This window comes from Momordica charantia (genome assembly GCF_013281855.1).
Source record: "Momordica charantia cultivar OHB3-1 chromosome 9 unlocalized genomic scaffold, Mcharantia_2.0 BLBB01000009.1, whole genome shotgun sequence".
Lineage (NCBI taxonomy): Eukaryota > Viridiplantae > Streptophyta > Magnoliopsida > Cucurbitales > Cucurbitaceae > Momordica > Momordica charantia.
Window position 1 is genome coordinate 29,424,585 of NW_028275167.1, and position 256,368 is coordinate 29,680,952.

The window sequence follows — 256,368 nt, forward strand, 5'->3', positions numbered from 1 at the left end:
TAAAAATAATATGTTAAAACGAATAAAACTTTGTAAGAGAGTAATTTTGAATCTCCAATTCTATTTTTCAGTGCAACAAATAGGATGTAAGAATTCAAATTCATAATCTCTGAATCAGACTGATGTCAATTACCACGGACCTAATAAGAGAATGAATTCAAATTTCATGATGATCATCTATCCACGATATCTCGTAAGATTAGTTGAGATGCATGTAAGCTGGATCGAACATTTAGATATTAAAAAAAAAAAGAAAAAATTGCACTGACCTAGACTCAACCTACATATTTGTTTGGGGAAAAAAATCGAAGAAATAAAGGTATAGATAAAAGACTCGGTGAGGTTGGTTTGACTTTGACCCATCGGACACGTTTGGCATCTTCCCTGTCATCTCGGCGAATTCCTAGTTAATTTCAGCCAAAATCAAAATCCCAACTCCAAAATCTTTTTATTACAGCTTCGAATTTTTGTTTTCGTTTTCCGGAACCATGATTTCCCCCTTCCTTAATTAATTTCAGATTCTCGAATGTTTCTTTTGTGTTGTTCAATTCGGGTGTTTGCTGTAAGAAATTTCCTTCAAATTGCTTGAAGCGGAGGGAAAGAGTGCTTTAATTAAGTGTTAAATCGAAGGTTTCACAAACGAATTTTAAGATAAACTTTCAAGAGAGGAAAAAACTATAAGGTTTGTTTATTTGTTTTGTCTGTTTGTTCTTATATTATTCCGGCAGAGGGATGCAGAAGAGAAGAAGGCCCTTTCAGAGCAGAAAAAACAGTCGCCATTGGCGGTGAGCTTCTGAGTTTCTCCTGCAAAGTTAACATTTAGAGCTTTTAAGTCTCCGATGAACCCATAAATATCATAAGACGCACTTGCGTTTTCCTTTCTGCCGAATAGTAATGACATTCCCTGTCTTTTGTGTTTTCTAGGAAAGTTACCGAATTCGAAAGCACCATGCCAAGAGAGAAGAAAAATTGGTCGTTGAGATAATTAAAGCCCAGATTCTTGAAAAGGGAAGCAAAAAAAATGCGAGAGATCGGGTCCAAGTATCCGTATAAAACTTCAAGGTCCCGAGGAAGAGTTAAATACATGGGAATTTTCACGCATATCTCTCTGCTGTGCTTCTCCAGCTATTTGATGGCTTTGCAGGGAAGAGCTTTGGCGGTATCTGGCATTTCATGACAAAGTTGAAGATTTCTCTTCCTGGGTTTTTTCGACGAGGACGGAGATTACAACACCGACCCAGCTTTGTTATGTTTTTCCATTCTATCCTCTGATCCTTTCTTCTAATGTTGTTCTCTCACTGGGTTTAGGTTCTACCTTACACAACAACTTCCAAAGATTCATATAATTTCCTTTTTCTTTTTTTGGTTGGGGATTCGATTTGGGCAATGAACTTTTGAGCTTTCGGATTGGTAATGTTCTCAGAGTTGCTGTTAACATGGGCCTGTCTTGACCTTGGTATTGGGTTGGATTGGGGCAGCTGATAAAATCCCAAGGTTTCATTCGCAGGTTGTACTAAGTTTCTTTTCATTGTAGTGTCTGAGATTGGTGTCTGTTGTGAGAGAGGGAAAAAGAAAATGAGCGGCGGCAGAAGGAGAAAGCTGCATTTTAGCAAGATCTACTCGTTTGCATGTGGGAAAGCTTCTTTAAAGGATGACCATTCACAACTTGGGGGTCCGGGGTTTTCCCGGGTGGTCTTCTGCAATGAACCAGATTGTTTCGAGGCAGAAATTCGTAACTACATGGACAATTATGTGAGTACCACCAAGTATACTCTAGCTACTTTCCTGCCCAAGTCCTTGTTTGAGCAATTCAGGAGGGTAGCCAATTTCTACTTTCTGGTCAGTGGGATCCTTGCCTTTACTCCCCTTGCTCCTTATACGGCTGTCAGCGCGATTATCCCTCTTATTCTTGTCATTTCGGCTACAATGATCAAAGAAGGGATCGAAGATTTGAGGCGAAAAAAGCAGGTATCTTCTTTCCTTTTGTCAGCTTGATTGTGTTTTTGATTGATTTGGTGAGTTGAGCTTGATGCTTCCATGGCCTCTCAATCTCCTTCTCGTCCTTATATTAATCCTAATAGACTGTGCTGAATTATCATATGGAAGTTTCTGCAACTTAATTTAAAATGTCATAATGGTTGTTTTTCTTTACTAAAGAGTAGAAGGATTTGAAAGATCAATGAAAATAGTTTTGGGAAAATGATGGGAAAGATTTAGATTGCTTAATATTAATTTAGGCAACTCGTCTCACATTGGTCCCTAATTTTGCAAGTGGACCTTTTCAGGATATTGAGGTTAACAATAGGAAGGTTAAAGTGCATCAAGGTGATGGAATTTTTGCTTATACAGAGTGGAAAAATCTGAGGGTGGGCAATATTGTGAAAGTGGAGAAGGATGAATTCTTTCCAGCGGATATCGTCCTTCTTTCGTCCAGTTATGAGGATGCAATCTGCTATGTTGAGACAATGAACCTAGATGGTGAGACGAATTTGAAACTAAAACAAGCATTGGAGGTAACTTTGGATATGCACGAGGATTCTATCTTCAGAAGCTTTAAGGCTATCATAAAATGTGAGGATCCAAATGCAAATTTATACTCTTTTGTTGGTAGTATGGAGTTGGAAGAGCAACAATATCCTTTATCTCCCCAACAACTACTTCTTCGAGACTCTAAACTCCGGAATACAGATTACATATATGGGGTTGTTGTCTTTACTGGTCGTGACACGAAGGTTATTCAAAATTCTACCGATCCCCCTTCAAAGAGAAGCAAAGTTGAGAGAAGAATGGATAAAATTATATATTGTCTATTCTGTCTTCTATTTTTGCTTGCTCTTGTAGGATCTATATTTTTTGGCCTTGAGACTGATGATGATTTGGAAAATGGGAGAATGAAGAGATGGTATCTCAGGCCTGATGATGCTAAAGTTTTCTTTGATCCAGAAAGGTTTCGACTAGCTGCAATTTTCCATTTTCTTACCGCACTGATGTTATATAACTACTTCATTCCAATCTCACTGTATGTATCTATAGAAATTGTCAAAGTTCTTCAGAGCATATTTATCAATCAAGATATTAATATGTATTATGAAGAAGCCAATAAACCTGCACGTGCTCGCACCTCAAATTTGAATGAAGAACTTGGTCAAGTCGATACAATACTTTCTGACAAGACTGGAACTCTGACCTGTAATTCAATGGAGTTCATTAAATGTTCTGTGGCAGGGAGGGCTTATGGCCGTGGTTTCACAGAGGTAGAAAGGGCTATAGGTAGACGAGAAGATTCACTAGAAGCCGTAAATGGGGGGAATCACCATGAGAATGTCAACAACAAAACTTCACATATCAAGGGCTTTAATTTTAAGGATGATAGGATTATGAATGGAAACTGGGTTAATGAGCCTCATGCAAATGTCATCCAAATGTTTTTCCGTCTTCTTGCGACTTGTCATACAGCAATACCTGAAATCAACGAGGACAACGGAGAGGTTACTTACGAGGCTGAATCACCGGATGAAGCAGCATTTGTGATTGCAGCTAGAGAACTCGGCTTTGGGTTCTACAAAAGAACACAGACAACCATATCACTGCATGAGTTTGATCCTTCGTTAGGCAAGAAAGTTGATAGGTGAGTATTTGCTATTGCTACTGTTGCTATGAAGTTGCTTTTAACTGGTGGCATATTCATGAGCTTCATATATTAAGAACACGTGAGATTAATTTAAGGTGTCGATTTTAGTTTTTTTCTACTAAAAGCTTAAAGGAATTAAATGCAACAGACGGTGCACTGTTTCTAATGATTTTCTTTTCAACCAGTCCCACCCTCCCACTCATAGTGGCATATTGTATATGGTACCCTTAGTTGACATTCATTATGACATTTTTTGCACGGTGGACCTTAGACGTTGGTATCTCTCGTTTTCCATCCTCACATGTTGGTTGCCAAATGCCATCACGTCATTAGTGCTCTCTTTTTGCAGGACATATAAACTTCTGCATGTTTTGGAGTTTAATAGCTCAAGAAAACGGATGTCTGTGATAGTAAGAAACGAGGAGGAGAAAATATTATTATTGTGTAAAGGTGCAGACAGGTGTGTGGTATAGATGAAGGGTTTGCTTTGTTGAATTCTTATCTCTGCTTTAGTCAAAATTCAGAATCACCATAATTCCATTTCTCTTGCAGTATCATGTTTGAAAGGCTTGGAAAGAATGGAAGGGAGTTTGAAGAGGAGACCAAGAAACATGTCAGTGAGTATGCCGATGCAGGGTTGAGGACTTTGATACTTGCCTATCGCGAGCTTGAAGAGGAAGAACTCAGGGAATTTGATGACATGTTCACCAAGGCCAAAAGTTCTGTTAGTGCAGACCGGGAATCATTGATCGATAAAGTAACCGACAAAATTGAGAGAAATTTGATTCTTCTTGGAGCCACTGCAGTTGAGGACAAGCTCCAACATGGGGTGGGTTGAGAGGTGTCAACGGTTGATAATGGTGAACCAATATAACTTAAGGACTTGGAATTAATGCTTCTTCCTATTGTTTCTGTTAGGTTCCCGAGTGCATTGACAAGCTTGCTCAGGCAGGAATTAAGATTTGGGTATTGACTGGGGACAAAATGGAGACTGCCATAAATATTGGGTATGGATATTTGTTTTCCTGAACAGAAATGTTGATTTATGGCCTAGTTGTATCATATCAGGATTAGTACTAACTCGAGCACATAAAATTGCAGTTTTGCCTGTAGCTTACTAAGACAAGATATGAAGCAGATTGTTGTTACTCTGGAGACATTGGAAATTCAGACAATGGAAAAGACGGGAGATAAAGCTTCCATCATCAAGGTGAATCTATATTCATTCCTCAATAAGTATGCAATAGATTCCACAATGAAGAAACAGATATATCCTATACATGTTTGTCTAACATTCTGCTTATTGAGTAAGCTATGTCGTGGAAGCCAATATTGATTCATAAGTTGATGATAGGATTGGCTTTCCTTGGAACTTTTACATATCTGGGAATTGAATTTTTTTGAAAGGGTAGCCCTTTTGCTTTTTTTCTGAATGTTGCAATGCATATGTTACTTTTTCTTCAAAGATCAACCGACTCCCATCTATCCTTGTGCTGAAATCTTTCTGGCAATCTTTTAGGCGTCGAGGCAATGCGTCCTCGATCAGATTAATCGAGGGAGAGCTCAGATCACTTCGTTAAATGGGAGATCCGAGGCATTTGCATTAATTATTGATGGAAAATCACTTTCTTATGCTTTGGAGGATAATATGAAGACGGTTTTTCTCGAGCTAGCAATTTGTTGTGATTCTGTTATTTGCTGCCGTTCATCTCCAAAACAGAAGGCGCTGGTTGGTTTTCGTACTTTTAATTTTTGCTTGGAAATCACATCTGAAAAGGATTGATCCTGATTCCTGGTGGCAGGTAACAAGGTTGGTTAAATCTGGGACACGGAGAACAACTTTAGCTATTGGCGATGGTGCCAATGATGTAGGAATGCTTCAAGAAGCGGATATTGGAGTCGGAATCAGTGGTGCAGAAGGAATGCAGGTGCTTTAAAGAACTCAAAACACTTCCATTCTGACCATTTAAAAACTTAAATATTATTTTTCGAACATCTCATGAGTTCAATATTTCAACTCAGGCCGTTATGTCGAGTGATGTTGCAATTGCACAGTTTAGATATTTGGAGCGCCTGCTACTTGTGCATGGACATTGGTGCTACAGAAGAATATCATCAATGGTAATGTAACTTATATTTCTGGATTCAGAAAACTTCATCTTTCGTAATTTTCACTGTTTGACATTAATGAGTTAACCACTCTTTTTGCAGATTTGCTACTTTTTCTATAAGAATATTACTTTTGGTTTTACCATATTCTTATATGAAGCATTCACATCATTCTCTGGGCAACCTGCATATAATGATTGGTTTTTATCACTTTACAATGTTTTCTTCTCGTCACTTCCGGTGGTAGCTTTGGGAGTTTTTGATCAGGACGTGTCTGCAAGACACTGCCTCCAGGTATGCTCGGTTAAGGTGCTTATAATCCTTGACGTGTGAATTATTTATATCTTGTATTTTGAATGTAAATGAATGATTTTGACCCTCAATGTGTGAATGATATCCATCGTTCTGATTGTTGTTCAAGTTCTCCTGATGAAGTAATGGATGCTTCTTGGACGACATCAGGCAAGGCAGCTGTTCTAGTTACGGCTGCTTGTGCCATATCCTTTCTCGTGAACGGTAGCCTATCAACAAGTATCTGATGAGATCGAAACCTTGTAATGATTGAAATACACATATATTCAACCTTCTTGTTGTTGTGAGAAAATCAAAGCCTCAAGTTTGCTGATATTGCAGAAGTTATGGGATTCTTGGACTTAGTGAGAACCATAAGAAAATGACTTTTGTTTATACATATAAATCTGAGTGCAATTGGCCAAATTTTAGGCTTCATTACTCTGTTTGATGTGGCAGTTTCCTCTCTTATACCAACAAGGGGTGCAGAATGTTCTTTTCAGCTGGCTCCGAATACTCAGTTGGATGTTTAATGGATTGGGCAGTGCCGTGATCATCTTCTTCCTCTGCACTGAAGCGCTCAAGGATCAGGCATTCAACTCCGAAGGAAAAACTGCAGGGCGGGATATTCTAGGTGCAACGATGTACTCTTGTGTCGTTTGGGTTGTGAACTTACAAATGGCGCTCGCCGTTAGTTACTTCACCTTGATACAACATCTTTTCATCTGGGGTTCGATTTCGATCTGGTACATTTTTCTCCTGATTTACGGGTCCATGACCCCCACCTTCTCAACCAATGCTTACAAGATCTTCACCGAAGTCCTTGCACCTGGCCCTTCCTACTGGCTTGTGCTTCTCTTTGTGGTGATCACAACACTCATTCCTTACTTCTCCTACTCAGCCATACAGATGAGGTTCTTTCCCATGTATCATCAAATGATTTTATGGATAAGGAGTGAAGGACAACTCGACAACCAAGAGTACTGCGATATGTTGCGGAGGGGCACATTCCGATCAACGAGCGTGGGCTGCACAGCACGTTTAGCAGCCCAAATGAGCCGCTCAGAAGAGAGAAACCAGAGTGCTACTTGACAAGCACATCAGTATCTGTCTTCTCTGTTCGTTGTCAAAAAACGATGTAGATTTCTTCTACATGCCTAACAGACGAAACCCGCAATACATATTGGCTATGGTGCTGTTTTTCTTGCACATAATTGGACAAATCTGACTTGTTGAAGAACAGATGAAGCATAACCTGTGGCAAGAAGACACAGACGAAGCATCAGCCAAAAGGAGAGGTGCTGGTAGACATGTATTATATACTATTCAACTTTTATGTACATTACACAAGTGAGGAAATTCATTGTAGGATTAGATAATACTAGTTTTGTTAACAAACAAAAAGAGAGAAAACATGATAGTAGAGCCTCCCTTGTCGATCCGCTCCCTTTCTCTTTCATTTGTAAAATACGACCCGACGTTTTTACGATAATCGGTTTTAACTTTCTTGTGCTTCTTGATTATTGTTGCAAATAACTGATTGCGAGTCTTTAGTTCATATTTTCATTGATTTCTTATTGAAATGGAAAAGATAGTAAGATGGATTATCAATCTTCACCTCTCTGTTGGGCAATCTTTGACAATGAAGGCCATGAATGATAGACAAGACATGAGGGTATTTTGGGAATGAAAATGTTTTGCAAGCTGAATAGGTTTAAGAAAGAAAAAGTAATGAATCTAATCTGGAAAATAATATTTTATAATAAAGTAGCTAATTATCTACACAATAATGTTTTCTAATAGATTTATTTTTTATATCAATTATCAACTACCTAATGAGTTATATGAATTATGAACTAGGTAGATTTTCTAATTTGCTACATTAAAATATGGGGTATTTTCAACCCAGTAAGAAAATGATGATAGTAAAAACTTATTAAAAAATTAAGCTTGAAAGCGAGAGAGAATTAAAAAAAGCAACACAAATATTAAGAACTTGTATATAAGAATAAGATCGGGGAAATACAAGAACAGGAAGCAAGTTGGAATTTTAAATGGAGAGTTTATGAGTACAGCTGCAATTGATTCTCTCTCTCTAACGAACGCTCTTTGAATTTGGTGGTACCGTGAAGAAATTAATTACCAGAAACGAAGAGCGGGCGACTGGAATCGGATGATTTTTCTTCTTCTTCTTCTTCTTCTTTAGGGCAGAGACTAGAATCAGACGGTTATTATATCATATTTATGTACATCTAAGGGAAATTAAACGGTCAATGAAGTGGATCTACGCAAACGTAAGGCCGAGGAAATCGGCGGCGGATTTGGCCATGACGGTGGTGAATTCGTTGAAGCTAATTACGCCGTCGCCGTCGATGTCGGCGAGTCGCATCATCTCGGAGAGCTCGCGGTAGGAAAGAGGTTGGCCCATCTTGGCCATGGAACCGGCGAGCTCGGAGGCGGTGATGTAGCCATTGCCGTCGCGATCGAAAGATCTGAAAACCTCCAACAACTGTTCTTGATTGACGAGGATATCGTCGTTCATATCGGGGAGAATGGCATTGACCAGTTCCTCGAATTCGATGGAGCCGTTGCCGTTGGAATCCATGTTGGAGAGGAGAGAGTGGAGCTGGTCGCCGGAGGGCTTGATTCCAAGGGAGCGGAGGAGCGCCCCGAGCTCGAGCTGCGTGAGGCTGCCATCGGAGTTCATGTCGAAGCGCCTGAAAATGTCTTGCAGCTGCTTGAGCTGGTCGGATTGGATGGAAGCCATGGGGTTCAGACGATTCGACAAGATCCGCAGAAACGAGTTCGTGGAGCTTTGGGGAATGGAAATTGGGGAAATTGGTTCGTTACAGATGTGGGGCTAACCTTGAGGAGTTGAATTTTTAGACAGAATTGTTCAAAAGAGAAAGAGAAACCGCGTTGTTTGGAATTTGGATCCAAGATCAAGATCTAAGATACATGGATCAACCCGACGCCATAACCATAACCCATAACTCTCAAGACGGCGACTTCCGAAATTTCGTCTCTCATTTTCATATTTATTGCTCTATTTAATTTAACCATGAAATTCAAAGTCAAATCTCATTATGGGCCGGACTGGATTGGCCCAGCCTACTTAATAATTGCTCCAAATTCGCCATGGGCCTAAACTCCAAATTGTTTGGACTTGGGTTGTACCGGCCCTAGTCAAAGCTAAGCCCATATACTCGGCTGGCTCGCCTTCAAATTGGCCCGTTGGGCCTTTGAATCAAGATTTTATTAATATGAGAATTCGATCAATTTTTTTTAATAAATTTTGTAACTTTTAAAGTGTGTATACGTGTGTGTAAAATTTAATTTGTATTTTTCAAACAAATTCGATATTTATAGACATAATTTTAAGCGGCTTTTGAGATAATAGTTATCATTTGATAATTTTTTTTTTCAAAAATATCACAAATATAAGATGATATATTATATCAATTATGTATTTTAGATTAGGTATATCAGTGATATACTTTATTAATGCTACAAAAATAATATAATAGTGATATACTTTAGATTGATATACTACAAAAATAATATCAATTATGTATTTTAGATTAGGTATATCAGTGATATACAATATATATAAAAAAAGATTGATATATAATAAATAAATTTTTTATCATGATACAAAAATATATATCGATGGTATACTTTATCATTAATAATATATCAAGTATATGTTTTATATTAGGTATATTAGTAATATACTTCATCAAATGATTGGAGAGAAATTTGTTATATTTGCAAATTGTTTTTAAAACCAGTTTTAGCATCCATTATAATTTTCCTATTTTTAAATCTACTTTTACGTACATCATAAACTTCAAATTGTGTACGAATATTGCAAATTCTAGAATATAAAAGTTCAATTTGGGTTGGTTTATGGACTTATTGGTATATTTTCAATAAGGTTAGCTCGAGTAATTTATAATTTTGCACAGATGAGGCAAAGATCAAGTAATATTAGGCCTAAGGTTGAACCAACCTTTGAGTTCGCCAAATGAAAGTGGACTGTAAATAGAAAAATGTTAGTTCCAACACGTAATGATTTCCTCAAGTTTGAAGATGCTGAATTCAAGCATTCCCTATACAAATTTGTGCTCCAGAAATCAGCAGAAATGTTTAAAATGAGTAAAAAAGAAGTGCGAACTCAGAAAATACTATAAATTGGTTAGATTAGTAACACCAAAATTGCTCTTCAATAATATCATTTACATATGAACAATAATTGAGTCTATTGAACATGAATTGGGGGTTTGGATTCAATTCTCTGATGAAATCTGATTCATCTTTAATTACATGAAGGTGCTGTTGGAATCACCTGAGTTTCCAGTCAGCAAGGAAAAAAGCCTTCCTGGTCAGGAACAAGCACATATTTCTCTTTTCTCTGTTTGTTTGTATCTACAAGTCTCCTCTTCTATCAGCATTTGAGCTACCTTGGCTATAAAAGTCTGAACTGTAATCTTGGTTACCAAATGCCAGCATTTGGAAAAATCTAATCTCTGCAGATTGTTGAGCAGAGTCGAAAGCTCGACTCTCCCCGAACCTCATCCCATTACTTAAATCTACAGTGGCTAAACTATCAAAAGTTCTAACAACCTGAGAATGAGAACAATTCTGTTAACAAGATGCAACAAGGGAGGGTTTTGGGTTTTCATATTTGTATTATGAATTGATAACAGAAACACGACCTGTCCCATCTGCGGTCTCTTGGCAGATGCATGCCGCACGCAAGCTGCAGCTATTCCTATCATCCTCAGCACTTCACTCTCAACATATTTCCTTTCAAGCCTCGGGTCCACCAATCGCTCGAAATCTTGGCTGTCGAGTGCATGGTTTAGTAAAGGCCGAGCCTGAAAAATGAGAACATTGTGAGAAAGGTCGATTTCAGCATTTGCAAAGTGCATATCTTATTACTGTTTTGAAAATTAACTAAAGTGTCATTCAAGCTTTTATTCTGAATATAGATCATTTTTCATGTGAGTCTTGCTTGCTAATCCTAGAATAAGAATCATTTTCTCATGTAATGCAGAACTAAAGTGAGGAAATTCATGCTTCATACGAATTGTGATAATTGTGGCTTTCCTAGTCCATTACAAACGCAGCTGCAGTTAAGTTTTTAAAACATTGAAACGAGTGATTATTCAAGCAACAAATACAATATCATAAAAAGGATGGTGGCCGGCACCATCGTATTATATCCATAGCAGTGAAGACATAGAAGAGAAGCATGAACAGATTACCCATTCGACAAGGCTCTCATCCCCCATCGGCTGGGATGCATCCACAGCCTTTCGACCAGTAATCAGCTCAAGAAGCACGACTCCAAAAGAATATACATCCGATCTCTCAGTTAATTTTCCACTTGATGCATATTCAGGGGCAACATATCTGCAATCGGAACAACTCAAATTTTTAAATGAGATAATTATTGAAGCACAGATTTGAAAGAGTTGAATTCTAGGAGGGTGTTGGTACCAATCATAAACTACCTACCCGAAAGTTCCTACGACACGGGTGGTTATATGAGTTTGTGCGTCGAGAGCTAATTTAGCTAGCCCAAAGTCTGAAACCTGAACCATTAGCAATAAAAGCATGAAGCCATAACCCTTCAAGCTAAGAATTTTAGCATAAATAGTGAAACTTCATGCATACCCGAGCTTCAAAATTTTCATCTAGAAGAATGTTTGAAGATTTTATATCCCGGTGGATAATTCGAGGATGGCCTGAGACAGACGAAAATATCAGTCTTAAGTTGACATCAAGATTATTTGGTCTTACACGAAAAGTATAGAAAATTACAGTCTTCATGAAGGTAAGCTATTCCACGGGCTGCACCAGCTGCAATCTTGATGCGTTTTTCCCAATCTAGAACAGGCTCACCCTCACCTAGCGCCAAAAAAAAGAGAAAGAAATCAATTTTGCCCCTTACTACGACAAGCCAAAATTTGGAACCAAAAGTACCTTTAAGATGGAGATGGTAGTAAAGGGAATTGTTAGGGACATAATCATACACCAGCAACCTTTGGTGTTCTAAAATGCAGTAGCCAACTAGAGAAACTAAATGGCGGTGGTGAACACGACCGATTATCTCGACCTCAGCTTTGAATTCCTGCTCACCCTGACTACCACCAACCTTTAGTTCCTTCACTGCAACCTCTCTTCCATCTGGTAGACATCCTTTATAAACAGAACCAAATCCACCTTCTCCTAAAAGATTCTGAGCAGAAAATGCATTTGTTGCTCTGAAGAGTTCTTCATATGTAAACAATGCCCTTGAATTGCCTAACCCACCAAGATCCTTTGAAGCACCACTGCCACTGCCACTGGCTTGTCTGTCTTGGTGAGGTGTGGAATGGACCTTCATAAGGGATGATTCTGAGAAAAAGATTACAAACTTCTTGAATTTCAGTAATCTATTCCCAACAATTCAATTAATATAGTTTCTTTTCCTACTAAAACAGGAGACAAAAAACCCAAAATGGCCCATCCAAATGTATTATCAATGCTCCAACTCCGAAACATGGAAAAGATACCTCCCTCTAAATTTCAAGTTAAAAGTACTCTAGTCATGACCTACAAATAATAGAACAAAAGAATACATCTGCGAAAAGAATTATCACGACAGTTCTTTTAAAGAAGCAATTATATATTTTTTTTATAGGTAAAGAAATAATTATATTGAAAATGTTGAGAATGGAGACATAGTCAAATATTAGTTTAGGAGTGAGGATTTAGTAATAACAATATCTCCATTTGTACAAGAGTCTTTTAGGCTTAAAATGAGCTACGACTCTTGTAAAAATATGAAGAGATCCATTATCTTAACAAAACATAACATTTAAGTGGTCATGCCTTCAAAGAAAACACAATCATCAAATTGAATACATCACAATAAATTCTTGGGTAGCAAGGTAATCATTAATGGGGTGGGGCGGGAGGCTAAGAACGTATATGGCAGTACCTGACTTAGGCGAGGAGCCCAGAGAAGACGGCATAATGAAACCTCCACGCCCAGAATCCCTTCTCCTTGGCTTCCTAATGTACCATAAAACAAACCCAACAATGGAAAGCGCTACGATTCCAGCCACTACACCTATCGCAATTGCACCTCCAGTACTAATGCCTCCATTGCTGTTGGAATTCGGGTCTACTCCAACATTAGGAGCAGAACCATCGTCCGTGCGGTTTCCTGACGGTAATGTTGGGGTTTTAGACGGTAATGGAGGGGGAAAATGTGACGGCGGAGGAGGTGCTATAGATGAGGGCGGCAATGACTTGGGAGGAGGACTTGAAGGTGAGGGGTCACCAGGAGGAGGAGCAAGCCTAGGAGGTGGAGGTGCATTTCTTGGAGGTATTGATGCTGGGGGTGGAGGTGAAGTTTCTGGAGGGGGTGAATTCTCAGGTGGGTTTGTGGGCTGCGGTGGCGGCGGTGAATTATCCGGTGGGTTTGCTTGTGGTGATGGCGGTGGCGGAGGTGAGTTTTCAGGTGGGTTTGATGATTGTGGAGGAGGGGTTTTTGGAGGCTCTGCCGCAGGAGGTGGAGATGGATTCGGGGGTGGATTAGACGGCGTTGGCGGCGGAGTGAATGTTACTGGTGGCGTTGCTGATGGCGATGGAGGGTCCGGTGTTGATGGGGGTGGAGGATTGGATGGAGTTGGTGGCGGCGTTGCCGGCGGAACGGTCCGAGGCGGCGGAGGAGATAATGCGGGTGTTAATGGGGGCGGAGTTCCGGAAGCAGGGGGAGGTGAAGTAGCAGGCGGACCTGGTGGGGACGGAGTAGGAGTCGTGGGGTCAGAAGAATTCGGAGGCGGCGATTGTCGCGGCGGCGTAGAAGGATGTTGTGGCGGCGATGGTGGCGGAGAATTGGACGGCGGAGTAGATACGACGGGAGGCGGCGGAGATTGAGTGGAGGGAGAAGTCGGCGATGGAGATGAATTTGGCGCGGGTGATACGGATGCCATTTTCGAGAGAACCAAGCTCAGAGATAGAAAAAAAAGGAAAAAATCTCGGTTAACTCACACGGAACTTAATCTTCCGATGAAACTCATTCAATCTGCATATTTTGCTCGATAATCATACTTTAGCCTATCCCATGATCAAATTGAATCTTCTCAAGTTCAATTCCGACGAACTAAACTTTTGAATCAATCGAACTTCACTAATCCAATCACCAGAATCCTCCACTGCTCTGTTTCAACTCCTCAGAGCAAATAAAAGATTATAGAGCTCAGCAAAGTCAAATAGTATTCTCCAGCTACGATTCAAGCACAACCCAAAGATTATAGCTAAAAACAGATCATCAAAGGCTCCGAAGTAACATGAAAACAATCACCAGACCTACAAAAGAAAAAGAAAATGAAGAAGAAGCAAGTTCAGAGCGAAACCCAGATAAATAAGTACAAAATTATACATGAACTCTATTATCAGACTATTGGAGAAAGTTCAAGTACTCGGTAGCAGCAATGGATTCTCGAAGATTGAAGGAGGAAATGCAGCGGACTGACACCATCAAAATAGCCATGGAGAAGAACGCGGAAGCTGAAGACAGCTTACCTTTTCCGTCGAACTTCTCCTGAGGATCGAAACGGAAATTGAATTCCTCGAAAGTGCAGCCAAGTTTGATTCTCGAATTCCCTATAGGAAGAAAAGCCTTCCCAAGAATACGGCTTGTGGGGTCCCAAATTTTCAAAGCAATTTTTGATAGCAACCCCGAAAGATTAAATATAAGGATTTTGTCCAATGTTTGAACACAAGAACAAAAATTTGATTGACTCCTTCGCCATATACTATTATTACATGGAAAAATGCGCCTTTACTTTCTTGTAACGTCAGTTCATTTTAAAATGATCATTATAATGAGTAATTATGAACGTAATCACATCGATCTTCAATTCTAGCCATGGTCAACCAACCCCTTCTCCTCTCTTCAGGTTTCATTACGGAAAAAAAAAACCAACAAATTCAAAATCTGATTATGCGCATGATAACGTCAAAAATTCAATATAGATTGATGAGTTTTGTTACGTAATTATCACCATCATTTTCATCATTGAATTAAACAAACACGATACAAGATGCTTCCTTCAAAGCTCTATAGTGGCAGCTTTTGGAACTCTATGAAATAAAGAAACTAAAGTGAAATGCTAAAGCGAGAACCTTAGAACATTATACCACCAACAGAAAGTGGATTTGTCATTCCCATCTCATCTCTATGGAGCTTCAAACAAGAGAGCGTTTGAGAACCGATGAACACGGGATATGAACTTTTTTGTTGGTTAAAGAATGGATAAATTTTGCTACACATCTCAAGAGGCGCTTGATCATAACAATGATTACATGTGATATTACATTCAACTCGTGTTTTAAGGCCCCAATAGTTGAACAATCAAAATATTTCTACCTTTCCTAAAGAGTCACATATTCGAATTCTTACTCTTGTATCAGTGATACAATATACAAAAAATAAATAGTTCACTATTTAAACTATAGTTCCAGAATTAAAAATGACGCACAAAACAAGAGGACATTTAAAAGAATAATAAAGATATCAACGGAATAAATGCGTGTGTACATATATGTGAATACAATTAAAAAGTAAGTGTATTCAATAGGTTAGATTAAGAGAGAATCCAGTAGCTTAATATAGAAATGTCACAAGTGTGTAGATATAAATTAATTTCCTATTCAATTGATTAGATCAAAGAGAGAATCTTGCTCACCCAATATTGAAATGTTACCAAGTGAGAAGAGTGGGCCAAGGTCAATGCCTGGGTTTTGTTTCAAGTCTTAACACAGCACGTGAAGCTCAAGCACGCCTACCACCTATAGTTGGTGTTGCAGGCCAAAGATTGCTCGGTTTCAAAGCTATCATCAATTGGCATTTTGGTAACAACCAACATGCTGCCTTCTTTCTTTTCTTTATCACCATTTTCCAGTGCAATCCATTATTCTAATGTTTGTAAAAACGAATATAAAAGGTGTAGATGCGTAGGCCACTTCACTAAGCGTCAGTGGGAACTACAAAAATAGTCCCAAAAAGAGAGGCACGGGCTTTGCACTTGGCACTTGGCACGCTTCCCGCCGTTGATTGTGCTGTTGAATCGACAAGAGCTCCATTCCTGTGCTCCAACAACTCTACAAAGCAAAACTTTAGGAGGGGGGATTAGATGCTGCTACAGTGCAACCACAAGCTTTTTTTGTAATGGTGCTACATAGCATTCATGGGGCACATAAATAGGAAGCAAACCATCATTCACAGTGTCTCCTCATGAAGATTTGTAGTTCTAATTGTTAACAACATTTATCGAAGATTGACCGCCCTATACAAATGGTCAAAGAAGAGCATTCTTTCTTCCATAATTGAGCTCCACTACGCAACATAATTTGTATTCTTATTTACCTATTAAGATATAGAGCCAACAGAGAGTGTACTCAAGAAATGCATTTAATAATAGTTACAAACTGGAATGACATCCATGAGGCCCCCTTCACCAGTCACAGGTTAGGAGTAGGTGATGATACCAACTGGTGAAAAGAAAATGTTATCCAGATCTAGCATATTCTCTGCCCATGTTCTGTCAACAGGCAGCAACCTTATTAAATTAGAGAGATATCAATAAACCAACGTAAAGTATCAACAAGTTAAATGACTTCCCATTCAACATCCAAAGCTTGCAGAATCATTCTACCCTGAGTAAAGAAAAGAGAACGCAACCACAGAGTGGTTGTACTTGCATACCTCCCACAATATGAATACAGAAAGTTCGTTGTGAGTGAACCGATGTTAAAGGACCAATCAAAAGATGTAAGTTTCAACAATAGCAATGCCAAATTACATGAACTTAAGATTCTTAACTAAGATGTCTTACATTGCTACCTATCATAACTTGGAAGTCAATATAATGCTGGACACCAGCTTTGTAAATCAAGCATCAGGATAAATTCCAGAGAGAGATTATTGGTTGGACAAGGCATTCCCAAATCTAATGATCATTGGTAGAACAATGAATTCCATATCTCTACATTACTGTCACTGTGGCCTTTTGAGAGAATGCAGATGCAAACCAATACCACTGTTTATTTTTCTCTCACACGGACTACATGCGGCCTAGAAGAGAATAACTTGCCTAGTCAGCCCTCACACTCATGACTCAAGATAAAATGTACAGTGTCCTAGGCAAACCACTTCACTCCAGTGGGATGACAGCAGGATAAGAATAAAGAAGCCTTCCTTCTTACCTACACGTGGGTCTATCCCCTCCTTAGACTAGTTTACATTAAATTAAACTACCCAAAATGATAAGATACAACAAGAGATTATAGAATAACTAATTTATCCTCAAGCGATTTAATAATAAATTAAGCTCCAAATTTAGATTCTAAGAGTCCATGTTGCTGAAAAAGTCTTCATAATTGGCCAAACCTTAATCCTCTTCAACCACACTCCCTTACCCAAGCTTCCAAGAATCGTCAAAGCTTCTTGCTCAATGGTTAATGTTCTTGTCGGTGCTTTACACAAGATCGAACTTGGATGGCCTCTCTTGGATTTGACTTCAAGACTCTCCCTTTGTTTATCTTATCCACTTGCTAAGAAATTCAAACTCAAAGTTCAAACAACCCTTCTTAATGAGCAGAAGACATGGAGAACAAAAATACTCCTCAAGTATTCAATCAGTAGCCAAACTTCTTTTTTTACAGAGGGCAAGTTTGTAACACTCATCTAGAAAGCATAAGCTAACTAGGCACTAATAAAATAATAATACAAAGAACTTCCAAAGAATTCTCAAGAAGAATCTATGAAACTGGAAAAGTAACACCAGTAAAACATCACAAAAAAATAATGATCTAATACTCCATTTAAAAGACCTAATACACAACACTCATTGATTTTATTTTTTTTTTAATTTTTCTTTCTTCTGCCCCTTGGGGTGTGGGGTGGGGGGATATCAACAAGGGGGGAAGCCAAAAAACTGACACAGCTGGAGTTCGAGCAGCAATTAGCAAGCCAACGACACATCTGAAAGATCGCAAACTCCTCAGTCCACTGACAACCACTTCACCAGTATTTTGTTAAAGCTTGCAACAGATTCTGCAATAGTGGGGGTAAAAAGTAAAAACATGTCTTTTCTATAAGGCCAGCAAAACAAATGCTTTTCAGTAGATTCTTTCAACTGCTAACTTACGTGAAGGGAACTTGGAAAAATAACCAAACTGACGAGTCTGGCATTCATATGGAGTCCCTCCCCCTCCCCTCCCACAACCACCACCATAAACAATAAAAGAACCCCGGGAAGGAAGGGGGTGTGCCAGCAAGAGGGAATGCAAAACTGATTCTTGCAAGAGTAGAAATTATCAACTGAACAAATTCACCAGAGTGATAAGATACTCAGCGACTCAGTACCCTTTGAATAGCATTCTGTTGAGATTGGGACAGACTCTGCAGTAGCAAGGGTAAAATATTGTGTTCAATTAAATAAATGAAAGCAGCGACCATTACTGTAAAAGACTCCAAACTGATTGAATTATATAAAGGAAACCTTGAAAAGATTATCAAACTTCTGTCTGTCATTCTGATAAAAGTTCACGAAGAAGTCCACCAGATATTTTCCCAAATTAATCTGCGAAGAAAATAGAGGGAAAAAAACTCAATCTGCAAATAAGATTATCATACTCTACTATATTAAGTGAACATATATAGGCGGTGGATTTAATACCTGATTAAGAGGATCAGAAACCGTAAGTAGGTCGTCTTCATACTCATCACCTTCCTGAACATATACAAGAGCTTGATAAATAAACTAATAATATTAAAATCACCTGAAAAAATAATAGGAAATAATAGTAACCAAAACAACTAAAAGTACACATTAATTTTTTTAAAAAAATATCAAACTCATCATGTTTTCAACATGCCTCATCATATACTTTTGCCATCACTTGAAGATATTCATGGGTATGTCTGCCTAATGATGTAGCATTAACAGAATGAAGCAGGTTTTCGTCATTTGAAATATCATCTGTCTCAGCATCTTCCCATTCGCTATCCTGAAAAAGAATTTTCAACCCCCAAAGTTCACTATGATAATTTGAACAGAGGCAGAAAGCTAAGATGTGTACCTGTTCATCAACCAAAACTTGTTCATGGATTTCGATTAATGCATCAGCCAATAATGATAATATCTGCAATCATCAAAGTTGGAGGAAAATATTAAATAAGCTCATAATTTTCGGTGAAAGAATAACCTACTTCCAACCAAATAATATATGATAAGGAAAGGAGGAAACATGGATCAGAATGGTTGGAATCTGGCAATATCTGAACAAATCTTCTAACAGGAATCCCTGCTATAATTCTTCTTTATGATGGGGAGAAGGAGTGCAGGAAGGCATCCTGTTAAAATCGATCTCTCCCATCATTATTCCCTTTTCTTTTGTCACAATGATTTCCCCACTTTCTTTCCCCCTGCAGGGAGGAATCTCCCTATTCGAAGGGGGGTTGACCAACCCTAACTCAATCAAATATTTCCTACATCCCACGCTCTCCTTGTTTATTGTTCCTGTCAGGGTTACTAAGAGGTGGGAGAAGGTGATCGGAGTTTAGTCAAATGGAAGTCGGCTACCCTCCCTATTTCTTCGGGTGGCTTCGAGTTCAAATCACTATAAACATGCTCTTAGATAGATTGATACCAACCATCTATACAAGGAGCAAGGGTCATACAGAAGACCACAAATTTTAAACCCCACACTGACAAGAGGTACTTTGTCGCATCCTCTATGAATTACATCCTAATTAGTGAACTGAAAAAATAGGTGAGCGAATACAAGAATGTGAGCCCATAAAATGAATTAAATTCCAAAAAGAATCCCAAACTCTCGGCTTATTTTCAAAGATACTTGCATCCTTTTCCAACAAAATTTCTCATAAGGCTCCCATGATAGCTAGCACAACACCAAAAGACGAAAGCTTTAGGATTGAAGGCTCCGCCCATAAGCTAAATTGTGGGATATAATTATTTTGGGAATCATAACTTGCTTCTTCACATTCCAGATGAGAGGTTGAATGATGGTGGGTTGGCTTCTAGACTACTACAAGTTTGTCAAAAAAAAAAAAAAACAGTAGGAGAATCTTTAATGACCACGCTGTGAGTGTTGAACTTTGGAGCTTGGTTCAGATTAATGCTTCCCAAAAAGTTTTTAGCCAGTTGATTTTTGTAACATTATTTTTCTACCTCTCATTACAATGCAGAGCACTGTATTTCATAGTGTACTTTTTGATTGTCCCAATGTACACTCCTCACTCATGCCCTATTTGTACTCATTTCTGGTTAATAAAGACTTTTTTATTATTATCAAGAGAAATCTGTTTTAGGCCAATAGTAAACCAGAAAATGTCTTTGCAAGTACCATACCATCATCACCAATCCTGACATATTACAACCACCCACCAATCAATATCAAAATTTTAAAATGATTTCAAATATTCAATTACCTTAGCTGGAAGTGGAATCACTGTCCACTGATCCGGAGCTAATTTTCCTTTTGACCGAGTGGTTATCCCTGCAGAAAGCTTCACATGGAAGAGAGTGAACTGAATTATTTGAGTCAACCGTACGATTCAACAGCCTAACAACAAATGCACAAACCTTAGTAATATGTCCTTGTACACTAATGTGTTCTAAGTGAGGATTTTGTGTTGACACCAACAAGGCCAATGCACTAGTAGTGACTTTTATTTGATAAGCACCCTGAATCTCCCCTGCAACCATTTAGCGTGAGTAAGGAAAAAAAAATCTGTTCCTTAAGGACCCAAATTCTGATATGTTTTAGGGAACACCCGCACACTTGGTTAGGATGATATTTAATGCAATCGTCTAAAAAAGAATCAACAGAAATTTTAGATAAATGAACAATATATTTATATATAGTGAAAATTTTAATATTATAACAACATTCCTAAACCAAATAAGGATATCACGTGCACACTCGGTCAGCTAGAAGTAGTCTAGTTAGTCATATATTAGTAGATAAATCTGATTTTGTACAACTAAGGTGACAACAACTTTACGTAATGTGGGCAGTTAAAAACCATGCAGACATATGAAGTTAGCCACCAAACCTTACAGGAAAGCAAACAGACATTTAAGAATAGCAAGCTATATCAAACGAACACTTCAGGTTGGATATGCGGAAAAGTAAAAATCCTGATAATACAAGAATAACAAGCTGATGCCACAGATGAACAGACACAAATTTTCAAGTTCAGATACAACTTTATCTATTTGTTTTGAGAGCAGAGGCATACAGACAAACCTTGCAACTTCGTCCATTCTGACATCAAATAACCAAATGAATTATCATGACCTTCAGCAGGTATTGAAACTAGCAAATCGATAAGCTGTTGAATATTAGGGGCACTCATGTGAACCTGCATTTTTAAATTGAAAAGTGCCATTAATTTTATTAGTAAAATACATAATCTACATCATCATAAAACCCAAAAAGAGAACTTTGGAAAAACAGATTAACAAAGGATGCATTAATACATCAAGTTTAGACCTAAAGTGACTAGGTATATGAACATAAGTGGTACACTAAAAGCTTTCTGAGGATCCAAGGATGCATTCCTACAGTGGTAATTTACAGTTGCAATTATTTTTCATTCTACATGAATTCTCTAGAGAGAAAAGTATTAGCAGAAGTAAAATATTGTTTAATAGCCAAATAACATCCCAACTTAGTACTGATTTGATACACATAGTTACCGATTAAAATAATAATTTGAAAACATGAAGTCTCTACTTCTGCGCATTCTAACTCTAAAATATTAACTACAATATTTATATAAGGCAAACCTACGTTGGTTTTAATGAGTTAAATTCAAATAAGAAATTTGGAACTCTCATTATCCCTACTTTTCAAATTATTGAATAAGAAACAAACTTTTCGTTGATAGATGAACGGGAACCAAAAAAAAAAAAAGTATGCACAATATTGTTAAAACTAAATCCAGATACTACTATCCAAGTCTACAAGATGTAAAATTATAAAATTGAAATAAGTTTATAATAGATTTCATAATTCTGCTACAAATTTAAATATATGAGTTTTAAATTTTGGACCTAACATTCACTTTGTGAAATTTGAATAATCTCATCCACTTCAAACGAAACTTACTGTTATATAACATTTGATTCAATCTGTCTTACCATTTCCTAGGAAATAAATTTTAGCTCCTAAAGCAACTACTAATAAATCTTAAAATGTTATGATGCCTCCAAATTGTTTGAAAAAAACAACTCAACTTTCAAAAGAAATAGAAACGATTAACAGTTAAAATATTACTATCAAAAAGGTCCCACATCAATATGGAAATACCCAAAGATGGTTAAAATAATAACGTTCATTTAAGATTATAGATTGTCTTAAGAAAATGTGATTGATTAAAAACGGAGAAACTCATATAGTGATTAACTAATTATCAGAAAAGTATGAAAGGAAAAGAAAATCCAAAAGCTGACGAAATTTTTTTTTAACAGCCGAGGAAAAATTACCAATCTAGCAAAAATAAGTATCAATGAGCTTCGCACTCCTGCTATTTGAACAGATTGCATTCGCCTAACCAGAGCAGCAACCAGGTCAGGAAGATGTTGGGCCATTTGCGATGAAAGATGCAATATCAATTGCAGGATAAAACTTCCAACAAAAAATGATCCAGAACTTTCCATCTTAGGGTCTAAAAGCCTGCAATCAGATTTGAACTCATTCATCAGAGATTTATCCTTATAATTTCATTTTTAATGAACACAACATAAAATGGGATCCAAAACCTATCAAATTTGAAGTAAATGGCTAAATCAATATACTCAATTTCTATCTTCTCTCGAAGATGGAAGAAGGATCCATATTGGCTTAAGGTTCAACAGAAAACATTTTATGAAACAAAACAGATAGTTTACATTGAGTGTTGGGGGGAGCAATTCAATGAGAGTTATTCACAGAATGGGTATACTTTCTAAATAATTATTTGTGTAGCACCAAAGAGAAGGCAAACCTGGCCTTTTCAACTATATCCTCCCCCTTTTCTTATTAACAAAAATGATGTAATTTGTTTCCAACTATATTTCTCACAGAATCGTTTTTAAAAGGTCTTTTAAAAAAATGTCCAACTTTTTCTTCCTCCAACAGCCACCGCGATTTGTTGCATTGCAACTCTCTACTGACTATGCAAAAATTTATCCTACGTTTCAGGAGATTCACGATTGTGTACCACCATTTTGCACTAACTAGATTCACAGTGGAACAAGACAAACTATTGATTCTATTACTCGGTTATACACAATACCACCGGTATGGAGAGAGTGTCCAACTAGGAAACACGGACACACATTTGTGGGCGAAGTATTTGTGACGGACACGTGTCCGACACGGATACGCCCGGACACGTGCCAGACACGTATCAGACACGCATTTTGGCGTGTCTGATTTTTTTTTTTTTTTTAAATTGGACACGGTATGGACACGGGATGACAGTTTTGTGGGTTTTCTGAGCCCAAATAAGAAGGTCCAATGCCCATTAGTAATTAAAAAAAAAAACAAATAAATGATAAATAAACTAATATCCACCCACGAAAATGAAACACACCACCCACTCCACGAAGCCGACGCCGCTGCCACTGACGCCGACGCCCGCTTGCCCTTGCCGCTGCCGACGACGCAACCCTGCCCTCTGTTTTTCTTTTTTGCTTCTTAGGTAAACTCTAATAACCTAACTTTTTTATTTTTCAACCTCTGTTTTTCTTTCATTTTCATATACTAAAAACAATTCTCATTTTTTAAACTGCTTTTTGAATTTTGACCATTTTATTTCACTAAATTTAAACTTTATTTTTCTTAGTACCTGCGTTTTGTTTCTGTCCCTTTCTTTTCTTTTTTACAAGGACTTGGTCTCTGTAAAAAAAATATTAAAAAACTTTTACAAGGACTTTTTTAATATTTTTTGTGTTAAATTTACATATATCCTAAAAAAAATTAAAAAAAAACGTATCCCAACGTGTCCGTGTCCTAATTTTTTAGGAATTGACGTATCGTCGTGTCCTATCGTGTCCGTGTCCGTGTCCCGTATCCGTGTCCTTGCTTCTTAGGTGTCCAATTTAGGAACCCTTCAGCAACTTGTCTTATGTATTTAGTGATTCAAAACAAAAACTCTACAACAAAAAATTTCACCTTCTTTAGTTCCTTACCTTTCAACATATGCTTTCTCAATCTTTCCTCCATAATATAATATCTACCTTCAGCTAATTTTCTAACAAGTAATTTGACCAAGAAACTGCTTTCAAGGTCTACATCTTATTATCCTCCCTATTTCTTGGACTGCAAGAGACAAACTTTCCAAGCATATTCCTGTATTCTTATATTCCTTCATCTGACATGTTCCTCAAAATAATTAGCCGATAATTTATTTCCTCATAAAATAATCCTTCTAATTAATCCTACCCTTAAGGTGCAAAATTGTTTTCTTTCTTCCAACTGTACTAGGGACTAGGACGAGAGAGTTTGCATCTAGCACTCTATCTAAGCCCACCTTAACTCCTTGTATAATAATAAACTCACCGATGTACTACACATCTGAAAAGGAAGCAAAATGAAGAGAACTAGTTGATCACCTCGAAGCTGCAGCAAGCAAACTTTTCATTGTAAATCCAGAACCCCAAGTAAGAATTTCTTGCTTTCCTCCAGCTACAAAAGCTGCTAGAGATTCTGTTGCATTCTGATAACCAGTGTTGACAATAGTTTATTTGGGATGTAACTATGATAAAATCGTAACAGAGAGAGAATTTGTATATAGAAAAACCTGCAATTCACTATGATCATCAGTGTGAAGGACTATTCTGACAACACCATCAAAACAAGCATCATACGCTGCTTTCACTACATCACTTGGAGCATTCTGGGCAATGCCATTACAAACTGTAGTTAGAGAAATTGGTTCAAGCTTTACAATTACATCAAAAGCTAGATGGATGAAAAATGAAAACAACAAACAAATAGCAAGAAGGTTATCTTGCCTTTAATAGCATTGTCATCAGATCTAATGATCCAGCTACTAACCCATCAGGCTGATTTTGGGGCTGATTGTCAAGATGCAATAGAAAACAACTAGTGAGCATTAACAGATAAACAAAACCGAACTCCCTAACAGAGATTTCTCCTTTTCTTTGAAAGAGGTTCCCAGAGAACAGTATAGAACCATACTTTGTCTAGTATAGGCACTAAATATGGTAAAATTCGTGAAGCTAACGATCGGATACAACCAGGAGCATTTTTTATTGCCTGTAGAAAATTTATGACGAAGTAAGAAAGTTGTCAGCAAACATGTCAATAATATACAATTGACCTGAAACACGGCTATAAACGTGGGTGTATTTACATAAAATTACATTATTCTCTACTACTAGAGCTAGTAAACCTTGCAGACCTGACCATAAGATACAAGACATGCCAGTGTAGCTTTCAGAAATACTTAATTAAAGATCTCAGAGTGGTTTAAAGTAACTTTTGGTTCTCTTTTCCTTTTTTTTTTTTTTTTTTTGATAAGAGACTTGTGTATATTAATCATCAAAACAAAAGGAGACAATCTAAGACAACCTAAGGGCTGGAGTAGAGGAAACCCCACCCAAGGACTAAATCAACGCTTTCCAATTGCTCATAGTCAGGGAAAGGTTGTAATTACAAAAGAATTTCTCATAGTGTGCTGTACTTTTGGTTTCCTTTTAACCTCTTATAATTTTACTTTTATATATATATGAAAATGTAGATTTCAATAGAATGTCAAAAATATTGTTTCTATTATTTCTTTAAATTCCAAAACTGACTTTAATATATTAAATATATATTACATATTTGTTTACAAATATATAGCCTGTGCTAATAATAGGTTAATTATTGACTTAACTTTTTTTTCATTAATAACTGGGAGTCGAAGCTTTGTTCCCTTATATCTAGGGACGTTCTGCTCGTCAGGCCCGAACCTAAGAGACGTCAAGGATTTCTGGTATTAAACTCATCCGAAGGTTCGAATTTGAGACCTCTAAGGCGATATGACCAAGAGACCCCAAGCCCTTGCAACGGGGTCGCCACTTGGAGGCTTAATTATTGACTTCTTAATTTACAAATGTTTATATTCTTATAAATTTAATTCATTCTCTAAACTTGAACCACCCACATATACGTGCATTATTAAGTAAGGTGGATTCTCACATTTCTACTTCTTTAATATATTTTAATCTATCTTCTAAATATGATAATAATTAGTCATAAAACAAATGATATACATTTTTAAATTTTATTTAGATATATTAAATAATTATGTTAATAACCATATGTAAAATATACTCATGCACTGAGTTTTTTTTCCCCCTTTTAGAATATCACATCATAAGTATATACGACCTCTTGGAGAAAGTAGAAATGTTTTAACCACTTAGCTAGGCTTGTGTTAGCTATGAAATGATTATTTGTATTATATATAATGTATAACTTACATTTACTATTTAGTTTATAAATTCTAGTATTTTTTTTAGTACAACAAATGTCGGATGAAGATTTGAACCTTGGAAGATACCAGTGTGTTAACCACTAAGCTATGCTCATGTTGCATAAATGTGATGAGATAATCATGTGTAATGCATTTATTTGAATAATAATATAATCAGTCTATCAAAGAAGTGTAAATAAGCTAGAATTTAAATGTGACCGTCAAATTTCAATGAATGATGATTGCATCTGAAAGCAAAAACGATGAAACTGATGCAACGTCAAAATCTCATCTAAACCAGTAAGTACAGATACAAGGACATCAAGCCACAATCTTTGGGTAAATGGCATCAAAGCTCTCATTTCAGAATTATGGTTTGAAAGAAACCAAAGGATCTTTGAAGGAAAAACAAGATCGCATTCAGATTATTTCAACATTGCCAAGTTCAAAGCCTCCTAATGGTGTGCTCTTCCCGATTTATACTTTAATTACTCACCTAGTATGATCTGTATGAATTGTGAGGCATTTATAACTCCTAGTTAACTTTGCTTTGTCTTCGATTATGTTGGCTTGTTATTTGTCTTCTTTTATTTCTCTTTTTCACTCCTTAACTTTGAACAATTTTGTTCCTTTTCATCTATCAATGAAAATCTCGTATCTTGTTCCAAAAGAAAAACAAAAGCCACAATTTTTGCCAATATTACCTCTAGAACCTCAATTATATCAATGCTGATAAAAGGATCAGAAACATGCGATGCCCACATTTCAAGAATCACAGGAGAGAGAATGGGCTCTATTGAAGCGGACAATTCACCACCTATAAGTAGTATTGAATAGAACACAAAAACAGATAATCAGCAAGATATAAAAGTAGCATAAATTTTGATCAAGGTCACCATTCAGCTTCCAAAACTTTCACCAAAAGCCAAGCTTTTAGATCTTTCAATTATACTTACCGGCCTTAACTGCAGCTTGTAGGGTGTCAAGCACCAAGTGCAAAGTCTCATCGGATGCCTATCAAAGCAAAATGATAGCATTCAATTGATATCGTTTGAAAAAATTAATACATTACTTCAATTAAATAAACATAGTTTTTTTTTTTTTTTGAAAAATCATTCAATTGATATATTATATTTTTTAGAACTTTGTTTCAATTTTCCATAACCAAGTACCCCGTTGAGAAGATTTCCAAGTGATGAAAACAAAAACATCATTTCAGACCCAATGATTTCTTTGTTTTCTTCCGGTAAGAGCTCAGAAAGTGCCCTGCAGGCACCAACTTTCACAGGAGGCGGCCTGCCCAAATGATATTATTAATACAGTAGAGATCAATCGCTATTGACCAGCCAAAAAAATACAACAAATTTAGGATAGCTTACACATCCATGCCAAGAGCTTTCACAGCTTCATGTAGGAATTGATCAATAAGGTCACGCCTAATCTGCCAGTATATAAATGCTGTTATGGGGCAGGGGGGCGAAGAGGACAAGAAAGAATATGGTCAAACATAAGAAAGCTGCATACGATACCATACCATTGAGGAGAACTTGGAAACTGACGTAAAGATACGAGCATAAAGAAAGGGACATTGATGAGGACCTGCAGAAGAAAATAAGAGTTGATTCAATAACTTGTCTACAATAATGTTTAACAATTGAAATGATGTAGGCAAGCAGAATTACCTATACCCATGTCTTCAGTTAATACTTCCTCCAAAAAACTTCCTAAGCCAACTCTTGTCACTCCAGAATCCTGTAGAGATATAATGTTTAAAACTTTACAACTATTTTGATAGGCCAATTGATATTCATATAACAACAAAGATAAATGTGTTATATAGCAAATAGGGAAAGAAAGTACAACTTATAGACTCTTTGAGAAGTATGTTCTCTCCCAAAACTGAACTACTTACAATTACAGGCATGCCAACTAAGTGCTAAGATCATCTATTATGTACTTACCTGATCCCATCTCACCCTTTCTGTACCTAAGATACCCTACCCACCAAACACTAACTAGATAATCACACAAACTGTCCTTGTGTACGTAAATTTGATTTGAGGCCTACAAATCCTACTTGCTATCACATTTCCACTCAGATTACAGAACTCCAAGAACAAAATATTCTCATGAAATAAAATAACAATGTAAAAAATATTTATATAAACTGACTAGAACGAAATAAAAAAAAAGATTGTTTAGGATTGTTCTAACCTCTACTTCGTTCAACTGTTCCGCCAGAGAAGCTAAAGCAAATAAAACAGCCTCCCTGATCTGTCACATAAATCAAGCAAAAAGGAAGACGTCTATTCATTCCATGAAAAGTAGAATGGCAAGAGACGATGAATACAACCACATAAGAAGACAAAAATGCATGTCCATTGTATCTTATGGGGGGAAAATGCAAGACAGACATTTAAATATATGTATCAGATTCTACAGTACAACAGAAGCATCAATGAGGAAAGTTGAATCGTTGACAATTAGAATTTAGCATTCAGAAGATAAAGGTGCAGACTGATACAAAGTAGAGCTCATTTTAACAAAGATCATGACAGTAAATTATCTACATCCACAAAACTTCTTTTATCAAAAAAACAGAACTTTTCATTGAAATTGTGAGAAGTTACAAACAAGGTAGCATATAACTTATAAGATAGCATTAAAATTCTCCCATTAGGAATATGTATGAAAAACAGCCCCCGAAAAAGAACAAAAAATAACCAAAACAGAACAACCCCACCTAAACCCAATAAATTTGGAAGAAACTCAAATCCAATTAGAAGTCTTGAAAAATAAGAAGATGACAATCTTTCATATCTAGATAAAATACCAATCCAACAACAGATCACTTTTCTGGCTTTGAAGCTCATTGACACCGCAAATTCATTACATCCCAACATTGTTGATTGGGCAAATGATGAAAACCGAATCCTATTTTCATACCTTTCAACAATTCACAACTGTCTGTGCTGTCAATCAGTGGCATTTAGTTAATTGTAAATGTATATGGATCAGTCATATATTATTGATCGTTTTATTCACAAAAATATCTCCTCCACTACCAAATAAAGAAAATTCTACTCACTCTCCACCAAACTGTAGAACCAGAAGCTTTTTCTCTTTTTGACTCACAGAAGCGACTTCTGGCAGCATCTATGATGGCATTGATTCCATCTAGACCGCAACTACCAACAATTTCTTCAAGTAACAGTGCACCTAGAAGAAATATATATTATTTTTATAAGAAATGAGAATATATGAAGAAAAAAATGTAAAAATAGGAAACAGAATCCTACTAACGAAACAAAATTATAATTTAGGGTTGGACATCCAGTCCTATAAAATATAAACAATAAGAGAGAAACATCAAAAAAATTAAGTCAAAGTAACCCACAAGAAATTCAAAAAATAAAGTATAAGCCACACTGAACTCTTCTTCTTCCACTCTATCCTGTAATATCCCATGAAAAAGTGCATTTCTCCTCTTATTAGCCATTGAAAAAAAATTCACCAAAAAGAGATAATGTATTGACATGACTCAAAAAGGAATTAAATTGAAAGTAATACAGTTTGCAGCATCAGGAAAAGTTCAGGAACTCCTAGTTCTCTCTCCTAATACACGTCAACTTCACTTCTAGACCATCCTCCCTGACCGCCTCGTAGTGCTATTTAAGTAATGTATGTAACTAAATTCCTAGATTCTCTGCTTTGCTGACAGACTCCAAAAGGTATTACATTATGCCATTTCCCTTTCAGCCCTTTCTTCCCTTTCTTCGTGTAAGTATGGTGGATTAGGGTATATCATCTATTGACCCAAGAAATGTAGTCTATTTCTGCATTTGGGTACTGTATCTTGTTTGCAAGTGCATTTACTCTCTAGCTTTAGTTACTCTAATAAAACAACCCATTGCTTGAAATTGGTTTGCTTATCTTTTCCAAATAACTGTTAGTCTGCTGGTAAGTTGAAGGCCTCATTTTTTTCCAAAACCTATATAATTATTCGCACTTGTATCAAATTGAATCTTATTGATTAATAAAGAAATAAGATTCAGAAAGAAACCCCAAGAAACAGTAATCAAAATATTGCTCGTCTTTGTAAACCAGTTGGAGGCAATTGCATCAAGGTATACTTTGCAATTATCATGGGAGAGCAAAGAATTAACAAAAGAGTTCATTTTGTGGGTCTCTCATTCCTCCATTGAAGAGCCCCATCATTTCTAGCATGTTCATTTCTGGCTCCTTGAAAGTCTTCTTTTTCCGTTTCTTGCTCTCCCACAATAATTCATATCATAAAGATACATAAAATGTATAAAATTCAAATATTACATGCAGGGAAATTTAACAACCAAATCACTAGACAATGAATCAGGAATCATAAGGAAAAATAAGCATGCCTGAAATGCGACAGCTAAAAGTGCCATCATCTTCATCTGCAACAAATCGATTGGAATCCATCGACCACAAATGAATCTAATAAGAGGAGTAACAATTTAGATCAAGATAGCTTTTAGTGAAATGCAATAAGCAAAATCAACATCGAAAATCCTAACTCAGTTTTCACAGTGATTCACAAGAAATAATACTGATGAGAAAAAGTTCACAAAATCCTTACATCGGTCAAAATTCATGCATGGCTGTATGTCTACAAGAATAGAATACTTATGCCTATAAGGCTATAGATAAAGATGCATGCATATTCATATCTAGAAAAAGACATGAAGATGTAAGAAGGTTCTTACTAAGGTGTCTATAGCATTGAAGTTTTTCTCATTCATAACCAAGAAAGAACACAAATACAATTCCAATTAAAAAAAAAAAAAAAAATCATTCATATGTAGCCTATTTGTATGATGTCTTAAAAATCTTCGTTTGGAGGATGATACATTTTTTCATGATACATATTTGGTTTCATTTTTGAAATAGAAAATGAAGGCACAAAAAATCGGACTATGCACAAGAAAACATGAAAATGAAATGGAACTCACAACACCTGCAATAAGTGTATGCTATAACATCCATGCATTTGTGGTAACTCCACACTTTATTCTTTTCAACTAAAGCTTTGACTAGTTTTCAATTCATCAATATCTCTTTCTCTACATTATCCACCAAATTATCCTGCGAGGAGTGTCTTCAAAATTTCTAGAAAATAACATACCATGAAACAGATTCAAAATAACCAAAGTTTTATTATTTCATTAAGAAGAATGAAAAAAGACAAGGAAAAAAAAAAGAAGTAGAAATAGCCACGCAAGAAAAGGGCTCAAACCAGCACAAAAGCACATAGAAATTAACAGTAAAGCTTCAAGTTAAAAGTGACAAAAAAAAAAAGTGTTTAAATCTTTTTTGAATATACAAATAACTTTAGGATAGGCATCAATTAGTGTGACTCAAAATATAAGATTTATAAATATCTGGAACTAGTTTTCTTCAACGTACTGATTACATTAGAAAATATAAAAAAATAAAATATTTCAAGATTAGAAATACAATGATGTAAATAATACTATTGAACTATACTTATATTATATGTTCAATTCAAGCCATTTCCACCAAGAAATACAATTCAAAAGGTAAAAGAAAACCTGTTGCTCCGTAATTTGTATAAAAGCAATTGTGTAATAAACCAGCTCCCCAACATTGTTCTTTACAACCTGAAAAATTCTACCAAATGAAGCAAAACGAGTGAAACATAAAACAATCCCATGCATTTGAATAAATTGACGCACCTTCACCAGTTTTGAACTTCCAACAATGGTTAAAAGAAATTCGAATAACTGTAAATAAAAGAGACAAGCACAAAACTGTTCAGTTATAATCTACCATAGACTGCACAAAGAGAAGATAAGCACATATGTGAAGAAGAAGAAGTAGAAGAGAAAACAAAATTTTAAAACAAAAAAAGAATAGAAGAATTTTGGATTCAACGTTGTCGAATATTACATTTTTTATATTGTGTAGTAGGCTCAGGCGAACCGCCTGTGAATAGTCATTTTTTATATTTATTGTTTCTAGAAATAAAACTTTTCTTTATGCATTACAAACCAAACAAGTTTTCCTTTTTCGCCCCTTGGGGGTTTATATCTTGAACATTTTTCCTTTTCATATATCAATGAAAAGTTATTTCTTGTTTAAAAAAAAAAAAATCAAACCAAACAAGTTTTAAGAATTCTTGACAAATAATCAAACATGTACACTTTTTTAGACATCATACAGATGAGTTTAGACTTTAAAATGAAAAACCACCCCTTATCAACCAATCTCATAGAGAAGAATGGTAAAATTCAACACTAACCAATTGATTCCATTGTCCAAGATTCTATGTTTGTAACTTAAAAGGTAAGTTTGGTATGAACTTTAGAATGGTAACAGGTGATTTTAGCTAAGGATGGAAATCTATGGTGAGTTACCGAACCACAAATGATGCCAAAATAGATAACCTTTTGAAGGGATTAAGAGGCATCCATGGAATGTTTCAACCTGGTCAAATTCAAAGCTTCTCGATGGTGTGCTCTTTCCAATCTCTTTGTAAATTACTCTCCTGGCATGATCTGTTCTAATTGGGAAGCCTTTATTTCCCCCTTGTAATTTTCATTTGTATTTTTTAGTTGATTATGGTTGTACTTTCCTTTACTTCTTTATTTTTTTGTCTTTCTTACTCCATTGGAGTTTGTATCTTTAAACATTTTATGTTTCTTTTCATATATCAATGAAAAGTTTGTTTCTTGTAAAAATAAAATAAAATAAAATGCTTTTAGCTAATTAAAAGTCATTTTTAAAATTTAAAAAACAACACTTAAAAGGCAGTTTAAGGTGTGTTTAGAGGCAATGCTTCTTCCAAAACTGTGCATGGAAAAAAGTGTTTCATTTAAAAGCACTAATAACAACTTCCATAAGAGTCATTAAAAGTTTAAAACCCAATATTAAATTAGAAACAAAAAAAATAGAAAAAGAAAAATTTAAGGAGCATACTAAAACTTCAAAAGCGGCGTTCCATAACAGCAAGTATCTATTGTTTCTCATACAAATTCAATCTACAAGTGTCATTAACCTGGATGACAAAAGAATCGAGACTTTTGTCAGCACCATCAGAATCATAGCTTCCATCGTATGGATCTTCTACACCTTCAATGGATGATCGTACATATACCTCAAGGGATGACACGAATGTCTGCCACACTGATTGCAGAATAGCTACAACCAAGTAAAAGGATATTGCATAGAAGTTAGGAAAACAGGTCTTTCAAGTCCATTAACCTTAAAGCAGAAAAAGGAGGCTGCTTTACTTGTAATATCACTTTCTGCAAAACTTGGGAAATTCTGAAAAAACTGGTTCATGCACTTTAAGGCCTAATAATCAAAAAAGAAACGGAAGAATCACAACTTAATCGTGCACCATATTGACTAACAATAACAGGCATATTGGCTATTGCAAATAAAGGCAAGAAAGAACCTCCATTCTAATGCTCCAATCCTCAGGATCTTCAGAATGCACAGGGTGTCCTAAGATGATAGAGAACTGTTCCATCCATGGTTTTAGCATGGGTATTACCAACGCACTGGTTTCCTCCTAAGATGGTGGAAAAAGAGCTCACTCCCAAAAAATCTTTATAAACAGTTGCTTTAGTCAAGTTCCAAAAAGGTACCTACCTTATACACACCACTCATAACCCCTAACATGGATACACAAGCATATACAATTGAAAGGGCCTTCGTCCGCAAATACTTGTCATACATCTGCAGAGAAGCCAATATTCATGTAAGAACATACGAAATGATTGCCCCATTTCAATGATTTTCACATTAAAATATAATTTTTTAAGTTATGATATTTTATATTTCAAAAACTAAGTGAAAGGAGTAATGAAATATGCTATGCTCAAATGGGTTGAAGAAATCAAATCCATATTTTCAATGACACAATGCCTTGTAGCTAAGAATTAGAAGAAAATCCAAACTCCAACAATCATTGTTCCAAATGATTCGACATCTTAGAAAAAGGAAAGCACAAAATCAATCATGTCCATGCAATTATATGCATAAAAATGACAAGTTCAATGCTTGTTTCATCCTGAACATTCATACAATTACATGCTTTAAAAAAGTTCATTATTTTTCACGCTCAAACTTCTTTTTTTTATATGTTCATCAATTTTAAGATTTACACAGAGAGAGATTAGCATTCTTGTTCAAGTATACCCAACTTAAGTATAAATATATATATATATATATTAAAAAAAAAAGGCTACCCAACATTGTATCTTATACATGTGCAATAAGTGTAAGAGAATCAGAATATTCAATACACGTTTAACATGGACATGTTAGTACGTTACCTACAGTGTTCGTGCTCATAGGTCAAGGCCATTGGTTAGAAGTATAAGGCTCTTTTAGTAAGTTCATCAGTGAGTTCTCTTTCTACCAAACCAATTTTACATGAATAATCTCTTTTTTGATACGAACATGAATAATCGCTTTGAAAGCTATTTTTTAGAACATAATAAATTTCTCTCATATCAACAAGTTTAATAGAATAATCTCTCCAGAAGATATAAATCTTATACTTCAATTTGCATTAGAAAGTCTTCTGCCACTAAGAATTTGTCAAAATCTTCTATCAATCCAGACACAATTTTAATCATTTCTATTTTCAGCACAAAGACTAAAGTATATGATGATAATATAAACAAACATTCAAATATTTGTCTCCTTAGAATTCAAGGACACAAAAGTACAACCTATAGAACATATCCTCTTCAATTAAGGTCGTCATTAACCAACAGCCAAATATTAAACTATTAAAGAGACAGTTGCATCGCAATTTCTGTCTCATCAGTAAAAATCAATCACAAAAAGAAATTATCAATTTTAAGAAAATGCATTTAGATAGGAAACCAGAATACAACGTACCTCTGGGGATGAAACAATTGAAAGCAACTGTGGGAACAAAGCAGGTACTAGTCTTGGAATCATTTCACAGTCCAATTCCCCAGAGAGTAGAGCCAAACACCTTAGACCTCCATGCACTACAAAATTTTATGTGAAGCAGAGATTTATTCAATTAATACTACATGAGAAAGACATCACATTGTAGATATATCAAAAGATCCAATACCAATTCAAATAAAAAATCAATCAGTCTTTGACGATCGGATTGTTAGCCTTGTAGTACTTTTGATAGAAACAGGACTTTCATGAAGAGAGATGAGAGTACAAATGAAAGCAGCTAAAAGTGAAAACAGCCAAAGGATGCAACCACATGTAAACATACCAAAAAAACTGTTAAAAGTAAACACCCACGTCCACAACCAAGAAGAAACATTTTAAACTGATGAAACTTCAAAGTATAGAATTTACAAAAAGGACTACAAATAGAATGCCAATGCATATGTCAGAGAAAATTAGGAAGCTACGAAAAAATTAAACAATTTAATTGAGACATAATTGTTTAATTTGGTAATAATGCATTTTCAGCACTTACTTCTACCTATATAAATGTGAATAACATTAAATATTAAAATCATTCACCTGTTCAAGAAGCAAAGTAGAACAAAAATTAATATTGGGTAAATATCAAACAAACCTAGTGACGAGAATATTAAACCAACCTAACCCATTAGTTGAGAAGTCCATCAATACACTTTTTTTTTTTTACAAGAAACAACTTTTCGTTGAAAGGTGAAAAGGAAAAAAATGTCCAAGGAAACAACCTCCAAAAGGAGAAAAATTTTATTAAAAAAAAAACCAATGACCAACCAAAGTGAGCAGTCCAAAACAATAGCCCCCAAAATAAATTAAGACAGGCCAAATTACCAACAAACTAACCAAGAAAACAAAAACAGGAGCCAAAAAAGGAACTCCTACCAAGAAACCAGAACCAATATATATAATTACCAGCAAGCAAAAATTCACTTATTTTTATTATTTCCCTCTTTCCCATATCAACTAAAGAAATGAGTGAAAAAAGTCAAGTTCTCTACAAAAGAAGTGGCGCATTCTCTTCCTCAGGACCCAAACCAAAGATGAGCTTTCACAAGTGTGCTAAGCAAAACCAAAGTATTGCCTTAAGCCATTTATTCTCAAAGATTGCCAATGTCATACAAGACATCAACAACAGGGAAGAAAAACCTTTCTTTCCCTAGTTTAAATACCAAAACACAACATGGGCGGCAACCTTCTCTATGCTTAAAAAAATAGAAATATTCCTAAAATTATAATCCAAAAAGTGTTAAAGTTGGTTCTTATAAATTGTCGTCACACTCACAAACCACCAAATATTGCTCAAATAGCTCAATTAAACCAATTCAAAAATTAAAAATAAATAAATACATAAATATAAATCCAAAAGAAAGTAAAAATAAATAAATAAATAAGAGAGATTGTAGTGGCAAATAAATATTAGCGATAGAACATCATACCACCATTCATATTAACTCGATTACTCATCAAATTTAAGAGGTAGGGCAACAGATCAGGCCATTCCTCTGGCCAATCATACACTGCGATTGATGTCACAGCCATACTAATTGCTGTACAGATTTTCCTATGAGAATCGTCCAACGTTATTAAAAGAAGCTTGCGAATTATTGCCTGAAAAACAAAGCAGTGACTTAGAGATGTACAATTTTAACATTGAAATTTGAAAAGGACATACCCAAATAGTAGCGTTAGATGAGGCCAGACAAATAAGAATTGCAGATGCGGAATAACTATAAATGACACCATTCAGCATAAAATAGATACCTTCTCATCATCAGAAACAGCGGGATGCTCAAATAATTCCTCACCCTGCTGCCAGTGCTTTTTGATGAACTGCTTTAGAAGGACTGCAGCTAGGTAAATGCGTTAAAGTCTCACTCGGGAATAATTTTCAATCGTATGTTTCGCGTCAGAAACAACCACCAGAAACAATGTAAAAAAGAAAGCTTAAACGCCAGTAAACATATATAATCACACACACACACACAAAAAAATGAAGAATCTCAACGCCAATGACAAAAAAGGATATCTGGCGCAATCCTACTGGAAGCTCCCTGTTGGCAGAGATTTTGGATAATGCAACCCCAAACCCTTTAAGATGAGGAAATAATCAAAATCAAGTCCAAGTAGTAGAACAAGTTAATCAGGGAGTAAAGATTAAACAAAAAGAACCTAATCCCTTCCTGATATCTCCTATAGTGTAGAAACGTAATTATAATATGATATATATCCTGCCTAAAACGATCACAGAGTCGCGCCAGGGGCGGAAATGCCATTCATCAACTGTACGGATACTCGGTAGTATAGAGAATCAACGGGAAGAACAGTGAGCTGATAATTAGAGTGAAGGGAAGAACCTGGTTGGAGAGATGCCTGATTTAGCGAGGCTTCTGCGTATGAGCGAACCTCGTGGTTGGGGTCGAGAGTGGCTGACAAGCAATTGAGAAGCCATTGTTGATCCTGATCAATGACATTCGCCATCCTCAAGCGCCGAGCAAAGGGTTCGCAGTTTGTTCCGCCGTTTCTGAGTTCACTCTGGTCTGGCTCTGCGACTGCCGCAGTGCTTACTCGCTTTTCCAAGTGTGGAGGCCGGAGGGGCAGGCTGTAAAAAGCGCGCGTAGGATCGACTCACTCATGGCCAGGCGGGTTCGGTTTCGGGTTCGGGTTCGGGCAGCAAAAATGAAAATGGAGTTCACATATTTTGTAAGAAAACTAGGGTTTTCGCTTTAAACTCCTATCCGGTTGAACTGTGGTTTTTTAAAAAATTACATTCGTTTTAGAAAAAACACTCTCTAAAATTTTACCGTGTTTATCTCTTAGGGATGTAGCCACTATAATTTAAATTTATCACCTAAAGTTTTTTTCTATTTATATTGGTTTGAACTTTGATGTTTTGGATTGACATTTTTGTTCTTCAATATGAGAGTAATATTTTCTAAGTTACATATTTGTATTTAAAAACATAAAAAAGAACGATACACATGCTATTTATCAAAAAGAGAGAGAGAGATGTACTTTTATATCCCAAGTTCTTATTATATTTGATCATAATGCTTTTACTATACTTTTGATTGAAATATAATAACAATAATAACTCCATAGGATTTTGTCTTTCTGGTGTTTCTTTTCAAATTTATTTGCGAAATAATACTTATTTGATACATATTAAATGTATAATGCTCGAAACTTGTTTAAAATATAATGTTTTAAAATTGTTCCGTCAAAAGGCGACTACCACTTTGGTCGTAGTCAGTTTAAACACATAAATCCAGTCCACTTACAATAGTCATGTTGATCAAAATGCAAAAGTTTCATGACTTGACCAGTAACTCGGTTTCCTAGTAGAAGATCATCTCACTATGTGGTCGACATTTCATTCCCCTTAGTTGTAGGTGCTCATTCGATTTTGATTTGAATGGGTCGGGTCTCCCGAGGTGAGGTACATATGGCCAGCCCTTCGGGTGTCTCGGTGATACAAACAAAGAAATGACGAATTCCAATCACATCCCCTATCATAGCAAGCCAATCTGAGGAAATAGAATAGAATAATCTACTAGATTTTTCTTCCTGTTGATTCCACCCCATAATCAAGTTGCACTTCCTTCGCATTTTGTTGTCTCTTCAAAAGACAACTATAAGACAGACGCTTTGTTGGTACCACATCTAATTTTATTATCATTTTTTTAAAATCAATATATAGTCATCTCATGAATACCATCTAGACACACATTTGTGTTCATCTCTTCCAACGACGACATATATTGTTGACTTTTGTTAAGAAGAGAAACTAAAATATTACTTATACAGTTATACAATATATTACATAAATGGCGTAATATTTCAAGGTCAGATATTTGCGGGAAAAAAAAAAATATATATATAGTACTTCATGGAAATGCTTCACATATTTGGATTTCTCCGTAACAAATACAATATTAAACGGGAAAAATGGAAGTCAGAAGTAAACAGTAAATAGACGAATCAGGGAAAGCTGCACACATCTGCAGGCTACGAGCGAGCCTATTATTCATATAAGGCTCAAAACATAGACAATCGATGATACAACACCGGCCCATTAACTAAAACACAACCAAGGCCCAAATATTAAGTCTTATAACATTCATCAGACCAACTTCCGTTCCACGTGTTCTCTCACTCCCATTTGGTTCTAATTTGACGTGTGCGCCTAAATTCCCGTTCTCTTTAGCACAAATCTCTCAACCAACACATAACACCCAATTCTGCTCCACTCTACCACCCCTTCATACTCCGCCCTTCTCTTTACCTTCACCTTCATTTCCCTTTCTCCTCTCCATTCAAACCCCCCTCTCTCCACAACTGCCAAGCTCAGCCCAACCCCCGTCGAACTTGCTGCCACTTCCCTCTCGACACCACCTCCTTCCAAATTCCCACACCCAAATATCTCCTCCCAATTCTGCTGAAGCGTCATTTCGTAGTACGGCGAGTTGCTCATCTGAGACCCGACCTCCCCATCCCGAATGAAAATGAAAGGGCAATACCACTTCCCCACCACCACCGGGTCCGAGGCCGAGTGCTTCTTCCATGGCCTCCAAGTTTTTGTTAAGGGGTGTGGTATAAGCTTTCCAGCCCTCGTGTGTAACGAAATATGGACGAATCCCGTCCGGAGCTACAGACTTGGACACAAAACCGTAGGATCCTCCATGCTCTCATAAATTACTAAATTTACAAATTTTCTACGAAGTGACATATAAACAATACAAAATTTAACCAATGAACCACGTAATATCATTGTTAGAGAAATGTCAAATCACAAAAATAGTAATGAACTTTATCACAAAACTACAGAAATGAAAACATTTAAACTTTGCAAACAAAATACTCTAATCCAAACCTAAGTAAAACAACTTACACAGCAAAAATAGTCTAAATTCTAAATCCAACCATAAGAGAACACTTCTAATTTGATAAAATCCTCGGAAGCAGAACAGAAGGGAAGGAGAAACGAAGCAAATACCCTTTTGCTTTGCCAGTGGATTGGATGACATAATATTGGTTGGAAGACAAAGGCTGATTGAGAACGGGAATCAGCATTGCGCGTAAGTAATCTGTGTGATTGTCCTTGCCTCCATTTGTGGAATACGAATAGGAAAGCTGCAGCATCTTGTTCTGAGGGAACGGCGGCGCCTCCACCGCCCTCTTCACATACTTTGTGTTAACCAATCCAAAACAGCATCTGAAATCCACCATTTCATCTTCGTCCATCACCAGAACCCCTGTGTTTGGGCCCTCCGGCTCCGGCGCCGGCGCCGCCGAAGGAGGGTAGTAATTTCTGTACATAGAAAGAGGCCTCGTTACGTACATTCTCTCTCTGCTATCGCTAATTGTAATTGATTTCTCATCTGCTCTCTCTCTGGCGTTGATTTCGCTGGTTACTTATAGAGGATGAGCTCAACGTTTCAAGATTCAAGTAAAGGTCTATGTGTTTCCTATGCAATTTTCACAGAAATGATTCAGATCTGTTTTTAAACTGCCTTTAGATTTTGTTAGTAAAAATTCTGAAAATTCAGTGTTGAATAACATTTTAAAACTTACATAAATTTACTATATTTCGTGTAATATACTTATTTTATTATTATTATTTTTTTTTGAAATAAAACATAGTATATTATAAATTATAATATTATAAACTAGTAATTATATATACAAAATTTATAACATAAGTGTTAGTAATATTTTAGTTTAAACTAAACATTACACATTGTGAAAAGAAAAAGAAAGCAAAAGTGGTTGCAAAATGGGAGCAGTCTAAACGGTGAAAATGAGGTTGTGAGAGAGCAATACAAGCATCGTGCTTCTAGGTGAAACGGTAGATCGGAGTGTTGCATCCTAGATGACGAGGGTCTAGTAGCTAAAAGCATCACTAGTCTACAAACCCGAGTAGCATGAGGCATGTGGATTCCAATGTGAATTAGCAAGAACTACCTTGCAAGGCTAAATACTTCTAGATGATTGATAGTGAACAAAGTAGTATCATGAGGGAAAATAGCATGAAAAGAACCCTTGTCGGAGAGTAGTGGGAGGAGGAGACAAGGACTCTGACCGTGTGTTTGTAGACACCACTAATTTACAAATATACTACTAAATAAAAACTGAAATGAGTTTTTAAATTGAGATTTAATTCTTAAATTTTTCATTGAAAACCTTATTTTCAGATTTTTGTTTTTAGAAGTATGAACAGAACCAAAGGCGCTTTAAAGTTTATGGTTTGAAAGTAAGAAAGAAATGGTTTGCAATGGTCATAGGAAATTAAGATGGAGAAGAGAGAAGAAAGATGAAAAACGCGGATTTGGACCACAATTTGGTAGGTTTCCACGTGGAAGAAGGAAGAAGGTAAGGTGTGCACCATAAATTTTGTCAAACTTAATTTAATTTCGATAGTTGGCAGAGAAACATCAAAGTCGTCATACACACCCAAATCGGGGATTATTGATTTGGGGGAGTCGATATCATAACTCATAAATCGGAAATTCAATTCTCTTTCCATGAAAACTGGTCCAATTTTCCCAGATTGTGATTGAATATCACAAACGTCGAACAGCTCCAATGATTGAACAACATCAACAACTGTGAAAGAATCTGTTTCCGATCGTAACCCTAACTTGTGGTTGAATTGAATTTTTTTTATTTTCTCTTTTTTAATCTGAAGTTCTTTAGTATGAAAAGTAAATTTGAATAGTTAATTAGCCTATAATTTTGAAGTTAGTGTTTTAGTGCTGAGTTGTAGAATTTGTGTTTTGAAATTCAATTGTTTAGTTTTTTTTTCGTGTGGGACGGGAGATCGAACTCACAATCAAGGTTAGAAATATAGGTCGATTATAAGTTAATTTTACAAGTTTTGGCAAATTGAGTTGTTTAGTTGGAGTTTAGTCCGTTACTAAAATTAGTTCCCATCGATTACAAAATTGAGATTTTAATTTATTTTATTTTGAGTATTTAAAAAAAAAATCAAATGGACTATGCCTGATTTTTTTTTTTTTGGCAAAATACATTTTTCGTCCCTGAGGTTTGAGGTAGATGACTACTTGGTCCTGAAGTTTCAAAACGAATATTTTTGGTCCATGAGGTTTGAGATAGGTGTTTAATTGGTCCCTGAAGTTTCAAAATGAATATTTTTGGTCATTGAGGTTTAAAGTAGGTGTTACTTTTGGTCTTGAAGTTTCAACTGAGTATGGTTTAATTACAATTTGCAATATTATTTTAATATTAATTAATTAACAGTAAAAAAATCAAGGATCATTTAGAATTATTTCTCAAACTTCAAGAACCAAAAGTGTTCATTTTAAAACTTCAGGGACCAAGTTAACATCTACTTTAAACCTCAATGACCAAAAGTGTTCATTTTGAAACTTCAGAGAACAATTAGACACCTATCTCAAACATGAAAGACCAAAAGTGTTCATTTTGAAATTTCAGGGACCAAGTAGGCATCTATCTCAAACCTCATGGACCAAAAATGTATTTTGCCTTTTTTTTTCATTTTTATTTTATTGCATAATTTTAAAATTTTATCTAAACTAACAACAAATATATATATATATATATATATATATATATATATATTTTCATTTGATTACCTTAAAAAGTATATATATTATTGTAAATTTATTATTTACAACAATATATTTTCTTTAATACTCAGCTGTTGTTAACAATCATACTTATGCTAATCACAAATAAAAATAGGACAATTTTATTATTATTTTGAAAAAAAATTAACATAAAAGTATCTTTCTTGCTTTATTCTACCCAACCAAAGTAATAGGAATAAAAATTCAGTACAAACAATAACACATATTCATCATACCAACCTTCCAATGCGTTCCCTCACTCCCATTTGGTTCTAATTTGATGAGTGTGCCTAAATTCCCAAGTAAGAACCAAACTTCCATCCATTCTCTTCAGCACAAACCTCTCAACCAACACGTAACATCCAAATCTCCTCCATTCTCCCCTCTCCTTAAACTCCTCTCTTCTCTTCACCTTCACATATTTCTTTTCCTTTTCTTTTCCAAATTCAAATCCCGCCCTCTCCTCCTCCCATTTCACTCTCTCCACAATCGCCAAGCTCAACCCAACCCCCGACGACCCAAACCACATAACCCCATCACCAGCATTTCTGCCACCTGCAGCCTGACCCGCAATCGAAATCACTTCCCTTTCCACAGAAACATCAAAATCCACCACTCGCCCACCTCCCCCCAAACTCCCACACCCAAATATCTCCTCCCAATTCTGCTGAAGGGTCATTTCGTAGTACGGCGAGTTGCTCATCTGAGACTCAACCGCACCATCCCGAACAAAAATGAAAGGGCAGTACCACTTCCCCACCACCACCGGGTTAGGTGGGAAGGCGAGGTCGGGAAGGCGGGCGCGTAGGGCGGCGTCGAGGCCGAGGGCTTCGGTGGGCAAGGAGTTATTGTTGTTAAGGGGTTCGGGATAAGCTCTCCAGCCCTTGCGCCTCAGGAGCTCTGGAGGAACCCCGTCAGGAGCCACAGACTTGGAGATGAAACCATTGGGTTTTCCACAGTATATATAGTTACTAATTTGAAACTGTTGATAAGTATTTTTTGGGTCCAGGAGTTGCGCTGGTGCATCATGAATGCGGTAGAAGAAGCGGCTCCTTCTGCTTGTGTTGTCTTCCTTTGAACTTGTGCATGCTAGCCTGCGATTTGGTTAAAATATATTAGACATTTATCTATACAAATCAATAGACAAATCTTGATTCATTTTCTAACTTTTTCTGTACAATAGCCTGCAATTGCATCAAGAGCGGGAGGCGCGTACCCTTTTGCAGTGCCACGCGAATCGATGACATAATATTGATTGGAAGAGAGGGGCTGATTCAGAACTGGAACAAGCAACGCGTATAAGGAATCAGAATACTCATATTCTCCTGCGTCCGCCGCGTGCGTAAGCCGCAGTATCCTGTTCTGAGGGAGCGGCGGCACCTTCACAGAATCCTTCTTCTTAAACACTCCAAAAAACCATCTCGATTCCGCGCCTTCTTCTTCGTCTTCGAACACCAAAATCCCCGAATTCGGACCCTCCGGCGGCGGCGACGATAGCCACGAGGGAGAGTTTCTGTACAGAGAAAGAGGCCTCGTCACGTACATGTCTCTGCAATTTGCGATTGATTTCCGTTGATCGCTAATTTTCTTTCATTTATAGATGAACTGGATCGAAGACCTAATGGCTAAAGGCTTTGGCGAGGGAAGTTTCTTGACTGTTGAATTCGTCGATTGTGGCATTCGAGGAGCTGCGGGACAAAGAACTCGGCTGCTTCTTGTGATTAATATTCAGCAGATTCGGTTGATTTGTGTTATTTTATTTGCTTTCTCCCTCTAGAAATTCCAACTTCCAAGTTGCAACATGGTTAACGGTCTCCATTTTGATTGTACAATTTTAGAAAGTCTATGTTCATAAAAACGGCTTAGTCATAATATTATATTACTTGTTTTGTCTCGCACTGCAGAAATGTCAAATTTCAAATATCAGCCAACTTTTAAAAATAAACAAAAAGTTTGAAAACCATGGAGAGTGGAACTAGAATCAAGCCTTTAGTAATGTTTGGTTCGGTAACTTTTTTGTTTTTATTTCTTTGTTTTCTATTTTCAATTTCTAATTTTTTTTAAACTATAAAAAATATGCATGGTAATTATTTTATTTTATGGATTTAAATTTACACTCTCTTAATTTGAGGTATATGTCAATTATGGCTGATGTATGCTCGTTTTGGCTGCATGTGATTATCTATGTGAAAAAAGAAACAAAATGGTTATCAACATTTTCTTGTATAAAATTAGAAAAAAAAAATATTCTCCTTTATGGTTTTTTTTTCCGAGAAAATATCAATTTTCACGGGATTGATTGTACCCTGGATGAATTAAAAAAATATAAACTGACACATACTTTTTTGTTTGGTGTTTTTTATGGGAAGTAAATTTGTTATGTTTATAAATATAGTAATAACTTTTTCCTTTGCTAAATATGACAACATTTTTAAAATTATATATATATTTTTGGTTATTTTAATTTTGACCTCTCTATTTTCATAAATTGAAAAATAAATTGATATAAAAAAAGTACGTCATTGATATAACTGTGAAATCGGAACACTAAATTAATCGGTAATATACTTCTTTAAGTGTGTTACTTATATAACTAATATACTTTATGTAAAGTATATCAGTCACACCAAATATTTGAATTATTTGAATTATGTATTTCAACTAGGGATATAACATTGATAAATCTTTTTCAGGTTGAAGATTATGATTCAAATAACATTGCAATGATTCAAATAACATTGCAATTTTTTATTTTGTCGATATATTAAGTATATATCATTGATATACTTTATTTTAGTCATATCATTGATATACTTAATATGAAGTATATCAGTCACGTTAAATATATATCAACAACGTACATCATATTAGGTATATTGGTATGTTTGATATTAGGTATAGTAATGTGATGGTTTTCTCATTTTTTAAAAATTACCTATTTTAAGGATAGTATATCCAACTTTTTCATTTTTTTTGTTTGTTTGAGATGCACACTTGCTATATTTAATTACAAATCATAAAAGTGGTTACTATAATTGTAATTTATTATTATTATTATTATTATTATTATTATTATTATTATTTTGCTCTATATGCGCTTAAAATTTCTACCTTCTAACTTTTTAGGTATGTAATTCAAAAGTTAAATATGAATGCAAATATTGAAGTTTCAAATCTATGAAATGGTGAATATTTCTAAAAAATTATAAAATTAAAATTAAAATGATTTAAATTAACAAAGCATTTCACCATTTTAAAAACAAAATTAAAGTCTTTTTTTCTTTTTACAATATATTAGGGTAAAATATCAAATTTATTGATTAAAAATATATACCAATTACCGTTGAGTTATGTATTTTAGTAAAATAAGTTTAAAGTTAATGTTGAAGAATAAACTTTAAACTTTAAATATTTTTATATACTTATATTTTTGTCACAAGAGAAAGGGAGATTTCTCGACTCCGCCCTTGATTTGACTCCAAAATTGGGAAGTTGAAGAGAAGACCAGGGAGCAGAAAGATCAAAGTGACGACTACAATTGAGTTTCAAATATAATATGTTATCCTTAACGGAACGTGGCCAGAAAATCAAACTCATAATTATTCATATTTCTTGTACCAAGGATTTCATACTATTCCATCCGTGAACTAACAGGTATTTAAATGGATCATAAAATAAAATAATACACCACTTAATGACGTGTCAAAGCGTAAATGGAAGAAGTACTTTATACTTTCGTTGTACTAAAAAAATTGGGAGATTGACCCAAATGATCCAGTAAAATTTTCACGTTGCTCAAATAGCTCATCCTCAAAATTTTTTTTTTTTCTAATTTATCAGATCATTTTAATTAATTTAAAATTAATTAAAATTATATTTGTGTCTCTAAAGTGAAAAAACAATTGTTGTCCTCCTCTATCGTTTCACTCTCTTTCCCTTCTTCTTCCCCTTTCGTTCCAGTTTCTTATTCTCCCTTTTTCGTTTCAATGTCTTCTTCTTTAAAGTGAACTATTATGCCCCTTTTCATTTTCTATATTTATCTTTACTTTTGTTTTTCGATTTACTTTCTCTTCTCTTATTTTTCAATTTCAACTTTTGTCACTTTCTTCGATTCAAATGAGGATTGAGATACAACTCTAGTCTTGAATTATTGGGAGATATAGCATTTTCAATCAAGAGATGTAGAGTTTCTGTTATATTGTTATCTAATTTTAGTTATTTTTGTATCAATTCTTTCATGTACATATACGATTCTGGGAGAATGTCAATATGAATGAGAAATATCAAATTTCTTCTCTTTTTGTCTAATATGGTATTAGATTTCTTCTCTTCTCATCGGGATTTCTCTTTGGATATTTCTACCAATTATGAACCACAGTTCTATCATCAAGCTCTTCCTTTTAAACATTGGCAAGAGGCTATGCAAACATAGGAGACGAATAAGACGAATAATACTTGGCAGGTTGTCTCTCTTTCTCAAGGAAAACACACCATTGGTTGCAAGTGGATCTACAAAATTAAGCATCGAGCTGATGGCTCTATTGAACGCTATAAGCTCGATTGGTTTTCAAAGGTTTTACACAACAAGCCGGTTTGGATTTTGTTGAGACATTTTCTCCTTCGCGTCCTTCTTACAATTGCTGTTTCTCATGGATTTGCCTTTAGGATATCATCATCCGACTACGGTTCCACTTAAGGGGAGTGTTTGGTTTGTCGTCTCAATAAATCCATTTATGGCTTGAAGCAAGCTTCTCGTCAATGGTTCGCCAAGTTTTCTGATGCTTTAGTTTCTCTCGGGTTTCAACAATCTAAAGCCGATTATTCATTATTTGTTCGAGGTTCTGGTACTCGTTTTATGGTGCATGTTCAAAGATCCTTTTCAACTCAAGGATCTAGGATCTCTCAAATACTTCCTCGAGACTTGAGCTTGCTCCTTCTACCAAGGGCATTTGTGTGTCACAACGCCATTATACATTGCAGCTTCTTGAAGACATTGGTCTTTTAGCTTGTAAACCGGCCCCTGTACCTATGGATCCTCACTTGAAGTTACAACTTTCTGATGTCGATTTGCTGCCAGATGCTTCCATTTACAGACGACTTATTGGCTGTCTTCTGTACTTAATAATTTCACGCCCAGACATCTCTTTTGCAGTGAATAAGTTAAGTCAATTTGTATCACGCCCTTGCAAGATTCATTTGGCTGCTGTTTACCATCTATTACGTTACCTGTTTCTACCTGTTTCTTCTTCGTTTCAACTCCGAGCTTTTGCCGACTCCGATTGGGCTTCTTGCCTTGATTCACGGCGTTCCACTACGGGTTTTTGTGTCTTCTTAGGCGATGCTTTAGTCTCTTGGAAGTCCAAAAAGCAAGCTACCATTTCTCGTTCATCTGCTGAAGCTGAATATCGAGCATTAGCTGTGGCTACTTGTGAGTTATTGTGGTTGTCTAGTCTTTTGTCTGATTTACAGGCCCCGCCAGCTCTTTTGTTTTGCGATAATGAGGTTGCGGTTCATATTGCCTCTAATCCTATCTTTCATGAGCGAACGAAACACATTGAATTGGATTGTCATTTTGTTCGGGACAAAATCGTTGATGGCTTCCTCAAACTTTTGCCTATACGAACTCACTCCCAGCTTGCTGATCCTTTTACCAAAGCACTTCCTGCACCTACTCTTTTCCTTTATTATCCAAGATGGGTGTCTTAGACATTTACCATCCATCTTGAGGGGGAGTATTGGGAGATATAGCATTTTATATTATGTACAATACATTAGCTTGTTATCTTGGTAGTTAGATAAATCAGGAGATGTAGAGTTTCTATTATATTGTTATCTAATTTTAGTTATTTTTGTATCAATTCTTTCAGGTACATATACGATTCTGGGAGAATGTCAATATGAATGAGAAATATCAAATTTCTTCTCTTTTTGTCTAATATGAATATATATATTTTTTAATTTGGGTTTTGTTTAAATTAAAATGGAGATAAATCTCAAACTTGAATCCAAATTGCATAAATCTTAGCTTCTTGATTTTTTTTTTCCAATTTGGGTTATGCCCATTAATATCGAGTTTGAATCTCACCCGAGATGACATAAATCTTGACTGAAATTCATAAATCTCGCTCGAGACTCGTGTAAATTCGTGTAGGATTAAGGCAAAACTTGGACGAGTTCAAATAAAACTTATCCGAGAATCATGAAAAACTCGGACAAATTCGTAGAAACCTCGCCCGAATTAGAAAATTGCAGATTTACAAGGGAGTTTGAATAACTTGTCGGATGAAGTCAAATACATTATAAAATATATGTCCAATTTATTTCAATTAAGGGTGCTTGGCTTGTTGGCTTTGTACGTGAGTTAGCATCCTCAATGGCGAAATTGGCGAGGGTTCTCAACTCCAACCATGGTCGTTTTTCAGTTTTTGTGCATCTCTAATTTCAAAAAAAAAAAAAAAAGAATACTGAGTTTCACTGCACAAGAATTGAAGTCAAGTCCTCGATCATTAAGTGGTTTAGACCAAAAATACCAGGCCAAATACTAATTTGTTAGTATAAATGACAATTAAAAAGATATATTTAATTTTAAACTTGATTGAGATACACAAATGGTAAAAACTCGTCCGAGAACTAATTTCGAGAAAATTTCATAAAAATTCGGACAAGTTTTCTTCGAACTCGCCCGAGATCTGTGGCTCCCTTTAACGCTCTAATGAATACAAAACGAGGGATAGTTAGGTACATTTACTTCTACGTGTCAAAAAAATTTGTCTAAAAATATAATACAAATAAAGATTCATATAGAAAAGCAAAACAAATATAATCAAATTTCGGTAACTCCAAATACAAATTACTATGAATTCTCTACCCAACCAAAGTAACAAGATGAACAATATACACGTGATAATTAATATGCTACGCTAATATCATCTCAGTTCCATTTGGTTCTAATTTGGTGGGTGTGCCTGAATTCCCAGGTAAGAACCAAACTTCCATCCATTCTCTTAAGCACAAATCTCTCGACCAACACATAACATCCAAATCTCCTCCATTCTTCCACCCCTCCAAAATCCTCTCTTCTATTCATCTTCACATATTTCTCTTCTTTTTCTTTTCCAAACTCAAATCCCGCCCTCTCATCCTCCCATTTCACTCTCTCCTCAATCGCCAAGCTCAGCCCAACCCCCCTCGAACCAAACCATACAACCCCATCGCCAACTTCTCTACCATCGGCCCGCTGACCCGCAATCGAAATCACTTCCCTTTCTACAGAAACATCAAAATCCACCCCTCGCTCACCTCCCCCCAAATTCCCACACCCAAATATCTCCTCCCAATTCTGCTGAAGGGTCATTTCGTAGTACGGCGAGTTACTCACTTGAGAACCAACCTCCCCATCTCGAACGAAAATGAAAGGGCAGTACCACTTCCCCACCACCACCGGGTCCGAACATTTGGCTGGCAGCGGGAAGCTGAGATCAGGGAGGCGGCCACGCAGCGCGGCGTCGAGGCCGAGCGCTTCCGTGAGCTCCAAGTTTTTGTTAAGGGGTTTGGTTCCAGCCTTCCAACCCTCGTGTCTAAGGAAATTTGGAGGAATCCCGTCAGGAGCTACGGACTTTGACACAAAACCCCAGGGTTGTCCTCCACACTCTATTATTCTACTACTAATCTCGAACTGTTGATAAGCATTTTTTGGGTCGAAGAGTTGTGGTCGTTTATCGTTGATGACGAAGCAGCACCAGCAGCAGCGGCTCATCTCATCTTCCTTTGAACTTGTATATGCTAACCTGCAACTCATAAATATGTTAGCATAAAAACTATTTTTAGTTATTTACTAATTAATGTCATATGTTAAGTCAATATTATCCTAGTCTTTAGGAAACTAGTTGATGACTTAGTTGGTCGTGGAGTGCTATTTTTGTCTAATTTGGTTATGTATTTGCCTAAATAAATAGGTGCTGTATTCTCAATTGATTTGAGTGAAAATCATTCCTTCCTCAAATTTGTTGTCCCCTGTGTTTATTTTGATATTTGGGAAGAGTGTGAAAATTCTAAAAGGGAAACACAGGGAAAGGAAAACACAAGGAAGTGAGAGCAATCAGTGCAGTAGCATTAAGTTCTGTTTTGCTCATATTGTTTTTCTATTTTGCAGCATAAATGGCCTCGGAGGGTAACTTTGTGCAAGCAGCTATTCCTCGTTTTGATGGTCACTACGATCATTGGAGCATGTTGATGGAAAATTTCTTGCGGTCCAAAGAATACTGGCATGTTGTTGAAACGGGTGTTGCAACACCTGCAGCTGGAGAGATTCTCACAGACGCTCAACAAAAGGAGTTGGAGGGACTCAAGTTGAAAGACTTGAAGGCAAAAAATTATCTGTTTCAGGCCATTGATCGTTCTATCCTGGAGACTATTCCTTGCAAAGAATCATCCAAGGATATTTGGGAATCAATGAAGAAAAAGTATCAAGGCTCTTCGAGAACAAAGCATGCACAGCTTCAAGTCTTGAGAAAGGAATTTGAGATGCTGCAAATGAAGGAAGGTGAATCTGTGACTAGCTATTTCGCAAAGACGATGGTTGTGGCCAACAAAATGCGGTTCCACGGTGAAAAGATGGAGGATGTTGTCATTGTTGAGAAGGTATTGAGATCTATGGCACCTAAGTTCAATTATGTTGTTTGTTCAATTGCAGAATCTAAAGATGTAGATACGCTCTCCCTTGATGAGCTCCAAAGTTCGTTGTTGGTTCATGAACAAAACATGAATCGAGATTCAACAACAGAGGAACAAGCGTTAAAGGCTTCTACTTCTACTTCTTCCTCCAATTTCAGAGGACGAGGACGAGGTCGAGTTTGGAGTAGAGGTACAGGCCGAAGCACAGGCAAAGGAAGAAGAGATCAAAGCAACAACAATGGTGGTGCCAACCAATCTCAAGGCAGAGGTAGATGGCGTGATCAACAATTTGACAAGTCCACGATCGAGTGTTTTCGATGTCATAAACTTGGTCATTACCAGTCTGAATGTTACACCAAGCTTCCCCACAACAGAGATAAGGAAGAGTCTTCACACTTTGTTGAAAAAAATGAAGTCGAAACACTATTGATGGCTGCCCAAGATAGCAAGGAACCAGAACCCGATATTTGGTACGTTGATACGGGGTGCAGCAACCACATGAGTGGGAGTAAGTCTTCTTTTTCTCATCTAAATGAAGATTTTCATTCCACGGTCAGTTTCGGTGATTTATCTATTGTAAAAGTAATGGGAAAAGGGGATATTAAGATAAAAACTAAAAATGGCTTTGTGGAAACGATCTCCAACGTCTTGTTTGTTCCTAGTTTAAAGAGTAATTTGTTGAGTGTTGGTCAATTACTAGAAAAGGGTTATGTTATTACTCTTAAAGATGATTCTTGTGAAATTTATGATCTTATTAGAGGAGCTATTGCAGTAGTTCCTATGTCTGCAAACAGATTGTTTCCTTTGAAGATTGAAAGTACTCAACCTTGTTTAATGGCTGAAATTAAAGATCCCTCATGGTTGTGGCATTTTCGCTATGGCCACTTGAGTTTCAGTGGTTTGATGACCTTGAAAAAGAAGAACATGGTCAACGGTCTTCCTCAGATTATCTCACCTACTCAAGTATGTGAAGAATGTGTTGTTGGCAAACAACATCGTTCTAAATTTGAAAACGGGAAGTCTTGGAGAGCAAAACATGTTTTGGAGTTGGTGCATTCAGATATTTGTGAGCCAATAAACCCAATTTCAAATGGAGGTAAGAGATACATTATTACCTTCACTGATGATTTTTCTAGAAAAACTTGGGTCTATTTTTTACAGAAAAATCAGAAGCGTATTTTACATTTAAAAGCTTCAAAGCCCATGTTGAAAATGAAGCAAGCAAAACAATAAAGACTCCTCGTACAGATCGTGGGGGCGAATATTGCTCAAAAGAATTTGAAATTCTTTGTGCAAAGCATGGCATTCGAAGAGAGCTTACGGCACCCTACACACCACAACAAAATGGTGTGTCCGAGAGGAAAAATAGAACCATTATCAACATGGTTAGAAGCTTGTTGGCAAGAGGAGGAATCCCGAAGACTTTTTGGCCTGAAGCGGTAAATTGGAGTGTTCATATTATTAACAGAAGTCCAACTTTTGCTGTTAAAAATATGACACCAGAAGAAGCTTGGAGTGGAAGAAGACCTGCTGTGGATCATTTCAGAATTTTTGGGTGCATCGCATATGCTCATGTCACAAATGTAAGGAGGAAGAAGCTGGATGACAAGGCTGATAAATGAAACATCTAAGGTATTTAAATTGTTTAATCCACTAACAGAGAAGATAGTGATTAGCAGGGACGTAGTTTTCGATGAAGAAAACATATGGGATTGGAACAGGCAGCAGCCTACCCAAGTTCTTACAGAAGATAATGATAACGAGGAGCAAATTTCAGCCCCTCTTGTTGTTCAAAATGAAACTCCAACAACCGATGTAGTCTCACCAACAGTCACAGAAGTTAATGAAGAAGAAGCACGATCTCTGCGTCGTGTCAGAAGAAGGCCTGCTTGGATCGAAGATTACGAGGTCACTGACATTCAAGATCCAATCACTCATTTTGCTTTGTTTTCAGATTGTGATCCTACAACCTTTGAGGATGCTATCAAAGAAGAAAAATGGAGAAAAGCTATGGATGAGGAGATTGATTCCATTGAGAGAAACAATACTTGGGAGTTATCTGATCTTCCAGAAGGTCAGAAAATGATTGGTGTTAAGTGGGTATTCAAAACGAAGTTGAAAGAAAATGGCGAGATTGACAAGCACAAGGCGCGTTTGGTGGCTAAAGGATACAAGCAGCAATATGGAGTCGACTATACCGAGGTTTTTTCTCCGGTTGCAAGACATGACACGATCAGATTGGTGGTAGCATTGGCAGCTCAAAATTTTTGGCCTATCTTCCAACTAGATGTCAAATCGGCATTCTTACATGGTTATCTGAAGGAAGAGGTATTTATCGACCAACCCCCTGGTTATGTTGCAATTGGAAATGAGAATAAAGTTTTCAAATTAAAGAAAGCTCTTTACGGGCTAAAGCAAGCCCCCGTGCATGGTATAGTCGCATTGAATCTTATTTTCTTAAAGTTGGATTTTCTAAATGCCCCCATGAGCATACACTTTTCATCAAGGTTGGATATAATGGCAAAATTCTCATAATTTGCTTATATGTTGATGACCTTATTTTTACTGGAAATTGTGATGTCATGTTTAAAGAATTTAAGAAATCCATGATGGATGAGTTTGAAATGTCTGATCTTGGTATGATGCATTATTATCTTGGAATAGAAGTGCTACAATCAAAGTCTGGTATTTTTATCTCTCAAAAGAAATATGTGGGAGACATTCTTGACAGATTTCAGATGAAGGATTGCAATCCTGTAAACACTCCAGTTGAGTTTGGTTTGAAGCTCCATAAAGATCGTGAAGGGAAGAAGGTGGACAGCACACTTTACAAGCAAATTGTTGGCAGTTTGATGTATCTAACTGCAACAAGGCCAGACATAATGTATTCAGTGAGTTTAATCAGCAGATACATGGAACATCCTACAGAAATGCACTTGTTAGCAGCCAAGAGAATTCTCCGTTACTTGCAAGGGACGAGAGATTTTGGATTGTTTTACAAGAAGGGAAGCATGTCAGAATTGTTCGGTTTTGCTGATAGTGATTATGCAGGAGATCAAGATGATAGGAAAAGCACCTCGGGCTACGTTTATATGTATGGGACGAGTGTCATTTCGTGGTCATCGAAGAAGCAACCAATCGTCACTCTTTCAAGCACAGAAGCTGAATTTGTTGCTGCAACAGCTTGTGCTTGTCAAGCAACGTGGCTTCGGAGAATTCTAGAGGAGTTGAAATTCAAACAATCAGGAGCAACTACGTGACAACACTTAAGCCATTAAGTTGTCCAAAAATCCTGTGCTACACGGAAGAAGCAAGCATATTGACGTGAAGTACTATTTTCTAAGAGATCTTAGCAATGACGGCACCATTGATCTGAAATACTGCAAAAGCGAGGAACAACTGGCTGACATACTAACGAAACCTCTCAAGATTTCGGCTTTCCAAAATTTGAGAAGGTTGATGGGTATGTGCACTTTGAAGGACATCGATGTTGTTAACTGAAGCACTGATAGTGTTCAGTTTAAGGGAGGGATTGTTAGCATAATAACTATTTTTAGTTATTTACTAATTAATGTCATATGTTAAGTCAATATTATCCTAGTCTTTAGGAAACTAGCTGATGACTTAGTTGGTTGTGGAGTGCTATTTTTGTCTAATTTGGTTATGTATTTGCCTAAATAAATAGGTGCTGTATTCTCAATTGATTTGAGTGAAAATCATTCCTTCCTCAAATTTGTTGTCCCCTGTGTTTATTTTGTTTTTCTTTTTAACAAAATATATGGGTTATTAATATTATTACACAAATTCTAGATTTATGATTTTTAAGAGGAATTTTTCATTTTTACTCCTAACAAGTGTTGTGATTTATATAATTTCTAAAAACTAAATTTAAAAATTATCTACTAGGTGCACATATAAATAATACAAAACTTAACAAAAATATCAATGTCCATGATTACATATCTCAAATCAAGTGACAATAAAAAGAAACTCGTATATATATAATATCTTTTTAATGTGGAATAAAAGTGCAAAGTCCGACATTAACTATGAAAGTAAGTGATCCTAAGATGATTATGCAGGCTTGTATGCAAAGTAAATAATATCATAGATTTTTTTGAATACCAAAGTCTCCCTTTAAATTTCATGAGTTTTTTTTAAATTTTATTCTCAAGAAATTAAAATAGAAAATATTTAGGTGTCGCTGGATGAGAATACCCTTTTGTTTTGCCGGTGGATTGGATGACATAATATTGGTTGGAAGACAAAGGCTGATTGAGAACGGGAATCAGCATTGTGTATAATTAATCGGTGTGATTGTCCTTGCCTCCATTTGTGGAATACGAATAGGAAAGCTGCAGCATCTTGTTCTGAGGGAACGGCGGCGCCTCCACCTCCCTCTTCACATACTTTGTGTTGACCAATCCAAAACAGCATCTGAAATCCACCACTTCATCTTCGTCCATCACCAGAACTCCTGTGTTTGGGCCCTCCGGCTCCGGCGCCGGCGCCGCCGAAGGCGAGCAATTTCTGTACAGCGAAAGTGGCCTCGTCACGTACATCTCTCTGTCTTCTATCACTAATTGATTTGTCTTTGATTTTGCTGATTATTTATAGTGGATTAGCTCAACGGCGCCATACGCGATTTCCAACATTACATTATATTCAAGAAAGTACTGGTTTGTAATGGTCGTAGGAAAGACGTGGAAAGAGAGATCAAGAAATGATCAAACGCGGTTGAGGACCAAACCTAATTAAATTTTAAATTTTTTGTATTTTTCCATCGACAAAATCTAACCGGGCGACTACATTTATTTGTCTCAAGTGGAATTAAGGGCCGCGTCTAAGAACCCGTTTGGTAATGTTATTGTTTTTTGTGTTGCATGGTTCCATCATCCAAGAATTCAACTTAAAACAATATTTTTATTTATGTTTTGGAACAAATTGGAAATGAGAACTAGAAAAGAAAAACTTGGGTTGTTTTCTAATACAATTGTGAGAATGTTCTAAAAAAAATGAGAAACAAAGATACATACAAAGTTAATTGTAAAATGTTTTAGATTTCTTAAGAAAATTGAAAACGAGAAACAAGAAACGTGAAACGTTACCAAACGAGTCTTAAATATCTAAATATATAAACAAAACAACAACTTTGTGATACATCATGTTTCTATTAACAAATCTTGACATTATTTCTCAATAAATGACTTAATTGGAAAATTTTAATACATTAATTTTGAAAGATAAGACCATCTCCAACTATTTTTCAAATCTTAAAAATGCACCTTTTAAAATTTTAGGACATTAAACTCTAACTTCATAAATAAAAAATATATTTTACCATTTTAAATAAAATTTATTTAATGTTATTAATGATATTTTGTTGATATATATGTAGATTCACATTATAATGAAAAATTTTCATTGAAAATGTTGATTCATACCGACGCGACGGAAATTTAATATCTTGAATTAATCTTAAATGGAATGAGATAAATTAAAGAAAAACCTTTGAACTTTAAATATATCTTAATCTAATATACAAGACCAAGGGAGATTTCTTGGCTCGGCCCTTGATTGGACTCCAAACTTGGCGACTTGAAGAGTAAGTATAATCTTTACGATTTTGTTTTATGGTGGAACTTTGTTTGCATACCTTGCAACCCCAATATGATCGTATCGAAAAATCAATAAAGTCATAAATATAATAGATCTCACATCGCGAATCACGAAAATTAAGCTTCATAGAAATCTAAAAATAAGGAAGGCAATGAAAATAGAGTTTTCTCTGCATTTGATAGCAAATTTGAAAATTGAAAAAGATATTTTTGTAATATATTTATAAGTCTGTATTTGATAATAGATTTGAAAATTGAAGGAGACGTTTTTGTAACATAGTTGATTTATAACTAAATATTTAGTCTAATCTAAAATATTATTAATTAATTAATTTTTTAATTTTATTATTAATCAATTTATTAATATAAATATTTTAAATTTGGTTTAGAAGTAGTATTTTACAATATTCATTGATTAAGTGAATTTGAAAACAACAATCATTATCAAATTCTCCACCAAATCCGCCTTTATAATCTCGCACTGCCATTCTCGATTCTTTGGACGTAAAATGGTTGAATTTTCCACCAATTGCTTTTGTTGGATAATTGAATATCACAATACAAACAATTTGTTTTTCTGAAAAATATTTCTTCTTGAACTAAACTCATTATTTTTTTTTTATGGTAAGTAAAAACAAGACTGGTACTTACTAGTAAAAAGTCAAACAGTTGAACAAATAGTAATACGTACTATTTTCATCCATCTAAACGGGTCATTTTAATTGATCATAAAAGAAATACAAATCAACTTGAACTTATTTCTAAAAATTATAATACAAAATTCATATGTCCCTTAGTTAACTAACTATATCTGGAAATGGTGAACTCCATTATAAATTACAATGATTCTACCCAACCAAAGTATAACAAGATCAACAACCAATACATAATAATTAATATGATTCTAATCACTCCCATTTGGTCCTAATTTGATGAGTGTGCTTAAATTCCCAAGTAAGAACTAAGCTTCCATCCATTCTCTTGAGCACAAACCTCTCAATTAACACATAACACCCAAATCTCTTCCACTCTCCTACCCCTCCATACTCCTCTCTTCTCTTCACCTTCACATATTTCTTTTCCTTTTCTTTTCCAAATTCAAATCCCGCCCTCTCCTCCTCCCATTTCACTCTCTCCACAATCGCCAAGCTCAGCCCAACCCCCCACGACCCGAACCACACAACCCCATCACCAACTTCTCTACCATCGGTCCGCTGACCCGCAATCAAAATCACTTCCTTTTCCACAGACACATCAAAATCCACCCCTCGCTCACCTCCCCCCAAATTCCCACACCCAAATATCTCCTCCCAACTCTGTTGGAGGGTCATTTCATAGTACGGCGAGTTACTCACCTGAGAGCCAACCTCTCCATCCCGAACGAAAATGAAAGGGCAGTACCACTTCCCCACCACCACCGGGTCCGAAGATTTGGCCGGCAGCGAGAAGTTGAGAGCTGGGAGGTGGGCACGCAGCGCGGCGTCAAGGCCGAGCGCTTGGGTGAGCTCCAAGTTTTTGTTCTTGAAGGTTTTGGTATAAGCTCTCCAGCCCCTGCGCCTAAGGAAACGGGGTGGAACCCCGTCAGGAGCTATGGAGTTGGCCATAAAACCACAGGGCCCTGCACACTGTACATAATTACTGATTTGGAACTGTTGGTAGGCATTTGTTGGGTCGAAGAGTTGTGGTGGTGTATCAGGGATGCCAAAGCAACAGCAGCTGGTCTCATCGTCTTCCTTTGAACTTGTACATGCTAGCCTGCGTTTAGGTTCATACATTTGGACTATTATCACATCGAATCCTATGTTTATAGATATTAACAAGCTATAAGGGGATCGAGATCGGATCATGTCGAAATCCCAAATTCTTGATAAAATATTGATAAATATTTCAGTAAAAAATATTTAAATTAATACATAAATATTTATTTATTTATAATGATTATTATTTATAATATTTATTTATAATAAAATATTTACTTATTAAAAAAAATGATTAATATTAATATTATGTATATATTAGTGACATTTTTTTAATATTTATAATATTTTATCTCTTTTTTTAAACGGTGAAAATGTCAAATTTATACTGTCAAATACATAAATATGTGGAAAATATCAAATTTATACTGCCAAATACATAAATATGTGGAAAATATCAGGGACCGACAAATATTTAATATGATTTATAATGGCTGCTGAAAAATAAACTAAAAATTATTATTTATGGATGACTGACACATAAATCAAGCAAAATTTAACAAACCCGAACGCTGAATCGTCATGTGACCATGTCAAAGAAAGAAAGGCTAAACTCAAATCACAGACCCAGGATTCAACTTCATCGCGAAATAGCACAAATTAAAACACGTTTAGACTTAACAACAAAATACCCAAATCTAATTAAATAAAAGACATAACTATTTCGTTATTAATTTTTTATTCTTAAAAATAATTTGATAAATATTACTTCCAGTTCCAACTATTTGTTTATTTGCTTCCCAACTAAACACATGTAGGTACACGTGTATGCAAGTTTTGTTTATCAAGGAATTAGAATTTCTGGACGGATAAAAGTTTCCATAACAGATACTAAATAATGAGGTATATTTTAACCTAACTTAATCCCTATAGATACCACCCGACCTGATTGGGTGGGAAATTCCCGATTTGATTGGAGACCCTAATCGAGTTTCCGATCAGGACGGGATTTAATATTTTATTTATATTGTATATTTTTATATATTATTAATATAAATATATATTAATTATTATATATATATTTTTTAATTTTTAACCAAAAAAGCGCCCAAAGTCCAATTTTTCTTTGTATAGTAGCCTAATTTCTTCCTAAATCTTTCTAAAAGAAAGTAAAATATATATTGGAACGGAAGGGGAGATGAGGAAAAATCCCCAACGGAATGGGATGGCCGACGACGCGCAAAAAGGAAAAGGAGAAGAAATGAAGATGAGAGGGAGGCGCATACCCTTTTGTTTTGCCGCGAGATTTGATGACGTAATATTTGTTGGAAGACAAGGGGCGATTGATAACGGGAATGAGCAGCGCGTAGAAGTAATCGGTGTGCTGGTGCTCCCCTGAGTTTATGGTATAGCGAAGCTCCATTATCTTGTTCTGAGGGAAGGGCGGCGCCTTCACCGACTTCCTCTTAAGCAACCCAAAAAGCCATCTCGATTCCGCCGCTTCATCTTCTATCACCAGAACCCCCGTATTTGGACCCTCCACCAACGCCGCCGGCACCGGCGCTGCCGAAGTAGCGCCCTCATTTCTGTACATCGAAAGAGGCCTTGTCACGTACATCTTCTCGATCTGCTCCAATAATATTCTGATTTCTCCGATCCTCTTTCTTGATCTGATTTTATTTGATTTTTGGGGCACGGCTATATATTTAATTTGTTTGTTACATATATCCGAATTAAGGAGAAATTTCCTGCCGCTAATATAATATTCAGCGGCATTGACTTATTTGGTACTTGGAGTTTTGGATTGGACTTTTAATTAATTATTCATATATCTGTTGACTTACATTTGGTCATTTTGTGAATTGCTTGTGCTCCAAGTTTTGGAAAGTTTCAATGCTACTCTCTATTGGATGAGATCGTGAGCTTACGTGAAACGTGTACGGCGATAAGATTAGGTTTGACACGAAGATCAAAGAATAACACCACGTAGAATACTAATAAATAACAATCATTTGCTTGGGCGAGAAAAGTAATGCTTAGACTTTAGAGGTTTATATATATATAAATTAAGCTTTTAAAATTATGTGTATTTAATTTCAACTTTTTATTAAATAACTAATCTATTAATTTTATGTCCAGTATGTCCTAATTATTAATTTATTTAACAAGTATGTTACATGACATATAATCCTAATAGCTTTTTTTCTTTTTAATTATCGAGTCAACGACCATTTGACCTTTGTGCTCCAATTGTGCTCCAATACTTGGGTATACACACTATCTCCATTTTCGTACATACGCAAGGAGACTTCAAGGATATTTCTTCAGAATTATCCAAACCACCCAAACTCTTCTGGGCACTACATAATCAAGATATGTTGTTTAAGGTACATATCGTAGGTTACTTTAAAGTAAATTCTTGAACTAGTGATAACTTTATCTTGCACTAACCCTAATTAAATGTTTGATAATTATGGAGCGAAACGAAAAAATGTATATATATATTTTTTAAATAACGAGATGCCTCAATTTTTCAATAATGATATATCAATATAGAGATAGATCATCATCCGTCAGAAGCTAAGTAATTTCCTTCTTGAATAATGTGCCAAGCATTCAACTAAAAACTTATTATCCTAAAAAAAAGAAAAAAAAAACTAAAAACTTATTATAAATTTTTAAGGTATAAAGATTAAAGGTTAAATGTCCATAAACTTTAGTTTATAACGATTTAATCCCGATACTTTCACTAAAATAACACTTTAGTCCCTAAACTTTAGTTGGAATGATTTTTACTCCCTATCATGAAAAATCTTACTAAAATTAAATATCAAGTTTTATCATATAACAATTTAATCTTTCTAATCTATAAACATATTTGGTCCTTGTAAGTTTACCAATCCATATATATAAGAAACTAAAAAATTTCACGATAAATACTAAATTGTTACAAACTTTAAATTACAAGTTCTAAATCGTTACATATTAAAGTTCAATGACTAAATTGTTATGAATTTGAAAGTACATAGATTAAATTGCATAATAAAATAATAAAATAATAAGACTGTAGTAAAGATTGGAGTCTATTTTCATAAGTACTTGAAAATGACTTCATAATGGCAAGTTTTGATGGTTATTTTGATTTTCAGTTATTCTGGTATTGAATTTATAAGCATTTTTTTAATACTGTATTTTGGTTATTTTAAATTTTATATAAATGTAATATTTGAAATGGAGCTAAATTTTAAAACCGTCTTTTTTTCTCTCTTTGAAGTAAAATTTTAAAGGCCCTTTCCAACTAAAGATTAAACGAAAAAAAAAAGAAATTGAAAATTTTCAATCAATGTTATTGGGCTGTTTGGTTCAACTTAAATGGCAGTTTTAATTTAATTTATATTTTATTTTAAGACTCTGCTGGTCTTATTAGATTAACCTTTTCATTTACCTCTTAAAAAGAAAAAAAGAAAAAAACTTCTCTTACATTTACCTTTCAATTCATCAATGAAACAATTTATTCTAATATTATTAAATAAATTGCTGAAACAAATTTTCTTCCAACATATAAGATTTGAAGACATAAATTTGAACTTTTGCATGCTTATTGAAATTGTAACTGGACACAAACTTTTTCCCACTTGTATACCAATGATGTCAAAATCATATTCCTTTAATATGTTATATTCATTATTTATACAACAGATAAACAAATCTAGATTTTCTAACTTTAAATTATGCAATTTTTCTTTTTTTTTTTATTGTCAACATAGTTCAACAGTAAAACACATAGCCTTCGTCATATATTCCATTAAATCTCATCGTTAAAAAAAAGTATAATTTGTTAAAATGGACCGGAAAATAACAACTAACAACTCAAGAATTTTAAATCGGTTGACATTTGGTCTTGAGATACAAATTATATCCATACACATTTTATGTTTTCTCTTTAAGATATATTTTCAAACAGTGCAATTTTTTATGTTAAAAATTGATTTTCTCTTAGTCTTTAAACTTTAGTTTATAACGATTTAATTAAATACTTCTAAATTGGTAACAATTTAGTCCTTAAACATTTTTCTTTCATATCCATGTGTTTTACAGCCAGCTCCCGTACTTCTCGATCTCGTGAGACAATCGACTAATCTTACTACATTTGGTTGCTAAGAAAATACAAAAGAAATTAATTTTTAGTTAGGTGGCAATCATGAGGTTTGAACACGATTTAGTCGATGTAGTTAAAATTTAGTCACTGCTATAATTTTTTTTATATGTTTCTTATATATATACACATCGATAAATTACTAAGGAACCAAATGTGTTAATAAATTACAAAAACCAAATCATTATATAACAAAAATAGACACTTAATTTTGATGAGATTTTTTATGGCACGGACTAAGTTGTCACAAACTTTAAATTATAGAGACTAAATTGTTATTAGAGTCTTAGATTATCACTAATTTAAAAGTATAGAGTGACTAAATCGTTACAAACTAAAATCAAATGTCTAAATCGTTAAAAATGTATTTTTTTTTCTTATAAAGTTGAAAAACAACACATGCCTAAAACATTGATACATTTCTTTCTCTCCCAAATGCGAAAAACCAATCTTCCTTTTGGGTAAACTTCGTGCAATTAGACAGCCAATCTAGTGTAACATCACATGTTTATATAATTAAAAAGATAATAACTTTACAAAAAGAAATTGATTGTTTCTCAAACTTTACTTTTTTTCTATATCAACTGTGACTGAGTGAGACATTCTTTCTTCTATTCCTTGTCTCTGTCTTCCCATTGTTTCGTGCTCTACAACCCAAACAGTGCCTTTTGCCACCTCTCCAACACAGACAATACACATACTCCCAAAAACATAAAATAAGAGATTCAACAGAAAAAAAAAAAAAAAAGAGTACACGAGTGGATTTCAAGACAATTTACCAACTATATTCGGAAAGATGGCAGAAAATACAGATCAATATTTGTACTAACCTACACCAGAAAAAAGAAGAAAAAAGAAAAACAAAAAAAGGACACTTTCAGTTTCAGTCATTTGTTTTTCCTTATTCAGTTCAAGTTTTGGACATTAAATCTTCTTCTTTCTTCCTCCCAGTTGCAGTTGCCCAATTTGGCGGATGCTTGAATATCCATTTCCATGCCTTCAAGATTTTCCTCCCCTTCTTTATCCCTCTGTCACTAACTGTTATCCTACAGGAACCTCCGCCGGCGCCGGCCATCCCTCTGCCGCATTCATGCGCCGCCGCCATGTCAAAAGCCCTCGTGCTCCCAAATGCAGAGGTGGGGTTTGAGAGAGGGCCTAAACCCAAACCCAGACCCATTTTGGGAACAGAGTACTCTGTTTTTGTTTCTGATGTGAAATCCAGCTTGAAATCTATGAACCCAGATTCGTCCATGCCATTAAAATCGCTCTCTTTCAGAGAAAACACGCGTCTATTGGCTAAATTAAACCCATTTTGATCGTTTTCGAAATTTCCCCCTTCTCTGTGATCGCTCTCGAAGCCACTCTTTCTTGGCTCTGTTTCGCTGAATCCACTTCTTCTGGCGGAATCGCAGAGCATACCCCCATTGACACTCGAAGTTCTGGCTCCGGAAATCGAGCTCCGGCCACCGGAAACCACCATATCGCCGCCGTCCTCCGACCCGAAAAACCCACCACCACGGAAACTACAGAGAGATCTCGACCTGGACACACCCATGAAATCAACCATACAAATTTCACTCTTTTCATCATACCCACAAACGCTTGATCTCTCACATCCCTTCTCCCTCTTCTTCCTGAAAAATTTCCCAATTCTCCAAAACCCACTCTTCTTAATCTCCGCACAGCTGCTACTGCTTCTCTCTAGAACCACAACCTCTTCCCTTTTCTCCAATTTGAGCTTGCTCGGGCCCAGCAATGAAACGCCATTCCTCTCATTCTCAATCAAAAACGAAACTCTCCCCACACTTCCCACTTCCACAGTACAAGAATTTCGATTGGATGAGATCTCAGAGCAAGAGCAAGAGGAGAGCCTCTGCTCGCCGCAGTCAGAACAAACCAGCTTGATCAGCCGATCTTTCAAGCAATCCGCGCAGACCCCAACAGAGGAAGAAGATGGGTGCTTCTTACAGGGGAATTCAGAAGCAGAGGAATAAAAATCCGTGTCATTGCTGTAAACTTCCACAGCTTTGCCTCTCTCCCTCATGGCCGCCGCTGCTTCCTTGATGGGTTCTGAGAAAAAAAAGACAACCGACTTTCAAGAAGTGAGAAGAAAAGGAAAAATTAGCCCAAATCAACTCGGATTCATGGAAAAAGGAGAACTGGGTCAGCTCAGAATGCTTCACAGCTGAAAAGGGGAAAGGAAAAAAAAAGACACAGATTGCAAAAGTTTTGACTTTGGGAGCACAAAGAAATGTAAAAAGAAATACAAAAAAAAAAAAAAAAACTTTGTTTCTAGAGAGAGACGTAAAAATCACGTTTTGTAGGCACCGAGAGGAGAGGGAAACAGAGAAAGCAGAGTGACGAAAAGAGAGCACTATTTTGTGCAGCCCATAATTGCTCTTCTGCAGGGGAACTGAATGCTTTCTTCATAATAAGAAGGTGATGGGTTCTGCTACTCTGCTGCAGGGTTCACTGTCTTATCCTACACCCCTAACAAAGTATACAAATCGTACGGTAGATATCCAATCTCACTCGCGCTGCCTCCGCCGTGCTCTTGAATCGCCATCAGAGGTTGCGTGTTGGATAACCTTCCACGTGAAAATTTTAATGAAATGAAATCAAATCAGAAATGTTTTTAAGGTTTTATCATATTGTTTGGTAATTGGTTAGGGGGTTACCACTTTGGAGTGTTGATTAATACAATGTCAGAAGTGGATAAAGTTTGAAGTGTCGCAACCCATAAGTTTTGAAATTAAAAATTTTACCATGAATTTGGGGGAAATAAATGTATGTTTGACAAATTATATTTGGCCGTTTGATATTTAATGAACTACACATTGGACCACAAAAATTGAATGAATGTAAACCAAGAAACTTATTGGGTAACTATTTTGAAGAAATGAAAATTTTACTTTTTTGTTTGAAATTACTTTTGGAAACAGTTTTTTCCTTTTTGGAAAAGATTAAAATCATTGTATACAGTATACTTAACATTATCATTATTCACATGTACATAAGTTTGAAAAGGAACTTTAATAGTTTTGAAACAAGTTATTTGTGAAAACAAATCAAAACAAAACTAGATTAAGAAAAAACTTCCACAAAATAATTACACCATACATCATTCATTCTTGTAATTTAACCATTGCACTCAAAACAATATAATATCTTACAACACTACTTAAATTATATTACAGTTCGACTAGGCTCATATGTCAAATTACTAACTCAATCGTAATTCAATTGGTTGAGATATTGTACGTCTGTCTTAAAAGATTAGATGTTAAAATATGCTGACATTTTCGAATTAAAACAAAATTTCATATCATGAAATTCATCTACCATGTCGTTATGTTAGGTAAGCACAACAATAAACTTTGATAAACATGGGATTAAGTTAAGATAAAGATCAAAACAAAAAAGAGAATAAATAGCAAATGAAAGGAGCTTTTCAAATATCAACCAGAATAGTGAATCCGAGCATAAGTCAAGTAGATAAGACACCTATTTCTAGTTGATAGTTTGATATCCCACCCCACAATTATTAAAGTAAAAAATAAAAAAGTTAAACAGTAGGCGGTTTAATTTTCGTACTATCCACTTTTGTTCATTTTGATCCCTATATTTTCAATTTTCATTTACATTAGTCAATGTACTTTTGAAACATCTAGTCCTTTGTACTTTTAAAATATCACTATTTTGGTATTCTATTTTTATTTTTATCTCATTTATTTAATCATAATTTTAGCATGATTATTCACTCACTAAATTCTTGAAATATAACCATAAATTTGTATTAAAGAATTTTTATTAGGTATGAAATTTGTATTAAAATTTTATAATAAAATCCAAATTGACTATTTTTTAATAGTATAAAGACTAAAAACCATGATAGATGGCTTATTCGTCCAAACAAACTAGGTTATTTCAAAGGGAATGAATTTAAATCTCATGATGTCCACGTACCTTATAAAGTAGTAACTTTTATATGTTTCATGGCATGTTGTAAAGTCGGGCGAGACAAGCTGGCCCAAACAAAAGTAAAATAAAAAATAAAAAAATAAAAAAGACCCATATAGGATTTGAAATTTTTGTTTTTAATTTGAACCAATTTAATGAGAGAATGGGAATAAAAATGCATGAGAAGTAGAAGTGAAATAGTGAATAAACTTTTTGGATTTGAGTGTGAATTGTGATTAAGGTTGAGATTAAGGTTTAGGAGGAGGCATGCAGCACCTCAATTCTCCTACTTAACTTACCATCATCACCTTTCCAGACACCACCCCATACGCTGTCGTCCTCTCCTCACCAGATTTCGCCACGTGTCTCACATCTTAAAAATCGATAATTTATTATTATTTTTCTTGAAAAGATTTATTTTTTACCATTTAAATTTAAATTTATTTGCCCCACGTGGGCCCCTCCTCCCTTCCTTCACATGCCATGCATGATCACATTCTATATTCTCCCTGCCGTTACCTCACCTTACCCCCATCCAAAGCATTAAATCCCTCAAATTTATTACTATACTACAATTTCCACTCCTTTGGATATATATATATACATATATATTTTCTTTTTCTGTTCATAGAGTGTTCTATTTTTTCTGATCTAATTTTTAGAGTATTTATTTAGTACAATAAATTTGAAGTAGGAAGATTTGGACCTTCGACCTTAAAAGAAGTATATATTATTTACCGTTGATATTGCAATTTTAAATGATGTTTGGTCCGTACCTACATAAGATTATGTACACCTACATCTTATACTATATAATAATTCTTTAACCCTTTATCAAAAATAATTATTCTTCTAAAAAAAATAAAATAATAAAATAATTATAATAACAATTTTTTAACCTACCACCTATTCTTTCGTACCTAAAAAAACCCTATTACTTTGTACTATGATAATATATAAATCCAAACCGTTCAACCTTGCCTAAATTGATTAAAATTGTGAGCCAATCATTCCCTTACATTTTTAAATATTATACTTTACTTTTAGTCCTTAAATTCTCAAGAATTCTATTCTATACATTGAATTTTAAATATATATATATACATATAAACTATTTTAATAATTTTTGTTAAAATTTTTCAAATCATTTAACAAAAATATATATCTATTTCTAGTACTACTAGATCATGCAAACATCTACTCATTAAATAAATGATTTATATTAAATTGTAAAAAAAATGATTTATATTAAATTAATAACAGTAACAAAAAATAAAGTTAAAGAGCTAAAACATAAAATTTAAAAATGTAGATACTAAAACCAAATAGAAACAAAAGTTTAGTATGAAGTAAAACAGAGTTTGATCCTTAAAGTGGCTCGAATACCTCATGTAAAATTCTTGATTTTAAAAGTAGAATAATTCCATGCCGAAAGTTTCAAAATTCATAAATAAAGATTAAACCCCAAAAACACATTTTTCAAAACACCTCCCATGTTCATGTTCTAATTTTTAACCAAAAAAAAAAAAAGAATTGTTTAACAAAGCCACGTATAAGTAGGACCTCCAAAATTAAGCTTGCTAAAGATAAATTATAGTATTCTTTTTTTTTTTTTTTGAAAGGGATAAATTATAGTATTCATTATTGAAAAATAGCATCATACTCCATACTCCGAGGTTAGTACTTTAGAGCAGAGGGATCATAATAGTAAAAGTCGCACGCTCCATACACGCGCGAGCATTTTACATTATTGGAATACACAAAACAAACAGTTCGACAAAAACATTAGTTTAATATTAAAAAAAAAAAAAAAAAACCTTACTATGACTTGAATATAGTTGGCATTTGGCAATGATGATGTCCCTATGGACTTCCCTTAATTAATAATTTTGCTATTGTTTATGTAACTTATAAGCTTTAACCAAGGAGTTAATGGGATTGTCACTTTCAATATTTATGCATGATTATGAGCATATCCTGTCTTGATAAAACAACAAAGATTATGTCCTACTTTTTGCTTAATTTGAATGTGCTCATGATTAAATTAAAAAACCAACCTACCCCAGCTTATATTACATGCTCTAAGAAATATACCTTTGCTGTCTGACGTGCTCTATTTCCATTGGATGCTTCCCAATTCTCTGTGATCATACATCAGAAGGCTGAATCACATTTTCATCATTTAATCAGAATTCACTGATTGGATTTGGACGTTTCAGATCATACACAATAATAACCACAAAATATGGACATTAACATAATGTAGCTGTTATATATGTCTACAACAAGAAAAACTCAGAAACTTCTGAATGTGTTCTGAAACTTACAGACCTAGTAGTATCATATGCAGAAATTCTGCTCTAGGATTCCGTTTACAGTCTATACAGAGAGTGATACCTTACTGGGATTTAGATACCATGGACTTTACAGCCAAGGTTCTAAAATGGCTTCATACATCTTTCCTTTGAACTAGAGCTGATATTCTGTAAGAGTTCAAAATTATCAAGCATGATTAGTTTCATGAACACTGTAGATCTTAGCAAGTCAATAAGGAATGGAAGCAAGGACATACCAATATGGAAATCAACAGGTTTCAAGCCTCTTTCTTAATTATCCTGATATTCATGGAAAGCAGTATCAGACAGGTTTAATCCTTTTAAAATTTCTATAAGGACAATAAAATCCAGTCTTTTTTGAATGTCATCCAAGTACAGACCAACTGTAAATCTTGGATGATTTTTCGACCTCGCTCATACCCAGGATAAGAATAAATTTTTGTATCATGGGGAAGTAAATTGATGACTATACAGAGGTAACGTACGGATAAACCCAACTGAAAACCACAAGATCTATCCAGTGATTCTTGTTGGAGACAGTGCAATAAATAAGAAAATCCTAGGATTTTCCCAATCTGGTAGCTGGTAGAATTTTTATTGATCATGTGATTTGGTTTTCTCTCTCACCTGAAGCAATGGATTCCCAAAGAGCTCTTCATCTCTCGAATAACTGATGTGGCAAAGTGCAAATAGAAAGCAGCTGAGAACGGAGAAAGATTGAGTTAATGGTACATATGGAAAACTGGAGTAGCATAAAAGATCAAACTATTCTAAAAGCATGTCGAAATTAAACTGCAGAATTGAACTTTAGGAAAACAAAAGTTCCCGAAAGGAGCTTGCTAACTTATAATCATTGCAGACTACATGAACAAGCAACACAAATGATTCTCAGGAACCAATGATATCACATTTTTGTTATCAATAAAATTGATGATACCTGTGTAGATGAAGTAACCAACTAGAATCAATCTCTCATCAAACATGGGAATCCTGAAACAGTTTATATATATGGTTCATCAGTTGAAAGAGGTCCAACATTCACATCTAGGGTGCTATTTCCATTAATTATATGAAGCCGGACTATAAATATATACTTTGTCACGTACCCGTCACCAAGTCTTGCCGTCAGTGCATTTGCAATCGCAAATGGGAGATAAAAAAGTGACTGAAAAGTATAATCAAACTGCTTATAACTTGCACTACAATGGTTTGTCATCAAACACCAAAAATACCCTAAAAATATCAATTGGGGGGGGGGGGGGGGAGGGATGACATGGTGGCAGCATAATAATACTACAAGATAAATGAACATGATGAATCCTCTAGGGAAAAAAATGAGCACAAAGACAACATAACACTGTATGCAATAAACACAAGAACAAAATAAATGTAGTGTTAAACTACAAACAGTGCCTAACATATAAGTGTCAGTGCCGCATACCATGCACATTCCAGTTTTCAAGCCCTTAGGTTCATCGCATAAGTGAGCAAGGATCATTCTTCCCTGCAAAAAAAGGTTCTAATTTTTACTGGTCTGACATTTGGGGTTCTAAAAACAGAGCCACCAATTAGGATAGACACACACAAAAAAGGGTAATGCACCCTACACAAATAAAATCAGCTAACAGACTTGACGAAATCATTTTTCTAGGGATCCTTTTTTAAATGCTGTCCAAATTGAGCTAACTGTACCGGCAGTATTAACTTCAAGGTTAATAGGCATACAGATAGGCGGCTGCTAGCCTGCTATCATATTATCTAAAGAAGGGGGAAGGTGACTTACCACTAAGAATCCAAAAGCAAGGCCGCTTCCAGTGAGAACCAAATGAGGATAGTTTTTTATGAGGTCTGACGGAGACAAATAATCCCTACATGAGAATAAAGGTTCATCATAAAGGAACAAAAAATACATGTAGGGAGAAAAAGTTCGACGTCCAATAGCTCCAGTTCATACCACACCAGGACGCCACCAAGGAGAACAGCAAATGGGCACAGCTGAGAAGAAAACAATGGCATTGTTAAACAATCAAATAACCAAGGAAACTGGGAAAATTATATGAAGGAAGAAACATGGAAAATAGAATTTCGCTTTTTGAGCTATTACCATTGCAAATGCTTGAAACGCACTTCCTTTTCTTCCCTGAACAACCTTATGGACATTGGACACACTGCAAAAAAGCACAGTGTACTGTAAATTAAATCTAACTTTCTCTTTTCAACATTAAGCTGTATATGGGCTTATGCTATTGGTATAAATTTTAAGTTCTGGTATCTGGAAGCCCTCAAAAGCATCTTTCCACTGTATTTCCTTGCATTCGATGCTACATTATTGCTAACAAAATTAGTAGATTGAGTGCTTACTTAAATGTAATAGTTGGAATAACACCAAAAGCTGTCATTAGTAACATCACAACACCAATCGTCGCAATATCTAACATTCAAAAGAAAAAATATAAGGCTTCAACCATAGTTAGGTAAAGGAAATGAAACATCGGCAGTAATCAAGCAGGGCAGACCCTCCAGGTCAAGCAAACCAATCCAATTCATTATGGTATCAAGAAAAACAGTGTCATACTTCGAAACAAAAATTTCTTAAAGAGTATTACAGACATGATCGAATTTAAAAGCACAACAAAACTATCCAGATAACATTAAAGTTGGACAATGTTAACAGAACTGTTAGCATAAAGGTGCAACGGCAAATAAAATAAGAACATCATAAAATACTAAAGCATTTAAATATATGCTGCTTGAAAGTGTGTATATTTCAGAGAAGATCCATTACGTGCTAAATTTAACAGGCCATGGGCAAATGATGATGACGTTAACCATAGAGTTACCATGAAAAAGTGGAACCCAGCTAAAAAATGGTATGGATTTTCCAAGTGGTTGAGCCCACCACTCAGCACCTGGAAAGTTAAGAAACTAAGTCATAATTGCTTCATACAGAGATCTATAATGCTAATTGTAAGCAAAGAAGTAGAGAATGAAAAGAGAAATAGGACTTTACCAACAAATGATGTAAAAAAATGAGATACATAGATCAGCATAAGACCCTCTGTAGGCCCATTTATAGTAGGAAGAATAAGAGTATTGGTGAAATAACTGCATAAAACAGGGTAGAATGAGGAATAGAAGAAAAAAGAAGTCAACAGTCTGCAGACCTACATTGGGATCAACATTCAAAACAAGATTCTCATGCATACAGGATATCCTACATGATGCAGATTGGAGCATCAACTACAAGCATTTAACAAACAACTAAACAAGGCCATATCAAATTGCTAACAGTTTCCAGTAATTTATACTTGTGGACTCCATAGGAATCAGGATCTGGAGGGGTAAATAAAAGCACAGATAGTTGACAACTGACTACTTACTGTTCCCATGTTGCACCATAAAAAGGAACGGCTGCAATTACCCATAACCAAAAAGTATTCCTTCCGCACATGGTAGTGCTTCCAAAAGCTAAGGCTTCAAACTGAAAAGAAATTAAAAACAACTTTCAAAAAATGGCATTGTAGGTACTTCAAACGATGAGTCGAAGACTGAGGGAGAGATACTAACCGCACATGCAAGTGCATCACATCCTGAGAGAACATATATGGAAAGGAGAAAACACATCATCTGTCAATATTAATCACACATCTAAAAGTAGTAAAAAAAAATAACAAAATTATATGAAAAGGGCATATCACCATGGTCAAAAAGTTCCCCCAATGGACTTGAAGAATTTGTTCTTCTTGCTTGTTTTCCATCAACAGCATCAAAAGTCTAGCATGCAAGTAAAAGATTAGCGTTGAACAATTTATATTATATTAAGGCAAAGCACAGGGAAACCATGATAGAGAATGAATAAGAACCGATCCATACCTGATATAAGAAAAGGAGTAACCCATGGGCAAAATGAACCCATCTAGGTGGAGCTGAACCAAGATGAGGCGAATATACCTTAAACAAAAAATAGAAAATACATTAAAGTGAAAAATTTTCAATATTGGTATTTATCTTGCAAAAAATCAATTTCACAAAATATCCGTTTTTTCATGACAAAAAAAAAAAAAGCAGGAAGCAAAATTCCAAAATCCACATTTTAATTTTCTGAGCTCGATTTTAACAAAAAAGTGTAACTAATTGTTGCAAAGATAATAAACAATAGTTACCTGCACTGAGAAAAAGGTTGAGTTAACGTTCAAAGAAAATTAGAGAGAAAAAAAAAGTAATCTAGAAATTGATGGACACTCACATAGCCAAGCAGTGCAGACGTGACCAAAAACAGGAATCCTGCAAAAGTTATCTGCCATAAAGTAGTACAAATAAGAAGAGGCAAGTCCATAAAATTGGATGGTCAAAATGACAAATCAGTGCTAGATGTAAGATCAATTCACCATGTTTGGGCTGAAGAGGTCCTCACAGAGCAAACAAAGAGAAACAAGAAGTCAGCATTATCGGTGGAAAAGAACCATTTCCAAAATTCACAAGCCCAACAATTCATGAAAACTTCACAAGCAACGAAATCCAGAACAAACTAAATGGGAAACGCCAGAGGCTGGATTTATAAGCCAAATATTTAACTAAAGTTTGTAAAGGAAAGCATGCAGAAACACGCCATAAGAGATGAGACACTTACGGCATCCAAAGAGGAAAAAAATTCACAAAGCGGCTCCAGAAGGGCTGCAAGACATATTTGGCCACAAAAGAGTGATCCTCACCCCGGTACTTGTATCTCCCTAGAGCCTCCACGCCATGTGCTCCGATATAACCCATTTCTTTCACTGTTTCAGAAACTCAATCCGCTCGAAACACAACCTGCCAACAATCAGGAGGAAAAAACCTAAGATGATCGAGTGGTGATCTCTTGGTTCAAAATTCCATGTGTTGACGACGAAAACTCAATATCCATTAAATAGGTGTTTTAAAGAACACTCCTAGTAGAGTGATGAGCAGAGATTGAGACGAAATTCACAAAGTGAAGCAGAAGAGTTACAGCCTTGAAATCGACATAGTACACAACAAAGAAAACAGCCTATATTTTGAAATTTTGATAGAAATTTTATAGATACATACCAAAAGCTTGAACGAAAATTCTCAAGAAGAAGGAAGACAGCCGAAAATAAGATGCAATCGAAAAGTAACTCACCAAGTATGAATCCAAGCGATTGAACGATCCGGCGGAGACTCTTAGAGAGCGCGCGAACTGGTTCCGGCCACCTGTATCTCTCCCGCCCTGAACCTGCAGGGTATAACCGACTCCTGTTTTCTTTTTCCATAACACCGAATCGAATATCCTAAACGACGTCGGAATCAACCTTTTCTCGTTCTGAAGAAAATTCTGTAAATAAAATAGTGTAATATAATTTATTGGCCACTCTTTTGCCAAAATGTGGCTGTAGTTTAGTGGTAAGAATTCTACGTTGTGGCCGTAGAGACCTGGGCTCGAATCCCAGCAGCCACAATGAGTACTAATTTTTCATTTGTGCCATCACGCTAAACGTTGGCGTCGAAAGAGGGCCCATCAATTTCTTGTACAAGGCCCAATTTGAAATATAACGAATATTTTGGGCTTCAATTTTGCCGTGGAGCAAGAGGCCCAGCTTGAGCTCACCAGGCTTTCAGATTTTAAACATATCTTTTACTTTTATAAATTCTAAATAGGACTACGATTACGATTATTCAGAAGTCTGTGACAAGAGTTTTACTGAAATTCAAAGACATGGTTATCCTTAGAAAATTGACTTAACTCTAATGAGATTTTTCTGCTTTAAGAGGAAACACAATAACCATCGGTATGTAAAATATCCAAACCTGCTCCATTGCCCACATGAATTTGATTCTGAATACTAATGCCCAACAATGAAGTTATCTAATCGCTACGCAGTATGCCTGAATTTATTACAAATTTGACATGATACTCTATTGTTATTATTCCATTGTCATATCAGCAAGTCTCTTATAAGTATTTTGAAACATTCAATTTCTGTAAAGTAGGGAGCTCTGACACTATATTAATATTCATGGATTCCATCTCAAAACCAATTGGCAATGAGAAGAGTAGCCTATATTTATTATAAACCTATGTAAGGTCCCTCATTCTATCAATGTGAATCCTTAACATGCCCCTTAAGATCGTGGCTCTTTTGGCCCATCGATCTTGGTTGCATCCCAATTTTTGATCGGATGGTTGTCTGAACGTTTTAGACACTGATACCATATCCGTTTTGTAAATGGAACCCAAGGGGAGAATACAAAAAACTTATCATGATTTCTCAAAATCAATTACAAATACAACAAACCTTTTTATTGAAGAGCTTTAGTAAGGAAAAGAAGGGAATAGTCTCAATAACATAGTACAACGGAATATAAACTCAGTTCAACCCAATTCAAAATAACTATTCTTTTTTTTTTTTAATAACAAAACGAAGAAGAAGAAACTACGAACAGAAATCTAAGGCAGACCCTAAAACCATTGAGTCGGCACTTTCTAAAAGATAGCATGCGATTACATATGCCAACTGATTTGCATCCTTTTTAATGACACAGATAGATACCTATCAAAATAACTTTAGTGAGCTGCCTTAACATCACTTATCTATACTAATAAATAAATAAATAATAATAACGCTTCATTTTATATATTTTTTTTAAGTAAAAGCTTAGACACCATTAAGCAAGTTAGTTTAATTTTTGAAAATGTGTAACTAAAAAAAGAGAATTATTCTCCAACGGCCTATGAGTTTGACCCAATGAGATAAAAGGTATTAGGAAACTAAATGTTAGGGATGGCATTTAATTTATATGACCTTCCTCTATATTTAGGATCTAATTTTCAAACCTTTCAAAGGGTTTATTTCAGTTAGAAACTTTTTAAAGTTTTTTCTTCGTAGTAGGAGTGGGAGTTCATAGTTTAGAATTTTCAATTGAAAAACCATTCATAGTTTAGAATTTTCAATTGAAAAACCAACTTCTTTTAAGGAATTTTATGATAATAGTAAGGAGGTTCTAATCTTGAGAAAGAGATTCATGAGTTCTAGAATAAAACATCTGGTGGATTAGAAGTTTAATCATCTCTTTACAGTTGAGTATCTAAAGGTGTATTTGGTTGGTAATTTGAAAACAATGGATTCAATAAAGTTGTATTTCATGTTTTTAATATTTTCAGACTTGTATTTAGTTGTAGATTTTGAAATTGAATATTAATTTAAAAATCTGATGTTTAGTAATACGTTTGTTATTATTAAATGTTAAGTTAAATATAAAATAATAATTATTAAATTATTAACATATATATTTTAAGTTTTGTAGAATTATTACTTTACAATATTATATAATTTATAAAATATTATATTTTACATATTTTAATTTGGATAAAAATGAAACGAATTTATAGTATCTTTTATCATTTTTTAATGCAATTCTGCATAAGTTTCACATTCAAGATCGGAAAACATTAAAACAAAAATCTCAAATAGATATTCACGGAATATATTGGATTCAATTAATCTAAAGAAAAAAAATTCGAATTGCATATCAAACCAACCATAATTTATCCGGTGACAAAAAGAATAGTTCCAAAATAATAATTGACAATTTATTAGAGAAACTTTTTACTACATAAAATGATACTGTCCTCCTAAAAAGGCAACATTTTTTTTTTCAATATTTTCAAAGTTAAGCCAGCTGAGAAAATGATTAAATATTAAAGAGTTCATTTCATAAATTTTGTTTTCGATTTTTAGAAAATAAAACTTTGTAATTTTAGCAAATAGGACTTAAATTATTTCTTGAACTCTCGAATTATGTATGATTTTTTTATAAAATATGTTTATTAAACTTTCCAAATTAGTATCTTGAATTATGTCACACAAGGCAAAAAAGCAATAGAAAGAACCCAGACAAAATGTGACAAGAAAATTAGTATCTTTAATTAGTGTGAGTGAAGTTTGAAGTTAAAATATTTACATTTGTGTAATATTTGTTTGAAGTGTGCAAATAAATGAAGAAAAATACTTAGTAATTAGTATTTCTACAAAAGAAAATTTTGTGAGGGCATGAAAATGGCGTGATCAGAGGGAGGGCAAAATACCCTGATATTGAGTCAATAACAAAACAATGAAAAAGGTGGGTGAGGGAGAGCATAAGAAAAATATGTTAGAACAATCCTTCAGTCTTTCTTTTTCTTCAAATTTCTATCCAATTCTATCTTATGGCCGGGAATCATCTGCCCGATGAGCGGGCCGACCTTAGAGACTTGTTCGGAGACTTTGCAATGGAGGAGAAGATCGCGAAACGAACATATTATGCCACTCATTACAGAATTGAAAACTCACGACTAATATAAGTAGACAAGAAATCCGTTCGTGGGAATGACTGCCTTCCACAGACGACGAGTCGTCCTGTAAAAGATGGTCATTCCCACAAACTGATTTCTATAATTGATAAGTCTATTTATCTCAATTTGAGAGTTTTCGATTTGTAATGAACGACTCATCTGTTTGTTTGGTGATGGCGGTGGTAGAGACGGTGGCAACAACCAACCCGACGACGTCCACGAAGTCATCTATATCGACGTTGAAGATGACGAGTAAATAATATCAACGGTTCCTTTTTTTTTTTACTTTTACCTCTATGTCAGCTTGAACGAGAATTCTGAAGAAGAAGGAAGACGGCCAAAAATAAGATGCAATCAAAGAGTAACTCACCAGGCTCCGGTCCCTAGCCCTGAACCTGCAGGGTATAACCGACTAATAATATAATAATATAATTTATTGGTCATTTTAAATCAAAATGTGGCTGTAGTTTAGTGGTAAGAATTCTACGTTGTGGCCGTAGAGACCTGGGCTCGAATCCCAGCAGCCACAGATAAATATTATTTTTTCATTCTTTTGCCATCAAGCTAAACGTTGACGTCGAACTTGAACCGAAAAGGGGCCATCAATTCCTTGTACAAGGCCCAATTTGAAATATAACGAATCTTTTGGGCTTTAATTTTGCCGTGAAGCCAGAGGCCCAGCTTGAGCTCACTAGGCTTTCATATTTTAAACATATCTTTTACTTTTATAAATTCTAAATAGGACTAAGATAAAAATAAAAATAAAAATGCCATGAACTGGATTACACGGTGTCTTTATGACTCTTCAATTTTCCTAATTACAACTTTTCATTAGTTTTCAGATCATTAGGATTTTTAGATAGACAAACATATCTTTGGAGTCCAATTAATTTCTAGCTTTAATTTTCTTTTTCTTCTCTTTCCAATTTAACTTTCTTTGATGCAACGTTAAATCAAATTATTTTGAGAAAGAATCGTGTGGAAAAAACATTGTCTTCGAAAGAGAGACATTAAATAATTCCAATTAGATAAGGTGTTAAAACGTGGTTTTAATTTAATTATTTATTATTTATTAGTATTATTATTATTATTTTGCTTTTAGATTCAAAGCAAAGTTTGCCTTTTGTCACGTCTCAACAAAAGGATTTAAAAGGCAGCTAGGCTGTGTCTTTCTTTTTTCTCCTTTAGTTTTGATAGGACTACAAAAGCATAACCATTTTTCATTTTCTTTTTTCTTTTTATTGATTCGAGGAAGCAAAGGTGAAAAGAAAGATGATCGATTTCATCAACATAAAAATTAATTAAAGTGAGGAAGTGATGAACGTTTTTTGAAAATAATTTCATGTTTTTAAAAATATTATCAACGATGGAGCGAATTGATCAAATGATTATAACAATCATTAGTTAATTGATAAATACTTTATATCTTTTGTTATATTTATAATTATTTTTTTTAATATGAGAAATTTATTAAACTCTAATTTAAAAATATATTGGATTGGTAGATATATTCATCAACAAAAAAATAAATAATTTTCCCCAACTTATTAATATTTTTAATGCATATAATAATTTAACTAGAAAGATACTTTTATTTCTAAATGTGGCCTACCAACAAAGATTAATACAAAAAGACATTCCTAAGAAGATCAGAATAATCAAGAAAATTATCTTTCACCAAATTTTAAACTAAGACCAAGATATATAGCTATTTTGAAAATAAGGTTCCTAAGATTTGTACCTAACAATGAGTGACACATATGTAATAAAATTTTGTCCTACTTTAGATTAAATTCTTGTTATAATGAATTATTCTTACACGAAATTTTATTCTCATCTCCCTCATCTCAAATAAATAGTGGTTAAAAATATAAGGAATATCAAAACATGTACTTTTAATAATTCCTTTATAAAAAATAGAAAAATATTATTATTATTTTGCGTGTGTGGTGTCCCATTATCTTGTCCTGAATTTCCACTAAAATCCAAAGGATTGGCATTTTAGTCTGAAAATGTTAATGCCATCAACCAATGAATGAGTTTGAAGTGAAATTTTGTCTCATAGTTTTGCCCAAAAATGAAAATTAAAATGAAAGTAAAGGCATTGAAACGTACATATGAGAGAATCTTAGCCAAAACCCATGAATTATTCTGTATATATTTTAGCATACCCAAAAAAAGAGTTGGTGGGGAAGGGGAAGGGGAAGGGGAAGGGGAAGAAAGAAAAATTCAGAAGCAAAATGTCTATTCATTCTTTTTATTTTGGGTAAATTATTTAGAAGACAAAATGATTAGGGTTTTTGTACAATATTGTTGATAACAAAACAGTGGTTTTGAAATGGGGAAAAGGGAACAATAATTGGGCAGTGATTGGGAGTTGGGTGCATTGCATGGCATATAATATAATGTTGCTTTCTTTTTTTGACTCTCTCTTATATATCCAAATTCTTTCCTTTCGGTTGAATGTCTTGCTTTCTGCTGTTGCAAACAAAGGGGAGTTGGTGGAAGTGGAAGTAAAGCTACCAACTTCAACCTTAAGAAAACACTTTGAGATTCAAATGATCCATCACAATGTAGTTCTTTGAATGCAATTAGGGTTTTGTGAGAGGTGGGTTTTGTCTCTTTTGAGTCGTTGTAAAATGTTATGACGACTTGAATTTATAAGAAAGTTTGCATTTGATGCATTAGTGATACGTTAGTTATATGTGTTAGTTTTTAGTAGTTGGTATTGCTTTTAATGTAACTACATTCGAAATGCGTGGAATTCTTTAAGTTGGGGGTAGGAATTTTTTTGTTAGATGAGATTTTGGATAGCGTGGCGTGATTTAATAGTTACTTTCGAATGAATTTTTTGGAGATTGATTTAGGTTGGTATTTTTCTAACTAGCTAGCCTAATTAATTGCTTGTTGAATCAAACTCCAAAATCTAATCTATTCAGTGTAGCTAATGTGAAAAAATAATAGATTTAGATTTATTTTTGGAATCTTGGGATTTAAAGGACAAGTTCTGAAAACTGGGTAAATTTTAAAAGCACATTTAGCCTCAATACTTTAATTGAATGGGTTTAGTTTGTTTAAAAAAAAAAGAAAAGTTCAATGGTTAAATTTGTAATGATTAATTTTATCTTGGATTTTAGTAGATAATAATCTTCATGGCTGCAGTTTAAAATTTGTAATAATTTATAGTTGCTTTCTTGAAATTTTTCATGTATTTTAAGTGACAACCACCCAAACCACATTTGTCCAAAAAAAAAATTGACGAATCAATGAAATCTAAGTGGCTGTTGTCAAACCTATGTAATATTATTAATAATATTTATCACAATATATTAAAAAAGAGACAATATTTTTTCATGATTAAAAGTAAATTATTAAAAAAAATTTAAAATCTAATAAGTAAACCGTTATATACTAAAATTTAGAGACTAAATCATTCTTTTAATGGAAATACAAAAGACTTATTAAATAATGTATTATTAACTAACCTTGAAAACCAAATAAATATAAAGTACCGTTCAAATTGATCAGTAACCAAAAATATAATTTATCTATAAAAACGTTTTAAAAATTTGATCGAATCAATTTGCACCCATTTGCTATAATAAAAAAGATTGATGAAACCTACGAAATAGAAAAATTACACACGTATAGTGTTACTCCATGCACTTCGATGCTTAATTAGAATTGAGGTTTTATGTAGCATAGCAAAAAGTAAGGTTTTATAGCATTCCTTAATTACAAGTCTTACCTATAAACAATAAGATACTTTCTCCGGAGGACAATTCAGATTTTTTTAGATAAAAGGAATTTCCAACCTATAACATTGACTTTATAAAACAAACGGAGTAAACTAAAGATGCAGTAAAAAAAAAAAAATAATAATAAATGAACTCAATATTAAAAGTATATGTACGAAAGAAGTAATTTTAAGCTTTATAAAAACTTTTAAAAAATAATTGGACATGGCGCTTTCAAGAAAGCAAAGGTTATTCGGATCCAGTTTGGTCGAGTTGGTCCCTGTTTCGTGTTTGACATTTGGACCACTCTTAATTTATTTAATAGAAAAATTTTCGGTGGTGAAAAAATAAGAGATACGAGATATTGAAATTTATCGAGTTAGATGAATGGAAATTTTTTGGTTGTTCAATTCAATTATTTGTGTCATTTCAATAATCTTTTCATTTTAATTGTTCTGACTTTTTCTCTCTTTTTCCTCTTCATCTTACTTCTCTCTGACTTTCTTTCCAATACAGTTTTGACTTGCATCATCTTCTCTTCAATCCTATCTACTTCTCCATCTTCTACCTTATATTATACAATCATTAGATTTAAACCTAAAGTTCAATGTAGCTTCAAAATTTTAGGAAAAAATTCAATTTTTTTACTCTCAGCTCTTAATTTCACTAAATTGAATTTGGACTTGCATAAATATTACAATTTTTACCATAAACTTAAATTAAGTAATGCAATTTAAAGCTTTTGATAAGTTTTGGTTTGGATAATAGCTTAAACAAAATAAAAATATTTGGTTGAATGAAATTCAAAGGGTAGTATGTTATATACTTGTTAAATTAAAAGATTAAAATGGAGGAAATTTTGTCATCCATTTTCCAATCACTAATCATAATCACAAGAGACATATTAATTAAATCAATGAACAATAAAAAAGAAATCTATGAACAATTTTATGATTTTTATTTATGACATCATTAAAGTCACTAAATGATTGTTTTCAGAAAAGATGTTGAAGTTTCTGAATATTACAACACACCTAAAAAAAGTAGTTATTTTAAACCTATTGCTATTTGCTACTAATTCTTTGTTCTACAAAGCATAGAACTGATTATACATTGAAATAATTCAATTGGACTTTGATTTGACTCGGCTTGACTTTCAAGTCTACGAAGCCACCATCAATTTGTAGTCTTTTTTCTTATTTATTCTGTAAATAACTATTTATATAAAAATAACGTTCCTCTCCGTGTTTACTTATTTAGGTAAAAAATAAAAATTTCAAACTCTGAACTCTTACAAATCTTTATGTTTGAAAATTAGAGAAGAGATTATTGTACTAACATCTCCAACAAAAAAAGATTATCATCGTTGTTAACGATCTCACGTCAAAAATATGGAGAAATCTAATGAGCTTATAAGATACGCATGCTAACTAGATTTGTGATGAAATTTTAGAAAAAATACTTTCTTTATTGGTTGACTTTGGTCAAATAGCTTTTACAAAAATGTTGAATAATCAGCTGGCAGTTGAATAATAATAATGGAATAATTCGCAAGTTAAATTTCAGCCGTCCGATCCTCATCACACTGCTTTTGATAAGAACTGAAAATTGAAATTGGCCCTCCAAAATCGAGGACCCACATTAAAAAAAATAAAAAATTAAAAGTAGAGAGAGTGTGTTGCTTTTAAAAGTAAGTGCTTTTGGATTGTTTTATAGAATGGATATGTAGACAGGTTGAGTGCATTAGAATCAATAAAGCAAACCCAACTGAGATATAACCTTTTTTTATTTTTTTTAATTTTAATTTTAAAAGTAAGAGAGAGAGAGAGAGAGAGAGAGAGAGAGAGAGAGAGGAAATTGGAAAATGTTATTTTTAGGGTTTAAATTTTGTGGGGAATTATGGATTATATTGTGGGAAGAACAAAAGCAATTCCAACACTGTTATCAGACAGCAAAAAGAAAATGTCTGGGGGCCCACAAACTAAATCTGGACATAACACTTTCACACTGCTAAAATGGTACCATCTCACCATCTTTATCTCACTTTGTTTCCTTATACTTTTTCTTTATTATTAAAAAAAAAACATTTTTGATCTCGTTTTAGTCCCTAGACTTTCGAAGTTTTTTCATGTGGATCCCTAAACTTTTAAAATAAAGAGATAATATACTTTCAAGTAGGTTGCTCATTCATGAAATTACATAATATAAGTTGACTAGATAACGTTAAAATTTTCACATCTATTTATTTTGTTGAAAGCAAAAAAAAAAATCTCACTTCTCTTTTTTCCTCCCACTCATAAAAGACACAATGGTGGTCAAGAGGACCAATACCAAGGAGAGATAAGTATTATTCAGGATGAAAATAGTTATTTTTTTTATACACTTAAAATAGGACTTACACGTAGGAATTAATTCTCAAGGTAGGTGATTATATGATGGAGGTTGAACTCATTCCCTCCTACTTTTATCCTAATCTTTTGGACTAATGAACCATCCATTAAAATAAATTAGATTTAATTTTTTTTTTTTTTTAATGTGATGGAGAATATTTTTAACTTTGGGAATTCCCACACAAATCCTCTTCAAACTGATGCATGATTGAAGGAATTTTTGTTTGAAAAGTATTCTAAAACAATATATTGGCTAAGCTTGGCATTGGCAATGGCACTTAGCTTTTCCATATTCTTTTCTCCACTTTACTGAGGGAGTGGTTGGCATGTTGGCCTCTCCTTTTACCACCAAAACCAAAAACCCTTTTTTTTCTTTTTTTTTTCTATTTCTGACATATTAGAGATCACCACTTTGAATACAAGTGAGTGAATTTCTGGTTTGATATGGGAAGGGAACCATGTGAGATTCAAATGATCAACTCCTTAATTTCCTTTTCCTTTCCAATTTTACCCAAAAATATATAATATATATTAAAAAAAACATACCAACAAATCAGTTGGAAAGTTGGTTGTGTGTTGAGCACTTCACATTCCTCTTCTACCTGCTCTCTACTTGCTCTTCATAAAACCAAAACCCAACTTCTCATCTTCTTCACAAACATCATCTCATGGGAATTACAACGCAATCTTCCATTTTCTTCTTCTTGTTTTGCGTATGGAATTCTTCTGTAAATGCCTTGCTTACTGCAAAAGGTGTCAACTTTGAAGGTACTGTTAATCATTATTTGATTCTTTTTGATTTCTTGTTCCCCATAATCATATTTTCATAATATTAATCTAAAGATAGATTTTTTTTGTTGTTGGTTTGTTTGTTGTGAATTCTAGTGCAAGCCCTGATGGCCATTAAAGCTGCTCTGAAAGACCCACATTCGGTTCTTAATTGGGACGAAAACGCCGTGGATCCTTGTAGCTGGACCATGATCACTTGTTCTCCTGATAAATTCGTCATTAGCTTGTGAGTTTAATTACTACTCAAACCAAACCAATTCATTATTATAAAACTAGCTTTCAAATTTCAATTTAGATTATTTTTAAAATTTATGAAACAAAAATAACATATTTACCAAACATGCTAAGCGTTTGTATGAATAAATTTGTGATTCACTTGCAGAGGAGCTCCAAGTCAAAACTTGTCCGGCAGCCTGTCACCGGGCATCGGAAACCTGACGAATCTCCAATCAATGTGAGTCGAGATATATTATTTGAGTGTGTTGAGTTGAAATATCTATATATTAAGCTTTTGGATTGAGTGATCATTTATTATCTTTATCCGTACTACAAGATCAGAGAATAACTACAAAATATATCTAAAAGAATACTTCTTGATTATTGTAATGATATTACAGGCTTCTACAAGACAATAATATATCAGGAGGAATCCCATGGGAGGTTGGGAACATACCAAATCTGGAGACTCTTGATCTTTCAAGCAATGACTTCCATGGCCAAATTCCAACCTCTCTTTCCCATCTTAGAAGTCTGCAATATCTGTAAGTTTCTTCTTCAACAGACAAAACTTTTTTGTTTTTATTAATTTATTTATATATTATAATTTGGTTTGGGGATGGGATTGCAGGCGGCTGAATAACAACAGTCTTTCTGGGACAATCCCTTCATCACTGGCCAACATGACTCAGCTCGCATTAATGTAAGTAGTAAATGCTTTTAATTTCTTCAACTTTTTTTTAATTTTTTGAGAAACCATTATATATTATCCTTCATGGGATTGATTTAATTTGAACGTAGTTTGGTGTTACAGGGACCTCTCTTTTAATAATCTCAGTGGCCCATTGCCCACATTGCTACCTAAAACCTACAAGTAAGCTCATTACAACTCAACTTTAGTCAATAATATTATAAATACTTTTATTATATCTCTAAACTTTTAAGATTGTTTAATAAATAATAGATATTAAATTCTTGTTCTTTAAATTCGAAGAGGTTATGTTCCATACTGTTTCTTTAAATTTTAGAAAATGTCAATTAAAATTTCAATGTTGTATCTAATGGATCTATAAAACTTTCAATTTTGTATCAAATCGGTTCATAAACTTTAAAAATCATAGATCTATTAAAACAAAATTAGACATTCAATAACCTAGCTAACTTTTTAAATTAAGAGACATACTAAACATAATCATAAAAGTTTACGGATCTACTAGACATAATTATAATAAAATAGGGACGAAGTTATACATAATTTTAACTTTTTTTTTGTAACTAAAAAATTTATGATATTTAAAGGGTTTTGGTTTAAAGATTATTGATATTATTTTATGGTTGAATTTACGAAGTCTGGCTGGGAATACACTGATTTGCTCAACTGGGTTGGAGCATAGGTGCAATGGAACTGCTCCTCCTGTTTTATTTGCAGTCAATAATCCTCAAAGTAAGCAAATTTCCCACTCTCTTTCCTGTTCCTGTTTTGACCCAAATTCAAACTTAGCAAAAATCATGTCTTTTTCTTTCCTCAAACATAACTTATGTTGCCATTTCGCAATGTCCATCCATCAACTTTTTTGACTCATCTTTAGACTTCATCATGCTTTTTTCTTTTCCCTTTTCCTTTTCTAAGAGCTGTGTTGTAAATAGTATCAAATAAGCAAAATATATTTAACATTTTTCAATTATGTTATTTCCACGAGTGAATGTTAAAATTAGTTAATGATAAACTCAGTGACATAATACTTTAGTGAGTTTGTAAATTATGTAAGAAAGTTGGTAATTTCTCCTATAAATTTCTGAATAATTGCTTAAATTTAGACTTTTTTTCTCTTAATACAATTCCTCGTTTAAATTAATTTTGACATTCACCAACTTAAAAGATATAATTGGAAAATGTTAAATAAAACTTTTTTTTAATGGATAAATAAACAATTTTCAACGTAGGTTTAGGGTTTGTTTGAGAGTGGTGGTAGAATTAGTGATTTTGAAGAAAGAAATTTAAGTATAATTGATTTTCAAAAATCACTTGCTTAGTGATACTTTAAAAATCAATTTTAAGTCAATTTTTTAATTTGTCAAACATGATAAATAAAAAGGAAAGTGATTTTGACAATGACAAAAATATTTTAGTTAGGCCAAAATCACTCCCAAACACACTCTTAGCCTATCAAATATAATCACTCTCTTAATAACCATCTAATTTAAGTTTTAACTCTTTTTTTTTCCCCTTCTGTTTACGATTAAGATCCTCAACCTTCTGGGAGATCGAAGGGCCACGAATTAGCCTTGGCTTTTGGCTCAAGCCTCGGATGCGTTTTTCTGCTAACTTCAGGGTTCGGCTTCTTTATTTGGTGGAGGCAAAGACATAACCAGCAAATTTTCTTCGATGTTAATGGTTTGTCATCACATATCTTAATTCATCCAAATGATTTTAATTACTCAATAATCACCCTTATTACACCGTGCTTTTTCCTTTTTCAGACCAACGATTTGAGGAAGTTTGCCTTGGGAACCTAAGAATTTTCCAGTTCAGAGAGCTTCAAGCAGCCACAAACAACTTCAGCAGCAAACACTTGGTGGGAAAAGGCGGGTTTGGAAACGTTTACAAAGGGTACCTTCAAGATGGTACAATCATAGCAGTGAAGAGGCTGAAAGATGGAAATGCAATGAGAGGAGAGATCCAATTCCAGACCGAAGTCGAGATGATCAGCCTAGCCGTGCACCGTAACCTCCTACGTCTCTACGGGTTCTGTATGACAACCACAGAGAGACTGTTAGTTTACCCCTATATGTCCAACGGCAGTGTTGCATCCCGTCTAAAAGGTACGACACGACAACATTACGGTCGTGTTAACGTTTACGTTTCAATTCTGATTTGTTTTTCTCCGTGAACAGCGAAGCCAGCTCTGGATTGGAGCACGAGGAAGAGAATAGCATTGGGTGCAGCAAGGGGCCTACTGTATTTGCATGAACAGTGTGACCCTAAGATTATTCACAGAGATGTGAAGGCTGCAAATATATTGCTTGATGATTATTGCGATGCTGTGGTGGGAGATTTTGGATTGGCAAAGCTTTTGGATCACAGAGATTCACATGTCACCACTGCTGTACGAGGAACTGTTGGCCATATAGCTCCTGAGTATCTCTCCACTGGCCAATCCTCTGAGAAAACTGATGTCTTTGGATTTGGAATCCTTCTTCTTGAGTTGATCACTGGCCAGAGAGCTCTCGAGTTCGGAAAAGCTGCAAACCAGAAAGGAGCCATGCTCGATTGGGTGAGCCGAAAATATCAACTCTCTCATGATTTCACTCATTCATATCTGCTGTCTGACTGAAGAAGGTCACTGTTTTTTCTTCTGTTAACTGCAGGTGAAGAAAATTCACCAAGAAAAGAAGCTTGAAATCCTAGTTGACAAGGATTTAAGGAGCAATTACGACCGAATCGAGCTCGAGGAAATGGTTCAAGTAGCTCTTTTGTGCACACAGTATCTTCCAACCACCAGACCCAAGATGTCTGAAGTGGTCAGGATGCTTGAAGGGGATGGACTTGCGGAGAAATGGGAAGCTTCCCAGAGGGCAGATGCAAACAGGTACAGAGTCAACGAATTCTCCTCTTCCGAGCGATATTTGGATCTTACCGATGATTCTTCATTGCTTGCACAAGCCATGGAGCTTTCAGGACCGAGATGATGAATATATAGTTTTTCTTTGTTCCATACAACGAATCCCTGCATGTATTTCCCTACAGAATGAGACATTAATATCAAAGTGAATCTGTCATATGGCAGCCTCATGTTGAGGCTCCTGTGTTGGTGGAGATAAGATAACTCAGTATAATTGTACAGTCCGAGTTCTCATGCTCGGAGTAGTAATACTGGATTGAATTTCGCTCCTGCAGTTTTCTGGCAATTCAATCTCTAAAGGAGACCGACTATGGTTATTACAAAACCCCGGTCTGATATATTGTACTCAATGATTCTCATACAATTACCAAAGTCTGACCGCGAACGTCCCGCGCCCCCTTTACTAATAAAGGAAAGAAAGCCTCAACCAGCTTTGGTTCTGCAATAAAAATTATCAAACAGATTGAAAAAACTAAAACAGCATGCTCAGTAAATACTCTTGTTAGTTCAAGGAGTTTTAACTTAAAAACCATTCACCAGAGAAGTGAGGGTTTCTCTACTGATCCAATATTTTGAAAGAATTTTCTCTGCTGTCACCCATACCATACAATGATATAAGGTAGTTTCTAAAACTATTCAAAGGAGACACTCAAACTCAACCTTGTGAGAAAGTAAGTGGCAGTACAGAGTTGATGGTTGCAAATGATGTTTCTAAAAGAAATCTTACCGAAGACAAGACAGAATGGCTAGAGAAGAAATTTCGCAGATCATTTAAACAATCATGATAGAAGTGGGTTGTAGTCGTACCATTTGTTTTCGATTTCAACAAGCGGTATCAATAAAAGCAATTAAAGAGCCATCTATTTACTAAAGAAAATTATATAGAAATGCAGGTAGAAAATGATAAAGGAACTTTCCAACTACAACAACTATTCTGGGATGAATAAAATTTCTGCTTCTGGTGAAGCCCTCCTAAATTTCAACAATTCAATCAACATATTCAATCGTCGATCTGTAACATAGACACAAGGTTTGATACTCATTGTCTCAAGCATCGGAGAATTTCTAAGCAAATATTTAATAAATTCCATCTCGTGTGGTACGCCAGACATATCTGTCGTTTTCACAACTCTAAGGTTACCAAATGTACCGTTTGAAGGACATTCATTCTCCCAAAAGTCCAAGTCAGGTGCTTCTGAGGCAGCCACAGGGTTTGAGGAGCCCTGTTTGACAGCAATGTGTAAAAAATGATGTTACCATTCACAAGTTATTCTAAATATAACTTAAGATTCACACTGATTCAAGAACAGAACAACACAGAAAAGTAGGAGGAACGGAAAAAGGCACATTACCGAAATTTGAAGCTCCTCCAAATTCGGAGCGCTGGTAATCAAGCGAAGCACAACAAGTATTTCATTCATATCTTCAAAACTGACTTGATACAGTTCAATGCTTCTTAAATAGATATATGAAACTGGCAGAGTTGTCGCACTATTACCTATACTCAGGTACTTTTGGGGGAGGGGGTAGGAATATAAGAATCACATTTAATTGCTATGCAACAAAGACACAGATCATCAAATGAAAAAATAAATCAAACCGCCGTACCTTGGTGAAATAAATATGCCCAGTAAGTTTCTCAAGATAAGGTACACCACCAAGAAACTTTTCAAAATTGCAATCAGAACTATGGTCAAAGGGCTCAGCATCGTCACTCATATATAATGCAACTGAAATTGCAACCAAGAGTGGTGTGTTTTGAAGACATATGTCTCGAAACTCGCCTTCAAGAAAGAGGTACTTGAGATTTGGAGCAGAGATATTAAGCACTAGACTGTCAAAGTAGGACAGCGCCAGACTCTCAAGAAGTGGACAATTAGAAATTAAACTTTCAATGTCTTCTGGGGCAATCAGAACTTGGTGAAGTTTTAGGCTTTTCAAACATAAAAATCCTTTGAAATTAGGAGGCGGATCCAATTCACAGCGATATAGCTCCAATCGGGTCAACTTGCTACAGTTAAAAAGACAAGAATGCACCCTAAACCACTCGCCTTCTCCTAATTCAATCGTCAATTCCCTGATGCCCTTCCTTGAAAGGAAAAGCATCCACTGATCTAAATCTGGGGTATTCTGTAAGTAGGTAGCAGAGAGATGGAACTTGTGGATTGGACCTTCATGAAGAAAAAGAACATGAGTAATAAAATATATCAGGTCGTCATAAACTCCATCGTTGGACATGGCTACACAATCATCATCAAACACAAGTTGAGTCAGAGTGGCCCACTTGAATCTCCATCTCCTGGATAAAATACTTGTTCTTATGGCATCTCGAATTGGTAACCTAGTGAGAATGCATTCTATAATACTCTGAGGCAGATCGCTTAAATGATCCACACCCAAAAGGTCATCCATTAATCAATTTCACTCACAAAAATCCAGATAACCTGAAATTGAGGCTAAAATATGATGAGAAACTGAAAGAACACAGTAATTAAAATCCGGCATTTCATATAGTAAACGGAACATAGGAAATTGAAATCAAACAAAAGCAAAGAATTTCCAGAAACCATACACGAATTACAGAACCAACCAATCCGTAAAGTAAGAAACAAATCGAGAAAGGGTCGATTGAAGTTGGGTGTTGTAAACAAAAAGGTACAAAGTTGAAAGGAACACGCTACTTCCAAAATCAGACCAAGAAATGCAGTTTGATTCCGGAACCAAGAAACTGACGACTACAAATCATAAAACCCATCGGCGAGAAAACGATCAAAACACACCGGAGGAGAGAGAGGAGGCGGAAAAGCGCCGTTGCCGTCGTCTGCTGCTCTCTGTTCGAGAAGGATCGGAGAGAGGACGGTGTAAACAGGAAACTGAGGAAAATGGAAAACATACGCAAAAGTTTTCCTTGAGGAGTGGGCAGTGGCAGGGGATTCTGTTGAGTGACAGCGACCCCGTTCGGTGTAACTCGAAAATCAACATTTTTCTAATTGAAATTAGGTATAAAATGTTATATTTTTTTTGTATTTATTTACAAAATTTTAACACAGATTTTATATAAACTCTTTAATAGAAATTTGTAAGAAATTTAGCCCCAAGAGAATTGTCACGCTGCAATTATAATGGAAAGAAATGAGATAAAAATAAAAACGCATATATTTAACTAAAATTAACAAAAATTGAAGTTTCGAAGGTATAAAAATGAAAATGGTATATAAACCTTAGAAATTATTACGTCTAAATAACTAAACCTACACATATTTTTACAAATTAAATCAAATTATTAAAATAAATTAGAGATTAAAAAAAGATAGACAGAGAAAGCGGTGGACAAACTCAGTTGATGGAAAGAGTAGTTAAATGAGAGGTTCACTTTAAGAACTAACACAAATGAGGGTAATTTAACAATCTAAATGTAACTACAAAAATACAAGTATTCATAGGTAGAATCATGAATGTTAAAATTGTTATTGATTAAATTATAAGCTTAATAATAATAATAATAATAATAAAGTAAATTTTTAGTTACACAAAATACTAGTTCTAGAAATCCAATTTCCAAATTTTAAATTTACTTCAAATATGAAAATATTAGAAATATCGTGTTTTTTTTTTGAGACAATAAACATCGTGTTTAATGTAGATTGGAATAATCTGCTGGTTTTAAATTATTTAATTTTGTCAGAATGGTTTATCATTTTTTTTTTTTGAAATAGGAGTGGTTTTATCAATTCCATCAACATTTTAAAACAATTATATTTGAATTTAAGTTTATAATCTAAACTCACGTACTTATTATATTTCAATTCTTATACTTCCAAATTTTCAAATGTAACATTACATAAAAATTATTTTAAAACATTTGTTATTAAACTACTGTAGTGTGTATCAAACTTCATAATGCTAGAACTATATTTTATGTTTTCAATTGCATATATCAAAATTTAACTCTATCAAATTCATTTTAAATTTAAAGATATTTTCCCATTCCATAGAATTTCTACGACGTTTTAAAAAGATATATTATAGAAGACAATATTTGAATCTGTAATTCTATAAAAGAAGATAATCAGAATGTTTGTGATCACACTCATGAAGCACATGATAACAGTAACTATACTAATATGTGTCGAATGATTTTATAATAAAACAATATTGAGATATAAGATATTACAATTCAAAGCCATAATCATAATATTGGCTCCCAATATGAATCAGATACATCAAATTAGCAAAAGTTAATTTGAGCTAAATCAACATGTTCAAGAAAAATTTAACTAAATCAACTCTTAATGAAATGAATTGTTAAAGATGAATGAAAATAAATTACCAAAAACCATAAGCCAACGGGAATGTGTGTGGTTAATGAATGAAAAAATAAAAGAAGCTTTAAACTAGAGAATGACTTTTCAATTCTCATAAATAAACTGAAATGAATGAGCATTTCCACAAACTGAAAGAAGTAGTTTATTACACCCTCCTGAAATCGAACTCAAAGAGAACCTTAGAAGCTCTGCCTCCAGAATCTCTAAACATTACCAGTCAGTTGTTAAAATTACCCGACCGTCCTTCCCGCGCCGAAGGGTGATAACTGCAACACAATTTGTGGAAACCGAAGCGGAGAGATAATAATAAAAAGAAAAAAAAAAGGATGAAAAACATCTAAATCTGTGAATTAGTTGAGGGATGGGGAATCAGTTGCGACTTAAAAAGCTCTTGTACAAGCAGATTCCTACACCACCCACAGCTAGAGTTAACAAAAGAGGAAGTGTAAGAGGCTCAGGATTGGGCATTATGATTTTCTTCTTTGATCTTACTTGACGGGGCCTCTCCCCCACGCTTTCGCGCTCCCGGAGAAGATTGCTAAGGCAATCCAATTGGTGCATGACTTGTCGCTGCCCCCTCACGATTCCTGATATCTGATCAGAGATCAAGAAGCCAGGGAGAGTCATAAACATATTGTCTGTGGACAGAAATTACAGAATGACAGCTGAGCTGAGCCATTTACCTCATCCATTAAAGGAGATTCCTTCGCTAACTGGGAGAAAGATGAAGAATTAGGTATGATGGATCCGGTCAAGGAACCATTACCCAATCCAGAAATGAAATAAGAAGTTGGCACAGAGCCGTTACATGTGTCCGTTTGGAGATTCATGTTCTGTTGACTGGGGGAACTCCTCTTGATGCTCAACTTTGAATTCAACTCCTCAATTCGAGCTGTAAACTCATCCATCCGATCATTTAGTGATGAAATTTGTTCAGAAAGCTGAGTAATGACTCCCTACCAATGGTTTAAACAGGACGATCAATACGTTTGAATACTCATTTTTCTATAAGCCAGACAACAGTGGATATCATGATTGTGGATCTACCTGGTTTGCAAGCATTGCTGGGGATTCTGTGTTTCTGTCGATAAATCTTTGGTTGTTGGAAGCATATCCTGTCATCTTTTTCTCCCTTTGAGTTGTATATGACTGAGATATGCCACTGCTCAATAAAAGTCTCGGCCAATCAGTCATAGCAACCAACATTTTGATGGGGGATTTAAGGGCTATGTAAGGGAGATCTTTTGGTGAGTGTTTGATCACGAACACTTCAAAAGCATGCTTAATGTCAAAGTGATTTGTTATTGAGCATTATTGCTAAATTCACAAATCTTCTTCCATCCACACCCCCCCGTGCAAGCCTTCATAATTTTTTAGTTTATCATTCTTATATTAAACAGTTGTCTAAGTTAAAATTTCAGAGCTTTTCGCCAATTACGCATGGTTCTATGGTTAAGATACCAGGTCGTAAGTTCGAACTCCATAGTTTTGATATAATATTCTAGAAAAAGTCACAGTTTGTCTTGTTGGCTCGCCTATGAGCCTTATGCCTCAAATGGCTAATAAAACACTTGAACCACGAAATTCTAACCTTTTGAGATTCCTATTTCTCAAGGTAACTCTATCAGCAGAGGCTCTTGAGAGTGCTTCTTTGGGGCTTGAAACTAAATCCTCGTCAAGACTTAGTTTCGTCCTTAAATCATCTGGCAAGGCCTGTGGAATGATCTGATCATGACAAAGAATTGAATACATGTAAATCAGGGTGTATGCAGATTTCATACCATGACCTCATTTACAAGCTTTTCCAGTTGAATCTGTTCAATATAGGTACGAGGAATGTAAGAACCATCTAAGCCCAGCTGCTCGGCCACAAATTTTACAACTAGGCGATCTTTTCCTTGTACCTATTTCACCAAGAAGTGAGAAGCTCAATACTTGACATGGAAAGCCACAAATGCCAATGAGGCAATCGGCAATTAATGAAAAACCATCGATCTTCATCAAAGTCATCCAAATCCGTTCTACTAGTTTATTGTTGTTATTATTTTGATAGGAACAAAGTTTTATTACTATAGTCTACACTACAGTAAGAAAGTTGTCTAGAAGTCCTAATTCTAAGACAGCAAAACTACATATAAATAATTCAATCCGAAGTGCCAATCACCACTACTATTGAATTGATCAAAATGGATATCCGAGAAGCCAGAAAAGGAAATAACCCAAACATTGCGCTCTCTAATCAAATTTTACTCTCAGAAATTTGTTAGCTCCTTTATGTCAAGTGGCCAAAAGTATTGTCTTTATTGTATTCTTCCTTGTAAACAATCCACGAAAATCAAAAAATTACTTTACTCCATGAGAGAAGAATATAAGAGGACAATGTAAAGACTGATAACTGCACATGCTATTATACAGATGAAGTCATCTTTGAGGGAGGGAACAGATATTAGGGCCTTGCAACAATTGCAGGCTACAATTCTTCCTAATTGCAGCACCTCAATCAAAATAATAATTTTATTTTTAAAAACATTGGCATTTATTTTTATTTTTATTGGTGGGCTGTTAGTGTTAGCCTGACAAATCATGTTATTGAAATTCTTCTATCAGACAAAAAATGAAAGGATATTTAACGATAGAAGAAAATAGGACAGCTTAGCTGCTTCTCTACCATTAAGATTTTTTGGAAAGAGTTTCATTTAACAAGGCTGAGGTCATCAGAAAACCTGTAAAAACTTAAAGATGAACGAAATAGTAACTTGCATGATTGATGGTGAAAAAAAAATTTGCAGCCTAAAGAAGTAAAACTTATGTCATTGTCATTCACTTAATTTACCTAATGAATAATTCAGATACTACTCAAGCAAAAGAAGGGGGAAAAAAAGGAAGAATTTGATATTCATCAACAAGCAGGATGCTAGATTATTGAGAACAAGGAAAAAAGTAAAGAGCCATATGGTCAACTGGAACGAGTATCAAGTAATGATAGAATGACACAACAAGATAACAATAATGTTCAAGTACCTGAACGTTCTGGCGGTTTAATTGTTCCAGCCAATCAATTTTCACACACACTCTGTGATCTGAGAATACATGGCTGCTTCTTTTAAGAATTGTTGCTATTGTGTATCCTAAGGCCATCAACCCACCTAGAAGGCGCACACTGACCTCAAAAGTTATTCTTGGAGATATGATAAATGGATTATCTGTAACCCATTCCTGTAAGGAAGGATAAAGTGAAAGTTCAATAAATGCTAGTCAGTTGTCCTCAAAACGAAATACATGAGATTAAATTGACACCAGTTCCTCAATTATTTTTTTTCTTTTTCCTTTGGTTTTGTAAATAACCTTATGTTTAAACAACACCTATACAAAATGATCAGATTCAAGAATATTGCATTATACCCACGCAACATCAATTCACAGGTATTAGATGATAATCCCCGTAGTTTCCATAATCACTGAATGATAAATGCAATATGGAGTCTAACCAGAATAAAGGAAGAGAAGATCACTGCTACATAGTTTCTCCTACAACATTCTGATAGAGCAATGATATTGTATTCAAGAAAAAACTGCTGATCAACATATGCAAATAGATTTATTTTCGTTATTGGGGCATCGGATCAATTCACATATCATATATAGCTTTATGATCAACGAGTGTACTTAAGAGCTTCACATACATAGGCAAAAATTCAGACTGGACTGGACAAATGAAATAAAGAATTATTTAATCGGAGAACATAACATAACACATCTTTCAATGCACTCACACCATTTTGTCTTGAAACATTTACAGACAGTACCTCGTGAGAGAGGCATGTCCAGGAAGTACTTATTTTCTAAATTAAAGTCACCCTACTGAATGCATATTAGCTAACAAATTTGAAGAGATGATCAGTAACCAGACGCAACCTACAGAGCAGACACCAAGTAACTAGATTGGCCACGTTAGAAAATTTAAGACATGGATTTAGGATTATATCAGGAACCATAGCTAAACTCCATATCAACTTGTTTTTTACTTGTAAAAAAGCAGAAGACTGGGAAAATAATCCAAAAGTATTTAAGCTATATGTCTCAACGTGTGGTTAACAAGCATTCCGTATCATACACATGCAGTTTTTATGATCCATGAATTCCCCAACATCTTGGTCACAACAAGTGGCAAATGCTAAGATAAAGCCAAGAACACAAGAAAGTACTAAGTGGACAACCTCAAACATGAGACTGTATTTTCCTTCTTTATTGCGCATCCTTAGATATGATTGACAAGACTCCGGATCTTCACCTGGTGGCAACAGATATATGTCATAAGTTTGCTCCTTATGTTCTGTATGATCTTCAGATACCACAGCCTTAATTTGATCCACAGTTATCTTTCTTGCTGACTAAAATGACAAAGTGAAAGCGAGCTGTCAATGTAGAAGAAGTTTCCAGCCAAAATGACTTTTGGTAATTCTTGATACTAGTACCTAAAAAACGTAAGGGCGAAAGGAATAACCTTCAATATGTAAGTGGGACTTTGAAATCCAGTAAAGGGATTAAATTTGTTTATGATCTTTATATGCGCAGTTTCAAGATCTGGTTCAATAAAAGCCTTGTACATTGGATAAACCTGCAGGAAAAAGAGATTTACATGATAACTCTGGAGATAACATAATAAAATGCTTAGCAGGAGAGAACAAACTGTTTCAGAAATTTGATGAATTATTTCTTCTGGTTCTTGGCCAGCACGTTGGATGTCACGTAACACCCGTTTCACAAGGTCAAAGTGCACTCCACCTCTAACAGATACTCGAAGGTCCAACAGGGGCCGCAACCTTTCACTTAAAGCATAAATGCCCTCGATGATCACAATCTTTGAGCTTGGAGCCTCAACTGTCCTGTAATGGAAATAAAGAACAAAATGTTGTAAATATGTGCGGGGTTTTTTTCTTTTTTTTTTCAGGCTTCAAATATCAAGGAGCAAAAATTGAAGCCTTCTAATTTTGAAGTAGCAGAAAGACCTCATTTTGTGTGAGTGTGTAAAATCAGACTAACTTTCATAAACTAACACAAGATATAACTACAAAGGCAATAATCATGATAAGTTCAAATTGGACCTTCTTGCCACTTAATGTATGTTATGTTTTATACTAAAAACTAAGCTGGTATATTTAAGAAGATCAACCAACCTGTATCCAGTTCTGGAACTAGATTTGAAATCATAAATAGGGACCTGTACTTGCTTCCCTGCCTTCAAATCTTGGACATTCTGGAGCAACGTGTCATAGTCTGTCAAGCGTGGATCTGAAATATAGTGACAGGGAAAGTGCTTAAAGTTTTAATCATACATCCCAAATTAAATTTTCCAGCCTATTTTGACAAACGGACAAGTAAATAATAATGTCAACCAGCTGATAATTTCAAATTGGCTGTATAGTTACAAGAAAATCACCACTACCTTTCCCAAGCACAAGTTGAACTTTGTGGAAAACATAAAATGACATTTTTCCAATAAACCACTTACAAGAATAATGCATTTTGAAAATAATTATCTATCAAACTAACATTTGACATTGTTACAATAAATGCTGACACATATACTTTACACCAAAGATATTCATAGTTCATAAAACAATCATGCAAAGCAATTACCAGCTCTAGTATCATACCAAAAATCACTAGGACTAATTTGTTTTCCAAAAATTGTTTTTAACTCCACAAAGGAATCCTTTATAGGTGCCCTTTTTGTATCATATTCATGAAGTCACACAAATAGCTTCCCTTTTACAACAAAATTATTTCTCCATATTCCATCTTAAACAGAGCTCAGGAACCTATGCCAATTCAATCATGTGCTGAAGAAAAGTAATAAGCATATTTCTCAACAATGTTGAAGAACCACTTGATTTCCTTGTCAAGTGTTACTTAGAACATCATTAATGAGGCATCTGCAGGATAGTTCACCAGAAACTAAAGAAAGTAAAAGTGATTACCATCAAAGTTGCCATCAACAATTCGACTTGCATCATTATAATCGTCCATTGATATGATAGCAATACTGGGCATAAAGTTCATAATCTTTTCTGTAAAAACTGTTTTTCCAGCCCCAGAAGGACCAGCTAAACCCACCAATATTATTCCTTCATTCTTCTGAGCTAATAGCTGGCAAGCTCGAATAACTACGAAGAATCCTTTCTCAAATGACAAGGGATCTTGGATTGAAACAATTTCAAAACGATCAGAATCCTTTCTCTTAACCAATCTCACTTGGTCTTTCAATAGACCAGCCCGCTTCTGATGAGATTCAGAACCAGAATGATCTTGAGCCATTAAGCTGAGGTGCTACTTTTCTCACAAAGATGCAGCAATATAAATAGATCTGTGAATGACCAAGACAAAGAAAGCAATCATGAGAAACACTTCATGTGCGAGGAAATAACCGTATTATAGAGTACTTCTGTCCAAAAGAATCAATCTCCATGCAAAATGACAGAGTACTGCATCATAGAGTATTGCTACAAATTTATTTATGCGTATCAGAATTTTGTAATAACAACATAAGCTAAATGAAGAAAGATGGTACAATATGCGGAACTGCAAAATGACATTCCGGGCAAAGAATAATACGACAGTGAAAAGTGGAAAAGAAAAAAGATTGTCTTCAATAAAGGTAAATACTTCTCATTCATCCATCTTGAATATTTCTTCTATTTTTCCACTGGGGAATCTCGAGCATTATTCATACAAGTACTTTTTCCAGTCACAGAAAAATGATTGAGACGAAATTCAGGAAATATAACAAAACTTCATGAAAAAAATAAATGAAGCACCTAAACACATCGCACGAGAGCACATCGTTGATAAACGGTAAACAAAAAAGTTTCGTCCATAAAAAATGACGGCAAGTTATTCGACTTATCTTCTCAAGGTCAAGAAGAATAAAATGCACGGTTGTCGTTGAATTGTACAATTCTCCCAAAACAAGTTAATAAAGTAAAGAATGTCAAAAGCTATGTCAATTGCTTTACCCCGCACTTGCTTCACCGGAACCACATTCAAACGAAACAGAGCAATCAAAATGCAATCCAGTAAAATCCAATCAAACAACTAATACAGCCACAATGAAACAACAATTACAGACTTCCCCCCTCCAATGATAAATATACGTCGAAACAAATCACAGTAAGAATCACCCAGAAAAAAAAAATCGCAAAAAACGAACGTCCCAGAAAACAAAATCGCACCAAGGACTAATGGCTCTGCTGAAACTTACAACCACTCGTTCAACTACGAAGAATGTACCCCCCGAGTACCGGACAGGCTAAAAAAGAAAACAGAGAAGAACCCATTGGCAAACAAATCACCATCCATGAATCAGGCCAACGAAGACAACAATACCGGAATTTACTATTGAAAACAAAAAGAAGAAGAAAAAAGATCAGTGCCCAGGCAATAGGCGTGGCATTGATTCGAGAACACTCACCGGGTGAGAGTGAGTTTTGTGATCAAAATGGGTCAGAAGTGAGCACAGCCGCAGCTTAGAAGGCTGGCCATTTTCATCCTGTAAGGTCGGTTATATAATGTTTCTTTTTCGCTCCAGTTTCCAGGTATAGAAACAAAGAAGCAGCTCGATTTTGTGGGATTTTTTCCCTCTCTCTTTTCCCTTTTTCCCTTTTCTTTTTTTTAAGTTTTGGGAAGTGCGAATTCCAGAGAATCTGCAGACGCTCTCGCCAGAAAGGGACTTCAGAGGAGAGGAAAACTGGGAGAAGGGTATTTAATTTATATCCATTCTTTTTTTTACGAAATTAATTTCTGATATTTGCTTCTTCAATTTTGATTTTCAGAAATTTAACATTTGTTTCGCGTAATTAATTAATATTATGAAGATCTTCCCGCAAAGCGAGAACAACATCCCAACAAGAAGGAAATTTCAATTAGATCGAGATCCCATGCGCTTCTCCTTCACTTCGTTCTCTTTTTTAAATCAAAATCCTGCATTTATTTATTTTGTTTCAAATTTCAATAACTCAAATCAGAATTACCATGATAATTCAAAATTCTTTTATCTTTTTTAGTTTTTTAGTATCATGATTCAAGTCGAGTCGTGATTTCAATCACTACCATCTAAGGCGCCAACGAGGTTGTGATAGTAATCTTTCGTATGGATTCGTTTGATGTAATCGTAAATATTTAATCTATCAACTTATAGCTTATCTTCGACAAAGAAGTTATGAATGCAAATCTACACCGTCACGTGTTTTACTAAAATCACAAATATTGAATTATATATATATATATATATATATAATTCAATATTTATGGTAGTTTATTTGAAAAAGGGATCAGGACGATACATTTGGAACTATCATCTACGTGCCCCCATGAAAATTTAAATCCCTACCATAAGAAGTTATATCTATCTTAACCATTTGTGATAAGTTCAAGTCTTTTTTTTTTTTAAATTTTATTGTAGCAAATTATGAGCATTTTTATTCATAAATAATATAAATTTCTGGATATTGAATTTTAGAGTCATGCTGGATAGATTAGTTTTTTCCCCTTAATATTTATAGATACCTTTAGTCCTTTACATTTATTTTGAGTAATTCTTTGTGCTTGGTATGTTTTATTAGTTGAATTTTCATAATTTATTAATGGTTTCACCCATAGTTCTTTGGTATAATTCAAGTTATTAATTTTACAGTGAAAAAATCCGTATCAAATAATCATTCATTTGTTACATTAATTTCTACTCATAGGGTTCGAACTTATGACCACTTGATTTTATATTTATGCCAATTACCCATCACGAACTCACTATAATTGTTAATTAGCATGTAATCTATTTTCATAATTAAATTCAATAGATTTCTTTTTTATAGTCAATCTCCGTAATGCCTTGACCAATTGAACTATAATTATATTCACAAAATTTTAAAATTTTCCTGTTATTTAAGAACATGGATGGAAAAAATGCGTACGTGCCTACTAATTTATTCTTCATATTCATTTATAGAATATTTAAATTTTGTGAAGAAAGATACCATATTAATTGAAGGAAAAAAGTTATATATTGACAGGTTAATGTTGTATTTCTTAAAAGTTGAAAGATAAATATGGAGGAAGAAAATATAGAGGGCTGGTTTCCCTCCTTTAATGGGAAAGAAACAGTCAAATTTTGCATTTTTCCTAAACTTAAACCAAAATATTGACTTCACAACCACTTTATAAGCTGTAGTGCTTGGCCTTGGCTTGCTCATAAATTTCCAACACTTTATCCATTTGACCACGCCTAGTTTTGGGGTAATGACAGCTTCACATTTGAAAAGGTGAAATAATCAGTAATGTTATGAGTGTTGGGATAACTCCGATTGAACAGACAAAATCCTGTTTCATAAACGTTTATGGTTTTTTTTTTTTTTTTTTTGCTTTTAAGTTTTCAATTTTTGGAAAATATGAACACTTCAATTTTCTATTTCTACAAACGTTTCTAAAATTGTGTAAGAGATTTAAAAACAACGAAATGAGTTTCTTATTTTTGTTTATGTTAAAAAAAAATTCAATAGCATAGATAAAAATATTACTTTACATTTTTTACTTATAAAATGTAAAATATATATAAAAAGCCAGTATAACATTAAAAAAATGAATATTTAATTTTCATGTAAAATTTTTACATTTGTTATTTTAAAATTTAGAAGCCAAGAAATATGAAAGAGTTATTAAACATATTTCTATTTCTTTTCTTTTCTTTTTGTGAAAAAGAAAAAAACATGAAATAATAAATAATTACCAAATGCAATTTTGTTTCTTATTTTTTTCAAAAGAAAGAAACGAGAAACAATAAATAAAAAAAAAACAATTGATTTGACTTGTAGATATAAATATAGTTTAACAGTAATTAACACCTATTTCTAAAAGAAATAAAGTTGGAGAGAAAAAATAAAGTTCCCCCTTGTCTCCTCCACAATCAAATCGGGGATTTTTTTATTTCTATAGAATTGGGTTTCAATTTTAGAAATAAATAAATCTAAAAATATTTTAGATTTATTTATTTCTAAAATTGAAACCCAATTCTATTGAAGTAAAAAAATCCATATATTCTAGTATAACAATATATAGAGGTAGAGATTTAAACTCAACTCTTTTAATTGGGAAAATATATCTTGACCGGTTGATACTTGCTAGGCTCCTTGGACTAAAAATAAATATTTTTAAAATGTAGTTTAAATAAAAAAAAAATCTTAACATTAAAGTATTTTTCTTCAAGCTAGTTACAAAATTTACTAAATTTGCTCGTGATTTAATTGAGGATTTTTAGAATATTTATTTTATTTTAATAAATTTAAAATATTGATTTTAATGTTTAACTACTCTATAACACGAGGTTGAGGCACTGACCAAAAGGTTATGAATTCGAATTCTCACCCCTTAAAAAGAAGTTTATTTGCGTTTCTCTTCTCCTTTTTACAAGTGCTGGAAGCCTGGACCAAACCACCACAGTGAGGAAGATAAATTTAACATTATGTTATGCTCGTTAGCGAGTAAGGGAGGAAGAGAGAAAAATGAAAAAAAAAGAAACAGATAATTAAAATACAATACATGCATGATTTCCACATAGCTAACAGGTGCCAACATTATAATCCTATGGAACGTCGACAATTGTAGGAAAATAGTGTAGAATGCCCATGATTTATGCAAATCGCATCGATCCCTACAATTTATCAACCTTATTTAATCGTTACTTTTAAAACTACCCTAGTTTTATTTTCACTTTTTATTAAAGAAATCCATAATCTTGAATATATTTAGAATTAATCTATGGTTCTATTATCTAATTCAACTTCATTATGTTTGTTTACCTAACAAATTTTGAATTATTCATAGAACAATCCTGTTACTACAAGCAAAGAGGGAAGGGGGAATTGAAATTACAAGCCTTAAGTGAAGTGGAAGGTACAATTGAATCAATTAACAGCTAGACTTTTTTGGGGATTGAAGAGAATATACTCCCAAAAAGTCACAACCACATTATGTTTCTTTGGATTTAGTCTTCGTCCATTTTTCTCAATTAAATTATAAATACGTCTTATTTTATTTCAAAGAACATTATGTACTTAAGAATCAAATTAAGATAATTAATATTGAAGCAAACTATTCAAACATTGCTTAAATATGGTTGACTAAATTTTTCATGTATGTATCATTTATTCAACGTTCTCATTTATGTTTCCTAATATTTTTTTTAGTTAGCCATTCAAAATTTAAAAACTCTTTGATTTTTTTAAAAACATAAAAGTTCTCCCTCTCTCTCTCTCTCTCTCTCTTTTTTTGGCATTTCTCTCCAGAAATGGGCGACATGTTGATATTTTTCAAAGAAATTTATTTCAACCTCTCAAAGTTTCAAATTATTTTATTTCCTTTGACTATAATTCTAAAAATCATATTTAATGTAATTTTGAAATATGGGTGTACCAGAGGGCTTGTTTGGGTGGAACTCTCACCCATTATGATTCTTGACTGATTCAGAAAGAGAAATCAAATCAAATTATTTGCAGTGTGGACTAAAATAACCCCACTTTCAAGTTCTTTTTTCTTTTTTCTTTTCCTTCTAGTTCAAAAGGTTGATTTCATTGCAAACCAATGAAAGTCGAAGCTTTAGATATTCATTAATTTTTGACATTCCAAACTCTGACAAAGTTTCTCCATTCAAATCCAAGAATACAAAACATAACAAGAAACAAATTAAAAAAATCATATACCTTGTGATTTGCCTGCACTGTAGATAAAACTCCTATGCGTTAACAATGGTCGCACCCACACAAACAATTTGCAAAATGATCATTTTATAAAAGTGTAGTTTAGAATTATTATTCCTTTATAGAAATTAGAAACACGACAATGATTTTTCCCTTGTTCTAGGTGTTGATAAACCTGCAGTTTTTCCTGACTTCCCCAGTGAAAAAGCTATCAGAATTGGTGATATTTCCCAACTTCACCATGGAATCAGAGAATTGCTGGAAGAAAGCAAGTGGGTCTGCAGCATATTTCTTCACCAGATTCCTGGTTTCAATTCCCAGAAGGCTGGAATACAATTCCTGGTCTGAATTCAAAATCCCTTCTCCTCTCATCAAGATGTGGAAATAGGAGTTGTCAAAGAGCTCTGGTGTCACGTTGTCCATTGCTGTTATGTTATTATCTGCAGCTTTCCCAACTGGGGGGCAAACAGACCTCAACTTCTCAAGATATGGCTTGGAAATTGGATTGTAAGCATTAGAAGTTGCTGCAAAATCCCCATAAATCCTTGCCCTGAAATTCTCACACCTCGCCATTCCAATGGTGTGCGCTCCTACAAAGACGAAGTCATAAATCACCTTAATAATTGTTGAGAGTGCAACCAAAGTCCAACATTCATAAATCACCAAAAGTAGCCCAAGGTTGACGGTATCATTTCCTCCCCTATACTCAGGCGCATATGCGACTATCCCAAGGCCCAGATTCAAGAGATATTAAACATTTTTTGTATTAAGTTCACAAAACCTCTAAACCAGTATGGCCAAGAGACTACAAATCCATACCAACCGAGCTGCCCCACAGGAGCAAGGTAGACGATATCATTATCATTGTTGAAATAGGAAGATATCGGTTGTCCATAGCAAATAATATTATGTCAAGGTAGGACTTTCAAGAAGTGTGCTAATAACATCTGACAGTCATGTTATATTTTTAGGGATTTTAAATCTTATGATTGCTAAATATTTTAATTTCATCTACGGTAGAAAATATCATGACTTCCATTAAGGTAGCCTCTGACATAGAGTAAAAAAATTTAAATTGTTGCCGTCGGAATAGTACATGGCAGACTGTGGAGAATCTTTTGTTTTCTCTCCATTTAAATTGGGTCTATTTTTAATACAAAAAGTTGCTGAATTAGCGGAATATATACATCTTAAGTTATATAAATAACTCGTGGCAGGTCCCATTAGATAATAGTTTTGATTACTTGTTCGTTTTCAAGATAAAAGCATGTTTCTAAAATCATTTTTTTTTATAGCTTTTATAACTTGGCTAGTGAAAGACATTCTAGTTTGTGTTTTAGTCTCTATATTTTGAAAAAAAAAATTAATAGATCCCGAAATTTATCTAATTAACCTCTAAACTTTTAATTTTGTGTCTAATAGATATTTATCGATAATTTTATTAATTTATCACTCACACTATTAAACACTTGAACTCCCGTCACGTAATCTTCATATAATATAGTCACTAGCTAGTCAGCATGCCACGTAAACGTTAAAGTTGGTGGCGTGAATGCCCTGGATCTACTAGATATAAAATTAATCAAATTTAGAGATCTATAATACCTGATAGCGCTACCATGTCAGTGACAGAGAAACCCTGATAAAGAAATTTGGAGATGATGCTGAGAAGCCCCTCATTGGCGGTGGGAAGATTTGTTTCTGCAAGTTCATAACTCGCAGTTGTGGAATCCTTTCTTCCCAGAGGAACATCCCAATAAGGTCCGCCCACCTTCAAAACAATCAATTCCATCGTTGAATATTTTGAAACTCACGAATGATTTCATATCCAAAATCTAACTTCTAAGAACAATGATATGTTTCTGCTCAACGATTCATCATTTAGATGTAGATGAAATTACCAATAGCCTGTTTCGAAATCAAAGTAAATCTGCTTATGGTTTTAGTGAATTAACACACAAAAATTTTGGCTCTAGCTAATAACTATTTTGTTTTCAATTTTCTTCTCCGTCATTTCTTTACTAAGTTAGTAAAGAAACATTTGAATTCTTCGCCAAATTTCAAAAACAAAAAACAAGAGGATTATTTCCCCATCTCCATGACCAAATCCTCCCACACACTAAAGCTGAAGTCATATCCATTGATAGATGGAACTTCAACAACAACTAGGTCTAGAGGGAAGTTGTGAGCACTACGTTCATGCATAACTTTCATACCAAGATTAGCACGGTTAATAATATCAGCCCAAGTATTAATTACACAACCTTGACTATCAACTACAGATTGGTTGAAATTGAAACCATTTAAGTTGAAAGTCATAATGCGCGGTGAACGTGAACCAGATACCTACTGCAGGCCAAGCAGCTAAGAAGAAATGTAAAGAAAGAGAATTGTTGAAACTAGCATATTGGAAGATAAATTGGCCAAAATAACCATGAGTACGATATTATAAGTTTCTTCCTCGTGCTCGAATCTTTATTTTAGTTTCTAAAATTTGGCTTAGATTTGGAGTTAATATTTACCAGAATCACTGCATCCCTAGCTGCAATAGTGAGTATATCTGCACAAGAAACAATCCGAGGACATTCTGATTCAAGGTAATTCTTTATCCTGTCAATGATTGTGAAGCCTTGGAGGGAGTGTTTGTTGGTGGGAGCTTCTTTCTCTCCCTGTAATGTTATTGTGTCGTCCAGTAGAACCGACCCATCGCATCCCTATTCCAAACACTAACAATTATTTTGATTTGCACAACTTCAATTATAAAGAAACAAAACTCAATCCACACAAAGTAGTTCAGAATTCCCAAGTGCATCAGAAATCAGGAATAAAACTTGAACGCCTGAACAATGGCAAAACGTTAAAAGACAGAGAAACTGAACTACAAATGTCTAAATCATGACCAGTCAAAAGCAGGCTTGGGTCATTCAAAAAGTTAACCAGGACTGGGGCCATAAATTTCAAGTTACAAACTCTGATATGGAAAAGCCTTTAACTTATAAATTTAGACTATGTCTAATAAGTTATTAAACATCCAATTTTGTGTCTAACATATTTCTACTTTCAATTTTGAGTCAGAAACATCGAATAGATCAAAGATTATAGATACAAAGTTAAAACTTCATAGATTTATTAGATACAAAATTGAACTCGGTAACTAATTTAAGCGACGGAGAAATAAGATATTTTTGTATGACAAAGAAGGTGAATTGGATGTGGAGATGAACCTGGACGAAGCAGTCGTGGAAGTGCAAGCGGACAAGAAAAGCAGCATTACGTGGGTCAGAAAGCACTGCACATTCTATCTCTTTCCTCACAACCTGCAACACATTGGGACAAGTTTTGGCATAGTAATCCAACGTCAATGGGGGGTCACCTGTCGCAACCAAGCAGTGGCATAGAACGAAAAAAATACAAAGCATCATCAGTCCATGAACCAAGCTGTGACTGTGAGAGAGATTTGAGATTGCCATCTTTTTGCACAACTTTTTCTTGAGTGGGAGGAGAGATGGCAATTGGCAATGCCCATCAAACTTTTATACAGGAAGGATTTGAGATTGGTAATGTTGTTAAAGCTTAAAGGTAGCACTTTTAGCAGCTTTCTTGCATGGCTGCGTTTGAGTGTTTTGAATGGACATGTCTTGGGGTCAAAAGAGGATGCAACTACTAATATTGGTCTGGTTGTTGGGTCTTCCCAAACGAAACCCAAAAAAGAACACAGAGAGAAAAGTTAACCCCATTGGCTGTATAAGGATTAAAAAAAATTAGAGCAAGTCACCAAACGACATTGGTGGTAATAATCAAAGAAATCAATCCTTAAAAACATTAACCAACTTTGGCTTTCGTCTGTCTTTTTCTCTGTGTCTTCATGGTATGGCTGTGGGTGGGTTGATTGATTCGTTGAAGCTGACATATTGGCTTGCATACTGCAAAGCAAAACTATAATAAATGGTCATTCCCCCCCTTGAATCATGGGTTATTCCTTGCATCGATCTTTAAGTTGCAGGCTCAATTATAGAAGAAACCAATTGATGTAAGAAAATTCATCAAAAGTTCAAAATTTCCACTCTTAAATCTTAATTGCCTTTAGAATAGGTGCAAATTTTCGGCTAAATCAGTTTTTATATATATATATTTTTTTCTGGAACATGTGCTAGACTCGGATAGATTGAGTGAGATAATTCAATTACTTGAAGGTGATGCAAGCGTATGAGTGTAGAGTTCACAACTCAACAAGACCTTCCAAGCCAAACAACCCGACATTGCCTGTAACCTATTCTGCTCAACTTAATATTTGGCAGAAACTGATGAAATAAATTGTCGGCTTCAAAGATTTCGAGGTACTTCGCAATAATTTGATTGAACCATTTACCGTTAATGTTACTTTTTTTCTTTATTTTAATTTCAACAACATATTTGAGTGAAAATTCAAACCTCTGATCAAGAGGTATATACGTTAATCAGTTGAACACTTTTTACCCATTATTACTTCAAATTAAAAGGGTAAAGTTTAGAAACCATGGATAATTTGTGGGGTAGAGATTCAATTCTCTAATTGAAGAGAATATAAGATCTTACTCAGAGTTAACTGTTTGCAATCTACTTTTCTTTTGTGAAGAAAATTACTATGTTTCATAAACATTTTAAAGATCCTAATGGTAAAATAGGTCTCCTAATACACATATTATCAAAAACTAATAGCACAATTAAACTAAATACGTTAAATATACACCAATATAAACATAGTTTAGCGGTTAAGACATAAGGTTTTAAATTCAAACAAAATCAATTTAAACATCTAAATTATGCAGATTGAGAATTTACAGTGATTCTGGCTTCTACGTCCGAAACAGGAGGCCCACTTATCCATCGAAAGCAAAAAAGCCTTCCCATTCCAAACGACTGCTGTGGATCTTACATACGAAGCCTCCATTACCACCACAAGTTCCAAGCATTTCTAAAGGCTAAACTCACTTCCATGGCGTCGCTTACATGAACCAAAACTTTCAGGTAACCTTCCTTCACGAACCCTATTGCTCCTTCTTCTTCTTCCTCAAGCAATGCTACTGCCTGGAATCAGCTCCGTCCCTTTCTCCTGCTCCGTTCGCCTCAATAGTACCATCTCCGCCCATCCCCGGAATGTCGTCGTTTCCGTCTCCGCTCAATCGTCGCCGGCCAATGCTAGCTACAGCGTCTCCGACAAGGACCTCGAGTCCCGAGGATTCGTCCTTCACCGCACCGTCTCCGACCTCAACCTCGACCACCTGAACTCGGTCTTCGCGGCCGTCGGATTCCCCAAACGCGATCCGGATAAGATCAGGACGGCATTGGAGAACACGGACGCGTTGCTGTGGATCCAATACAGTAAAACGCAGCGGCCGGTGGCGTTCGCTAGAGCTACAGGCGACGGCGTGTTCAACGCGATTATATGGGATGTGGTGGTGGACCCTTCCTTCCAAGGGCTTGGTCTCGGGAAGGCAGTGATGGAGAGGATAATCGAGGACCTGCTGCGCAGAGGAATTTCCAATATCGCATTGTATTCGGAGCCTCGCGTGCTAGGGTTCTACAGGCCTTTAGGTTTCGTCGCGGATCCGGATGGAATCCGTGGAATGGTGTATTCGAGAAAGAAAAAGAAAAATTAAATACAGATTACACAAATCAATTGCGTTGAGTCCGACCTTTTTCTTGCTATTCCCGTCCTTCTCATCTAGCAGGCTTTAATCACCGAAGAAATTGATCTTCCCGGGAAAAATACGGTGAAATTCGAAAGAGGAAGAACAGCAAACAAGCAATCGAGTCTAACTTTCCATTTTTTTTACTAATTAAACAACAGACAGGCTAAAGTACAGGTCGAATTAAAGCTAGGGTCCAAGATTCAGATCAAACAGACGATGAACCAAATCGGACACGGTTACGATTCGAGCTTAAGATGAAAATTGAGAAGATCAGAAGAGTGTACCTCCGATCGGACAGCGGATTAGGAGACATCCTTGGCACTCTGCAGGAAAGCGGCAGAGCAAAGAATGGAAGCAATAAGGGCGAAAATTCCCAAACCGATGACGAGAGAAATCCCGGCGACGACCAAATCCAATACGGCTTGAATGCTGAAACCGAGCACCATCCTCTTCTTCAGCTTCCTATTCTTCCTCCGTGCATATGAGTAGAAATTCCATAGCGAAATCACGGCACGCCTTGACGATGGAAAGAAACCACCGAAACTACGTGTCGACTTTCTCCCTTTTCCCTCTGCTTAGTGTTACGTGTTACCGTTACCGTATATCTGGGCCTTCGGTGTATTTCAGCTCCATGGATACGGTTTTTTCGTAATTGTATTATATTTTCGCCTTCCATAACTCTTTCATTTTTTATTTTGTAATTTCATCCGACTCATAATTTATCTCTAATTAATCTACTTCAAATGTGGTAAAAATACGACGTTCTCTACTAACCATAAAGTTATGCATAATTTATTTAATATGTTTTTACTTTTTCTTAAAAACAAAAGAAAAACTCTTTAAGTTTTAGGAATAAAAATAAGCTTTTAAAAACTAACTATTTTTATTTTTAAGATGCGGTTTACATTTTAATAAATACACGGAATACTGCAAAATGGTTATTAGATCTAAATTTTGATCATACAATTTTAGAGAATACGATTCATTTTTGTCTGAGAGTTCACAACCAAAGTTATCAATTTCATAAAATTCAACCTTAGGTTTAGACAAATATATAATTTTTACCTTTTATTCAATTTTTACTAATTTTAATAAGTATCAAGAGGGAAATCTATCCAAACTTGTTAATTTCAATCAAAATCAAATTTGTCGCATAGTTAAGTCATCGAATACAAGATTGATATTGAATAATTTTCTCATAACTCATAAATTACAAATAAAATAACTCTAGATAAAAAAAGTCTCATTCATTTCATACAAGATATATATTTTATAATTTACTAACCACACACATGAAAATATGTGTTTTTTCTTTTATGGTTCTTCAAACGTAGCTTTTCGAAAAATAAAAATTGTAATACTTAATTTAAGTTTAAGGTAAAATTTGTCAAACTTATCTAAATTTAAGGTCGATGAAATTGAAAGTTATAGTAAAAATGATGACCTTAATTTTTTTACTTTTCTTCCTTTAACATTTTATAGTTTACTTTAATAATAATATTAAACAAAAAAATAATAAAGTGCACTTCATTGAAAGAACCAGAGTCGCAAACTCTATTCTCATCAATTTCGAGCGTCATGATACCCAAATCTGAATAACAATAGCTTCATAGAATTTGATGCTCCTCTTCTCCCGAACACAAGTACATCCAACAATAACAATTTCACCACTCCAGTTTCGTAGCATCCATCCAAAGCCACCTCGCTGTAAATTTTCCAACCAAGATGCATCCGCATCTAATTTCCAAGTATGCACGGGTGGAGGGAGCTTAACGTCTTGATGATGTTTTTTTTTTTTCTTTTTATTGAGCAATTGATGAGTTCTTTTTTAATACAATAAGTGAATGGGAGATTCGAATTCATGATTTCTTGATCTGAGACATATATCAATTACTGCTGAACTAATCTCATCTCGTTCAATTATACTACATAATTTAATTAATTAATTGGTTATATTGTAAATATTCTTAAGAAATTGCTATCATTACAACTTTTCAGCGCTTTCATGGGCCTATGCAGCGAACATGGGGTTACGGTCCACTATGAGCCCAACTCAGCAATTTTTAGAAAATAGAAATTTCTGTTGGAAATCTTTAGCATATATAATCAAATCATTAAGATAAAATTTAAAAAAAGATATATATATATATATATATATATATTTTTTTTTTTTTAATTTGTGGAAATATAATTTATCGCTCAAAAAATTAACTCATGGATTATAAGTTTTAAGTATGGCTAAAAAAATGGATGGAATAACTACTTTAAACTTCTCAAAAGGAAAAAAAAATATTTTGGTCCTCGTAATTTGTCAAAGCGAGGACATGTATCTCTAACCAATAGGTTGTGAGTTCGAATCCCCTCCCCAACATGTTGTACTAAAAAAAACTCTATCTTCGTAATTTAAATATACATGTAAAAAAAAAAACTTCATTTTCAACCAAATTACTTATAATATAAAATATTTGTAGTACTTTTATACAATTATTTTAATTGTATTCTTGTTACTCTTCCACTCAAATATTATTACTCTATTCCTTAAATGAACTATTGAATTGATTGAGGAATAAATAGTATTTATCAAAATTTAAATTTAAAATGATCTATTTTGATACCGGGTTAAATCGAACCTGAACAAAAATTATGGTTTAATCAATTAAGGTAAATTCAATATTTTTAACATAAAGTAGCCAATATATAAATAAAATAATGATAACTTGAGCCTAGTCCTTTTCAAGATTTTCCTCTTTTAAAATGTAAGTAGTTTTATTTATATAATAAACTTGTGGCGTTGGATGTAGATTGATCATTGTGGCACGTCTAGTGGCTGGCAATTTGGCAACAAATCTGCTACCTTTAATATGTTACCTTACCACCAACTACCAAACAAGTAGAATGTATAAGTTTAAAAATTTTCTTTTTATTATTAAGAGAGGTGTAGAATAAAGAATAAAACTCTTTAATTTATTAAATTAACTCAAAATTAATATTTTTGAGATGAATAATTTAAATTAAGTGGGTTGTTCATCCTTTAAAATTTATAGTTTAATTTGATAAAATATTTAAAATTATCTTGGATTGATTAAGATCTCTGAGTAGCGGTCATTCTGAACATATAGTCAGAGGTTCAAATCTTTCATCCCACCTATTATTATGACAAAACTTTTATTTTATTTTTTAATTTTAAAAATTAAGCTTATAAGTACAACTCCTTATATGTGTTACTCTGTTTTGATATCTATTATTTAAAAAAGTTTTCAAGATCTCAACCAAAATTTGAAAATTAAATCTAGTTGGATAACTATTTTGTTTTCTATTTTTTATTTTTAAAAATTAAACTTATAAACACAAGAAACTTTTCTTTATTTTGTTGTTTAATTTTTTATAAAACATTTTCAAAATTAAGTCAAAATTTGAAAACTGAAAAGATTTTTTTTTTTTTTTTATGTTTTTGTAATTTAGCTAATAATTCTTCTAAAAGTAGTAAAAAACATATCAAAGAAATTACGAAAAAACAAACTTAATTTATAGAAAATAAAAATGTGATTTTGCTATAAAATAGTGTTATATATTCTATAAAAATTTACATAATCCAGCCGTTTAAGCTTTTGAGTTAATTGATAATTAAACATATCTAAGATGGTATTAGAGTAGAAGGTCCTATGTACTAAAAGAAAATACTATGTTCGAATTCCTACCAAAATAAGGCATGAAAATAATAATTTTCAGACATGTGTTTAAGAAAAGTGAAAAACTTAGCTGATTTTTTTTTTTTAAATCTTCCGTACAGGGGAGTGGATATTCGAACTTGTGATCTTTTAGTTAGAGATAGATACTAAAGTGTTGGGAAATATATATTAAAGATGAATGAACTATCAATGAACATCAAAGCTTAATCCGATGAGTTAAGGTAAATTTAATCACTTATTGGATATCTAATGCTCTCCCTCGCTCGTGGACTTGATAATTTGTACAATACCCAACAAATGGAAATCAACAATAATTGAGGAGAAAACAACAATGTGCACTCACAACACCTCCTACCCTGATACCATATTAATATTCAAAGGGTTACATCTCAAAGGGGAGTAGCCCAACCCATGTCTATACCTTTCTAAGGTCTCTTAACATGTCTCATCAAGATTGTGACTATCTTGACTCATCGATTGTGGTCGGATCCTATTTTTTAACCAGATATTCGATTGAGTTTTTTAGCTCTAGTGCCATATTAAATATAAACACACAGAATCCAACCGATGGATTGAAATACTTTAAGGATATCTAACCAAAATCTAGAAGAATTAAAGAAAATCAAATGCGTTTCTAAATACATGAATAAAGAATAATTTATTTGTTTTGGATAACAATGTTAGGAAGCTTTGGATAGGGATTGGATATTAATATCACGAGGCAGTAGGCACTTGGTTTGGTTTTGTATATGAATATATTTACGTGCTACGTGTACGTCAAAAGGCAACTTTCATCTTTATAAAAATAAATAATAATAGAAAATAAGAGGCAACTTTTTAATGTCCACAACCATAGCCACAAAACGGTAGTGGATTTAAACCATAACCAACATACGCCAAGGGAAAGAAAAGTGGCAGCCAAACTTGCGTTTAGGGTACATTATTATTATTATTTTTACTATACTATCAAAAATTGGTTGATCGCACTTATTTTTGTGTTGGTCACTAATAAAATTTTAATAAATTATTAATTTTTTGAAATATATAAAAAGTAATTTTGTTCCTTTTAAGAATCTATCGTTCTTACTTATAAAATTTTTATAGACAATTAGTAAAAGTAGGTGCCGAATGATAAAGAGATAAATATTCTTACATTATTATTTAGAGATATTCAAAAAATAAATATACCCCATTATTTGCTATTTAGTACCAACTTTTAAGAAATAACCGTATGCTTGCATTCGTGGGGGATTTTGTCTCGTTCGAGAACCAAATTTCACAGGAGATTTATTTTTGTATCCATTATTTTAATAGTTATTGTTACATACAGTTTCTATAGCTAATTACGAAAATATAACAGTTTTTTTGAAAGAATTTAGAAGCGTGTAATATATATATATATATATATATATATATATATACACATTTTTTACCATTATATTTGAAAAATATTTTCTCGAGACAAAAGAAATTAAATGTGACTAAATTCAAGAAATTTGACATAATTGATGACTAAAGTATGTTTGAGAGTACTTTGGTATGATATAGTACTTTATTATTATGAAAAAATATATATATTGTCCACTAAAATTTATGGAAGTGATTTATTAATGTTATGGAGAAAGGTGTAAAAAATCCTCAAAAGTTTTGTATAAAAAAGTAAATGTTAAGTGTGTGCAAAAGTGAGCATAGCTAAATGGTAATTGACATATATAAAATAGCAAAGAGATTCTAACTTCTTGATGGACATGAGTCTCTTTAGCTCGACAATTGTTAGCCGAGTAGATCTACATGTGTCCTATCAAACTACCTTGAAGAACACCAATAGGCGCAAAGACAACGTGATGTTCTCGGACAATGCGTCGCAATTTTCCAAAATGTCATAAAGTCGTTGGAACATTGTCGAAAGCCCTGTCAGAATTCACCTCTATAAATAGAGACCCCCGCTCTTCACATGAGGTACACGCGAAACCAATCTCTCTATGAACAATAGGTCGGATAGAATACTAACTTGTTTGTCGATACTTCGAACTTCGACACACTTCATCCGAACTTCGTGGATTCCAAACTCGATCGATTTGATGATCAAACAGTGGTAAGTAATTCTTGGGGAAGGAATGGCCGACAGTTGATATCCGTACGACCAATCTTGAAAAATGAAGATGGAATAGTCAAGGGAAGAAACGAGAGGAGGAGATGAAGGATAAAGAAAATAAGTCAAAAGACGAGGGAGTGTGGAGGGGGCTGTTTAATTGGAGACAGTGGACATAGGTACAGGGCTGTTCGTACAATTTTCCCCATACACCCACCATACTCTTAATTTTTCTCTACTCCAATAATTACATTCAAAGGCATATAATAACAATAATAATAATAAAGTTATAAAGTTCGTCTAGCCTTATGATTTGTAATGTTATTATGTTTTCTTATGGTTCCACACATTGGATGTTCTAAAAAGTAAGTAGAGAGGGAGGTTGTTACTTGAATTATATCGACATGAGAAAGATCTTGAAATAATGCTAGTCCGGTTAAAAAGTTTAAAATTGAACTTGATTGACTTGCAACAGTCCCATGTTGGATGACTCTAAAAAAAATCGTGAAATTTATAGGGGTTATGAGGAGATAAAAAGAGAAGAGACCAAGCGATGGGAGGCCGAAAGAAACTCGAGAAGAAAGCACGAGCCAGGAAAGGGGGCCGGCGGTGAGCAGTTCTCGGGCCCCCGACCGAGAACTATAACGATCCATCCGACCGTTTCGCAGTTACACCCGTATTAACTTGCATTGATTCTCAATTCGACATAAAACCGACAACGAAGTAACGGGCCTGGAGATTTAAGATTCGGCTAGGACAAATCTGGAGGGGATGAGGATTGGACGACTATAAATAAGAGATGAGCCAAACCCCAAAAGGTACGCCTGAACATTCTCTGCACTCGACTTCTGATACTAACTTAAGCATCGGAGTCCGTGTGGCAAAAGCTACATCGGTCCTAGTTTCAATCTGTTTTGCACGTTGATCCGTCGATCTCTTTTTGTATTTAGAGGATTGATATATATTTGACGAGATCTCGGGAAAGCGTCAACAATAGGTGAAGACAAAGGATTCTGAAATGACGATTTTGTACGTTTTTTTTTACTATTTTCAAAATCAGCAAAAGATACATATTTTAACGTGCGTGCTGATATTTTTCAAAGTTTTTGTAAATTTGAGTTCATGAGAGTGTACTAAAAAGATTGTGACATGACCTGTGTCGTTTATGTTCAAAAAAGAAAAGTGAAACAGTTAAATAAAGAAAATAGAAACGGAATCAACTATAAAACCCACCATTATTATCCCTATTTTTGTTGTCCTTTGTCTTCAATAATTGGCATTAAAATACCATAAAAGAGGAGAGAAAGTTGAGCCGTGGGCTGGGCCCGGGCCACTGGGCAGCCCGCTAATTGGGGTTGAGTTCGCGCCACGCCGCCGCGAGGAAGGTGCGTCGCCCTAAACTAAAATGGACCAACTGTTCAAAATCCCTTAAGTGGTTGTTGCTCCACTTAATATAAAAGGGATAAAAACTATGGAGTAATTTATAAAACTATAAATGAAAAATTTTTAGTTAAAAATGTGTTGGTGCGGGAGAAACATAAGTATCTTACAGTGTTAAAGTGTAAAATCAATACAAACACGTGGCTTTCTACCGTGAGGCATGTGTGTCCCACCTCAATTTAGACACACGGATAATGAAGATGAAGGGCCCACGTGTTCAAAAGCAAGACGTAACTCATTTATGACTGGGAAAGATTCTACCTGACAAGAAATTTGTTAACCTTTGTGAAACGTCAATTTTGCTGGCAAATAATCTTTTGATTGTCAACGAAATATCTGCTAAATGATAGGTACATGTGTTGTGGTGGATTGCGGCACTTCCCAATGATCCTCTCTAATAAGATAGAGTCGCACCTTCTCAAAGATACATAATCTCTTACATTCAACATAGCTTGGATTAACGCTAGCTCGAACTAAACACTAACTTAAGTTTTGGAGTGTATGGTTGAGCATCAGACGATGCAAGGTTAGATTGACATCCATGCTCACATTAGGCTTACGTTCACCTGTTGACATGTCGCACAAGTCTGGATCGTACATCAAGAATTAGTATTGTGAACATGAGCATAGTTCAACATTAAGTACATTTGCTCATTCTCTTGAGGATGAAGCCGAAGGTTTATATCCCCATGACATCATATTTGTTGTACCAATAATTATAGGATGCATGGTCCATTGATTTTTAGGATGGTAATAGTTATTTTATCTACTAAGCTATACTCTATTATATAAATAAAACATTTTGTTAGATTCTCCTTCAAATCGAAAGGAAATTATGACTTGACAGTTATGTGTTATTATAAACGAATAATAGCTTAATTAAAAGTTTATTTAAATAACTTTATGTTGATGCAATTGTTGGGAAGCTAGTCAGACTGGGAGTCGGTGAACCGGATCGACCGCAAAGTGATCAATGAGAGGTTGGGTCTAGCTAGGAGAAGCCGAAACTCGATAGGTTGTGAACAGGGGAAGGGTGAGATCTTATCGTTTGGAATACCGAAAGAGTTGATAGTCTTCACAAGATATTGGCTTTGGAAGTCGATGTGAAAGCGACCTACAAAAAGAGAAGGTGAGTGGATGCCGACATGATGTTTAAGTTAGTATATCAACTTAAGATGAGAGAAGTAAAGAGTGACTTGAGAGATAATGACGCACCTTGGAAGGTTATGCACCCTTTCTATTTATTGGAGTGCGATAGTGTGAACGCATGGTGAATGGACGCGCTTGGCCGAATAATAGGTTGCGCTATTCGTGCAAGGGTCGCGCTATGGTTGTGCTGGCTGTGCAAGCCGCGCTACGACTGCAGTATGCCTATGGTCGTGCTATGCTATATGCATGGGCCTGCAATGCGCTTGGCCGCATTATTTCCATCCTATCTTCGTCGTATGCCACGTTGAAATAGCTCTATCAAATGTAGCACATTTTTAATGCAACTTTAGTGCATGTTATAGTGCACCATCTAACACATCCTTTAAAGAAATATCCTTTAAAAAAATACCTCTAACCGATGATTTTGTAAGAATAGACTTTATAGTTTGATAAATTTACCCCAACAACTTACAAATGGAATAATATAATGAATTACGATATTTTATATAATTTAGTTATTGAACTAATGTCAACGATATATTCTCTAAAATAGACCTAACACATATTTAAGTTTTTCAGGAAAGAGAGGAAAATAAAAAATAGTGACGTCTTGTCAAGGAAAATAAGTTGTAGATACTTTAGATCCCATCTTATCAATTTTTGTCGTACGATTGACTATTTCAAGAATCATAGACCTTGAATTAATCAACCTTAGAAAGATTAATTATCCAATAACACCATGGTTCAAGTTATGATAATTTAATCAAAACTTGATGAACATTGTAGGATGCAATGAGGGTTTTTTTTATTAAAAAAAACCAAAATAAACTTATAATCCCATTTTAAAAAAATTAAATCTCCATTAATGTTTATTATTTTGATCCAAATGCAGCATAATGTTTCTAAATTCTATGTCACTATTAAAAGATCTAACATTCGAAAGGTAAGGGACATAAGATCAACTTGGACACAAATCAAATAATTAAGACGTTTATTTCTGATCAAAAGTTCGTCAATTTGAATCGTCACTCCTATATGTGCAAAATAAATGAATAAGGGATATAACAAATGTGCTACTTTTTTTATTATTAATTAGTTTTGAGATGAAACTTCACAAATCAGTTATTAATCTATTAATTTAAATTTTTAGATTTACTGGTGACCCAAATTGATTATAAAAATTTCAAAGTTCATAAAGACAACAAGATTGATTTCACCCATCTTTATTATTTTAAAGGTGATATTTGAAAATTGTTTTTGGACATATACAACCCACTGATATTAAATAAAGAACTTAATTTACTATTCAAATAGTTTTATTTAAGACAATAAATATGAAGATGCTGCAAAAATAAATAAATAAACAAATATGAAGCTGCAATGATTTATTTATTTTTTAATATAACATGTGAAGGTGGGAGATTAAATTCACGACTTCGATTAGAGATATATGTCAATTACTACTGAACTGCTCGTTTGCAATGATTTAAACATCTAATCTCAAAAGGGAATTAATATGCGACTTTTCGGTTGAGTTGTACTAGTGTTGTTTCTGGGTCCCCTTTTAAGTATGACACGTAAAGAACATGTAAATGTAGAGTTTCGAAATCAGAAATAGATATCTTAGTAGTTCAGCTGACTTCAGGTTTTACCAATATTTAACTTTTGACTCGTTCACGTTAGATTTTTTCTTTTTCATTTTTTTTGTCTGGAAATAAATATTTGTACCGAGCATAGCTCTAACACTATGTGGCCAAAAGATGAACAAATAAGCACACTTTGGGTTTACACAGTGGGCTGAGATTAACAAATGTATAGCAGAAACAAACTAAATTCAATTATTTTAATCCCAACATCAAAAAGTGGCGAAGCAGACAACTTTCGAGATAATCGGAAGCCATGCGGTACGATCGAGATGTAAAAGACGTTGAAGTTGAAGTTGAAGTGAAGTACGCTTGTCTTCATGTCGTTCGCCCAAATCCGAAGAAGCAATTGATTAGAACAATGCAGTTGGAAGCTGATTTTCCAGTTTAAAAAGGAACAAAAAGACACCGATTAAATTAGTACATCTTCATCACAGAATTACGACCTCCAATTCAGTTCTTCTGCTTCCATCTGGATTCGATGTGACACTGTACTTTAATTTTCATCCCACGCTCTTATCCACTCCATCCGCATCGCCTCGAAATAAGCAAAAAGGAATTATTAATCAGCCGGAGGAAAAGGAGGTATGTATGACTTGAATTATGCTGTTTATCTTTCTCCGGAGTCGAAATATTTTAGTGATTGGAAGGGGAAAAGTTTGGTTTCGCAAAGTAGGTCATCAGGGATTTGTCAATTGCTTTCGACTTTTTGATCTGATCTTGTTGTAAACTAATTTGCAAGTGGGTTTCAAGTAGAAGAGGCGAAAAGAAAAGGAAAGATTAGATAAGCAAATGGAAATAAATTAATCAAAACAAAGCATATTTATAAATTATTGTTGAACTATGGAAAAGCTTGACTCTGGTGTTCTATTGCGGACACTTGGTGGAGTCGTGTGCTTAAATAATCATTTGGATAACATTGGGGGTTATGACATTAGGAGCAATTTTCTCTTCTTTTTGGGGTTTTCTGACTTTTTTGCTTTAAGTAGGATAATTGGGTGGAGATGAAGGAGATTGGCATGACTTTTTAATCCAAGTTTTTTTATTGGGTTGGTGTACGGTGCTGCAATTCTGCTTGTAACATTGAGAGAACACATCTGAGTTTGGAATAAGATTCATTAGTTCTTGAATGACGCATGCAAATGAATGAAACAAAAATGGAAAACGCAGGCAGAGCCAATCAATATGAATCGTAACTAACATAAGCCAGATTTTTGGTATGGTTATGCTGCACAGACCAGGTGTTTGATGAAATGCTTCGGAGAAATAGATGCAGCATTGATTTAGGTAACTGATTTGTTCTGAACAACCTGAATGGGTCCCTCCAACCCAATATTCCAGTGCTTAATGAGTCATCAAATTTCTAATTAATTTGGTAATCTGAACTTAAAAATTGTAACTTGAGAATTTGCCTTTTCGTGTTAACCTTCATTACGTCACTAATCATAAGTTGTTATTGGCTGCTTGAGTTTTATGCATTATGCTTCTGTAGTCTGGTGGTGAGTTTCCCATAGGAAATGTTCTTGCCTGAGATTGACTTTTACGCCATTAGTCTTCGTTTTTACTTTTGAATTCTTTCACCCACGACATGATTTCTTGTCACTTATTGAGCACATAAATGTATATGTGCCTGCGCGTGTTTATATCCACATTAGATGCATATCAAGCACCACATAAAAGCACTAGAGCTGCTCACTAACGGGGTCATTGCAATAATTTGTTTAAACCTTATGCTCATGTAAGCCTAACAACTGTAGCTTTACTTTGCTAAATTGGCCCACTTTTCCAACTTTATCATCCTATAAAAGCCCATCATTCCTCCTGCTGTTATTGCCTGCCTCTCCATCAGTAATCTGTTAGACAAACCCCCTGAAGCCACTATCAAAAAAATTCCAGATATGATTCCTGGTGAAATCACTGGCCTCCAGTTTTTTCCACCTGAAAACTCTTTTCAAATTCCTTCAAACATTGGCATGATGCAAAACAGCTTTCAGACCCTCCATCATTTCAATGGCCTTCTAGGCAACCTACCTTTGTCTCACATCCCTTATCCCGGCCATGAATTCCTTGCACAATCCTCGAGTATTAGCTACAACTCAACATCTGATGAAGCAGAGGAACAACAGAAGAGTATTATTGATGAGAGAAGGCAGAGGAGAATGATTTCTAATAGAGAATCAGCTCGTAGATCACGGATGAGGAAACAGAAGCACCTCGATGAGCTCTGGTCTCAGGTGGTTCGGCTTCGGACAGAGAATCATAAACTAATAGACAAGTTGAACCATTTATCTGACTGCCATGAAAAGGTTCTTTTGGAGAATGCCAGGCTCAAGGAAGAAGCCTCTGATCTTCGTCAGATGCTCGGTGACCTGCAAATTGGCAGCCCTTACACTGCTTGCTTGAGTGAGCTTGAAGATATCCCCTGCAACACTGCACATCTCAGAGCTGAATCTTCATCATACCAGTCCATCACCAACTTCATAGACAACCTACTCCATTGAGGAGAAATCTTTCAACTTTCTGATAAGAACTTATTGTTCTTTCTGTCTAGTTTTCTTATTAGTCATCAGTCTTTGTTTTGAGCTTGTACGAGATCAGTAGTAGAATAAGATTGTTTCAAGTTTGAAGTAGAGGTTGAATCCGGAGTCTTCTGAGTACCTGTTAAAATTAGCATTCATGAAACGAATTGCTATCTGCCCGCCGCATATACATGGATGAAGCTGGAGGAGCAAAGTACCTGAAAATGATATATTCTCATTAGATCATGAATGCCTGAATCATAGCTTCATAATTTTCCTTTTTAAACCCCATCAGCTTACATCATTAAAGTTCCACCAAACAGAGAAATGGATAAGAAACAGGAAACAATTTAACAGAGGAAGTAAGATTTTTGTCCATTGAGCAAAGTCTATGGTGGAAAAACAACCAACTTTCTGCACATAATAAGAGGGGCACAGTAGGACAAGCCATGGTGGAGGGTGCTGCTGTTAGTGGCTCATCATTGAAATGAATACCATAAGAGACCAAGCTTTTGAAAATGGTATCCACTAGAACAATCACCCTATTACCTTGTTATTATTATTATTATTTTTTTGTCTGTTATAGTTCTTTTGGAAGCTGATTTTAACAATTAAGCTTAACAGTTCATATCTTATTGTTTACTGTTCAATCAGTCGGAAACCTCAGAGAAAATAATTTGATTCTCTCTCTCTCTCTCTCGTTAAGGGAAAATTAGAATCTGTTGTATAACAGTGTAACTTGGTCTTTAACTGAGCCATTTCAGGCTGCACTGTTATGAACCATTCAGAAGTGTCTGGATCAGAGGTGACGTTTCAGGTGGTGGCTGCACAGTGATACCCTCTTTTTTTGTTTTTGTTTTTGTTATTTGAATAACATTGACAATTGCTATTGCATGATCACATCACATTGTCCCCACCCTTTTATTTATTTCTCTACTTTTGCTGCCGTAGTACGATTAAACTCTCTTTACTTTACTGTCATCCAAACAGTCATTTGCTGTCAAAATTTGCTTCCCCCTTGTCTGAATTTGCATCCTTACTGAGAACAAGTTGTGGCCTTGCAGGCGCTGGTGTGTGGAGACTGAAACTGTAGCCAGTTTTCTGCAAGTAGACTGGAAATCTGATCTGATCATAAAGCATAATGGATCTAATTAAGTGGATATGGAACCGACATAATGATAATATCTTTTGACATACAGGCAGCCGAATTGATTTTCTATTGCCTTGAATACATGGTCTAAAAATTTGCTTTGTATATTCACTTCTGGAATTTGTTGAAGGCTTGCACTGTGTCCTCATCACCTTCCTCGCAGAGCTTCATGGGAAAATATTGTAGATTTTTCATTTTAGAACTTCATATGAAGTTACAATTCTTCTCACGCAAGTGAAGAAAGCATGATTTTATTTTATTTTATTTTTTGGGAAAAAGGTAGAAAATGCATCTTCAATAGACATATTTGACTAGAATTGGTGCGTCCTAGCTTGATGAATACATTTGTTTGAGAGGCAAGTTTTACTTTTTTTTTTTATAATATGCGTTGTACTTTATAATGTCTGTAAATAATTATATTTTGGTTCAACTACTAGGTTGGGCCTTGTGATTTTGGCTTTTATTCACTTTGGTCCATTTTGGTTCCGACGTTTATAAAAAATAATTATACTCTGTTTTGGTCTATGTACTTTTAAAAGATAACAAATTTGGTTTATATTTGTAAAGTTTTAAAATAAAACTTATACACAAAGAAAATATTTTAATACATATTTATAGTCATGTTTCAAGGGATGTAGTAAGTGAAATGTTAGGTTAAAATTGTGATATAAATAAATGAAATAAAAAATGAAAATGGATGACCAAAATAGTCAACAATGATCAAAACATATGTTTTGAAAGTATATAGACTAATATGAACGTTTTAAAAATATATTGATCAAAATAAACTATAAAAAAAAGTACAGTGACCAAAATAAAATTTTAACTTTATATTTTCTATAGAAAAATATTGAAATCAACAATATTTCACAAGAACATTAAAAAAAATCTCTTTTACTCCCTCGAAAGTTTTTCTGAGTAACTAATATGTTTAGATAAGTAAAAAGAATGAGGATTTTTTTTCCTTTGAAGAAAACAAAATTGAGGAATTTTGATTTTAAAGATATGTGCAGGATGATTATTTGGAGTAGCATTTTTCATTCTTCTAAAATACTAATCAAGTGCTTAATAAAGTATTTTTAAATATTCTCTCAAAAAAGCATTTAAAAATATTTTAAAAATTTGTTGGTGGGCAAAGTAAAAAAAGAAAAATTAATTAGTTAAAAATATTTTTTGATAATCTAAAATTATTTTAAATACATTATGAGTCAATTTGTTGAATTCTCCTGTCAAAAGCGGGTATAACTTGACGATAATTTCCATACATTTTGTGAGTTTGAATTTTCTCCCCATGCGTTGAATTAAAAAGACATTGAATTGTCCTAGTAGACCACAAATTAACTTACTGTTTACCGTTAATCACGGTGACGGTCACTACAGTCCAGAGTCATCAGACTTGTTCGCAACGCATTTTGCCGTTAAATCACGGATCTCGAATCGCGCCAAAATAACCTCTCCAGATATTTCCCGCTTGGGTATTCCACAGGCCCATCTTCTTATTCCTTATCCTCCAAGCCAATTGTTAATTCCATAGTCCGCCATTGCAGCTTATCTTCATTCTTCACTTTGATACTTCTTCTGCGGTGGCGGAACCATGACGTCTTCTCCAACTCCCATCTCTCCACTCTCTCTTCCCAACTCAAGACCAAAATCAAACAGACCGCCGTCTTCATTGCCTCCTGCGTGGAACCCCAGCCCCAAATCCGTCCCCAAAGAGCTCTACTTCAACCGCGACGGGTCTGCCTTGAAGAAGCTTCAGGTTACGTTCTTGGATGGGACATTTGTTTATTGTTTCTCTGCCCTAGCGATTCTTCTTTGCTCGACGATTGATTAGTTTGATTTGGTTGTGCAGGTTGGAGTTGATTTGGTGGCGGAGTTGGTGGGCGTTACGTTAGGGCCGAAGGGGAGGAATGTGGTGCTTCAAAACAAATATGGACCGCCCAAGATCGTTAATGACGGTGAAACCGTCCTCAAAGAGGTATTATGGTGTGATTTGATTAACATATTTTTATTTTCAATTCAGTTATTATGGTGTGTGTGATATGAAATGTTAGATCAGTTGGATATTAATTCAATTAATGAACTGAGTCGAGTTCTAATCCACTTCTATTCGAGAGGGAAAAATGGCTAAAACACTAGAAAGTTATATGGTCAGGAAACATAATAGAGATCAATTCTTGTAATACATCTTATATTTCACTCGACAAAGAATTGCAATAATCTATATTGTACCTTGACAACTTTATTTGAATTAAAATGGATTTTGATATTAAGTTTATCTATAATAGAACTTTTGGATGAAAGAAGGGCAATAAATTCGTTTAAAACGTCCCTTGTATAAGATCTTCCACTAGATATTGAATTAGCTGCAATTTCTCTACAATTCTCTGGTTGTTTTGTGAATTTGCATCCATTTCTCGTATGCCTTACTTTTGGTATTTGATTTACAGCATGTCAACTATCATCCCACCATGCAGCGTATTTTCTAGTTGCATAAATAGCTGTTATGAAAACTTTATCCAGCATGTCCAGGCTTATAAATAATAACACAAGTGCTCAAGCATTGTCAATTTTCCTTTTGGTATTCGATTATTATCTGGTTGGAAATTGTTGTTTAGATTGAGCTGGAAGACCCTTTAGAGAACGTTGGCGTGAAATTGGTGAGACAAGCTGGTGCAAAGACAAATGACCTTGCTGGTGATGGTTCCACTACATCTGTCGTTCTTGCCCAGGGATTGATTGCTGAGGGTATGAAGGTAGTTAATGGAAATTCCATGCATTAATAACAACCATTTAGAACTTACACTGTTACGTGGACCATGCAATACCATGTCACCTACCTTTTTTTTAACTCGTAAGAAACTTTTGGTTGACTAAACTCATTAGATTAAAGAGATAAATCAACTATGTAAAAAGCAAAATAAAGTTTTTATATATGACTATAAATAGTTGAAATTTAATTTATGTATATTTATAAAATGTAATTTTTAGGTATGGTACAGCATTTATGATATAAATATTTTAAATTTTAAGTTATATATATATTATGTGTAATATTTTGGAAAGTTGAGCTTTCTTTTCTTTTTTTTTTTAATTTTTAAGTACAACAAATTGGAGTAAGGGATTTAAACCTCCAACTTTAAGGGAAGTAGTAGGTGCCAATTACCGTTGAGATATGCTCAGCTTGGTACTTTATGGATTGAGTTAACCTCTTGGGTCTTTGATTGTTTGATAAGACTACGCTAACACTTCTCATCAAAATTAACAATCAATATTTTTTTATTAGGAAAGAATAACAAATCATGGTAACTTTTGATATCCCCTCAATTAATTGCTTGGTCAATTTTAAGTACTAATTATAAAATGCATTTTTTAGGTTATTTCATCTGGCATGAATCCTGTACAAATTGCACGTGGAATTGAGATGACTGCAAGAGCACTAGTTTCTGAACTGAAATTGATATCAAGAGAGGTAATCAAGGTTATGCTCCTTTCAGTGTGGAAGGTCAAGGTTCAAAACCCTGAGAATCAAAAGAAAAGAACATCAATTTAAGCCGCAAGTGGTAGTCTAATAACTGTTTGTCAGTGATCTTTTCAACTGCTACATATTTAAAAATTGCAGGTTGAAGATCACGAAATAGCACATGTTGCCGCAGTTAGTGCTGGGAATGATTATGCTGTGGGAAATATGATTTCAGATGCCCTTCGTCAAGTTGGAAGGAAAGGAGTTGTCCAAATTGAAAAAGGGAAGAGTGTTGATAACAGCCTGCAAATTGTGGAAGGGATGCAATTTGATCGTGGATATTTGTCTCCGTACTTTGTTACTGATAGACGGAAGATGATGGCAGAATTCCATGATTGCAAGGTAGCAACCGGACTTTAAGTAATATGTTTTTCTTTTATTTATGAGTAATCCTTAGAAATGGGGATTTTTGGTTGCAGTTACTGTTGATCGACAAAAAAATCTCAGATCCAAAGGAAATGTTTAAAATATTGGACAGTGCAGTGAAAGAGAAATTCCCAATTGTGATATTGGCAGAGGGCATTGAGCAGGAAGCTCTGGCTCCAGTAATTAGGAATAAACTAAGAGGTGTACTGAAGGCAGCTGCTATCAAGGCTCCTGCCTTTGGCGAGCGCAAGAGTCACTACTTAGATGACATAGCCACCTTAACTGGAGGTAGCAGATTATTAGAAAGAGAGTTTTGAGTCCCTGTTGTGCTTTGTCCATTTTTCTGAACACCCACCTCAAAAAAGGAAAAGGGGAAAAGGGCACTATTTTTTTCTTCAATGCTAACATGAATAAATGCAACTAATTTCTACATCCCTGGAGTGATGCACTATATACTAATATTCAATGAGGTTTAGGCATAAACATATATCAAAGACGAAGGGAATTCACTGAAGGATGGCTCATTATGATAATGACAATGAAATACCATGAATTTACAAGGATGATGTGTCTAATCAAATGTACTATTGTATTCATCATTTAACAATATACTCGAACCTTTATGAACTAAATAAAGCTTATCTTTGATCTTATATACTTGATAACCAATAACGAAAAGAAAAGGCATTTTTCCTGTAGTTTTATTCTAGTTCTCAGAAGATATGTTATAAAATGTAATCCGAACTGCTTCACTCTTTTATATGTTTGCAGCAACCGTGATTAGAGAAGATAGTGGATTGACTTTAGAAAAGACCGGCAAAGAGGTATTGGGCTCCGCTACCAAGGTTGTTATATCAAAGGATTCCACACTAATAGTTACAGATGGAAGAACTCGGGAAGCAGTTCAAAAAAGAGTTTTACAGATTCAAAAGCTTATGGAGGTGCTGGAATCATTCCTAATCTATGCTGAGATATCCTACATTTTTGAGGTTTTCTGCAGTGCAGGATCCATTTCTAAGTAATTTAAGAGAACACACATTTCCATGTTGAAGTATATAGATTTGACGTTAAGTTTAATTACAGCAAGAGACATACTATCATCTATTCTGCAGAATACGGAGGAAAATTTTCCAAAGAAGATATTGAACGAGAGAATTGCAAGATTATCTGGGCGAATTGCTATTCTTCAGGTGATGATATTCTAAGCAACGCAAAATGTTGACTATATCAACACAGGGAAATAGCAACTTACGCCAGGCTTATTCACTTTTCCACCTTCTAAATTGTAGGTAGGAGCACAAACTGAAGTCGAGTTGAAGGACAGACAGTTAAGGATTGAGGATGCGTTGAATGCATCAAAGGTGCATGCCCATGGTCGGTCTGCTTTCCTTGAGAATATGATTTCGAATTATCAGTTGTAACTTCACGTTTGTTGTAGGCCGCAATTGAAGAAGGTGTTGTTGTTGGTGGTGGATGTTGTCTTTTAAGGCTGTCTACCAAGGTGGATGATATAAAGAGTGTCTTGGAAAATGAAGAACAGATGGTATCCCTCTTATGGTTTACTCCAACATTTTCTGTTTTAATTTCTTATTATTAAATGTCAGGTAGATTTAGTTTTAATTAGTATATCGACTAGAATAACACCTCAATTCATATGATGCGTTCTCTGATTTGTTTATATTGATTGGACTGCTCAACTGCAGATTGGAGCTGAGATTTTCAGAAGGGCTTTGAGTTATCCTACAAAACTAATAGCAAGAAATGCCGGTGTCAATGGAAACATGGTTATAGATAAGGTACACTATGAACTAAAAAGTTTGTTTCTAATTTGCGGTGTCTGGTTTTCTTTCTCATTTTCACATATCGATTCTAATCAACCATGGTAAAGTTAACTTTATATTTTACAGGTTCTAATCAACAAAGATATTAAATATGGATATAATGCTGCAACAGACTGTTACGAGGATTTAATGAAAGCTGGAATCATGGATCCATCAAAGGTTTATAAACTTTCTTCAAAGCCCTTTGACAGTTTTGTTATACCATTCCGATTAAAATTTTAGGAATTTGGTCTAAACATTTAGCAGAAAAACTCTCATCTTTTGGTCAAATATGAAATTATAGTATCTAAACGAACTTGAAAAATATAGATTGGAGAAAGTTGATTGAAAAATAAAGTGAAGGAATGGTTTTTCATCAACTCAACAATTCATTGCACTAAATTTTAGTCCTCTACTGATATCTGGGACAGGTAGTCAGATGTTGCCTGGAGCATGCAGCGTCGGTTGCCAAAACTTTTCTGACATCCGATGCTGTTGTAGTGGAAATTAAGGAACCAAAACCCATCCCAAGAAGAAGACGGATGCTGTTGTAGTGGTAATGGGTAAACAACTATTTGGGCTTTTATTTTTCGGAACATTCGTATGATTCACAATCCTGTTTTTGATGTTTTAGGCCTCAGACAAATGGGTCTTTAGCCCGACGAACAAGATCAGAGTATGAGATTACTGTTTCCAGACACAGCCGCGCAATGTTTTAGTCATCAGACTAATGGGTTTTTAGCCACCATTAAGATGGAACGTTTCTTGCCCAAGTTGGAGCAATAAACTGGCTGATACGAGGCAATGTTGAGCAGCAAGGTCAGAGCCAAGGAGGCCAAGAATTTGTAGAGAGAATGTTCTCTTCACCGATGACAATTCCATTACTTCAGAAAATCCGCTAGTCAATTATACTTGTATGACCTGTAATGTATTTTGATTATAACTAGGATGAAGTACAAAATCTTATCCTCGTTCTGTTGTTGATAATTTCTTCCAACTAATGCTGTAATTTAAAACCCGAATGGATGACGAATTTATAAATGCAACTTATTGGAAGTGGAATGACCTCTGTGAATTTTGCTGCATTAACCGCAATTTGAACTGATGAGGCGAGATTTTTCCTGAGAAATTCTCCAGGAAAATGCTTCGCCAAGTGAACCAACTGGAAAGCTCGCCAATGGCAATTTTCAGACAATAATGCACATAATGGGCCGAATAACTTTATTGATGAGCAGTGTTTAGGCGAAAAGAGTACGGATTCAATAAATGGTCGTACGTGGATATCGTTAGGCCGTCCTATCACCCGTGAAGATTGGAATTCTCTTATCGTCGTCTCTCCCAAACAAATTCGCCATTTTTTTATCAATCAACCTCCCACAATGAAAGTTGACAATCTAAGCTTACATAAATTTGCTCTTCCGCACTCGGTGAGACATTTTATTAGAGGTTCTTTCCCGCGCGTACAGTTCTTCTCTACTGTCGCTTTATTTCCCGAAGCTTCCCGCCTACCAGGCTCCTTTCGCGTTCCTCAGAACCACTGCTTCAAGGTCCATAGTTGAAGGATTGTTTTTGAACTTCACCTTTTCCTTATTTTCTGGTTAATTTTGAATGTTTTGGTTGCTCAGGGTGTACGGTTTGACAGTAAAGTCATGGGTGCAATGGAGTTATCCGATCTTGAAGACGGGGATTTGGTGGTGGAGATGTGCATTACGCATACACTACCACCGGCTCTGACGCTTAATCAGGGACTGGAGAGCATAAGTGAGGCCATTGAAAAGTTGAAGTTGGAACCTCCACGTTCTTCTGATGGAGTCTTCAGGTTTCAGGTGTGGCTTAGTATTGCGTTTTGATCCTTTTCCCCTGATCTTTGTATTTGGAGTAAAAAGACTTTGAAATGCAGCCAAATTAAAGGGTTATTAACAGTTTCTTTGTGTGGAACGGTAACACTGATGATGAATTTGCAGGTGGCTGTTCCTCCGAGTTCGAAAGCTCTTTTGTGGTTTTGTTGTCAGCCGGAGTCATCTGAAGTGTTTCCTGTCTTTTTCCTTTCCAAGGAGAAGGTTAATGCGACAATTAAGTCTCTATACTTGAACGATACCCGTGGAGTTTTTGGAATTGGCACTGCAATTCCCTTTGCAAGCTCGTCTTCTACTTCATCAAAACAAAGTTCATTGAAAAGGTTTGTTTCAGCCTTTAGCTTCAGTTGCTGGCTTTGATTCTGGAATCAGCATTACTTTAAAAGGAAATTCCATCAAAACATATATTTAATGAATATATTTTTCTGTGCTGATTTGAGCATAGTTCTATTTGCCAGTATATTAGAAACTTCTCTATTAAGGTTGAAAGTTCAAATTCCCACCTATAATTGAATTGTAATTCTAAATGGAATTAATGTATTTTGCTACCATTTGTTCATGCCATCGTATTTTTGCTGCTTTGGTTGTAAATAAGTTTTTGGAAGTGTTACCATTTACAGCATGACTTTATTAACTAATTGTAATTTTGCAAAAATACCTGTTGCTATGGTTCTTTTGGGTGTGCAAAATGCTGTTGAATCTGATCCACTATTCAATGCCACTGAAAGCTCGATCTACTCAAGTGTGTTTTATTACTTTTTACGAAGGTATCTCACGAATGATTCAGCTCCTATTATGGCTTATGGTTTTGTAAATGAGAATACTGGGGAGACATCTTCGCCAAAGCACGAGGCTGGTCATTCATACTTTTGCGTTCCCCAAGTAAATTTCTGTCTGGATTCATATGATGCTAGAGTTATGCCATTGATCTGTTCATCCTGTTACATTAGTTAATTCTCTGGTGGAATATGTGTTTAAATATTCTTAAATAATTATGGTCTTGACAGATTGAGTTGAATGAGTACGAGGGAGTTTCTATTCTCTCTGCAACACTTGCATGGAGCGAATCTTTCCCGTGCACATTGGAGGAAGCTCTTCATTCTTTGAGCTTATCTATCTACCAGGTATATCTTCATGCCACATTTCCCTGAATTCTAGTCAAATTTTATTAGATCGTTTACATGATTTTAATAACTATTATCTAATCTGTGTTTGACATAGGACATTAAAATATTAAATCTAATTGACAACATAAGAGAGACTTAGCTTTTAGGGGATCCTTTGACCTGCTTATAGTCATGTTGATGTGCTAGCTGGATGATACTAAATGATTGTTTTGTGACTTGTGTCCAGATCAGTACAAATTTTCCGTCCAGAGAAAAGTGCCAGTCCAAATTCATAAGATCTTCTTTAACAGCTTTGAAACTGGTGGATAGAACACATCAGATGGTATAAATTTTAATCGTTTCCTGATACTAATTTGGGATAACATTTTGTTTGAAGTGGTGGTTTTATGAGAATTTTAATAGATCAGCTTTGCAGTTGCAGCCACTCTATATTCGTACTATAATTTCTCCTCATCTCCTTCATCACTCTGTCTATGCATTGGTTGACATTTTTGTTTTAGTAACTTGAAATATAGCTTGTTGCACTCATTAAAATGTATGTTTCCAGTAGTTCTTATAATTGAAGTGACTACCTGGCCAGTGTGTGTACTGTATGTATTGTTGTGGATCTTTTAGAACAATCCTTAAGAGTGCAATATAGATTACAGATTTTAGAATCAGTAATTGTTACAGCCCCCATCTTTAGACTGTAGTTCCTACCCTCCCACGTGAAGGAGAAAATGGTTAGCAATGAGAATACGGTATATATTTATCAAACATTAACTTGTTAGCCAACTGAGGATTTATATGACATGTTTGGCTATCCTAACAAGGTTGAGATTTTGGCTGACTTATTAGGTGGGCATCGAGATTATCTAATTATCTAGTAGTATATTCTGGTTAAATGGGGGTAAGGCTAATGAAAAGAAGAGGCCATTCTAGAATTGTGCAGTTTTTGTTGGCAAATAAATTGTATTTTGTTTTTCTTGCGAGGCTTCCCTGTCAGTTTGTATCTTACTAATTATCTTTTTAGTTATTATAATTTTCTCTGTAAAATATGATATATATGTTGCATCTTCCATTTTCTATCACACCTTATTATAATTGACTAGAAAGAACTATACCAGACTCTTTGAAGATAGATATTGGCAATGCAAGACTTGCATCATGTTCTTGCCCTTGTGCTTGTTTGCGCTCTATCTTCTATGGTTGTCAGGGAGATATATACCTTGGGTAGGGTGATGGAAATGATTGTAAGTTTATGGTATACTCTGAAAAATCATTTCCATTTCAACGTGTGAGTTTCAACTACCTGGATATCTGGTTTTGCATGTGGATTTCATAGTTATATGGATAACAACGATCATTTTCTCCACTATTGTTATGTTTCTGTTGATGTTACAACTATTCTGACATTTCCAGTTTTGATTGAACTTAATGATAGTTTTTAAAGTTATTTTAAATCACTTAGATTTAAAGAATATATCTCCCAGAAAGCATAGAAATCATTTGGAGATGTATGTTTTGGTTCTCGCCATTCTCATTTAAGCGTGCAAATATTGTAGGCATACATGGAAGTACTTTCAATGGCTGGTGAAAGTTTCAATACTGGGATCATGGAAATGGTATCTCCTCTTTCTGGTAATCTTTCATCCTTCAATTATTGAATTCTCGATTTACTTTGGCAGAGTTTCTGCTATAATTTTCAACTTATATTTTTGTTTAGCTATGGAACGTACTCTCAGTTTTATGGCTTGCTGTCTGCTGGTCACTTAGATTACAGAAGCAAAAGCATATTAGCAACTGATGGTTTGTGCATAGCTGAGAAATATATTGAAGTTTCATATATTTCAAATTTCAAAATGGATCTAATAGCCCTTTGATATCCTCCTTCACAAATCAATAATATGCACAAGTTCATTACATATTTCCTTGTTCATGGAACTCTGCAGTTGAGAATGAAGTAATAATATAATCAGACCGCACTTTATTGACAATTTCTACCATAGCCTTCTGGAAAAGAGTACAAAGGTGAACATGCTCCAGTGAAAAAAGAAGACATTGTTCATGCTAGTTCAACATGTCAGATGTGTTTATGGTTTGACTCTTTAATAACCTTCACAATTATTGCAGAAGGGGTCTTCACTCTCCCATCAATTCTGCATTAGGCTTTCGTCGAGTGTTGCTGTTGCATGTAATATGGTGAGGTTCCAAACTTCTGAAAATGCAGACCAGTGTAAAATCATGATTAAATATGTATATCTGTCCTTGCGTTGCCCACATTGTGGTTTTCTGTTAAATGATATATCTTTTCCTTCTCTTTCCATTTTGTTTGATTCTTTTACAACTATATACTAATGTACCTGCTACTTGCTTTTCAAGTTTAGTTAATTAGCTTCATTGAAATGTTATCATGGAGATCAATTATCTATCCTTTGGAGTATTTTCTTTCCTTTTCTGAATTGGGTTGTATTTGGCTGTGGTTTTCAATAAAATGCGTTCGTTTCATATATTATCTGAGCCACTGATGTTGGTGCACCTTGCTGGGTGAGGCTCGCAAACCAACCAGCTGTTAAAGAATCAAGATGACACATATCCAGTTGATTTATTGATATAAAGTTGTTTCTTATCCCTCTGACATGACACTTCTACCATCAGTGGGATCATATCAGTGAAACTCGTCACTCAGAGCAAGAGCATGCCAACATCAATGCTCTCTGGGCGTCACTCATAGTTGAAGAATGTTCCCGTCTTGGTTTGACGGTATGTTTACTGTTGATAAATATTTTCCATTAACATAGATGCAGACAGATCTGACCTGTTATTCACTCTAGTATTTTTGCATAGCTCCTGGATCAAGATCATCCCCACTTGCCGTTGCTGCTGCAAGTCATCCGCTGATAACATGTATGGCATGCTTTGATGAACGCTCTCTTTCTTTTCATGCAATTGGGTACGCTAAAGGATCTCATAGGCCAGCAGTTGTAATCACATCATCAGGCACTGCTGTTTCAAATCTTCTTCCTGCTGTGAGTCATATTGAGCATATCATGAAATAATATTCAACTACTTGCTGAAATTTAATTTGAACATTTTTTAACCAATGTATTGGAGTTGCCTAAATCTTTTCAATGCATAAGCCTTTCACTCACGGTGAGGACAGGAATTTTATTTCTTCTGAGCTTGACTTATTCTCAAGCCCAGGTTTGAATTGCCCAAGGATCTCCACGTTCGTCTATACTTGAGAAACAAAGTTGGCTCATCTCTTCAACCTCTATTATTTATTTATTTATTGTATTTTGGGACAAGACATTGCTTCTCTCTCTAATCAGTTTGAAGACAAGTAAATAGAGGAATAAAAGAATAACATTGAACAACATTTGGTCTCCTAAACTAAAAGTAAGTTACAAATATATTTCGTCCATTAAAAGAAAACAGCGCTCTTGTACCTAGGCTAAAAAACGACTTACAGACATGGTAACAAGTAGGAAGTTAGTTTTATAATTGCTCAGTAGCTAACAAACTTAGTGGTTAACAAAAACTAGCTTCCTGATTATCAGGAATGAAACTAAACTGTAGCTATTGCGGTGATAAGACTCTTTACAAGCAGTTAGCTGTCTGAGCGGCCTAAATGAGGGGAAATGCCTAATTTTTATCTTAACTTATGATTGATAATTTTGTAGGTGGTTGAAGCCAGTCAAAATTTTCTACCTCTTTTATTGCTAACAGCTGACCGCCCCCCAGAGCTACAGGATGCAGGAGCAAATCAATCTATTAATCAGGTATGGAAGAGAGAGATTTATTAACTTTCCTATTGTGATTTCTACCTTTTATTGTTAAATCCTCGTACTAATATAAGTTTTTTTGTTTAAAACAATTGAACATGATTTTGTATTATGCTATAGATCAATGAGTATAAACGTATGATATACATTGTGTTCATATGCTATTGCAGTTAAAAAAATGTCTACTATCACAATCAAGTACGTGGTAGTCACAAAAGATTTATATCTGCAACAACCAAGTATATGATAAGGCTGCATATCATTTTCCTAGAGTTCATTAACATTCATTGGGCCCCTAAACTGTACTAATCAAGTGTTTGGTTAGTGATCCTAGAGTTAAGAAGCAACTATTGTTCTTTATTATTTTTATAACTTGAGGCCTGAGCTTGTTCAACACCTTTCAAGATACTGAAAAGACCGTCTTTTCTGTGTTGAGTGCTCGGCTCATGTTTTTCTTGTCTGGTGGATCCCAGCCCTCCATTATGATTTTAACTTACAATTTTTGTTAGTTTATTTTATTGAAAGTATTTGAATTTGTTAATAGGTAAACCATTTTGGTTCATTTGTGAGGTTCTTCTTTGGTCTTCCTGTCCCAACTGATCAAATTCCCGCCAGAATGGTACTTACCACTCTTGATTCTGCTGTACATCGAGCAACCTCTTCACCCTGTGGCCCCGTTCACATAAATTGTCCATTTAGAGAGCCACTGGAAAGTAGTCCAAGTCGGTGGAATTTAGCTTGCTTAAATGGATTACACGTTTGGATGTCAAGCGCTGAAGCTTTTACCAAGTATATTCAACTACGAGCTTCTCAAACGTCTGCTGATACTTTTGGCCAAATGGCAGAGGTTTTGAAAGTAATCAATGGAGCCAGAAATGGCATTTTACTTCTTGGGTCAATTCACTCAGAAGATGAGATATGGGCTGCGTTTCTATTGGCCAAACATATTTCATGGCCTATAGTTGCTGATGTATTGTCAGGTCTACGCTTGAGAAAGAGTTCATCTTCCTTTCTAGAAATAGAAAAGAACTTTTTCTTTGTCGATCACCTTGATCATGCATTGCTTTCTGATTCTGTAAGAAAATGGCTAAAATTTGACGTGATTATTCAGGTAATACTTACCCACTCATTTTTTCTTCTTCTACTTTTTTCTCACTTTCCTTAAAGCCCAAACACAATTCTTTCCGTAGTACAAGTCATCTTCCAGTATAAAAAATAGTGCCCTTAATCATCAAGATTAGTAAAGCACGCTGCAGGGTTTTAATGTGGTTTTCGATGAATGCTGAGTGAAAAATAGAGGATAATAGGAAAATATCATAACAGTATGCTTGGGCTTGGGTGTGTAACAGATGTACTCAATGAGTACAGGAAATTTGAATTGTATTGTTCAAGTGGTATTGACATAATGGCGTATAGTCAGTACATCTTTTAAGGTCAAAATAATGAAGGTAAGAAAGGTACATTTTTGTTGATCATTATCCACACTTCTGTAGGGTAGCTTATAATTAATGAGAAGATGCAACGTGAAACTCATGTAATACAGAATGGTTAAATAGTAGTGGAATATGTCATCTTGTGTAGATTTCCATGAAAAGTAGAGGTAAACGTGAATTAGAGCAAACTATTATAGTTGTAATTTGGTAGTTTGTAGGGTTCTGAAATGAAGGAAGCTTCTAAGTGGCACCTGTTACTTCCATTTTACCACTAGGTCATATTAAATGAACAAAAACTTCCAAGAATCACCTTAATTTATTTTCCTTCTTTAATTAGCTCTATGTTTGCAATAATTAACAGATCGGAAGCAGGGTAACAAGCAAGCGTGTTTCGAAGATGCTTGAGGACTGCTTTCCTTGTTCATACATCATGGTTGATGAGCATCCAGGTCGTCATGATCCATCACATATTGTGACCCATAGAATTCAAAGCACCGTCTTAGAATTTGTGGGTTGTTTACTTAAAACTGGATTTCCTCGCCATAGGAGCAAGTGCTCTGCTACACTACAAGCATTGAATATGATGGTAATTGATCTGATCTCCAGTGGTAGTTCTTATTTTGTTTTTGTTCCTCAGTTGTAACAAGTCTTGTAGGAACTATTACGACCGAGAATAAAATTTTATAAAATAGAGCACTAGTCTACTGCAATTAGACTGAAATCCAAAATCTGTATTTTGTTTTCTTTCTTTTTGGGAAAAGAAGGATCAATATTTAAGAAGTTCATTCTTCTCAAGATGGATGAATTTCAGTTTGTTTGTTTATATGATGGTGAAGAGAATGGTTAAATTAATCTTTTGCGGACATGTAATGACATTGTATTTTGGTGTCTATAATTAGATGTGAATTTATATCTCGCCAAAAAAAGTGGTGATAGTTGAGTATTCCATGGTTGCACTTTCCAATTTGTTCTCATTTTCAGAATGGCTTCATCTATTTTACAGGTTGAGTGGGAGATACAATTTCAAATTTCTTCTAACTACTCCCTATCTGAGCCACAAGTTGCTCAGGTAATCTCAGAGGCACTTCCATTTGATTCTGTTCTATTCTTGGGGAACAGCATGCCAATCCGTGATGTAGACATGTATGCACATGGTTGGTCGAAATGCAACAACAGCGTAGCAGCTAAACCATTAAACTTACAACTTCCATTTTACTGGACATGGACTTCTGGAAATAGGGGAGCCAGTGGTATTGATGGACTTCTTAGCACAGCTGTTGGTTTCTCTGTTGGCAGCAACAAACGAGTATGTAGCTAGAATTTGTATGTACAGATTTATCTGCAAAAAGATCACTTACAGGGCTTATTGGTTATATAAAGAACTATGCCGATTAATCACACATTGAATGGTTTCTGTATATCATGGTTCATTTTTAGAATATCTGACCTAGCAATGTTTCCAGAAAACTGGATAATAAGGTAACTGCCGTGTACAAAATCAACATAGACATCACCTTATTATACCTGAAGCCTTTTGTTGTGTAAATATCAAAACAATTCTTGCGAAATACCTCCATTTTTTGTATCTTTTTGCTTGTGTTGTTATTCCATGAATCTTGTATACTGGGTATTTTTTAGATAAGAATATATATATGCCTATTTCTTCATCCTTCTTTCTTCCTCAATCTCTTCATATTTCGATGATATTCAGGTGCTTTGTGTAGTTGGAGATGTTTCTTTCCTTTATGATACGAATGGCTTGGCAATTTTGAGCCAGAGGTACAAAAATGAAAGGAAGAAAAACCTCTAGTCTTGTGTTACAGCAACTGTACAATTTTTCTTTACTATTTTCCCTTTTGCATTTTCTTTTATTTTTCAGAAATTAACATGCTAATATTTTAGTAACTTACTCTCTGAAGGATGACGAGGAAACCCGTGACTATTGTTGTCATCAATAATAATGGTGGAGGAATCTTCAGTCTCCTTCCCATTAAGGACAAAGTAGAGCCAGCAATACTAGACCAGTACTTCCACACCTCTCACAAAATTTCACTCCGTAGCCTATGTGTGGCACATGGGTAATAATTATGTATTTACCTTAATATATTGTAGAGTTTTCATTTAACATGCCTCTGTCTCTTGTTCACACACAACCGTGATTTTATCAATTGTTGTAATGAAAATCAATTGTTCTATGCTGTTCTAAACAATGTTTACGTAAATTCTGTGGATACAGTTGCAAAATATGATCCTGCAGGATTTCAACAATTAGCATTCAAACAGCTTCAGTTTCAAGATGTTAAGGAAAAAGTTTTATGTTCGTTCAACATGGTTACTTTTAAGCTTTTGTGTCTTATCAATGTGTCTTGATTGTTTGAAAAGCATAAAATTAAAATGGGTTTTTATCTTGTGTTGTTGTATCTGATTGGAGCCAATTTTTAGACTTAAATCAAAAACTATATTTTTTGGTTAGACATCTGTTAATGTATTGAACTGGTGGGTCATGAATCTAATTTCTACTTGATGTTGAATTTACAATTGTGGATATTTCTTGGGAACTTTAATTCAATAGTCGATGTGGGATCTACGGTGACAAGCGTCTTAAATGATTTACAATAATTTTCCAAGCCTCTTAACTTTATTTCATAGTTACAACCTGCCATATTCTGTGTCAATCTTGCTTCATTTTAACTTGGAAGTTGCTAGATGTACAGTCTGAAGCACCTACATGTTCGGACAAAGAGGGAACTTCAAGATGCTTTACTTATGTCTCAACGTGAAGAAAATGATTTCATAATCGAGGTTGAAAGTTCCATTGATGCCAATACTAGCTTCCACAGGTTTCTTAAAAATAATTATTCAAGTTAAATTCCTTTAGGTTGATAGATTCTTCCCATTTATTGAAAAGTAAAACATTTTTCAAGGTTACATTTTGTTTTTTGCTGTTGACTCTTTATGGTCCTTGTGCCAGTCTCATGAGGAAGTTCTCTTGTCAAGCAGCAGATCATGGGTTAAGCATCCTTTCAAGGCTTTATTCTGAAGAATCTGTTTCACCTGGACTCTTCCTTTGCAAGATAAGTAGAATGGATTACACATTGTTCAGGTGTTTACCTATTTCTCTTATTAAGTTATAGATGCCCTGAGTGGCTAAGATAATGCTAATCAGAGAATTTTGGTGACTAAATCTCTGTTCCCTTTTTCCTTTGGGTGACAGAATCCCGCTATGTGCTCCACCTACTACTACATCTAGTTCTATAGACCAAGTCGGTCAGAAGCTCTACAGAGAAGGTTTTATTTTGTCTTTGTTTCTTGAGGATGGGAGCCTTGGGCTTGGTGAGGTTAGTTCTGCTTCTGATCTGCTTATCGAGAAATTTGAATCCCTTCTTTATTATGCACTGGTGTGCCTGATATGATCCTGCCAATCTCAGGCTTCCTATAAATCCTTTTGTACTTTTCCTATTTTCCCCAGTAGGTTGGGTATGAAATTACTTAATTAGCTATTCAACAGGTTTCGCCCCTTGATATCCACAAAGAGAACCTACTAGACGTTGAGGAGCAACTTAAGTGTCTTATTTATGTATTAAAGGGAGCCAAGATCAGCAGCTTCCTTCCTTTGCTACGGGGCTCGTTTTCATCTTGGATTTGCCATGAACTGGGAATACCAGTAGGTGCTCCTATATTCCGGCTTATGCATTTGTTCTGGACTATTGTTATCCATATGTATTTGTTTTTTAGTTGACTGTTCGTCATTATACAGCCAAGCTCAATCTATCCGAGTGTTAGATGTGGTTTGGAAATGGCTGTCCTCAATGCCATAGCAGCAAGACGAGGTTGCAGCTTGTTAGACGTACTCCAGCATCGATTAGATGAAGAAAACAACTTGGCATCTTCGTCAAAAGTTCAAATTTGTGGGCTGTTGGATTCTGGTGGGAGTCCTTCTGAGGTTGCTCGTGCTGCTAAGACACTTGTTGAAGAAGGTTTTACTGCTATCAAGTTAAAGGCAAGCTACATTACCATTTTCTGAAGATTCTCTCTTATTTTCTTTTTCCAGGAGTATTCTCATTATCATGTATCTCAAGATTGGTTGGTTTACAGAAACTACATTGACTTATTAATAATCTAATACTTGAACAATTTCAGGTAGCCCGACAAGGGAATGTCATGTATGATGCTGCAGTTGTACAGGAAGTAAGGAAGAAGCTTGGTAATGAGATTGAACTCCGCGTTGATGCCAATCGGAACTGGAGCTGTGAAGAAGCCATTCTATTTAGCTCTTTGGTGAAGGACTGTGGCCTGCAGTATATCGAGGTACACTCAATGAAGATTTGATTGTATCTCACTAATATATCTTGAGTGATTTCTGACATTTGGACTTTACATGCTATACTTTCTTTCTAGTCTATACATTTCTTGTTATTCTGGTCATCTTTTTGTTGATACAGTCATGTTCCTCTTGAATTTCTCAACTCAGGAACCAGTTATGGATGAAGACGCTATTATAAAATTCAGTGAAGAGAGTGGTTTGCCTGTTGCACTGGATGAAACTATTGATCGTATTCAAAATGATCCTGTGAAAGAACTTGCAAGATATGCTCATCCAGGAATTGTTGCTATAGTAAGTTACGTGTAAAACCCTCGTTATTATAAATAAGATGTGCAATAGTGGAATCCGCTATTCGAATTTAGAGTGGAGTAGATATCCAGGACTGAACTCGGTGGTTTAATATATACAGATACAATCAGCTTTCTAATGAATATTCCCTACTGGCTCTAGGGCTTCATTTGTTGTGTAATTTTGGATAGATTCCCCCCTGTATCATATGTATGAATGGCCTGACTTCATGCCCAGCATAGAAGAAAGGAAAAAGATGTACTGAAGACAGTTCATTTTAGTAAAGAGCCATAATAAGGACACAATTTAGAAATAGCTGGAGAATATTTTTTACGTTAAAATATATCAATAAACTGTGTTGTTTTTTGAAGATTTTCTGCTGGGAGATTTCACATCATTTTACTATAATTTATGTACCAATCATGATTTTTGATCTGTTACATTGTTCCTTCTAGGTTATAAAACCCAGTGTTATTGGCGGATTTGAAAATGCAGCACTAGTAGCAAGGTGGGCACAGCAACTCGGAAAAATGGCTGTTGTTAGTGCTGCATTTGAAAGTGGTGTAGGTTTGTCTGGATATATACAGTTATCCTGCTATCTGGAGCTTCAAAATGCAGAAATAAGAAAACTGATGAATAATCAACCAGCCCCATCTATAGCCCACGGTCTAGGAACTTACCGTTGGCTTGAAGAAGATGTGACTGTCAATCCTCTCAGAATTTGTCGTGACCCTCATAGTGGCATTATGGAAGCATCTGTTGCTGAGGCTAATCAACTTTTGAAGAGTTTTCAAATCAACCAGAAATTTGTTAGTAGAAAATTTACCGAGGAGCAAGTTCGTAGGTACCAATTAACTGTTGACTCAAAGGGGTTCTCTCATTTAATAAAAGTTTTGGAGGTTGGACAAAAAACAAACGTAAGTAAGAAATTCAAATCAAATATTACCTGCTTTTCCTATCTGTTCTGTTTCACAGTTTAATTTTTAGAACCTATGCATCTTCATGCTTTTGTAGGATCCATTTATTTGTTAGAATGACACCAGTTAGAGCTTCTGCAGGATAATGTTCTCTTATTTCTTCATGGATTTCTTGGAACTGGTGAAGACTGGATCACAACCATGAAAGCCATCTCAGGCTCAGCCAGATGCATTTCTCTCGACCTTCCTGGTCATGGGGGATCAACAACAGAAAATAATGATTCTGATGCTCATGTTGTGAAGGAACCAAGTTTTTCGATGGAGGTTGTTGCTGATATACTGTATAAATTGATTCATCATCTTGCTCCTGGTAAAGTTAACCTTGTAGGGTACTCAATGGGGGCTAGGATTGCCATGTACATGGCCCTGAGATTTGGTGATAAGGTTGTTTATGAAATTCTGCTAACTTTTTAAAGTTTTCATTTATGTTCGAATTATTAAGAAAGATGAATGTCTGTTCTGAAGATTGGAAGAACCGTTATAATATCTGGAAGCCCGGGATTGGAAGACGAGGTGGCAAGAAGAATCCGTAGGGCTAAAGATGATTCTAGAGCACGTATCCTTAAGGACTATGGTTTACAAAGCTTTCTTGAGGAGTGGTATGCAGGGGAATTATGGAAAAGGTGGCCTTATTGGTTTTATTTCATCACCACCTTGAATACTATTGTTGTGCCCATTCTTATAATCTTGTACTTTCCTTCTTAGCAGCTTAAGAGAACATCCACATTACACTCAAATTCTTGCCAGTCGATTGAAGCATGATGATGTTCAGAGTCTTGCAAAAGTTCTATCCGATTTGAGCATTGGAAGGCAGCCGTAAGTTCATAAGAAGATGAACCTTCTTATATTTTCAGTTTCGAATCGCAATTGGCAACAATGTTGGTGAAAATGCACCGAGGCACCATTAATTTCCCATAAATTTGCATGCATATTCAAACTAGGGATTGGTCTATACAGGAAGTAAAACACTTGGTATTGTAAGTAGATTATAGATACCAATACAATCTTGAACCTGTGACTCTCTTTTCCCCTCTCTGTGAAAGGAATTTTTGATTGGTTTTCATTGATTTAGAGAAGTTAAATACAAGTTCTAGACCTCCATCTTGGGATTTACGAGAAATTACCCTAAGTAGAGTTAATTACAGAGTGAATGTAGTTACAAAAATAACTAGAGATAGAACACCATTAAGAGGAACGATACATAGCTTTGTCGTACACATCCCTCAGATCTCTTTACTTTTCATTGAATATCTGGGAGTCTTTTCCAAAGTCTGAATTCTTGTTCCATGTTCATCCAAAGGATTTAAGCTTTTACTCTCAGAAACTATAGCCAAGTAAATTGAGTTGAATTTTTTTTGAACTAGTCCTTGACAAGATAATAAGTAGGTTAAGCTGTCCTACTACTAGGAGCTTGAGGTAAGTGAGTGGTGTTCTGGTCACAGATTCTTGGCTAGAAAGCTCACCACATTGAATACTTGTTTAAGTTGACTAATCATATAAAGCGTTCTTTGCCTCTGCTATATGATAGGCAATTGTGGGATGAATTGGAAGGCTGCAAAACACCTCTTTCAATCATTGTCGGGGAGAACGATACAAAATTCAAGAAAATTGCACAGAAAATTCTTTCTAAAATGGATGTGAGCAGGAAGATAAGGGATGGAGCAGTTGTTGAGCTCCATGAAATAGTTGAGATCCCGGACTCTGGACATGCTGCCCACCTGGAGAATCCTCTTGCTGTTATCAATGCATTGAGTAGATTTTTAATAAGGAGAACACAATTCTCTTCTAATTCGGATTCTGCAGGTACCATTTTTATAACCTTTGACATCCCTGCATATTGAGGTCGATGAAGATAAAAATAGTAACCTAAAACATATATATATTAATGGTTTGGTATTTCTATTTTGTCCTGTTTGTTTGCTAGGCCAAGACGCTATTTCGCATGACAGCCAGCCTGTATGAAGCATCAAATATGATAGAAAGGGATTATGGTTCTACGAATAAGATGGTTGATCAAGTCTTGGACACATCATATGCCAACATCTTTTATAGCCCTATTAGTGTTTTATGTTCACAGACATTGATATCTGTCTGTTCTTGAAGTCTAGTAATAGACAAATTTCTTTTGATTGCCTATAATTCTTTGTGGTTATTTTACCAAGGGAATGGTCTCTTTGAACTGATTTGAGCGTAAATGGATTTGATGTACATCTAAGATATGAACACATCATTCTGATGTTAGTTCACTTATTTCTTGTTCAGCATCTTCAGTTTTGAGAACAAATGCAGTAGTTCCTAAAAGAACTAAAAAACTAAGGATAGAGACACCAGAGAGACATACACGAGAAAAAAGAGAAGAAATAAATTTTCAAATTGATTGATCAAAGATAAGGAATAGAGGCACTATTTATAGGTTACAAGAAAAAACAAAATTTAGGAATAACCTCCTAACTTTTCTAACAAAAAAGAAGATTTATTTGCTAAATTTAAACACAAAATCTAAAAAACTTTAAAACAACTTCTAACTAAGTTCACATAATCTTAACTTCTAACTAATTCAACACTCCCCCTCAAGCTGGACTATACAGATTGAACAGTTTCAGCTTGATCAACAACCTTTCAAACACGGGCCTCAAGAGTTCTTTTGTTAGGATATCTACATCTTGATCTGATGATGGAACATACATCATATTTATAATTTTCTCTTCAATCTTCTCCTTGATAAAATGCCTGTAAACCTCAACATGTTTAGTACGATCATGGTGCACTGGATTGAGTGCAATAGCAATTGCAGCCATGTTGTCACAATAGACTTTTATTGAACTATCAAACCTGATCTTGAGTTCTTGGAAAGGGAGTTTCAACCACATTATCTCACAAATACCGTGAGATAATGCTCTGAATTCAGCCTCAGCACTACTTCTTACAACAACTGATTGTTTCTTACTCCATGTAACAAGATTACCCCATACGAAGGTACAATATCCTGTCGTAGATCTCCAATCTTGCTCATAGCCTCTTGAATGGATTTTGGTATCTCATTGGCTTCCAGATTGAGAGCCAAGGTCAAAACTGTTGAAGATAAATGACTATAACCAACACATCAAGCAATTGGATGTTGAGTATACGATCTCAAACCCTTCCTAAGTGCAATAGGGAGATCAAGATCATTAGTATTGTCTTGAGGCACAAGGGTAGATTGTTCAGTACCTAAGGACGAGATGGATTCATGTCTTTGCTGTTGAGGCTGTGGTGGCTCCACTCCTCTTTGAACCGTTTGTTGTCGAGAATAAACAAGAGTCTCAGGTTGCTTGTCACTTCGATTTGGGTTGACTTGATCATCTTCATTATTACATGAAATAATAGGAACTGACTCTTCTATCTGAGTAATTGGGACGATCGGGATAGGTATTTTTGGCTGAGGTGACTCGGTATTTAGACCATCAATCTCAGGTATTTTTGACTGAGGGGACTCAATTATGGTATTTAGATCGTCAATCTCCCAAAAATTTCCATCAAGATTACTTGTAATAGGCTCAGTCTCCCCCTGAAGGGAATTTAGGGAGAAAAAAGATTGAGACTAAAAAAATGTGACATCCATGGTAGTGTAAAATTTATTGGTGATTGGACAATAGCATTTATAGCCTTTCTGAGTAGGGGAGTAACCAAGGAAGACACACTTTCTGGCTTTTGGCTCCAATTTGTGACGTTCGTGATCATAAACATGAGTGAATGCAGTACATCCAAATATTTTGAGGGGGATTGTGAGGACAGATCGGATTTGCGGATAAATAGTGAGTAAGATTTATAGTGGAGTGTTAAATTTCAGAACACGAGAGGGCATCCGATTAATGAGATAACAAGCAGTAAGGACATCATCACCAAAAAACGGTTAGGAACAAAATTGGTGAACATGAGAGCACGGGCAGTTTCTAAAAGATGCCTATTTTTCCTTTCAGCTATACCATTTTGTTGGGGGTAATGACACAAGAACTTTGGTGAATCATTTCATTTTGAGACAGGAAAGTTCCCAATGTTTGATTAAAATATTCTGTCCCCTTATTTGTGCGAAGAATTTTAATTCACGTATTAAATTGATTATGAATGAGAGAATGAAACTGTTGAAAGATTGATGCAGTTTCTGATTTTTCTTTAAGTAAACGGACCCAACAAATCCTAGTGTGGTCATCAGTGAAGGTAAGGAACCAACGTTTACCGGACATAGTTTTGATGCGAGACGACCCCCATAAATCACTATGAATCAGTGTGAATAGACTGGATGGTATATACTCAACAGAAGGATAAGATGTACGAGGGTGTTTTTCAAGTTGACACACTTCGCAAGTAAAAATGTCATCTTTATGAAAAAGTAAAAAGGTCATCTTTATGAAAAAGTGAAGGATACAAATGTTTAAGATACTGAAAACTCAGGTGCCCTAAACGGCGATATAAAAGTAGCATTTGTTGTTCTCTAGAATTCGACTCACTGCCAACCTGGAGAACTTGTTTATTTCTTAGACTTGGTCCTCTGAAGTAGTAGAGCCCTTCAAAGCCATCAGCACTGCCAATCGTCGTTCCCATTATCAAGTCCTAAAATAAACAGAGTCAGTGAACAGGGCCTGACACTTTAAATCATGAGTCAACTTCTGAACATAAATTCGATTGGAACATAATTTAGGCACATGGAGCACTGAGTGCAATGTAATGTTCGGGCTAAGAATAACAGAACTAAAGCCCTTAATAATGGCCAATGACCATCTGCAAGCTTGACATGTGTTTGAATCGGGTTGGGTGAGTACATGGTAAACATATCATGAAAAGCGATCATATGATCAGTTGCACCCGAATCTAACATCCACTGATCGGAATGTTGCTGACTTGTTAAAGCTGCACTAAAAATACCTCGTTGTGTCACGAAACTTGACGAAGGAGTAGACTCAACCTCATTGGTATTTTTTCCGTTGAGTTTTGCAGAGGTAATTTGGAGCGAAGTGTTTTCAGAGATAGATATGTGAGGTGTCGTGGCTGTGCTTTTAGGGATAGAAATTGAGGTCGTATTCGATCCTTAGGAACTCTCATCCTTCCACACATCAGTCATCATGGCTGTTTTAACCATTCTGGTGTCAATCTAAACCTAGCTCTGATACAGGATAGAGACACTAGAGAGAAGAAATAAATTATAGGTTACAAGAGGAAACAAAATCTAGGAATAACCTCCTAACTTCCCTAAGGTTATTTATTTGCTAAATTTAAACACAAAATCTAAACAACTTTAAAACAACTCCTAAGTAATTCCACGTAATCTTAACTTCTAACTAATTCAACAAGAACATATCAAGTTAGTATAGAATACACCAAAATATGAAAGAGAATTATAATAAACAACACTCCTGATAAGAGGATACTAGGCGTAGGACAATACTACATTGAACCATGACTTCGAGATATGAAACTTCGTTAGGATAAAGTGCTTAACCAGAGATATCTAAAGAATAGTAAACGACTCATAGATTGAGGTGGAAAATAATTATCCAACTTGGAGAAATTTTTTTCTAATGGATTGGGATTTCTATTCTCCTGTAAACTTTCTTTTCACTTTCTTAACGTACACAAGGTCTTGGATTAGAGAATCCCCTTGAAATATTCAAAAAGTTCCTTGTGATTAATGCATCTCTTGGAGACTTGCACAAGTCTCAGATTTTTGGAACTCTTCTGTTATAGGAAATGTCTGTGATGCTCCCCCCGAAACTGATGTAGTCGGGGACGAAACGGAGCAGGGGAAACATCTAAACATGCCTCCTTCCTACCATCATCCAGGTTAAAACTGTCTGCAACACAGCCCATATCAATAAAACTACAGCTGAGGCCATAAACACCATGGAATAGTGGCTGCAAAACTTTGCGATTTTTGGCTTATTAGTAGCAAGCATCAAGGCGTTAAACGCACCTGAGAATGCCATCACAACTGAAATTAGAAAGGCATGAAATGTTGAAGGATGGCCCTTGAAGATTATAGTAGGCACAGGATTCCCATTCACTTGCTCAAAAGGAAACAAGAGAATGAGAGTGACTGTTTTGAAGGAGAAGCACAGTATACAGTGCAGGATATTGGTTGAAATGTCCAAGCTCGAACATGTCTTATGAAGGACATGGAAATGCTGGGCAAAAGAAGTTTCTGGAGTCATTTTGACATCTCCAGTGTTCTTCATTGCCATAAAATCCTAGGGAACCTGTATGGGGGATCTGTGTTATTTGGTCACATTTATAGTTGAAGTCGGCTGATTTTAAAGCAGCTTCTGCAGGGAAATTTCTTCTCTGGCCATGACAGAAAATAAAGCCTTTGTGAGAATCTTCCAAGGAACTTCCTAAAGGGCTGTTGATTTTTTGAAGCTTCTGGGAAGTGAGGCCATTGGAGAGAGAAAAGGGACAAAAAAGAAAAAGAAAAAAAGCAAAAGAAAGAGAATCCAAGAGCCATAGAAATACACAAAACACTATGATCCCGACCGAAATTCCACAAAGAAAGCAAGTCAACTGACTTGACTCGTGATTGATCGCAAATTGCTAGGAAATTTCCTCGTCAATGAATTCACTGTTTATCAGATTGAATCTATAGTTAGTAGGTGTGGTTAATTAATAAACTTGTTTGATTCAAACAATTTCTTTCTAAAAATTCAGGAGCCAAGTATTAAGGTTACATGGACTGAAATTGACATTAAGTAAAGGAAGCTGATGTTTTGAAAGTTGGACAAGTAAAACGGATGAAAGCTGTAGGATAAAAATATGAAAAATAAGATTTAAATTTAGATACTATTTTGGTCTCTTTAATTTCAGTATTAATTCGTTTTGTTTTATGTACTTATACAATAGTCAATTCGTCTTAGTCGATGTACTTTTAAAATAATTATTTTTATCTATATATTTTTTAAAAAAATGATAATTTTGGTCCATTCATTTTCATTTTTATCTAATTGTCTTGATACTTTCACCCACTAAATTTTTTTTAGTACAATATGTGAAGGTGAGGATCAAACTCACAACCTCTTGGTTGGAGATATATGCCAATTACGATTGAGTTATACTCGCTTTTGGCTTTTCCCCCACTAAATTTGTTGAAATATAGCTATAAATTTATATGAAACCGTATAAAACGAAAGTATTAAAAAAAATATTTTAAAAGTGTATGATCAAATTAATCAAGTCAGAAGTATGGATGTTCATGGGGCGGGCTAGGGACGGGGAAGCCTTCCCCATCCCCGTCTTCGCCTCCCATTTAATTCCTCATCCCCGTGAAATTCCTTCACGAGGATCAGGGTGGAGATTCTCACAGGGAATTCGTGTGGATCGGGTTTCCCACAGACAATTATTTCCAGCTTTTTTTTTTTTTTATTTTAAGACTATTTCTCAATTAATTAAAAAAAGTTCTTACTAATGGCTTAATTTAACATGATAAAACTTCACTGGTTTAATCATTTCAACACATCCTCGAGTATAAATTAATATTTTTAAAAAAATTGTTTCAGGAGAATGAGGAGAGGGAATGCATCATTTAGGTAAATGAAAAAAATGTCGAGGTGGAAAATCTAAACGGGAATTCTCCACTCCCTTTAAGGTGTATCCCTGAATATCCTGTCACAGGGAGAAAATGAACCTCTCTGATTAAAAGCAATAGCAGAGTCAAAATAGTGGATGAAGTTAGAAACTTAACAAAATCTTTAAAAATTAAAGTTCAACAAAATAGGATTTAATTTGAAAATTAAAGATAGATCAGTGGCACAGTCTCTTTCTTAGATTCTTGCTCACTCTAGAAAGCAATGTTTTGAGAGATAAACCACAGGACTCATCTCTTTTGACTGAATTTCACCGGCCGAAAGCAGAGCATTCAACTTTCTTCCCAAAACTCATCCCTCTTATCATCTTATAAGCGAGGATCGCTAGCATTCAAACTCACCACAACAATGGCTTCTTCCCATTCACCTCCAGTTCCACAACCTTCAGATCACCCGCCATTTTCCTTTCGGAATCTCATAAAACATGCTCTATCCCGTACTCGTTCAATCTTAACCAAATTAAAACCTAGATTCGACGAAAGTAATTCAGAAAATCAATATCGGATCATTACCAGATTTATTCACGCCATGGCACCGAGTCGAAGGAGGCACGGCGCTCTGCAACATCGAACGCTTCCATTGTACGTCGTTAACGAATTCCAGAGCCATCCAAGGACGAATCGCTCGACGAACTTTGGGGAGATGATCTTGAGTCTTACATTTCAGGCCGCCATTGGATTGGTCGTTTCTTCACAGATTCCACCTTCTCTGTCCCTACAGATTGCAGAGGTAATGGTGGTGATAAGCTTTGGAGTTTCGTTTTGTGGCGTTACTCTTCGAAATTCCTTTCCAAGATTCGGAAACAAACTCGAGAAATTTGGTTCGGTTTTAACCTGCATTATCTTCTTCCTAATGGCGACCGCCTTCCTTCCGGCGAGGTTTTGCTGGATAAGTTGGCCGGTGTTTGCTCTGTCAATGGCGGCCTTCTCATTCTCGCTCTTCAACTGATGCGGGTTCTGGAGAACCGATTCCAATCAACCACGAATTGAGGGTACTCCAAAATTTAATTTGGAAGGAAAAAAGGGTAAACAAATTTAATTTAATTTTAAACATTTGAAACATGAAAAATTAATTTCAGATTAAATCAAAATAAACTGAAGTTTATATCATTTTAAGGTCTTCAATAATTAAATTTTTGAAGATCTTAAAATGAAAATGTAACTCCTTCGCATTCTCGCTCTTCAACTAATGCGGGTTTCGGAGAATCGATTCAAATCAATGACGAATTGACGATATTCCAAAATTAAAAATAAATTTGTTTACCCTAATTTGGAAGGAAAAAAAAGTTAAACAAATTTATTTTAATTTTAAACATTTGAAACATGAAAAATTGATATCAGATTAAATCAAAATCAACTGAAGTTTTATATCATTTTAAAATATTCAATAATTAAAATTTTGAAGATCTTAAAATGAAAATGTAACTCCGCCTGTGTTTTTAACACAGCCGGTCCCAAGCCCGGGCCGAAGGAGGAGGGTCGACATGTCGTCTTTAAACCATTTTGCCAAAGTTTTAAACTAGCCAAAGGATTCTTTTTTCTACTGGGATACGTTTTAATGGGGATTTTACATGATTTTCCTATAAATATTTATATTTACGAAACATTTGACAACTAATGCATATTTTTTTTCACTCTTTTTTTTTTCTTTTTTTCTTTTTCCCATATTTTTTTTCTTCTCTCCCCTTCTTCTCTCCCATTAGCCTCCCATCCTTTGCTATATTTTCCTCCTTCACTTGCTAAAAGACATTGTTGGTGGTAAAATTAAGAATCAACATGTGTATGTTCCAACTCAACTCGAAGTCATCGGAATGGATAAAAAGGATTATCAATACTCGCCAAACTGACGTTATATAGAGCTGAGAAGAATTGTCACTCACCACCAATCTAAGGAACCACTCCACGTGTCCAACTACGGACCTGGGGGCCAAACAATCGTAACCGCTGATCGGAATGGTTCCAACAATCTTGTCTCTCCCGCTTGCCTATAAAAGGGACACTCCACTCTACATATCAGGTACGCAACTTCTATCCGAAAACGATCTACTATAACTGATCCAGCTCACTCTACTTTGGGTGTCAGAGAGTTTGTTTTCTGTATAGATCCCTCTGTCACTTGAGATTGCACTTCGACGGCTCACTCTAATTAGTTCGTGACCAACCTGTGAAATTCAACGGAAAATCTGGGAGATGTCGACCGTTGAATTGAAGAGAAGAAACAAATGAAGATGACCTGGCGATGTGGACTATTGGCATGATGAGTCGCAGGTCTCTAATAAGCGAGGAAGATGGTGATCGGCCCATACCATGCACCTACAATGAGGAAGAGACAAATATATAAATTTAAAATTATAAAATAGTTAACCATTAAGATAAACATTTAAAAATCCTTTAATGTTTTAATTTACAATTTACTTTTGGCTAATAGATGTTCTACGTGCTACTTACTTTTGTCCTTATTTGAAAATAATTTACTTACGTGCTAATAGTTTCCGCCGGCGATTATCAAAGCGTCATTATGGGGCATATGCATCCCTTCACCGTCCTGCTCGTCGAATAATATCGGCATCGCGGGCTCCTTAGAGTACGAGGTACAGACCTCATGTGTTGCTTCTCGGGCTAAAGCTTTTGTTTTCTACCCTGACTGTCCCCCGCTCGGACCCCGTGAATGGTGTTTATAACGGCAGGGCGATCTCCCTTTCGTCTGGGCGGCTGTGATCTCTCTCGCTTCTCCTCCCGAGCTGATCCCTCTGGCTCAGCTTGTTCTCTACTGCCGAAATACTTCTTCAAATAACCTCTCCGGATCAAATCCTCGACCTGCTCCTTCAGATGAAAGCAACGGGAGGTATCGTGGTCGTGATCCTTATGGAATCGGTAGTAGAGTTGTTTGTCCCGCTTTCCCAAGGGTTGGTGGAGCTTGAGCTTTTCTGAGGCTGTGAACAGCGCCTCCATGTCGGTGTCTTCGACTGCTGTGTAGGTCTCCACGATTGAGGCATTCACGCAGACCTCTATTCTTGTCGTCGTCAGTTCGTCGAGACAAACTTCGATCATCACTACGTCGCTTCTTGGAACGGGGAGACTTCTGGTCTTGAACTTTATCGCGGCTGCTTCGCCTGGCTCCGTTGGCCTTCTACAACTCCAGGCCATCAATATACTGGCGAGCTCGGTCATGACAATGTCGTTGGTACAACTCACCACCTTGACATCCTCGTCTATGAACCGAGCGATGTACTCCGTAAGGGACTTGTTGTCCTGTTGCTTCACTGTTCCGAGGTGGGAAGGCGGCAACTTCAATAACTGCCGAGCTGAGAACTGATTGATGAACAACCTTCTCATCTGTTGATAACTGTCGATTGACCTGGGCTTCAGCTGTCGGTACCATAATCTCGTCGAGCCTTCCAGAGCTATTTGGAATGCTCGGTATTTCATAGCGTCGCTTGCGGCCAAAAAAATCCATATTTCCCTCAAACATCTCAACGTACGAGACTGGATCCCCGAACCCGTCGGGATGGGCGCGTCCATGCTTGGGAGAAAGGCGGCTCCTCCTTCTCGACCGCGCGATGTGGATCTAGGGCCTGCAGTGCTTGTGCCCTTTATGGTTGTCTTCCTTAATGGAAGATGATGTTAACTTGTTTTGCTTTTGTTTGTTGTCATTTCTAGAAATATATATATTAGATTTTTTTTTTTCACTAAGCGGCCCATTTATATCAAATTGCTAAGCCTGTGGGCCGCCGGCTAATTGGGCTTTTGGTCCAGGGTCTGATTGGGCCATTCGAGAAATGGGTACCTCAAATTGTTCCTACAGAAATCCAATCAACCATATTTCACTTCATGTTTTGCAACCCATTTACAGAACTACTCATTTTCAACGAGAGCCGATCCAAACTTGGAAACAAAATGACCCGTAATGATAAATACCAGTGTAGTTAAATAAATTACCATAAGTGCTCATAAATCAGTTCTATTAGTGATGGCCAGATTAAAATTACTTTCTGAACTTTTTTAAAGCCAAGAGTATTTTTTTTTTTAATTCTTAAAAGGCAGCAAAACATATTGCGGGCGAGGAATTTTAGAGAAAGAAACTCGAATCAGTATTTGTGTATATGTATGTAAGTGTTACAATCTCTATTATGTGATCCTTTGATGCTTTTTCTCGCTATGCAAACTTCGAGGTTGAGCTTGTTCTCAAAATAAAGAAGTTAGCGTTTTCAGCTTCTTACTTGTTGAAAGATCTTTAGGGTCTTCGACTTTTGAAGATTTTGGTTATGCAATTTTACGAGAAGTCTTTGACTTGTTCCTTAACGAAGTTCTTCAGTTACGCAACTTGATGAGGTCTTCAGCTTGCAGTAGGTGAAGTTCTCGCAACTTGACGAAGTCTTTGACAGCTTGGAACTTATCAATGATTCTAATTTCTGAATGCTTGTAGATGATTTTGAATGTTGGCTCTAAAATCCAACTCATTCTACTAGGTTCTGAATTTGAATTCTTCTAAATATTACAAATGAGAGGTGACTTCCTCCATTTATAGAGTTTTAATACATATTATAGGACCATTCCTCTATTTATAGAGTTTTAATAGATATTATAGGAGCATTCTTCTTGTATGATATGGATTTGAACTCAATCTCTACATTAGCTTATCTAATCAGTCACACATGTCATAATTTGATTTGCAACTTATAACATGTAAATTTGTGGTTGGTTCCAAATATCATTGTCTTTTATTTAAAATATTGACATAGCAATTGATAATTGGTCAAAATTTATCTCAAAATTTTTTTTTCCTTAGGACTAATTGGAAAGAAGTCTCCCATAAAAGTTTTTTACACACAATCTATTGGGATAAAAAGAAAACACAAGTTAAAAGTGTTTTCTCTAAAATCACTTCAAAGAATTTTTATGAATATTTTTAAATATCATCTAAAAAAACTACATTCAAAATAACAAAAATCCCAACAATTTTAGTGAGAAAAACATGCACTTTTAGATTTTATCGAATAGGTAATGCTTTTCATCTCTACCTTAACAAGTAAAACACTGTCTTTGGTTATTTAAAGACTTGAAGAAACTCACTCTCTCAAGATGATTAAACAAATACTTTCTAGAACAAAATTTTAAAAATACTAAATAACTTCTATTTTAGTCTATTTTGAACTCGTATCTACATAGATTTAGTTTTAGATCTATCTATGTAAGATTCTCTATTGCACAGAGATTATGGACATACGGTTGCTTCCAATTTTAATCAATAAACGCTATGTTGAAATTATCAAAAATGAAAAATGAAAGAAAAATGTAGAGGAGGAGTGAAAAAAGCACTCAGAAAAAAGATGAATTTGGATTGATTTGGACGGGTAACGAACCAATCGTATAAAAGAGTGAAGATGAGGAGAGTTTGGCATACCCTTTTTGTTATTAATGTATATATGGTTCATGGCCTAGTCATTTTGGTAACCTTTGTGGATAAGATTGTGACATTTAAATGAGAATATGAGTCAAAATTCAACATCTTTTTCAAGCATTACAAACATCCCTTCCTCAATACAATGTAAGAAAAATTTGCTGTTTGTGAACATGGAAACTCCACAACTCTAGCCCATATTATTCTTTTTGGGAAAAAAAATTTGATAGTGACACCTTTACAAACAAAGCATTCATTACCTTTCCAAAAAAATAATTAAAAAAACACAAAGCATTAATTCATTAGTGAAAAGTAAACTATCGAATATTTGTAACATCAAATGTAATAGATTTTGGAGTTTATATATACTGGGATAATGGTTAATTAATGACGATGTTTTTTCTCTGGTCAAGGGTGTAATAGTCTTTTGGATCCATGTATTTTACCATTCAAACTTTATCCTCTAATGTAGTCCTTCAATTAAAGACATTTATTCAATCAAATAACTTTCTCTCTAACATGGAAACCCAAATATAAATTTTATATATACGAGTCCTAGTCAGTCTTTTTTTTTACCATGATATCATATTAAATCATCTCTAGCCACTAAAAAGTTATTTACAATAATGCTAGGTTCAAATAATTATAAGTTTCTTATACGTAATGGAGACTTCTTTTGCCTTTGCACATTAACTTTGGTAAGCAACAACATATGTAGACAATTGAAGAAGAAATTTACTAAAGTTTCATCAAGTACATAGAGGAAGATCCCCACACTTGTGCTGAAGAAATTAAAGTTGGATTCCATATGGATGAATTGGGGATTGAGGGAGAAAAGTTTTGATGGCCAAAAAGTGATATGAAAGATAAAAGTTTGAAAACAACCCTTCAACAACCAATCTCATAATGCAATGCAATCATATGATTTCATTAAGTTCACAACACTTGAGGAATATTTATCATCCTTAAATGTTAATTAACTTAACTCACTAAATTTTATTCAACTTAGAGAACAAGTATACTTAGTTTAATAAAAATCTTTTAGAAATATGATAGTTTAACTCTGAATTTTTTTTAACACGACATTGATGAACTGCCATTATATATATGTCTCCAACGATGGTTATTACAAAATTACGTTCAATTTAAACAAAATTACTAAAAGATGTATTTTTTCAACATTATCTCATTATATAGTAGTAATTCCACATTGTTTAAAAAATGTCAACTGACATCTAAAGTTTAGATTGTTGTAGTGAATTGGGTAAAAAATCAGCCTTTGAAAAGGTAATATTTAGATTCATTTTTAATTTTTGTTTTTAGTTTGGTTCCTATACATTTTAGAAAATTTGATTAATTTAGTTTTAGACCTAAGTTAAATCTTACCCGTAATGTAGTTTATGTCATTAGTTAATAAATATAATTTTAATTAATGTTAATGTAAAAAATTAATAAGTTTATATATATGTCGATTTGAATGAATGATATATAAACAATAGCTCAAAAAAATTAACGAGTGAATATCAATTTATTTTTAAAGTTAATACTTTATAATTTCCAACGAAGTGAGATATGAACTATTAACTATCGGTAAGATATAATTTAACCTAAAGTTATATTTCATCCGTGAAATTATTAAAAAGGGCAACTTCACCTATATTTTTTCAAAAAAGAAAAATGACCCAACATAAACTGTTTAATTTATTTTAAGTAACTATAAAAGATAATATCTATCTATATAAAAAAAAGGTGGGGAAAAGATATGAATAATATTGGATTAAGTGAATTTTTATTAATGCATTATTATTGGAGGAAAGAAAAAACAATCTTCACCTATCCAAAATTAACGATTGAAATAAACAATTAATTAAATATAAATGTGAACAGTCAAAGCCAGATGAGCAGCTGTCAGGGTTTAAGCAATATTAATTGTTTAGTTAGTTATTAATTAATTAATTAACTAATTAAAGATCCACTCAGAAGATTAATACTTGATTATATTTTGAACTATGTGAAATTAATTAGTACGATTCTAAGATTCGTAATTATTTAAAAATCTCAGACGTGCTTCCTTTAATTGATGGAAAAAAGCTCACTTTATCCACAGAGAGAGAAAATCATTATGAAACTTGCTTAATTTAATTTAATTCAATGTATGTGAAAACTTGGAAGAGATTGAGTTTAAGATGAAAGTAAAGCTATTTAATAAAAATTATGGTAAGGATAATAATCACAAAGTTAAATACAATATGTTTTTTTTTCTTCTGAAAATATCTAATAAATAAATTAAATGAATTTGGTCATTCAATTAAAGTTACACTTTTAGCATCAAACTCATTTTAAGAGGGAGGTAAAGAAAAAAGAGTGTACTATAACATCATCCAAATTGGAATATTTAATAAATAATTAGAAGAAGAAGAATATAAACCTTATTTGTTAATAAACTTTTTTTTACAACAGTAACTTTTAAATATTTTGTTTTACTTTTAATTTCGCATGAAAATTTAACTTGTTTAATAAGTAAGTGTCAATAAATATTTGACGTTCTACATCTTATGTTTTAGTTTCTTTTTCTTTTTTTAAGTTTTAATCTCATTTTTATGATTTAAATTTAGTTCAAATTTGATATTTATAGTTTTAAAAAATAAATTTAGTTCTTATAATTTGGTTAAATTTCACAAATCCGCTTTACTAATACTAGTCATTATCATGTTAAATACACACAAGAATAATGCTCACATCCTAACTAATCTTTCCCACAATTAAAAAATTGACAGCTATTTTATTTTTTAAAATAAAAAAATCTCTCATCTCACATTTTCAATATTCCTCTCTCCCCTGTCAAAAATATAATAGAAGTCAATTATGAATTCTTACTTTCCGATCAGTAGTTAAATATCGTTCAAATGCATATAATATAATGTCAATTTACGTGTAATATCCTCTTTTTTTTTTCTGGTCCAATATTTGTTCTCGAAAGTCTTCGTTTCCATGTCGAAGCAAACTCTTCAAATTTATGACCTCTAGTTTTTTTCTATTTAACTAATTATGTTGGAATTTAAAGTTGAGTAGGAAAAAAAGGTAGATTTTAGAGTTGATAAAAAATATTTTGAAAATAACTCATAAAATTTAACTAAATCATGCATAGAGATCCTCAAAAAAATGTACACGTTTGTTAAAAGTTTTAAGCAAAAAATTAAGGATGAAGAGTAAATAAAAAGTTGCAAAAGCAAGACGCGGTGGATATATGGAATCTCATAAACAGCCAATATTATTAACTATGCATTAACTTTAATAAAAATATACATTAACTTTAATTTTAATCATAATCTCTGTCGTTTACACAAATGACAATAATGAATAGGGCCTCCAATATGAATATATGGTACCAAGGAATCTAATTTTAAAATCCCCCTCTATTATCATTAAAAGTAGCATATCCTTTTTCCCCTTGTCTTCTCCTTTTCCCAAAATTTTCTCATTCTTCGACCTTCCTTCAAGATCATATTTAGTATTCGGAATTCACTTTAGTTTAATATAATCGAGCTCTTTGATAGAAAAAAATCGAATAAATAGAAAATAACTGAGAAACTAAAAGAAAAATTCACGCCCACAAATTAATTACATGGAAAACTTCAAATCGGAGAAACCCCACACCCCACGAAAATAAAACCTATTATGTGAAAACTTATTATAATCACAAAGATTTGTCTCCTCGATTTCAACCACACAAAATATTCTCTCAGAGCAAATAATATCACTCAATTAACTTAAGCTAATATACCTAGTGTTTCAATTTAAATTAATAAAACTAAAAGAAATGAGACTGTTTTATAGAACTTGGAGTATACCATCTTCGTGTACCTTTACCATGGGAGATATTTTATTGGTCTCGTTCGGCCAAAACTTGACACTCTTACTCTTATTAAAATGTTTTCTACCTTATTTTTAGATGTTCGGAGAACTATTGTATTTCAATGCATTCTAAAAGGGAAAAAAATGAATTCGATTGAATTAAAACTAACTTTGAATTTGATTGAATTTTGAAAGAAGAATATATTTTACATGCAATTTATTTTTTAAGTAAAGCAAAGAGTGGGGGAATTGCGTTTTAAATTTATTTATGAATTTAATTTTTATTTAACATTATAAAATATTTTATTACTAATAACGTTCTTAATTAATTTTAACATTATACATTAATTTTGTAAATTAATTACTTGTAATGTTTTTGTCGTTCCTCCATTATTTTATACCTCTCATGGGTTATTTGTGAGATGATAGAAAAAATAGTTTCACTCCATGATATTTCATAAAAAAAATATTCTGAACACGATTTTCGATTTCATAGATAATCAATTAATTCAAATCTATATCGTAAATAGATAATCAAAGTTCATGTTTATGAGTAATGGACTGTATGCACGTCATTATTTTCATTAACTTTGAACGAGATTTGAAAACTTATCAATTAAAATGGTCCAAAACTATATATTTTGTCTTAATTTTAAAATAGTTTGTTAAATTGTGTAGAGTACAAGACCAATTATTAGGTGAGAAACTTGGGAATTATTTGACAATTATTCTGAAGAGGGTGATTTCTAAAAACAATTATATTCAGATATATTCTTCCTAAATTTGTAATTATAAAAAAGCAAAAATAAAATTTCCAGAATACCCCCATCCTTAATCCTTATTATATTTTTACCACAAAGGTTATTTCTTATATTAAGTATTAAATTGCCAATTTTGTAAAGCAGAGAGGGAGAGAGAGTATTATTTGAAAGCATAGGTCATTGGGTTTCCAAGTCCCAATGCCAACTAATGATAATGACAGACAAGAGAGAGAGAGAGAGAGAGAGAGAGGTTGGAGACAGTCCATTAAAGGCAAAAAGCAGTAAAAGATTTTGCAGCAAATTTAATGTAAAGCTAAAAAAAAAAAGAAAAAAAAAGGGAAAAAACCAGCACACCAATCTTTTCATATTCTACGGAACAAAACTCTTCACCGAGTTAAAAAAAAAAATTTTAATTTAACTATTACGTTGAAAAACACTTTCGATTCTTATACTTTCACTAAAGTAATAATTTTGTTCATGAACTTTAGTTTGTAACGATTTAGTCCATGCATTTTCACTAAAGTAACAATTTAATCCTGAACTTTACTTGTAATGATTTAGTTCATGTAGTTTAAAATTTATGACAATTTAATCTTAATAATTTATTAAAATTAAATGTCAAATTTTATCAAAAAATAATTTGACCTTTCTAATTTATAAACATGTTTGGTCCCTCTATAGTTTATCAATCTATATATATATAAGAAACTTAACAAAAAAAAATATATTCACGATAAGTACTAAATCGTTACCAACTTTAAATTACAATAACTAAATTATTACATGTTAAAGTTCAAGGACTAAATTGTTATCAATTTGAAAGTACATTGACTAAATCGTTACAAATTAAAGTTCATGAACTAAATTGTTACTTTAGCAAAAATACAATGATGAAAATGTTTTTCAACCTTAAAAATATTTAAAAAGTTATAAATAGACAAGGGATTATGGATAGGTCCAAATAGTGGCCGTAAGCTAAATTTTCAAAGACACCGAACTAAAAATAAATATTTTAGTCTAAATTCCGTACTAATTTATACTCTTTTGTAAAATTAATTTATTTTAATAAAAATTTTGAAAAATAAGCATCTTAACTTTTACCATTAATTTTTTTGTTTTTTTTCCAGTATAAGACCTTCTAATTGATATTGATGTATTAACTTGTTGAGTTAGATTTAGATTAAGATTAACTTTCTATCAGTTATTTGAGTAGATTTAAATATTTTTATTAATATGTTGCAATTAATGTATTAACTTGTTGAGTTAGATTTAGGTTAACTTTCTATCCGTTATTTGAGTAGATTTAAATATTTTTATTAATATGTTGCAATTAATGTATTAATTTGTTGAGTTAGATTTAGATTAACTTTCTATCGGTTATTTGAGTAGATTTAAATATTTTTATTAATATATTGATGGAGTAGGGTGACATGAGTTTATTAAAGTAAGTATTGGGTGATAAAATAATAATTATTTTAATTTTGAGATAAAATTATAAATTTAAAGAATAAAATAAAATAAAGATCGTAGGGACTAAGATTTTGTTATTATTATTATTTTAAAAAAGGAAATCTTTAGCCACCGCCGATCAGTGCGGTGCCGGCACTTTCTTCCACGCCAATTCATAATTCACGAGTCAACTCCTCTAACTATGCGTCGGATTTCTGATTATTTCCTGGCCGTCCGATTTGTTTACCTTTTACTTTCCATTCCCCATATTGTTCCTGTCTTTTGACCCCTTTTTGAGGATTTTAAGGTTTTTTTTTTCTTCTTGAAATTTTATGAATATTATATTATACGACATGCTTTAAATATTGGCTGCCTTTTTTCCAATACTGAAATTCAAATTTCACTAATCTTAAAGAAGCTCTTTCTTTTTAAAAGATATGATTAAATTATACCCGATTTTTATTTTATTTTTTTACTTAACAGTATATAAATGATTTTAATATAATTTAAACTAATCTCATTTTTTCCTTTAATTTAATCAATCAATCAATTCTCTCCTTTCAAATGGAAAATCAATTAATCTCCCTATTACAGATAAGAATCAGCTAAAAGAAGATCTTGAAAATGAGGTTGTAGTGTAGCTTAGGTGTGGAGACCAAGTTATTTAAGCTTTACCTTAAAAAAATTGTGGAAAAATAAGGAAAAAAAAATCAGAATCACCGTCCTACATTTATTAGTTGATAGTTTATGGTTAATTTATTAAATAATGAAGAATGAATTTTTTACTATATTGGTTAGAAAAAATTGTATCGAGTAATCGATAAAATAAAACAAATTATACTCTTGCAAAATAGTAGTTATACGATCTTTTGATCGAAGATAGATACTTTATATATGTTAAATTTGACTATAATGATTTAATTTAATAACAATATAGATAATTCTCTTACCTTATAAACCTTGGAGTAATATTGGAATAACATATTAATCATAAGCTACATTATGAGCCCAATAAACCAGCGTAATATAGAACCATTTCTCATATAATACTACAAGCTTCTACTTTTAACTAATATTTGTCTCAAAAATAATAGTCAAGTTACTTAACAAATGGTGATCTACATAATAGGTACTTCTTTAGAAGACACGATTAATTAGTCTTTGCAAATCTTAACAAGAACCCACATAGATTTCATGTGCGAAATAGTCTATTAGGACAAAAAATAAATACTTCACCATGATCTTAAAAAAGAGGTTGAAAAAATATATTTATTTTAGGATCCGAAAAATATTCAAGTGATTTTTAATCTTTTCTATAATTTTTAATTTTTAAAAATTTTAAAAATTGTCCTTAATTTATTAACAAACGGCTGTATATCGTTAAATTATTGTTTTATTCCACTTGACATACAAAACTCAACACATGAATTTATTTATATAAATGATATATTTATGTGTCTAAATATGTTAATAAAATTATATTTTAATGATATATCAACTTTATACGAATATATTAATTTATGAAATGACTTAATTAAAAATTTCATTTACATTCAATTAAGTTTTGGAAGGTAGAAGAAAAGTCAAGAAATCCTTAAATTTTGTTTTTTTAGTACAAATTCCTTTAAAATTTTTATGTATTGATATGCGAAATTATTGTACGCATTTTGTTCAAACATGGGTTTAGACAAAGCTCGTTGGTCGTGACTCGTGACCAAACTCTGACCAAACTCAATACAAATACAGCCCCCATCACCCAACACCCAATACAAATTCATATGTGTACTCGACAAAAGAAAAAAAGAAAAAAAAACAAATTCATATAAATTTTTTAAAATAAAGAAAAAAAAATTGTAAATTTGTGAGGACCAGATATTTTTTACAATAAAATAAAGAAAATAATAGTTGATTTAGGACTAACCGAGGTTTTTTTTTTTTTTGAAATTAAACTTACAAATATTATTTCTACCTATATATTCTTATTTTGCTATCCATCTTTTAAAATCGTAAAAGTAATTTTCAAAAACTTACTTTCATTTTTAGAATTTGACTAAAAATATAGATGTGTTATAAAAAAAGTGAAAAATATATTAAACAAATGATTAGAAAACAAGCATAATTATTTTAGAAACATAAAATTAAAAATGAAATCTACCTAAATTAATAGATGCAAACAAATAAGTATACAGAAAACAGAATTTAAATTTGGATCTGAAAACATCTTCTGGCAACAAAAGAATATTCAAACCCCAACAACAATTTATTTTCCATATCCAACAAAATATCACCAATAATTTGTATTATTGAAGTGAATTATGAGTGGTGCATATCTATGATATTTACTCTCTGCTACGGCTTAGGCAGCTAGGGCAGCATCCTCAGCGACAGCTTCAACAACATTCCGGACAATATTTACTCACCATTTCCTTTTTCTTCTGCTGATTTGAGCTGCTGCTAATTGAGCTGTCAACTGACATCCAACTTAATGGCCCTACTTGTAACCAAACCAAGTTCGTTCTTAATGATGTAAGTAAAGTGTTAAATGTATCGTTTTAATGATGATTTAACATGTTATCAGTGTCGTTCGAATTCATGTAACCTGATCAATTTTTTCTCTAATTTAATGTTGTCCTTTGTTAGGTTTCGTACCCGCTTCAAAGAAGATGAGAGATTTGAGTTAAAAATTTTAGCACAAAGTATTGAGATAATGATAGGTTATGTCACTAAAGTCATGCACGGATGGAAAAAGGGAAAGAGCATAATATATAAGTGAAAGATAATATCTTTATTGTCATAAAACTTTTAGATGAAATTAAAATTAAACAATAGTATATCGTGATAAGGATAGAGTGTTAAGTTTGAATATCACGGTTTAGTTTGCCCTTTTAATTTATAAGTAAGGATTTTATCATAGAAGAAAGTTTGTAACTTAATAGAAGGACGGGAAGGGAGTGAAAATTTTGAGAAGAATTCAAATTTCAAAAGTTAAAAATGGAAAATGGAGTAAAAAAGGATGAAAAAGAGAAGCATATTAATATTTATGTAATGGTTTTGGTGCGGCAGCAGCAGCAAAGCAACCGTGGTTTTAATGATCAAGAGCTCTCATTTTCATGCAAGTTTGGTTATAAATGCAGAACCTTTACTATTGTAGCTTCCCTTTCACCAATTGCTTAAATAACCCGTTTCCCTGTAAATCTTTCCACTGCCCTCCCCTCTCTCTCTCTCTGATTCAATAAAATCTTCCTTTTTCTGTGCGAGCATCTCTCTGAGGCGTGACAGTGCAGAGGCTGGGGTGCCTGAGCTGAAAATTGAAAAAAGGGGGGTTCGAACATAAAGCCGAAATTCAATGGAATTTATTTGGAGAAAGGTTTGAATGAGGCTGTGCAGTACTGAAAGTGGTACATTATCTGAAATGGGTATCTTTCTTTTGCTACTTTTGGTGCCGTTTTCCTTCTCTATGATTCAGAAATTTGGTTTTTTCTGGTCTGGCTCTGACTAGGGCTTTGAACGTATATTTATTATGCTGAAATCAATGCTGTGTAGCTACTCTGTTTTTATCAATTGACTGCCCTTCTGCTTCTGTACACTCTATTCACCTCCTCCTCTTTGAACTGTCGTTTTTTTCTAGTTTTTGTTGTCTTTGGGAAAGTGGGAGGCATTCATTTCTGCTATTTAGTACTTCTCAAGTTCCCTTCTGGCTTGTGAAATGGTTGCTTCATAAATAATGTCTTCTTTGCCACATCTTTATGAACACTACTGGTTTTGCTTCATTCTTTGGCCCTATTGTGTTCTTTAATTGATGTGCCATCTTCATTCTAAGCTGTTACTGTTGGTACCTTCACATTCTTCCACCATTTATTCCACTTCCAAGTAATTTCTTGAATTGGAGGAGTTTGTATAAGGGTATTTATTTATAGTTTATAAGAGTTCTTTTTTGTTTTGTTGAAAACCTGTAGATGCTGCTTGGAGTAAGCTGATTTTGAAGTTTGTGGTCAAAAAGCCGTTGTGAAAAGTGGATTACCTTATACATGCTTCTTCTGGGTATCTTAGTGAAGGGATAATGGATATTGGTGACACAGATAAATTTAGACTAGAAAGTAGCACAGGGGATTCTATTAACTATTCACATAGCATGTCTTCGGACTGGCGATTTGGCGAGACGACTCTCATGAATATTCCGATGGGTTTGGTTTTGCCAGGGAATGTGGATGTAATTAGGAATCAGGATATGGTCGGTTGTTCTTCTTCCACTGCTCCTGTAGTAGAGCCATTCAGCTCTACCATTTGGGAACAAGCAGCTAATTGTCAAAACTTGGGAATTTGCAACATTCGAGACCAGAACAACTGCAGTACTTCTTCAAACACCATAGCAATTAGCAAGGCCAGTGGCTGTCCAGTTTCTTTGAGCAGTGACATTGACAGAACACTTGACATCAGCTGGAACCTATCACATTCTAGGTTGAAAGGAGGAGTTTACCTACCAAATATTCCCGGTCCGCTCCCACCGAGCTTATCTCAACTTCCAGCCGATTCTTCATTTATCGAGCGTGCAGCCAGGCTCTCATGCTTTAGTGGTGGAAATTTTGGTGATATTGTTGGCCATTTCAACATTCCTGAGCCTATGTGTGCTTTTTCTAGAGGCATGGGAGTAATACCGGAGAGAAGGGATAATATTTCTCGAAATGGGTTAGTATCTGAAACTGGAGGACAATCTCAAAGAAACATGGTTGACAGTAGTGAAGCTTCCAAACCTGTTTCTTTGACTAATGAACATGGAGCTACTGGAAGGACTTTGCCAGAAAGTGAAAGCCCTTTGAAATTGAATGATCGTGGTAAACTTGCCATTGATGGGTCTGCTAATGATTCTGATAAAGCTGAGTTTAGCAGTGGTGATGGTTCTGGTGAGCCTTGTATGTTGGAGGTTACAGGTAAGGAACTTTCTGCCAAGGGCTTCGGCTCAAGGAAAAGGAAAAGGACTGGACAGGTAATAAATAATGATTCTTGTTCTTTTTTTCCCCCTGCAATGGGTGAGGAGAATTGTCGCTAATTAGCTTGTTGATTTTGTATGTTTCCTATCCTTGCCAACAATTTGTTTTGGATAGAAGACTGAACTTGATCAAGCCAATGGACCTCTGCAACAAAATGGTGTTTCAGCTAAAGATAATATCGATACTCAGCGGAAGGGAGATCAAAATCCAAGTTCAACCACAAACAAGGGTACAGTAAAACATGGTAAACAGGCACCTCAACCTTCAGATCCGCCAAAGGAAGAATATATTCATGTTAGAGCTCGGAGGGGCCAGGCGACAAACAGCCATAGTCTTGCAGAGAGGGTCATATATTACATTTAATCTTTTTAATCATATCAGAATAGCTTTTCTAAGCATGCATGAAAACATAGGTTGACTGACTTTGAGTTAAATTGTAGGTAAGGAGGGAGAAGATTAGTGAGAGGATGAAGTTCCTTCAAGAACTAGTCCCCGGTTGCAGCAAGGTTTGGTGGTTAAATTTGTATCTTAGACAGATGGTAGAATCGCATCGAAATCTATTTTTTCACTTCATGAAAGCTTTATTATGCAGGTTACTGGCAAGGCAGTTATGCTAGACGAAATCATAAACTACGTCCAATCGCTGCAACGACAAGTTGAGGTATGAAATCAGTTTGTTTGCTTCAGTATCTTTCTAGCAGATATCTTTTGCTACATTGCCTGCTGACTTATAAAGATGATAAAATAGTTGGAAAATCTTACCAGTTAGTATATATGTGAGATTTCTTTGAACCCTGAAGATGGCAATTGCATATACTTCTGATTTGTAAATCCTATATTCACTGCTTAAAATTCCATAATATTTGCAGTTTTTATCAATGAAACTCGCTACTGTTAATCCAAGGTTGGATATCAACATTGATGGACTCCTAGCCAAAGATGTAAGTGAAAGTTCACATTAAAGAATGCCAAAAGTTCTCGGGAATATCAGATCATGCATAATCTGGTTATAATACATATAATTTTCTCAGATTCTTCAATCACGAGCTGGTCCATCGTCGGGATTTTCTTCACATATGCCCATTACGGGTCCCCTGCCAAGTATTTCTCATCATGGACTTATCCCAAGCAGTTTTCCTGCCATAGGGAGCTGTGAGATGTTAAGAAGCACAATAAATTCCCAGATGACTCCAATGTCCGGTGGATTTAAGGAGCGTACTCAGGTAGCAGCTGTAATTACCTTGCTGAAGTATAATTTGTGCATTTTTATCAATTGCTCTCGTATAACGTATAAAATATGTCTACAGATAAAGAATGTGTGGGATGGTGAACTTCAAAACATTGTGCAGATGAGCTTTGGGATGTCTACTCCCCCCAGTTGTTTAGAAATTGATGGTACAATTGAAACTACCCCCCTCCCAATCCAAAATATGTCCTAAACTTGTTAAACTGAGACATAAATTGGTCTGTTCATGCAGGATCTGATTCACCAGCCAATACAAAACTCCAAAGTTGAACTTTAAAATTTATACTAGGTCGACGCGAACTATTCTGCTTCATGTACAGGTGCATTAGTGTTAGTATGAGATCCATCGCCATGAACTATTTCTACTTCATGGTAATGGTGAGCAAAAGAAGCTACGGCATTTAGTTGTCCAAAATGTGATATAAGAAATACCATTATTGTACTTGGAGCTGTGTTACTCTTGCTGGTGACTGATTCAGAGCGGTCGAGAAATTAGTGACCTAACGGAGAAACAGTTTCCATTCTAGTTAGTTCAGATTATAGGAGTCCTTGCCTTTCCTTGGAGGATGTATAGAGGTCAAGGAATCGACATTCGAAACCAATGAACAGCTTAAGAGGAGAGTCGATAGTGTCTCTGATTTCTCTAGAGCTGAAATGGATTGGCTGTAATTTTTACAACTCTGCAAAGGGAACTATGGAAGTGTTCTTGTTAAGTGTTAGTGAAACATCTTCAGCTTATTAAGCAATTTGATGAGTTATTGTTACTACTTTCTCCTGCATCAGTCATGAAATGGCCTTGATTTTCATGGTTGATGCAGGAGGAAGGGTCACTTAAATTGTTTCCAACAATGTTAATGATAAGATTTGGTAATTTAGCTTGTAATAAGTTGCAGAGTCGCCTCAAATTTTTGGGGTATTGTTAGATATTGATATTATGAATTTATGTTAAATGATGTTTCAGTTGAAAAACAAATGAAAGTTTAAGTCACTACTTTTCTTTCTTCAAAAAAAAAAAAAAAAAAGAATGTCACTACTTTGCTTGGGTTGAAATCTTCCCACTAATTTGCACTTTTATTTAAAAAGTAACAAAAAAAAGAAAAAAAAAAACAACTTACGAACAAATGCTATTTTTTAAGAAAATTACGTGTACATGTGATATGAAGACTCACACTTACTCGGTAGATACTATGGTGAGCCGAATTCTTTTGGGTCCGGCCAGGGCCATCGAATTCGAGACTTCGATGCATTCGCGTATGCAATCGAGTGCATTGGATCGTATCGCACTGTATTCGGAATTGGGTTGGGCTTGGAGACGGATCTTGCCAGCAGGAAAATGAATTCGAGCCCTAATAATCGGGTATCCAACACAATTCGAATTTCTAATCATTCTTCTTCCGGTCGGTTCGTTCCCTTTTGCTTTTGATTTCTAAGGGAACCGCTACCGCTAGCATAAACGCAGCGCAACGATATTTCCCGCCGAGTGTTTGTGACAGTGAAAGAAGAATATGTCTTGTTCTTCAAATTACTACACTGCTGCGCTTAAAGTTTGCTGCGAAGCTCGGAATCATGCCCAAGTTAAGAAGCTTCACTGCCGCATCATCAGAACTGTGCCAAATCCAGAAACCTTTCTGTTTAATAACCTTATCAGTGCCTACGGGAAACTTGGTAACTTGAAGAATGCACGGAATGTATTTGTTAAAATTCCTCAACCAAATATTTTCTCATGGAACACGCTGCTTTCGGTGTACTCAAAATCAGGTTGCCTTCAGGAGATGCTAGAGATCTTCAACCGCATGCCGAAGCATGATGTGGTCACTTGGAACTCGCTTCTCTCGGGGTATGCGGGTAACAATTTGATTATCGAGTCGGTTAGAGTTTATAGCATGATGTTAAAGGATGGGTCGGTAAACTTGAATAGGATCACGTTCTCTACTATGCTAATACTCTCGTCTAATCGAGGATTTGTTGATTTGGGTCGGCAGATTCACGGGCAAATATTCAAATTTGGTTATCAATCGTATCTGTTCGTCGGCAGTCCTTTGGTGGATATGTACGCAAAAACGGGATTTATCAACGATGCACAACAGGTTTTTAAAGAGATACCTGATAAGAATGTAGTTGTGTACAATACTATGATCACAGGTCTGTTGCGGTGTGGTTTGATCGCAGAAGCTGAGAAATTGTTTCACAAAATGCCAGAAAAAGATTCAATTTCATGGACAACGATCATAACTGGACTTACCCAAAATGGTTTGTTCAGAGAAGCTGTTGATATGTTTAGAGAAATGAGATTAGAAGGTTTGTGCATGGATCAGTTCACCTTTGGGAGTGTATTGACTGCATGCGGTGGTCTTCTGGCACTAGGCGAAGGAAAGCAAATTCACGCCTATATTATCAGGACAGATTATCAAGATAACATATTTGTAGGAAGTGCTCTAGTTGATATGTATTGCAAGTGTCGAAATGTAAAATCTGCGGAAGCAGTGTTTAGAAAAATGAGGCACAAAAATGTAATATCGTGGACAGCAATGTTAGTCGGTTATGGCCAGAATGGCTACTGTGAAGAAGCTGTTAGGATATTTCATGATATGCAGAGAAATGAGATTCATCCAGATGATTTTACTTTGGGAAGTGTAATTAGCTCATGTGCAAACCTCGCAAGCCTAGAAGAGGGTGCCCAGTTTCATGGCCACGCTTTAGTTTCTGGTTTAATTTGTTTTGTTACAGTTTCAAATGCTCTAGTCACTCTTTATGGAAAATGTGGAAACATAGAATATGCCCATCAGTTGTTTCAAGAAACGAAAATCAAGGATGAAGTTTCTTGGACAGCTTTAGTCTCGGGGTATGCACAGTTCGGAAAAGCCAATGAAACAATATCTCTTTTCGAGACAATGTTGGCCCATGGTTTGGTACCTGATGGAGTTACTTTGGTTGGAGTTTTATCAGCTTGTAGTAGAGCAGGTTTAGTGGAGAAAGGTTATCATTATTTTGAATCTATGGTAAAAGAACATGGAATTACACCAATCCTCGATCACTACACATGCATGATTGACCTTCTCAGCCGAGCTGGAAGATTAGAAGAAGCAAAAAACTTTATTAATAAGATGCCTTTTAGCCCCGATGCAATTGGTTGGGCCACATTGCTAAGTTCTTGTAGACTAAATGGAAATTTGGAAATTGGTAAATGGGCTGCCAAGTCTCTTCACGAATTAGAGCCAGAGAACCCTGCTAGCTATGTTCTATTATCAAGCATTTACGCTGCAAAAGGAAAATGGGATGATGTAGCAAAATTGAGGAAGGGAATGAGGGAAAAGGGAGTGAAAAAGGAACCAGGATATAGTTGGATCAAATATAAAAACAAAGTGCACGTTTTCTCTGCAGATGACCAGTCAAGCCCATTTTCAGGTCAGATATATGCCAAGTTGGAAAGTTTGTACCTTAAAATGATTGAGGAAGGGTATGTGCCTGATATGAGTTTTGTTCTCCATGATGTTGAGAGGTCAGAGAAGATAAGTATGCTTAACCACCACAGTGAAAAACTTGCTATCGCTTTTGGTTTAATATTTATACCTGATGGCCTTCAAATACGAGTTGTCAAAAATCTTAGGGTCTGTGGCGATTGCCACAATGCCACAAAATACATTTCTAGGATTACCCAGAGAGAGATACTTGTAAGAGATGCAGTCCGTTTCCATTTGTTCAAGGATGGAATATGTTCATGTGGGGATTTCTGGTAGTGTTTTGACCATCTAAAACCTCAGCTGAAGATATCAAAACCTCAGAATTGTTCTTCAAGTAATGACGGAAGTTTTAAATGAGTGCGAAACCTATCATCAATCTCGAATGTGTGTATAATTGTTGTGAGCATGATTGATGGTTGCTTTGTGCTATGATGTAATTCAAGAATGACTCGTAAGTTCTACAGAACAAGAAATCCTCCAAGGATCAGAAGAAGGATTTGTTTTGTGCTATGAGCCTTGAGTATCACACGATTCGGTAAAGCTACTGGAGGTATTGAGATGAAAATTCGTCTGATGAATATTGGGGATATTTCCAGTTTGGTGTGAAACCTGATGGTTGCTTGAAGTGATCAAGTTCAAGTACGCTATTTTCAGCTACAAGCCTGCAAGTGGAATAGCGACACAAGTACTTGATCTGTGTTGCTGAACTGGTATGTGCACCTTTTCTGCAGATTGATTCCAATGATGAAATGGGGTTCGAACAGGCCATTATTTTCTGCATCTTCATAGATATTATTACAACTCAGGGAATACCTGCTCTCACTTCTCCCTCTTGCTCTCTTGGTAATATTTAATGTAGTTATATTTTTCTTGACCATTTTTCCTTTTGGACGGATGTTAAATCTGGAAAAGGTATTAAAGATCGGATATGATTAATTCACAATTGTTTGGAATTGTAAAGGCCTATTCTATTATCAGGCAGGAAGACATTCTCTTCCCGATTGATATTTTATTTCCATGTCTCTCGTAGCTTCTTAGTGTGTTATTGTCTTGTTGTCTTTCCTTCACTTAATAAGTTGGTTTTCTTCAACAAAAACCTGCTTCTCTGTTCCTTCATTTCTGAAGGTTTTAGAATAGTTCATGGAATTATGTTGAAAAATTTTCCTGTTATTTCTCAGAGCAGAATTTCTTTTTAACTAAGCCGGGTTTACATTGCCCACATGAAGTGCTCAAGAGTTATGAAACATCGTAGTGATGTTTAAAGTCTTCTGAACATAAGCCAGGCCAGGTCAATTAATTAAAGCACATCCGAGAAAAGAGAACGATGAAAGATGGAAAGTATCAATCGAGCATCATACGGAAACTGCAAATGAGAATTTGTGTTACACAAGCGATGAACTTCGGCTATCTTGCGGGGATCTTTTGATGGACGCCCCTGGAGCTTGCGACTGGTTCTGTATCGTGTGAAAGAATGGGTGATTACAATATGATCTTTATACTGGAGAGAAGTTTAGAGACACCGGCAAAAGTTACCTGTAATTTTGTGCAGATCTCAATTACTTCAGAAAGAGGTGCCCAGTCCCCGAAGTTCCGCTCAATAAACTGGTAAGCAATACCATTCTTCCCTGAGCCAAGAATGAACAGACCACCCTTAATTTCTCCTTCTCCGTTGAAGTTTTGTTTCAGTCCCACTGCTTTTGCACGCTTATAATTTGCTATGGCCCGAGGGTTGAAAACAAATCCGGATAGGAATTTCTCCTTCATTAATTTGCCGCCACCTAGAGCTTTGAAGAATCCTCTACCTTGGTCGAAGATTACAGAACCTCCCCAGTACCTAGGCCAGAAGTCTTGCACCTGCATCACTACAATTTTAGCCAAACAGGTTGGATGGGTTGAAGGATCTAGAATTTTCATGAATACCTCTGATTCTATGTGTTCGTGAATCACTGCAAACAGTTGAAATCCTAGTGCATCAAATATCGGTTTTCTGGCATATATCTGGTGAGCTTCTGCTCTGCACATGATGCACCTGTTTTCAAACTCAAGAGATGTAAGTTGTCACTTTCCCTTTTAGGCTTTTACCAATACAATATATAAAAGTGACACGAAACACATATCACAGGAAGTCTCCTCCCTTTTGTGCTTTCTTTTTAATTTTATGCGTCAAGTTTAAACCATCTTCTTCATATCTAAACGTTAGTTGTCTGCAACATAGAGCCAGGTCTTGAAGCAACATATATAAACTTACCCAGGGCGTCTAATACAGAGGATTATGGCAGGCTTATTCTGCCACAGGTCTGAAGCTTTCATTGGGGGTGTCTTGGTTTTCACCAAACGCTCCATTCCAATCTTATAATCGGGAGTTAATTTCTGAATGGAGATGCTTTCAATGGCAGAATAAGGAGCAACTTCATCAACCATAGGAGGAGGTTGCACACAACCACATGCCCTTGGGTCAGCTGGTTCTGCTGCAACAATCCCCTTGAATACATACCCTTCGTCAATCTTAAAATCACCTAGTGCTTGCTCAACTGTTCTGTCCTGAAATGTTCGGCTTCTCATACTCTGCATCCTCTTTGCGGTGATGGACTGATAAGTCCTCTTGATGCTTGTAGATGGGGAAGGAGCATCACTCTTTTTGGTTGCGGGATCTTCACACGAACTGTTTCTGTCCTTGAAACGTGCAATATGGCCTCTCTTCATATGGAACTGAGAAATTAAATCTTCTACGCTTAAGCTTAGAAGTTCAGGCAAACATTTCCTGGAAGACTCTAGCCTGTCCCCATACTGCATCAGAGCTCTGTCATGCAGGTAACATCTTATCTCTATTGCTTCCTGTCAAAAGGAAAAGAAAGGCCTATGAGAATCGTTCAAAGTGTTTTTGATAAGTTATGCAAATTCCTTAATGAGATGAGCTATATATAGGTTTCCACTTCAGAAATCAAGATATAAACATCTGAAATTGCTTATTACTGGGGTGTGTTTCTGTGATAGAATAGGAAAATAGTACTGATTACAAACCTTCTGTTGTTGTGTCATCTTCATGGCATCCATATCCTCGGAATTCATGACCTTCAAGGTCGGTACATCATCCCAGCCTTCCTCCAGCAGATTAGGAAGCAGGTCCTTGAGAACCCCATCCCCCACAAAATCCTCCACAGAGAAAGAAGCCATTTTCTTCTGGGGAAGACTAATGGGTTCCGGCTAGATATATAACTTATTCTGAAAATGAGTGAGATCAACATAAGAATTATATTTTGACTTTTATATAGAGGCAAGTTCATTATGTGAACAATGAACTCACCTGAATATCGATAAAAAAAATCGGTATCGATAAATTATATTTTGACTTTTATATAGAGGCAAGTTCATTATGTCAATATCAAGGTTTTAATAGTCCTTATTCTGATCATATTCATTTGTTTAGTGAAATTCTCCACTGATATTGGCATAGTGAAATATGATAAGGAGTGTCAAATCTTGAACAAGTCAAGAGACAAAGATGTGAATTAGTCATAGAGATAATAATTAAATGATCAGGAGATTAGATGGAAAGAAGGGAAGGTTTCAACTGCTACGGCCAAACCAAAGCACTTTTGCTTAGAACAGGACAGAGATTGCTAGAAAATTGTACAAAAAGGAAAAGAAGTTGATTGGTTGGACCATTGCCGGCCTTAAACCTGCTCACTTATGTCATTGCTTATTACAGGTTGAAGTTGAAAATGCAGGCTTGCTTGCTTAAGGAAGCTAACTTCCAAATGTTGGGGTCTGTTTTGAATACCTCTCCAAAATATTTTTCTATTTTTCAGAATAAATATTCTGTAGAAACATAAGAAAACTATTTTTTAAGCATTTTTTTATTGTGTTATCTTATCACTGGATCTGTTTTTTTTTTTTTTTGGCCTAAATAAATAAAGTTGGTCCTTCCAGAATCACCAAAGATCTTTTGAAGACGGCTAAGGAAGTGTTGCATCAATATTTACCGTTCCCATTAATTATGTTTCTCAAAATAATCTGAATAATATCTTAAATTTTTAATTGCTTTCTAAAATGAAAACTTGGACATGGATAGAGTTGTTGAGATGTTAGCTTTACATCTATATGGTGAAAAAAAATAATAAAAAATCATTTCGAATAATAAATGAGTTCCTTTCGCTTCTTAAATAATATATAAATCTTATTATTAGTACTTTATTATAATCATGACTAATATATACAATACTTTTCTTATCTTTATTTTTCATAGATATTTATGACATTAGAAAAATATCTATTCATCCTCCACACACACACACATCATATTTTAATTCTTCAAGCAAATTAGGGAGAGGAGGGCTAAAATCCCGCCTTTCAATTTTTTTAAATTCTTTTCCGATCTAATATGGCCACTTACCTTAAGAATTAATTACTATGTGCTTCTCGACACTAAATGTCGTAGGGTCTTTCGTGAGATTAGCAGAGGCACGAACACTCATGAATATTAAAAATATATATTTTATTCCATGATCTATTGGAGAATGCTAAAACTGAATAAATGACCATTTAACTCAAAAAATAATGCAGGGATTCACCTTCAATTCTGATAGTTTCGTCTTCTTCTTCGCCTACCGCTAATAGAATAGCTTCGTCCGGGAAATTCGTCCCATTACTAATCAAATCAAGCTCATAGTCAGGCACGAGATGATCCGTAGGTGGTCTGCTATTGCTTGCCCCTTTCCTTACTCATTTAGGGCTTTTGGGTGACGTACACAATATCGAACTCTGAGAGTCACATCTGCCACCTTGCTGGCCCATGAAGGCTGGCTTTTCAAAGAGATACTTCAGCGGGTCCATCCTTGCAATCAGCATGGTCGTATAGTTCAACATGTAGTGGCGTAGGCGTTGCGAGGCTCATGGTTGAGCACAACCGCTTTTTTTTTTCTAGAACCGTATACCTTGTCTCATAATCAGTGAACTTTTTGCTGATCTCGTATATTGCTCTTTCTTGCCTACCTGTTTCATCGTGCTGACCAAGGACAGACACAACTCATGGATGCTTTCATTACTTACAGATGCATCAGGAGAGGTCGACAAGTAGTTTAAACTAATGGATTAGATAAATTTAATTTTGGATATCTAATAGGTTTGGTTTTAATTCGGCATGCATTTTGCTCATTGTTCGTACAAATTCATTCATAGTTTTCACTTTTCTCAACCTTAAATCGTCTTGAATTTAATTCGATTTTTGTCCGGACAACACTCTTTTGTTCACTCGATCATATGTTGTAGTTGCCGACAGGATTTTTTTTTTAATAATGCTATTTTCGAAAGTAATTACAAAAATATACCACTTCCCAAACTATTTCCAAAAATAATGTTTTGGAAATACGACCTGTGAAGTGGCAATCGTCTCTTCACGAGACGACCAGCTAACGTGGCGCTTTGTAAGAGCACGGGTTCGAGTGGTAATATTATTTTATTAATAATAATTCAGAAAATAAAAAAAAATAATAATTAATAATAATAATATTTTTTTACGTTAATCCTTTATAATAATAATAATAATATTACTAAAACGAAAAAACTAAAATATCAGCATTCGAACCCGTGATCTTTATCTTACCAAATGGTCTGTTAGCCACTATACCACATTATACATTTTATTTTGAAACGTTGTGTTACATATATATAATAATTGTTTTGTTGTGATTCTCGTAAGAGACAATCAGTCGAGATTTTCGAAATCTCACCAAACATGTCGTCGTAGACCAAGCCTTATTTTTTTTAAAAAAAAAGAGACGACCAGCGTTTGCCACCTCACAGGTCGACCTGCTATTTCCAAAACATTATTTTTTAAAATAGTTTGGGAAGTTACATATTTTCGTAATTACTTTCGAAAATAGCATTATTAAAAAAAAAATTCAGTTGCCGCTGAAGCTAATCAGATTCGCAAACGCAGCCAGCAGCAAATTTCGAGAATTTATGAACAGCGCCAAACTTATATTTTCCTTTTCATTTGTACAGTGTCAATGTACACTAATCACAGAGTATAATTTGGAACAGAGAAATTTGGTACCATATTCAAATGCCTCAATATCTTCTCGGCTATCTGCTTCGTCTCGCCGTCTCCCTGATGGGAAGCAGTTACCAATATGGCGGGCAACGATCTGTCCTGTGATATGCTGGAAAGAGACTGTTCCCCACCTCTAAGCAAGAATCTCTCGATTAACGAGAATGATTTATGCCATAGAGTCTCTTGTCTGTGCATTCTCACCGCATTCAGAACATGCCTTATTGTGTCAAATTCGCTCAGTAGGCTCACACTTCTGTCCAAATCGACTTCGTCATCCACCAGTGTAGAGATGGCTGACAAAGCTGCTTCAACTACCTCTTCATTCTCATGGCCTAAACACGTCAATAGCCTTTCAATTGCCTTGGCATGGACTAAACAGAATGTGTTTTGTGAAGAGCAAGCCCCTTTATGAACTGGGCATACTCGTAAGTGGCTCTTCTTTGATGAACCAAGCGATAGAAGCTTGCGTAAGTGGAGGAATTTTCTGACCTTGTTTGTTTTGGTATCCAGGGGCTTAGATAAACTCATGGATGCTGATGATAGTTTCTCCAACCCAATGGCGGATAGCTTTTGAACTTCATCACTTGATGTTTGGGTGAGCAGGTTAGTAAATAATGATGTGAAATTGTGAAATTTTGCTAGAAACAACATTTGTGGCTCATAAAGTGTTGCTGTGAATCTGACGAGAATGCCCACTGAACCCTCTAGTAAAGCAGTTGCATACCCGCTCATTCTTGTTCCACTGCGTTGTATTTGATTGATCGTTTGCAGGATCTTGGGCACGATGTTCTTGTCTACTAGAGCAGTGTTGAGAGTTAGGCTCTGGTGGGGTAGTTTTGCCAAGAATGTTGCTGAAAGTGCTTGCTTCTCTGTGATTTGGTTTGTCCAGGTAATGCTCCTGATAAGGTTCTCCACTTGGCCACTGGTTTTGCAGAGTCTTTCTGCCATTGTGAATCCCATGTAAGGGGACAATGAGATAAGCAGTTTTATTGCTGCCACTTCAAGTTCCTCATCTGGACTACTGATGAACTCTATGAGTGTATCACATGCTTCAGTGTTTTTTACACCTGAAACAATGGTGTCGATTGGTTTTGGAGATTTTGTCAAGCATAATAATATTCTGACGAGGCTCAGGCTAAATTCATCTGGGGTTGAGTTCTCGAGCACGTCAATAATGTTGTAGACTACATACTCTGAACTCATAGTGGAGCCGTGACTATTAACTTGAAGTATCTCAGGATTGAGGTTGGACTCACATATATTTGCCAGTATTCGAGCTGCTTCTTTTTTTGGGTCATTAAGTTCATCACAGATGGTACGAGTGAACATCTCTTCAACCATGACTTGTACAGTGCCAGCTTTTGCCAGTATTTTACCATTTGGCTTGTGAGATGAAATCTGCAGTAGAGCTTTAAATGCTGCCTTTCTGATAAATGCATCTCCTTCGTGCACCATCTTGACAAGAGCTGGAGAGGCTGTCTCAGCTACATGCGCCATACAGTTATGTTCGATAACCATCTCCCCAAGATAGCTTGCCATTTCTATTCTCATCCACTCACTACCTGTATTTAAATTACTTAGTTGATATACGGTGGAAATTATCCATATTTACTTCAAGCTGAAATGCAACAATGGCAATATTAAGTTCTGAGGTTAAGTGTGATCATTGAATTAACAACCAATTTCTACGTTACCTGTTATGAACATCTAATGATTTTCAACACATATTCCTCCAGTTATTCTATTAATATTATTATTCAAATCATGTGAACTGTGAAGTATGCTTATGTTGTGATTTCGAGAATCTTACACTCACCTTCAGTAAGATACCTTAAGAGGGGTTCCAAGAGTCCATGTTCTGCCATAAGCTTGATATTAGTTGGAGATCTCTCTAAGTTTCTCAATGTTTCATCTGCCTTTCTGGAAGCAAATTCATCGGATCGGTTGTACTTCATGGTGATCAGCATTGGAATCGCTCCAGTTACTGAACCGATTTGATCAGACAATGACTGTGATCTTGAAAGCTCAAGCACCAGAAGCAACGATGTGTTCCGTATGAACTGGTGACTACTTGATAGTAGTTTGATCATTCTCAACATATCCAATTGGTTATAGATCATTTTCTGCATAATAAGAAATAGTAAATGAGATGTCTACACTTCTGCATTTCTGATTGTTTTATTTTATTTTATTTTATTTTGATTTGCAAGAGCTGAAGTTTTATATTATAACTCCCTAATTAATTGGGTTATCTTTACCTTTAGGTATACATGAATGTAGAGAGCAGAAACCAGAACTTGTGGTGTTCATTTTATTAAATTTAAACTCTACCCTACCGAGCACAAGCCAGTAACTGATTACTAATAAAGGTACCAGTAGCTGATCTGATCACCATATAGATGTGGTAGAGCTGATTCCAAAAACTGATTTAGCTAATGGTATCAAACTGGCAAGAAAAATGTGGCATATTATGTTGTAGAACTAGGGAGAGGGGAACTTATTTCATTCCATTTTTAATCAGTGATAGATGTGGTTTTACACCATGAAACATATGAAGAAAGACTCTGCTGTATAGTTTCTAATCAAGAGATTTGCCTAATGGATTTCAGCAGTGTTATTTACTTCTAAGGGGTAATATTTTGAGAACATACCGTTCAAAGTAGCCTATATAGTTCTAATCTATCATATTTAGTCGTAGAAGTTGGATGTTCATTATGATAGTTTAAAAGATAGGCAATGACCATTGAAAACCCATGGCTGTTACGAGGTTAAGGATTTATCTAGCAAGGAAGCAGAGAGAAAGAATTATTATTATTACCATTATTAGACTAGAGGATTGAAGAGAGGTAGAACTTTAGGCTTTTTTTTTCTCTTTCCTTTTTTTTTTCTTAGGAAATAAAATTTAGGTTCTTTTCTTCTTTTTTCCATTTTTTGGTCAACGATAGCTGAATCGTGATTGTTTTAGATGACCACTAACCACCAGATCATACAAGTATCAATTTTATTTTTTTGCTCCTATAGTTTTGACCTTTCAGTGGATCCTAAGTCTCTAGCATGTTTGCAGGTCTGATGTTTATCTTTCTCTTGATTTCAGTTCATTCATCTAAAAATGGAAGTACTTGAAAGGATGGACCTTTAGAATAAATTGTAAAAGCTGTTTCTTTCTCTGTTCTTTAATTATTTATTTCTTTTCATTCTTCCTTTTTCTTTTATTTAATTTTGGGGAGCGGGGGAGGAACTGTAGAGACATGATACAATCAATTTTGTATAATAATAAGACAACTAGAGTGAGTTAAAACCTTCTTATCTTCATCGATTTCTGCCATTTGTTGCAATAGCTCCAGAACTCCATATCTAACATCTCTGTCTTTGTACTCCAGAAACTTAACGAGTAAAGGTAACATATCAAAATTGAAGATCCGTTCTACGTTGCACTGCTTCCCTTTGCAGATGCTCAACAGGTCTTCGATTGCCTCGAGCACCATTTCATCTGAACTGGCCAAAGACAGAGCGGCTCGGGCGACTTTGATTCTTGCTATCTCATTGCGCTCCTTCCATTTGTCTATTGTAGACTTCAGAGCTCTGTTGGAATTAAAGGCTTTAGACACCAGCTTTTGCCCTGTGACCGGGCAGAAAATTTCCTCAGATTCTTCATACTCTTCAAACCAATCAACAATTGCTTGTCTTTCATATGTTGCTCCTGTTTCTAGGCTTACTGGATCATCCATAATATCCTTTGTCAATGGACAGAAGAAGGTCTCAAAGAGTGGCTCTATGTAGTGAGCCATTGAGGGTAGTTTTGTCAAGGATTCTGTAACATTTCTATACTTCATTTGGCTTCTTCTTTTTGTATTTGTAACGGCTTCACTCGACTCCGAAGCAATTGGGAAATGTGTATCCTTCGTGTCCCAATCCATGTCAACGGGGTATAGATCTTTTTCTATAACTTCTGGTTCTTTTTCTGATTGTTCCTCCAAAGAAGTTTGTATCTCTTCCTCGTTGGTTATGGCTTGAGCTTGGAAAACTTTAGTGGACATATTCTGCATCTCATCTGAAAGGGACTGAACTGCCATTTTCACATAATTCTGATCCTCGTATGTATAGATGCTGGTCTTGCTCAAGCATTCGCCCATTTGTTTTATCACCTCTTCTAGCAGACCTATGATGCTAATTGGTTTGGGATCTGAGGTTAGTTGAATTCCTGTTAGGAACTTTTCCACAAGATCCTTGGCAATATTGATGCTATTGTCTAGAGATCGGAAGATTTCATCAAGATTTATTGGGTCTATTGCTTGTAGCTCCATAATGGCTAAAGACGCTCGATAAAAGTAGCTTCCAATCTCAATAAACTTTTCATGTTCTTCTTCACTGCACCCTATAGAACCTATGATTTCTGAGATGGAAGCTAAGATGGGTTCAGCCAAAGTCATTATTGGCTTTTTCATTGCAGTGGAAATAAATTGAGATGCTCCTCTCTCACCTCATGGCGGCCATGTGGTTACCACAGTTACCCTTTGAAGAATACACATTTCCTACCATATGCCACTGCTTGCTGGCTTTGATGCTCTATCAGTACAGCTCAAAGGAACCTGCAATCTTCTTCAAATTATAATGATACAAAACTTTGGGGATCACACAATCATATGCCAAATGGACAGGTATAAACCTAGGAAAGGTGCTACTCGAGGTAAGAACTTTTTTTTTAACTGTTCTTTGTTTCAAATTCTTTGCATATACTGAAAGACATTCACAGTTCTCTCGAACACTTCTGGTTTAAAGAAAGAAACACCCAATTACTATTATGACAAAAGTAGCTGTAGAAAAGCAGATGAGATCAGATATTTTGTAATTGGCAGTGAGTACAAAGTTTGAGATACCATGATTCAAGCTTGAAGCTGCTGCCTGTGATATGATCCCAAACCCCTATAGATCCTTATTAACTGGCTTCTACTTGCTGAATAATTATTATCGTCAACTAGCTCGCTGATACTTTATTGAATCAAATCCCCAATTGGCCCTTATATTGCCTTTCATAGAACATTTTTTTATGTGAAGCATAGTATCAATATATTTCCTTCTTTACATAAATGATTTTTTTATGTTGTTGAAGGTTGAAAAACTGACAGGGAAGACTGGGTCAGAATCCAGTGGGAGATTGGATGGACCAAATTGAGATTTTTAACGTTTCTTTATAAGAAATATCACATAACAGAGAAAATGACGTTTTAGATTAGTTGGTACCATTGATTTAATATTTCTCTCGACTCCCATGATCTTTGTTTTCCTATTCGCAGATTGTGTGCGGTTATTTGTTCGTAAATCAGTGGCTTAAAATGGTCGTTTCTCAGAACAAGGTTGATTTCATCTATGATTAATGAATTCCAAACCTTGAAGTCATGCCATCTCTACGATTTCACAACATAGATTCTTATCAACAGCAAGCTCTTCAGCCTTCAACGTGCTTCAAGATTCAATTGAACGCAGGATATTGTAAACTAAATAATGGAAATTCAACCATCTAGATGAGCCACAAATCTTGGTCAATCTGTTGATCAGAAATATAGATGAGAAAAATATTTGCCTCACACTAGCTATACATACACGTGATTCTACTTATATATATTTATTTATTTATTTATTATTATTATTATTTTTTTCCTAAAAGGTCTAGGTTTATTTCATCTATGATTAATAACCTCCTTGAACAGTTTTCTACTTTATTCTGGTTATCAAATAGGACCAATTCACATTAATTAGATGGGTCTAGTTTTCTAATCTGTTCTGATCCAGATATGAAGAAATTCCTTCGCAGCTTTCTTTTGAAATTTTGGCTCATGGTTATATTTAAATATTTAGTAAATTCAAAGGAGCAACTTTTTCATTTGATAGCTTTTAGGTAGAGATTTGATGTATTCCAAAAGTAATTCAAGACCTTCTCTAGCAAGCTTCTTACATTATTGGAGCTTCTTGGACCAAGTTCTTGCTATGCAATCTGAAAAGGACTAAAATCAAATTAGCAGGTACGTCACATGCCTAAAACTTGAGATAAATGTGCCAAAGTTGGTGTGGAACATTCCATATTTTTAACCCAACAAAAGTAGGTACTTTCCTTCTTCCTTGAAATAGTGAATGAATCAATATTTTAAAACAAAAAGAGAAAAAAGAGACCCCATCAGCACTACTTTCCTTGACGAACTTTACACAAATAATATGTAACAAATATAAATTATGACTACAGTGAAAAACTCCATGGCAACGCTCCAGCTGATCTTTGGGAATTGTCAGTGAGGTTCCAGTAATGTGAAACCATGGAGGATGTCTAAGGATCTCTCCTCTTCAAGTTAACAAGCTTACCCCGAGGCCTCCATTTTCTGAAGCTCTGATTGGTTGCAGTATATCTTGAACTTAAAGTCTGCGTCAGAACACCAAGAAAGTAGAAACTCTGGAGCTCCAAGATGCAGCATTTTCTTTATTTTCTCAAGTCAGTTGAATATGTGAATGGCAGATGAACTTCCAAGTTCCAAGATGTATATAGAGTCGATGGTTGAAATATATGTACAAGTAGCTGGACAGCACTGACCTTGACCAGCTTGACCCAAGGTCAGGCTTAATCTCCTCCAAGAAGCAAATTTCACTTACCTCCATAGTCTGGTTTCCATGATTTGAAGATTGCTACTGTTGTCTAGGACTGATGTCATCCACAGACGAGTAGAACACATGAGAAAGAGCTTCCAACTTAGGCGTCTAGGTTGCATTAATTGAAGAAATAGGAAGATTGCAGGACATCTTTGAGATCGAAGTCTCCCCGGTCTGGTAAGGGGGGAAACTTTAAAGTGGGGAAGGACTTCTGGAAGTTTTCCAGTAGCTGCAGAAATGAAAATCATTGAGTTTACAAGGAAAGAAATTGCAACCGCATAGAAAAAGATACTTGAAACATAGGATGATGAGTTGAGTTCAAGGATGCCATAGACTTTAACAGTTCACATAAATATGATCAAAAGTAGAGAACTGGATGTTCTCCATTTTTCATTGACTCGTTACAATGTGAAGCATGTCATGTGTGAAAAATTGGGCCATTGGTTTTCCTAACTAGTCTATCTATACATAAATAATTGAAGTTCTAAACCTCCTCCTGCAGATATGTTCGTATTAATTAAAAGGGCATTACCCTTTAACATATCTAATGGGATTAAATTACCCAAAAACAGCTTAGACTAGTTTTATAAATGATTGTCTAAGAGCAATAGAACCCTAAGTAGTCAGGACTGCCAGTTCTTTTTGTATAAAGGATTCGTCTCTCATAATAGATAGCTGATGAAATATGGGATCCCTCTCTCCATTTTTTCTTCTTTATTTTATTATTATGTATTATTATTATTTTTTGGGAATGTATGTTAGTAAATAATGTATGGGGAGAGATACTTACATTCTCCAGAATAGGGGCCTCATATAGCTCAACAAACTTCTCCCTCAGTATCCTGTTCATTTCATCAACATCACATGCATGGGTCCAATATGAATCATGGACTCCTGTAATTTAACATTGCAAGAAGAGAGATTAGCACGATTGAACACTTTTAATTCACATCTTTCGCTGAACTAAAGGACCCAATGAAGAAAGAAAAAGAAAAACAAAGTGAACCTGCAAAGTTTAAGCCTGCCCTCTTGCAGGCAACAGCAGTCATCATCATATGAGAACCATCGAGGGAGTGTACAAAATTTGGAGGAAACGCTGTTCTCTGCCGCTTAACCATGACCTGCAGTAAATAATAGGTATCAATCACTAGAAAATACATCCATGTGATCTATGAATTGCACTACTGCATACAGTGACCCTTCCCAAGAGAGTTAACTACCTGGTCAGTTTCTCGTTGTAGTGTCAACACTTGCAAGGAAGTCTTGATCTGCAACAAGTCGAGTATAGCTTCAGTTAAATACAGAAACAACAATACGATTGTCTAAAATTGTTGCTATAGAAGTCAAAAAAAAAAATTGGTAGCTTAAATTTATTAGAACTTTACAAGATGCCTTCCTAGTTGCCGGTAAGGTTGCACCACTGGTAGTCCAAGTGGAGTGGTCCATCGAACTGGCTGATTCTCTGATGCTATTACCTGTTGAAAATTAGATGCGAGGATGTTCATAGGAAAGCTACACACTAACTTGATTGGTAACTAGGCAGAAGGACAATTACCGAAAGGCACATGCAATGTTGCAAGAACCAGTCCACTCTCCAAGATGATATAAAATCATGTTATTTTGAGTATCAAATGCCAAGAAGAGGGAGGATGATTCAAAAAATTGAACAAATATGGTAGGACATCGTAGTCCTTGGAGTTGTATTTCAAAATTAATACCCACGTTCGAAGAAAATATTAAGCTCAAGTGGGTGTGCGTTCAAGGATGAGGTTCTAGAAGAGCATGTGGCTGGTGGACCAGCCTTTGATGTTGACATTTCCCAATCTCTATGCTGCAGCTGAACTAAGGTGTCAAAAGTAGGGAGATGTGTGTGGGAAATTAAAATGAAATTGTGAAAAGACTTGACTCGAAGAAATTAATCAAATTTGGAAGCTAGGACTTGTAAGATTTATTGGGTGCGCTGAAGGATGTGGTAAGGGTGGCAGATTTTACATGTTGGAAGCTTTGCATCGGGTAGTTTTGTTCCAAGTTTCTGTTTCTGAAGCTGGTAGGATCTGAGAAAGTTCTTGACAGGAAGGAAACCCCCCTTCCAGTTCACTTATTCTAGGTGGGAATCCCAAGAGCATAAGTAACGTAAATAGGTGATGCAAGGTGTGAGTTAGTTAAGGATTTGTAAGTCCCCGTGTAGAATTTCTAAGATTGTTGATAAACTAACGAAGAACAACCTCATTCAAAATTTCGAATGTTATTTGGTCATGGTCTGGAAGGGAAAGCGAAAACAATTTGGACAAATCATGAATGTTATTAAAACTAGTTAGGTATATAATGACTAGGACAGAAACTGAGGACAAAGTACAAACAGAACTTACAAGAGGCAGGAAGACTAGTGGACAATCCCAACTTCGAGTTGGTGAGACTAAATATTTTCAAACCAAACATAATAACAATGATCACTAAATGAGGGATCGCACCTTCGCACATTCACCAAGCCAGTTCATGATACTTCTTGCTGCTTCAAACATTTCCCCTAAGGCAGTCAGGGTAGTCTGCACGAGCAGTTTTCAAATCAGAAAAAAGTTCACTAAAAAGCATTTCTGGAATTAGAAGAGAAGTTCAGCAAAAAAGAAGCAACAAACTGTTTAAGTCGTTATATTTTTTCTCACAAGCACGTTGCAGTATATTGACTCACTTTAGCTGCATAGCAAGAAGCGGCAAATAATTTTGAATCATCAGAAATGGATGATCGTTCTTTCAACCTTCTTTTAATCTGCTCCCGTGCGCCCACATAAGTGACACCATAGACTGATGTCATGACTGTTTGTTTCACCAGTTTACGATCCACCTGATTGCAGTCACAGATATGAATCCATTATAGGAGAAGCATAAGACAAGCAGCTCTTCGAAACAGATCTAAGAAAATTCTTCTCCTTGAACCAGTAGTAATCAGACCTGATTGATTAAAAGTCTAGCGTGCAATGCATTTGGATTAGTTGCAGGATCTTTTTCTGCATCACTTCGCATTATGTCAAGAACTCTGCACCAAGAAATTATATAAATAAACAAAGAAACTAGATTCCCTCAGGAAGCCAACAACATGCTTTGAAACACAAAGTCATTTTGCTAGCATTTTTACAAAGAAAAGCATCAAGGAGAACAGCCTAAATTGGTGATTTTGCTTTGATATAGTTGGTCAACGTCAACCAAAGTTCAAGAAGTAAAATGCACAGAACACACAGCACGGTCCTTTTGATTTTATCTCAAATACCACTTGTATTGTGCATACTTTCATTTCGTATAGTTTGTGGAAAGCATGATTAGTTCCTTTATAAAAATGATTTAGCAATACCGGGCAATAACCAGTGGTGATATAACTATGAAGTCTTTTTTGCAACTTCCGCCTTCTGATACAAAGAAAATAAGTGGACCAATTGTGCTTTCCTAACTTCTACTTTTCTTTGCATCAATGGGTTACAGATAATTTATTTGTCATCTTGTCTCATGATCCTCGTATTTGCTCATGGTTTGGTCTCATGTGACTAGACAATGGTACTTGGAAGTTTCAAACCAGGATTTAAAATTTTCCAGCTTATTTGGAAGAACAGGCTTTTTCCAAAGTTATTAGACTCTAATAACTACAATAAACCAAGCCAAAGGGTTGGTAACAATTCGGGATTTAAAAGAAGCACACATTTCATACGTAACTCTACAGAATCAGGACTCAACTTCCACTCATCAGAAACATCAAGGACAACTAAAATAATCCTCCAATACAATCAAACATGTAGCAAGAGATGCAGCAACCTGGAAGCAATTCCCGAGTACACATCGGCAGGCTTGTCTCCTGCTACAAGGTTAACTGCTGCTGCTCCCAACTGAAGAAAAATGACACGGTATTAAAGGCATATAGGGAAACATTGAACTTGCCACCTCGCACGGAACTTTTCTTTATTGTGAAAATTGACGAATTTCACAAAATACATAATAATAAAAGAAAGATTTCCACTATTTGAAATAAACTGCCATTAAAAATTAAAAAAAAAAACAATAAACAGCCAAGTAAGAATGGAAGTAGCTTCACTTCTAAGCAGACTGTGTATCTTAATCTTATCTAGCTACCAAGGTGAAAGTTGATTACCTTGTCCCTCCCAAGAGCTGCATAGTGTTGCAAGCCATTGCAGGAACCATCCTGCCAAATTATAGAGAAATCAATAAGGATGAACAATAACAAATACTGCAGAATAGCTGTGAGGTTATGATTTGAAAAATGAGAGAGTTGCAGAGATTATTACAAGAAACGAACAGTAAATACGTAAATAGCTAGGGATGGAAGATCAAAAATAATGAAAGTAATACCTGGTGTACGGGCATATGGGAAATAGTCGTTTCTGGCGAGGGACTTCTTAATGCTTCTGAGAGATTAATACACACTGCCAAGCATTGAAAAGGATCCTCTGCACCCAACCACCAGCGATTTCCTTCAAGAGGCCTGTCTGCGGAATCAAAAATCTCCTCTAAATGGTTCTCGGTAAATGATACTCGATCCTTGTAAGATAACTTGTCCACACCACCGGCATACAGATTTGCCAAATGTATCTTCAACCAGTATAAGCCTGACTCTCCAAGAGGCCGACCCTCCGCAAATTCTAGAACTCCTCGACACAGATCAGAACCAAGATGATTCAAATATGGATGCATGGGGTATGCCCGGCCTCGAAAATCTAGGTTGTGAGGGTAGTAAAAGCCATCCTCCTCTTTCATTTTCCTGGCCACCTGCCCACGAAAAAAAAGTAAATTGAAATGTGTTTGAAAGAGGATTCAAATTAAGTTGTATTCATCTAATGGGTTCTTACTGCAAGCTTAAGCTCTATGTCACACCGCTGTGAATGCCTCTCACTGTTCTCCTTTTTCGCAGCCTTGACTTTCCACTTCCATTTTCGGATTTCTGCTTCATCATCCACATTTGGCTCCTCTGGCAGAGGAACCTGTACAAATTGAACTTCAAGTTACAAAAAAATATATCAATTTTATAAGTGAAAAGAAACATGCAAATAGGCACAAATAGTAGTCTGCCTCAGTGACCCACATCTTCACGGTCAACCAAGTCGGCAAGACGACCACCACTAGCCCATATCCTGTCAATCACGCTAAGAACTCTTTTGTTCACCCTCCATTTGGTTCTTCCAAGTGTATCAAGAGCCTAAATGCAACCATGATTGTACAAGTCAAACAAACAACAAGTAGAACTGTTACAATCTAATCAAGTGCTAATATTTATCGAAATGGGAAACAAGCACTTTCATTGAAGATAGGAGATATAATAAAGGTCAAATAATAAATCCAACCATAGAATATAATCAACCAATAGAAAAGCCTAAAAAAAAGCCAGGAGCCTAATTATTTACACGACCATCCATAAAGGAAACTATGAATGTGAGACCCTAAAAGTATGAGTAAAACTCCTCTTTCTTAACAATTTAAAAATTTGAAAACCACCATGGTTGGTCTAGTACTCAAAGAGATATTGTTTTTTATTCAAGTTTTTTGAGGCTACCAACTTAGGACATGATCTCTTCAAGTCATAAAAAGTTGTAGGAGTAGACAATTGTCACATAAAATTACCAAGTGGCATAGAAGCTAATCGAAAACACCTATAGTTATCAATATAGAAAAGGCTTCACGAAATGAGGAATAGTCCTAATTTTTTTGTAACTAGAGTTCAGAAAGAAACAGTAAAATGACTTCTTTTCCAAGGGTCAAATATTCCTGCTGAAGATGTGCCTATTGCTTTCTACACTTCGACTTCACAAAAGAATATTGACTTTAACTGTAAAATGGGTTACATCTCACAAGCTCCTTCTAAGGTAGTATCACAACTTAAAAAGAAAAAGTCCAAGAAACACAAAGTTGCCAAAGAAAAACCTTATTCCATAAAGAGGAAGTAACAGAGTGCTCCAAGAGATACTAACTTTCCAACTTGGTATATGGAAAAGGGGGAGGAAGAAGTAAGGAAAATCAAAGGTATGTATAGAAAAACGTTCAACTGTGATAATGGAGACCAGAAATCTGAAACCTCAAAAACAGGCTCTAGTTGCTTCTTTGGAGCCCTTTTAACTGCTTCACGTTGCTGCTTAGCTCCATGTATTCGCATAACATAGGATGGTAAGAATAAGTATGCTCCTTTATCATACCTACCGAGAATAGCAAATATCAAATATGAAACAGAACAAGCGCACAATACTAAAATCAAACTGATGCTTCGAAGAAAACAAGTCTTAAATCTATATCCTCTCCAACAAATGGCATATTTTTACGTGGAACCAAGTTGTAGAATCTCTAAACATTCATGAAAAATATTAGAAATTATCCAAATAACTTCAGAATATAAAATGGCCTACCCTGTCCAATTAAGAGGAGGCACCAGCATAGGCAGATATGGAATGACCGTGTGTCTAGCCTGAGACAAAACTGAGGACAATCACTAATCCAAGATAGAAAAGGAGAAATTTTGAGGAGGCATGCAGAACTACAGAGTAGAAAAATCATACAACCATAATAATGTATAAATAATATTTACAGGAAAAGAAAAAAAAAAAACCAAACTTCCATCAATTATGGAACAGCCCACAATATATGATTCTACATACAGTTTTCTCCAGGCCTCTACGAACTAGTGGGTCACATTCAATAACACCATATCTCCTGCTAGTCTTCCTATAGGAAAAAAAAAGACCAAATAATAATAATTAATAGTAGTAGGACTAATAGAGTTCAGACATGGAAATAACATGCACAAAAAGAGAATTGAGAGAAATATGTTAACTAAATCGAGAAGCAGAGTGCAAGGTTTATTTACTGTGCTTCTCTTGTTATAGTTTTAAGAGTATGGACAAATGCAGGGCGAATATCAGGCGGACCATTGCCTAACTGATCAATTGGGGGTTGAATATAAGCTGTTTCCATCAATAACTGCATTAAACGGCAACCAACCTGGAAGGTAATAGAAACTAGAATTAAACAATTTTTAGTTGTTAATATGCATACATGGGATCTACGTAACTAGCAGCAAGTAGACAACAACATTTGGACAAAAAATTTAAAACAAAAACCTTCACATGAGCATCCTGACCCCAAGGCTTTAAATCGTCCTGCTCCTTGACTATCATCCTCACTTGCTGCAACTTCTGTTTTTTCATCAGTTTGGTGACTTTTTTCCTCAATTTGTCTTGTTCTTTAGCCAGTTTCTCCTGTTCTTCGGCCACAGGATCAGCTTCTGCTTCAGTATTTTTTTCATTTACGTTCTTCTTCTTTGTCTTCTCAAAGAATTTGTGTATCCTGACCTGTTTCGTAGCAAGGAAAATCGTCCAAATAAATGTTTCACATATTATCTTACATATCTGTATGCAAGAAAGAAAAACTGACACAAAAAAGGTAAGAAAACTAGCTGAACAATGGACAACTCTGGGCACCAGGTGAAAGGGGGGGAGACATGCAGACTATTCATACTATACATTGCGATGAATCACTCCCCGCCCCCCAAACGAATCCCAGTTATGCAGCTTAAGCGATTACAGAGTTTTAGCTGAGAAAATAAAAGAAAGATACGAAAAGCAAGGGCCGCAAGAGAAGCATTCGATTAAGCCTTTTTTTTAACCAGAATTGGCGGGTAACAAAATATTGAAAAGAAACCCATCATTTCACTCTGATCTCTGACGAACTTATAATCAACTGAAAATGACAAATAAATACGAAATTGTAGACAATAAAACTAAGAACTTTAAACCAACCAACCAACCTCGTGTTCAATTGCTTCTCCTATCTGACAAGCAGCTTGGACTACCCTGACACTACCATTTCCTCCGCTGTTAGTCATCAACAACCCCATTAACTTATGCATCGTAATCACTGCCATCATATCTGCCGGTATAAGATCAAAATAAGGAGCATGAGACACTCTATTCTTCTTATCCTTGCAATACTCTTGGTCCGCAGCAATTGCATCACGCAATGGTTCAAACCAACCAAGGAATAAAGACTTCACGTAAGGTAAATTGGGCGCCAGCTTCTGTTCGCACATATCCGTTAAAAGTTCTTGGTACTCTCTGGCAGCCTCTTCCCATGCCTCTGTCTCCATCTTTACCTGTCTCTTCCGCAGCATATTGTACTTACTCACTCCCATTCCATCGACCATTCTCTTAGGCTGCTTAAAGTGATGCTCCAGCTTTTCTTGTTTTGTTAGCTCCTCCATCAATTCCTGAATTTCTTCGGAGCCCGATAAGTCCTCCTCGGATATGGTCGCCTCGGCGGCAGTTGCGTAGCCTTTGGCATGGTTTAAAACCCCATGAAAAAGAAGGGGTTCGCTTGAATGTGGATTGTCGGGATGGAGAAAGCCAATTCTACGAAAGCCTGCCAATTGGCGACAAGTGTTCAAGCCTCTGTGCGTCCTGGAAGATCTAATTTGCTCGAGAAAGATATGGTCTTCAATAACTTTTCTGAAGCGAGAAGAAGACGGCTGGGAGAATAATATATCCTTCCTTGAAGCAGCTCTTTTGACAATGTTTCTCCACATTCTTTGGTACCAGGGATTCCCAATTCCTTAAACAACAAGTTCAAAGAATCCAAAATGCAGCTGATGGAGATGGAGAAGGTGAAAATATGATAGTCGACATATGTAGTTTCTTCAGGCAGTGAGAAACATAGCACAGAAGCGTGAAGATGAAGAATTCAAAAACAGGATGGGGGGAGGGAGCGGAGGTAGAGATCTCAACGCAGTGGGAAGGTGAAGAAGAGAACCAGAGTGGCCGCCATTAAACCCTCCTTAAACCTATGTTTTCTTCAACAATTCCTTCACCAGTTGTACGAGCGGGTCATAACTCGACCCGTTTCGTGCCCGCACTAAACTAGCCCACTTGTGCTCATATTGGATCTAATGGGCTTGCCCGTTTGAACCACGTCTTCGGACTAAGGAAACTTTGGCCCAAATTTCAAAAGGTAGCACTACAATTTTATCATTCAACATTCATATATCAAATGATGTTTAATCTTTTATATAATTCTTAATTTTACCTTTAATCTTTTAAAATGTTTAGTTCATTGACATATAAATTTATGCAGAGATTTTATTGACGGTGAGTCGAATTTTAAAGATCAACAAATTAGATTTTTATTGATGGTGAGTCGAACTTTAAAGATGAACAAATTAGATTGAATCAAATTCATATTGATTCAATGTACATATCAAATATATTCCAAATACATAGAAATGACATGTCTATGTCAGCCTCATCATCGGGCCCGAGGTCTAAAGGTCGGTCCAGGCCCAGTCCAAGTCCGATCCAAGGTCAACGTTTGACCGGCCCGGCCCAATCCAATCCTTCTATTAATTGGATTAGATATGGATATTCATTTTTTAATTTGGGCCGGCCCAAGCCGTATTTGGATTGGCCTGTAGGGTCGACCTAAAAGCCCGATCCAATATTTATTAATATTTATATTATATAATATTAATATATTTATTTATTATAAAAAATAAATTAGATATGGTAGGCTAACATGTAGGAAGTAGGATTTTTGTTTCTCCCTCTTAAATAAGTAATATATTACGAAGAGACTCTAACTTCCCAAATTCAAAATTTAAAATTATTTTAAAACATATCTAATAATATTTAGGTTGTAATTTTTAAAATTTTTTAATATAAAATTTTCTTATAAATATCAACCTTCTTTTTTTTCTTCACTCAAATTCTAATTATAATTCTCAATCTCAAATCATTCAAAGTGTTTAAATTTTCAATTTCTCCGGTATAAAGTTAAAAATTATAAATTTAATTTTTAAAAATAAAAAATATAATTTTTAAAAATAAGACAACTTAAATTTGTAACATATGAGATAATAAAATTTATGAGTAAAATTATAAAACTAACCAAAAAAATGTACCAAAAATTATATAAAAACATATATTCTAGAATTTAAAAATAAAAAACATAGTTTGTAAATTATTTAAATTTTAAAATTTAATAATTAAAAATATATTAATATACGGGCCGATCCAAACCCGATCCAAATGGCCGATTCAAGTCCGATCCAATTTTGACTCATTAACTTAGGCTCATGGATTGAGCTATGAGCCTAAGCTTGAGTGGTTGGACCGGCCCAAGCCCAGTCCAAACAATACTTGAGGCCCGTAGGACTTGGACCTCGGCCAAGCTTGGGCCATTACTTCTTTGGACTGGACCGGCCCAGCTCAATGATGAGGCTGATGTCCATGTATTGAAATAATATAATAAATTAATGATCAATCTTTTTTCTAGTAAATTTTGATAAATTTAACAAAGAATGTAATTAAAAAAATAAAAATATTAAGGAACAAATTGAATGATATATTTTTCAAAAAATTGAAAATGGTTAAGAATAAGAACAATGTTGAAAATTACTAAAAATATAAAAACTATTATATATTTTTTGTCTTTATCAGACTTACTAGAAATAGACAAATAAAAATACATAAAAGTTAGTGTGAATGGGAACTTTGAGGGTGGTCGCCTATAAATTGAACCAATTGTTCTTCTTCTTCCTCATTCCAATTGAAACGATGTCGTCTTCACCGCCGCCGGCAACCTCCCGCCACCTTCTGGTTTTTCCGTACCCAGCTCAGGGCCACATGCTCCCACTCCTCGATCTCACCCATCAATTAGCCTCCCATGGCGGCTTCACCCTCACCGTCCTGGTTACCCCCAAGAACCTCCCCCTCCTCCACCCCCTTCTCCACGCCCACCCTTCTTCTGTCCGCACGCTCCTTCTCCCCTTCCCTGCTCACCCCAGACTCCCCGCCGGCGTCGAACACGTCAGCCACATCGGCAACCACGGCAACTTCCCCATCATGCTCGCCCTCCGCCACCTCCACGACCCAATCCTTCAGTGGTTCGACTCCCACCCATCCCCTCCCGCCGCCATCATCTCCGATTTCTTCCTCGGCTGGACCCAGCGCCTCGCCGACCATCTTCAGATCCCCAGAATCGTCTTCTACTCCTCTGGTGCATTCCTCGTCAATGTTCTGGATTACTGCTGGACTCGCGTCAAATCGGATGATTTTCGTTCTTCCCCTGTTATCGAAATCAGTGACATACCCAAATCGCCGTTGTTTAGAACGGAGAATTTACCATCGATGATCAGGCTGTACCAGGATTCGGACCCCGATTGGAATTTTGTGAGGGACGGCATGATGGCAAATAAGTCCAGTTGGGCTAGTGTTTTCAATTCCTTCGAGAACTTGGAGCAGGAGCATTTGGAGCACTTGAGGAAGGTAAGGGGCGAAGGGCGTGTATTTGGCGTGGGACCGCTAAGTCTCAACCCGGTAGGAAATGGGCGTGACCGAATTCGAGATTCGAGTTCAGAATCAGATGAGGTACTGAAATGGCTCGACGGATGCCCCGATGGTTCGGTGCTCTACGTCTGCTTTGGGAGCCAAAAGCAGCTGAATCAGCGCCAAATCGAAGCGCTGGCTTCCGGGCTTGAGAAAAGCGCTGCTCGTTTCGTGTGGGTCGTTAAGGCAATTCATCAAACAGATGGTGGGTCCAGTGGTCGCATGCCGGACCGAGTTTCGGATCGTGGGTTTCTTGTGAAGGAATGGGCACCGCAGGTGGCGATACTTAGCCACCGAGCCGTGGGCGGGTTTCTGAGCCACTGCGGCTGGAACTCGGTACTGGAGAGCGTAGTGGCCGGAGTGATGGTTCTGGGTTGGCCCATGGAAGCAGACCAGTTTATCAACGCGAGGCTTTTGGTTGAGGAGATGGGAGTGGCGGTGCGGGTGTGCGAGGGGGCGGACTCGGTGCCGGACTCGGACGAGTTGGGGAAGGTCATCGCCGAGTCACTGAGCGGAGAGTCGCCGGAGAAAATGAAAGCGAAAGCTCTGAAGAGAGAGGCGGTAAATGCCACGGGGGTCAATGGGAGTTCATGGAAGGACTTGAATGAACTTATCAATAACCTCATCCAGTGGATGCCACGTGGATAAAAGAGAGACGATGGATGTCACGTGGACTTGCATGCCACAGGGACAGGTATGTTTATGTATTTGGATTTTTCAATTCTTAAATTAAAAGAAAAAAAATCTCCCCATCTTCTTATTAAACTCAAAAGGAAATAAATATTTAATTTAATCTTCAATGTTGTAATTTTTTTGGGTTAAAAATACTTTTGCTGACTGTAATCTCACTAATGATTTTGTTGATGGATTTAGTTTCTTACATTTTAGTCTTTATTCCCTAAAATTTAGTATATAATAATTTAGTCTTTATAATTTAAAAATTGTAACGTGAAAAAAATCATCAAAATTTGATTTTGTTTTCATAATTTATAAACGTATTTGATTTCTCATCGATTTACTAATCTATATATAAGAAATTTAATAAAATTTTTTACAATAGAGATAAATTATTATGAACCTTAAATTACAGGGATTAAATTGTTACCTACTAAAGTTTAGAGTTAAAATGTTGTTGATTTAAAAGTAGATAGACTAAATCGTTACAAACTAAACTTCAATGACTAAATCATTATTTTAGCAAAATCTTAAGGCAGCCAAACGTCCTAGCTAGCTCCTCATCTTTTAAAACTTTTAATTTCATCCTTTGTGTATTTGTTTTTGTTCAATGAAGTCGTTGACCATCAAGATGACGTACTATCAAAATACATTATATTTAATTCTGCATTTTAAGTGGATGAAATAGATATATCTATGAAATTAAAAATTTACTAATGTCGTAGCTTGCAATATTCAAATTACTCTTTGATATATAAAATTGACAAATCATTTTATATTGCACTTTTTAATGAGTTGTCCAAAGCACCTCATTTACTATATCCTTCTTCATTAGATAAGTTTTATAGTGACTAAAGAAAAAGAAACTATAATAAATCAAAAAAGATAATACATATATACTTGTATTAATGAATATGTAGAATACCCTATATAAAAAGAAAAAATAAAAGAAAGGAAAATTATGCATCTTCCTTCTCTTTTTAGATCCTACTTTCAAACTCCTTTTAAGACCTACTCAAAAGAGAGTCGAGCTGATTTCTTTTAAGTAATTTATATTTTATGAAGCATATTATCATGAGAAACTTCTTAACTCAATCACTTGTGTCGATATATTGACAGTTGATAGCCTAATAAAAATTGCTACTTAAATCCAAATATCTCCATTTTTGGCAAGTGATGATAAAATTTAATAGAAAATGAATACTTGATGATAACATTTAATAGAAAAAAAATACTTGATATATATAAAATATGAATCAAAACTTATAAAATATAAAATATTAGAGAGTAAATTGAAAAAAGAGAATCAAGAGTAAAAATATTTACAGACTTTTTTTTTAATTAAAAAATATATTTAACTTGTCAACCGCATAACTCAAATTCGATGAAAAGGTTCATCCAGATTGTCTTTTTAGTACAACTAGTGGGATGAAAGATTCGAATTCATGATCTCTTGTTAACATTGAGTTAAGCTTATGTTGGTTGATATTTTTCAATTTAGTCTCTCCTTGTTGAATGTTAAAATTGGTTGGTGATAAACCTACACATACCTAGTGAATTGACAAAAAGTTTATAACATAAAAAAAAAAGGAGATCAAGAGAAGAAAATTTTGAAATTTCTATTAATTTTTAAGAAATGTGGATGAAGAATTAGAAAATTCATCTTTCTTCTCAGTTTACTAAGTATCATACCATGTCAATTTACCAAGGTTTATGGTAAAAACTTTTTTCTTTCTGCCCTAATCTCCTTTTAAAATAATGGAAATTTTTTTCATCCCTAAGAGAGTCTAATCTAATTCATATCTCATTGTGATGATTTGATTTTCATCTTAATCCGATTGCGTGTAAGTAAATGCTTCATTTTAATTCCTTTCCATTTCGATTTAGTGGGGATAGATAAGAATTCGAACCCAAGATCACATGAAGATTAATAAAAGTAATTCGATTAATAAAAGTAATTCAATAAAATTATATCAATTACATTCGACTCCCATTCGGTGTGAACACAACAAGTGCGGGTAGGTAGGATTAGAAGATTGCCAGGCTTTTTTTTTTTTCCTTTCCTTTCTTTCCTCCGAAACAAGAGTGTTGCGCTTACGTTTGAGATTTATTTTGTGCTGATTATTAAAGCTGACGTCATTCACAGTCTGTGGAATTTGGTGAAAGAAAAAAGTGATAATCCAGTAGCACCTATTTATTCTTCATCTTCTTCCTCATGATCTCAAGGACTTGTGCCGGCAAGCAAAGCTCATCTGGCTTGAACTGAAACGATGTCGTCTCCACCGCCGGCGACAACCTCCTGCCACCTACTGGTAATTCCATACCCAGCTCAGGGCCACATGCTCTCACTCCTCGATCTCACCCATCACTTAGCCTCCCATGGCGGCTTCACCCTCACCGTCCTGGTTACCCCCAAAAACCTCCCCCTCCTCCACCCCCTTCTCCACGCCAACCCTTCTTCTGTCCGCACCCTCGTCCTCCCCTTCCCTGCTCACCCCAAACTCCCCGCCGGCGTCGAACACGTCAGCCACATCGGCAACCATGGCAACTTCCCCATCATGCTCGCCCTCCGCCAACTCCACGACCCAATCGTCCAATGGTTCAACTCCCACCCATCCCCTCCCTCCGCCATCATCTCCGATTTCTTCCTCGGCTGGACCCAGCGCCTCGCCGACCATCTCCGAATTCCCAGAATCCTTTACAACTCCTGTGGTGCCTGCCTCATCAATGTTCTTCACTACTCTTGGGTTCAAGTTAAAACGGATCATTTCCGTTCCTCCCCTGTCATCCAGTTTACTGACCTACCCAACTCGCCGTCGTTCAGAAAGGAGCATTTGCCCACACCGATTAGGTTGTACCAGGATTCGGACCCCGATTGGGATTTGTTGAGGGACGACGCGCTGGCGAATACGTCTAGCTGGCTGAGTGTTTTCAATTCATTCGAGATTTTGGAGCACGAGCTTTTGGAGCACGATAGGAAATTAAGGGGCGAAGGGCGCGTATTTGTGATCGGGCCGATGAATCTCATCGCCGCGGGGGATGGGGGGTGCTCAATTCGAGACGATTCGAGTTCCGATCATCTACTCAAATGGCTCGACGGATGCCCTGATGGTTCGGTGCTCTACGTCTGCTTTGGGAGTCAAAAGCAGCTGAATCAACACCAAATGGAAGCGCTGGCTTCTGGGCTCGAGAAAAGCGGCGCTCGATTCGTGTGGGTCGTTAAGACATTTCATCAAACAGATGGTGGGCGTGGATCCAGCGGCGGCAACGGCATACTGATTGGGTTTGAGGAACGTGTTTCGGATCGTGGAATTGTTGTGAAGAAATGGGTACCGCAGGTGGCGATACTGAACCACCGGGCGGTGGGCGGGTTTCTGAGCCACTGCGGGTGGAACTCGGTGCTGGAGAGCATAACGGGGGGAGTGATGGTACTGGGTTGGCCGATGGAGGCGGACCAGTTTATCAACGCGAGGCTTCTGGTGGAGGAGATGGGAGTGGCGGTGAGAGTGTGCGAGGGGGCGAACTCGGTGCCGGACTCGGACGAGTTGGGGAAGGTCATCGCCGAGTCAATGAGCGGAGAATCGCCGGAGAAAGTGAAAGCTCGAGCTCTGAAAAGAGAGGCAGTGAAGGCAGTGGGCCCTGATGGGACTTCATGGAAGGACATGCACCAGCTGGTCAGTAAGCTAACCCAGCTTAAACCTCAATAAACGCTCTTATGGAATCAAATTCTCAATTAAATACTAGATAATTTTTTTTTCTATATTCCTATCTTCTACTTGTCATGCCAAAAATTTAGTGATGCTCCGTATTATTATTCATAAAATATCATATTTCTACCCAACTTAAAATTTCAATTTCATCATACTATACTTTAAATTTAGGCATAAAAGTGATATAACATGTCAAATTCACTGGTAAAAGTTGATTTTTATTTTATTTGTTCAGTTTCGGCCGAATTTGAGATTGTTGTGCTTGATAAATTAGATTTCGGTAATTTCTAATTTTGAGAATAAAAAAAAGGTTATAAAGTAATACTAACTTCTTGTGCCAAATTAATTAGGCTAGGTTGATACTTAATTTTTAAAATTTGTAAGCTATTATTTAATTTTTGTATGGTTTAGCAATATCAATTATTCTAAATAACTATCAACGATGAACATTAATTTAAAACATTAATTTTTTTTAATTCCTGAGTAATGTTAATGCTGCCGTCATGACATTTAAAAAAAAACACGATTTGTTCGTCATTATTCAAACCTACTAAATATAATAGAAAAGTATGAAATGATAAAATGGTAACATTGAAAAATTTGTTCTCACGAGGTGATGGATTTTGCTAGAATTTAATCTCTGCCTATAACCGAATATATATACCAATTATCGTAGAGTTATATTCACTTTTGTCATAATCACTTCAAATGAAACTTTAATAATATGATATTCTATAAGGTAATATACGTATACAAGATGTATAAGGATTATATTAAGTTTGATTTGATTGAGAGAATTGCAAAGAAAAATAAAAAATAAATAAATAAAAAGATTTGAGAAAATGTCAATTGGCATAATCCCAGTGTAAATGATTTAAAACATAAAAAAGATATGCTGTATGACATCAAATATTCGTCCTAGCTTTACAAACATATTTTCTATTATATTTGAACTCATAATAGATGATGATATCTATATGCTAATTTATGTTTATGTTTATGTCTTTATTTACATGAAGATCAGAGCAGCTTCTAAGCATCAATGCAATAGCTGAAAGAAAAAGAAAAAGAAAATCGTAACACTTTTTGTTCTTTGTCGTGAGCCATCCAAGATCTAGTAGTATACTCATTGATTCATCTTTAAATCTCTTCAAGAGTGATAGTCGCTTCTTCGTGCCTTGTTTCAAAATCTGGTTTCCGATCTTGAGCTTATGAGCTATTCTCTCCCTCCACAAGGAGTTTAGAACGTGATGCTTCTTGGTTCCGAGAACTCCTGCATAACAAAATTACTCGGAAGAAATGGTCAAGTGAAAAGAAATGATCAAGTTATACAAGGCATACGACTGCAACTTATTGCCCAAGACCAACGGACTTGCACATCATTTACTAATTTTCAATTGTTTTTTCTCAATGAGAAGATCCCCAGAAGACTTTGAGAAGCTGTATACCTTACCTTCAACTACCGGCAAGGAATCAAGCTCAGCTTATAGTTGTTGGCACAGCTCGTCGTCACCACTCTATAGGATCAGAAGCTGCAGCCTCCGAGCTGGGAGAGCCGATGAGGGCTATTGACAGGATTTTCCTTCCGTCCCTTATCCGAGGGATAAAGCTTGATATATTCTGCAAAGGGAAATATATCCCCCACATCCTGCAATATAACCGAGCAAGTCATATAACTGATTAACTTGCTTTCAAAGTTTCAAGTACAATTTGAAGCGAACAAATACTAAAATTGAAGGTTCTAGACTATAAAAAAATGAAGAATTGCTTCCTAACTATGACACTTTCACCAGAAACTCGGAAAGGAAGGAATTCAAAGGTATCGTTTGAAAATAATGATCTGGAATTTTAATGTGCTATAACCACAGTAATTAGAAACAAAAGGTGAAGGATGTAATGTTTGTAGGAGGTTCAGCGTGATCGTTGCAGGTAAAACTTGCCTGTGTGTAAAAATGCACGGTCAAAGTTGCAAATACTCGAGCAGAAAGAAAAAAGAGCAGGTGACCATTGACCACCAAGTTGAATAAATTGGGAAGATCAGTGTCAATATGATATAATACTAGCACTACAACGAGAACAACAAGCTCACTAAACACTTCCATATTCTGCATCCATGCACTCTTAATAGAATCAGATTCTAGAGAAATAAATTCATCATTGAATAATTGATTTAATTCTTAATGCTAATCTCACATGTACCTCAAATGCCAACCTTTTAAGCCAGAATTCAGTTCTTTGCATGAGCAAGATGTGTAGAATGATCACTTCTGATGGATCAATGTGAAATAAATCCGGATTTAACTACCACAGCCAGGAATTCAGACACTGAACTGTAATCACCATGCAGATGAAAAGCATCAAGCATTGTCTCACAAATTTCAGAATCAGGAGATATGCCTTCAGATAACATCATAATAAAGAAGCACTTTGCTTCAGTTTTTAGACCCCTTTTGCACAACCTATTAATGACAGCGCTATAATCTCTGATGGAAACAACAAAACCCCTCGCCAACATCTGATTAAATAACTCCAATGCTTTAGACACTTGACCCTTTGCACAATGTGCTTTAATTATCGTCATATAAGTAACTCTTGTCAAGCCAATATTTTGATCCTCCAAAGAAACCAGCATTCGATCAGCATCCTTTAGGTCACCATATAAGCAAAGACCGTTAATAAGGACATTGTAAGTTACGTGGGTAGGATCAAGATTATGGAGCAACATCTCATCATACAGCTGAAAAGCTTTTGCAATGTCTCTAGCCATACAAAAGCATTGGATAATAGTATTATATGTGATTGGATCTGGCATTAAGCCCTGTGCATACATATACTGTAGTAACTGGAGGGATTCATTCATCTTATTCTGTCTGCAGAGTCCTTTGATTAGTACGGTATAAGTTACATGAGTTGGAACAAGGGCTTCTGCTTCCATCTCACGAAGAAGACCAAACATTTCCTGCATGTTTCCTGTTTCACAATATGCATTCATAAGGGTAGTATAAGTTACTACACTGGGCAGCAATCCATTCAACCTGATGGTTTCTAACATTTTTCGAGCCTCAACTAGGTTTCCACTTCTGCAGAATCCATTGACAAGAGTGTTGAAAGTGACAACACTTGGAGTAATCCCCCTTTCAATCATTCTGTTGTATAGGCGCATAGCCTCAGCAATATCACCAAGTCTTACATAACCATCAATCACAATATTATAAAGAATAACATCCTCTATCAGATCCATATGACTCAAAGCATCAAAGTATTTTCTTGCCTCATATATATTTCCATTCTCAAATAAACCCAACAGAACGGCACGTTGAGCAAAGTAGTTAGGAAAAATTCTCTTCAGGCACATTTGTTCATATAGTTGGTAAGCTCTTTGTGCAAACCCTTTCTTGCAGAGGCCATGAATGAGGATTGAATATACTATAAAATCGGGTTTCAAACATAGAGTTTCCATTTCATCAAGCAACGTCAATGCCTCTTCTATTCGTCCAGCTTTACACAAGCAGCTGAGTAGCACACTGTAGGAAATGATATTCAACTTGAAACCCCTTGAAAGGGTTTCTTGACGCAGCTTAAGGGCTTCCTCGACGTTTCCCGTCTGACAATGTCCACATATCAGTATTGTATATGTGACAAGATCCGGATTTAGACCTTTTAGCAACATTTTTTGTATGACTTTCCTGGCCCCGCTCATCAAGCCAAGTAACAGAAACCCTTTGGCAAGTGTGTTGTACGTCACTACATCAGGTTCCACACCATGCTTCTCCATGTCATCTGTGAATTCTAGTGCTTCGTCCATGGAACCTGCTACACATAACCCATGAATAAGAATATTATAACTGTACGAATCAGGAAGAAGTCCATTCTTGACCATCAAACAAAAAAATGACTTCGCAACGTCTATTAGCCCCATTTTGCAAAACTTTGACATAATGGTATTGAATGAAACAATAGAAGGTCCAACTGCTTCATCGCTGTCCTCTAGAAATGAAATTGCATCTCGTAACTTGGATTGCTCACATAGGCCGTGTACAAGTATGGAGGAAGTATATTCACTCTGAGGGGTCCCACTAACTTTGATTTCATTGTATATATCCCACATAATATCTGTGTGCCTCAAGTTGTGCAATAGAGAGTTATAAGTTGGAATTGAAGCTTGTAAATTTAGACCCTTCATCTTTGCGATGACAAAGAGGGCATCATGGATCATTTGATGTCTAGAGTACGCAAATGCCAGCATATCCCATACCACACCATTTGAATCCCAATTCCTGAATTTGTTTAAGAGCAGGTCACAAAAAGAAGGTGCAGAACCAGACCCTACCAGAGAGATATAGATATTGAAAGAGACATGAATAACGTAAAATAGGCATTCCAATGTTAACTAAAGAAAAATGGTAATAAATTAAAAATGAGGATCTCCCTAAAATAAATAAGTTAAAACTTAAAAGAAGAGGTTTGTAAATAGATTTACATCAAAAGAGGGGGAGGGTATACATCTTGTGAGAGCAAAATGCTAAGCTTTTCAACCACTATTTAGTAAAAAAATGTAGGGAAGTTAGCTTCTTTTTTTTTTTCTTTTATTCTTTTTTTGCAACTCCATGTATAGACATCATCATGATAACTCGAGTTCTCTCAGTTCAGCCAGTATAAAGATTGGGCACTACGAGAAAGAATTTCTCTATTTTTCCCAATGCCTAATATCAACCAATCAATCGTGACTTAAAGAAATACCAAAAACTGATACCTTGATCCTCGAGCAATTGCTTCATAACGGAATGCAACTCCTTGAATCGTCTTTTACCCGCCAAAATATGAGAGACAGCAAACTGTGAGAACTCGGAATGCCGAAACATGTACTCATTTCTTAACAAATAGAAAAAAGCCACAGCAAAGTCCGTATTACGAGTTTTCAAGCTACCAATAACGTCATCCACTACAGTTTCACTCAAAGTAGGAACTATAGTTCGAAAGTTACATCCACCAGTATATGCTCCAAACCCAAAGAAATTTAAACCCGTAAGAATTTCACGAACTGGGTCGTTCTGGCTCAGAACGATACTGATGGATTCTTCTTCGAGGTGCGCGGCAGAAGCTGAAGGCCTAGCAAAGATCACGGAACTAAAAGAAGCGAGCATCCCACAATTCCTCAGCAAATAGAATGGTCTCCATTGATGAATGCGGTTAAGCATGGAAATGGGAGCAGGATTTGGAGAAATCCCGCCGTCTTTTTATCGAACAATGCGAAATTAGAGCAAGGAGGGATTGATTGGAACTGGAAGGATCAGTATGAGACCAGGTAAGGGAAGGGAGTTAGGGTTTTAGCAAACCGCTGGGTTTCGCGGCAATTTTGAAGGAGCCGTTTTCAGCCACCGATCTGATAGCGAACAAATTTGGGAGATTTCCACGAAGGGCCGAAACGCACGTTTTAACAGTGACATGTTTAAGATATATTTTATAACTAAATATTTTAGGGTGTTTAAACCTCCATCCAAAACTTGTTAGATATCCATAAATAATTATATGTACGTGGGAAAAATATTTAATAAAATAAATAAAATAGCAATTACATTTAATTTTTTAAATATAGTATTTTTTCAACAAAAAATAGAGGTCCAATTTTAAAATTACAACTTTATCCTACAATATATCTGATATACATCTGTAATATACATGCAATATACATGACTACTGATATATGTCTATGATATACCATTGACATAATAATAATATACAATTGATATATTTCTGATATAACTGTGATATCTACTGAACTTCTAATATGACTTACCAATTATATAGTATGATAACCATCGATTTACCATGTCGATACAACATTTATATATCTATGATATACACTTGATATGTCTCTAATTTACCATTGATATACTACTAATATAACTTCTTATATATGATTATATGATTCATCATTAATATAACATTGATATATACTTAATATGCTTATAATTTACCGCTGATATAATCATGATATCTACTAATATAATTATGATACCGATATGTTGATATAATACTATTATATCCAAAAACAAAATTTCATACGGAAATAATGATGCAAACAAAATTTAAATATAAAATTATTGTATAAAATGTTTATGTGGATCATGCACCGCAAAAAAAAAAAAAGTTACAAATATGATATAATTTATAAATTTAAACGGTTGATATTTCTTATATTTAGTATCTAATTAACATTAATATATAATAAATAACAGTGATATAGTAATCAATATTATTGATAATATTAGTATATCAATCCACAACTTGGAATGGTAAACTATAATTTAAATGGTTGATATACCATTAAAAATTAAACATTTAATATACCTTATATTTAGTATATTAGTTGAAAATATTTTTTAAATTAGAGGTATATCAGATATATATATGAGAGGTATAATACATATATCTGATAATGTATACAAGAGACATATTAAAAGTACATCGAATGTATATCAGATATAGATTTGATGTATATCATATACAGATATACATTGGATTTATATCATATATCATAATAATAAAAATTCAGAAAAAAAAATTCAAATATTTTGCTATATTTGAAAATTTGGAAAAATGGTGACATCTTTTGAAATATATGAATTATTTTTGTTACTCACTACAATTACCCTAATTAAATTAACTCTAACTCATCGTTTAGATTTATCGGTAATTTAATATATTTAACATGTTATCAAGTATCCTACTTCCAATTCATATAATAAGTAAAAAAAAAACGTTAAAACTAATAATATTTCACTTTTGCTTTTCAACTCCGGTTTATTTTACACCTCTCAGGTCATTTCACACAGTAGAATCAAGCTCAACAACGTAACTCCTATATTCGAACTCTGTATTGATACTCCCCCTATCTATCTAATATTGATTTTACTTGTTGGGTAGAATGTGTTTGAGGTATCTTTGAGATTTATGTTAAAATTGTTAGGTTTAGAAATTGTGTGTAAAAGGTATTTTTATTCAAGTCTATTGATTTAGAACATAGGTTGGACTTAGTAAGTCGTACCCATCATAAGTCTTATCCATGTCTTAAACGCTCTCTTGAGTTTGGTTAGGTCTCCATGTCCTATAAAATAAGTTAAATACGTCTTTTTTCGAGGAAGAGGCGAAACATATTCAACTTAGATTCAGGATTAAAAATCTTAATGAAAGACTGGATTTGTTGTCTCATGTTTTCTTTCCTTTCCGTGAACTGTTTCGGACTTGGACCATGATAACAAATCCTTTCTTTATTATCTCTCTTTTTTTAGCCCTGGTAAGTTTCGTCATCCCAGCCAAAAAAATCCGGTTTGAATTCCACTTACAAAGTGCTTTTCCAATGTTTTTTTTCCACCAAAACACATAATAAAGTCAGCATACACAAGTAAAGGTAGAGTGGAAGGTGAAATATATATATGAGAACTACCACATGGAAGACAAAAGATCTAAATCAAAACCAGACCAAATAAAATATAATGAAAGAAGAAGGCCCAGGAAGAGTGATGGATGGCATATCTTAATCTATTCAGGCCATGGGTATGCCTCAAACTTTAAGGTAAAGGAGTAGGAACTAAGAATTTCATGGCCCCATTTGCACTTGCTTTGAGCCAAACAGTACAACTAAAACAGGATTATTGGCATTTTTAACTTCTTTCAACTAAAAGATTTTAGCCATACAGAAATGGGAAACCAACTTGATTTTAGTGATTTGGCTGCACAAATGAGGAGATATTGGGTATAGAAAAGTGAAGACATGTACTTTTAAGAATGCTAATTCTAATATTATAAACTTGATATATGGATTTTGCTTGGAAACTAAGTAGCAAGTATGGTGATCCATAATTTTGAAGCTCACATTTCACCAACCAAGTATGGAAATTATGGTTAATGTGGTAAACCAACTCAAATATTAATGCTGCATTCAACACTCCTTCATTCTCCCACAGAGATTTATAATCTCAGCCCAATTTTGCTTCAAACTGTCCCATTAAACATTAACTTTTGCCAGTATGTCATCCAAAGCCACTGTTAGAAGACAGCTTCTGGAGAGGCAAACATGTCCTAAAGAGAAGGATAGGACAAGCCAAAACATTTTGTCCAAACAGCTTAAGAAGATTTACCCAATTGGGCTTCAAAGAAGCAGTTCATCATTTTCTTTTTCTTCATTGTCATTGTCTTTGTCCCAAAACTCTAATGACTCTTCTCTCACCGACTCCTCGACCCAGCTCGATCAGAAGATTTCGTATGCAATTCGCCTAATTGTGCCACCTCCCGAGAGAAGAGAAGTACCGATAGTTAAAAGTATCCAACAACAAAGTCAGGAACTTGGTGATGGAGAATTGAGGAGGTGCAACTGGATTACCCATACTAGTGGTAAGATTTCATTAATAAATGCTTACTAGAGATTTTATAGCATTGTCCAAGAACAATTCAACTGTTAAACAATGTTTGCTTAGGAAGTTCAGACAATTTATATGATTAAGAATGTCATAAACTCAGGACAGCAGTTGCTCCAACTGTCGTATTTCTTCAGAAAAAGAAAATGTGGCTTACAAGTTATAACCATAACTACATGTTTTCTGATACGAACTCTGAAATAGTGGATCTTACTATAAAATGAAAAGTTAGTTTCCATTTATAGAATACTACTCCCAATTGATGTTTTCCTCTCATGTATTGACACAGACAAAGCCTATGTATCATTTCACGACGAGTGCTGGGGCGTTCCGGTGTACGACGACAAGTAGGTGATTGGTGTAACTTTTCATCCTCATAAACTAAAGAATTATTATGCTAACCTTGTAGAAAACTTACCCCACAGTCGACTTTTCGAGCTGCTTGCATTGTCTGGCATGTTGATGGACTACAATTGGACTGAAATCGTGAAAAGGAGGGAATTATTCAGGTAATATTCACTGGCCCCATAACTCACACTTTGTGTACTTTAAGATTAACATTGATAATATAACAAACATAGGGAAGCTTTTGCTGGATTTGAGCCAAGTACTGTTGCCAACATGGGGGAGAAAGAGATAGCAGATATAGCATCTGATAAGGCCATTATGTTGGTGGAAAGCAGAGTGAGGTGCATTGTAGACAATGCCAAATGCATACTGAAGGTAAGCTAGATCAGCTCATTTTTTTTTACCAATTGTTTCATAGATTGTGTAATTAATGAGAACTACTGGTTTTTTAATTCAACTGCAGATAGCTAGAGATTTTGGATCTTTCAGTAACTATATGTGGAGCTATGTGAACTTTAAACCAACAATAAACAGATATAGATATCCAAGAAATGTTCCTCTGAGAAGTCCCAAAGCAGAAGCCATTAGCAAGGACATGGTGAAGCGCGGTTTTCGGTTTGTCGGGCCAGTGATTGTCTATTCATTCATGCAAGCTGCAGGGTTGACAATTGATCATCTTGTCGATTGTTTTCGGCACAGTGAATGCGTAAATCTTGCGGAAAGACCATGGAGACATATCTGAGTTCAAACATTTCCTAATTTCCCTTCAAAGTTGTGGTTTTTCCCCTTTTGTGAGCATTAAGTTAAAATATTAAAGTTATACATGGAGAAAGAGAGCGGAACTAAGATGAAGTTATCAGCTTTATTTTATCTAAACTATCGAACCCTTAACATTTATCTATTAAAATGGCCAATTCTGCAACTGCACAAGTTCATGCCTAGAGCCTTAAGAATCTGATAAGTTGGAACCACCAAGTGCAGAACTCACAATTACGACAGTTGCGGAGCGGTGGCAATCGACAACTTGAAGCTGGTGAAGAATAAGAATTGTGTATTTAATTTGTTTAAATATTTTATCGAGAGGTGTTTCAAAATCCTCAAGTTATGCTTCTAATGTATATGAAACTAATTATTTTGGATGTTTGGTGTGTTGGATCTCTTGGGTTTCATCTTATTATTGTTTCAGAATCTAATCACGTAGATGAAAGCAGTTGGGTTAAAATTGCTTTCTCTTACTTTCTAAACAAGCTTACATTGCCCAAGACAGAGAACTGAGAATATGCTTGGTACTTAAAAGGACTTCAAGAAGCAACAGAAATCAATTTAAGCAGACATAAATATGTAGTCTGAATACAATTCTAAGGACGTCAACTAAATATCTAATATAACCTTCTTATATCTTCCTCGCCTCGAGAAAATGTCGACAAAAGAACGCCTTTCGAGTTCACCCGATTGAGTTTCACGATGGTACTCCAAGTTCGACCCTTCGTGGATCATCTTCTCCTCTCTCTGTTGGGTCAAAAATAGCTTTGCCCCAACAATGATCTGTGTTTCAACTGTTTTTGGAGGTCATCACCAGTAGCCCATTAATCAGTTGCATTTGTGATACGACTCGAGATCATTCGGGTTCTTCTCTTGTTTAAAAGAATATGATAAAGTGCAGTTCAATGAGTTGTATTGCCATTAATCAGTTATATGATAAAGTGCAGAGAGATTCCCTTACTGAAACTCAAACTTCTGCAAATGACAATAGACAATAAAATCTATCAAATAGTGATGGGACCAAAATATTCCAATATCTTTCATATATGATTCCACTGAATTATAGGGAAGACTTCAAACTATGGTTGTATGAGATTGCTTAAAGTTGTGAGTAAGGAAAACAGGAAAACAGGTTTTAAGACCCACAGTTGTCTCTATCCTCCCCATTAATGAATCATTTTAGCTTGGATTATAAACCATTCAGAGTACCACAGGACCCCCCGACTAAATAGACAGATTGCCAAAAAAAGCAAAACAGGTCAAATCACAGAACTTGGCTCCACCTCATCTGTTTTTTCACCTATTATAATCTCTATCCACCATTTTTCAACCAAACTTCTTGATTAGTTTCATGTTAATCCCACCACACTGATAAGGTTTGTCTTAGGAATGGTGACTTTTGAATTGCATATGCCCACCAAACTTTAACCTGAATGTCTCCAAGTTCTTGATGGGTAAGCAGGATCTGAAGTTTGTTAGATGGTACTGATCAAAAAAATGAAATCCCAGCAGAAACAGAGCAAGCTCTTCACCACCCACAAAGCAAACAAGAAGATCGAACTTGAAGATTCCATTATCGATATTGTATTTTCGGTTTCGAATGTATAAAGTAGCAAGAAGGAATAAGATGAACAGAAGAAAGAGCAAGCTAAAAAGAATGGAAGAAAAGACTAAAGTTTTGGTACAAATCCACTTGGTTGAATTTCAAATGATCTGGAATCGAATAATTCAATCTTGGGGCCCAGAAAATGAATGATATTTCTTTACTGATTATTGCTATCCTTCTTTTGATGTAATAAAAAAATGGCTTTAATCATTCTCCCAATAGTTAAGTACAACAGAAAACGCGACTACTGTCCTTGTCAAGCTACACAAGAATGTTCAAAGGGTTGTAAAGCATTATTGAAAAGTGTAAAAAAAAAAAAAAAAAAAAAAAAAAAAAAGAGGGAGAGAGAGACGACATGACGGCACGAAAGAGATACAGAAAATCAATCGATGGACGACAGCCAACTGTATTGAAAGGAAAAGAGAGGCAATACAACCGAAAAGTCCCGAGGCTATCAACCATCCAGAAGCATGCGGTGCAAGATTCTGTGTCCACCAAATACAAATATAAAGTTGTTTAATCTATAATTATTCTTCCATTAAAATGACTAAATTAATTAATTGTGAAATCTGCTAAATATGGAGTCAAACAAGAAGAAGTATGACAGACAACATCTGGCTGAACTGAAAGAATAAAATTAAAGCAGGTACGGAACATAGGGTACCCTATTTACATTGCACCTTTTTCAGGGTTTTAAGTCGCATACAAATTATTTATCAAACAAGTTTCACAAGTCAAAAGGGGAAGGGGTAGGGGGAAAATACCAAGGAATACAAACAATTCTACTCAGCTGGTCTCACATAGCTGATGAGAAGAATATATACAGCAAGTTCCTCTTACTAGAGCTCCAACCAGGAGCCCCATTTTGAGGATTAAAACCCATAATGCAAGCCAATCCTAATATACTGAGTCGTCGATGATCACTTCCATAATTCTAATGCTATTATATAATCTATAATGCTCTCTATCACAGCAACACATTGAGGAACCTCAGCCTCATATATCTCAAAACTGGCAGGAAGTGCCAAGTCTCTGTCTCTGCCTCGGCCCGAGAGCCGCCGCAGCTTTGCGTTTAGCAAATGCTGGGCGGAGCAGCTCTGGAAATTTGTCCAGAAACAGTGACCATTCTTCCTCGTTCATATCACCAAGCTTCACAAAGCTGGCACTGGGAGGAAACTGCTCATTTGCACTCCTGTGCCCCGCAGATGTGTTGGTAATATATCCATATTCTGGTTTTGTGCCCTGGAACTTGTGGTGTTTCTGGCTCTTCTCACCGAGTATGGTATTCTTGAGAGACATTGAAAGCTTTGATACAGGAGGGATCGGTTCATAAGGTGGAAAGGTGGTCGCTTCTCCTTGCTCTTCCCCTCCACTTTCTCCTCCTTCCTCCTCAATGCTTTCCTCCAACTTCGAGAGTGGATTGCGTCCAAGTCCAAACTGGTAATGTGACCAGCCCAAACACTGATCCGCTGCCATACTTGAGTTAAAATCTAATTCTCCATCCTCATAGTCTAAGTCAAACTGGAATTCCTCATTGCCCCAATCGTAAATGGGAGAAGAGAACTCCCTTTCTGCTATAATCTGCCTAGCCTCAAGACATACTAGCTCAAGTTCACTGGGTTCCTCCTCTCCACTACGAAACTCCCTGCTCATCATCTCACCAATTTCAGCAAGAGAGAGACCAGAAGCAGCAGCTTCCTTCAGAAAAATTGTACACAGTACCAAAACCCGAAGACAAGCTTCACGAATCATGGGGAGCTCCATCCTAAGCATCTCACAGTCTCTGATCGGATCAAGATTTTCTATATACTTAAGTTCGTCCTCTGTAAATGGGATTGATGCTTGAGGCCAATGAATCCACTCAAAGTACGGATCCTCCAAAGTTTCAGGCAAACAAAGACCATGATCTATAGGAATCAGCTCCACTTGACCAAAACTTCCAATCCCATCAAGTTTCCGAACTAAGAGGTTCCCAGCATGTCTATCCGTATTAAAAATCCTAATATCTAAAATACCTATACGATGAACGGCAGCGACTGGGAAGCTAGAAGTCCCATGATCACTGGCATCAAAATCATGTGGAATGAATTGTTGGAAAGAAGCAATTTTACTAACAGACTTTTTCTTGTGAGGCTTGTTTCCATTCACCCAGTCATTCACGTTGAAGATTGAGTGAGTGATCTTCACCAAGGCTGTCGGAGGCACATTTGCAAAATGCTCATAGTCAAGAAGGTAGGCCGCAACTTCTCTGAATCCAGTCTCCCCAACGCGCACAGAACGTTTAAACCCAGGTTGTCCAAGAGCTTTACCAACAAAACCTTTTGGATTATTTGGTGCAAAAGGTTCTTCATCAGTTGGCTTCACAATTGCGACACTTTCACCTTTACCATTCCTAAAGTAATAAGCGCCACCAAGGCCACTGTGAACAGGAATTGGATCAATACCCAGCTTAATTGCTTTCACAATCTCTTTGACCAACCGTCTTGTGCCAGCAAAACGATCTGAATGCCCTAATATCTCAATAGGACCACTCTGGTCTCTGAGTCGGAGATCCTTCCCAGTGGGTGAGAGGCATGGAGTAGATGAACTTCTGTGCAAAAGATTTCTTGTGAGAAGGAGAGGAGAATCATTTCGTATGGCACTAAGATCATTCTTTAGTATCACATCCCCAAATGTCAGCGAGCTCTCCTCTGTAGGAATATTGAGGGCAAGCTGCAACCTCCTTTTCACCGTATGAGCATTGTCATTGCGATCCAGTTCCATTCCCAGAACACATCCCGTGTCAGTTTGCACAAAAACTTGTCTCCTTCCAACGGGCTGTTTTTCTTCGATTCCATTTTTCGTGCGGTAATCCCTGCTGAGTGGGCTCTTGAGTGCTGCAACTGCCATTTGTGTTTGAACTGGACTGTCCAACTTCCGTGACATTAAATAATGAACAAAAAGGAGGACGTGTTTGCAGCCAACGTCTGAGATGGATAAGGAAGAGAATGAATTCCCTCCCAAGAAGGCGCCCAGCTCAAAACCGGATGCTGGTTGAAAGAAACCAGAGTCTTTGTCCCCGAATAATCATTAATAGATATAAAAAGTCTCAATCCTCGCCATTGTTCTCAAAGAAACTAAGCTCCGAGACCGAAAGACACCAAAGACAGAAAGATGCAGCCGAATGCTACATCTACAGATCCATTTCGCCCAATTCACAGCACCTGATTATCTGCGGAAATACAACAAAAAAAAAAAATCAAAATAAACACTTGACCAGAAGAAACATCAATATTGATACAAAATTAACTACCATTAGATAAGCTCCAAAAGGAAAAAAAAAGAAGTGAATTTACTAGTCTCAACTTGCAAATAAGAAGCCCCAAACCTAGAGCCCGGCAAGAGATGTCACAAGAGGAAGAATGAATACACGAAGAACCCTTAATGACAATATTTATGGTCTATTTCCATGGGGTAACAAAAATTTCTTGTAAAATCAAAAAATCAATATTTTCAAAAGCTCGCTAGAATGAATTAAACATTCATCAATTAGCTTAGACGTCGTCCTGAGTAAAAGAAACAAAAGGGCGAACAGAACATCAAAATCCCGTTAAATTTTCAAGGCTCCGAGACAAAGATTTCGAAAACAGATTCTCCGAGAGATAGATAGAGAAAGAAGAAGAAGAAGAAGCATATCTCTTCTCTACCCACTTCGTCGGGAAAGGAAACAAATGATCGGAACGAGATCACCATTCGCCCTCAAGAACAAGGCCCAATAGTTAAACGAAATCTGTGAAACGTACACCCCCCCCCCCCAACCCGGGGGCAGGAGAGAAGATCCAAAAGATACCGAGCTCAATACGACGTTCTGGAGTGGAGACTGATCAGAGAAATGAAATTCAACAATGAGAAGCAAGTTAAAAGAAACGATCATTCAACACATACTCATCAGAACAGAAAAGCATTACTCGGAGACGATTGCGAAATGGGAAAGGGAACTCACCGGAATTTACAGATCTTTAAAGATCTGATGGAAGAAGGAATGAGATTCACCACCAAATCGTCGCTGTCCAAGAGAATCAGAGGGGCTTTTGACGAATCAAATCCAAGAAAATGGAGGCAAATAATCGGCGGAGCCAAGTGAGGGGATAATCGAGAGTAACCCTTTGGCAGTTCTCCCCTTTCTCTGGCTTTTATTTTATTCTCCGTTTGCTGTGTTCGCAGAAACTCGTCTTCTCGGAACGTTCTTTAACTCGGACTGAGAGAAGCATGGTTAAAATAACTAACCATGGTTAGATGCCGACCCACTCTCGCTCTCGCCCTGCGATTCGAACCCTCTGGAAGGCGGGAGGAGAGCCGTTGGATGGTGGGAGATGATGGGATTTAGGACCGTTGGATGGAGGGTTTGGAGACAGGATGGTGACGTGGAGATAAGAGATTCGCGAATGACGTGTCGGAGTCGCCGTCGAATACTGGGACACCTGGTGTCACCAGCGACTGGGCAGGGCAGGGTTTTCTTTTTTGGGGTTTGGGCCTTTGAATCTGTAGTCTGTACTACCAGTTTTCTGCCCAATCTGACCGTCCATTTTAACGACCTTCGAATTTACCAAAGTGTCCCTCCAATCTATTATTTTTGGCTCCCCAAATCCTAGTTAAACCAAATTTGCCTTCTTGCCCTTTTGGTTGTTTTTTTTTTTTTTTTTTATAAGCTAAAATTAGGGTTCTTTGTATGACTATTTCCATCTACCTTGTTACTTTTTTAAAGTGTAGATATTATGGTTTAAATCTTAGGGAATACTACACCTGCCCAAAAAAAAATGTCCACCGTTATAGTGTAAAGCATAATACATTCTGATATTAAGTCAAACAAAAAGTTCAATTTAGAGTAACAAAAAGTAGAGTTGTAAGACGTACCTTACATATTATGTCTTTTATTTATAGAGGAAATCTCTTCGCGTTGGTTCATATGTATTAGCTCGATTTAGTCTAGTTGGCTCAACCTAATTAGTTTGAGTCTAGTCTGATAGTCCAGTGCTAAAGACTCAAGTCTTAACTTATGTCATTTAATTGACCGTATTTTCAAGTGAATCTAATATTAATTTCACCCCTAACATTAGTCTCAAATTTTAGATTTGTTCCATTTTATTTGTAAACTTTCACAATATTTATTTTAATCTATGAACTTTAATAAAATAATTTTTTGGTTATTGCACTATAAAACATACATATTGTAGTCCTTGTATTTCTAAAAAATAACCATTTGATATTTACTATTCTTTTGTGAGATAATATTTGCTCCCCAATATTCATCTTAGTCAATTATGTCATACAAATTAAGATATGTATCAACATGTAACAAACATACATAAAACTAGTCTAACTACGTGTTAAAGCAAAATTAAGGTAAAGAACAAAATTATTGTTGTCAATAAAAAAATTATGGACTACATTTTTAGTTTTAAAATGAAAATAAAATAATTTCGTTAGAGTAAAAATAATAATATTAACTTTGGTGCTCAAACTTTTACAAAATATAATAATACTAACATATTTGGATTATTTTAATTCATTTTATTTTTATATAATGAAAAGTGACTTTGGAATATTAATATTTGAAGTTTAAATAAATAATTTGACAACAAAGTTTAGAGAGAAAAAAGTTAGAGAATAACAAAAATCTTAGAGAAATAAATTATAGGAGTGAATGACCAAAATTAACCTAGTTTAAATATCTCCGACTAAAAGATAATGAGTTCGAATCCCAACCCATATGTTGTACTAAAAAAAAAGTAGGGAGTGATAAAAAAATTTTCAAAATAAGAAAAATAAAATAATATTTTTCAAAATTTAAGATAAAAATGAGCTAAAATAGAAACACAATTTTAAAATTTAAAACAATAACCATTTTAAAATTAATTTCTATTAATTTTTTTGACATAAAATTACTTGAAAATCACCTGTCTAAGTAATTAGTCAGGAATTACTTGTTTTTGAATTTTTCTAAAATTTACCAAACATTTGATTCTAAAATAATACTAATTTCGACATTAGTAAGAATGATTCTAACTATTCTATATATGTTCTATTAAAAAAAAAATAAGAAAAAAACTTTTTAGATGATTGATCTGTCCGTCCCTATAAAATTAAATATTTGTGAATTTACTTACATACCCCAACACAACTGAAAATTCTCTCCTACGGCTACCGGCCATGTTTGCCCCATCCCTACTCGCCGTCCACTTCAATCATTAAAATGTCAGAACTGAAAAAAAAAAAGAAAAAAAAAGAAAGAGATAGACTCAAAGAATGGAGAGTTGGCAACTTAATAAAGTACAAGAAGATTTATTACAAAAATATTAATGACATGGTCGACTAATCTATAGTTTTTAAAACAATTATAAATAGTATAGCAGCTCATTTCATCGTTATAATATCATTCTTTCTAGTCAATCATTGGTCAAATGATTCAAATTATGTCAAAACGAGCATAACTTAACGGTAATTGTCATATAGGTTGAGTTCAATCTCACACCCCACGTGTTGTATAAAAAAAGAATGACTCAAATGATAATTTAAAATTATTTTTCAAACTTAAAAAATGAAGTGCAGCTTTTAAAATTTAATGAATCAAATAGGCATTGAACTCAAATTTCAAATACGGTCAACACAATATTAAAATAATTGATTTTGGATTTTGGATTAAAATAATCAATTCAGTTTTTTCCAATAGACAGAAATTACAAAAAAATAAAATAAAATAAAAAAGTCTGCGATGAATATGCAAAATGCGGTTGGCAAGTACAATAGCGAGTGAGAGGCAGTTTTAAATTAATTTGTCAAAAGAATTGAAGTAATTATGATTGCAAAATGGCTTTTTTTTTCTGTCTTTCAAAGCTTCTTTTGCTTTTTACTGTTTATCATAATAATTATTATCATTTTGTTGGGCTTTTGATAATTGAGAAACCGTCGTTTTAGATGTAAGGCTAAGGCATGCCAGCTTGTTCTGAAAACGACCTGTCGATTTTATATCATCATCTTTAAATTCACTGTCATGTTTTTATTTATTTATATATTCTTTTAGGATATGTTTTTATTTATTTATAAGTTGAACAAATGTGAGAATTCCAAATATCGAATATCCTACTACCTAGGTTGGCACGTTTTTAGTTTCTTGTGTTAATTTCATAAATTAAATTCATATTTTATTTACAACTTTTTGGTCCTGTTTTCTATGATATTTTAAATCAATGTTTTTTTTTTGTACTTATATTGTCATTATTTAGTTTTTCACTTTTTTTTTTAAAGAAAAACTATTATTTTAGTTATTACGATTATCTAGTCATCAGTCGTTTAATATATTGAGAAGGTGAATTAAAATACGTGTGCTAAAGTATTAATATAGACATGTATTAGAATCGGAAAAAAAACAGACATGTATTGGATTAAAGTCACATAAATTATTGGTGTTGCTGAGACAAATATTGAGTGAGCAAATATCACGTGGTTGAGTAATAACCAAAAAAAAAAAAAAAGATTTTAAAAGAAGTAGACTATAATTAACCTCTTTAAATTTGAGTAACTAACAAATGAGAACCAAGATGTTACCAAACCCTGAAATTTCAATTAAAATTAAAATTTTCTCTAATATTTCTATACATTTCTCGTTTAATAAAACATGGAATTAAATTACAAATTTAATATATGAGGTATATAATAGATCCTTAAACCATAAAAAAGTATAAAATAAATTAGGGTGTGCGGATTGGTATCAGAAAACACAAATCTAAAATTAAGAAATTCAACGAAAACAAATTGTATTATTTGTTTCAAGTATTTTCAAATATATGCTTAATAGTAAATTTGAAAATTGAATCTCGATTTAAAAAATTGTTCAACTACTACCAACTAAATATTTAGTTTAATATGAAATAGTATTAATTAATTTACTAACATTTTTGTTATAAATTTTGTATAAATATTTTATATTACAATGTTGTATAATTTATAACATATTATATTTTACCTAACATAAAAATGTTGTAAACAGTTTTAAAAAACAAAAGGTCAACCAATTCATATTCACTAAATTTCGTAAATTTAATTGAAGAAATAATTGGAAAATAAACTAGTAGGTACAAGAACGAGTAATAATCCCGAGCAAATCTGAAAACCACAAACAGAATCCCAAAATTGAAGATTGAAATATCTATTAAATATACAGTTTGAAATTGTACATATTAGACATTTTTTAAAAGTCAAACACTCATTAAATAAAATATCAAATGTTTTCGAATTTTTTTAAAAATTTAAAATTTTAGTTACTTATTAAGCACGAGTGTAAAAAGATTGGGAACTAAATTTAAAATTTAATAGAAAAAGAAAAAAGGTTGAGGCCAAATTTAGCGAGGCATTGGAGTAGAAAGAAAGCGAATGGAGGGGCACGTGGAGGTTAAGATTCTATTAAGTTTGACCAATGGAATGGGTAGGTGGAGCTGAGTCAGACTCCACGCATGACACACAATTACACGTGCCCGCTTCCGCATCGGACGCTGCCAATACGAGACACGACAAATCCTACTTGTAAATTTGATTTGTCTCCTACGTGTTGGTATTATCCTGCCACGTGTTTTATGGTCCTTCCAAACCGTGGGACGGACAAGACACCCTTAGCTCATGGTTTTCCCCTCATAAGACTTCAATGTATTAATGGTTAAATTATAAATTTGATCTTATAACTTACACGTTTAATATTTATAATTTTCAAAGTTTTGAATTTAATTTCTTTAGATTGAATTTAATTTCAAGTTAGTCTGTCTCGCTTTAAAAGTTTCAATTGTCTCTATAGTTTTTAGTCAAATTTCACAAATGGTCCTTTTCGTTATTATATTGATAATTTTCTCTTTCACACGATAATTTTTTATTCAAGTAACTGTGCTAGTTGAGTGTATTAGAGTCTAGGATTTAGTAAAAATAAAAAAATAAAATATTTTTCAAGTGGGTAAAACATAATTTAAAGATGACTGGTGAGATTTAACTAAATCATAGAGATCGAATTGAGATGTTTTCCATAAAGACTAACTCGAACATTTTAAAAACATAAGAATCAAATTGAAGTTAAAAACCTAAATTATGAGGGCTAAATTGAAACCTTTAAAACTACAAAGACCTAATTCAAACTTGGGCAAATTGTAGAGCAAATTTTGTAACTTAACCTTTATTAACAATTGAATTCTAACTGAAAAAAAGAGAAGGCAATATTAATTGCTTAATACTCTCATTTAAGTAAATAATTATTATACCTTTAATAGAGCACACTCTCACCTCAGCCCATGGTTTTAGTTTAGTAACTATTTTCTAAAAGCTAGCCTAGATATATTGAATTCCTATCTCTTATCCTTTGCACAAAAAAAAAAAAAAAAAAAACCTATTTCTTATCTTTAAAACATCTCTAACGTCCAATAGCAGGTTTAAATTTTATTTGGAGTCGAATTATTTATTTTTGTATGTTTTTTTTAGAATATAACATTATAATTGATAAACCAGAGTGAATACCAGAAAGATTATTAATGTCTTGATCAATTAAAAAATGTTTTAGATGGAGTATTATTTATGCTAATTGGTAAGCAACAGAAAGAAGTAATTTTTTTTTATTACCTCCAAGATAGTTGAGCAGGTCCATTTTGCAAGATGAAAATTGGGCTTTATCTACCGCTACAGGCCCAAAAGTAAAGGGCCAAGCCCAAGGCCCTGTATTGAAGAGAACACATATTTGAATTATTTTGAATGTAAGCATATTCATGAAAATTGAAACTATAAGAATCTACATTGGTTGACTAATTTTCTTTTGGCACCCACTGAACACGTAAGAATTTGACTTTTATCTATTTTCAAGGACAATGTGTGGGCAATAAGCAAGACGCGCCACACACCATAACATTTATTAATTAAAAATATAAACACAAAGATAATATTATTTTAAAACCTTTTGATAATTCTCACTCAAATTTAAATTTTGTTTTTGTGCAGATAAAGTTATAAAAAAGCAACAAAATATACAATATTTGAAGAGGTTGAAGAAACTAGTCATGATGCATACACATTGAACTCTCATGTCAAAAGGTTCGAAAAACATCTAAATTAATTCAACATTTTTATGAAGAATTTAAGTTCTTCAAGAAAAAAAATCGGTAATTATTTATATGCATTCAAAAATTCAGATACTTTTGTTTCTCTAAATTTATAACTCTTCTATTGTAATAACTGATAAGTGACTAACATTTAACGTGCGTTGAACAAAAATATCACAAAAAGTATTCAATGCGACTATCACAATATAGTTGCTTTGCCCCCTAATAACTGCTCAACGTGATTCATAATTCGTTAATCCTTTCATAACCCTTCCATGTAGGTTCAAATTACAATTTTTAAATTTTTTTAAAGAGAATTACAATTTATAAATTGCTAGCCACAATATTTCAAAACCCTCGAGAAATTTCTCCGAATATCATGCTCTTCAAAAGCACCAAAGTGTCTTAAGTGTTAAGACTTGGGCAATAAGCAAGAAATTAAGATAAAAACCTATCAAAATACTTCCTATTTTATTTTCTTCAATACTTTTGACCATGGAAACGCAGAAAAGTCAAAAAAATGTTGTTTCCATGCTACAATATGAAGAACAATGGAGTTTCTTAGAAACGTCAGCAGAACCATGTTGTCAAAGATGGAATTTTTTTCTTGATTGTCAAGGAAACTTGTTTCTTCTGACTATAAATACGGCAGGATCACACACAACTTTTCACTCACCTTAACAACATTCCAACCAAATTCTCAACAAGTTCAGACCCAGATTTCTCCTCTGTCCTCTACTTCCCAAAAACCGTTTCTTGTTCGGTTGTTCATTCGTCTTTTTCTCGAAAAAAAGATGGGAGGGGGCAAGAAAGAGAATTTGTATTGGTCAAGTTTAAAGTCATTCATTTATAGCTTACTTGGCTGTAATGGTGGAAATGCAGAGGCACCTCCATCTGGGCCAGAGGCAGCCATGGTAGCTGCAGCAAAGCATTTCTCTTCTGCTCACAAGGTGCGGTTTAGTTAGGCTTGTGGTTCATCCATGGCCAATATCTACTACTCCATACAAGCTTCGGCAAGACCTGGTCCTTTGCAAAATCAAGAAATATTCATCACTTCTCAATTTCATCATGTGTTAAATATGCATTGCCTGAAATTGTGGCTTCACTTGGTTGCCAAACATGAAAGGCACAGGTCATCAAGTTCTGTCAAGTCAAATGCCCTGTGTTAAGCATGTACTATTTCTAGATTTTCAAATTCCATACATTGTCACGGTTATATTATATTTTATGTATAACTTATGCAGAAATGATCATTGAAATACATATTTAAAACTGCAGAAAGCTTCTATCTGATGTGCTCTTAACCTTCGCTGTCCTGGTTTATGTAGAAGCATAATATAAATAACATAATTGGTTCACATTAGGCTGAAATTTAGACGTATATGGAAGACTGAACTATTCTTACTTCTTAAATTAGGCTCCAACGCCCAAACGCTAGAGTCTAGAGGCATTAAGGATTTTTTCTTATTAAGCTCACTCGAAGATTCGAACACGCGACTTCTAGTTCTAGATAGGTATTACTTAGAGACCTGTTGGCCTTAGCCATCGGGGCCCGGGGGGTCTAATCTAACTTCTTAATTGGAAAAGACCAAAGCTTCAGTACTAACTTTAAATTTGTAAGATAAGTTTCAAAAGATTCTTTATCCTTACCTGAGATTGGAGTTATTTTGTTACAGTGAGCGAAAGTTCAGTTGTGGTCAGAAGTTCCAAGGACTTTGATGAGAAAAGCGTACTCGTAAGCTGTCTCTTCACATCCACCATAGAGACCACCCTCACCAAAATGTCCTCCAAGCATATTGGTCTTTAAAATTGCAGAAGTCGAACACCGAGAGCACGTAGTGTCTCGGATTTTTGCCACCCATTTGGCAGCTTCCCATACTCCAACCCTGAGAAGGAATAAATATGCATGTCTAAAAGGAAAAAACATTATAATCAGTTAAAAGGGGAAAAAAAAGTACCTTGCATCACGGAATGATGATGTGACAAGCATTGGAGGATAACAACTTCCCCGAGATATGTTATCGTAAGGAGAATAGTTCAAAATGGACTCAAACTGCTTCGGTAACTGTGGGTTTCCGAATTCTTCATAATCCAGAATGGTGAGAGGTAAAGAGGGATCGAGCAGTGTGTTGCATATGTCAAGAAAGGGAACCTGATACACGCTGGCAAAACTTTAGTCACCATAACAACATTATAAACTACCTGAGAATAACAAAGCAAGCTTTCATCCTTTGAATTACATAAAGTCAGAACATCAAAGAAATTAACATATGGTAAGTCTTCCAAAGAGGGCTGAACTTACATTATAAATTATAATATCATCGAGAAAATATACTAGTTTTTCGAGAGGGCTATCTCTCCCTCTTAAAATGAATCCCAGATGGATAAAAAAATAACACTTAGGATTGAACTTGAATAATTAATTTAAGGAAACCATTCATATCCTCCATCCGATTCTTCAGAAAACGAAAGAACGTAAGGAAAACATTAAGAATGCATTTCCAATCAATGAGGAAATTCGCTAACCTTCAAAATGGCTGCACGAAACAGGTCTGGACGCATGTTAATAGCAGCACCAACGAGAAGACCTCCAGCACTGTACCCAATGGAACCGAGCTGATTTTTATGAACATAGTCATTATCAACGAGGAACTTCGCACAAGAGATAAAGTCATGTATTGAATTTTGTTTCTCAAGCCCACTCCCACTTCTGTGCCATGAAGAATCACCACCACCACCTCCTCCCCTGCACAACAAAAATCCTCAAAATCACGTCCAAGGTTCTAAAGTACGTTTTTTAATCAAAGAAAATGAAAAAGAAGAAGTTTTTTTTTATCATGATAGAACACACCTGACGTCGGCAAATGCCAGCACAAAACCACGATCGAGTAAACTCAGGCGATAAGGACACCAACTTTTATCCAGAATTTCACCATATGCGCCATACCCATGTAGAACTCCAGGGGACCGTCCTTTGTGAAAATTCACTGGAGAATACAATATGGTTAAGGGTATTCTGATGCCATCGTGTGATATAACTTCTTTCCTCTCACAACAATATGCATCAGAAAAGTCCTTCGAGATTTGGGATTCACTATTCTGGAAGTTCGCTATTTTGTTTTCTGCAGTTGAAACTTCTTCGACATCTAACTCATCCGGCAGGCATGTTTTAAGTTGAACATCGTGCTTAACTTGTACTTCCTCTTGTTGAATAATTGAGAAGACCCGTTTAGACATGTCATAATCAACAACCAAATCTGGCATCTGGTGGATCCATGAGAGGAAAGAAATTTTAGAAAGGTTATATGTGGCAGCAGAGAGGGGTAAATTGAAGTTTCAAACTCTATTCTAAGTTCTAATTATGACCTTGTATGCTAGCAAATTCATGATGTCAAAACTCGCATGGGGAAATTGCTTTTATAGATAGTTTTTACCAAGAGGAATGAGAAGCAAACGATTCCATAGATTTTTATCATATTTTTAGTTATAAAACTGAACTTGGGAGTTGGACAATCTATCATGATTCGAAGGAACTGAAAATGCACTTGGAATTAAGAAGGAAGAAATTAGAACAACTCATAAGACAAAATCAGATACGTGAGTAGATGTTAAGACATTCTATGAAAAGCGTAAAATTATGCAGATATACCACTGGAGACGAAAGCACCACACGGTATAACGAGCTCATGAAGTCATGGTTTGAACCTGGAGCTACACTACAGGAATTTGAGGGAAGTGGGAAAAACCAGGGGTCAAGTTTCTCGATTTCCAATCGATGCTGCAGAACAAGTAGACATGAAATGATATATTAGATTTGTCACACTGGTGTTTATTTAGCCACAGAAATAAGGCAAGAAAGACAAACCTCTATACCTTATGATTAGTATCTAAAGGCAAATTGATTGCACATAACATTGAAACGCCCATCTTATTGACAAAAAGCACGAGATGTCCACTAAAAATATCCATATCCTGTATACTGAAATCTTCACTCTGAAGGATGGCATCCTAAAATACATACACATGAAGAGGTATGTGGAAGATGAGAAAGGGATTAGTTGACTGGTAGTAACAAAATATTAAAAGTAAGAAACGCATCACAGAAGGAAAATTGAGATAAGATCTGGTGCAAGTTTAGCATAAATTTAACCTGCCAATCTGAAGACTTAATATCTTCAACTCGACATCGAGCTACATAATACTCTTCCTTGGAACAATCCCCATTCTTTTCTAGAGGAGCATTTGTTAGGATATAAAAGAAACCAAAATGATGTTCCAGAAAGTATTGAATTCCAGGAATGCGTTTGTGTATTCTTTGCAAACCACTCAATGGGTTGTTGGCATCTATAATATAAACCTGAGATAAACAAACCAGTGGAGTCTCAGAACAGAAGTCCAAAGTTCACTTAGATAATTCTTTTTTTTAAAGCAAAAAAGATTGAATAAGGAAAATTTGAAATAGGTAAGTTCCTTCCTCAGAAGAAGTCCTCGAGTTCGAATTAACAGTTATGAACTTCCCATCTTTTGTGCTTGTTACGTCTACACAAAAGTTGGGATCGTTTTCGACAAACACCGAGACATCTTCTGCATCGCTACATCCAACTTTTGTGCAGAAAACCCTGTTAAAATGTTAGGGTAGCAGCAGAAGAGAAGGAATGTCAGGAAATGTCATTACTGAAAGAAAGATAAGAATGATGACAGAATTTTGCCTGTAAGGTCGCTGATTCTCATCTGATTGTGTATAGAAAAGCGTCCTGCCTTCTTCAGCCCAAGCCAAACTTACAACTCCCTTCTGTGACTTGGGAATTATCAGTCCACTTCCCAGGTCTTTAACCTGAAGCATGAAGTGTTCACTGCCAGTAATATCAACTGTGTATGCTAGAAAGTTGTGGTCTGGTGAAACACGACAGGTTCCCACATGAACATAGCCTACAAACCGAAATCGAAATGGATTCGATCTTATACATACGTGGGGAAGAAGGTAACCGAAAAAGAAAATAAGAAAGTGTTCTTTCTCTTATCGCTGAAATGCCGTAATTCTCGTAATTGAAAACGAAGAGCACCTTGATGTGAACAGTACACCAATTAAATAGACACGAACTAAAGGAAGAAGCTAGTTACAAAGAGAATCTGTTGATCACGATGTGCAATTAAAAGAAAAGAGGCTTTTGAAAAAATTACCATAATGCTTAGCAATTTCATTCCAATCAAGTAAAACTTCCTCCTCTTCCTTCCCGAAATTTCCTCTGGCAAATTGCACGAGTTTCTTTAACCAACCGATTTTCTCATTCTGTAACCTACGGCATAGAACTGGGTATTCCTTCCCCGCCGGAATATATTGGTAGTAAAACCTGGTCAGGTGCATCGATAAATTCAGCTTCAACCATGGCCGCAAATCCAGTAAATTAAGAACTCTAATAACTCAAGAGACAGAATATTAACGTAATACGAAGAACAGCGATTACGAAACGAGGTAGGACATTTCGAACGGAGAAGGAGAAACAAGATGAGATTAGAAGTTGAAGAAATGAACAGACCAGGGTCCCCAAGGCTCAGGAGGAGTGGAAACCTTGGCCGGCATTCGACTCGTCATCTCGGAGAAGAGCCGCCGCTGCAGAATCTGTGTGTCGGCCATGAAAGCTTCGGCGTACAAGTTTTCTCGGCGGAGGTAGTCGGCGAGATCGGGGTCGTCGGTGTTGGACATCCAGTGGAAGGGATCTTGCAGCGTAACGCCATGAACTGAGTATTTGAACGGAACCTTTTTAGCAGCTGGCGGGGATTCGGAAGGCAGGGAGAAGCTGCGGTCTCTACAGAATGAGGAGAACAGCGAAGACGACGGGGAAGAGGAGGAAGGAAGCAATAACTTTTTTATGGAGCATTTGGGCTTTACTCTTAGCAGGGATTTGAGAGCCATTACGCTTGAAAATGGAGGCGCTGAAATTATGGTGACATTCAAATTCATATATAACGTGCAGGTTCCCCCACATTACGCAAAATATGGAGGATTTCTTACTGAAAAGTAGCTTCCTTCTGTTCTGTTTCGTCAAGTGAACTAAGAAAATTGACATCAAAAGAAAAAAAGTAAGAACAGAATAATTCCATTTGTTGAGCTGCAGATTGGTACAACTGCGAGCAAGGGAACACCAGCCACTCCCAGTAGTATATAGAGAGTCGACAATCAATGATAGCGTTGGTTTGTTTATACAATTGAATAGAATCGATAGGGAGTAAAAATTTACTGATATTGCTATAGAAACAACCTGCAATCTTTTTTTTTTTTTTTCCTCTCCTTATGCAAGCAATACTTCGATAAGGTATAGTATTCACTATTCACCACCACTTTCTTCTCAACAGCCCGTCTGTCTATTTGTCATGGAAGTCAAGCCAAGCCACGATTCCTCCTGTAAACCCCGTGTCTCACCTGTTGCATCTTTTTCTCATCTCATTGTACGTTTGATTCTAACTTGCTGCAGCTCCCCCCTTCGGGTTTTCTTCTTCGACGTCCTGTGAGCAACCATGAAGTTTTCAGATTAGTTTTAGAATGGAAAATGGGATACTTCGTGGGGACGGTAGAACTTAGAAGGAAAGCATTAACCGAAGGAACATACCGAATTTTCAATCTTGTCAAAGTCATCATCGAAACTTTCATCACCATCATCTGGAAATAAGAATGGCAACCAACATAAATATGTGTTTAGAAAGAGCAGTCTATTGGAGGGTAGGGTAGTTTAGCGGCCATTTTAATAGGACGAGAATTAGTTTTGCCAATTCTTGCATTTAACACGACATGCTCAAGAGTCTCAATATTAGGATAGTGAGTGCAGCATGCATGGCTCTAAATCAGTAAATCTTCACAATCTAACTCCATACTTAAGTCTGGGAACTGTCAAAAGGTCCCCACGATTAGACTAAACTAGATCTCTGCTAAGAATTTTGTGGATGGAAGACCCCACGGACCCGAGGTAAGTAGTCGAGTAGACCAAAGTTAGTTAAATCGCGATATGCATCAAAATTGAGGATAGGATTTACCTGCACCTCCTCCATCACTGTCTTCAAGATCTCCCAAAAGAAAAGTATCCAAGTCTTGGTCAGCAGATGACAAATTGGAAGTTTTGCCCTTCAGGTTCTTTTCGGTCCCTTCAACTTTTTCGGAGGCTCCGACCAACGGAGTTTGCTTACCTTCATCAGCTTTTCTTTGTTCCTCGGACTTTAGCTTAATCTCTTCCATGTATTTCTTCTCATATCTGTGTTGTAATCATTAAGGTTATATTCTACTAAGAGAACTTTTTGATGATAGGATCACAAAATGAAATTAGATGCAGCAACTTGACAAGAACTCATTCACCAATGTGATACATTTTTCAGACTAGAATTCTAAATGGTATATAATGTCAGATTCTCAGGCTATATCACAATAGTAAAAGAATTAACTTCCATAATTCCTAAACATTCTTATAAATAATAATGAAATAGGAAGCACGTAGAACTCTTCCAACTGTTTTCCACTCTGGTGAAGTCGACAGTTATGTTTCCCAAGGCTATCGAAAGACCTCTATATTAAATGATTAAAATGTGGTGGTATATTTCTTTGAATTTACAATAAGGAAACAACAAAGCATTCGAGACTGTTCTCAACATTAGAGTGAAAGAGTTTCAATTAGATGAAATGCAACTTACGGAGCAACATGACTGTTGACAAGTGTAAAATATATCCTCCAGAATATCCTCTCTTTCATAATTCTTGGACATAATTCGTATCTTAATCTTGAAATTTCCTGCAAAAGAAATAATTGTCCTAGAAATAAGAACATTTTTTCATTTGTATTTTGGATGGATGAGAATAAAATTGAATTATTGAAATCATGTCCGGGGACAAAATAAAAGTAGATGATCTACTCTAGCTGATGACACAATACGAAGGTAAAAACTCTGAACTAACAGATAAATGAAGTGCATCTAAATTCATGTGCATCTACTGGGAGTAATCTTTCTTTTTTCCATATGCTTCTTCCCAATACTTGCTTGTGGCGCAAGTTCTAGATAAATGAGAATGAGATCCATCTCTACTTAGCATGTGGGAGACAATATCAGGAATTAAATAAACAAAAAAGGCTGGACGTCAGACTTTTGATTTTGAAAATCACATCCAACAATAGCTTTTGAAAGTAGCAAGTGTTCCTTACTTTTTCTTTTTCGGGTAAAGTAGCATACAAGCAATGATGCAATTAAATTCAGAACCAGAAAGAACAAATAGAAATTTAAAGTATCAATGGACAGAAAATCAAAACCAAGTTTTCAGCCTGATAGTTACTCAGTTGAATTGAAGGACTGCTCGGTTCCCACCGAATTCAACTGTACTTTTTCAATTATCTATGAAATTTTGCTTCGTTCAAAAGGAAATAGCGAAAAATCCAGGAATTGGTGAAAACTCCAGAGAAACTAAATCATTAGAGACAATAAATTCCTACGCAGAAGGTACATGATTTGATCGAATTCAACGAAATTACCAGGATTTAAAACATTTGATCTCACCTTGACATTGGTGAGAACCAGCGTGGCATGATGTTCCTGCCATTCCGTCAGATCCTTGCGCACATTCGAGGCCGTAACCGATACGTCAGAGACCTCCGGCGCGTCTACATTTTTCATCGATCACGCATTTCAAGAAACACAGAATTCACAAAACTGAAAAAAGAACCTCTACATTCCGGGAACGTGGCCGTACCTTGGATCGGAAAGTTCTGGAAAGTCGTCGAAGTGAAGCCCCTAACGAAGTCCCTCAGATCGTCGTCGAGGCCAAACTTGTGGAGGTCGGAGTGAGAATGCGGGGAGGGGGCGGAGAAATTGGGGATGGAAATGGAAGAGAGTTGAGGAGGAATAATGTCGGAGACGTTGAGTGATTTGAGGTGATCGGCGTGGTGGATGGCGGCGGTTTTAATGAGATCAGCCGTCTTGGATGCCTCGGCGGCGAGCTCCTTGGACTTTTTGGCAGTTTCGGAGACCAATTCGGAGAGTGTGGAGGTCGACGTTAAGGTCTGGGATTTCTTAGCCGCTTCTTCTGCGAAACTTTTGGCTCTCTTCCATAAATCCTCCATTGACTCTTCTTCTTGCTTCCTCCGTTTTCTCTTTCTGATTCTGATTCTGTTCTGTTCTGTCGACTCTCGTTGCCGATACGCGCTCGTATTGGAGACGTTTATTTAGACGCCTTAATTTGGATTCTGTGTCCTTTTTGGGCCCAGGCCCATTTACCTAGTCAGCTAATTCTAATTGTAAAAATCAATTTTAAGGAAAGCGAAGTTATACAAAACAGTCCCTGGTTTTTTATATAATTCTCATTTTCGTCCTTGATTTTTTTTCCTTACTTTTTCATTTCTTACCCAATCGGGTGGAGATTTAATGTGAATAATGCTTTAACAAATTGAATTATGTTCGTGTCTATATCTTTACGCTTTTGAATCATACATTTTTCGTTCAAAATTTATTTACAAAAGTTGACAATTGTTAAATTAGCATTTTATGACATACAACATGTGTACATGTAACACATGTTAATTTAATAATACTTGAAGGATAATTACAATCATATTTCATATTTTCGATTTGGTAATGGAAATTCAAACTCATAAAATAGGTGTCTTAACGGTCCAATTAGGTTCAAATTGGCCAATTTGGTAAATTGTCCTCCAAACTTTATCTCCTTGTTTTTCCCTTTAATTTTAATCATTCATCTCTCTCCAAATCAACTCAAATTCCACCAATTTTCTCTCCCACTGTCATCTCATCTCTCTTAATTTTTAAATATTTTTTCTCCTCATTATTCCATTTTTTCTCAACTAATTTTCTCTCCCTAAAAAATTTAATTTATCTCTCTTAATCATTTCATTATTCTTCTTTCTCATTCACTTTTAGACTATTTTTTCTCCACTCATCCAAATTTCCTACTCAAATTATCATTTATTTAAATTTATTTGAAAATTGTAATGACGAACAGATAGTATTTAGTAAGAGATAAAAATTAGAGAAAATTAGAAGGATGAGAAATCAAGAGAGAGATAAATTTGTAAATATTGAGAGATAGTATTTAGAGAGAGAGATGAATTGAGATAAATAAATTTGTATTTGAAGAACAAAACTACATAGAAGTAATAGTAATAAAATCATAAATTTCACGTGTATAAAAATTTATCTAAATGAACATATAACTACAAATTACTTTTGAAGTATGATATTTCTTCCTACTAAACTTTCAACTATAAGTTGTGACACTGTTTACGAGGGTTTTGCCTCAAAAGTTAAAGTTAACCATCTTCATGATTCAAAAGTAGTTTGTGTAATTTTCCCTAAATTTTATATCAAAAATTTACACAGCAATTGTCTTTATAATTTATCAAAATAACAACCATTTAAAAGTTGTTTTTAATAATGATTGAATTATGGTTTTAATATGATCGAGTAGTTTTACATCATTTTGATCCATCTTAATAACAAAACTTAAAAGAATTGGATATATCAAATTAATTAAAAATAAAACCATCTAAACATAGTTTAACTAATTGAGAAGATATCTTCTCGAAACTTTGATTTTGATTTTTCACTCCCATTGTTAACTAAAAAATAAAGAAATGGTATAAAACATTTTAGCCGACGACAATGATCCTTAATTTCCTATCAGATATTAAATAATTATAAGAAGCATGCAAATAATGTAAAAAATACATCACCTAATAGAATGATGGAAGTTACATCAAGACCCCTAAGTGGGCCCCACCCTAATATTTAATTATTTTTAATTATAAGGTCGTCCGCCGTTTTGTTTTGTCGGCCATAATAGATGGTTAAAGATGCAAATCCCTCGATTTCCTTGGGTTAAAATTGGAAATAGAAGAAAATAGGGGGTTAGATTAGAAAATTGCGTCAACTTCAACTTCAAGGACGCTGGCGCGACATGTTATGTACAGGACGACGTCGTCTCGTGTGAACGTAATCCATTGTGAAAAAACGTGACGACATGTCGTCTACATCCAGCCACTTTCTCCCCTTCCTTCTGCTCAAGTTCATTCCCTTTTGCTCCCTTTTATAAGGCTGGCCTGTAAATTGCAGTTGTTTTAGTTCCCCTTTTTCATAAAACTCATATTCCAAATAAATCTATTAAAAAATATATTATCATTATTGTAAACAAAGACGCTAATTCGCATTCAATATCAATTGTCATCCATGCTTAAACTATACGATGAAACTTAACTGTTATCATGACTTGAAATATCTAACACGTCGTAGAATAAAAACTCACCCACTAAAATTTTAAACCAATAAATATAAAAGGAAAAAAATTTAGGCAGGAATTGAAGGAGAGTCACAATGATATCTTTAATGGACAGTAGCTATAAGGGGAATGAATAATTGAAGGTGATTTGAGAGAAAAATAATGGCAGGGTAAGTATCTGAAACTGCAGTGTATATCTAAAAAGTGAAAAGAAAATAGTGAGTTTTTGTTTTTTTACTTTGGTGTTATTCAAATATGGCAAAGCCTCAAGTTTTCCATCTTCTAGGAAGAAAACTTGTTGCAGTTTTTAGTTAAAACTTGAAACCATAACCAGACTACTTATCCAATGGCCTGGTTGTAGAAATGACAGGACTGAGTTATTTACAGAAAATAGCAACTAAAAAACTTGCATATTTTTGGATTTTATTTGAAAATGAACATAGAAATCACCTGAAACATTGTCCTCGTGGTTATCGTTTTGTATGGGAACTGGGGATCCATGTGCTTTAACCTGATTCCAGAAAAATCATCAGTGATCACAATGTCAAAGGCACAGAGAAAAAGAGAGAAAAAGAGAGAAAACAATGGTGAAATTGGTTGGAACGCTCTGTTTGGAAGTGATTTTGATATGTACAAAACTATATTTGGGAGTGCTTTTGATATGTTTTGTCATATGCCAACGCTCTTCTAACTCAAATTCATCATGTTTGAAAATGATTTATTAATGCTTTTAGAAAAAGTTAAAAGCACTTAGTTGTGCTGTAGTAGAGTACTTGTATTGTTAGAGAAGCACTCAAGAACCGTGTACAATGAAACATATAAACATGAAAGTTACTAAAGAATTTATAATAAAAGTACTTAAGATAAAATCGCTTATTTTAAAACTATTTTCAAACACACCGCTCCCGCCTCTTCCATCAGTCTAAACTTCCTCGTCGGACGAAAACGCACTGCTTCTGTTGCTGCAAGATCACAAATATTATACCATTATTCTCAAAGAGAGAAAAAAGAAGAAGAAAAAGAGAGAAGGATATACACCTTGCAAGTGGAAGGACTGCTCCAGAGCATGGGAGGAAGCATAAGGTATCAAAAGAATTAAGAGAGAAACACAGCACAGTGAGGCCATGACTATCAACCCCATGTCCAAGTGTAAATGATTTCATGCCTCAAAGACTGACCCCAAAGGAATATATATAATAGAGAGAGAGAGAGAGAGAGAGAGAGAGGAAAATATTATTTTCAAAATAATATGTTATTAGTTCAGGAAAATATTATTTTCAAAATAATATGTTATTAGTTCACTTTTAGGGAGGGTGGCTTACACAATTCTGGTAGCTTTTGTCACCACTATACGTAATGACATTTTTGTTTATATATTGTTTTATAGCAGTGTGGTGTTGAGCACTAAAAGTTTTCTCCTTTCCACAAACCAAATTATGTTATTCTGTCAAACACTTCCCCCTCTCCAGTATCATGAAGCCCAGGAAAACTATTTTCCTGTTTGGTTTAGCATAAACATAAAAACACTTGGGCAAGCCAATAAGGAAGCAGGACAACTCATCACTGAGTCTTTTACAGTCACCATGCTGGTTAGAACAATTAGAACAGTGTTATTCTGCACCTTTTTCTTTTTCGTTTCAAAATCACAGAGTGTTCGAATCAACAAACATATATTTCAACTAATCTCGTAAAATGACCGTACAACATGTAAACATTCTTTGTAAGTTGAGCAGCAATGGCGCTCCTTTAAAGACTGAAATTCTAAAAAACCTGTATGATATTGCATACGTTAGAGTGAACCTAACAAATGAAGGTAAGGGGAGGACATCGGACTATATGTAAGCGACTTGACGAGAAAATACTTGCGTGATGTATATTTCAGACACTAAACCTATGGATAAATTAGTAGAAGCTTTCAGAATCTACAGCAGAGAAGGCCATGTTTCCAACCCCTATGCTTCCGGCGATCAGCTTTAGCCATTCTAACAGGACTACTATTCCACTCAGATTGTATTCTGCAGGAAAATAAAGATTTTGGTTTCATTAGTTCTGAAGTTTAAATGACTAAAAATAATACAGACACTATAAGAGAAACGATGGATCAAAAACTTTACATGGGAAAGGCGAATGAACGGGTGCTGGTTGTGCTACTGTCGGATCGAAGAGAGATGCTGCCAGAGTAACCTATACGGCCCGAATTAGACACCAGACTTCCCAGAGGTCCCATAGAAGAGAAACTGGTTTCCCCGATGCCATGTTGAACTTGGGTTGAAACTGAGTAACTACCAGAAATCCCAACTTCTGCCTTGGGTAAGTCTTCATATTCCACACATTTGGGGTTACTACTAGTATGATGGCACTGTACTTGGGATTTATCGGCAGATTCTGAAGGGTCAGGGCTGCTAGTATCTTGGCAGTCCACTGAGGCGCTGGTCGTAGGAGCTGAAGAGTTTGAGTAGCCATTATCATGATGCTCCATTCCATCACTAGCTATAGATGCTGAAGAATTAAAATCAAAAGTAATGTTTCCATTATCCACTTTACTATTGTATGATATCTCGTTCACAGAAGAGCTATTTTTTGGTTCTGTGGATGCTGCTATTGCTTCCCCGGTGGTACTATAAGAATCTTCAACTGCAGATACGGAAACTGGGACTTCCAAACTTGCAGATTCAATAAAAACCTGAATCAAAACAAACAGAATATTGTCACATTCAAATGCGCACCACTCCACCAGCATCAATAAAAAAAATAATGTTAAATTAGGATATAACTATAGTTGAGTTACAGAGCAAAAATAAAAATCCATTTTACCAAAAATTAAGAATACCTGTTCAGACTGAGGGTGAGACTCATCCTTATGGTTGATCAATGGCTTTAAGCTCTCTACAACCAAGTCTTTCATTGAAAGATTTGGTATATCATTGTCAGTAAAATACGCCACATCATATTCTGCCTCAGGTATTCTTCCCAAATCCTTCAAATCACATTGTTTGGGTGAATCCTTGTTGGAAAAAGATTCTGCATGCTCTGAAGAAAACATCTTTCTTTTCTCCAGTTCTCCTTCCAACTCATCTTTCCAATCTTTCTCAGAAGGGGCAATGGCACACACCGCCTTCTCATCCAAACTATTACCACACAAGAGCATATCCCGAGAGGGTACGCCCTCATCGATACAAATATCCTTAACAATATTGCAAATATTTTCTTTGTAACAAACTATCAGTTCAGGAAGTTGACATTCAACAATACTCTTTTCCATGTATAGCTCTGAGTCTTCCTCAAACAAGTCTACTTTAGAAGAATTAGTGAACGGTGACACAGAGGCTTCAACCTCATTGTAGTGATTAAAATCATCAAGACCTAAACAGTCATGCTTAGGAACAAACTGATCGGCATCCTGATCGTTACATTTCGGAGGGCTTGTAAGTTCTTTCTGATCTTCAAGCATCATCCCACCAGAATCATGAGCATCATTATCACTTGACTTAGGAACAAACTTGACGCTAATATTTGAATGGCAAACTACATGTTCACCCTCTGTAAAAGAAACAAAATATAAATTCCAAGGGAAAACTTTTTGTGGCAGTGGCAAAGGGAAAGGATAAATGAAGAAAAAATTTCAAATTTCTCAGCAACTTGAGTATAATTAAGTTTTCTTTTGATTAGAGGAAAAGCCTTGGAATGAATTTGACATATCAAATAAGTTAAGTTATGTTAAGTTGGGCAGCCTAAATTAAAACATTACAAGATCCTCAGGCAACATAGAAAATTGCAACAAATTTCACAGGGTTAATAGATGCCGAGTACAGAAATATAACAAAATATTAAACTGGTATTTCGTTTAAGGAAAAAACAAAAACTAGTAGAATATGATATTTACCAACTTTCATGATTTGCATGCACTGTTCCAATGGATTTTTTCCACACATGCATCAAATTTGCCTTGAGATGGCTACCATGTGGAGACTCTGTCAATTCATTGGAAAGAAAATTAGAGTGAAAAAGCCAAGACAAAACCTTCCAGCTTTATACAACTACACAATAAATTAACAATACACAAAGCAGAAGGTCAGCTCGAGAAGTGTAAAAGAGAGCCAACATTTAAGTTTAGAGTCAAAATAAGAAGGTTTTCCCCGCAATGTTCCCAGAAGTCAAACGAAAGAATTATTATTCCATTGACTTAGCTATAAGCAGGGAAAAAAAAAAAAAAGCCACTCGATCACTTTCACTGCTTAAAAAATCGTGTGGTTTTGTAAATTATGCTGCCCCGCAAAGCATATATTCGCCCATAGAGTGAACAAGAAAGCGGATTAAAAGAGGAGATCGAGTCAAGAACTTAATTTCCAAGGGGCAGACACGGTCACTGTAAACAATAATCTGTACACTACACACCACACATGGAATGCTCTGTAAGGAAAAATTTCAAGCAAATCCAGTGTCCTGTCCATGCAAAAACCTGAACTGCAATATTAAAACCCAAAATCTAACTATTAAATCAAAAGGTATCCGAGATCGGCCCCTATCAAAATTCCCACCACCCTTTTTGTCTCGTAGTCCCGACTAGATCCGACCAACTTGTTCTTTAATCTTATAATTTAAGAAAAGAAAAAGAAAAAACTGGAAGAAAGTTCCAAAGAACTGAGAGAAAACCCAGATAGGTATTCATCAATTCTGCGCACTGATACGTAGAATCAGAAAAAGAAATCATTCAACCATCATATGAATCAGAATCTGACTGATAGAACAGATCCACTTCCAAACAAATTTCAACCCCAATAAAAAAAATATGCTGCAACAGTTGACTTATTTGAGAGCCACAAAAAGAAAGAAGAAAAAACCCAACCCCAACTTTCCTTTCTCCATGTTAATGGAAAAAGGGCTATTCAGTTTATGCTTCAAACAAGATATGGGGAAAACAGATGGAGGAAGCTTAAAGTGAAAATATTGAGCGTGTGAGATTCTGATACAGGCAGGAGCATAGAACATAAGAAAGTGATTGACAACAACCATGATCCCTCCTCGCACAATCAGTTAATATAGAACTAAGAAGAAGAAAAAATAAGGAAGATGAAAGAAAGGGAGAGAACCTTGGCGCCTATAGGAACAGAGGAAAATGCATTCCACAATGCGTTAAAGCAACTGTTCAGAAAGAACCCACCAAGCAAACTGGAACAAAGAGGTGTGCCTGTATAGACATCAAAGTTTATTACGACAGAGAGAGAGAGAGAGAGAGAGAGAGAGAGATGAGTTGTTATTATCTGTTTCACCAATTAAAGGTCAACTATGAAAGGCACCGTCCCTTTCTCTCTCTCTCTCTGTGCAATTAATAAGGGGAAGCGAACGGTCTAGTAATTTGGCTTTGGTTTTTGGCAATTTGATACATCCCCCAACCCAACCCTTTTAAAATTCTTTATAAAACTACCCATCTGACTTCCCTTTTAGTAAAACCCAGATTCAAAAACTTTCCATCTCCCCAAACAACCGAGCGAGAGAGATTTTGCCGAAGAAAAAAGAAAAGATACCTCAAAAGTCAAAACTTACAGTCGTTAAAATTCGTTTACCTGAACGATTCCGAATTCCAATCCCGAAGAAGCTGCTGGAATGTGGCTTTTATAAGCCGATCGAGCGAGCAGCAATCCCGAATGCTCTCTTGGGGTCCCCGTGAAATTGGAGAGAGTTTGATTTGACCATCCCCTCGCCCTAAATTAACAGGGAAAGAACTGTTGGAAGACACCTTTTTCTGGGGCTGACAATCATGTCAGAAAGTGCACCCCAGAGGGCTTTCTCTTCTGTTACAAAGTCAAACCGGACATGTTTCCACCCCCAAAAGCAACCGCCGGAGAATTTTAATTTGTTTTTGTTGATCGTTTCATCTTTTTGCCGGGAAAAGCGAGAGCAGGGGAAATTAGCTGGACGAAGTTGTTGTTTCCTTGCGGCGAGTAGAGTACTGTATCCCTACCAGGTTCGATTCAATTTCAAACGCTGCCTCCGATTGCTGCTGATTCTGATTTCTGAATTTCTTCTGTATAGCCTCTGATTTCTGAATTTCTTGCTGGTTTACCCCCAAAAGCTCGCTCTGCCCTGGTTTTCTGATCAGAGGCGGTCCCCTTTCTCTATATTTTTGTGGGTCCTTCTCTCTCGTATCATTCTGATTTGGGAATTGGGATTCTGAATATCTCTGCCATTTTTATGCGATCATTTCCTTGAAAAGGTTCTATTTTGTTTTATTACGGAAGACGGTATATATTTGTAATTTGGATGATTTTATTTTATTTACTTTCCATCTTTTGATATACTTAAACAAATTGAAATTTTCAAAGTTTAGAATTTTTTTGGGTTTTCTTTAGGTTTCCATTTTTTAAATTAAGCTTATTTACTATATATTTCTTTATTTTGCATTTTTACTTTTGATAGCTTTACTAAAATTCAAAAACTAAAAACAACATTTTTAAAGCTTTTTTTTTATAACTAAGGAATTTTTTTTCCACTTGTCAATTATATGAGCATGGGCTGAAACTGTGTCTCAATTATATGAACAACATTTAATTATGTCATGAGATGTGGATCGAAAATTTTTTGGTTGGAGATATATGACAATTGTAATTGAGGACAATTTTGTTAGATTTATTTGAAAGTTATTAGAAGTTTCCAACAATAATTCACCCTATCTACTCAAATTTTTGCTACATATCTATTATGACTTATTGAAATTTCGACGAATGATTTTAAAGGTTATTTGATAGCGCAACCATTGGTACGTAGATAGTTTCACATTTTTGTATCGTATGTTCCATGGGGTAAAAGTAGTGGAAGAAAATGAAAAGGAATAGATTTCTGTACAAGAATTCAATTGTTAGACCATTCTCTATCTTCCAAGTCATTTTGAGCACATTATGCATCACCTCACTACTTATAATTATCTTCCATGGAAGTTTCCAAACAATACTTGATTCTAGTCTTTTTCATAGTCAATATCGCTGTTGAACTATCAATATCTAGTGTTGTTTCTTTTTCCTCTATCATTAGAATGAACTTCCAATCTTGATACTCAAAAAACTCAAAGTTTGGATCAGTCTAATGGACCGAAAAAACCCTCATAGCAGAGAGAAATTTTGGCTTTAAAATTTGACTTATATGTTCTTTCTAACTAAGATTTGATTATAAATTTAAAAATGTAAGTATATTTATATTATGAAGTAAATGAAATCGTTGGAAAGAAGGATGATTGCGCAATTCGTGGGCTGAGGTTAAAAAAAGAAAAGAAAAACTTTATTAAGATTTTGGAAAATTGGAACAGAGAATAATGAATTAGAAAAAAAAGACTATCCATACATAATTTTAGAAATTCTAGATACCGTACCGTGTTCTTTTTTCAAATATGGGTTTGAATAAACCTACCATAGATAGAATAAATGGTTATAAGGAAATGAAATATACAAACATTAATATACTTTAATAAGATTTTCTTTTTGGTTTTTATCAACCCTAAATAATATTATATGTAGAAAAAATCTTCAATTATCTTTAGTTTTATAAAAAAAAATCCCCACTTTTAGTTTCAGTAGCTCCACAACATAATTCAATTAGTTAAGATATACATCATGACAAAAATATTAACAATTTTAATATATAATTTATTTAAATTTTCAATTTTTAAGTAGGATCTTCCTTTTTCTAAACATAAACCTAAATATTGATAAAATAAAAATGAATACTGTAATTTAATATATAATAATTATTTCTCTTTGTTATTAACAATTAAGGGGGAAACCTGAATATTAGCCTATATTAATGTTTTTATGTACATTTTTAGGTAAGTTTTTACTTTTAATTACAACATTTTTATTTTTAGGTAACTAATTCACTGACAATTGTTAATATCCACCGTTTCAACGCGAAATCATTGCCTGATAAAAGATAATGAATTACGATAATTTGAAATGATTAAATTCTGGCCCCTCTCTACTGTGGAGGAAGATATAATAGCTTTATAATAATTTTAATAATGCATTTGGCAACAAATATTATATAATACTATAATAGTAGTTAGTTAATTTTTTAATTAGAATATATCCAAACTTCAAAATTAATATATATATTTTTTTTTTTTAAACTTCTGGACACTTCAAAATTAATATTGATTGTGCTTGGAGAGTGCATCAAGCTTATTTCCTTGATATTCTCGATTTGAAATATATTAATTTTTACGAACATGTTATGCACTAAATTCATACACTAATAATGATGAACTTAATTAATATTTGTCCATACAAAATATTTGGCTGATTATGCAATAATTAAATAGCAAAAGGCATTGTCGAATATTTATATTATAATTCTTTTTTTTTTCTAGGTTAGTTTGACTGCATCTCGACTAATTTTACGAGACAAACGCTCGACTCTACAATATTTAATGTTAGAAAACACAAAAAAATTACTAATTTTTAAAGTAAATGACCATGAAATCAAACTTCCAACCTCGAGAGTGGGAATACATACCAATTATCGCTTAGCTCAGGTTAACTGATACTATAAATCAAACTATCTAAACTTCTTTTCTTAAATTAATCAATTCAAAAGATATCTCTAATTTCCATGTCTCACCCGCAAATTGATTTGATATCAAATTTATAGGTAAGATGAACGCTTAAGATTTATTTACAAATATTTGATCTTGAAAAAGCATAGTTAGTTCATATTCCATTTTTTCCATTAAAATTGATATCTACTAAACTAGAAATTATAAGTCTACATAAATTTATTTTATTTTATTTTAATTTTGAATCAATGGGCCATCGTGAAGTTAGGTTAACCTAACTTCTAATGTAATTTTGTTGGCCCCACTCTCCTATCAAGTCATCGAGGTGTTCTTCATATACTTAAATGAGATAGATTTTTTATTTCGTATAGGTCGAACTACCATACTAAAATTTACATGGATGGCTACATCATATTTTATTTTTACGTTTTATATCGATCAAATCAGATACTGATAAGGTGATGGACCTATATTTTGATAGTTAAAGTAATGGAAGATGGCCAGAGACAGTATTTGATTGCGAGTGTATTTATCTACGTAAATCAATTATGACAATCATTATTATTTTTGTCACGTTATAATTCAACTTATTATTCTATTACATTAGGTCTTGCTACCTATAAATTTCAGCTTTTTCCGTTTACATCAAACTTTTGGAAATTTTCGTAGACAAAATTTCCAAACAAAATTTCACTTTGTGTTTGTTTTTATTTCTCTCAAATAATTTCCAATTATCCAACCTAGGGATAGAGTAGTTATAGGAAAACTATTTTTTTAAAAGGTTAAAAACATATATAAAATGACACGTATGCATGTGTCATCATCTCTATGTATGAATGTGAGAATTGACACATCATGTGGCATGTCCACGCGTCATGTCAAAAGTCAATATTCTCATGTGGCATGTTTTGAGTAGCTCCCATCTCATGCTTGTCTCCTCCTTTCTTTTTCCTTTTTCATTCGGATTCAATTACTTACCAAAATTTATGCCTCAAACAATATTTCATTCCACCTATTAAAATAAATTTTGTTTCAAAATCATTTCCATCGATATTTTTATGTGTCTTTGGGTTCAATATCGACAATTTTATAGTACTAAAAAAGAAAAAATTGATAAAATATCAATAAAATATCACTAATATAACCATAATATTATTACTAATCATTTTAAATTTATTTAGAAATGGTGAAATGTTTATTTATTAATTTAAATATTTTTTATAAATATTTATCAACATCGATTATTTATTTTGCTTTTTAAATTTATCAAGGATGTTTGAGAAATGAAAAAAAATTGGTAATGATTGGAGCACTAATCTCAGGTTAGGAAAGAATCTCTCTTTTTGGGTAGGAATAACGAATATTTGACCCAAATGCTAAAACGAGTAGTTTTAGTGGTAATTGATATATATATCCAATCAACAAGTTATGAGTTCGATCCTCCACCTCACTTGTTGTACTAAAAAGAACAAATATTTGACCCAAAAACTAGATAGGGTGCCATTACATAATGACACAAGTGTCTATTCAATTGTTTAGAAATGGTCACTTATTACACAGCTTATCAACTCTATATGGGCTCGGTGGTCCGATATAATAATAAGTAAAATTCTTTAAAAATTGAAAACAAAAGTAACCGTAAAATTTTAATAGTATGGTAGTTGGCATGCATAATTGCAACATAAATTATAGATGTGTTTGTCATACAAAAATCACTTTTACCATTATTAAAATATTTATTTTTTACAACCATGGGTCTCGATAATCCCCAATTTATTACTTCTTCTCCACAAATAATGCCTATTTCTTCAACTCGTTCTAAAAAAATAGGATTTTGTGTAATAAGTTTCTGATATTTAGGATTGCTTAGCAAATTAAAAAAATTGATTCTAAGAAAGCTTAAGGGTATGTTTGGGAGTTTGGGTTTGAGGGTAGGAGTGATTTTAAAAAAAGATATTTAAGAAAAATTGATTTTTCAAAATCAGCACCCAAGTGATACTTTAAAAATAAATTATAAGCGATTTTATATTTACCTAAAATCAATTTTTTCATTTTCCAAACATGATCAATGGAAATGAAAGTAATTTTGGCGCGACTAAAATCACTCTTGCCATTGTCAAAATCACTCCCCTTTCTATTGATCATGTTTGGTAAATTAAAATTTTGATTTTAAAAAATTTTAAAATCACTTTAAATTGATTTTTAAAGTATGACTTATACGGTGATTTTGGAAAATTAATTATACTTAAATCTCTTTTTTCAAAATGAGTCATTTTACCATCATTTCCAAATATACCTTAAAATCACTTTAAATTTATTTTTAATTTCTTGGATGATGATTTTGAAAAATCAATTATACTTATTATTATTATTATTTTTTCAAAATCACTCATTCTACTATATCACTCACACATCCTATGTTGTATTAATCATAGATTTTGTTCGATAAAATGTATAAGTTGGGATAAAATCTTAAATTTCAAGGGAGTTAAATTAGTATGTGAATGGCAATAAATTGATGGAATATTTCTTAAAAAAAATTGTATTATATCACATTTGAAGATAATTAATATGGTTAATGAAATTATATTTATAACATGATTATTCTTTTTTCTTTCTTTTTTTTTTTTTTTGAAAACCTAACATGATTATTCTGGCAATAAAATCGACACCCACTTTTTATGATATTATTTTAAATAAATTTCCAATATTAGGTGTCATTTATCACCCGCAAACTAGTTTAAGTCATCACTAATTTGATACTTTTCATAAATAAAAAAATCACTAAATTTGATATAATTTTTATAAGGGATTATTAAATCACCATACTGTAAAACTAACGTCAAATATTGTTTAGACTGGAATTTGAATCTTTTTACTAGTTAGGCTCAAAATTTGAATCTTGAACTTCTCGGTTCATTACTATAAGAATAACTTAATAATCATACTTCAACTCACATCTCGATTAATCTCACAGGACAGTCATCTGACCCTAAAGAAAATTAATTCTATTTAACCAACTTTATGTCAAAGCGAGTATAGCTCAATAGTAACTGACATATATCTCCAATAAAAAAATCGTAAGTTCGATCTTCTATCCCCACATATTGTACTAAAAAACATGATGTGTAATATATTCATTAATGACGTGGCTGTGAACTATTATTAATCATCTTACAAAAAGGTGACATAGATAATAAATACAAAATATGATATTTTCTTCATCTTTGTTTTTTATTTTTACTTTCAGGTTATAGTTTTAACTATGTGACTGAATTTGAAATTTGACGAAAAATGAGGACGATTAATTAATATAAAACTATAGACTTTTTTTTTTTTCTTTCTTTGTTTGAAAACGACGGGCACCAAAAAGGAAGAAAATATATAATTTCTAGCACATAGGGAGGGTGATGAATGTGATTGGGGCCTTTCTATCTCCAAATAATCTTTATTAATTAATTTATTTTTAAAATTTTTGTGGCTGAAATTGCTAGCTCGTACAAATCTTTCCTATGTCATTTTAAATTATATTTTTACTATAAAAGTATCAATTTCATATTATTGAACGGAGTTTAGTCAATTTTTTTTTGGAGTTATTCCGACCAAAGTACAATTACGTAAAACTATGAAGACTAATTAAAGTTTAAATTATAGGGCCAAATTAAAATGAGTCTAAACAATTCAATTCATTTATTAATTAGATTTACATAATGCCGAGGTGGGTAAACATATAAATACATTAACATACATATTATTATTATTATTTTGATAAAGATTTTAACTTCCAACCTTACAGTTATAATTTCCAAGAGATATGTATTAAAATTAACACCTTATATCTAACTGTATAATTTAATTATGAAAAATCAATCCGAACATTAGCTTACTAGATAAGACATTTATTATCATCTTCAAGGTAGAAGGTTGAAGCTAGCACATGTCTCCTTTAATAAATTTTTTTTAGTACAATAATTGTGGTAATGGAGAATTGAACTTAACAACATATTGATAAGGAGTACGATGTTTTAACCGCTGAGCTCGTATTAGCTCATTTGATTAATCTACTTTTTATACCCTCCAAAATACAATGAAATATCAAACGGCAAGTTACGGATTTATTATCTTAAATTAATTTTTTACATGAAAATATTTAATTACGAAATGAGTGAATCAATAAATAAAAAAAGAAGAAGTAACTTTCAGGGAAATTAAAAACAACTATGGTAATTCTCAACCCCATTCTTAATTTTTAAAAATCTCATTCAGATTATTAAGTAAAAAACTTGGTAACAACAAATTCATCGCTTATTAAATTATTGTTTTATTAAGATATTTAGACACATAAGGAAGGAAACTAAACACATGAAATCCAAATCATCCATAAACAAAGTTCACTTCTTTCAAATTGGAAATGGCAGGTTAACCTATTAATATGGAAAATAAAACAAGAATTTAGAGTTCGTTTGGGTTCCCAATTTTTGTTTATTGTTTCAAATTTTATGAAAAAATCTAAGTATTTGACAAATATTTATATTTATTGTTTCTTATTTTTTAAAAGATAAGGGGCTCATAATTGTATAGAAATTTTGGAAACAACAAAAATATAAAAAAAAAACTAACAGAGTCAGCTATGACAGAGACAACAACAAAAGCATTAGTCTTTGTTGAATCACCTATCAATATGAGAAGCTGCATAGGTAGAAACTTACTAGGGTTTTAGATACAAGAATTTCTTGTTTCTAGCTTGTTACCATTTCCAATTTATTCCAACATTCTCATTTTCGAACCGTTAGATGTTGGAGGTGGTACAATTCTATTTGTCATCATCAAAAAAGACAGGGCCTTGACAATGCACCAATTTTTTTATTGACGAAATTTAACCCTTTTTTTCCCTTATTATTTTAAGAGATTAATTACCAAAAAGGATTATGGATTAAAAGTAAAATGATTTGGTGATTTCCAATGGGGAAAGTGAAAATAGAGGACGTAGGACCCTCACAGAATCCATGGGAAACAAGACATATTATAAACAACCGACTTTGTCTGTCGAAGGATTTTATGTTTATGTTTGGAGTTTTATAGTGGAAACGCAACTTCAATGCCTGCAAAACGACAACAGCAAAAAAGTATGACTACGGTCCCGTTAAAATAAGAAAAAGGAGATTAATTATTTGAATTTTGAATGTTTGTGGAAGTGACTGGAGTTAGGAATAATGTTTGTGAATGTTTTTGTGTAAATGGAATCGATCGAGTAAATCTTGTGTGATTGTAATGATTTTTTCTTTGTGGGCCGTGGGTTTTTCTCCGATTTGGAGTTTTTTTTTTCACCTAAATTCTTGTGTTTTCTTTTCATTTTTTTTTTCAATTATTTTCTACTCATTCCTGCAATAGAATTAGGAAAATTTTCCATTACTTTGTTGTAGAGTTTGAGCTCAACTTCAAGATACAGGCGAGAGAAGACATATTGCACCAGTGGATGATAAAGAAATATGCACCGCAGATGGGTTTGAACCTCAGTTAAATAGAGCGAGATACTACGCCTCAATCTTAAGTATTTGTTTCTCAATATTGGCTCCACATTCCTAATCTTACTCTTTTCCGATCATTCTCAACCAAAAGCAAAAGGAAGAGGGACAATAGAAGAGAAAAGAGAGAGTTTTGTGAAACAGAGAAAGGCATGTCCCATTAATCCTCGTGTATGGCTGTATTTGTATTTGAAATTTAAAATTGGTGAGACATGGAGGATGTTGCTGACAGTTACAATTGTTGTTGGTTTCTTCATCTTTCTCCCTGTCGCTGTCTGTAGACTGTGTCTGGTTTGGCATACAACAGTGTCTGGGTTTGGTCTCTTCTTTTCTGCTCCCACCGAATCTCTCTCAATCATCTATGGGCTTCCTCTTCTCTTGTCCGCCCAACTTCACTAACACTCCATGGGCTCCTTAATAAAAGATAAAATACATTTTTTGTTCATGAATTTGAAGATAAATTTATATTTAATTCTTGAGTTTTAGATCCACGAATTTTAGAAAATAATTCTAAATCGTCCTTGAAAGTAAAGTCCATTAGAGCCTTTACCAAAAACATGAGGTGGCATTTAACGAAATGAAGTGTCAAAAGTATATTAACGAAATGAAGTGTCAAAGTATATTAACGGAATCGCTTGCAAAATAAGCCACCTCAATTGCAGATTTTCTACACTTCAAACATTATGGGCTTTGAATATAAAAGCCCTAACTGGTGAGCTTTGTGGCCCATTAAGCCCAATACTAATCATAGTCAGTCCACTGAGAAGTCAAAGTTATTATTGTTATTTTTTTAAATCGTCTTTTTTCGGAGGAAGGAATGTTGGAGAGAGTTTTGATTTTTCCAAATAATTAGTTGCAGTTTGTTTCGTAAGATTCCCATAGAACAGGTATCTGATTTCCATGTTTGTTTTACGGGGATGTAGGATGGGAATCTCTTCGAGTATCCTAAGAAACCCATACAAAAGAGTATCTAGTTTTGGATGCCCCTTTGAAATACGGGTCTTCGAGTATCCACTCTTTATATTTTTGTCCTTCGCAATTATATCATGAATAATATTTATTATCACAAATATATAATTTTAAAGCAACATTTTTTTACGACCAACATATATGTGATATTTTTCCTCAAATAAATTTCACAGATTATATAATTGTCTTTTTGAAAAAATATTAAAGTTAAAAATAAAATTTATATTAAATAAATATGAATTCATTTGTTCTACTGAATAACATAAAAAAACAAAATACTAAATTAATTAAAATAAATCTATTATATTAAATGAATGTATAAATTATATAAATATTTGTAGGAATACTTTTGGAACATTCTATAAATTTAACACATAATAAATATTACAAAACAAACGTGAATATTTTTATAAATTTTCCTACATAACAAGCGTGAATTTTTGGAGATGTCGGATATCTAACAAAGTGCCGCGGGCTCTATTAATAAACTGTTTATATGTCAATTACGCTGAGCTATGTTCGTTTTGACGCCAATTGAGAAGTTAAAGTAAGGTTTATTTATTTATTATTTTTATTTTTTAATTTTAGATCTGTCTTTTTTCGGGGGAAGGAATGTAGGACAGTAGGAGAAAGTTTTTATTTTATTTAAATAATTGGATTAAAATTTATTAATAAACTACTTTAACTTTAAAAAAAAAAAAAGTGGTAAAATTGACTCCAACATTTTCCTCTGCAGAAAAAACCTATAACCTTAATTCAAATCAAATAAATAAAGAAAACCTTACAATAATTGATGAGAAAATAATGTATTTAAAAGGGAAACGTAGAGATGAAATCGTACTAATTAATTTTAAAGAAATAATTTCATAATGATTGTTGAAGACAATTAGTATGCGTAGATGTAAAGAAAAATAAAAGGAATGAATAGGAAATGGATGATGGAACACATGGTGGAAATTATTAAAAGGCAAAATGAAATTTTTTTCCCCACATTTTTTTTAAAAGCAAAATTTGGATCCCACTTTCTAACCACTCACCAACTAACAAAATCTTTGCCTTTTTCGGCATCATTATCATCATAATTAATTAGCATTTGCCCTTTGCCTTCCTTACAAGCCAAATTAGACCTCCCAACAATTTTTTTGTTTTGGCTACATTATTAATGTTATGATTCTTAAGCACAATTAAACTAGGTTTGATGTGCCCACGAACTCGAATGATATTTTATGTCTTTTCATGACTCACTCTTAATTAACGTACAAATTTTAGTAAAGAGAATAAATTGTTGGATATCGTTGTATATTCAGGAAGAAATTTGATGCACAATTTTAATAACCTTGGTTTGTGTAGCAATAAATTGGAATATTTCTTTGGCTCCTCTTTTGAAATACACTACTCCCATGAGTTTTGTAGGGAAAGGAATACTCTGTCGTTCCTAGATTCTCAGCACCATTGGATATGCTTCTTAAAAATTAGAAACGAAAAATATAAAAAGTTACCAAATACTTTGTGTTTCTAAACAAACTGTAAAAAAAAAAAAAAAAAAATTGAAAACCCTCCTAAACAACTATTTTTTCTAGGAATTTATTATTTTGGGTGAACCCACCTAAAAGTATGAAGAAAAAAGAAGCCTCCAAAAAATGAAAATCTATAATTCAAATTGGTGTGTATGCATTTTATTGTCTCACATGGGTGGTGTTGTATTTTTGGAAGGATGCAAGCTACTTTGGGGTGCTTGTGAGCCACTGCCCATTGGGGTCTATTGTACTGTCTTTGTCCATCCTTGTGTTATACACATCAGCCAATTACAAACATCCAATTGCCTCAAATCCTCGCTCTTCAACACCTAATCCGTCAAAATCAGCATCATTGTCAAATAACACTTTTCACTAATCTAAAAGTCAGTCTATTTAAATATCAATTAAACTACGTCATTATCAACACATTTACATCATATTAATGCACGTCCTCCGTTCCCGTCACGATATTAAAAAAAAAAAATTGAAGAGGGGAGGAACATTTTGAGATTGTACTAGTTGGTACATAGTGATAGGGATGGCAAAGGAGAAATGAAAGGATAAGGGGAGAAGATGATTGGGATTGGGACCAAAACCCAAATAGTACCAATTAGATGCTTTCACTTTCACTCTCAGCTTTATCTTTGCTTTTGCCTTTCTCTTTTATTTTCTCACCCTACCAAACAATAAACATTAACATTTCCTTGCCTCTCTCACCTTTCTTTTTCTTACTTTTTATCTTTTTATCTTTTTACAAGTACTATTCACTTTTTACTTGTCATTTCTCCTACTTTCTTTTCTTTTTTTTTTTTTTGGATTTTATCCACTACAAAAGTAGTGCCATATTTTAATAGTAGTTTTTAAGTTTGGTACTTTCATACTATTTTGAGAGGTGTGTAATGTAATTTGTATAACAATTTATATGCAACGTGACGTAGAACAACTCTTTATGATTTAAGGATCACATTAAATTGATCCACTCGCTACCTACTTCATTCATGTAGCTCTAATATATGCCTACATCAAAACTTTCATGTTATTATGTTTGTTAAATAAATAACGGCAAAATACTGGTCACTAATTAAATAAAAATAAATATTTTAAAATTTAAAAACTAAACGATGGTTGAAAGTTGAAGGTGGAAGAATCAAATTGGAATAAACTTAAAAGTGGGAAGCATTTGATATATATTTTTATTGTTTAGGAAGGTAACAATGATGGTAATGTAGGTGAATATGATGAAAAAACTTATTTTAAGCTAAAATGGGAAACATGGAATGAGATTTGAAAATATTTGTTATTTATTTATTTATCAGATTAAGGCACAAATGGAATAAATAAACCTATTAGAATGAATTCTATCCCGTCGAATAAGAGTACGAATATTTTAAATAAGATATAAAATAATTAGATGGATGATATTTGTATTTCACAAGCAAATAAGATGTGAATAGACAATAACTAATGGATGGTAAACCAAAGTGGGATTTGAAAATGTGACACCGACTGAATGAATTGGGGTTCAAAAGGCGCAATCCTAATCCCAATCCGTCCGAGGAATCCGAGTACGCATGTCGGAAAGTTCAGAATTCCCCTTTAATGCTGGAGACAGTATTCTGCACGGACGACCTTACGGGAACTTACAGTGAACCCGCAGTTAAAATTTATAAAAAAAAAAAAAAAGTGGGGTCTCTGGGGACAGGCTGCCAGCTCAGCTCAGCTCAGCTGTTAATGTGCAAGTTGCAACGTGGGCCCAACTACAGAATGGGGCCCACTGCCTCCTGCTCGAGGGGCGAAGCGAACGTGGCTGTAATTGTACCTCATTTAATCGCGTGGCCCCCACTCACGATCCTAGACTGACTAGTACGATAATTTTCTATCTATTTATTTATTACCCTCACTTAAAATAAAATATAACGAAAAAAAAAAACATCTAATTTTGTCATAAAGTTTTAGGGTTGTTATCTCTAAATTGTAGAAAATTCTATTTTAGTCTTAAAGATGGCCTAAGAAAATTATTTTATTCCATGAAATTTATTTAGCCTTCAAATTTAATGAAGCTACATCAAGGTGAGGGAGATTATTCTTTGATTTTGTCTAGTTCAGCACATTATAATGCTATTTTTCAATATTTAATTTTCTTTTTCTCCATTTATAAGTGTGAAACATGAGAAAAAATGTCATTTGATCATGTGTATCACTTTTTTTTAGTCATCTTATGGTTTGTCTTATCATATAATTTATTTATTGTATGAAGAGTTCAAATATATATTGATATAATTAATCATTAAATAAAGTTCAACATTAATTAAATATACAATAGTCATTGTTTCCTACCACTCATTTAAATCATTTTCATCATTTTTCTAAAAGAATATAATTTGATGTCATATGAATTATATAAAGAATCTTCAATCTTATATCTGGCTCTACCGTTGGCTGCTTCTATAAAGTTCCTATGAAAAACTTATCTTTACTTTTATGCTACGAAAATGTCTAGACAATTATTAAAAGAAAAAAGAAAAAAAAAACTGCACAAAGTAAAACAATTATAGAACCAAAAAAGTAAAACTAAATTGCAACTAAATTCTACTCATACTTTTTCAAACAATTGAAAGGTAAAAGAAAACAATTATAAAAAGAAATGAAAGTTCAAATCCTATTTTCAATTATTTCATTTCGGTAACTCAAATTTTAAAAGGTTTATTTTTAGTTTTTAATATTTAAAAAATAATTAGCTTAGTTGCCGCTATGCTGATGTGGCATGAAGCTATATAGGTATATATTTCAGTTCAATATTTGGAAGGTAGAAATTCAAACCATCGACCTTTAAAATGATAATAAATGTCTTATCTATTTGAATTTTAATTGATAATTTGAAAATAATGGATTCAAGAAAAACTAGTGTTTTTAAATACGTATTTGGTAACAAATTGAAAAATTAAATCTCACTTTAAAATGGTTGAATGTGTGCTTAGATATATTTGTAAATAGTGATAGTTACGACTAACTATTTAATAATCTAAAATATTATTAATTAATTTATTACACATATATATTATAAATTTTTGTAATTATTATTTTACAATGTTATATAATTTATAATATATTATCTTTTACCTATTTTAATGAAATAATTTATAATATGAAATAGTAATGTAATTAAGCATTTTAAAATTTCAAATTTAGAATCAGAAAATACTCACGACTAAAATAAATTTATCAAATTGATATTCACGGAATCCATTTGATTTATTCGAAAATGATAAATAGAATCTGAAACCTCTACCAATCAGATCTTTAAATAGAAAATTAAATAGATATTTTAAAAATTAAATATTGACATAAATAAAGAGGGTTTTAAACGTTTTAAAAAAATTATTAAAAAACAAAATTTCACTAATGGAATTGTAAGCGTGCATGATGCCATAATCAATGCCACTTTCAGACGTCATTAAAAGTTAAGGACTTTTTTTTTTTTTTTTTTTTAATTCTCATTCTGTTGAGATTTTTTCCAAAAGAAAAGAGAAAGGAAAAACAAATTAAATATGTGGGTAATGTCTGTTGGAGTGATTAAGGCAACGTGGTTATATTTTGAAATCTAATTAGTCGTAATAATTATCTCGTGCATAAGTTGGGCAAATGGGTAATTATATAATTTTTTTTTGACAGAAATTAATAATTTTTTGAGCCAATAAAGTATTAATTTTGGATTGGAAATTTAATGGCCAACGTCAGAATTGATTCCATGTTGACCATCTTGTGATGGTGGAGTGGGGATTTCCAATATTTCAGTTTCAATCAATATAAGAAAAGAAAAGAAAAGCAAAAAAGTTCACCCACAAAATAATAATAATAAATAAATAATAAGAATAATAATAAATAACCCTACAAATGTTGTTTTTCTAAAGACACTGATTGGTTAATACATTTCAATTTGTTTAATACATGTAATTATTAATTTGACCTAAGTGCAAATAATTCCATTAAAATTAGCGCTATGAAACAATTAGGAAAAAAAATCACACTTGTGTACTTTCAGTTCAAGGTGCACATATAAAATATAACTTTATTTATAAATTAAGATAAATGTGTGTATGATTTTTACTTTTTAAATAACCTTTTTATATATTGATCACAAAACGAAATGTTTATCATATAAGCAAATCAAAAAGTAATAATTAAAAAAAAAGTAATATAGGATTGATTTTCGGTGAATTTAACTAAAAAATTGTGAGACCTTTATGGAATTGATTTCAGGATTTTAGCTACAATGTTAAGAAAATACTAAACACACATTTAAATAAGATTGCTAATGTCTAGTTTAACTAATTAGGCTCAAGTCGAAAAAGTAACACCTCCAACAATATATATTTTTCTTTTCTTTAGTACAACAAACGAGATTGAGATTCGAATTCATGACCTCTTGATCGATATGTCAATTACTTCTAAGCTAAATTTATGTTGGGTTAACAATATGAAATTTATCGGGTAGAATATGAAAGTTATGAAAATGTGTACTTGAGAGTATTGGTTATCATTATTATTTAAATTAAATTATAAATTTGGTCTATGAACCTTGAAAATTGTGTACAATAAATTTATAAATTTTAAGAAGTTAAATAGATCTGTAAACTTTAAATAGTGTACAATAAGTTTCTAAATGCCCCCAAGGAGCAGCCCTATTGGCAAGGGCACAGGGCATAGGGCATTGTGGTCCCTATCGTTTCAAAACGTCTATTTAGAATTTCTTGTACTTTTATAAAGTGACCATTTTGGTCGATTCATTTTTATTTTATCTGATTTTTCAATCATAATTTTAACACAACAATACATTCGTTATCTTTTTGAAATGTAACCATAAATCTATATTAAAAAATTTATATTGAGTATAAAATCTGTGTTAAATTTTGCAAATAAGAACCATATTGGTTACTTTTTAAAAGTCCAACGACATTTTGAACGTACAAGAATTGAAATATACAAAAGATGGAAGTATCTAAATTAAAATGAACATTTTAAAAATATAAAACAGGATAACAAATTATATTAAAAACAATATTAAAATTCTAAAAATTAATTAGACCGTTTTTAACTTTTAAGTTCGAGGTTTAAAATTCAAGTTATTATTTATTTTGATGAAAGAGTGAGAAGAAGACACGCCATTGGGGATTTATCTGACTAAATTTCCAACTCCTAATTAATATTTTCCTGAATTTTCCATTTGCGTCCACTATTGTTTTATTATTATTATTATTATTATTATTATTATTATTTTTGCAAAGGGACTTGTTTTATTACCATCACATAATATGGACCACCTCACATTTTCTTCGAAAAATTAATGACGATAATAAAATGTTTTTTTATTTTATTTTAAGAATTAAAATATAAATTTAAAAAATTAAAGGACAAAAACGAAACAATATTAAAGGTCTAGGGATTAAATATATGTTTTTATTGGATAAAAATAAGGTGAGGCTAAAAATACTTTGTTTAAAATGTATTCTCCTCCCTTGAGAAAATGATAAAAATGGGCATATGTACTATGCAGTACATTTTAGACCAATTTGTTTTTTTGCTTGCCTAACATTATTTTATTCATGGTACCGAGTCGTACATAACATTTAAGAAATAATATTCACTGAAAAAACTTATTAAAATTAACTAACATTAGCTTAGTTTAGTGGCAATTGACACATACTTCTGATTAAGAGGTCATGAATTCGAATTCTTTCTTCGTTGTACTAAAAAAACTTATCAAAATTAAAATAAAAAGAGTTTAAAATGCTAGTTGAAACTCCTTAAAATTAAAATATTATACAAACACAAGATAAAATCTTAACTCAATCCCCAAAAATGAAAAAAAAAACGAAAAAAACTGTTAAAATTTAAGTTTGGTGCCTAAATTTATAGCACTATGTCTATTTAAAAAGTTTATAATAGGTTGCAAAATTTTGAACGTTATGTCTATTTGGTCCATGTTAAAATTTTTTAAACAAGTACTTAAAATGGCTCTTGATAACGTTCTTGTTTTTGTTTCACAAAACAATTTTTTTATTTATGTTTTGGAACAAATTAGAAATGAGAATAATAGATAAAAACTTGTTTTTGTTATTTCCGAGATATATATACAATTGTGAGAATGTTCACAAAATTAGTCACAAAATACTTAGATGTCTTAAGAAAATTGAAAACGAGAAACAAGAAACGGAATGTTACCAAACGAATCATAAACTTTCCATTTCATGTCTAATAGTTTCCAATAATCATGAACTTAATTAATTTAAAACGTTTACGTGCTATGATGATCATATTATTTAAAAATTAAATGACAGGTTGATTTCGAACGTATATTTTGGTGTATGTTGGTAAAAATTTAAATAAACAAAGTAAACAACATGGACATATTAGCCACAAATCAAGAACATATAGAAACCAACTCAAATACAAATCAACATCATACATTCTCGATCAAAATATCAGAGGTTCGAATTCT

General features: G+C 34.7%; 33 protein-coding genes, 4 long non-coding RNA genes, 2 other non-coding genes and 1 pseudogene across 78 annotated transcripts; 16 read left to right on the forward strand and 24 right to left on the reverse strand.

Moving 5' to 3' along the window:
• The first annotated feature begins 336 nt into the window (after positions 1–336).
• LOC111017529 (putative phospholipid-transporting ATPase 9) lies at positions 337–7,545 on the forward strand. 4 transcript variants are annotated; one of them, XM_022293311.2, is made up of 12 exons: positions 337–785; positions 925–1,968; positions 2,286–3,628; positions 3,981–4,091; positions 4,184–4,460; positions 4,550–4,638; positions 4,733–4,841; positions 5,151–5,360; positions 5,434–5,559; positions 5,654–5,752; positions 5,843–6,034; positions 6,162–6,457. In XM_022293311.2, exons 2-12 carry the CDS (start codon positions 1,576–1,578, stop codon positions 6,168–6,170), a joined length of 2,958 nt encoding a protein of 985 aa, XP_022149003.1. In that variant the 5' UTR covers positions 337–785; positions 925–1,575; the 3' UTR covers positions 6,171–6,457. The 4 variants fall into 4 exon arrangements, with proteins under 4 accessions (XP_022149003.1, XP_087973139.1, XP_022149002.1 ...); XM_022293310.2 differs by lacking the exon at positions 6,162–6,457 and adding an exon at positions 6,491–7,545 and having other exon boundaries at positions 340–785; XM_088117013.1 differs by lacking the exons at positions 3,981–4,091; positions 6,162–6,457 and adding an exon at positions 6,491–7,545 and having other exon boundaries at positions 339–785.
• Positions 7,546–7,998: 453 nt separating this feature from the next.
• Positions 7,999–9,235, reverse strand: LOC111017528 (putative calcium-binding protein CML16). The gene has a single exon (XM_022293309.2). It carries the CDS (start codon positions 8,796–8,798, stop codon positions 8,316–8,318), a length of 483 nt encoding a protein of 160 aa, XP_022149001.1. The 5' UTR covers positions 8,799–9,235; the 3' UTR covers positions 7,999–8,315.
• Positions 9,236–10,216: 981 nt separating this feature from the next.
• PERK9 (Protein kinase superfamily protein) lies at positions 10,217–14,832 on the reverse strand. The gene is made up of 9 exons (XM_088117016.1): positions 14,512–14,832; positions 13,023–14,398; positions 12,023–12,436; positions 11,861–11,947; positions 11,714–11,784; positions 11,555–11,631; positions 11,302–11,449; positions 10,750–10,911; positions 10,217–10,657 (listed from the first exon to the last, which is right to left on the reverse strand). The coding sequence occupies exons 2-9, from the start codon at positions 14,020–14,022 to the stop codon at positions 10,460–10,462; spliced, it is 2,157 nt and encodes a 718-aa protein (XP_087973142.1). The 5' UTR covers positions 14,023–14,398; positions 14,512–14,832; the 3' UTR covers positions 10,217–10,459.
• Positions 14,833–17,700: 2,868 nt separating this feature from the next.
• LOC111017537 (ARM repeat superfamily protein) lies at positions 17,701–38,194 on the reverse strand. 2 transcript variants are annotated; one of them, XM_088117015.1, is made up of 34 exons: positions 37,934–38,194; positions 37,606–37,667; positions 37,341–37,433; positions 37,016–37,187; positions 35,508–35,623; positions 34,248–34,334; positions 34,051–34,167; positions 33,884–33,947; positions 33,649–33,791; positions 32,327–32,374; positions 32,183–32,251; positions 30,992–31,067; positions 29,683–29,813; positions 28,809–28,868; positions 28,277–28,346; positions 28,129–28,193; positions 27,974–28,035; positions 27,767–27,890; positions 27,551–27,608; positions 27,299–27,411; positions 25,313–25,390; positions 25,126–25,188; positions 24,912–25,007; positions 24,724–24,827; positions 22,612–22,801; positions 21,371–21,485; positions 20,704–20,816; positions 20,550–20,627; positions 19,178–19,240; positions 18,970–19,105; positions 18,775–18,824; positions 18,598–18,678; positions 18,244–18,497; positions 17,701–18,149 (listed from the first exon to the last, which is right to left on the reverse strand). In XM_088117015.1, exons 1-33 carry the CDS (start codon positions 38,055–38,057, stop codon positions 18,447–18,449), a joined length of 3,072 nt encoding a protein of 1,023 aa, XP_087973141.1. In that variant the 5' UTR covers positions 38,058–38,194; the 3' UTR covers positions 17,701–18,149; positions 18,244–18,446. The 2 variants fall into 2 exon arrangements, with proteins under 2 accessions (XP_087973141.1, XP_022149014.1); XM_022293322.2 differs by having other exon boundaries at positions 18,775–18,828; positions 18,974–19,105; positions 37,934–38,190.
• A 1,220-nt stretch (positions 38,195–39,414) lies between these two features.
• On the reverse strand, positions 39,415–41,099 carry LOC111017544 (uncharacterized). Its single transcript, XM_088117480.1, has 2 exons — positions 40,518–41,099; positions 39,415–40,224 (listed from the first exon to the last, which is right to left on the reverse strand). Exons 1-2 carry the CDS (start codon positions 40,917–40,919, stop codon positions 39,763–39,765), a joined length of 864 nt encoding a protein of 287 aa, XP_087973606.1. The 5' UTR covers positions 40,920–41,099; the 3' UTR covers positions 39,415–39,762.
• A 2,183-nt stretch (positions 41,100–43,282) lies between these two features.
• Positions 43,283–44,731, reverse strand: LOC111017603 (uncharacterized). Its single transcript, XM_022293420.2, has 2 exons — positions 44,403–44,731; positions 43,283–44,280 (listed from the first exon to the last, which is right to left on the reverse strand). Exons 1-2 carry the CDS (start codon positions 44,729–44,731, stop codon positions 43,443–43,445), a joined length of 1,167 nt encoding a protein of 388 aa, XP_022149112.1. The 3' UTR covers positions 43,283–43,442.
• LOC148209307 (uncharacterized) lies at positions 44,087–45,084 on the forward strand. The gene is made up of 2 exons (XR_015786996.1): positions 44,087–44,222; positions 44,370–45,084. It is a non-coding gene; the product is annotated as an uncharacterized LOC148209307 (long non-coding RNA).
• A 4,829-nt stretch (positions 45,085–49,913) lies between these two features.
• On the reverse strand, positions 49,914–56,429 carry LOC111017542 (uncharacterized). Its single transcript, XM_022293330.2, has 2 exons — positions 56,078–56,429; positions 49,914–50,973 (listed from the first exon to the last, which is right to left on the reverse strand). The coding sequence occupies exons 1-2, from the start codon at positions 56,152–56,154 to the stop codon at positions 50,118–50,120; spliced, it is 933 nt and encodes a 310-aa protein (XP_022149022.2). The 5' UTR covers positions 56,155–56,429; the 3' UTR covers positions 49,914–50,117.
• Positions 56,430–58,176: 1,747 nt separating this feature from the next.
• LOC111017584 (uncharacterized) lies at positions 58,177–60,940 on the reverse strand. Its single transcript, XM_022293394.2, has 2 exons — positions 60,461–60,940; positions 58,177–59,232 (listed from the first exon to the last, which is right to left on the reverse strand). Exons 1-2 carry the CDS (start codon positions 60,790–60,792, stop codon positions 58,386–58,388), a joined length of 1,179 nt encoding a protein of 392 aa, XP_022149086.1. The 5' UTR covers positions 60,793–60,940; the 3' UTR covers positions 58,177–58,385.
• A 2,940-nt stretch (positions 60,941–63,880) lies between these two features.
• On the reverse strand, positions 63,881–65,905 carry LOC111017523 (micronuclear linker histone polyprotein-like protein). 2 transcript variants are annotated; one of them, XM_022293304.2, is made up of 2 exons: positions 65,646–65,905; positions 63,881–65,400 (listed from the first exon to the last, which is right to left on the reverse strand). In XM_022293304.2, exons 1-2 carry the CDS (start codon positions 65,758–65,760, stop codon positions 64,241–64,243), a joined length of 1,275 nt encoding a protein of 424 aa, XP_022148996.2. In that variant the 5' UTR covers positions 65,761–65,905; the 3' UTR covers positions 63,881–64,240. The 2 variants fall into 2 exon arrangements, with proteins under 2 accessions (XP_022148996.2, XP_022148997.2); XM_022293305.2 differs by having other exon boundaries at positions 65,635–65,784.
• A 3,618-nt stretch (positions 65,906–69,523) lies between these two features.
• On the reverse strand, positions 69,524–74,919 carry LOC111017563 (choline/ethanolaminephosphotransferase 1). Of its 3 annotated transcripts, none has more exons than XM_022293359.2 (20): positions 74,767–74,919; positions 74,257–74,435; positions 74,015–74,024; positions 73,873–73,923; positions 73,500–73,577; positions 73,325–73,400; positions 73,194–73,216; positions 73,007–73,107; positions 72,637–72,731; positions 72,467–72,535; positions 71,988–72,057; positions 71,731–71,794; positions 71,581–71,621; positions 71,410–71,494; positions 71,068–71,130; positions 70,733–70,791; positions 70,564–70,616; positions 70,254–70,326; positions 69,863–69,905; positions 69,524–69,773 (listed from the first exon to the last, which is right to left on the reverse strand). In XM_022293359.2, exons 2-19 carry the CDS (start codon positions 74,391–74,393, stop codon positions 69,884–69,886), a joined length of 1,170 nt encoding a protein of 389 aa, XP_022149051.1. In that variant the 5' UTR covers positions 74,394–74,435; positions 74,767–74,919; the 3' UTR covers positions 69,524–69,773; positions 69,863–69,883. The 3 variants fall into 3 exon arrangements, with proteins under 3 accessions (XP_022149051.1, XP_022149049.1, XP_022149050.1); XM_022293357.2 differs by having other exon boundaries at positions 70,721–70,791; XM_022293358.2 differs by having other exon boundaries at positions 70,721–70,791; positions 74,694–74,873.
• A 90-nt stretch (positions 74,920–75,009) lies between these two features.
• Positions 75,010–75,081, forward strand: TRNAH-GUG (transfer RNA histidin (anticodon GUG)). The gene has a single exon. It is a non-coding gene; the product is annotated as a tRNA-His (tRNA).
• A 3,331-nt stretch (positions 75,082–78,412) lies between these two features.
• TRNAH-GUG (transfer RNA histidin (anticodon GUG)) lies at positions 78,413–78,484 on the forward strand. Its single transcript has one exon. It is a non-coding gene; the product is annotated as a tRNA-His (tRNA).
• A 5,891-nt stretch (positions 78,485–84,375) lies between these two features.
• Positions 84,376–88,984, forward strand: LOC111017591 (protein CLAVATA3 INSENSITIVE RECEPTOR KINASE 6). Of its 2 annotated transcripts, none has more exons than XM_022293407.2 (11): positions 84,376–84,850; positions 84,968–85,097; positions 85,254–85,325; positions 85,489–85,632; positions 85,719–85,790; positions 85,902–85,961; positions 86,482–86,531; positions 87,333–87,482; positions 87,569–87,910; positions 87,983–88,362; positions 88,457–88,984. In XM_022293407.2, exons 1-11 carry the CDS (start codon positions 84,751–84,753, stop codon positions 88,775–88,777), a joined length of 1,821 nt encoding a protein of 606 aa, XP_022149099.1. In that variant the 5' UTR covers positions 84,376–84,750; the 3' UTR covers positions 88,778–88,984. The 2 variants fall into 2 exon arrangements, with proteins under 2 accessions (XP_022149099.1, XP_022149097.1); XM_022293405.2 differs by having other exon boundaries at positions 84,377–84,850; positions 86,437–86,531.
• A 565-nt stretch (positions 88,985–89,549) lies between these two features.
• LOC111017592 (F-box/RNI-like superfamily protein) lies at positions 89,550–91,649 on the reverse strand. 3 transcript variants are annotated; one of them, XM_022293408.2, is made up of 4 exons: positions 91,491–91,649; positions 90,319–91,154; positions 90,063–90,221; positions 89,550–89,933 (listed from the first exon to the last, which is right to left on the reverse strand). In XM_022293408.2, the coding sequence occupies exons 2-4, from the start codon at positions 91,120–91,122 to the stop codon at positions 89,640–89,642; spliced, it is 1,257 nt and encodes a 418-aa protein (XP_022149100.2). In that variant the 5' UTR covers positions 91,123–91,154; positions 91,491–91,649; the 3' UTR covers positions 89,550–89,639. The 3 variants fall into 3 exon arrangements, with proteins under 3 accessions (XP_022149100.2, XP_022149101.2, XP_087973978.1); XM_022293409.2 differs by having other exon boundaries at positions 91,283–91,645; XM_088117852.1 differs by having other exon boundaries at positions 90,319–91,645.
• A 1,456-nt stretch (positions 91,650–93,105) lies between these two features.
• Positions 93,106–100,801, reverse strand: LOC111017589 (inorganic pyrophosphatase TTM2). Of its 4 annotated transcripts, XM_022293404.2 has the most exons (12): positions 100,507–100,799; positions 99,017–99,402; positions 98,213–98,327; positions 97,726–97,921; positions 97,540–97,653; positions 97,253–97,426; positions 96,057–96,251; positions 94,817–94,939; positions 94,627–94,748; positions 94,083–94,197; positions 93,719–93,991; positions 93,106–93,629 (listed from the first exon to the last, which is right to left on the reverse strand). In XM_022293404.2, the coding sequence occupies exons 2-12, from the start codon at positions 99,351–99,353 to the stop codon at positions 93,405–93,407; spliced, it is 1,989 nt and encodes a 662-aa protein (XP_022149096.1). In that variant the 5' UTR covers positions 99,354–99,402; positions 100,507–100,799; the 3' UTR covers positions 93,106–93,404. The 4 variants fall into 4 exon arrangements, with proteins under 4 accessions (XP_022149096.1, XP_022149093.1, XP_022149094.1 ...); XM_022293401.2 differs by having other exon boundaries at positions 97,540–97,921; positions 100,507–100,801; XM_022293402.2 differs by lacking the exon at positions 100,507–100,799 and adding an exon at positions 99,854–99,974 and having other exon boundaries at positions 97,540–97,921.
• Positions 100,802–104,852: 4,051 nt separating this feature from the next.
• LOC111017531 (Peroxidase superfamily protein) lies at positions 104,853–108,790 on the reverse strand. The gene is made up of 4 exons (XM_022293314.2): positions 108,007–108,790; positions 107,305–107,496; positions 106,388–106,553; positions 104,853–105,372 (listed from the first exon to the last, which is right to left on the reverse strand). Exons 1-4 carry the CDS (start codon positions 108,250–108,252, stop codon positions 104,942–104,944), a joined length of 1,035 nt encoding a protein of 344 aa, XP_022149006.1. The 5' UTR covers positions 108,253–108,790; the 3' UTR covers positions 104,853–104,941.
• A 687-nt stretch (positions 108,791–109,477) lies between these two features.
• Positions 109,478–111,150, reverse strand: LOC111017596 (chaperonin 60 subunit beta). The gene has a single exon (XM_088117948.1). It carries the CDS (start codon positions 110,898–110,900, stop codon positions 110,757–110,759), a length of 144 nt encoding a protein of 47 aa, XP_087974074.1. The 5' UTR covers positions 110,901–111,150; the 3' UTR covers positions 109,478–110,756.
• Positions 109,840–110,450, forward strand: LOC111017595 (Acyl-CoA N-acyltransferases (NAT) superfamily protein). The gene has a single exon (XM_022293412.2). The coding sequence runs from the start codon at positions 109,840–109,842 to the stop codon at positions 110,419–110,421; it is 582 nt and encodes a 193-aa protein (XP_022149104.1). The 3' UTR covers positions 110,422–110,450.
• A 9,096-nt stretch (positions 111,151–120,246) lies between the features above and the next one.
• Positions 120,247–124,599, forward strand: LOC111017517 (basic leucine zipper 43). Of its 3 annotated transcripts, none has more exons than XR_002602298.2 (2): positions 120,247–121,052; positions 124,051–124,599. XR_002602298.2 is itself a non-coding variant. In XM_022293293.2 (2 exons), exon 1 carries the CDS (start codon positions 122,366–122,368, stop codon positions 122,966–122,968), a length of 603 nt encoding a protein of 200 aa, XP_022148985.1. In that variant the 5' UTR covers positions 121,766–122,365; the 3' UTR covers positions 122,969–123,803; positions 124,051–124,599. The 3 variants fall into 3 exon arrangements, 2 of the variants coding, with proteins under 2 accessions (XP_022148985.1, XP_022148986.1); XM_022293293.2 differs by lacking the exon at positions 120,247–121,052 and adding an exon at positions 121,766–123,803; XM_022293294.2 differs by lacking the exon at positions 120,247–121,052 and adding an exon at positions 121,766–123,507.
• A 1,018-nt stretch (positions 124,600–125,617) lies between these two features.
• LOC111017567 (chaperonin 60 subunit beta 4, chloroplastic) lies at positions 125,618–130,901 on the forward strand. Of its 4 annotated transcripts, none has more exons than XM_022293365.2 (14): positions 125,620–125,895; positions 125,989–126,114; positions 126,755–126,892; positions 127,513–127,617; positions 127,759–128,001; positions 128,079–128,313; positions 128,797–128,966; positions 129,138–129,215; positions 129,315–129,399; positions 129,480–129,568; positions 129,729–129,821; positions 129,933–130,025; positions 130,277–130,401; positions 130,480–130,901. In XM_022293365.2, the coding sequence occupies exons 1-13, from the start codon at positions 125,731–125,733 to the stop codon at positions 130,397–130,399; spliced, it is 1,743 nt and encodes a 580-aa protein (XP_022149057.1). In that variant the 5' UTR covers positions 125,620–125,730; the 3' UTR covers positions 130,400–130,401; positions 130,480–130,901. The 4 variants fall into 4 exon arrangements, 3 of the variants coding, with proteins under 3 accessions (XP_022149057.1, XP_022149056.1, XP_022149058.1); XM_022293364.2 differs by having other exon boundaries at positions 125,622–125,895; positions 129,315–129,386; positions 129,464–129,568; XM_022293366.2 differs by having other exon boundaries at positions 125,623–125,895; positions 127,513–127,608; positions 129,315–129,386; positions 129,464–129,568.
• Positions 130,902–131,132: 231 nt separating this feature from the next.
• On the forward strand, positions 131,133–145,875 carry PHYLLO (2-oxoglutarate decarboxylase/hydro-lyase/magnesium ion-binding protein). 6 transcript variants are annotated; one of them, XM_022293363.2, is made up of 29 exons: positions 131,138–131,392; positions 131,471–131,671; positions 131,810–132,024; positions 132,469–132,583; positions 132,709–132,825; positions 133,055–133,150; positions 134,373–134,432; positions 134,941–135,009; positions 135,466–135,570; positions 135,642–135,836; positions 136,491–136,589; positions 137,137–137,703; positions 138,387–138,611; positions 139,029–139,331; positions 139,737–139,804; positions 139,945–140,103; positions 140,740–140,865; positions 140,997–141,128; positions 141,240–141,363; positions 141,534–141,689; positions 141,783–142,025; positions 142,166–142,333; positions 142,497–142,640; positions 143,093–143,554; positions 143,696–143,998; positions 144,080–144,213; positions 144,323–144,430; positions 145,143–145,417; positions 145,539–145,875. In XM_022293363.2, the coding sequence occupies exons 1-29, from the start codon at positions 131,225–131,227 to the stop codon at positions 145,574–145,576; spliced, it is 5,175 nt and encodes a 1,724-aa protein (XP_022149055.1). In that variant the 5' UTR covers positions 131,138–131,224; the 3' UTR covers positions 145,577–145,875. The 6 variants fall into 6 exon arrangements, with proteins under 6 accessions (XP_087973670.1, XP_022149055.1, XP_022149054.1 ...); XM_022293362.2 differs by having other exon boundaries at positions 131,139–131,392; positions 144,080–144,237; XM_088117543.1 differs by lacking the exon at positions 137,137–137,703 and having other exon boundaries at positions 131,140–131,392; positions 144,080–144,237.
• Positions 145,876–147,957: 2,082 nt separating this feature from the next.
• LOC148209308 (uncharacterized) lies at positions 147,958–149,700 on the reverse strand. The gene is made up of 2 exons (XR_015787034.1): positions 149,562–149,700; positions 147,958–148,204 (listed from the first exon to the last, which is right to left on the reverse strand). It is a non-coding gene; the product is annotated as an uncharacterized LOC148209308 (long non-coding RNA).
• Positions 149,701–153,095: 3,395 nt separating this feature from the next.
• On the forward strand, positions 153,096–153,667 carry LOC148209309 (uncharacterized). Its single transcript, XR_015787054.1, has 2 exons — positions 153,096–153,237; positions 153,324–153,667. It is a non-coding gene; the product is annotated as an uncharacterized LOC148209309 (long non-coding RNA).
• A 172-nt stretch (positions 153,668–153,839) lies between these two features.
• Positions 153,840–154,649, reverse strand: LOC148209310 (uncharacterized). The gene has a single exon (XM_088117481.1). The coding sequence runs from the start codon at positions 154,647–154,649 to the stop codon at positions 153,840–153,842; it is 810 nt and encodes a 269-aa protein (XP_087973607.1).
• A 10,366-nt stretch (positions 154,650–165,015) lies between these two features.
• LOC111017569 (basic helix-loop-helix (bHLH) DNA-binding superfamily protein) lies at positions 165,016–169,666 on the forward strand. 4 transcript variants are annotated; one of them, XM_022293369.2, is made up of 10 exons: positions 165,016–165,212; positions 165,327–166,102; positions 166,643–167,670; positions 167,789–168,019; positions 168,115–168,180; positions 168,267–168,335; positions 168,544–168,615; positions 168,706–168,897; positions 168,982–169,069; positions 169,153–169,666. In XM_022293369.2, the coding sequence occupies exons 3-10, from the start codon at positions 166,747–166,749 to the stop codon at positions 169,188–169,190; spliced, it is 1,680 nt and encodes a 559-aa protein (XP_022149061.1). In that variant the 5' UTR covers positions 165,016–165,212; positions 165,327–166,102; positions 166,643–166,746; the 3' UTR covers positions 169,191–169,666. The 4 variants fall into 4 exon arrangements, with proteins under 4 accessions (XP_022149061.1, XP_022149062.1, XP_087973287.1 ...); XM_022293370.2 differs by having other exon boundaries at positions 165,016–166,102; XM_088117161.1 differs by having other exon boundaries at positions 165,016–166,102; positions 167,792–168,019.
• A 283-nt stretch (positions 169,667–169,949) lies between these two features.
• Positions 169,950–176,321, forward strand: LOC111017598 (pentatricopeptide (PPR) repeat-containing protein). Of its 8 annotated transcripts, XM_088117158.1 has the most exons (3): positions 169,951–174,431; positions 174,597–174,676; positions 174,778–175,793. In XM_088117158.1, the coding sequence occupies exon 1, from the start codon at positions 170,426–170,428 to the stop codon at positions 172,655–172,657; it is 2,232 nt and encodes a 743-aa protein (XP_087973284.1). In that variant the 5' UTR covers positions 169,951–170,425; the 3' UTR covers positions 172,658–174,431; positions 174,597–174,676; positions 174,778–175,793. The 8 variants fall into 8 exon arrangements, with proteins under 8 accessions (XP_087973285.1, XP_087973284.1, XP_087973279.1 ...); XM_088117159.1 differs by having other exon boundaries at positions 169,950–170,585; positions 170,679–175,793; XM_088117153.1 differs by adding an exon at positions 176,091–176,321 and having other exon boundaries at positions 169,951–175,192.
• LOC111017599 (uncharacterized) lies at positions 173,634–175,555 on the reverse strand. 2 transcript variants are annotated; one of them, XM_022293415.2, is made up of 5 exons: positions 175,403–175,555; positions 174,630–175,216; positions 174,302–174,410; positions 173,915–174,235; positions 173,634–173,835 (listed from the first exon to the last, which is right to left on the reverse strand). In XM_022293415.2, exons 1-5 carry the CDS (start codon positions 175,553–175,555, stop codon positions 173,764–173,766), a joined length of 1,242 nt encoding a protein of 413 aa, XP_022149107.1. In that variant the 3' UTR covers positions 173,634–173,763. The 2 variants fall into 2 exon arrangements, with proteins under 2 accessions (XP_022149107.1, XP_087973288.1); XM_088117162.1 differs by having other exon boundaries at positions 173,915–174,410.
• Positions 176,322–178,339: 2,018 nt separating the features above from the next.
• Positions 178,340–182,878, reverse strand: LOC111017601 (Armadillo/beta-catenin-like repeat family protein). The gene is made up of 3 exons (XM_022293418.2): positions 181,733–182,878; positions 180,250–180,556; positions 178,340–179,995 (listed from the first exon to the last, which is right to left on the reverse strand). Exons 1-3 carry the CDS (start codon positions 182,876–182,878, stop codon positions 178,401–178,403), a joined length of 3,048 nt encoding a protein of 1,015 aa, XP_022149110.2. The 3' UTR covers positions 178,340–178,400.
• Positions 182,879–182,980: 102 nt separating this feature from the next.
• On the forward strand, positions 182,981–184,083 carry LOC148209311 (uncharacterized). The gene is made up of 2 exons (XR_015787314.1): positions 182,981–183,120; positions 183,728–184,083. It is a non-coding gene; the product is annotated as an uncharacterized LOC148209311 (long non-coding RNA).
• A 402-nt stretch (positions 184,084–184,485) lies between these two features.
• MGP3 (male gametophyte defective 3) lies at positions 184,486–193,896 on the reverse strand. Its single transcript, XM_022293329.2, has 19 exons — positions 192,862–193,896; positions 192,176–192,406; positions 191,923–192,056; positions 191,714–191,780; positions 191,465–191,523; positions 191,140–191,257; positions 190,153–190,266; positions 189,920–190,051; positions 189,423–189,839; positions 189,205–189,255; positions 188,871–188,941; positions 188,019–188,103; positions 187,759–187,911; positions 187,541–187,615; positions 186,455–186,544; positions 186,290–186,337; positions 186,076–186,190; positions 185,860–185,963; positions 184,486–185,298 (listed from the first exon to the last, which is right to left on the reverse strand). Exons 1-19 carry the CDS (start codon positions 193,633–193,635, stop codon positions 185,188–185,190), a joined length of 2,949 nt encoding a protein of 982 aa, XP_022149021.1. The 5' UTR covers positions 193,636–193,896; the 3' UTR covers positions 184,486–185,187.
• Positions 193,897–195,527: 1,631 nt separating this feature from the next.
• LOC148209312 (UDP-glycosyltransferase 89A2-like) lies at positions 195,528–197,309 on the forward strand. The gene has a single exon (XM_088117840.1). It carries the CDS (start codon positions 195,587–195,589, stop codon positions 197,075–197,077), a length of 1,491 nt encoding a protein of 496 aa, XP_087973966.1. The 5' UTR covers positions 195,528–195,586; the 3' UTR covers positions 197,078–197,309.
• A 1,786-nt stretch (positions 197,310–199,095) lies between these two features.
• On the forward strand, positions 199,096–200,958 carry LOC148209313 (UDP-glycosyltransferase 89A2 pseudogene; annotated as a pseudogene).
• A 729-nt stretch (positions 200,959–201,687) lies between these two features.
• On the reverse strand, positions 201,688–206,245 carry LOC111017579 (Tetratricopeptide repeat (TPR)-like superfamily protein). Of its 3 annotated transcripts, none has more exons than XM_022293387.2 (4): positions 205,568–206,245; positions 203,027–205,140; positions 202,268–202,462; positions 201,688–202,087 (listed from the first exon to the last, which is right to left on the reverse strand). In XM_022293387.2, exons 1-2 carry the CDS (start codon positions 206,010–206,012, stop codon positions 203,090–203,092), a joined length of 2,496 nt encoding a protein of 831 aa, XP_022149079.1. In that variant the 5' UTR covers positions 206,013–206,245; the 3' UTR covers positions 201,688–202,087; positions 202,268–202,462; positions 203,027–203,089. The 3 variants fall into 3 exon arrangements, with proteins under 3 accessions (XP_022149079.1, XP_022149078.1, XP_022149080.1); XM_022293386.2 differs by having other exon boundaries at positions 203,014–205,140; XM_022293388.2 differs by having other exon boundaries at positions 202,263–202,462; positions 203,014–205,140.
• Positions 206,246–208,762: 2,517 nt separating this feature from the next.
• Positions 208,763–210,718, forward strand: LOC111017575 (DNA glycosylase superfamily protein). The gene is made up of 5 exons (XM_022293382.2): positions 208,763–209,208; positions 209,521–209,578; positions 209,657–209,740; positions 209,813–209,954; positions 210,043–210,718. The coding sequence occupies exons 1-5, from the start codon at positions 208,845–208,847 to the stop codon at positions 210,319–210,321; spliced, it is 927 nt and encodes a 308-aa protein (XP_022149074.1). The 5' UTR covers positions 208,763–208,844; the 3' UTR covers positions 210,322–210,718.
• Positions 210,719–212,579: 1,861 nt separating this feature from the next.
• On the reverse strand, positions 212,580–216,157 carry LOC111017552 (phosphatidylinositol 4-kinase gamma 5). 2 transcript variants are annotated; one of them, XM_088117348.1, is made up of 3 exons: positions 215,930–216,157; positions 215,638–215,806; positions 212,580–215,158 (listed from the first exon to the last, which is right to left on the reverse strand). In XM_088117348.1, the coding sequence occupies exon 3, from the start codon at positions 214,870–214,872 to the stop codon at positions 212,953–212,955; it is 1,920 nt and encodes a 639-aa protein (XP_087973474.1). In that variant the 5' UTR covers positions 214,873–215,158; positions 215,638–215,806; positions 215,930–216,157; the 3' UTR covers positions 212,580–212,952. The 2 variants fall into 2 exon arrangements, with proteins under 2 accessions (XP_087973474.1, XP_087973473.1); XM_088117347.1 differs by lacking the exon at positions 215,638–215,806.
• Positions 216,158–222,142: 5,985 nt separating this feature from the next.
• LOC111017556 (Prolyl oligopeptidase family protein) lies at positions 222,143–228,015 on the reverse strand. The gene is made up of 12 exons (XM_088117637.1): positions 227,591–228,015; positions 227,235–227,404; positions 226,763–226,982; positions 226,527–226,672; positions 226,204–226,409; positions 225,927–226,061; positions 225,703–225,831; positions 224,905–225,317; positions 224,580–224,799; positions 224,012–224,205; positions 223,704–223,939; positions 222,143–223,196 (listed from the first exon to the last, which is right to left on the reverse strand). The coding sequence occupies exons 1-11, from the start codon at positions 228,013–228,015 to the stop codon at positions 223,741–223,743; spliced, it is 2,457 nt and encodes an 818-aa protein (XP_087973763.1). The 3' UTR covers positions 222,143–223,196; positions 223,704–223,740.
• Positions 228,016–228,130: 115 nt separating this feature from the next.
• Positions 228,131–231,230, reverse strand: LOC111017557 (BSD domain-containing protein). Its single transcript, XM_022293348.2, has 6 exons — positions 230,779–231,230; positions 230,586–230,689; positions 229,731–229,828; positions 229,083–229,297; positions 228,662–228,711; positions 228,131–228,557 (listed from the first exon to the last, which is right to left on the reverse strand). The coding sequence occupies exons 1-6, from the start codon at positions 231,146–231,148 to the stop codon at positions 228,513–228,515; spliced, it is 882 nt and encodes a 293-aa protein (XP_022149040.1). The 5' UTR covers positions 231,149–231,230; the 3' UTR covers positions 228,131–228,512.
• A 1,506-nt stretch (positions 231,231–232,736) lies between these two features.
• Positions 232,737–234,763, reverse strand: LOC111017571 (uncharacterized). Its single transcript, XM_022293375.2, has 4 exons — positions 234,355–234,763; positions 234,217–234,278; positions 233,767–233,827; positions 232,737–233,140 (listed from the first exon to the last, which is right to left on the reverse strand). Exons 1-4 carry the CDS (start codon positions 234,455–234,457, stop codon positions 232,980–232,982), a joined length of 387 nt encoding a protein of 128 aa, XP_022149067.1. The 5' UTR covers positions 234,458–234,763; the 3' UTR covers positions 232,737–232,979.
• A 204-nt stretch (positions 234,764–234,967) lies between these two features.
• LOC111017570 (uncharacterized) lies at positions 234,968–239,582 on the reverse strand. Of its 3 annotated transcripts, XM_022293374.2 has the most exons (6): positions 238,881–239,582; positions 238,407–238,504; positions 237,200–237,287; positions 236,147–236,856; positions 235,431–235,999; positions 234,968–235,331 (listed from the first exon to the last, which is right to left on the reverse strand). In XM_022293374.2, exons 3-6 carry the CDS (start codon positions 237,246–237,248, stop codon positions 235,232–235,234), a joined length of 1,428 nt encoding a protein of 475 aa, XP_022149066.2. In that variant the 5' UTR covers positions 237,249–237,287; positions 238,407–238,504; positions 238,881–239,582; the 3' UTR covers positions 234,968–235,231. The 3 variants fall into 3 exon arrangements, with proteins under 3 accessions (XP_022149066.2, XP_022149065.2, XP_087973905.1); XM_022293373.2 differs by lacking the exon at positions 238,881–239,582 and having other exon boundaries at positions 238,407–238,561; XM_088117779.1 differs by lacking the exons at positions 238,407–238,504; positions 238,881–239,582 and adding an exon at positions 238,163–238,377.
• Between the last annotated feature and the right edge of the window lie 16,786 nt (positions 239,583–256,368).

Bases quoted from the DNA above. Each gene is read 5' to 3' on its own strand.
- LOC111017531 (XM_022293314.2), bottom strand. From the start codon at position 108,252: ATGGCAATCTCAAATCTCTCTCACAGTCACAGCTTGGTTCATGGACTG. The intron at 107,497-108,006 runs GTTCATCTCCAC...TGTTTGGAATAG, and splicing joins TCCACGACTGCTTCGTCCAG to GGATGCGATGGGTCGGTTCT. The intron at 106,554-107,304 runs GTAAATATTAAC...ATTGTTTTGAAG, and splicing joins CTAGGGATGCAGTGATTCTG to GTGGGCGGACCTTATTGGGA.
- LOC111017592 (XM_022293408.2), bottom strand. From the start codon at position 91,122: ATGGATGACCTTTTGGGTGTGGATCATTTAAGCGATCTGCCTCAGAGT. The intron at 90,222-90,318 runs GTACGGCGGTTT...CTCCCCCAAAAG, and splicing joins GGCATATTTATTTCACCAAG to TACCTGAGTATAGGTAATAG. The intron at 89,934-90,062 runs GTAATGTGCCTT...GCTGTCAAACAG, and splicing joins TGGAGGAGCTTCAAATTTCG to GGCTCCTCAAACCCTGTGGC.
- MGP3 (XM_022293329.2), bottom strand. From the start codon at position 193,635: ATGTGGAGAAACATTGTCAAAAGAGCTGCTTCAAGGAAGGATATATTA. The intron at 187,616-187,758 runs GTGAGTCAATAT...CTGCTCGTGCAG, and splicing joins CTTCTTGCTATGCAGCTAAA to ACTACCCTGACTGCCTTAGG. The intron at 185,299-185,859 runs GTAAGTATCTCT...TCATTTCTGCAG, and splicing joins AGGCCCCTATTCTGGAGAAT to CTACTGGAAAACTTCCAGAA.
- LOC111017598 (XM_088117153.1), top strand. From the start codon at position 170,426: ATGTCTTGTTCTTCAAATTACTACACTGCTGCGCTTAAAGTTTGCTGC.
- LOC111017569 (XM_022293370.2), top strand. From the start codon at position 166,747: ATGGATATTGGTGACACAGATAAATTTAGACTAGAAAGTAGCACAGGG. The intron at 168,181-168,266 runs GTTTGGTGGTTA...TTTATTATGCAG, and splicing joins TAGTCCCCGGTTGCAGCAAG to GTTACTGGCAAGGCAGTTAT. The intron at 168,898-168,981 runs GTAGCAGCTGTA...ATATGTCTACAG, and splicing joins GATTTAAGGAGCGTACTCAG to ATAAAGAATGTGTGGGATGG.
- LOC111017571 (XM_022293375.2), bottom strand. From the start codon at position 234,457: ATGGGGTTGATAGTCATGGCCTCACTGTGCTGTGTTTCTCTCTTAATT. The intron at 234,279-234,354 runs GTGTATATCCTT...GTGATCTTGCAG, and splicing joins GCAGTCCTTCCACTTGCAAG to CAACAGAAGCAGTGCGTTTT. The intron at 233,141-233,766 runs GTGATTTCTATG...TGCAATTTACAG, and splicing joins CCACGAGGACAATGTTTCAG to GCCAGCCTTATAAAAGGGAG.
- LOC111017579 (XM_022293387.2), bottom strand. From the start codon at position 206,012: ATGCTTAACCGCATTCATCAATGGAGACCATTCTATTTGCTGAGGAAT. The intron at 205,141-205,567 runs GTATCAGTTTTT...TCTCTCTGGTAG, and splicing joins GCAATTGCTCGAGGATCAAG to GGTCTGGTTCTGCACCTTCT.
- LOC111017567 (XM_022293364.2), top strand. From the start codon at position 125,731: ATGACGTCTTCTCCAACTCCCATCTCTCCACTCTCTCTTCCCAACTCA. The intron at 129,569-129,728 runs GTATCCCTCTTA...GCTCAACTGCAG, and splicing joins TGGAAAATGAAGAACAGATG to ATTGGAGCTGAGATTTTCAG. The intron at 129,822-129,932 runs GTACACTATGAA...TATATTTTACAG, and splicing joins GAAACATGGTTATAGATAAG to GTTCTAATCAACAAAGATAT.
- LOC111017528 (XM_022293309.2), bottom strand. From the start codon at position 8,798: ATGGCTTCCATCCAATCCGACCAGCTCAAGCAGCTGCAAGACATTTTC.
- LOC111017595 (XM_022293412.2), top strand. From the start codon at position 109,840: ATGCTACTGCCTGGAATCAGCTCCGTCCCTTTCTCCTGCTCCGTTCGC.
- LOC111017584 (XM_022293394.2), bottom strand. From the start codon at position 60,792: ATGTACGTGACAAGGCCTCTTTCGATGTACAGAAATGAGGGCGCTACT. The intron at 59,233-60,460 runs GTATGCGCCTCC...ACCTAAACGCAG, and splicing joins TCTCGCGGCAAAACAAAAGG to GCTAGCATGTACAAGTTCAA.
- LOC111017557 (XM_022293348.2), bottom strand. From the start codon at position 231,148: ATGGAGGATTTATGGAAGAGAGCCAAAAGTTTCGCAGAAGAAGCGGCT. The intron at 230,690-230,778 runs GTACGGCCACGT...TGAAAAATGTAG, and splicing joins CCAGAACTTTCCGATCCAAG to ACGCGCCGGAGGTCTCTGAC. The intron at 228,558-228,661 runs GTATGTTCCTTC...GGTTGCTCACAG, and splicing joins TTGACAAGATTGAAAATTCG to GACGTCGAAGAAGAAAACCC.
- LOC111017601 (XM_022293418.2), bottom strand. From the start codon at position 182,878: ATGAAAAAGCCAATAATGACTTTGGCTGAACCCATCTTAGCTTCCATC. The intron at 180,557-181,732 runs GTTTTAACTCAC...CTTATTATGCAG, and splicing joins AAATCGATGAAGATAAGAAG to AAAATGATCTATAACCAATT. The intron at 179,996-180,249 runs GTGAGTGTAAGA...ATTTAAATACAG, and splicing joins CTTAAGGTATCTTACTGAAG to GTAGTGAGTGGATGAGAATA.
- LOC111017570 (XM_022293374.2), bottom strand. From the start codon at position 237,248: ATGTGTGGAAAAAATCCATTGGAACAGTGCATGCAAATCATGAAAGTT. The intron at 236,857-237,199 runs GTAAATATCATA...TTTCTTTTACAG, and splicing joins CATGCAAATCATGAAAGTTG to AGGGTGAACATGTAGTTTGC. The intron at 235,332-235,430 runs GTAAAGTTTTTG...ATTTTCCTGCAG, and splicing joins CGTTCATTCGCCTTTCCCAT to AATACAATCTGAGTGGAATA.
- PHYLLO (XM_022293362.2), top strand. From the start codon at position 131,225: ATGAAAGTTGACAATCTAAGCTTACATAAATTTGCTCTTCCGCACTCG. The intron at 138,612-139,028 runs GTAATTGATCTG...TCTATTTTACAG, and splicing joins TACAAGCATTGAATATGATG to GTTGAGTGGGAGATACAATT. The intron at 143,555-143,695 runs GTAAGTAAGAAA...GAGCTTCTGCAG, and splicing joins AGGTTGGACAAAAAACAAAC to GATAATGTTCTCTTATTTCT.
- LOC111017591 (XM_022293405.2), top strand. From the start codon at position 84,751: ATGGGAATTACAACGCAATCTTCCATTTTCTTCTTCTTGTTTTGCGTA. The intron at 84,851-84,967 runs GTACTGTTAATC...TGTGAATTCTAG, and splicing joins AAAAGGTGTCAACTTTGAAG to TGCAAGCCCTGATGGCCATT. The intron at 85,633-85,718 runs GTAAGTTTCTTC...ATGGGATTGCAG, and splicing joins CTTAGAAGTCTGCAATATCT to GCGGCTGAATAACAACAGTC.
- LOC111017537 (XM_088117015.1), bottom strand. From the start codon at position 38,057: ATGGCGAATGTCATTGATCAGGATCAACAATGGCTTCTCAATTGCTTG. The intron at 29,814-30,991 runs GCATGCTTATTT...TATTTCTTCTAG, and splicing joins TTTTAGCTGTCGCATTTCAG to GTGCACTGTTACTTGAAGAA. The intron at 25,189-25,312 runs GTATGGTTCTAT...CTTGACAATCAG, and splicing joins TAGTGCCTATACTAGACAAA to CCCCAAAATCAGCCTGATGG.
- LOC111017575 (XM_022293382.2), top strand. From the start codon at position 208,845: ATGTCATCCAAAGCCACTGTTAGAAGACAGCTTCTGGAGAGGCAAACA. The intron at 209,209-209,520 runs GTAAGATTTCAT...GTATTGACACAG, and splicing joins CTGGATTACCCATACTAGTG to ACAAAGCCTATGTATCATTT. The intron at 209,955-210,042 runs GTAAGCTAGATC...ATTCAACTGCAG, and splicing joins ATGCCAAATGCATACTGAAG to ATAGCTAGAGATTTTGGATC.
- LOC111017552 (XM_088117347.1), bottom strand. From the start codon at position 214,872: ATGTCACGGAAGTTGGACAGTCCAGTTCAAACACAAATGGCAGTTGCA.
- LOC111017542 (XM_022293330.2), bottom strand. From the start codon at position 56,154: ATGCTGATTCCCGTTCTCAATCAGCCTTTGTCTTCCAACCAATATTAT. The intron at 50,974-56,077 runs GTATTCTCATCC...TATGAGTTGCAG, and splicing joins TCCACCGGCAAAACAAAAGG to GTTAGCATATACAAGTTCAA.
- LOC111017556 (XM_088117637.1), bottom strand. From the start codon at position 228,015: ATGAATTTGAATGTCACCATAATTTCAGCGCCTCCATTTTCAAGCGTA. The intron at 225,318-225,702 runs GTATATCTGCAT...TGGATCCACCAG, and splicing joins TGGTGCTTTCGTCTCCAGTG to ATGCCAGATTTGGTTGTTGA. The intron at 223,940-224,011 runs GTACTTTTTTTT...ATTCCTTCTCAG, and splicing joins TCATCATTCCGTGATGCAAG to GGTTGGAGTATGGGAAGCTG.
- LOC111017596 (XM_088117948.1), bottom strand. From the start codon at position 110,900: ATGGTGCTCGGTTTCAGCATTCAAGCCGTATTGGATTTGGTCGTCGCC.
- LOC111017603 (XM_022293420.2), bottom strand. From the start codon at position 44,731: ATGTACGTGACGAGGCCTCTTTCTCTGTACAGAAACTCTCCCTCGTGG. The intron at 44,281-44,402 runs GTACGCGCCTCC...ACCAAATCGCAG, and splicing joins TCGCGTGGCACTGCAAAAGG to GCTAGCATGCACAAGTTCAA.
- LOC111017544 (XM_088117480.1), bottom strand. From the start codon at position 40,919: ATGTACGTAACGAGGCCTCTTTCTATGTACAGAAATTACTACCCTCCT. The intron at 40,225-40,517 runs TAGAAGTGTTCT...CCAAGTCTGTAG, and splicing joins TTCCGAGGATTTTATCAAAT to CTCCGGACGGGATTCGTCCA.
- LOC148209312 (XM_088117840.1), top strand. From the start codon at position 195,587: ATGGGAACTTTGAGGGTGGTCGCCTATAAATTGAACCAATTGTTCTTC.
- LOC111017563 (XM_022293357.2), bottom strand. From the start codon at position 74,393: ATGGGTTATATCGGAGCACATGGCGTGGAGGCTCTAGGGAGATACAAG. The intron at 71,131-71,409 runs GTAAGTCACCTT...CTTTTTTTGCAG, and splicing joins TTGCTTTTGGATTCTTAGTG to GGAAGAATGATCCTTGCTCA. The intron at 69,906-70,253 runs GTGAGAGAGAAA...CATGAATATCAG, and splicing joins TTGGGAATCCATTGCTTCAG to GATAATTAAGAAAGAGGCTT.
- PERK9 (XM_088117016.1), bottom strand. From the start codon at position 14,022: ATGGCATCCGTATCACCCGCGCCAAATTCATCTCCATCGCCGACTTCT. The intron at 11,948-12,022 runs GTACTTTTGGTT...TTTTGGCGCTAG, and splicing joins CTACCATCTCCATCTTAAAG to GTGAGGGTGAGCCTGTTCTA. The intron at 10,658-10,749 runs GTCGTGTTTCTG...TCTCATTCTCAG, and splicing joins AGAGACCGCAGATGGGACAG to GTTGTTAGAACTTTTGATAG.
- LOC111017523 (XM_022293304.2), bottom strand. From the start codon at position 65,760: ATGAAGAAAGCATTCAGTTCCCCTGCAGAAGAGCAATTATGGGCTGCA. The intron at 65,401-65,645 runs GTGATTTTTACG...TTTTTTTCTCAG, and splicing joins CCTCTCGGTGCCTACAAAAC to AACCCATCAAGGAAGCAGCG.
- LOC111017599 (XM_088117162.1), bottom strand. From the start codon at position 175,555: ATGGCTTCTTTCTCTGTGGAGGATTTTGTGGGGGATGGGGTTCTCAAG. The intron at 174,411-174,629 runs GTAAGTTTATAT...GTTTGAAAACAG, and splicing joins CTCTGTATTAGACGCCCTGG to GTGCATCATGTGCAGAGCAG. The intron at 173,836-173,914 runs GTAACTTTTGCC...CACACGATACAG, and splicing joins AGATCTGCACAAAATTACAG to AACCAGTCGCAAGCTCCAGG.
- LOC111017529 (XM_022293310.2), top strand. From the start codon at position 1,576: ATGAGCGGCGGCAGAAGGAGAAAGCTGCATTTTAGCAAGATCTACTCG. The intron at 1,969-2,285 runs GTATCTTCTTTC...GGACCTTTTCAG, and splicing joins ATTTGAGGCGAAAAAAGCAG to GATATTGAGGTTAACAATAG. The intron at 4,842-5,150 runs GTGAATCTATAT...GCAATCTTTTAG, and splicing joins ATAAAGCTTCCATCATCAAG to GCGTCGAGGCAATGCGTCCT.
- LOC148209310 (XM_088117481.1), bottom strand. From the start codon at position 154,649: ATGAAATACCGAGCATTCCAAATAGCTCTGGAAGGCTCGACGAGATTA.
- LOC111017589 (XM_022293401.2), bottom strand. From the start codon at position 99,353: ATGGCTCAAGATCATTCTGGTTCTGAATCTCATCAGAAGCGGGCTGGT. The intron at 94,749-94,816 runs GTATGAAATCTG...ATCATTCCACAG, and splicing joins AGCTTGTAAATGAGGTCATG to GCCTTGCCAGATGATTTAAG. The intron at 93,630-93,718 runs GTAAATGGCTCA...ATCTCTGATCAG, and splicing joins AATCTCCTTTAATGGATGAG to ATATCAGGAATCGTGAGGGG.
- LOC111017517 (XM_022293293.2), top strand. From the start codon at position 122,366: ATGATTCCTGGTGAAATCACTGGCCTCCAGTTTTTTCCACCTGAAAAC.